The 256677-nt window shown below is 33.2% G+C and overlaps 14 protein-coding genes and 1 pseudogene across 21 annotated transcripts; 8 read left to right on the forward strand and 7 right to left on the reverse strand.

The window, feature by feature from the left end:
- The first annotated feature begins 10710 nt into the window (after positions 1-10710).
- Positions 10711-12302, forward strand: LOC133182182 (complement C1q-like protein 4; annotated as a pseudogene).
- A 2173-nt stretch (positions 12303-14475) lies between these two features.
- Positions 14476-22821, forward strand: LOC133182192 (uncharacterized). Its single transcript, XM_061316942.1, has 3 exons — positions 14476-14749; positions 15040-15432; positions 22379-22821. Exons 1-3 carry the CDS (start codon positions 14476-14478, stop codon positions 22819-22821), a joined length of 1110 nt encoding a protein of 369 aa, XP_061172926.1.
- Positions 22822-39550: 16729 nt separating this feature from the next.
- LOC133184579 (lamin-L(II)-like) lies at positions 39551-66700 on the reverse strand. Of its 4 annotated transcripts, none has more exons than XM_061319686.1 (19): positions 66551-66700; positions 63265-63476; positions 62099-62708; positions 61745-61834; positions 59940-60128; positions 59305-59584; positions 58951-59076; positions 58511-58731; positions 57683-58074; positions 56087-56297; positions 55342-55401; positions 49179-49254; positions 47770-48000; positions 46911-46995; positions 46522-46621; positions 45511-45683; positions 45125-45225; positions 43474-43525; positions 41613-41748 (listed from the first exon to the last, which is right to left on the reverse strand). In XM_061319686.1, the coding sequence occupies exons 1-18, from the start codon at positions 66565-66567 to the stop codon at positions 43478-43480; spliced, it is 3222 nt and encodes a 1073-aa protein (XP_061175670.1). In that variant the 5' UTR covers positions 66568-66700; the 3' UTR covers positions 41613-41748; positions 43474-43477. The 4 variants fall into 4 exon arrangements, with proteins under 4 accessions (XP_061175648.1, XP_061175664.1, XP_061175670.1 ...); XM_061319672.1 differs by lacking the exon at positions 43474-43525 and adding an exon at positions 42464-42567 and having other exon boundaries at positions 41614-41748; XM_061319664.1 differs by lacking the exon at positions 43474-43525 and having other exon boundaries at positions 39551-41748.
- Positions 66701-76475: 9775 nt separating this feature from the next.
- Positions 76476-91572, forward strand: LOC133184607 (uncharacterized). The gene is made up of 11 exons (XM_061319698.1): positions 76476-76515; positions 79935-80113; positions 81064-82721; positions 83010-83137; positions 84577-84727; positions 85559-85617; positions 86417-86507; positions 86738-86799; positions 87041-87088; positions 88386-88598; positions 88971-91572. The coding sequence occupies exons 2-11, from the start codon at positions 79962-79964 to the stop codon at positions 89013-89015; spliced, it is 2607 nt and encodes an 868-aa protein (XP_061175682.1). The 5' UTR covers positions 76476-76515; positions 79935-79961; the 3' UTR covers positions 89016-91572.
- A 2576-nt stretch (positions 91573-94148) lies between these two features.
- LOC133184476 (RING finger protein 141-like) lies at positions 94149-101269 on the reverse strand. The gene is made up of 6 exons (XM_061319598.1): positions 101245-101269; positions 99667-99822; positions 99324-99432; positions 97217-97389; positions 96612-96719; positions 94149-96201 (listed from the first exon to the last, which is right to left on the reverse strand). Exons 1-6 carry the CDS (start codon positions 101247-101249, stop codon positions 96045-96047), a joined length of 708 nt encoding a protein of 235 aa, XP_061175582.1. The 5' UTR covers positions 101250-101269; the 3' UTR covers positions 94149-96044.
- A 10408-nt stretch (positions 101270-111677) lies between these two features.
- Positions 111678-118725, forward strand: LOC133184618 (inner centromere protein A-like). Its single transcript, XM_061319709.1, has 4 exons — positions 111678-111876; positions 114617-115933; positions 116121-116690; positions 118232-118725. The coding sequence occupies exons 2-4, from the start codon at positions 114730-114732 to the stop codon at positions 118336-118338; spliced, it is 1881 nt and encodes a 626-aa protein (XP_061175693.1). The 5' UTR covers positions 111678-111876; positions 114617-114729; the 3' UTR covers positions 118339-118725.
- A 4976-nt stretch (positions 118726-123701) lies between these two features.
- LOC133182199 (protein PIF-like) lies at positions 123702-131126 on the reverse strand. Its single transcript, XM_061316955.1, has 12 exons — positions 130976-131126; positions 128009-128266; positions 127439-127713; positions 127181-127283; positions 126671-126865; positions 125733-125993; positions 125543-125581; positions 125255-125407; positions 124715-125073; positions 124437-124533; positions 124227-124306; positions 123702-123911 (listed from the first exon to the last, which is right to left on the reverse strand). The coding sequence occupies exons 1-12, from the start codon at positions 131124-131126 to the stop codon at positions 123840-123842; spliced, it is 2043 nt and encodes a 680-aa protein (XP_061172939.1). The 3' UTR covers positions 123702-123839.
- Positions 131127-131686: 560 nt separating this feature from the next.
- On the reverse strand, positions 131687-132793 carry LOC133182208 (BTB/POZ domain-containing protein 6-like). Its single transcript, XM_061316967.1, has 2 exons — positions 132543-132793; positions 131687-132380 (listed from the first exon to the last, which is right to left on the reverse strand). The coding sequence occupies exons 1-2, from the start codon at positions 132791-132793 to the stop codon at positions 131687-131689; spliced, it is 945 nt and encodes a 314-aa protein (XP_061172951.1).
- Positions 132794-133266: 473 nt separating this feature from the next.
- On the reverse strand, positions 133267-138224 carry LOC133184631 (uncharacterized). Its single transcript, XM_061319717.1, has 2 exons — positions 136646-138224; positions 133267-134496 (listed from the first exon to the last, which is right to left on the reverse strand). Exons 1-2 carry the CDS (start codon positions 138219-138221, stop codon positions 133640-133642), a joined length of 2433 nt encoding a protein of 810 aa, XP_061175701.1. The 5' UTR covers positions 138222-138224; the 3' UTR covers positions 133267-133639.
- A 5589-nt stretch (positions 138225-143813) lies between these two features.
- On the forward strand, positions 143814-159695 carry LOC133184642 (protein kinase C and casein kinase substrate in neurons protein 1-like). 5 transcript variants are annotated; one of them, XM_061319727.1, is made up of 12 exons: positions 143816-143878; positions 149702-149960; positions 150273-150472; positions 150902-151039; positions 151217-151246; positions 151909-152034; positions 152280-152380; positions 153167-153287; positions 153631-153857; positions 154365-154790; positions 156262-156452; positions 157448-159695. In XM_061319727.1, exons 2-12 carry the CDS (start codon positions 149753-149755, stop codon positions 157552-157554), a joined length of 1875 nt encoding a protein of 624 aa, XP_061175711.1. In that variant the 5' UTR covers positions 143816-143878; positions 149702-149752; the 3' UTR covers positions 157555-159695. The 5 variants fall into 5 exon arrangements, with proteins under 5 accessions (XP_061175733.1, XP_061175711.1, XP_061175727.1 ...); XM_061319743.1 differs by having other exon boundaries at positions 143818-143878; positions 154440-154790; XM_061319749.1 differs by lacking the exon at positions 151217-151246 and having other exon boundaries at positions 143814-143878; positions 154440-154790.
- Positions 159696-161258: 1563 nt separating this feature from the next.
- Positions 161259-163697, reverse strand: LOC133182219 (ankyrin repeat domain-containing protein 17-like). Its single transcript, XM_061316976.1, has 4 exons — positions 163240-163697; positions 162766-162898; positions 162599-162676; positions 161259-162007 (listed from the first exon to the last, which is right to left on the reverse strand). The coding sequence occupies exons 1-4, from the start codon at positions 163687-163689 to the stop codon at positions 161259-161261; spliced, it is 1410 nt and encodes a 469-aa protein (XP_061172960.1). The 5' UTR covers positions 163690-163697.
- A 1158-nt stretch (positions 163698-164855) lies between these two features.
- On the forward strand, positions 164856-185114 carry LOC133184681 (FAD synthase-like). The gene is made up of 13 exons (XM_061319762.1): positions 164856-164959; positions 167030-167124; positions 167245-167368; positions 167545-167657; positions 171871-172011; positions 172403-172551; positions 173000-173088; positions 176228-176375; positions 176735-176815; positions 177811-177909; positions 179116-179237; positions 179733-179874; positions 183959-185114. The coding sequence occupies exons 1-13, from the start codon at positions 164860-164862 to the stop codon at positions 184092-184094; spliced, it is 1539 nt and encodes a 512-aa protein (XP_061175746.1). The 5' UTR covers positions 164856-164859; the 3' UTR covers positions 184095-185114.
- A 4105-nt stretch (positions 185115-189219) lies between these two features.
- Positions 189220-190377, forward strand: LOC133182229 (neuropeptide receptor npr-1-like). Its single transcript, XM_061316988.1, has one exon. It carries the CDS (start codon positions 189220-189222, stop codon positions 190375-190377), a length of 1158 nt encoding a protein of 385 aa, XP_061172972.1.
- Positions 190378-190623: 246 nt separating this feature from the next.
- On the reverse strand, positions 190624-202509 carry LOC133182237 (neurogenic locus notch homolog protein 1-like). The gene is made up of 17 exons (XM_061317001.1): positions 202400-202509; positions 201734-202027; positions 201264-201459; positions 200874-200915; positions 200636-200746; positions 200423-200539; positions 200171-200290; positions 199783-199899; positions 199371-199484; positions 196833-196943; positions 196109-196228; positions 195711-195830; positions 194649-194762; positions 193220-193339; positions 192868-192981; positions 192656-192769; positions 190624-190643 (listed from the first exon to the last, which is right to left on the reverse strand). The coding sequence occupies exons 2-17, from the start codon at positions 201902-201904 to the stop codon at positions 190624-190626; spliced, it is 1821 nt and encodes a 606-aa protein (XP_061172985.1). The 5' UTR covers positions 201905-202027; positions 202400-202509.
- A 1398-nt stretch (positions 202510-203907) lies between these two features.
- On the forward strand, positions 203908-226763 carry LOC133182245 (neurogenic locus notch homolog protein 2-like). The gene is made up of 12 exons (XM_061317012.1): positions 203908-203978; positions 204078-204136; positions 205437-205570; positions 205957-206253; positions 206382-206580; positions 206789-206824; positions 224312-224422; positions 224541-224651; positions 224743-224862; positions 224988-225098; positions 226444-226560; positions 226720-226763. Exons 1-12 carry the CDS (start codon positions 203908-203910, stop codon positions 226761-226763), a joined length of 1410 nt encoding a protein of 469 aa, XP_061172996.1.
- The last annotated feature ends 29914 nt before the right edge of the window (positions 226764-256677 follow it).

The raw sequence follows: 256677 nt of genomic DNA on the forward strand, positions 1-256677 counted from the left end.
TCGGGATGCACTCATCGACTAGAAATTAGCTAATTTGAGTAAAGACGTCATTTCTTTCTAACAAAAAAAATCGGAACAAAAGAAAATATCAGTGGATAAAGCTTATCAGACGAAGAAAGAGATGGGTCTAGCTCTAATAAACATCTCATAAATACACTTTCATCTGATCATTGCACGTCGGCATTCTGAACGACACACCGATTCTTTTCATTATAATAATTTCAAAGAGTTCACTAACTTTTTAGAAAAAGGTTAGTACAATCAAGGAAGCGTCTATTTCACAAGGTAAGCTGTTAAAAACTATGACAGTTCTTTAGTTTTTAAGTATCCTAATTGAAAGTAGATTTGTAAACCTTTTATAGTAGAGCTCAATAAAATCATCAAAATCATCTCTGTTTGACTCTATAATCTATGAATAACATTAAACGAATTTTAAGAGCCATAGCAGGGCTCTAATTGGCGACTAATTTAGTCGCCATGGCGCCTAAAAATTTTGATTGGCTCCTGAAATTTCTCTATAAGTCGCCAAATTGGCGACCATTTTAAATTGACTTGCTGATCGTCAAATTACTGAACTATAAATATTTTCAACATTTTATATATAACGAGCAGAAAAGAAGTTTAAAAGTTAGCAATGGCCATGTTTCCATATATTGACTAATATCAGATTTTTAAATAGGCGCCTAAGAAAAATTTGCCTGGCGACTAATATTTTTGGATTAGGAGCCAGCTGGCGCCTAAATTTTAGAGGTCACTTAGAGGCCTGCCTAGTCATCGTTCATTTATTTATGCACGTTTGTGTACATGGACAACCTGTCCCACTTCCATGCTGATATGGATACTATTTGCGCCTCTATCGTTGGAGAGCTACAATCTCGAAACTTGCATATTCACTGGGGTTATCATCCCATGGTAAAAGAAATGGTTCTCTGGACATGCAGTCTTCTCCCTTCCGGGGAGTGGTGAAGGATGGATGTTATTCACCGCAGACATACAAACAGTTTAATTTTAGGAAAACTTCACCTGACACCAAAAATGGTGACACCACAAAGGTTTAATTTGCAACGGAGAATAATCACGGGTTTAGAGGAAATGGCAAAGGATTTCTTGGAGAAGAGAAAAGTTCCTTGTGTCAAATTTTGTGAATCGTCACAATGAAATGGAAAATCCACGCATTGTGTTCCCTTCTCTTATTTTGAATTTTGTACATACATTCCTGTCTAACACATGAAAACCAATGTCTGCACTTGAGGTCAAATGCTCACAGGCCCTTTGTTGTTTGTATATCTGTGATATTCCCTCTCTCCAATTCGTTTCGATGAAATATAATGGATATTTTGAAATGGAGAGAAATTTTAACACTAGTCCAAAAAATCTCTTCTCGTTTTAACCATTGTTTCAAAGTATGAAAAATTGTTTTGTTTATTTTGTAAAAGATTGAACTCTTAATATTTATCCCAAATTTAATATTATTTTTAAACATGTTTTTTAAAGTATGAAACCATTGGTTTGAATTTCTATTTATTATGTATATTTTAAATGAAGTTGATCTTGTTAGTTATACACATGTATTGCAAGAAAAACTCATTGTTTAAATGTTGAACTGGAAGATTTTGTATTTTACTAACTATCTGCTCATAAAGTGAGAATTTGATGATTTGGTGATTTTTTGATATTTGTAACTGTAATAATTTGAAAAATAATGAAAAAATCGTCTCAAAATATGTTGTTTGAATTTATTTCAGAAGTTAAAAGAATTTTCAGGCATGAACATTTAGAGAAAATATTATATAACTCTCACTCAAACAAACTGGATCCGCACCATGCCAATGTTTAACCTAATTAATCGTTACAAAGAAAAAAAATGAATATGTAATGTTTTAGGATTACTTATACAATTCACAGTTCATTTCCTCTGTGTTTTGACATTTAAATAATAAAAGATTTAAAAAATCTTTCATTTATTTAGTCGTCGGAAATTGAAAAAAATGCACTGTCTACATATTAAAATCACATATATGTAAGGGTATACAAACTTATCCATTTTACTTAAGATGACGTCCCTTTTCAAATACATAGAAGAGAAGACGTACATAAGTTAATGCACTTTATTTACACTTTGTTTAAGAAATAAATAACAAGTTTAAAAACTTCAATGGGAATTGAAGTGGGTCGGTCACGTGATCAAATCCTGTGAAGGCCGAAGGCCTTCTCAGAAGATTTGATCACGTACCGACCCACTTCAATTCCCATTGAAGTTTTTAAACTTGTTATTTATTACTTATATATACATTTGAGACGGACAATCGAATGTAATCGAATATAAATATTGCACTAACTGTACGTCGTAGATTTTGACAAATTACGCTAGGTGTAAATCGGCTTGAAAAGCGGTTACGCTTCAAATTCACCTGACAAAGGATGGTTTTGAAGGGAATATTCTGTGAAAGGCTACTTGTGATCAATTATTATAGTGAGCATGTGTCTGGGAATTTTTGTATTCATGAGAACCCATATTCGATGTTAAAAAACACAAGAAACACGTCCGATGTTTGATACTAAAAAGTTGGAGGAATTGCGATCGAAAAGGGATGGATGGAGACACTTGTCCGGACCAGATAACTTGAAATCAAGTACAAAATTTGATCAAAAACATAAAATCTACGATTTCAGTAAGGCATATTTATTAATTTATGATGTTGACATGGAGACACTGGCGACAGCTTACATTGTTAAGACAACGTCACAACGATCTCGATGATGGAGGTGTGCCTACCGAACTTCCAAAGTGCAGTGTTTGTCAGCTGTTTGTGGCGTGATTGCATTACATTGATATTTTCCAACAGATTTTCAAATATATTGTGAGTAAAGTTTAATGGAAAAAAAATTATAGCATTCAGAGGTCTGCGAGAAAAATAAGGGTAAACGTTGAGACTATGCAGCTCAGACATGAAACTTATAACACGTAGTCTTCTATTCTCTATGTAAAATCGATCAAGAACTGTATTAAATACTTGTTTACATTGTAAATAAAATGATTATTATTTTACTTGCGTATTTTGTACATTTTTATGCATGAAAAACATGCTATATTGCTTAGTGGAGTAAGTCTTTTTATGTAGATATTACTGCGCTGTGTGATTAGGTCACGTAATGACCTATGACCTTCGAAAAACTTCATACAGGTATGAAGTTATTTGCTCTCTGCATGTTTATATAATAGAGAGATACCACAAATGTATATATATACACTTACATTACATCCTTTTTAGCCTGTATCCATATTATCATTATAACTCGTCAAGGTCTGTGAAAGAAATTTTATTATAGGTAAAGGTATGTAATTCCATTCAATGAATATGATAGGGACAACTATCTATTAAGCTTAAACTATTGCCACCATGATGATTTTTTTTTTTCTCATTTGTGTCATTATTTAAGGAATAAAGAAATTTTTTTTCATTGGTTGTCTGAGATGGACGAGGATTGTGGCAATTATAAAAATGTCAGTGCTTGGACATGTACAATATAAAATACCGTACTTTGCTTTAATTTTGGGAAAACAACTGATATCTGTGTATTCGGTGGGCAAAAACAAAGAAAATGAAAAACAACTATCTTTCACTTATTTTTTGGGCTATTTTTAAGTAATCATAAAATATATTATTTTCCTTTGGCATGTTATCCTATTATCATACCCCTTCTATTGAATTGGATGCGTTTATAGCAATCTCTTTCCAAAAACTGTCCAGGTACAGAACATGTCACATAAAAGTAGAGATCGAGTTTATTTACATTTCTTGTTGTTTTTTTTAAATCAACCTGTTACTGTACTTTCATTTTTATGTTCGGCAGTATGATCCGTTGCAATATGGTAGTTTTGTGTGCTTAGTTGTTACTAATTTAAGCAAAGCTTAAAAGTTGTCAACCATTTTGCTTCACCTTACACGTACCAGGTCTATGTTGTGGTACTCTATAGCTTCTAGGAATATAGGTCCAAATTTACCGCCAGACTGCTTGCAGATACATGTAGGTTCATAGAGGCGATAAAAATATAACAATTATGACGGCATTTTTATCCATTTGTTACTGGAATCTTCAGTTTTCGGTTTTTTTAAAAATAAAAATCAATGGTTATGCTATTTGATATTTAATCGTGAAATCTAGCAAACAAAATGTTTTTTCATCAAACAAAATCTCGAGCGGTAATCATCAGAGATAACCACAAAATAAATATAATATTTAAAACTGAATGAAGTATAATGCAAGTTGCTCACAGACGTACAATATTTTCGGATTGTCCCTTTTTTACATACAGTAACAAATACTAATTACCGCAGAAATCGTTGAAAATCAATACTATTCTTGCAAACTTAACACCACTCTTTGTAAAACAAAATATCTTTAAGGTACAAGATTGAAGTTCCTTTGTCAAGCTGTTATCTAAGGTTAGGTTAAAGTTCATCTGAATGTGCATATAATTCGATCATAACGTAAAAGATCGCTATCCTTAGTCATTTGCTAGCAGAAGGTCAGCATGTTTCAAGTTAGCAAGGATGAAAAGAATATTAACGTTAATAATCCTTGTATCTTTCGTCAGAGATTTGAGTGATAACATGTGGAGAGAAAAACTGAGAAACATTTATCCTTCATTGTACAATCAAATATCCACCTTCTAAAAGAAATGAACATCTCCAAAACGGACAACTGAAACAATATCTGAAGGAACTAAAATCAAGTGTAGACAAATGTGATTTGAAAAGGTGCTCGACACAGAAACCGGAAAAGAACGTTAAAAACGCACTGTAGGGGATACAGAGACATTTTCCAAAGTGCGACAACCAGGAGATTTATAAGCTAGGAAATATCCAGTTGAAGAATTCGACATTTCCAGTATAGGTAAGCGACAAAACTTACAGATAATAAAATGATTCTCTTCTGTCTAATAAGGAGACCCTGGCCTTTAGTGCCAGCACCTACGTCAGTCTTGTTTCTTTTTTGGGGGTGGGGGTGGGGGTGGGTGTGTGTGTGGGGGGGGGGGGTTGTGGTGAAGCAGAATAAGGTTCTGGAACTTGATTTACACATTTAGAAGGAACCTTTGTTTGAATTCTCCTTACGTTATAAAAAGGGTGTTATTCCAGAACAGTTATCAATCTCATACATCCAATAAACAAAACAAATCGTAAACAGGGCAAAACCACGGACCCCTGGAAACACCAGAGGTGGGATCAGGTGCCTAGGAGGAAAAAGTATCCCCTGTGACCGGTCACACCCGCCATGAGCCCTATATTTAGATCAGGTATACCGAGTACTACGTAGGCAAATTAAGTATAAAAAACACAAATAGTATCAAACATGTCTGACAAAAAAATTTTTTTATTTACAAACAGTATCATTATAACGACCGTATAATTCCTTGTAACATCAGCTTATTTGTCAGTAGCTTGCCTTAGTTTAAAAATTGATCTTAGTCAGAGCATGCTCTTGTGTATAGAATCAGTTGTGAGATATAAACACAATGTGCAGGTGTTGTTAGAATATAACTGCGTTCATAAGGAAAGTTGTAGATGGAAAAGCTGTAGTCGTCCCGTTTGTCATACATTTAGTTAATAGTTGGCCATTGTCGTCTACAGTCAGTAAAACATCAAATTTGAAACAGATGTGGCAGACTCTGTGATTCAACGGGATATAACGAGTTAATATATGAATGAAAGTAACTATTGTATATTGATAAAACGTCGTCGATATATCTAAATGTCGAGTTGAAGGCCACAACAAGAATTTTCTTCATCTCATGTAGAAGTTTTTGAATAAATTCTGCTTCATAAGTATATAATACAGGTCGGCTTATAAAGGAGCACTAGTGTCGACTATAGTATGCCTCCTTTTAATTTCTCTTCAAAGTCATGTGATAACTTTTTAGAGGTTGGGTAACATTCATTAGTCTAGAAATTAAATAACAAAATTGGGTTTTAGTTTAAGAATTTAAACTATCTTCTAGAGGTGGTACTACTCAAGAATTTGTCTCAACTGTAGGAAAAAGTCGTAAGAAGAGACAAATCGTTGAACGTATTCCCAGTTAGCATAAGATTTTTCATATTGAAACCGATCCTCGCTTCAATTTTTTAGGGCCAAGCTTTATCATAACCCCTCCATTAAACACAAGTCAGATAGCCTCACCTGTTTCTTCCATTGCCTACTTTCTTGTATTCACACCGATAAAAAAGGATGATTTAGAATTTTACAATATATCGTAAAGACCTGCTTAAAGATTATCTTTTATTTCAAAAGTGATAGAAAACTAGTTAGCCTCTCACTCTTTATAAATGTATATAAATTGGTTACAGTTTTAGTAAACAAAACTAAACTTGTTGTTCAATTAATCGTTTTAGCATTCAAATAGAGGCAACGGATATAACATTTTCATCGCACTCGTTACTGGGCGTCTTCGCCTTTCACTTCTCCGACTGCTTTTTTGGATCTTCTTGTGATGAGTGTGAAAATTATTATTGATATGACATACTAAGGATCGTCTTCATACTGCACAGTAATTTAATTAAGGATACATCTCATTACACTTAAGGGTGCATTTGTGCAGTTAGACTGATCTACTATTTGATAAGGAATAAAATAAATTCCAGTCTGTATTGTATATATAATTTTTAATTAATTCAAGTATTCAAAGCCTTAGACCAAGATAAGTAATTGAAAACTTAATTTTTATGTATTTCTCCTATTGGGAAACAATGCTGTATATTCCCTTCTGCTAACGCGATTTTTCTTTATCACCACTACGATGTCTTTCAAGATTTCCTGTGTACACTAAAAAGGCATACATGAACTAAGTAATTTTAATATGTACACCTATAGGCTATACGATTTTTTTCAAAGTCCTAAAGGTGTATAGAGGGTCCATTGTTTTGTTAAAATAATTTTTTTTTATCATTATTAAATACTTTTACATCTTTTTTTCTTTATGGCCATTACATCATGTATTGAAACTTGTGTATTGATTGGTTATCCGAGCGGTTTCCTTATAAATAATTATAGAATATATAATTATTTTGCCCATGCATCGCAAGATTGACACTGAATGTTGATAACCGAACATTTGTCTACCGTTGTAATAAAATAAACAACATAGCCATATAGGACTCTGGACACGTGTCTCTCCCTCCCTCCCCCCCCCCCCCCAACATTCCCCTTATATTTTTTACCGATATAATATACTGTAAAAAAAACATAGCAGCTTCATGCTTGTGTCCTTTCAAAAATGATGTCTAATAACTGTGATAACCCCCTGTTGTTTTTATTGGGGGGGGGGGGGGGGGCTTTACAGTGATTTTTTTTTTTATTATTTCCCACGGGCCTGAACAAAGAGAAAGCATTATCTTTAAGCATGTATATTTCAGCCATTCGTACTTAAGGGGCTGTCTCTTGGTTTCACAAACTTGGTCACTGGTCACTTTCTAATACCTTGTCACAAACTATATCCACTTTGAAACCTGTATTGGTCACTGGTCACTTTCTAATAACTTGTCACAAACTATATCCACTTTGAAACCCGTAATATTATTCATCACTAGTCACTTGTTTTATTGCACACTTAACTTTGAAACCCGTATTAGTCACTGGTCACTTTCTAATACCTTGTCACAAACTATATCCAGTTTGAAACCCGTATTACTGTTTATTATTAATCGCTAGTCACTTGTTTAATTGCACACTAATAATTCTCATCGACTACAATACCCCCCCCCCCTCCTTTGCTCTTTGAATCCGATTAACAATATTTATTATTTTGACATATATATAGATATTCTTGATATAAGTCTATTATAATATTTAAGAAGTTATATAACACTCTTTCTTGCATCGTAATATAATCAAATGACCTCTTCGGTTTGAATATATTAAACGATTTCTTGAAGGTCAAAACTTAGCAAAGGGGAGTAATTGAATCTTATACCGCCTTTTGATTGGTTAGTTTGGATCTTGAATGTCGAAACTCGAATCTCGTATTTCGAATCTCGAATGAGCCTTCTGGGCTTTCGTACTTTTGTGTTTTTTGCTGTCACCTTGACAGCGATTCTTGAAATTGATATGAAACGCCTCGAAACTAACGAAGTCATCCACTTTAGTCTTGCATGATAAAACGTTTTGAGCTCTATATACTACTCTTAAGTCTTATATCAGATTTATGTACATTGTCGCAATACTGTTTCATTTCTTTACTCTGAGGAATGATAAGCTCATCGTTCACAAATTGCTTATATTCATTTTTCAAAATTGATACTGTTTATATATTCTTCATACAATGTCCATTTTAAACATTGATTTGTTTCAAATTTTGTCTCTTTGTAAAATAATTGATTTGACTGCTTATTTTTGTCAATCAGTCCTCTGATTATTGATACAGAAAAATTCCATTTTAGTGAATATATATAGAATCGTACACAATAAGAAAACTATACTAAGAGTGAGCTGAGGGTATATCCATCAACTAGGGTCATTTGGAGTAGTTTTAAACGTTAGCATATATAATATAATAAAGTCCAGGAAATTTCTTAATTTCAAATGTGAATTTCCTTCTTTTTTTTCTTCCTCAGCATGTCACTTTACTTTGAAGCATGTATTAAGGAGGTTGGATGCTGCCATCAAAAGTAATGAGAATTCTTTATCAAGTATATTTTTTTGAATCTACACACATAGCTTAATTAAAAATAAAAACAAAAAATGGGGGTCAATGCGCTTCTTTTGGCGCTACAGAGCATTTAGTTTGACCTTTTTGCACTGTAAATACGTTTTACACATAAATCAATTTTTAATTTTTTTTCTCCAATACTTTTTATTCAAATATATTATGGGGAAAATGCAGTCTTATTTCTTCTTGAAATTTGGGACAACAAAAATTTTTTAAAATTTCTTCCCATGTTCAATTATATGACCTTTTTGCACTCAAAAATATCATTTTTCTGGCATTAAAAATTTAACAAGCTTTAAAATCATTTGAAAGTAGTGACATTTTACTGAATTTAAGAAGAATGGTTAAGGGTATCTTATATTATCAGAAAAGAAAATTAAAAGTGGGGGTCTGTGATGTTAATTTTTAGGTATTTCTAAAATAGTGCTAATATTAAGCTTAAATTAGGGTGATTTTTTCTGGATTTTCACAATATATTTGCTATAATATATCAAATATATCACAATATATTATCAAATATGGTGATAGAATTTATGATAGTTTATTTAATATATAATTTAGGGCCAGCATAAAACAGTTCACGGTACAGAATAACTCTATTTGCAGGCTGCATGGAAAAATAGGAATCCAAACTTAATATACTTTAAATACTTCGAAAGAGAAAAAATTATCATTTTCTTCTTAAAAAAAAACCTTCCGCCACAAAATATAGCTCCTCACTTAATGCTTTTGGTATAGAATTTAATCAAGGAGTTTGGACTGAATATAGTTTAACTGGCATTGTACAATCCAAATTTATTGTAAGAACTAAAACATAATGCAGAATTTTTTGAAATATAGGTCAAGACAAAAATCTGCTCAAAAGCACAGGAGCGAACCTCCTTAAAACACGATCCTTTGCAACTGAGATGTCATAATGAACATTTATATTAAATATCAGTACTGAGATGTCATAATGAACATTTATATTAAATATCAGTACTGAGATGTCATAATGAACATTTATATTAAATATCAGTACTGAGATGTCATAATGAACATTTATATTAAATATCAGTACTGAGATGTCATAATGAGCATTTATATTAAATATCAGTACTGAGATGTCATAATGAACATTTATATTAAATATCAGTACTGAGATGTCATAATGAACATTTATATTAAATATCAGTACTGAGATGTCATAATGAGCATTTATATTAAATATCAGTACTGAGATGTCATAATGAGCATTTATATTAAATATCAGTACTGAGATGTCATAATGAACATTTATATTAAATATCAGTACTGAGATGTCATAATGAGCATTTATATTAAATATCAGTACTGAGATGTCATAATGAGCATTTATGTTAAATATCAGTACTGAGATGTCATAATGAACATTTATGTTAAATATCAGTACTGAGATGTCATAATGAACATTTATATTAAATATCAGTACTGAGATGTCATAATGAGCATTTATATTAAATATCAGTACTGAGATGTCATAATGAGCATTTATATTAAATATCAGTACTGAGATGTCATAATGAGCATTTATATTAAATATCAGTACTGAGATGTCATAATGAGCATTTATATTAAATATCAGTACTGAGATGTCATAATGAACATTTATATTAAATATCAGCAAATGGTCACACTTCTTGATACTTTAGAGGTGAAATTTGTCAACACCAGAACACTAGCAAATTTTCGAGGGGTTTTCATCAGGGATATCTACGAAAAATATGTAATTTTTATTCTGCGTTAAGTTGAATGGAAGTTCTTAATTTTACTCACTGAACTCTAATTTAGCTTGTTTCTGAGGTACGATCAAAATACTATTTACAAGTTTGCAAGCAATATATTCTGTATAATACTATAAAAATGAAATTCTGTTGTCAAGCTGTTATCTAAAGTTAGGTGAAAGTTTATCTGAATAAGCATGCAATAGAATCAAAATGTAAAATATCGCTATCTATAGTTCACTTGCTCACAAGAGGTCAGCAGAGAACTTGTTAGCAAGGATGAATATAATATTATTGTTTACAATCCTTATAGCTTTCGTCAGAGGATTTGATGATAACACGTGGAAAGAAGAAATCGAGAAACGTTTGTCTTTGGTTGAAGAATCAAATATTCGCCTTTTGAAAGAAAACGAAGATCTATGGCACGAAAACGCACAACTGAAACAAGACTTAAAAGAACTAAGAGAAAATGTTGACAAATGTGGAACGTTACGCAACACGGAAATTGTTAAAGAACTTTCACAACACACTGTAGGGGATAGGGATACACTTTCCGAACGATCTACGGTTCAGAACCATGAGGAGATGCCTAGTGGAAGAATTCAACCTGTTCCCAGGATAAGTAAGTTCAAATTCTTACCAGTATCTAGAGAAAATGAATCTCTTTTAAAACAAAAAAAATATGGTCTGGAGTAATAGTAAATTATATATAGTTAGCTCCTCGTTAGTTCTACGTCTGTTTAGCTGGGACGTGCAGATTTACGGTCAGGACTTCTGCGAGCTTACAAAAGAGACAATCACAATTTTTCCTTTTTTTTCTTTTTTCAAAGAGTTTTCCAAGCTTTCAGGAAAATTCCAAAAAGTTGAGATTGCAGCTTTGAATGACTAGTTTATCATCATCCAAAGCAGAAACATCTACCTTCCTGACAGTTTGCATTCCTGTGTATAAGCTTCTGAAAATTTTCTTATTGGCTTAGAAGGATCTTAAGTTCGGATTCTTTCAGCAGTGTTATAATAATCCCCTCAAAATAAAAATCATTTAAAGCAATTTCGACTTCGGTATGTCTGACAGCAACTTCGTCAAATTCATTCCATTTCTGTTTAACCAGTGATTTTTTTTTAATTAACAGTCATTTTCTAGCAACATAAATGATTTTTTTTTAGAAATTCTAACTATCTTTTAGAAGTGGTACTGCTTCTTATAAATGTGTGTCACCAGAAGAGACTGAGAAGTGACTAATTCGGATCAACCCATTCGGATCAACAAGATTTTTTCGATTTAAAGGATATGGGGAGCTAGCCTTCCACTTTTTTTCTATATTAACTTTTATGTATGTATGCTGATTACATCTTTTAGAAAACACACCTGAACTTGATGTTAATTTAATCTTTTTAGTTCCCCCGGACACGTATCCTGTATCTGCCGTAGCATTCTACGGATACCTATCACAAAGTACTGCTCCAAATTTACCAGCGCATCATCTTATGGTTTATGACGTCGTGCATATAAATAGAGGAAACGGATATAACAAAGGTGATGGGATTTTCATCGCACCCGTTACTGGTGTCTACGCCTTTCACTTCTCCTTATGCATGATTGAAGGTGAAAATTTTCCATGGGCCAGTCTAGAAATGCTGTCAATGGCTTTGCTTTGGGGTCTACTTATGAAGAAGGTCTAAATACAGGTCAACCTGGTGGATACCATTGTAGTAGCAATTTAGTTATTTCAGACGTGAATTCTGGTGACCATGTTTTTATAAGAACACGTGCAGGATCTCGAGGGGCTATTGTCAGCAGTGCAAATGGAAGAACCTCATTTTCTGGTTGGTTATTGTACAGATAATCATATTAAAACATTACGTATTTAAAAACTATGTTTATCTTTGTGTCTTCTAAATGCCTACTGTCAATTTGACAGTAATGCGTGGTTGCGTACATGTATACATGATAAGAAATTTTCATCGGAACTAGACTAAAATATGCATTATAAACGAGAAAAATGACGACATTTGTGGGAGAACTATGAGTATTATTTTTGTGTAAAAGTATAATTTTAGATTTCCATTGGTTTTGATATCACTTGAAAACATGCTTTGGGTAATGCTTAACATAATAGAAAGATATTGCAATCCATGACTTTAAATCGAAGTGATTTGTTATGTAATAAATATCTCCATTACATGTAATGATAATGTAAAGCATAACTTTCTAAAATTAAGTGTAATGCTGACATTAAAATACACTATGAAGCAGGCTTGGCATAACGCTTTATGTAATGGAAAACACATTACTTAGAATCGAAATATTTTGTAATGCCAAAAAAAAAAAAAAACGGCATTGGATGTAATGGAGATAAGTTTCATTACTACTACACTGGCATAACAATGCATTTGTGAATGGTCATTTTTCTTAAGTAAAATTGATTTTGAAATGGCATGGAAATTCATTGTGGAGATTGAAAATCATTATAATGATAAAAAAATAAAATTACTATATATTTACCCATTCAAAAATATAAAAATGAATTATTGAAATGCTGTAACGAATTATATTTGGTTGTGTATTCTTTTAAGCGCCATTTTTTAAAATTCAAATTCAACAAATATCTGGAAGGGATGGAATTTTGAAAAAAAAAATCTGAAGGATTATAATACTTTGACAACCATGACAGAAAAGGAAAACTCTTGCTGTGGCCTTCAACTCGACATTATCAATTAACAATAGCTATTTCCATTCATATTTCGACACCATATATCCCAGTGAGCTTGAAATAAAAGATACCACAGTCTGACACATCTGTTTCACATTTGGATATTTTACTAGAAAAAGACGTTAATGGTAATCTAACAACCAAGCTTTATGATAAACGTGATGACTTTAACTTTTCAATCGTCAACTTCCCTTACTTATGCAGCAATATACCTTCATCACCTGCATACGGGGTATATATCTCTCAGTTGATTCGATACGCAAGAGCATGCTCTACGTATGAACAATTTCTATATCGAAATAAGTTATTGACAAACAAGTTGATGAAACAAGAATATCAACATTCTCGTTTAAAGTCATCAAGTTCTATTGTCGATACATTAACCTGTCAGCAAATACAATCTATTACTAAGTCAAATGCTGACTGACGTTTTTCATACTAATTGTTAGGCCATTATTTATACACGGATTTTTCCGTTCTTTCCTGATCATGACAAGTAGCACACGGCGGGTGTGACCGGTCGGCAGGAGATGCTCACTCCTCCATGGCATCTGATCCCACCTCTGGTCTGGTTTTAGAGGCCTGTGTTTGCTCTGCTCCTGATTTGTATTGTTTGAATGGACTTTTGAGCTTGAATACTGTTCGTTATCTCCACATATTTCATTCATTGAAATCAAAACCACAGAATTATGCATCAATGTTTTTTACTTTTGTAGCAAGTTTTCATAAAATTGAATGTCGGAGAGGAAGCATTTTGAAGGATTTTTTTTTCATTATTATTCATGGCATCACCATTCAAAAAAATACAACAAATGAGTATCAAATGTAGTTCCTTTTATACGAAGTTTTATTGGATCAGACTTAACTGTAAGAGAAGTAACATTTAAATTTTTATCCTATTTTTAGCAACCATGGCATCAACTTTAATTATATCAATAACTGATATTCAGAAATATGTATCTTGGTGTAGTCAACCTGTAAGCCAAATTTTACTGAAATGAGACTAAAACTATATGAGGAATAACGTCTACAGACAATAGATAGACACACAGACGGACGGATGACGGACACTTTACAATCACATAAACTTCTAATCTAGGGCTAGTATACCTTAAAGAATTGAAAAACAGACCTTCCTCTAAATGAGATAACCCCCAAATTTCTATAGGTCAATTGCTGTACTGTATAAAGATAAGCTATGTTAGAATATATCGGCGATAAAACTTAGCGTTGCGAAAACGTTGTACTTCTCCAAACAACAATGTTTCGCCAAACAGCATTATTTGTTTTGTTTCTACAAATTTGTTTCATATATAGTATGGACGATAATGGTTGGGAATCTGCCGTTGAAAGTCGTTTAGATTTTCTCCAGCGTGAAAATCGGGAACTGAAAGCTGCTATGAAAGACCTTCTTCGTGAAAACGAAAACATGAAGAGTGAATTTGAAACCATGAAGAACATTTTAAGGAAACATGTCCAAGACACCGATGATAAACTGAAGAAGCAATCTAAAGGGGAAGAGATAGTGGATTCTGTTGAAGACAATTTTAGATCTGACTTAGGAAGAAATGAACAAAGAGTTGCAAGAATAGGTTTGTGTAACCTGTTGAAATACATGTATTAACTAATTGTACCTATTTCCAGTCAATTAAATAAAAATAGGCTAATTACACAAAAAAGAGATGGTGAAAAAAATTAAGGCTTTCTTTCAACTTTAGCAATGACAAGCGCTCTAAAAAGAATTGAAGATCGAATTCATAGGTTCGGATTCCGGAGTAAAATTTGACAATTTAAATTTATAGCTCTGTTGTCATTTATAGCAAGAGTTTGCAAAAAAAATCTACAGTTTATATGCTTTAACTTTTATGATAACAATTTTCAGTTCCCCCTTCATCATCATCATCAGTGTCTTCCATCGCATTCTACAGCTACCTGTCTAAAAATAGCGGACCAATAACAGCTCACCATACAATGGTCTACGACAATCTTCATATCAACAGAGGAAACGGCTACAACAAATATGATGGCATCTTCATCGCACCTGTTTCTGGGGTTTATGTTTTTCATTTTTCAGTTTGCATTGGCGGGAGTGCATATGCTAGTTTTGAAATTCTTGTAAATGGAGAAGTAATAGGGGCTGTTAATGAAGAAAGTCATGCTGGCATGGGTTATCGCGAAGGGAGTAATTTGGTGGTTACATTTGCTAATTCTGGGGACCACGTCTTCATAAGAACACAGAAAGGGACAACAGGATACTTGTTTAGCAATGACATATGTAAAACATCATTTTCTGGTTGGTTTCTAAGCAATTGAAAGAGTTATGTTAATATGTTGAAAAATAAATTTACGACTCAAAACTAAATCAGTTCCACTTTTGTATTATTTCCAAAAGCTTAGATGTTGAATACACATTCATTTGATGCATTGTATGGTGTTTAAAATGAGCATTATTTGAACGTTGGCTTCTAATGCATATAAATACCTTGTCATTGGTCGTCTGCAAATTTATTTCTTTAAAAAATATATATATATAATTCTACACACAAGTACTCCGAAATTGATATTAACAAGCTAATTTAGAGAAGCTGTGTCTCCCGCTTCAAGGAAAAAGAGGAGGGTAGAAAAAATACAGACCTTGACCTTTCCGCTTTTGCCTTAAAGTCAAAAAGGGTCTTTTTTACGAGAGTCATTTGAAAAGTTCTGAGAACTGTTTAATAAAATATTAACCTTTTAACGGAAGTTAATGAGTTTTATATCATTAAAAAGATCAGAAAAATATACACTTATTGTGACGTCAGTATGTAATTTTATGGCGTAATAACTTTGAAAATGAGGTCAAAATCCCGAGTGTTTAGTATACTGAAATGTTGCGTCGTTGTCCATATGAGAGCAACGGAAAAGAGGTGTCAAAGGCATCATTGAAAAGATTTTTTAAAGAAACTTTGCATGGTGCTAGAGTATGACTGTAAGAATGATAATGTAAATCTATATAATTATATAATCTATATATTTTTTGCAAATATGAATTTTTTTTTAGCTTGACCTTTGACCTTTTGGGCTCAAATCGATAGGAGTCTTTTTTTTTAGGCCAAAGGGAATTGTAATATAAAATCGTATTGCAAAGTTTTAAAGGCTTTTTATGATATGGTCTGGAAATAGAAGATTACACACAGAAAAATTATATTTATAACCTTGATCTTTGACCTCAAAATCAATCGTGGTCTTTTAATAGGCAATTGGGAGCTAAGATATTAAAGAATGTATTCATCTTAACAAAAGAATTGACCTATAAGAGAGAATAATTTTCCGGGAAAAGTCATATTTCAATATCAATGTTCATTAGGCATGGGCTTTTGCATGAATATAAACCTAGAAGTCATCCAGGGCAGACCTACCCCTAAATAAAATTTTGCTATTTTGATAGTTGTTATCTAAGGAATAATTTAAATAGGATTTTCCTAGCCCTCTTTCCCCCAATCCCGCGCCCTGGGGTCGAAATTCCCAAAACATGCAAAAGAAAAAGGAAAAGGTTTATATATATTTATACCGTCGAACATCACAGTGAGTGTAGCTCAGTTGTTTGGACGACTGATTCTGATTTATTTACCATTTTAACTTTTTGTAGTTATGGTTAGTATCCACCTGGTGGCACACTTTTTTTTTCGCCTTTTAAACACTTTCTTTATTTACTTTTTGGCAGGGACTTGGACTTATTTATCTATCTTGGGCAATTATCTATCTTTAATGCTTCTTCATTCGTGATATAAAAGATATTACTAGTAAGAATGAAAATTTAACCAAACCGCAATCAAGCGGAACTATACATTAGTGTAGCACACTTCGACGACAAGAACTAATCAGTGTGTGTTACTTGATACAGGTATTCTAGTCTGCAATGAGCTGCGATGTATTAATTTCTATTGTTGATATATTTGGTCAATTTGTTATCTTTGACTTTGATCAATTCAAACGTATATACCTTTATTGCATGTGCTATTAGTGTTTATTTAGATTATTGAAGTGAAAAGTAAACGTAGCTCTTGTACTATTTGTGCTTAATATACTTAACATTTACTGTTACATTTTATATGTACTTTCAAAGTCAATGGGCTAGTTTTTTTGAGTAGGGTAACATATCCATAACTCTTCACTTTATTTTATTACATAATTCTTATATTAATTAATTACGAACTCAAAATGCGTGGGTCGCCCACGTGGCGCAGTGGTTAGAGCGTCTGCTCTAGAGTCGCAGAGTAAAGACTTGATCCTTACGTCACAGGTTCGAATCCACTGTGTGACGCTGACCGGTTTTTTTGGATGAGACCCTATTAACCGAGGTCCCATATCGCAGTGGGTGATGGCATGAAAAAGATCCCTCACTGCCCAGAGATTGTAAGTGCCCAGTACACATCTAAATTTGCAGCCCTCCTCCGGCAAGTGATGATGTCTCAATATGAGTGAAAAAATGAAAAAAGGACGCTAAACAATCAAAATTCGTGGACAATATCATACTAAATGTACATAATTAATGTCTATGAAAAGTTTCCTTCTGTCTCTGCATACTAAGTGCATTAACTAGAACACTAGAAAAAAAATATGTATGAGATACGAATAACTATATGCCTGTAACCTAAACTCGTCGACCGGAATAGAAATTGACAAGCATTTTTGTAAAGATTTAGACCAATACCAGCCTTATAGGTCACTTCTCTTGTTATAACGAGTTCATTCTTTGATCGTAAAACTTAAAAAAAAGGTTATCTTTTTTAAACTGCCATTTGCTATGTATGAAATTATGACTTTGACCTCTGACTTCTGACCCTAAAATCAATCGAGTTCTTTCTTAGGCGATAAACCGTTCACGTTAGCTCAGTCGGTAGAGCGCTCGCTCCGTGATCGGGAGGTCGTGAGTTTGAATCTCGGCCGCGACTGACCGAAGTCAATAAAAAATGGGTAGCAACTGTTCCTTCGCCATGCGCTCGGCACTTTGAAGTGAAAGTTGCGGTTCCTTCGGATGAGACCTTAAAAACCGAGGCCCCGTGTCACGGCAGGCGTTGGCACGATAAAGATCCCTAACTGCTCAATGGCCCTGAGTGCCGAGTAAAGGTCAAAATTTGAAGCCCTTCACCGGTATATGGTGACGTCTCTATATGAGTGAAAAATTCTCGAATGGGACGTTAAACAACATACAATCAATCAATCTTAGGCGATAAGAAAATATATAAATGATATAAAATTTTTATGGTAAAAGCTCAAAAACTTTTCAAGATATTGTCCGAAAACGACAGTGTTAAACACAGATAGAATGTATGAATTTATGACTTGACCTTTGATCTCTTGACCTCAACATCAATAGGGGTCTTAATTCTTTATGCCATAGGGAGTTGTGATAATAAATTGTCATTGCAAAAGCTCAAGGGCTTTTTAACATATCGTCCGGAAATGAAAGTGTTACACACAGACAGCATGAGCGAATTTATGACATTGATCTTTGACCTCAAAATCAATTAGGGTCTTCTATAGGTCATAGGAAGTTGTGATATTTAATTATATTGCAAAAGATTAGAATGGTTTTGAGATATCGTCCGGAAACGAAAGTTTTACACACAGACAGAATTACAGATAGACGGACGGACGAACAGACCAAAATCAATATCCTCCACTTTCAGTGAAAGCGGAGGACAAAAGGATGCATGAGTTTCTAATTGACAATATCTATGTACTTTCTGGATACCAAGTCTTCCAACAATCTGTTGGAATTCCAACGGGTAATAGTTTTGCGCCATTTTAGAAGACTTGGTTTTCATTCATATGAAGCAGAATTTATTCAAAAACTTTTACATGAAAAGAAGTCGTTTGCTGTGATCTTCAATTCGATATTTACATATATCGAAGACGTTTTCTCAATTTACAATATTTATTTTCATTCCTACGTTGATTCGATATACTGTATCCCTTTAAACTCAAACTTAGACCTCAGAGTCTTTTACATCTGTTTCATACATGAATATTTTACTAGAGAAAGACAAAGGTGGTAAACAAAAAACTAAACTTTATGATACACGTGATACTTCAACTTTTCTATCGTCAACTTCCCTTATGAATGTAGCAATGTACCTTAATCACCTGAATATGGAGTTTGTCTCCCAGCTGATTAGATACTCTACATATCAAATATTTCTAGAACGCGGCAAGCTATTGAAAATAAGTTGATGATACAAGAATATCAACAGTCCAGGTCAAAAGTCAACATTTTGCATATTCTATTCTAATGACCTTGTTAGCAAATATAATCTATCACTAAGTCGAATGTTGACTGACGCTTTCACACAAATTGTCAGGCCTTTATTATCAATCTCAATTGCCTTAGATTTTTCTGTTCATCCGATCATGACAAGGAGCACACAGCTGGTGTGACCAGTCGACATGGGATGCTTACTCCTCCATGCGACCTGATCCCACCTCTGATTATTTTAGAGGTCCATGTTTTCTGCTCACAATCTGTATTTTTCAATGGACTTTTGAGCTTGATTACCGTTCATTATCTTCGTATTTCATCCAATTCTGAACTCTGATATCACCATATTACATATAGAGTCAAACATCATTCTATCAGAAGACAAGTGCACCTTATAAATAGAAAATATCATTGGACAACTATTCTTGGAAGGGTATTAATAAGAATGACGCCTCACCTCAAGATGTTTAGTATAGTGATATTACTACTAGAAATGTGATACTAAAAAGATTTACTTTATAAAGCTGAACACGACATGTAAATACTTACTATTAGTTATCAGCATAGGGGCATATCCATCGCATTTGTTACGCCTGATTGCTTTCTGGCCGCTGTGAACTGAATGGGCGAAATATTGCCTTTAATGACCTTTCATTGCATTTTACATGTATTTGTTTGTATTGCACTCAGTCTGACATGTGCAGCTCATGTCACATTTTTCCGGTGGAAGGCTGCAAATTTTGACCTATATTCGGCTTTCTGGGCCATTTAGCAGTGAGGGATCTTTTTCGTGCCAGCACCTACTGCGACACGGGACCTCGGTTTATACGATCTTACCTGAAGGACCGGTCTCCACGTCCCGCAGTGGGATTCGAACCCGCTACTTTACCCTGCGACTTTAGAACAAACATTCAACTACTGAGCCACGCTGGCTACAAAACGTCCACCGTAAATAGAAAACTCGACCAAAATAAGTAAAATGTCAAAAAAATTATGTTCAAACAGAATTTATGCATATGTTCGTTTGTTTGTTTGTCTGTTTGTATGTTGTTTAACGTCCCTCTCGAGAATTTTTCACTCATATGGAGACGCCACCACTTGCCGGTGGAGAGCTGCAAATTTTGTCCTATACTCGGCGGCCATAGAGCAGTGAGGGATCTTTTTCGTGCCAGCACCTACTGCTACACGGGACCTCGGTTTATACGGTCTCATCCGAAGGACCGGTCTCCACGCCACACAGTGGGATTCGAACCCGCGACGTAAGGATCAACTCCTTACTTCGCGACTCTAGAGCAGACGCTCTAACCACTGCGCCACACGGGCGACATGTGTTCGTAAAAAAATCCCAACTACTATAAAACATTTATTAATGAGAACTTTTCTTTCGCGTACTTACGCAATACTGTCTACTCACAAAAATTTCCATCTCGCGTTTAATTACTTGTATTATTTAAGATGCAAGAGTTATCAAAAAAAAAAAAAACGTGAAAGTTTTTCTCGCTTATGATCTCCCAAAAATAAATCGTATAGGGACTCAACAGTATTTTTCAATCTTATTTTAATTTAATTTTCCGTATCGCGAAAGACATATCCCGTTTCAGCTGTTGCTTTCTATTCCTAGTACTTTGACAACAAGGGAAATTAACTTACAAGAACCTTTTTGATATACGTTACGTCCATTTTGTTCATCTATGGCCACAGGTTTATTGCATCGAGAGGAAATGAAATGTTTGGAATGATAGTCTGTAGAAGTGGATAAAGTATATTAACATTTTTAATGTGCAACAGAGGTAATAAGTAGAAAACTTTCCAAGAGTCTCAAAATCATCCCAGCGCCGTTATAAAAAATATGACATTAATGATTAAATATGATATTTCTGCATCTTTCAATTTACTGGCAAACGACTTACTATTTGGATCCGAGGTCAGAGAGCATGGACACTATCCGAATGCAGTTTGATCACAGTGTTTGACAAGGTGAATCAACAAGCTTCAAAAATTGTAACTAGGTGCCAATAATGCGAGACAGAAGGCATGTTTTCAGGTTTGTTTTCAAAAAATAAGGTAGTAAGTTATAAAAAAAAAAAAAAAGTTTGGAAAGAATAGCGACGTCTGCAAATTCGATTAATATCTACCAGAAATAATTGTGAATTGAAAAGTATTCTTAATTATTTTGGATGTTATATTTGTTATACCTTGAGTGAAAAAAAACACATACTTATGTTACGAGTCCTGTATGCCATATCAATGTATAACGTGCAACTTTTTATCTACTTTTAGAATAGCTCATGTATATTCTTATCAGGCAAATTGCACTACGCACATATATCGTTTTAGCGGTGTTCAAAATGTCCGGATTTCTTCTTCTTATAACGCTATTTAGTGTAGCTTGTGGATTTGAATCTGAAGATTGGAGAGAAGAAATAGAGAAACGTTTAATGTTCGTAGAAGAATCCAACTATCTTCTGCGAAAAGAAAACGAACTCTTGAAATCAGTGGTCCTCGATGTCCAACGAGAAAACGGACAACTAAAGGGTGAACTCGATTCTGTGAAAGATATGGTCACGATATTACTTTATGAGAATCCAAATTTCCAAGAAAAGGATAGTAGTCCTTTTCCTGAGAGATCGGCCGAAGTCTTCGAAACATCACTGAATGACACTAGAAAATTTGTCAAAAGCAATAGACTTGTTTCAAGAATAAGTGAGTAACAGAAAAGACTGATTTTTTTTTTTTTTGTACTTGGCAAAATGATACGGAATAAAATAGAAGATATAAAACTAGAAACTTTGCCATTGTGAAGAACAGCAAACATATTTTTCACCCCAAACTGACCCCGACGATTGAAGTTAGGATTTAAAAGCAGAATAAGAAACTAATTCTGTTAAATTATACATATCTTAGTTTATTCTTGGGAAAATATATCATTTTTACAATTTGCAATATTTTCTGAATTATGTCTTTATCTCTCATATCATAACAGTACCTCCAGACACATATCCTGCCCCTGCCGTGGCTTTCTACGCCTACCTCTCCACAAACTCAGCTCCAAATCTCTCTGTCCACCATCTCATTGTCTATGACGTCATTCATATCAACAGAGGAAATGGTTATAACAAAGGAGATGGGATTTTCATCGCACCTGTTACTGGAGTATATGCCTTCCACTTCTCCGTGTGTATAGCCAAAGGCGGGGGATTCTCATGGGTCCCTCTTCAACTTACTTTGAATGGAAATGTGTTAGGGGCAACTTTTGAAGAGGGTCTTGATTCGAATGTCGGTAACCATTGTAGCAGTGGATTAGCAATATCTGACGTAAATGTTGGCGACCATGTTTTTGTCAGAACTCAACAAACGACAAGTGGTGCAATTCATAGTAGCCCGGTTGGAAGGACCTCTTTTTCTGGTTGGCTTCTTTACAGATAAATGTAAAACTTTTGCAAACTAAATAAAAATATCTTAAAAACTTTTTTCATAAGCGTTGAAAGTTAAGAAACTGAGAAAGAATCTGTTTGTAATATAATTATGGTAATCTAACAACCAATCTTTATGATAAATGTTATGACTAACTTTTCAATCGCCAACTTCCCTTACTTATGCAGCAATATACCTTCATCACCTGCATACGGGGTTTACATCTCTCAGTTGATTCGATATGCAAGTACATGTTCTACGTATGAACAATTTCGAAAACGAGGTAAGTTATTGACAAACAAGTTGATGAAACAAGTATATCAGCAGTCTCGTTTAAAGTCGTCATTTCGTAAGTTCTATGCAATTTAATTTAAGTCAAATGCTGACTGACGTTTTTCATACTAATTGTTGGGCAATTATTTACACACTGAATTATCGACGGATTTTTGCTATGTTTAATGAATTCAACGACATAAACAAACAACGGAATTTTAATGTAAAAAAAAAAGGTATGGTTCAAAGAAGAGGCGTAAACAGAAAGAAATATTCATGATATTTTTCTTGCATGAATTGTATGTTGAAGAATCACAATCATCCACAAATACGATTAAATATTTTCTATGTACAAAACTTTGGCAATAAAACGCTTAAGGTTTTGCCAAAGGTCAACATATCCAAAAATTTATTTTTACAATAGCTCCAAAACTATGTGAGGTATAAAGTGAAAACTTTTACAGTTTATAAATATATCATTGATTAACAGATAGAAAGTATCACTTGAAAAAAAAAATTAAAAATAAATTTCAAAAAATTTGCATTTAAAAAAAAATGCACCTGCTTAATCCTGTACTTTAAGTGAAAACCATCATTGCAGGAATAATATACGTTTGTCAATGAAGGACAAGTTGGAATGGTCTCTTAAAAGCTTGTTATTGAAAGCTTGACATGTATAAAGACAAGACCCCTATAAAATCCGCCATTTGCAATGTACTTTCGGTTTCATATCTTAACATTTGGACAAAATAAACTGGGAAAACAACTTTCTAGAGGCTATCGAAGTCCAACTTGCCCTTCATTGATAAACTTACATTGTTTCTGCGATGATGGCTTCCATTAAAAGTACGGAATTAATTAGGTGTATTTTTTTTTAAAGAATTTTTCTCGATAAATATGTTTTTAAGTATTTGTTATCAAGTGATAGTTTCTATCTGATAATCAATGATATATTTATAAACTGTAAAAGTTTTAACTTTATAAACCACATAGTTTTGGAGCTATTGTAAAAATAAATTTTTGGACATGTTGACCTTTGGCAAAACTTAAACAAGGTGAGCCAAAAATGTCCATGATAACCGATATGAAACTGAGAACTGGTTTCAACAGAGAGCTAGCACGTTTGGGCATTTACCCGTGACGATACAAATCGACGTGGCTTTTTATGATTCTAAACAGGTCATTAAGAGGTTAATAGCATGTAAATGAATTCAGCGAAGAGATTCAAAATTACAGTACTTTTAATTAGAAAACATAGAGCACAAGGTTGTTCAACAAAGATATTTTCACTCACTCTTATACATATAATATACACATTATATTTCGAACTCGGCTCTGAACAAACCTGTGCTCGGTGTTTACGAAAGCTTCGAAGTGTGCACCTTTCATTGATTTCTTTTGATATTCATGAAAATCAAGGGACCCACCTTCAAAACACAGCTTCGTATGTTGTCTATATCTATTGTTTGACATTTTCAGATGTTGAGTTAAACAATAAGGACATCAGTTGATAATATGATTTAATTCTTAAGGTGTTTAATAAATGTTCAGAATTTGACGAGTAACCGGGAACCACAGATAAGGCCTTATTGAGACTTGTTCTTTGGTGCCGAATTGAAAGAATTCTTTATTAAATATAAAAAGTGAAATAAGGTTAATTAAGATATAAAAACAACAGAAACGACCGAAAAAGACCCAAACCCAGCGTTAAGTGCAGTTATCCCTTTAGAATTATCTCACACACTCTTTGTAAAAAAGATAGGTCCATAGGTGAATACTGATCTGCTAAAATTTTAAAATTTGTGAACAAACATTGGTTGCTATAACATCACATATTTCAGTCAATATTTCTTTGGGATCCTTACCAAGTTTTACAGCAGCTTTAATGAAGTTTCTAATTTCCATCTTGTTTACTGATTCTTTACCATTCATTTTTATTGCAGTGTCTCGAACAGACTTAGTTTGTTTTCCAGCCTCTCACAATGAAACTTATGATAAAACGTGGATGCCTAAACGATTGTCAAATTATTAAAGATTCAATCATAAGAGAAAGCCAATGTTAATGTCATATGATTTCTTTATTGTATATCTATATGGTGGCATATTTCTGCCCCCTACATGCAAGATAAATTATGTTAACATGCAACATAATTATGTAGACATGCTACTTATTTATGTCAACATGCAGAATAATTATGTTGACAAGCAAGTTACCAATCTCTTTAGAGAATCTAATTTAATTTTAATGTTGATAAAACTACATGTACTTACCAAAGCCATTATATGACAAGATATAAGCAAGATGCAACAGAATTATGTTGACATGCGACTAATTTATGTTAACATTCGACATAATTATGTGGACATGCGATTTATTTATGTCAACTTGCAAGATAATTATGTAGACATGTATCTTATTTATGTCAACATGCAAGGTAATTATGTTAACATGCTAGTTAATTATGTCAACATGCGAGATATGTTTGTTGACATGCAACTTTTTATCTTGCATGTTGACATAAATATCTTGCATGTTAAAATAGAACTCGCATGTTGACATAAATAAGTCGCATGTTGACATAAATTAGTCGCATGTTGACATAAATAAGTTGCATGTTAACATAATTATCTTGCATGTTGACATGAACAGGTCGCATGTCTATATTTAACATAAATAAGTCGCATATTGACATAAATATCTTGTATTTTACATAATTATCTTGCATGTTAACATGAATAAGTCGCATGTCAACATAATTCTGTTGCATCTTGCTTGTATGATGTCGTAAACCGGCATTAGTAAGTATGTTTACCAACATTGAAATTAGATTCTCTAAAAAGATTGGTATATAACTTGCATGTCAACATAATTATTATGCAAGTAGACATAATTATCTTGCATGTTGACATACTTTTTTCGCATGTTAACATAAATTATCTTGCATGTAGGGGGCAGAAATACGCCACCATAGTATATATCATAAAGTTCAGGATATAATTTATTGAACAACCCTCGTATTCGGGATGTCAACAAGTATACTCGACTCGAGTCAGGGATCAATAAAATCATTAGTATTCAGTAACACATGTCGTGATGAAAAAGTACAAGATTTTAAATGTTCACATTTATTTTAATTATTGTTTTGTTACTTAGTTATTCTTGCTGCTATTTGTGATAATTTTTATGAAAGCTTATGAAACCTATTTGTTTAGAAAAATATCTAACATTCCACGAAAACCATTTTGAATTAACCGAATTAACAACTGGCGTAAAACAAGTTAATTCCATTAGGTAATTTTCACGCCTTGACCAGGATTTACGAGTGATTTTTATAACAACGCTGTTTATCTGATATATTGATTTAAGTGTCCATCTATAGAATGCCACCCTCTTATCTTATCTCTTTGTGTGAGACTTAATTTTTTCCTTCTGTTTAATTTGCTTCACTCAAACTTGTTATTTGTTAAGCAGTTGGAGACGGACAGCCGTGCCATCAAGACCAAACTGTAGTCCGAAAGAAATACGTAATAAATCTCGAAAATATCCAAAAGTTGTTTTTAACATCTTTATTCCTTCATATAGTAAAACAGTTTCCCCTTATCAAAAGCATTTGAAGCATTAGGATAAAAAGCGCCACAGGCCGAGTTGGAAATTAATTGGAGTTACTTTATCGTGTACTCATTATATGAATTTCTAATTCCTAATTTCTAATTCAATAATTAGTAAACGACACAAATACATTAGACAAAATTGCTAACACGCCACCTAAATAAATTTACATTTTTCTTTTCAAAAATTATTTATGATGTTTTTGATATATAATTATGTTACTTTAATGGAAAATGAGACATTTAAATTTCTAAACTGATAAATAATAACAATGTTTACTGAAGCGTAACCACTTTATAGAAAAAATTAAAATCATGTCCATACTTTTTTGGTGGAATAAATTTCTATATTTTTCTTTGTGGTTGTGTTCTTTATGTTTGTACTAATTAAAAACTCAAAAAAAAAAAAAAAAAAAACACTGTATGCGGCGTTGACTCTAGAAGAGCGTGCTAAGGCAGCCAGTATAGTGTCTGCAGGGGGTTCCTTTGAAGAAATTCGTGAAAAATTAAAACAATTAATAGATTATGCATTTTTCTGATGAAAAATTGTTGAAAATGAATAAACAATCATAAAAATGTTTACAATAGATAGAGATGGCATTAAGTAAGCACCACACAATAACTTCAAGATTGTTCCACAAAATTGGGGCAACCGGAAGTTGGGTGGATTTGGTAGGGACACCAAGGCACTGGATGAGTACTAAGCGATATAGTAGTCAATCAGGGTATATCATTTGATTTTTAAGTGGGAGACTGCTCCCCTCGCAACCTCACGGACCACCATCGGTAATCACCAACTTCATATCTTGGCAAAAACGGTGCGCAGTGCATGTCGAGAAATTGATTTTCGGACAAGAAAGTCCTTTAAGGGTCTTGACGTGACACCAAGACATTTGTCAATCCAACTGTTTTGGAAAAGATGGCATATTTTATATATTAGTACCAATCAGGAAAATGATCAATTCACAAATAAGAATAATAAGTGGTGCTTTAGCAATTTTGTCTAGTGTATTAAGGTCAAGATCTAGTAAATGAAAAGAGCAGGCCTACAGATTTCTTAAACTTGAGAAATAAATTCCTTTTATGATGCTTTATAACTATAGCTCGGTCAAATAAGGTGTATCGGGGCATAATTTGCAAGAAAACAAGATGAAAAACCATCTTGTAAACTGTCATTTTCAATGAAAAATTAAGAAAGCCAGTCACGAATATGGGAGTTTTTTCCATATCAGACGAAGGAAATGTATTCAGATTGCCTACAGTCTCTCAAAAAACGGTAATTTGTATGTTCTTAGCCTCTTCTTTAAAATGATGTAAAATTGAATATAGGTATCGGGATTACTTTTCACATGATTTCAAATTGAATGCCATGAAAATACTTTATTTTCTACATAATTCTATTGGAGCTGTTAAGTACGGGAAAAGGAAAGTTTAAATTGATTATGACGTCATAATGGATCTAGCAACGAAAAGACGGTCTAAAGTCATTTACTAGATCTTGACCTTAAAGCATCTTCGCTAGCCAAGGGTTTCTGATCCGCTGCTGTTCTCACAATGTGCTGTGTCAAAAGTAAGAATTTTTTTTCTCGAGTTAATTGATACAATTCGACCAGTCAGCAATGCTTTTTGTAAATGACGACATTTGCGTTCGGGATATATCTTGACTCTTTAGTCTGGGAATGAAAAACACAAGTAAACAACGATCCGTAAGATAACATGCCATTCTATAAATAGCTATGGTGTCAAGTTACCACATATGCACAGATTGCGTCACCGACAGAAATAAAAAGCAAATTTAAACATTAAAGCTTTGAGAGGATAATTAACAAGAAGCTATCGAGCAATTTTTTTTTAATTTTTTTTTTTAAGGGTGCAAATATTCATCTGTAATATAGATTCCCGATCACATTATTTGCACATCAAGATTCGAGCTCACGTGACATAAACATTCCCGTCTTTTGACAGCACCATAGTTCAAGGGTTTGTGAGAAGAGTCACAGGCGCCTGAAGTGTGGATCAATAGCCCCCACCCCCTTTTAATTAAAAAAATGTAAGAGCTTATAATTTCTCAATAATATGAAATTTCCCCACCAATCACATCCATATGTCGTTCTATGCAAGCAGATTGTACCTTTTCTTACGTTTAGAGAATGACCTTGTTCGGTATAATAAAAATACACAAGGTAAGAAACAAAATTTGTAAACAAACTGGGGGGGGGGGGGGTTCCCTGCTTCGAGACATATTTCCAAGGTAATAACAGTGTTACCAATCATAATTTTACAAGCACTCTGTCAAGGAGATGTTTTTCTACTAATCTCTTTAACCTAAACCCCATCATTAGTGTTTTGTATGTCGTAATCGGACGATTTATTAATCGGACACATTTTCTCCATTGACAGCTTTGAAGGAGGTTTTGGAGTCCGCACATTCGTCTCGCTTTATCTGATCTGATTGGTCAAAGATTTAAACTGTAGCACTGTTAACCAACGTAAGAAAAGGTACAATTTGCTTGCATAGAACGACATATGGATGTGATTGATGGGGAAATTTTATATTATTGAGAAATTATAAGCTCTTACATTTTTTTTTATCAAAAGGAGGGGGGCTATCGATCCACACTTCAGGCGCCTGTGAGAAGAGTAGCGGATCAGAAACCCTTGGCAAACGAAGATGATCTACTTATTTGCCCCTATTTGACATTACATGTATCACCATGCAAACTAATCATGAGCACTATTAGTAAACCCACCTCATTCCCTTTCTCATTAGCCTCTCTCTTGGTCTTTGAAGAACATTTAATTCATTTTAATGATAAGGTATTTTTGACTTATTTTTATTTACCTTTTACGTGTATTTACAATATACCTGGCCGCCTATGGAAGTACTTTCTGTATTAAATGTTATAAAAAGTCCTGTATAATTCTCTTCTTTAGTTGACCTTTCAATAACATAATTTACAGCGGCGAATAGCACAGGGAAATACCTTTTCTCAGTAGAATACAAATTGATAGAGCACCAGAGCACTTGACTGAAAGGTCCAGAATTTCAAAAATCTGGTAAAAATACCATTGCATATTTCGACTTTATGCTCTTTTTGCCCCTTACGTGCTCAAAGAAGAAGATTTTCAAAGAACTAAATAAATGCATTTTCACTATATAATCAATAAGCCCCCCCCCCCAAACACCAGATCCCGCATGCGCTGATCTAGAGGGGGTGGGGTGGGGGGCTGGAATTACCTGGAATTTACAGAGTTATTAAAAGTATATACTGAGGCAAATAAAAAATAACTTTGGACCCCCTTAAAAATGTGGACCCCACCATCACCACCATGAAATAGGTCTTTTTTTCTTTGCTTGTCAAGAAATTTTTGGGATGGAATTTTTTTTTGACTGGGGTGGAACCAACCCCCCCCCCCCCCAACCCCCGGAAAAAATTCCTGGATCCCCGCCTGACCCGTGACTCATGGGTCATGAAATTCACAATTTTGGAAAAAGCACCCATGGTCATTATAATTAGAGGTGTAGAGGTGTGCCTCAAAGATCTATCTTTTTTATCATAAAACGTACGGCAAACACACACATCACTATTGCCTCTCGAGATTGGTTCTGCGAAATTTTGAATTAAAAACTATCGTTAAAAGTTAACGTGTTTAGATTCATAAACTATGTTTAACATATCTTAACTATTTTCAGAAAAATTAATCACATTAATTTATTAACCATTAATAAAAAAAATTATAAATAATCTATAATTATCCTGTAATTTTTCTCTTAATTTCCAACTAGATTTGCTATAAAATCATAGAAAATTTACTATTAGTGTCAACAACAAATATATTTTTAACTACCAATGAAAAAAAATCGTTGCATAGCACAATCCTATAATGCTGTAACTAGGATTAACTGCATATATTAATCAGGACAAAACAATTGTTTTGATCGTACACTATATTTTGGAGTTGGGTAAATTCAAAAAATAATGACCACCTAATTGAAATTTATTGAAAAAATTCAAATAATCATATAACGTATTTTTTCACTTATTTCATCATACTGTGCCTGCATTTCAGTTAATACAATAATATTAATATTCCTGCTGTGTTTATTTTGTAGGATGAAAATAGTAAGAAAACTTATTCTTTACAACGATTAAGAATGCATTTTTTGTACGAATTAAGATATAGCAATTACAAGGATGTGATTAAAAAAGGCACGTGCTCATTGTTGAATTAAAGACGATACAAAACTTTTCTTTCTGTTGTGAAGAATATAATACAAAGTCAGTGTTGCAGTCTTTGAAAAGTAACTGTTTGTGAGCTGAACTCTAGTCATCACGTGACCAGAAACCGTTCACCGCTATCAATCGAAAGCGTGAGAGCTCTAACCGACTTCCTAGACTTATGTAGATGAATGATTTTTTAAATGATAACTTTCATGAAATTGCAATTTTGCAACAATTTTAGGTACATTGCTACGCATTGCAGTTACGAGATCAATGAAGAACCCCAATATTTTTTTAAATAATAAAATTGATGAAATTTATCTCCCATGTATCATATTGCTTGAAATTCGTATTGTGGACAAAGAGCTTGCAATTTCACTTGTTAACATCATTCATGCGTTAGTAATTTTGAAGCGTGAATAATTTTGAACTGCAGATATTTTTTTAACTACATAAGAAACAAACCAAAGCCAAATAAAAATCTTTAAATGCCAAGACTAAACAGTTGCATTTCATTTGTTCGCCATACAAATGGAGATCACTTGAGATTCTACAACAAATGATTTTAAATTGTGTGCAGGTATACTTTAATTCCTTTGGTGCAAGGCAATATTAAAAGCACGAAATCAGAGAGAGAGAGAGAGAGAGAGAGAGAGAGAGAATTCAATTTGCTTCAAAAATTCACAACAGACTAATTTAAACTTACATATTATTATTATTATTATGTCCTTTTTTGATGTCATTTATTTCAAAAAATAACATTTAGGACTAAGTGTTACATTTACGTAAAATGTATATTAATGAAATTTATTTTGTTTACCTTTACTGGCAATATACTAGGTGTATTTGTAAAATTTGAAATGCATTAAAAGTAAATCTCTATATTAACATTAAACGAAGAATAGAGAACCTGAACCTTATCTCTGCTTGTTATGAAGGGCTCAATATCAGGTAAATTCTGTAGTTTTTGAAAAGTACTTTATGTGTTTTTCAAGATGAACTCTCGCCATCTCGTCACCGACTCCTTACATTTACCTTAGCTTATTCCAATGAACGTTGTACTTACGTCGTTCAAAGGGAGATCATTTGAGTACATCCAGAGTTACTTTATGCAAATTTCACAAGATAACTGCTAAGCATTTGAGAGATAAGTATAAATTCGAGATTTCTGGAGGGTGGTGGTGGGCTAATATTTCTGCTTGTTTCAGGCAATAAAGACACGTGAACCAATCTGGTTCGTGTATCTGCACATGCATGAACATGCATTGTACTGCATATGCAACCTGTGATCCTTATGCTTGATCAAATAAAAAGCTCTTATTTTTTTTTATTTAGTGTCTTTATCAAATAAATTTTAACCTCATATATTTGAATCTTAATATATTTTCTCTCCTGGAAGCTAATGTTTTTTTCTGCATAAATCAGAGGTGTGACTGTGTTTATTTTGTAGGATGAAAATAGTAAGAAAACTTATTCTTTACAACGATTAAGAATGCATTTTTTGTACGAATTAAGATATAGCAATTACAAGGATGTGAATAAAAAAGGCACGTGCTCATTGTTGAATTAAAGACGATACAAAACTTTTCTTTCTGTTGTGAAGAATATAATACAAAGTCAGTGTTGCAGTCTTTGAAAAGTAACTGTTTGTGAGCTGAACTCTAGTCATCACGTGACCAGAAACCGTTCACCACTATCAATCGAAAGCCTGAGAGCTCTAACCGACTTCCTAGACTTGTGTAGATAAATGATTTTTTTTTAATGAAAACTGTCATGAAATTGCAATTTTGCAACAATTTTAGGTACATTACTATGCATTGCAGTTACAAGATCAATGAAGAACCCCAATATTTTTTTAAATAATAAAATTGATGAAATTTATCTCCCATGTATCATATTGCTTGAAATTTGTATTGTGGACAAAGAGCTTGCAATTTCACTTGTTAACATCATTCATGCGTTAGTAATTTTGAAGCGTGAATAATTTTGAACTTCAGATATTTTTTTAACTACATAAGAAACAAACCAAAGCCAAATAAAAATCTTTAAATGCCAAGACTAAACTGCTGCATTTCATTTGTTCGTCATACAAGTGGAGATCACTTGAGATTCTACAACAAATGATTTTAAATTGTGTGCAGGTATACTTTAATTCCTTTGGTGCAAGGCAAAATTACAAGCATGAAATCAGAGAAAGAGAGAGAGAGAAAGAATTCAATTTGCTTCAAAAATTCACAACAGACTTAAACTTACATATTATTATTCTGTCGTTTTATGATGTCATTTATTTCAGAAAATGACATTTCGGACTAAGTGTAACGTTAACGTAAAATGTATAACGAAATTTATTTTGTTTACCTTTACTGGCAATATACTAGGTGTATTTGTAAAATTTGAAATGCATTAAAAGTAAATCTCTATAACATTAAACGAAGAATAGAGAACCTGAACCTTATCTCTGCTTGTTATGAAGGGCTCAATATCAGGTAAATTCTGTAGTTTTTGAACAGTACTTTATGTGTTTTTCAAGATGAACTCTCGCCATCTCGTCACCGACTCCTTACATTTACCTTAGCTTATTCCAATGAACGTTGTACTTACGTCGTTCAAAGGGAGATCATTTGAGTACATCCAGAGTTACCTTATGCAAATTTCACAAGATAACTGCTAAGCATTTGAGAGATAAGTATAAATTCGAGATTTCTGGAGGGTGGTGGTGGGCTAATATTTCTGCTTGTTTCAGGCAATAAAGACACGTGAACCAATCTGGTTCGTGTATCTGCACATGCATGAACATGCATTGTACTGCATATGCAACCTGTGATCCTTATGCTTGATCAAATAAATGGCTCTCATTTTATGTTACACATTTTGATATAGTGTCTTTATCAAATAAATTTTAACCTCATATATTTGAATCTTAATATATTTTCTCTCCTGGAAGCTAATGTTTTGTCTGCATAAATCAGAGGTGTGACTGTGTTTATTTTGTAGGATGAAAATAGTAAGAAAACTTTTCTTTACAACGATTAAGAATGCATTTTTTGTACGAATTAAGATATAGCAATTACAAGGATGTGATTGAAAAAGGCACGTGCGCATTGTTGAATTAAAACGATACAAAACTTTTCTTTCTGTTGTGAAGAATATAATACAAAGTCAGTGTTGCAGTCTTTAAAAGTAACTGTTTGTGAGCTGAACTCTAGTCATCATGTGACCAGAAACCGTTCACCACTATCAATCGAAAGCGTGAGAGCTCTAACCGACTTCCTAGACTTATGTAGATGAATGATTTTTTTAATGATAACTTTCGTGAGATTGCAATTTTGCAACAATTTTAGGTACATTGCTACGCATTGCAGTTACAAGATCAATGAAGAACCCCAATATTTTTTTAAATAATAAGATTGATGAAATTTATCTCCCATGTATCATATTGCTTGAAATTTGTATTGTGGACAAAGAGCTTGCAACTTCACTCGTTAACATCATTCATGCGTTAGTAATTTTGAAGCGTGAATAATTTTGAACTTCAGATATTTTTTTAACTACATAAGAAACAAACCAAAGCCAAATAAAAATCCTTAAATGCCAAGACTGAACTGCTGCATTTCATTTATTCGCCATACAAATAAAGATCACTTGAGATTCTACAACAAATGATTTTAAATTGAGTGCAGGTATACTTTAATTCCTTTGGTGCAAGGCAAAATTACAAGCATGAAATCAGAGAGAGAGAGAGAGAAAGAGAGAGAGAGAGAGAGAATTCAATTTGCTTCAAAAATTCACAACAGACTTAAACTTACATATTATTATTCTGTCGTTTTTTGATGTCATTTATTTCAGAAAATAACATTTCTCACTAAGTGCAACGTTAACGTAAAATGTATAATGAAATTTATTTTGTTTACTTTTATTGGCAATATACTACGTGTTTTTGTAAAATTTGAAATGCATTAACAGTAAATCTCTATAACATTAAACGAAGAATAGAAAACCTGAACCTTATTTCTGCTTGTTATGAAGGCTCAATATCAGGTAAATTCTGTAGTTTTTGAACAGTACTTTATGTGTTTTTCAAGATGAACTCTCGCCATCTCGTCACCGACTCCTTACATTTACCTTAGCTTATTCCAAACAACGTTGTACTTACGTCGTTCAAAGGGAGATCATTTGTGTACATCCAGAGTTACCTTATGCAAATTTCACAAGATAACTGCTAAGCATTTGAGAGATAAGTATAAAATCGAGATTTCTGGAGGGTAGTGGTGGGCTAATATTTCTGCTTGTTTCAGGCAATAAAGACACGTGAACCAATCTGGTTCGTGTATCTGCACATGCATGAACATGCATTGTACTGCATATGCAACCTGTGATCCTTATGCTTGATCAAATAAAAAGCTCTTATTTTTTTTTATTTAGTGTCTTTATCAAATAAATTTTAACCTCATATATTTGAATCTTAATATATTTTCTCTCCTGGAAGCTAATGTTTTTTTCTGCATAAATCAGAGGTGTGACTGTGTTTATTTTGTAGGATGAAAATAGTAAGAAAACTTATTCTTTACAACGATTAAGAATGCATTTTTTGTACGAATTAAGATATAGCAATTACAAGGATGTGAATAAAAAAGGCACGTGCTCATTGTTGAATTAAAGACGATACAAAACTTTTCTTTCTGTTGTGAAGAATATAATACAAAGTCAGTGTTGCAGTCTTTGAAAAGTAACTGTTTGTGAGCTGAACTCTAGTCATCACGTGACCAGAAACCGTTCACCACTATCAATCGAAAGCCTGATGGCCGGTTGCGTACCTATGGCTCAGATAAGTACAGCTCAGCCGCTGATCCGCGGATCACGAAAGCCGGGTTTAAACCCCAGTTGAGTCGGGTTTACTTGAGACGTACTTCTGTTGCACGCTATAAAACTGAGTAAGGCTTACCTAATCTTGACTTACTCAAATTAAACTGTTGAAGGCTAGTAAGTTTCCTAATTTTACAGCTCTTCAAACATTTTTTGATAAATCTGGTTGAATCTCGAAAGGATATATTTAAAAACAAAGATATATATTGATAGTAAATTGTTAATTAAAATGCAGAAAAAACTGCAATACAATTTAATTCAAACCACAGGATCTGTCATCGAAACTCAAACCATAAGAAAATATGAAATGGCAAACATAATACAGCTTTTCCAAAAGACTGAAGAGAGGAAAAACTGGGAGGGGGGGTCTTGGGAATAAGTAACAATAGAAACAATACCAAAACTTAAGACAGAGGTAGGAACAATGTATATATTTAAATTTTCAATTTAATATCAAATGATACCTTTTCTGTAGATATCAAGCCATTAGTACTTAGTTGTTTAGAATGTTTAGTTTGATATACAACTAATGTAACAAAGAGATTATTTGGGCATTATTCATATAGCCAGCAATCCAGTGAAACATTCAGTTCGGTACAAGTATTGATAAATGTGAGTTTGTTGTCATGTTCTCAAGGATCAGGCCGTAAGCATTTTCAGTTGGGGGGGGGGGGGCACAGCCAAACATTTTTAGTTGTGGGGCACAACCCAAATATCCTTGACAGGCAAATTAAAAAAAAAAAACAAAACGTCATCATACGTTATTATTGAGAAGGCACAATCATACATTAGCTATATTTTCTAGAGTATTCAATATATCAGCAAAATTATTAAGGCGGGGCAGCCCCCCCCCCCCGGTCCTACAGCCATGTGGATAGCCTACACAATGATAAAAAATAAACTTTTAATTTCTAAGAAATTCGGTTCGGCATTATTAGAAACTATTGGAATGTGTATCACCAGCTGTTTGCATTGTTTGAAGTGTGAAATTCGTAATTTGATTTAAATTTGGTATATGAGAAAGTTTATATAACTTTTTTTGTTATTTTACATTTGTGTACCCGAATAAATTCCCATTTAAAAATTTCTAGTAACTTAAGACTTCAGCTGCATCAGTGTTATCTAAAACGACACATTGAAGAAATGTGCCAAAAAAAGTCTTCAATATTACCATAAATAATTTCTTGTAGAATAGCCTTTTTAATATGGCGAAATCTTTCAATACAATCATCGTCACCATAAAACATTTCTGGAACATCAAAACAGTTCAAAATATCAAAATATTCTACCAAAAATCCATGGAAACGATCATATCAAGCTGGGTTTAAACCACCCCTATACCAGGTTCAGAATTTACCGTAATTCTGAGCTGTACTCAGCCAAGCCTTACCTGTGTGCAACGTGTAAACTTGGATTAAAACCTGGAATCATTGATCGGAGGTTTAAATCCGAGATACGCAACCGGCCATGAGAGCTCTAACCGACTTCCTAGACTTATGTAGATGAATGATTTTTTTAATGATAACTTTCATGAGATTGCAATTTTGCAACAATTTTAGGTACATTGCTACGCATTGCAGTTACAAGATCAATGAAGAACCCCAATATTTTTTTAAATAATAAAATTGATGAAATTTATCTCCCATGTATCATATTGCTTGAAATTTGTATTGTGGACAAAGAGCTTGCAATTTCACTTGTTAACATCATTCATGCGTTAGTAATTTTGAAGCGTGAATAATTTTGAACTTCAGATATTTTTTTAACTACATAAGAAACAAACCAAAGCCAAATAAAAATCTTTAAATGCCAAGACTAAACTGCTGCATTTCATTTGTTCGCCATACAAATAAAGATCACTTGAGATTCTACAACAAATGATTTTAAATTGAGTGCAGGTATACTTTAATTCCTTTGGTGCAAGGCAAAATTACAAGCATGAAATCAGAGAGAGAGAGAGAGAAAGAGAGAGAGAGAGAGAGAATTCAATTTGCTTCAAAAATTCACAACAGACTTAAACTTACATATTATTATTCTGTCGTTTTTTGATGTCATTTATTTCAGAAAATAACATTTCTCACTAAGTGCAACGTTAACGTAAAATGTATAATGAAATTTATTTTGTTTACCTTTGCAATATACTACGTGTATTTGTAAAATTTAAAATGCATTAACAGTAAATCTCTATAACATTAAACGAAGAATAGAAAACCTGAACCTTACCTCTGCTTGTTATGAAGGGCTCAATATCAAGTAAATTCTGTAGTTTTTGAACAATACTTTATGTGTTTTTCAAGATGAACTCTCGCCATCTCGTCACCGACTCCTTACATTTACCTTAGCTTATTCCAATGAACGTTGTACTTACGTCGTTCAAAGGGAGATCATTTGAGTACATCCAGAGTTACCTTATGCAAATTTCACAAGATAACTGCTAAGCATTTGAGAGATAAGTATAAATTCGAGATTTCTGGAGGGTGGTGGTGGGCTAATATTTCTGCTTGTTTCAGGCAATAAAGACACGTGAACCAATCTGGTTCGTGTATCTGCACATGCATGAACATGCATTGTATTTTATTTAGTGTCTTTATCAAATAAATTTTAACCTCATATATTTGAATCTTAATATATTTTCTCTCCTGGAAGCTAATGTTTTTTTCTGCATAAATCAGAGGTGTGACTGTGTTTATTTTGTAAGATGAAAATAGTAAGAAAACTTATTCTTTACAACGATTAAGAATGCATTTTTTGTACGAATTAAGATATAGCAATTACAAGGATGTGATTAAAAAAGGCACGTGCTCATTGTTGAATTAAAAACGATACAAAACTTTTCTTTCTGTTGTGAAGAATATAATACAAAGTCAGTGTTGCAGTCTTTGAAAAGTAACGAGCTGAACTCTAGTCATCACGTGACCAGAAACCGTTCACCGCTATCAATCGAAAGCCTGAGAGCTCTAACCGACTTCCTAGACTTGTGTAGATAAATGATTTTTTTTTAATGAAAACTGTCATGAAATTGCAATTTTGCAACAATTTTAGGTACATTACTATGCATTGCAGTTACAAGATCAATGAAGAACCCCAATCATATTTTTTAATAATAAAATTGATGAAATTTATCTCCATCTATCAGATTGCTTGAAATTTGTATTCTGGATAAAGAGCTTGCAATTTCACTTGTTAACATCATTCATGCATTTGTAATTTTGAAGCGTGAATAATTTGGAACTGCAGATATTTTTTTTTAACTACATTAGAAACAAACCAAAGCCAAAAAAAATCTTTAAATGCCAAGACTAAACTGCTGCATTTCATTCGTTCGCCATACAAATGGAGATCACTTGAGATTCTACAACAAATGATTTTAAATTGTGTGCAGGTATACTTTAATTCCTTTGGTGCAAGGCAAAATTACAAGCATGAAATCAGAGAGAGAGAGAGAGAGAGAGAATTCCAAGAGTTGTAAATTCTGCATAAGAAAATATTCTTCAAGCATATATTTCTAGTGTTAATTTTACATCACCTGTATGCTTGCAGATACATGTACTAAGCTGAAATCTGGTTTGGTGGGTGAAATATTTGTTTATAAATTGCATTTCATTTGAATAATTACTAAAAATACAACCAGAGAGTTTTGAAAAGGACTGTAGAGCACTTCACAATGTTTGTCATGTTCAACTCAATTCCAGAGGAATGTTCATATAACAAAAGCATCTAAATACATTGATAAACCAACCAATGTAATTCCCATGAAAACACAAACTCATTAATATAAATTTCTACATATTTATTAAGCTCTCTGTATAAATATGTACTCTATCAAAATTAGCAAAAATTTGTTAAATGTGGTCTAGTCATACTATAATTTGAATATAAAAAAAATATATAATAATTATCACAGATAACAATCATGGATGGAACAAGAAGTAAAAGACAAAATAAAACATTTGATACAGCGCAGACTACATGATACATTCAGCATTATAAATGCTTGATTCAGCCCAAAGATAATACAGTAAAACCTGACTATCAAGGAGCCTCTCAACCTTTGGATTTCTTCTTATCTCAAATTTGGCTAGAAAGTCATATTACTCTTTGATTGGTTCATCCATTTAAAATGAATTCTTTATTCTCAATTAAAATACAAAACAATGCATTCCTAATAACAATCAACTCATACATATTACTGTAAATCACCTTTTATTCGTGAGAACTTTATTTTCGCATATTTACGCAAGACAATGTGCTCGCGAAAATTTCATTCTCGCGTACAATAGCAATCTTTATGATTATATAGAGCAATAACCACTATTTGTGAAAATTTTGTCTCGCTAATAAAGAGACATTGACTATCTTGCGAAAATAAAGTGTCGTGAAAATTTAGTGATCTACAGTACATGCAGTACCACTTCTGAGGTGGAGAAAAAATCTTATCAAAACTAGTAAAAATCAAAAAAAAAAATCTGTTTACACCAAAGCCCTGAAAGGCAACAAAAATTTCAGCAGATAAAACATATGGCATTGAGTTTCTATCACAGAAAAATTGATTAAACATACTAAGCATTACATGTATAAAAATAAATCCTCACTCCCATTATGCATAATGGACATAAAACATAAAAACTGCTTCCTATTTTATTACGTGTAAGTTTGCAATAAGTGCAAGCTCAGTGCCCTGAATAATTACATCAATGTATCTTATAAATACATTATATATCAGACAAACAAACTTTATATCCATGCATAAATAAGGTGACAAATGAAATTATTTGCAATTTAAGCTTTTCAATTTAAAATAGTATTCATTTCTGCAAAATTAATACTCAAGCGCCTTTTAGAGTTACATCACCTTACAATTAAAACATACTCAAGAATACATCAAACCTCATTTTAAACCAATATACATTTGAACTTTTAATTAGTAACTTTACTTGAATACCATGAATATGTTGAATAAGGTTGGAAGGTCCCAACCACTTCTTCTTTAAGCATTAAATAATATCTCAAATTCTCTGAAATCTCAGTTTTTCTCAGCCCCATAGATAGGTTTGACGGTAGATAATAAAAGCAAAGGGGTAAGTCATTAACAACGACCTTGATTCATGAACTCTTAAGGAGCAGAATTTCTGTATTAGCATCAAGACGCAACAGACCCTGTGGAATCAGTTCAGTGAGGAATTCTGAGCAAATATTCAGGCTAAAAATGTCACAATGAAACACATACCCTTGGTAGTAAAAAAAATATCCATGCATGCCTGGCAATTTCTAATACAAACAAAAAACATTCAAATCAACAAAGAAATAATGCTTTAAAGAAATACACAGAACAATAAACATGATAAAATTCAAACACAAATATTCACCTACAATTTAATTTGATGATACAGCAGTGTCTCTAATTATATCTGATAATTAAAAAAAAATACTTTGAAGTTGATGAATTCCACATCTCTTGTGTTCAACAATCAAGAAATAAGTGTTTATCTTCAACATATATACCAGAGTTTATGTAAGATACGTGTACATGTGGCATGAGTCCCACCCACCTCCAGCGACACAAAGAAAGAAGGATAGAAATCCACACCATCAGTTTTATCTCTCATGCTGTTCTTGTTGGCATCTTTTCTAATGGAAAAACTGGAAAATGTTTTGAAAACAGTAAGTTCCACACTCCACTGTAACACCATAATGCTGAAATGCATTCTGTTTCCCTTGCTGTATCAAATCCAACTTCCTTGCAGAAAACATTCACATTCATCAATCCGTTCACAGATAGGACACACAAAATTCAGAGTAGGAGGAGCTAAACAGAAAGTAGGAGGAGCTACCATGATGAGAAGAGAGGTGGGCGGGGCATGGGAGGCATGAAGTCCTCATTGTGTTGGGAGCGGATCTGATCTAGGCCTGTTTGAAACTTGACATGTGGTGACATGAAAGGATTAGGTGGGCTTGAAGTTTTACCTACATCCTACAAAAAAACAAAAATTCATAGATCAGTATTAAAAGCTTCTGAAAGAAATTGTTGCTTTATGGGGACACATTTTGAAAAGTTTTTCCATGTTAATTACAAATTGACTTAGATTTTCTGTCTCAGTGGAACAATCACATGTAGAGATTGAACAAGTAAGGTATCACAGCACATCGTCAGGTTTTAATTGATCAATTCATTTGTGTTAATGTTATACCTAAATACATGTAAATCAATCACACTTCAATCATTGTTAAACACAATCACAAATTCTTGGAATTCTATTCTATAGTGGAATTTCAGAATTAAAGGATATATCCTAAAGCACTACTCCAAAGTTAACTTGTCCAAAAATAGTCTACATTTTTATTTAATGACTAAACATATATATACAATAATTTTTTTTTTTCATAATGATAGTTATGATAGTAATGATATTATCATAATAATGATAAAGCATTTAATCAAATAATAAATATTGAATACCACAAACAATTTTGTTCCACAGAAATTCATTTGGTGAAAAAAAAAATCAATCTTCATAACTGTATTAAAATTTAAATCAAAATTAACTCTTTCAATTTTTTTTAGTGGGTTTTGCTCTAAGAACAATAAAAATCTTCTACACTCTGTAATGCTACAGCAATATTCTCAAAATTAACACAGAGGATTATACTTCAGACTGGAAGAAAACAAGCAGACGAAGACCACGCACCTCTAGGTAGAGAAGCGTACGAGTGAGGCAGGCCGACTGTTACTATACTCCTGCTGCAGGGGGGAGGAGAAGGGGGAGGCTGGGCCCACACGTATCGTACCGGCCTACAAACAAACAACCACAGCTCTAGCTAGACCTGCATCCCTCATACCTACCAAAATCCTGGATCCTCCTCAAACACTACAAGACTACCACCAAAATGATCATGTATAATGATGATAACATGAGGATGAACTTTAACCTTCCCATTAATTATGCACAAAAATAGGTCTAAGGACCCAAGGACTTAAATCCCTTTAATTTGCCATACCTTCTTTTCATTTGTACTGAGAACAATGGAATTTAAAAAAAATAATCCATTTAGCAACATCACTGTAGGTATCAATAAATTAATTAGCTTTCAAATAATTTATTTGGGGGGAATTCAAAATTTTTGAGACCATTCCAAGAAATTTCTCATCAATTAATATTTAGTGACCATTTGAACAATGTTAATATTGCCTTGGATTTTGTTAGATAGAGGGATGCAAGTCAGAGTACACACATTGATTAATAATTAAATCTTTTTCCTGTTGCCCTGGCAACATGAAAAGATTCATTCAGTTTTACATGGAAACATGTTTATATCTCAGATGCATGGAAAATATCGACAACATGAGTGAATTAAAGGATGAACAATCACAGGGTAAAAATTTGGTATGTTAATTTTTGGCTCTGTTAATCAATCTTTAGTTAGCTCTGTACACCAAGTCTTGCATGAAAAATTATGACAAAATTGATGGCTACCGGCTCCCAACCAAAGCTCTGTCATGCCTTCACAAAAGACTTGATGTAGAAGTTACAAAGTTGGGGAAATTGCGCCCAAAATGTTCAAATCTTGTGTTTAATTGAGCACAAGCATGATGTATCATTTCATTCTCATATTTTGTAAATTTCTGTCTCCGAAAAAATTCAGCTCAATCAAGAAACAAGATTTGAACATAAAGGGCTGTGGTGAGAGAACAAATTACATGTTCAGTGTTCAGGAGCTGATGCCAGAAGGTAGTTCAGGAAACTAGAATTCTGAAAATAAAACATCATAGAACCAGTTCAGAGAACCAGTTAACATATAACCACCACCTCATATGTATTGTAGAACATTGTAGAAAATATGTACATTAGTCAAGTAAAAAGTTCCAATTTGCTTCATGTTAGAAACTGTCTCCTATCCCCTTTCAGAATATCACTGCTTTATAATTAAATATCTTAAAGACTTTGAAAGTATATTTTATATTTGTGTATACGTAGAATGTAAAACTAAATTGACCTTTCTTTTTATGAATAAAATTATTCAATTAGTATTGCATGGCTCATGCTTTCCAAGCTTTCAATTTGCGCAGCAATTTAAACAGCATGCATGCAGCAACATTAAGACTAAAGACACATCATGCACACATAAATCTGTGATAATTTATTAATTAAATGTTACAATGTTGGTTAATCAAATTATCATTTAATACTTTGATTTCAATGATCACTATTACATAGAATATATGAGTAAATTTACAAGCTTTGTCAAACTAAGCCGATTTTTGTGTTTGTGCTTGTAATCTTTTTTTTTAAATGATTGCATGCTCAATGCTAATGAAACCCCCTCCTTCCTCTAACCCCCCCCCCCCCCCCCCAGCAAAAAAAAACAAACAAACAAACAATGATTCTATTTGTACGTTTTAAAAAAAAATTCTATCTTTTTTTTGCAATCAATCTGTTTTGAAATTACAATTGATTTCCACTTTTCAAAAATGATACCTTGTACAGTGAACTAAAAATGAACAAGTGCAAATGACCATGCTCTGAGTTCTAAACATGTTATCATAGAAATTAATTTACATATCATGCATATTCACATTAACAACAGACATGCATCCTCCATGTGAACTTTTACCGATTTTTATCCTTCAAGGTTATATTGTCAGGTTTGCTTGACAAAGATGTCTAAGATGTTATAAAATAAATTTAAAAAGTTAAAAAAAATATTATTAAAATAGCAAAGCAAAAGATAGACAGATATATATAAAAATATGATGAGTATATACGAGATTCAATTCTGTTTCTCAGTTCATAATTTAAGATTACTAGAAATTAAAACAATAAAATGAATGCATTTCCTTCAGAAAGTTGTATGGACCTCTTGGAAAAATTCTTATTCTTTTGAAGAATTTTCACTTTCATGTATTGTAACATCCAACATAATAAATACATGCACTCGTAGGTCATTATTATGCCTACTGAAATCACAAAGTACTTGAAACATTAAGAAAGTTAGTGAAATTTGGGAAGGTGTAAAATTAAGAAATGGGATTATATATAAATAGACATGGTAAGCATCAGCTCCATTATTCAAAAATTAGTCAAAATGTTATTTCATATTAATTAACAAACCCATATTTAGTCAATGACATATATAACAATGCATATGCAAATTACTTTATCGCTTGAATGACAGCTGCCATGTGAAATGTCAATTTCACAAAATGCGCAAATGAATGAATGATAAAAAAAAAATTACTCTAACATTTCCCTTGCAAATCAAATGCTAAAGATTACAACAAAAGAATATTTTATGTTTTGAAGCCTTGCATTAGAAATCTTCACCTGAAATGTGATTATGTATGTACTTACTGCTTTGTTAACAATACAGCCATTCCCTCGTATATTGGTGGGGGTGTAACGCTTCAAAGGAGCACTGCCCATCTTCTGGGCTGAACCTGCATAAGGCTGACCTATATAAACAACAAGTACATTTCAATCTTGAATACGTGATGGAAAAATAAAAAACTATCTTAATTTTTTCTAAACAATATAAGAGCAAAATTTCCAAACTAAATTTTAATGTAAACCACAATGCAAATACCCCCCCCCCCCCCCCAAAAAAAAATCATTTCATCTTGTACATTTCCATCCTCTGTCTAAACGCCTTCTTTTGTGCTTCTTCTCACAAAGATAATTTATCATTCATTTCATGTACATATAAATGCTTTACAAAGTTGAATTTCTTTGTGCCCTACCACTGACTGGGTCAGGTCGTGTTGTCTGTGATCGAGACTGTCGGTTCACACTGCTGTTGTCATTACCATACGTATAGGGGCGGGGCTGACCTGTGTGGGGATGGATTTCTTTTCCTGGGGAGGTACCATGGGGGTGCTTCTGTGGGGTTAACACATTAGGCTGTTGTTTCTCCCTGAAAAACAAAAATCAGCTTACAATTCTACAGTTCCTTCCTGTGTACATTCTTGAATATATTACTCATTCATGTTGCAGCATTTTGCAATAATATTATTCAGACTGAATTAAATATTTTTTTTAAATAGATCATTTCTTAAAACCTGGGTGAATCTAGAATTTACTGTAAAACTTGTCTAAACCAGATACACTGTATTGGGTATTCCAATATGCCTATTACATGAAAACTTTTAAGTCCCTTTCAGTAATTCAGTTCTTTAGAATATTGTCAAATCTGGAATGTTATCTGATCCAGCAAAATTTAATGGATCACTGGTGTTCAGATTAAACAAGCTTTACTGCATAGTATTTTTTTTTTAAGGAAAATGAAATACTGTGTATTCTATCCAAATATTTGGATGACTCACCTTCATAAAATTGGGTTCACTTCAGCTATATTATGAGCAGTGAATGCTCAGGTTGACAACCTCTATCTTTTGAGGAAAAAAAATCTATTTTAGACTGCTGGCCTTGACCTACCTGTTTAGGTTTCATTTCTTGACCTATATTTCAGGGTACAAATTGTCTGGTTTGAGTTGGTTGACCTACCTATTAAGGTAACAAGTCTGGTTTGGGTTGAATGACCTAACTTTTAAGGTAAAATGTCTGGTTTGGGTTAGTTGAGCTACCTTTTAAGGTAAACTTAGTTTGGTTTGGATTGGTTGACCTACCTTTTAAGATACTTTTAGTTTGGTTTGGGTTGGTTGACTTATCTTTTAAGGTACACTGAGTTTGGTTTGGGTTGGTTGACCTACCTTTTAAGGGATCCAGTGCATGGTTTAGATTTGTTGACCTACCTTTTGAGGTACACTGAGTCTGGTTTCGGTTCATTGATGTTGACTGTCATCTCCGTCAGACTGTCTGTCTCTACATTCTGATCATCAGGAATGGGTTCATCTGTTTGACGTAATTTTTTTTACATTAAGTCTATTAGAAAGTGATAAACATTTTATATACCCATCCTAATCATTATCATCAGTAATCATCAGTAATTCTTTCCCATTACCAACCATTACTCATTACAGGGTATTTTCTAAGGAAAGTCAAGAAAACATGCAAGTTTTCCTCAACTTTTACACCAGTTAACCTCCTATGATATGCTAAATGTTTGTCAAAATTTTGCTAATGAGTGGAACATGTACTTAGCCCTGGTCAAACATTTAGTCATACTTATGACAAAACCTACCTGCCACCACAGGCTGGGAGGTTGCTGAGGGCTCCTCAAATGCATTTTTTGTAAACCTATGTGCAGCTGTGGTCCAAGCTATTGCCTACAATAAAAATCATATTTTCAGTAATGCCACCATTTAATCTCAAAATACTAAATTCCCCTCTTAAAAATGCATGAATCATCTGTACTGCAATTCAATTTAACCTTGACCATGCAATTCTGACATTCGATCTTAATAAAAAATGTTTATCCTCAATGTAAACTAAAACCATTTTTCAACATTTCAATATCTGATAAAAAGTACTTAAAATCTAAAAGGATTATATATATAGATAAGCTTTCCATAAGAGTATCAGGGCCTTGATTCCTTCAAGCCTGGGATGAATTCTTATTAGTAATTGATCTTAGACCCCTCAATGTAGACACTTAAATGAAGGAACTTGCAAGTGCAAATGTAAACCTTACAACTAATAAGGTGGTTGAGCTGCCTAATTTATGGCCACATTCACCTACTTCGGGAGTCCATAACTGCCATAATTTAATCCTGATCTGCATGTTTCTCCCAAATGAGTATATGTATTATGTGTATGTCTTGATTTTTAAAAAAGAAGTTGCATTTTTGCAATATGATAATTTTTGTAAAATTTTGCTATTTATCTCCTGCTTTTAAGAAATGAAACTAAAGATAGTTTGAGGGAAAAAACATATCTAAATAAATATATGTTTTAAAAGCATTAAAAAAAAAAAAAAAAAAAAAAAAAAAAAAAAAAAACTTAAAATGAAATGAACTTTGATCCTTGAAAAACAATTGTACTGGTACCCATTACAAAAACTACAAATTCACTGGTTATTTCAATATTTAAAATCTGCCCACCTGACCATTGGGTTTACACAGAATGGTTGTGCACTCTGGACCTGTGCCCCATTTCTGCTGCTCCTTCCAAACATAGTCAGATGGGGGCTGGTGTAAAATTGGGTCGTTTGTTCCCGCCCACACTGTAAGGGTACAACTTGGGGGGAATTTCGTCCTTGGGGGAAATCGGTACACAGCCACTGGATGTCCACCGACATTTTGTTGTATCATGTAACCTCCAAACTCTGCCTCCTAAACCCAATAAAAACAAAAATAAATCATTGCAAAATAATTAAGCCATCTTTGTCATGTTCTCTCATTATTTCTCTGTCTTGTTCATTCATTTATTGTGTAAAAAATAGTATTTACATGGGAAATATTCTACTAGTAATTCATCCACAAATTTAAAACACTCCAATTTATCTAATGATGAAATAAGTAAATTTCAAATCAAAATATGTATATACCCTTCAATTAATAATAATTAAATGCCTGCCGGCCTATTGAACATGTAATCCCAACAGTAAAAAATAATTAGTGCTTTTATATTTTAAACATTTTAAGAAGATTACAAGAAAGATTTTTAAAAATATTTCAGACACAAGATTAATTTCAGTATAGTTTATGTTTTTTTAAATACCAAATGAGTCATTTTCACTTAAGACTTCATCTGCAGGCTTCCATTACAAAAAAAAGTCTCTCTTTTACAATGTTGACAGTACATGACAATTTGTTTGTATGCGGTGACCCTTGGTTGAAGTAATCAGATCAATGTAACGGTGCTTTTTAAACAAGCTTATGGTTACATATAAATACCAGCACATGTAAAAACAGTGGTTTAATGTTGCATTGAGTGACTTCTAAAGCTCTATTGACAGTCAGGTCAGATCAAACAAGATGGCCAAGTCCCAAGACATGCCAGAGTCTTTTGTCTTTGTTTCATGTCTAAATATCAAACCCCGGGCAATAATATCATCATAATTATAAGCTTTAATTGTTCAGTTTTATTCATGTTGCAAGCTTGTTATGTTTCAGCAAATCAAAACGTTCAATAATGAAGACATAACAAGAATTTTTACTGGCATCTAGAAATTTCTAAGAGATGTCACTTTTCAAGTTGTTTTTTTTAATTGAAACAATTAAAATATTCCTGAATAGTTTTGTTTTCTTTTAAAATAAAACAGAAGATGGAATTTCTTTGAAATCCCAACTTTGTTATAATAATCTTTCCAAATTTTGTTGTAGTAATTAATTTTTAGTTATTCTTTGAGATGTTTACACAAGATCAAAATTTCTTTAAACCCACTGACCCTTCATCTTCAATGTAATCAGTTTCATATAAGTATACATTTGAGCTGATATATTCATACATTACTTGTTTGCTTTCATATAACTATTAATACATTACAAATGTCTCATTTATACATTACCTGTTTGCTCTCATTCATTAATCGCACATATTTCCCTTCTTGGTTGACTTCTAGAATTTTGATATCACCAACGGCACTGTCAAAAGAATTAGAAGACTCCATTGTCAGTGAATATAAAGTCTCAAATCAGATTTCTTCAAAACTCCACCAGCACAATAAAAAAAAATCAAATCTGTCAACCATCAATATTTAAAGATCACCAAAGAAAATATTAACATAACACAAGAATAGATCCCTGAAAAATTAACTGCCCCTGTTTTCAAAAAAGCAATGTGGGGTTTAGAGGATTACAATGGTTACTAAGTGTAGCTAGTATTGATCAACCAGTAGCTGTAAGGCTGGCACACTGAATTTACTGAACAAGACAATGCTTTAATCAACAGCGGGCCATTTAAATGTTCCGATCTAGAATGGGTACATATTAAAAGCATTATTTGCCCATGGCCGCTTATCAAGTTTCACCTATGTATAAGTTCTTGGATCCACAGACAGTTGGCAAATAATGCCCGACGTCAAACAAGTTTGGGTGAAAGTTTTAAATTGATTTCCTGTGTATAAAGCTCTTAACTGTGGCGGTTTAATTCCAATAATATTCATCATGGTAAATTATACACTTATTATTGGTTTTTTAAAAAACAAAGCAAATGTTTCTAATGCTGTGTAAATAAACTTTATATTTATATAGTTAATATCTTAAATTGTACATTATACACAGAAGGACAAATTTAAAAATCAATTTCTCAAAAATATGCTTTATGTTCATCTGGAAGGACATTTGTAAGCTTTGTAACTCATGGAACATTTATGTGAGGTATATGGACTGGACAAGAATAATTAGAAATCTAGGTTCTTAACGTAGGTCGCGGGTTTGCTGACGTCGTTAAAACTGGGTACGCAATTTATATGATTTGGGCGATTTTCTTGTGCACATTTGATTATGACGTCACAATGAAAAAGAAATCTGCGATGATTTTTGTTTTATTAAATTCTTCAGTATATCATTATTTAGCTATAACTTTTCTTGGAATTGATAGTTTAGTGTTATATTATTGAAGTAACAACTTATCACAAATAATGAAGGCTTTTTACGATTTGTATAGTCGATACAATACTTAGACAAAACTTTTGTTGGAATTTGTAATTTAGTGGAGAAGGCTTATTACGATTCGAATGAAATAAATAATATTATAAATAATAAATAATATTATTAAAAATTTGATTCTTTGTTAACAATCGCATCTTCTCGGGCCTTTCCTGCAAGCTTGGAAAAACAAGTGGTTCTTTTTCGGCTTGTAGAAAAGGCCCGAGAAATTGCGATTGATTTGTTTTCACTTGGTATCGCGAAACCATATGGACACAAGGTTCGACTGACCTTTTTTTCCTTTGATCGTATTTGAATTATCAGTTTGTTTTATTAAGAAAGAATTCATTACTTAAAAAAATCGCAAATACACCTGTTACATCAAAAGATTAAATTTTATTTTTAAACAGGATATTTTTAAAAAATATATAGATGTACAAGTTTATCATAAATTAAATACAAAGATACGATGAAACATTAAGACAATTTTTAGCGACACTGACTTCCTGTTAGGGGACAACTATTTGATTCTGAGGGAGAGGGGTTTATATGTCGGTGAAGGACAGATTATTTATTTCCAAAAACAACTACCGATTATTTATTTCTTCTTCACTGAAAAAAGTCTGACAAGCAAAAAAAAAACAAAAAAAAAAACAAAAAAAAACATCAAAGTTGAAAACTCCCAGGGCGGGGGGGGAGGGGGGGGGGTGTGGAGGGGGGTGCTAGAACTAGTCTTGGACAGATTATTTATTTTCTTGCCCAGTCGAGGACAGATTATTTATTTTCAACATTTTCGAGGACAGATTATTTATTTCCAAAATCTGTAAGCCGCCCCCCCCCCCCCCTGAAATGATCGTCCCCTAAGCAACAGCTTGCAATGCTGTTACCTACAGATTTTATTCGCTACTTTGCTTTCCAACAAGTAGAATTAATGTTTTAAAAAAACTGGCTGTTGATTACGTCAGATAAAATTAATTCTTAAATCCTCGTCCCATTTACCCCTCTGAAAATGTGGTATGTAAAAATTAATATTTTGTTTAAATATATACTGAAAATATATTGTATTTAGCCGGGACGATATTTGGCAGAAATTCGTAGATTTGAGCGCTTTGCTGCATGGTCTAAATAAAAACATTTTATATACTTGACTGAATTACTTGAATTAAGGGATACCGTTTTCCGCCAGCACGCTTGAAAAGAAAAATACACAGCCAAATGTTAGGATACGTCTAATCAACGAAAAAAAGCAAAACAAAACAAACAGAAAAAAAATGGTAAGAAAACAACACATAAAGAAAGTAAATTGGAAGAACGAAACTAAAGAAAATGACTGTTGTTTTACCTCCCTTGCGAGAATTTTCACTAATATAAGACGTGCAAAAACCCTAATCTGAAGAGAAACATGTCTAATAATCATTTCATAGATATTTAATTATCATGATACGATTCACGGGTCACTTGAATGCAGATGGATGTGAATTTCTTTTTTTATAAAAATAAGTTTAGCTTATTTTTCTGCACTGAATACCGGATAGATATTCACGACGTCAAGCATGACGTCGCGATATTTTATGACGTCGTTCTTAAAAATGTTACATTTTGCGATACAAAAGCAATTATCCACATTTAAATTACGCGAAAACTAACCCGAAGACATATTAATTTTTTCACATTGATTTATTTCAAATCAATTCTTTGTTAAAATACCAAAGGGAAAACATTTTCGTCTGCACCATTTAAAAGTTATTGATATTTTTTGAAACAAAATCTTGCCTCAAAACGAGCCGAAAACGACGTTTTTCTCATATAATTCAATAGAATAACGTCGAAAATGTAACGACAACAATGGCATGTTTGGGATTTAATTACATAAAAACGATGCAGACGAATTTTATAAAATTTTCAGAGAATATAAAACGAAGGTAGAGGATTCATATAACTAATTTTCATGGTATGTTTTCGGACACTTTTAAATGGCCTGCAAACCCGCGACCTACGTTAATAGCATTGGACTGTTTCCACAAATAAAAACATTTATGTGAGGTATATGGACTGGACAAGAATAATTAGAAATCTAGGTTCTTAATAGCATTGGACTGTTTCCACAAATAAATTAAGAGTTATCTTTCTTATCTAAATTGATATTTTAAACAGAAATATTTATTTCCTTCTTAAGATAAAGCTTAGTACATGACTACATGTATGTGTTTCTACCTCATCTGACCTATTAAAATTACTCTGTCACTGAACCATGGAATCATCCAATTATTAACAGTTGTGTGTTTTATATAATTCTTTGTAAAGAAAAAGAATCAAAGCAGTTTTATCAAAAAGAGGATTGACTACGATATCTACAAGTGTAAAATTAGGCTAAACAGGAATCCCTATTCTTTATTTAAACAATTGATTTTGAAATCAATATTGACAACCACAAAATAATATGATATTAAATAAAACAGTGAATTAATGAACTCTACGAATTACTTCACACAGTCTAGGAAAAGACATTGGTTTTTCAGCATAATTAGTATGGGTGAGTTCAATTTAGTGGGTTTTTTTTACATGTCAAGACCAGTTAACGTTTATGTGGTTTGAAGTGATGGACGGAAAAGGAAATATCCAAGAACTCGTAAAGTTTGGTCCCTCAAAAATAGATTTTTGTAATAGGTTTAAACAAAAAATGGGAAAACCCTATATCTAAACACACTGCTGCTCAAATATTTCACAACAAAATAAAAAACAAAATTTTTAAAAGTCATTTTTGAAGGGCCAAAAAATATCTGTTACATTTACTGCTTCTTTATTGATGTATTTCAAACTCCTTCTTAGATTCCGTGCTAGTGTACTTCCTGTGATTGTTAAATTTAGAATGACATATATGACCACTATACCTTAGTATGTGTGTACTAGATGGTCTAAGGCGTCTGACCATAGGCCTCCTAAGAAATTTTATATTAACTTTTATTACACACAAAAACAGATTATTCCTTAAAGTAATATTCTTTTACACCTTGAAACTATCTTTGACCTGTAAACACAATAAAGCCCAGTCTACCTTGTGGGACACCCAAATACCTTCTCTCCCCCCCCCCAATACTCTACAATACTCTAGTCTACAGAGAGTTATAAGTATATTTAGGTGTGTTGTACCATTTAACATACTCTTGTAAATTCTGTCAATCTACTAAAAATACCAATATTAATACTCAGTAACTCAGGAAAACTTTTATGTTTTTTTTATGTTCAAAGTATTTTTCATTTACCATCTGTTATCAAGATAAATGGAAACAGAAGTTGGGGAACTATATACCTTAATATTCTTTTTCAGAGTTACATGTACTAGGGATGGGTATTGCCAAAAATTTCGTATCGCGATATATCACGATTTTTCCCCATGATATCACGATAATATCATGATATTTTTACAAGCAATTTTTACAGTGATTTTAAATGAATATTCATAATTTTTCCGAAAAATATGCTGGAAAAACATAACTTAACTTTTTTCATTTTTTTATTGACATAATATTAATATCAAGCAATTGTGGATGCTAGAATGTCTTTCTTTTACCCTTTTCAACATTTTTTACACTTCCTGTAATTATAATTTGAAAGATTGAACAAATAAATGAATAATTTTCTGGAATTTATAAATATGTACCTAAATACCGGTATTTCAGTCTCCGTATCACGATACGTATCACGCAATTAAAAATCGGTAAACCGATAAAATCGCACATCCCTAAGAGTTATGCAAATGAGAAGGGTTGGCAGATGTATAAAAAGATAAAGAATTTATATTTAGTTAATGATTACTAAGGCAAGAAGAAAATATTTTAGACATTGGCAGATGCAGCTATGAAAAAGTCAAAGAGAGCAAATTTAATTAGATCGAAGCTTAAAACGATTCAAAAGTTTAAAATAAATACTCTGGCAATAACGTCAGTAAATATTTACTAAATATTGTGCTTATTTCACTTTTAACAAATATAATAAAAGTTACGTTCCATCACAGGTATCCTAATCTGATAGAACACTTACAGATCTGTAGCTTACCAGTCTGAAAAAAAAAACTTCAATGGATGACCATCCCAATTATTTTTTAGACCAGTGACCTACAGATCTGCAGCTACTACATACTGGAAATTTATTGGCCCATAACTACACCAGATTGTCTGTATTGCAAAAATATTTTTGAAATAAGAGGAACTGAATCCTGTAGTATGTTGTGCTGGGGAATACCTGTAAATCATTTGTTCTCAAATTAATGCAATGCTGTATTGCCTGACCAAAATACAGCATTGAAAAATTTGTGTGATTTCCAATATTTTTATAAAGTCACACTGGGGGGAATGTGATAGACTATGCAAGTCTGCCATACATCTATGACTTTGATATAAGTACATGTACTTACAGTAATATATCTTCTGCAATCATATATCATGCTTTTCAAAGATTTTCATTATTTGTTACAAAACTTTGGTGTTATTTTTTTTAAAATAATGGATTTCAAAGAAATTTCTTCCCACAAATTGTGATTCATAGACCAATTCTTAAATTTTCCCTAAGCCCATGACCAAATGGTACCAGTATATATATGTATACATTTTAACCTTGTTTAAAACTCGAAAACAATAGCACACATCAAAAGTACGAAGAATACATTTTGTCAAAAGAGTAAAACCAGTTTCTGGCTCTGCATTCAATAAATTAAATAAATTAAAATAAATTAAAAAATAATAAATTCATAAAAGTTTTAAGAAAAAAGTGGTATTTAACATTCAAGATGAATGAAAATATTCACAAAATTGCTCTCGTTCTGCTTAAAAATTTCAAATAAAAAAAGAACAAATGAAACAGTTACAGAAATTGGTTCACTCAACATATCAAGGTCATAACACCCCTGGCAATAAACTAAGGTCAAACCGATGCATGCAGGGAACTAACAGCAGTGAAGGAACACACACATATCCATGTATAATGGATTGCAAAAGCACTATATCTACATAGGGTGGGCAAATACTGAAGAAAAGATAAAAAAAAAAAAAGGATTTATAAGCAAGCAGAAGGTGAGAGGTGTACCTAAACACAAGAGCGTCCTTGGGCAGTAAGTGTCGTGGATACTCGGGGGTCTCTGAACGACTGCAAAAGGGCAGACTAATTACATTAAAATTGTAGTAATTCATTTCTACATGGAATTTTAACCATTTTGGTATCAATCCATGTATTTCCTATCAATATAATGTGGGATTGGATGGGTATCTTATTGTACAAGTTCTTGTAATAAATGCCTGATATGTAAATAATTAATTTCATCTTATATGATGAAAGATTAAACATCCTTTCACAAAGCTTTGTAAGAATCGAAGCTTCATATCTTAAGATTTTAGAAATTAAGCAACTGGTATATCTTTTAGCTGTTTGATAAATACATGACTGCATGTATGATCTTTCTACTTAAATAAAAACAGGCAAAGCCTATACACTTTCATGTACTTGTGATAAACATTTTTTTTTCTCCTGAAGTTACCAATATCTTGGATTTTGAGAGACCAAATGAAAAACTTAGTAAAAAGTTTCATATTATCATGATTATATGTGTCTTAATTTTGAACTGAACATAAGATTGAAAGCTGGTACTAACAAACACAATTGAAAAATATGATTGTATAATATCATGCATACAGAAGAAGATGAAACATAATTGAAAAACAAAGAAGATATATCACACTTCTACTTTTAAATACATGTATGACAGTATGTATATTGTATTTGCAAATTATACAACAATATGGTCATGTGACAGTCACATGACTGAAGGTATTACCTGGATGTGGCAGTGCTGTAGTCATGGTATACTGAACTCTGATACTTCTCCATGCTTGATTTACTCCTCTGCTGTTTTTGTGGGGGTGGGGAGGGGGCCGTGTACAGGGTTTCCCTGGCAAGGTCACGGAACATCTCATCAAAGTAATCCTGACCTTGACCCATGCTGGTAGGAATAAGAGGGACATTCTGACCTCTGACATGAGCCCCAGCTGTTAACAAAAACAAAATGTCCATGTCATAAGATAAAGAGTGTGATTAAGCCACAAACTAGTAGTTTACAGTCTGCACAAATTACACATTACATGTAACAACAAAGTTGTCAAATGTATCATTGCTAACATTTAGCTGTATTTTTAACTATCAATTTATATAAGATGTTCATATTTTAAAGCATAAGTGACAGTTTAGCATAAAAACACACAATTTTAAGAGATTGTTTTACAAGTCAAAAAAGAATGTGCTGCAATCAAGCCTTCATTTCTAGCAAAACAAAGACAATGTGTTGATTGGGGATTTATTAACTTTTCTCAGATTTGAAAATGAAACTGTGAAACACTCTAGAAAATAGGTTATTGCCAAGTCCAAAAAGATTTTTTCAGAATAAGTAGGAAATTGATCACTGCCACAACAATCCAAATTATTTTTCTAAGAGCAAAGAGCTGAGGTGCCTTATACACAGCACTCATGTGAGGATACCTCTATACTGTTGGGGGGAGGGGCATGGGCTGTCTGTGCTGTCACTCACTGTGACATCAGAGACCCGCCTACATATGGGTGAAGAGTAATATCTATCAGTTTTGGGTCTCTCTGGGATTTTATAAATATTTCTAGCTGCCTCCCTTGATTCACTATCTTTTGAGGAAGAGTATTTGGCACTCAGGGGCCTCCTAAGGGGGGGACTATTTGGCTCGTCTGTAATGTAATCAAATAATTGGAATATATATATACCCAAAGGTAAGGAACTCTGGAAATCATTCAACAAATGTCAAGAATCTAAGAATTGCACAGCACATGCAAATTTTACATTAATTACTTCAAATTTCCCTCTTTAAAAAATGAGAGTTCACTGAGGTTTTTTAATTTTCTAATTCTGTTCATATTTTTTAAGCTAAGCTCTGTTCTTTTTTTACTACCAGTAAATAAATTCATGGACTCTATACAGACATGCATTAAGACTATACACAGATATTGTACCATTACCAAAATGAATATCATGCAATAATTCCTAATAGTTTGCAGAATTACTTATCATATCATTCCAAATTCAATATACTACCAGGCTTCCTATGTGCAGGGTACCTGTTTTGTTTTCAGCTAAGGATTTTGGCAACATTGCCTTTCCCACAATAATTGGCAACTTAAATTTCCCTTTCAGGCCATAAATAATTTTCCCTTTAATTTCTGCAGGCAAAGTACAAAACATCTATCTAATCTCTTGTATGGATTTTTGGTTAAATTAGTATTACTAATGTAAATAAAAGTGACTATGATTGAAATTATCTTTCAGCTTACTCAGTATTTTTTTTTTCAATGTACATGTACTTTCTTCAGTATTCTTCAGTACAAAAGGTACAGCAGCATACAATCTAATTACCTGGGGCAGACTTGGCTCTCATCACTGGCCCCACAGGGCGAGGGGTGGTGGGGGGTGAGGGCTCGATCTGCAGTTTGTTGTAACTGGGTGTTGTCTGGTATGTATATCGAGTCCCTCCCCCAAAATACTCCAGTCCCACACCGGCTGCATCCAGTTCTTCTGATGTCACAGGATCATACTGAGGAATGTACTCGTTCGTCAGATTTGGGGCGGTCAGTGGGGCAAAGGAGGGAGACATGGGAGGGGCAGACGGCTGGGTGTAGGAGGTCATGGAAACAGCAGGTGGAGGGGCGTAGGTCATCGTTTCTGCACAGGTTACAGCTGCAGTGTCTGCCTGAGTTGTGGAGGTATAAGACATAGTGTTTGTTACTTCCTCTGATGGTACTTGCAACCTGAAATGGCAAGACATTAAAGTTCAATAATCAACATTATTATGAAAGTATGCATTTAAATAATTGTCAGACACAAAATTTATACTGTTGACACAATCTGTGCTGTCTTCAGTATGGATCTATATTTTTGTTTTATGGTCTTAAAACAACCTAGCAGTTATAACATACGTACTGGGACACTCAAAATTGCTTCGATAAAGCCATCATCCAATATAGTGTATATCTAGGTGATATTTTATTCATTAAATTTTGTAAAAACTAATGATTTCTTTCTAAGCAGGTACTCTCTATAGCTGTGTTTGCTTTTACCATTTTTCACAGTTTTTGAAAAATGAGAAGTAAGCATGGGCATCAGCAGGATTTTTTTTTTTCAAATCATAATGTCAAAAAGAAATTTAGAAATTTTGGGCATAAACATGAAGACTTTGCAACTGACCTTTTTTCCTCCTCCTCCAGGAGAGCTTTCAGGGCACTGATCTCTGCCTTCAGTGGCATGTGACAGTCATGTGACTGGCTTGCCTCCCTTATCTTCACAAACAGCATGTCCTGGACGTCCTTCAGCTTCTTTGACATGGCCGCCACCTGTTCACTGGCCCGGGCTCTTTCCTGGGCCACCATCTCCTCTAGGGACTCTTTCTGGTGATTCAAATTCTGTATCTGTGCATGATAAAAATAATTTTATTTTTATAAAATGATGCTTATGTTTGAGTTACAATGGTATTGAGAATACTCTCTGCATTTATAATTTAAAGAATAAAACTCTTATGACTGTATCTATATTTTAAATGTAACATGTATATATGATTTAAGTATTTATGATTAATTCATCTTGTCAAGAAACTTATTTTGTGATGAAATCGCAGAGGATCAATTTACCTGTCCTTCAAGAGAAGTAATCTTAGCTTTGAGTTCCACAATTTGTCCCAAAATCTGTGATTTCTCTGTATTCAGTCTATCAAATGTTTTTGCATCATTTTCCATTTGAGTTTTCAATGCAGTTATCTAAATAAAAAAAAAGACCATAAAAAAGAGAAGAAAACAGACAAATATGCTAAAGATAAGGATTAAATTATCAAAAGAACCTTGAAGGAATTCTAATATATTCAATTAACCAGTGAAAATTGTCAAAATCTACCAATGAAATATCTCTCAGGGTTACAAAGTTAATAATTTACTCCCAAAATTCAGCAGCAGCTATGCTTTTCAAGATTTATAAAAAGACCCACATACATTTCTGTTATAGGTTTCCTCCAATTCAGCCTTGAATCGTGCCATTTCCTCCTCTGCAGATTCTCTGACCTGTTGAAGCAGAGCTGACACAGATGTATCGGATTTGCTGTACTGTCGTATGCGGGTCTCCAGACTGAGTATGGTAGCGTTGGCGTTCTCCAATCGCTCTCTCAATTCTCTGATCTGCTGGCCCTGAACTTGGTTATCAAACTCCATCTTTTGGGACATTAGGTGAGCCTTCTCTTCTGATTCCTGTCTCATCAGCTGTTCCTTCTCATATCTAAATCGAGGGAACACACAGATCTTGTTAAAAATAATAATAATCCATATATCATAACTATTAAGTCACAATGCTCTTGATTTTTTTTTAAATGGAACAAAATCATTGTTATTGCACTTGGGTAAAATTAATACTTAGATAAATTTTTCAAATAATACATTAGACAAAATGCAACCCAAAAGATACATTTCGATAATTCTAGAAAAAAATTATTCATGTATCTATTGACCCGAAGTCAAGCTCTTGAAAATGAGGATAAGCTAGGTCAGAGTTAGGATCAACTACTTCAAGGCCTTTTAGAACTAAATCATCCAAGAGGAGAATTAATTTTTAAAATATTCCTGTTTTGACAAACCTGCGCTTTAGAGTTTCAATCTCCCTTGTCATTTTTTCAGCGTCTCTTGTCAAATTGTTGATGTCATCAAAAGGTCGACCTGAACTCCTTCTGGACTCAGAAACCTCGTTTTCTAAAGACTGGATTCGTTTATGACTGATGTTAACTTCTTCCATTAGTTTCCTATTTTTCTCTGTTTCTACCATTAATCTATTAAAAGGATGATGAAATTTTGTGTAAACATATTAATTTTCAAATTCTCACATTTCTTCAATATCATGTACAATAAGAATTTCAAAAACACAATTTCTTAAATTCTAAATATCTGAATTCTTACAAGACTAAGTGTACAACTGAATTTAGACAATTATTACACAAACAAGGTCGACAAACCAATTTAGAGGGTACATTTATGACATGTGATAGTTAAATTATAAAATTAGGTCATGGATGACAATGGTTGAAACATTAAACAAGGTGTTAAGTAGATTGGTATGGGGTTTACAGCACTGTAACATCATTAGGTAACACATTTAAGTAATGGGAACTGCTATGGATTTCCTACCTTATATCAGGGTCTTGTTCAATATAACTGTTGAGACATACATACAGATAAATAATTTCAAAATAACATTTTTAAAGCTTCATCAGCTACTGCATCATAACTACTGTACTCTACAAAACATTTACCTTATTTTCATTTTGCCTTCTTTTTGTCATTCTCCTCTAAATTTTTTACCTAAATTACACTGGACTTACATGTATCTATCAAATGGGGCAAAATCATTGGGGGGGGGGGGGGTTAAAATATACAGAAAAATTCCTAGATGCTGTAATTCTGTTATTCAACTTTATGTGCTTGAGAAAAGCAATTACTTAAGGTTACTGCACTGTATTTTATGGTTAGTAGGTAAACTGTACAAGTTCTTTTTCTTTATCAAAGCACAGTAAATTTCCATCTTCTTTATCATACACTGAGGAAACAGTATGTGTCATATAAACTACCATATTCATTATTTGCAAAATTAAGCATTCAGTGAACATAGAAAATTTGGGATCATGGAGGAATGTTGTTTATATAATAATTAGACCTTCCTTAATATCTACATCATACCCAAAAGGGTTGAGTTAAGCATTATATATTTTCAAATCCTCAAGAAATAAATGTGATTTAATTAATACTATCTGTTATTCAAAAGATTAGTGGAACTGAATAAAAGAAAGGTGTAATTCATTTGAACTTATCTCCCTTTAACTGAAGATAGGTATAGTGTATACATTTTCAGATAATTTATTTAGATCTACCTATCTTCAATTTATTTGGAGATAGGTTCAATCATTTAAAGATAGGTATATAGACAAATATTTGAGGACAGTTGCAAATAATTAAACATATGTTGAATTGGTGTTAAACAGAGTTCAGCACATAAAGATACTGGTACTCATTTAGAAAGGTTTTTCATTCAAGCAGAAGAACTTTCCTGCAAGCTGAATAAATGACTCATCTATAATTTGTAATGGTTCGCTAATGAGGAATATGGGTAAACTGTATATACATGATAAAAGGAAGACTCCTGTATAATATCAAATAAGTCCTTACTGTATACATGGTTACTTTAGCCACATGATATTTATGCCTTTTCACACTTGCAAACAATTTATTCACAGTTTTAAATTCACCCGGACACAAATTTGTTAAAGAGACAATGCTATCCCTTTTGAATTTGCCCAGTTTTAAATTCACCCACTCACAAAGAGGGAGAGAGGGGCAAAAATAAAATGGGCGAAAATTTCTCTGTATACAGTAATTTACAACGTAGAATTACCTGCTCTCCAGATCTAAGGAAAACTGTTTACTCTTGCTATACTGCATCTGATATGAATTCCTTTCTTTTGTAACTTCTTCCAGTTGTTTCCTAGAATGTGAATACTTTTATAAGTAAAAAACTACCTTAAAAGGAAAGATGTATGTATAACATAATATTGTTTTGAATTATTGATCCACTTTTATGTAAAAATTGATTACTCTCTGTAGAATTTTTTTCAGGTTTCACTTGATAAATATTATTACAATTATTTTAATGTAAATGTGTATGGTTTAAACATGGTATTTATAGCACAACACAAATCTACAGTACAAATTATTTCCAAACTTCCTGACAACAACAGGTCAGTCTTACCTAACATTGTCCAGTTCTCTTTCATACAGATCCTTCAGAGTGGCGAGCTCATCTTCTAAAACCTTTGTAGACTTAATGAAAGACGTTGCATCCACCTGATGTCCACTCTGTTCTCGTAAATGGCGGACCTTCTGGATGTACGCTGTGAAGCGGTCATTAATCCGCTGCAACTCCTCTCGTTCCTGTGTCCGATTACACGGTTGTTGGACATGAGTATTTGAGTAATGCTCGGTCATTCCGTAGCTCATTTTGCTTGGGCTGTGAGTAACCTTGCGTATAGAACCTGCACTATAGCTCCTGTTGCTGTAACGACTCGAATACCCTGAGTCCACTCGAGCATATGGATTCTCCACTATGGGAGTTACAATCGGTTTGTTGAATGAGTCTGTCACGTTTGTGCAGCGACTCTCAGGTCGCAAATGAGGTTCAGAACTTGAAGACACAAAATACACCTGTTTATTAAATGGTTTTGTGGAGGGTGAAATCTTGTCTTTGAGGAAACTCCTTGAGGTAACAAAGGAATGCCTGGATTGAGGTCTAGGTGGTTCTTCTACAGTGGTAGGAGGTTCTGGCTCAGGTACTGGTTCCTTTGTATCAACTTCCTTGGTTTCTAAATGGAGGAAATCTTTTTCTTTTATATATGTTGAAAATATTTTGTAAACTTCTTTGAGAGATGTGTATGTAAAACTTGGACAGAATGAATCTTGCAGAAAAAATCAAAATTATTGTATCAAGTTGCATATCTCAGTGAGAATCAACCTTTGGTACCTTTGTTGCATTTTAATTAATTTAATGAATTCCTCCAATGTAAGATTTTATATGAATACAATACATGGAAATAATGATGGCATTAATTCAATTTTGCTCTTGATGGTCCTTAACCAATGAGTGCTTAATTTTGAATACAATAAGTACATGTGCACATACATTGTTTCGAAGGCAAATGTATCCAATTAATCTATACAAAAAAGTTCTTATTTCCCATTTGGTAATAAAAATATAAATGCTTTTTTTATATGGAGGTAAGAAGGTATTCGCTTAAACAATATAAAAATATTGCATTTAGTTGAGGGTAACACTGAAAATCGTTAAGTAAAAAAATTATTTCTTCATCATGGCCATGGAGGCATTGTAAACCTAGAGCTATACACCTTCCATGGACTGACCTGAGTGATTATGTTCCTTGTTGCTGCCTGAGTTGTTGAGTGAGTGCTCAGCTGTTCCTGAATAGTCAAGTTCAGGGATAACCAGCTGCAAGGTCTGCTCCTCGTCTGGGGTGGAGGATCTAAGAAGGTGCTGGGGGTGGGGCTGTAGATTAGGGTCACCGTCCCCTAGATGTGTGATAAAAGGGTTATCCTGTGATGGACCCCCACTCAACCTACAAAACACAGACCATACATCTATACATGACTCTACAGATTTCTCCTCATTTTTTTTTCCACAGGACAATTGATTGAAAAAAAATCAATTGGATCTGAAGACCTGGTAAACTGATTGATGTTTTCTCATTACAGAATCATGATAAGAGGAAACTTTGCTGAACATCAGCTTCCACAAGTCTTGCATGATTCTAGTCTAAGACAGAAAGTAGCTTACTGATAGTAAGAATAAAATCTGAAGCTTTAAATTCTTGTGATCAGCAATTCTTTATATCAAAGATATATGTATTTATATCCATAATATATAAAATTCAAATCTCTACTTCATGTTGATTTCATTAAAATATGCAGTGACAATTAAAATACCTTTAGAATCCCTTTCACTGCACTTAATATAATCTTTGACAAGTGGTATAGAGTGTTTGACACAATACAAGACGATCCACTTCAACTTTAAAAGCTATTGACATTATCCTTTTAAGAACAAAACTCTTCATGGACACACACCCAATGAATGTAACACATACACTGCAATCATTGTATTTAAGGAAGAATGCTCTTATTTTATTACAGACTAATTGAGTCGGCTAGACAGTTAGTGACCTTAGACTGGGTAAAAGGGACGATAAATATTTGGTAACTATACATATAAGGCACTTCACAACTGGAGAATCCCCGTGTAACAGATAGAAATACTGTTTATTTTAATGTTCCATTTTATCCAAACATTGGACATTTAAATGCACTTCGCATTCCCCATATCAGTGATGAACTCTTCCTTACCAAAACTTTGATTCCGAGTACGATAACAATGTCAAACAATAATGTCATAAACGAAATCTAAATCATTGATGGCACCTATTTGAAATCTCTCGAGCAAATATTTCATTTGTTGGAAAGGTGTATATCAACTCTGCAAAAATTGATTTTTCGTCAAGTCTTATCACTTTAAGACTGACTTTTGATTAACTTTGACTCTAGGAAAACTTGGCATTAACTTGGTTTGGATTTTATACATGTATATTACTTTATGACATACAATTTTTTCTTGTTAATTTCATATGCAGGTTGTATACTTTGCAATAATTTTTAAACAAAAGTTGGTTAACTTTTCTCTTTGAAATCCTGGCCTCACTTCCATGACAACAACAGAATAATGGAAATATGGATCTGCAAAATCAAATGTGCCAACCATATACAAACACCATAATGGCATTATCTGACAGCCATTCCTAAGTCTACATGAATTATTCATAAAATAACAAAGCAGCTAGTATTTTCCTTTGTAATAACTCGTCTGAGAAAACATTGATTCTTTGATGTATAAAAAAATAGAAAATAAAGGACAACTTCAACATCCTGATTATGTTGTATATAAAAGTCAGGCTCTCATCTCAATTTCTGGTTATTATTCGGAGATTCTTTCATGTCTGAGCGGTTTGCTTTGAGGGTATTTGTAAAATTTCTGAATGAAATACAATAGATATTCAAACAATCAATTTATTTGTCAAACTTCAAACATGGAATGCAATCAGGTGGTCAAATAATGAAAATTTATGACTGTGAAAGCTAGAAAGATTTTTAAGGTTAAAACAGCAGAATAAAAAGCCCATACCTCTAGTTATTCTTCAATACTATCAATGATTAACTGGAATATGAACACAATTTTTTCATCACTTACTTTGAAGACTGTGTGTGTTTTAAAGAATCCTTTTTCTTCTTGTGTTTTTGAGGCATTTTAACTCAAAACATTTTCTCATATTAATTAATCTCATCCACCAGGCAAGAAAGGTAGAACTTAAAAACACAGATCATCAATCAATGTGGATTCCCACTTCCAGTAAAATAGTAAAACAATGTATCTATGTATAGCTAATAAATCCATATGATTCTATGGATCCAATGCAATGCCTTAGTCTCTGTTAGACACGCTTCAATTCTCCACAATGTTGCCAGTCCATTAGAAGTTTTAAACATAAAACCATTTCCATAATCATATCTGACTGGTTTTAGATAAATCCTTCTATTTATCAAATGAAGATAATCCCTGACTTTAATACAAGCTTCAACAAAAACAGTAACTCACTGTGTGTCTACCTTTAAATTTTTTTTCAACTTTACAAATGTAAGATAATTCAAAGCTTAACACTTAGACACAAGACAACTATTTTGAAATTCTGAAATTGTTTGAATAATGACTTGAGCAATTCAATGTACCTCAAATGAACATTCTGTCTGGTACTTTGTGAGAGAAAAAAAAGTTGAAATCAGGATACAAACAGATGAATCTTAATCTGATTAAAGTTACATATTAATAATGATATTTATGACCAATCCATGGCAATGAAAAACAAAACAAAATGTGTTCTTCCTGCACAAAATAATTATCCCTGTCCACAACAAAGTAGAAAGTACTGTTCGTATGACCTTGACATAATTTATACCATGGCATCTGCAACCTCAAAGTAGGAAGTACTGTATGACCTTGACATATATGTCATGGCATCTGCAACCTCAGACCTTTCTTTCGGAATTGAATAAAATGATGTTTCTATGAATCAGCTGAGTTCAACACTTTTGACCAAGGTTAAACATATTGCGTTGTAAAAGAACAGACAGGCAAATGTGGAGTCTCCAAAATGTTTATACTGAGGGCTAGAAGCATAAAGATACAAGGATGGGAAAAATTATCAAGATAATATTACATTTCAGCTATTTGTCTCAAGAAATTTAATAAGGGAAAAAAATATACCCCCTTCCTAATAAATCATGTTTTATCAGGTAGCTAGAGGGTATATATTTTTTAATATAAGAAAAATAAATATCAACAGGTGCCTGTGAACTGATCTACTCAATTAATGAAATTGTTCTTATGAAAAACTTGGCACACTATAGATTACTGAATTAAATGTAAAACCCACTAACTATGCACCAATTGGCCAAATCACCTTAATTCAAAGTTTATCATTGGCCTTGAGAACGCAGTGGCATGCTATGAATACCAACATGGAAAGATTTTAAAAGTTTGAATACCATCCTCTCCATGCAAAGACTAAAAAAATCCATCTCTCACCTTAGCACCTGGGCCATTTAACACACAATTCAAGTGGAACAACTGCATTTAAAAAGAAAATCCACTTTCAATGAATATCCCTGCCTACATAGCTTCACTTCTCGCTTGTCAAAGATTTTTTGGCTGGCAACGAGGGCCGTACATGGGTAAACATTGTTACCAGCGGACTGCAGGGTAGTTTACGGTCTGACATGGTCTTTTGTCAAAAAGTCAATGGGTGTTTAGTTAAAGGGCTTTGATAAACGATCATCTTGTGATTCATGTCTAATACAACGTTCCTGAGAACAGCAACGGAATTCCACCCCACCCAATTGTTCTCTGTAATGGGAGTTTAACACTTATGAAGTGTTTCAATAATGTACTCCCTATACAACAGGTATAGGTGTAAAAAAAAAAAAAAATAAATCTGTTTCCTGCTTCTGATCTCAAGATCCTTAATGCAAAATGCATGTTAGAGTCTAGAAAATCTTCTATGACTATTGATGACTTACTTAACTCTTCATCTCTACTCAGATGCTTAACTAATGGCTGGCTGCAAATTCTCTCCCCTACCTATTTTATTAACCAAGAAAAGACCAGAAAAACAAGAACCTAAACAAAATAAAATTCAACCTCAAGAACCCCCTCCCCCTTTTTATCTTGATGAGTTTATCTAATAAAGTCAAGAGTTAACATGAAATTCCATTAATTTTTGTCCGTACTTAACACCTGTCAACATGAACAAATGATTCTGAACAAAGGGTTTTGCTTGTTGATAGTGCGAATTTAATACATGTAGTATACTACTGGTACAGGTAAATGCAAACTGACAAGTAACGTACTTTATTATTATTGTACCATAATTCTGCTTTGACACAAACTACAGTACATTTGTTTGTATGAAATCTTGAACAAATCTATTCATCACTATGCTACATAACAACTTGCACCACCCATTTGTTTCTCTGCAACTTTGACTATGCTAATAACTTGAAATTGGTGCAAAAGTACTGTAAATCACGTTTTATTCGTGAGAACTTTATTTTCACATAATTACGCAAGTCTGTCTGCTTGCGAAAATTTTATTCTCGTGTATATTTGTATTGTTGAGGATTATATACAAAAGAAACCACACCTCACAAAAATTTTGTCTCACTTATAAATATAACCATATAGCTATCTCGTGAAAATAAGGTGTTGCAAAAAAATATAGTGATCTAAAGTAGTTCGTGATTGAGAGGGTATGTCATAATTCTTATTCAAAGCTGCAGATCTGTAGCTGGCTGGTCTGAAAAAAAAAAAAAAGGGACAGATCACCAAGAGACCTGCAGCTAGGTCATCTGGACAAGGGCAAGGTTAAAGGGATTGGAAGTGCAACATTATTATTCATATCTATAACTCTGTAATGTAGAAAGATCAGAAGTTTACGGTAATGAAGGTTATGATTACAGGATGTGACATGGATCTACTCTGTTATTTGGACAAGGTCAGGGTGACAAGGCTCAAAATATGTAAAAATTTTATGAATTTCTCATGGAGAAATAAGCTTACAGCCATCATAAAGGTAGATTTATAATTGTGAGAGAGCATGTCCTAACACTTACTCAACATCATTTGGACATAATAAACAGGTCCATACTCCATAATTCAGTAACTGATAAGCATTAGAGGCTCATACTTGTTACATATACAAGGTAGGATATGACTGGAGGGACTATAATGATCCTGAACGCAGGGTCACTTGGACAAGAGCAAAGTAAAATTGTCCCAATTACAATGGGTCCTCACTTTGGGGTACACGTGTTTGACAACACATCCTGTAGCTATGTAAACACTTTTTTGTATTTCCTAGAGAAATATTACATTCCAATGACAATGAAACAATTTATATTGTAACTGGGATCAAGATCTAATAATTAATGTTATGTGATGATATTACAAACATGAATGACATAAAATGAAGTGCTTATCAAAATATTGTGTATTACAGAGACTTTTAATGGGTATATGAACAATCCAAAACTAAAAAGCATATATTCAACTGAAAAGAATTTTATTAGCTTGTGTAGCAGCAATATTTCAATATACTTCCTGCTCTTCAAAACTTGACAATAATGTACTGTCAAAGCAAGGATTTGTGTCCTGATCTGACTATTAGCCAGGGATGAATCTAGGTTTTTGGGGAAACTACCCTTTCTGGAGAAATTGGGGAAATCAGCCAGGGGTGTGGGGGCCACTCCAGACCTCCAGCAGGTGCAGGGCAAGCCCTGCTAGGGGCCTATTGAATTTCAGCATTTTTATGACCATTTAGAGTGCATAAGTAAAACCATATTTCACATCTTCTGAAAATTTTTACCGGTACTTTAAAGTTCCAGTTTTTATGAAAGAAAAAAAAATTATTTGAGCTTTTTATTATTGTAAGGGGAATTTTTTACTCATCAAAAGGGGAAAATGGGATATTCAGGGGGAATTTTCTCTTGGGGAAAAATACCAAATATTGACAGTAAATATGCACTAGATTAATCCCTGTTAGCATAATATAAATACTTCCATTGTTTCTCCACATGTCTATTATCTGCTACCCAAATCATTTTTGAATCACAATTTTCAAATAGTTCTTAATTTGATCATTCCAGTTTTGTTCCTGTAAAAGTTTGGTATGTTAGGACTTGAACTCATGGTTATGAAAGACAAGAGACATAGAGATTGGAAGTGAAAAGTGATATTGTCTTTAACTATTTTAGATTATATTTGGCACAAATGTAGGTGACGATCAGAAGGTATATCCTCACTCAGGCCAAAGGTCATTTGGACAAGGTCAAGGTAACAAGAATTGGAAGTGCAAGTTCTTCTTTGGTGCGTAACTTTGTATAATCAAATTTTCATTCTTGATACCAAGTTTATCTGGAGAAGATGTGCTGTTATTTGTGATCCAAGGTGAATTCAACAAGATCAAGGTCAAACAAGTCTCAATTACAAATGGGTCACATTTGGAGGCATTTTTGTTTCACAAACACATCTTGTTTTAATTTAACCAATTTAAATTTTGCCAATTTATGATATGACAAAAAGGGGGAAAAAAGCTAGTACAAGGTACATTTTTGGAAACACAAATTTACTCAAATATGACACAGTCATTATATTTAAACTAAACAGATCATCATTGAGCTACTAATGGGACTAATAATACAGTGTAATACAATATGTAATACAATTCTTCCATCAATGACCTTGATTCAAGATTATGATATATAATCCCTTTATCAGCAGCTTCTGTGTCAAAAAATGAGTTTCTATACCGTTGTTCTGTTAAAAATGCTGGACTACAAAGAAAAATATAAACTTTCAATAACTGACCTTGACACTGTCAAAATGACCTTGGTTTTCAGTGTGTTGACAAACTTTGAAAATAGGCTTCCCCATTCAAGTCTGAGTTTTTCCATTATACGTTATGGACTATACAAAAAGAGCAAGAGCCACGGACCATCAAAAATGGCCCTGTCTCAAAAAGTAACGGGGTTTTGTCAGTTGATAGTGTAGACTTTTAGCTTTTCTTTGCCGTTTTTCTTTTTTGAATATCGATTATATTTTTTTGAAAAAGAGAGTTTGAAGTATGACGGTGTTTTAAAAGAAAATGCTAGTAGAACGTCATTTTTTGAAACGTAACGTCGTAGGGCGGAAAAATAACCTTGAGCGATTTTACATACGTGATTTTGAATTAAAATTTGTATCAATTGGAATGGACATTTGTCTTACTAATAAACTTCATAATTAATTTAAGACAATTAAGAGCAGTTGGAAATTGATGTCACATCGCAGTCTTGATGGCAACTGCGTTACACTCTACCTGGTCCCTATTCTATTATAATTTTTAAGAAGGAACATTGTATTTCTATCCCTTGAACATATTTTTGTGCGATGCATCGCTCCTAGTTACATGTAAGTATTGAGTATTAAACATCGTTAAAAAAAACATATGACTTGCTTCAAATGACGATAGCCCGTCCAGCTTAGTTTTCCGGACTTTTTCCAATATTCCTGCAAATATTAAGCTTATATCTTTGGAATGCGCGTCCATGCACGAAGTTTGTTTTTCAAAGTGGGGAAGGGGGCAGTCAGAAAAAAATAATAAGATACTTGAAATGATCTTAAAACGAATGTTTCTAAACTGAAGAGCCACAATGTAATTCAATAACTGGATCTATAGATGTAATTGCAAAAAAAAAATAAAAAAAAATGTTGAAATGGAAATAGACTTTTAATCCGAAATTCTTAGATCCTGAACTTGCGAGCATTTTAACATATAAAAGATCTAAATGATTTGGAAAAACGGAGGAAGTAAAAAGTTGGAAGGACTTGTTTCTAATCCATTTACAGTAAAACTCAGTTATAGCGAAGTTCTGGAGAACTGCGAAATTACTTCGCTATATCCATAATTCGTTATATCCGTATAACAAATTCCTTAAAGTATACATAGAGATTTCGCAATATGTTTTTTTTCCTTCAAGTATGGCTAACAAATGTACATGTATTTACAGAAGTATAAAATACAACATTTACTTTGGAGTTCAAAAGTTTTCGGATGAATTGAGTTTCAAATATGATTACTTACAAAATTAATATATCAGTTCAATATTTTAAAAATTTAGATCTTTGAAAATTCGCTCTAAAAGATGTACATTTCTTTATTTTTAACTTCTGGGGGACACAAAATTAGTTCGGTATAACCGTAAAATTGCTATATCTGAATTCGATATAGCCGTAAAATTTTACACGGAATTGTTAGGAATTTTGCAAGGGATTGCAAAAAACTTTGCGATAGCTGTACATTCGGTATATCCGTGTTCGTACTAAATGAGTTTTATTGTATTCATTTATAACAATAATTTGAATGTCGTTTTCGAGACAGAAACATAAAACATTATAGATTAATTGAAAAGGGGTGTCGCAACTTATCAAAATGCTTTATTTAGTAAACGGAACTCATTAAAACACTGTCGCCCTAAATGTGAGTTTCTTTGGATTAATATGGAATACATTTCAAACAAAATATTCTTAGGAAAGATAAATCTGTTGAGAAATCAGTAATTTAAGGCTAAAGCAAAAAATAAATCAGCCCTGTTCATTATTATATATTTATCGGTATTTGCTAGAACCCCCACCCCACCCCAACCACACCCCGCACACACACTCTTCTCTTGCAAAATATTCGAATATTTCTCTCCCAAATATCTTTACTGCAAGGAATTCGTAAAGATAGAAATCTGCGAAAATTTATATATGATTATTTTCCATGTAAATGTAAAAAATGATTAAAGATGAGCAAATACTCGTTTTTAGCTGTACGTAACTATAAAGTGTAAAATTCCCACTTTCGATATCATTGCACATATATATATAATGTTTTTTGTGGTTTATGAAAAGAGTAGAGCTGCGTTTATATTGCTGATATGTGGGTCACATTCATAAGTGAAACACATGTATAGGTGTTCATTTATCCTTGTCTTACTGTCCTACAATCAGCGCAAGATTGATTTTATTCAACAAAAACTTGCTTAAAAAAGGTCTTACCCGCAGAAACAATAAGAGCTGTCCCTACGTTTTCTTTTCAGCTTCCCTTGTGAAATATTTTTTTCGTACACAGTGGTGGTGCCGCACCAGGCACCCCCCCCCCCCCCCCCCCATTTTCACTGAGGAAAAAATGAGAGGAGTATAGGAAAATCTAGACCAATTTTCAATTTCTAGATTGATTTCTATTAATAAACAATAAAGAAAGTTAAATTCAAGACAACTTATAGGATTAAACTTTGAATAATTACATTAATTAAAGTTTTGCTGTCATTAGGTTATGACACCCCCCTTTTTTCGACCTCAACTGGAAGTCTTGAATCCACCCCTGATAAGTCCTTTCTAAATATCATAATACTACTAATTAATTAATACTGAGGAAAGAGGTAAAAGCGTACAAACCAGAATAAGCTGACAATAGATTAAAAAAAATATTATTATTATATGTATTATCAAAAAAAATATTATATCGTTGGGTTTAAAATAACCAGCTATAAACAACTTACGCTGATACGTTTCAAAGAACATATTCCTGGTTTATTGTTTTGATTTTTAAACACATTTTAAGGACTCTCTCTTTCTCTCTCTCTTTTTGCTCACTTGGGTGTAGTTGAATTATGTTTCACAAATGATAAGAAAATCAGTATATATGTGTTATACACATGCATCATCAATATCTTCACTTCGAATTTATTGAATGCAGACATATTGCAAAATACATGTATATATGCTTAATATATGCTTTTGAAGTAGGATGGAAATTAACCCTTTTGTGTACATGCATAAGAATCATCTCAGAGGATTTTTTTAAATACAGTTATTACATTGATGGCTTATATATGCTGGTACGAAATAATATATAGTTATAGTATACATGTACGTGTATGTGTGTACCGATATTGGGTTTTGTCAAAACAAATGCACTTGATGAACCCGCGCCCGTGACCTAGATTCTGTTTAGCCGAAATGTAGATGATTATCCACATGCGTTTTTTATTTCTTTTCTTTTAATTTTCACTTTGCACACTGAGCAAGTTATGTTTTTATTATTTCGTTTATTTTACAAAGGTCTAGCGTGATATCTTTGCTACATTCTCTATTAATTTGTTTACAATTTGAGTCATGTCTGTTAACACGCACAATAGTATTAAAATTGTCTCAAGAATATAAAAAAAAAAAATAAATAAAAAGAAACATATAAATAAAAGATGTATAAAATTGAAGGTCTAATAACAGTTTTAACAAAGCAGGCATTTGGGGGGGGGGGGGGGGGGTGTATTGTGTTAAGGGCAGTAAAGAAAACAATTTGGCGTGAATTTCTGTTAATTAATAATTTGATGGTATCATCCAGTTGAGCTTAGATCATACAAATAAATTAAAGACAACATTCGAGATCATACAAAACTTTTCAGCAACATTCCAAATAGTTTAGAGCCTTTATGACGTCACAACTGACGTATTATTAGTAACGTCATATACAATGGACCTATTCACAATAAAAACCATGTTTTGCTAGATATTTATTTCAGAAAATGTTTATTCTTAAGGTGTTTTTCCACAATAAGCGTTTTAAACGAACAATAAATTGCTTTTCTCGCATATTTTGTGAAATGTATAGTTTTTTATTGGTGTATGAATTAAATGTTAACGATTGATTCACAAATTAGTGATTATTTGATGCATCAAAATTTAAATATAAAATCAAATTTCATATTGGCCACACCCACGAACAACAACGATAATAAGCATAAAGATTTGCATCGGCAATATCTATATCTATGGTAAGTATGAAAGATGTTCTTGACTGTGGCCACATCTAACTTTGGGAAAATGTGTCAAAAAATCGGCATTTTTTAACGTTTTTATCACATCGTCTCATGTTCCAACCGTCGCACGTGCCTAATGGCGCATTATTTAACAAAATACGTTACGTATGGAAAACAAGTATGTTGTCCTCTAACATTTAATGTATAGTACTCTTTTTGATTCGAAACTTTATTTTTGTGAAAAACACAGGGCCAAATTTGATGGTTCGTGGCTTTAGCTCTTTACACCGCAAAAAATCCCATGACATTGACCTTTTTAAATGACCTTGGTTCAAAGTCGAAACATCCATGTACCTCCAGTATGTAGTTACTATGTCCTTATTACAAAGTTATGGACAGTCATGGGGCAAGAATTTTACAATCCCAGTCTGTGAGACCTTAGTATTGTTCAAAAGTCCTTCATTTATATCTTGGGGCACACTTTATCAATAGGTACCAACCAGTCAAATATGAAATTTCCATGCTGTGTATTTTAAAATTTATAAGGAAGACTAAAGTGCAGACAAACAAAAAGACAGCTAGATCAAACAGTATGCACCACAATCTTTTATTTTGGGGTGTAATAAATTCAAGTTCACAATAATACAATAAATTGTGCTGAAGCAGTGGAGGCAAGGCACTGATTATGTATTCATTTCTTTTACATTGTAACTTTTAAGTACAAAATAAAGTTTAGCGATTTTTTTCCTTGTTCATTTTTTTTTTATTATTATTATGTAATTAATTTCATTGTTAAGAGGAACTCATAAATATTTTGGCATTCGGGAGTATTGTTCCCTTATACTGGTGAACACGAATGTACTTATTACACATTTTCATGCTTTGGGGAAGAAGATATTACCGGTATATTCTAAGTATTTTTAATTATCACAAGTTACAGCAATATTTTAAGCATGTTATATGTGCAACATAAATTGTCATACTCAGAAAAAAAAAAAAAAACTTCAGTCTTTCATGGGGAAAAAAATCTTCATTTCTTGAAATTTTAAATTAAAAGACTACAGAGAACAAAGAGAATTGTTCTCCATTGATTTACAAACTTGGTTAACCCTATTTAAAAATTCACCTAGAATTAATTGGATTAAATAAAATCATCCTGATCCAATGACGATTATATATTTTAATACCACTGATTTAATCTAATGGGTATCTGTTTTTCATATGTGATTCGGTATGTAACTTTCATCAAATGTAAAATAAATGGTCAATGAAATGTGAAAGTAAAAATGATTGAAAATGTTTTCTTGAACATGAACTTAATATATATAATCCCCAAACAAATAAATATACCAAAGCAAAAAAAAAAAAAAAAAAGAGACAAAAAAATTAAAAATGAGAAGAAACAAAGATCAAAAGATATAACACTATTTTTAGGATTAAATTAAACCACAACATTCCTTAATTTCTTAATTTGTTCCAAACTATAAAAATTCTGGATAAGTCCATCTTCCATAAAATATGTCATTTTAAAATGAATCTTCACAAAGATGTGAGACGTATATTCTATTTCAATATTATGTACCTCTGAGAAATGTAAAATAATTGTAAAATATATGTGCTATAGCGTGATATTTCCAATTCTTTGACACATGTTGGAATCAATTCTAAAAGCATCTGACATTATAATTATAGTAACTCAAAACAAAATCCAATTCAAATTACAATTTTCTAAGTAAGACTTCACACATTTCAACATCTGTTCCTTGGAAACTCTAGCATTAAAAACTCCTTTATCTCTTGATTATCAAAATGATACTATCAGATAATCATCCATGACTATATTTACTTTTGTTGTACATGATTAGCCAAAAACAATGGTATCATATTCTATCACCGACTTACTGAATAAAAAGACAAGATCCAGATTAAAAAGCCAGGACCTCTTCTTAAGTTGCTAAGCCCTGTCAGTAAATACCATCCCGACACAATAGAACTAGTACCATATCATCAGTCTGTACAACCATTGAACCTGTTGACATGTAACTAAGGAGAGTTGGGGGGCGTGGCTAACTCGAAATTCTGCGCGGGAAGTCTGAAAGTGATATTAGGCATTGAATACTGATATTTCCTTCTGAAATAAGATTGTGTACTATATTTTAATGAAAATTCTTGGAATTTTTTCACGAGAGAATTTATAACAAGAACACAGTTAAATTTACATCAGACAAAAACATAATAAAATGTCATAAAGAAGATTAGTAAACAAAAGTTTTCATTCCTTCATCGTATTTTGATAACAGTACGTGCGAATTAATTAAACAGAGGCAAAGTTATTTGACCGACTTCTAGTCATCAAACTGGGGGGAAAATGTCTAACTCTTTAGTTATAATCCACACGTATTTTACCCAATGACCTGTCTTCGACAGGCGATACTTGCAAACAATGACAACCGGAAACAGCAAAAATTAAAAATCTTGGTTAAAAACATGTTTCGTTTTTATTGCCTTCTTTTTACTATTCACAAACGTTTGCGCACCTTTGATGAAAACGAGACATATGATTGGTCATTGAATAGTTCAAGGGTCGATCGAAGAAGAAAACCTGACCTGAAGATTGAGATAGGATATCAAGTGTTCTGGTCTATTTTTCAGGTATAAAATACACGAATTAGTAAGTTTGGAAAGTTTATACTTATGAAAGCATACTTGTACAACATTTATCTTTCTTTTTTAATGTGTTTTTGTAAAGATGGAGTTGAAGCGCGTTGCTTTTGCAGTAGAACAGTAGACAAAAGTCGGTCGATTGGACATAATAATGCGTGTCTGAGATATTTGGTATTCACGTACAACAGGAAGTTAGTATCTTTAGACGTATTATTTAAAGAGTAATTTAATGGAATTGACAGATTGATCTTACAAGCAATGTTTCATGCTTATATACTATTCTATACAGATCAGACACCCATCTTAAGAAGAGTAGTAAAAATAATTGAGTGACTATCAAACTTCAAAACTGCATGTACAAGTGTTTGCAGTTGTAAACTTTTAGCACAAATAAGTACAATTGCAGAATTTTTTTTATGTTAAATCACCGTATTTGATATAACCTTATAATACTAGCCAAACAGGGTGAGAAAAAAAGATTCAGTGATTAACCATTCCAGTGGGGCGAGTATAAATTATACCCACATGATGATCTTACTTGTCCCTTATAAAGCTCATTTTTTAGCCAAGTAATAAAAATTAAAAAAAAATTAAAGCTTGTTTTAGATTTCTTTATCTTTTCAAACTAAGTCTGAATGATGTACATATGATATTTATTTATTCAGACTATTTCAGAGTCTTAGTCTCTTGTCCAATGTGGAAGTATTTTATTTCATTTTTGTGACATTATCACTGGATTTTATAAACAGAAGAAAATTATCATGTCAAAAATTTTACTCATCACCAGGGACAAGCGAATTATTACATCCACTTGTCCCCAATCAAATTTCACTCGTCCAAGAAGAGTGGCCGCGAGTGCTTTTTAGCTCACCTAAGCCGAAGGCTCAAGTGAGCTTTTTTGATCACATTTTGTCTGTAGTCCGTCTGTCTGTCTGTCCGTCCGTCTGTAAACTTTTCACATTTTCGACTTCTTCTCAAGAACCACTGGGCCAATTTCAACCAAACTTGCCACAAAGTATCCTTGGGTGAAGGGGGTTCAAGTTTGTTCAAATGAAGGGCCACGCCCTCTCTCAAGGGGAGATAATAAAGAATTAGTGAAAAATTAATAGCATCTTTTAAAAATCTTCTTCTCAAGAACCACAAAGCCAGGGAAGATGAAACTCATGTGGAAGCATCCTCAGGTAGTGTAGATTCAAGTTTGTTCAAATCATGACCCCCGGGGGTAGGGCGGGGCCACAATGGAGGATCAAAGTTTTACATAGAAATATATAGGAAAAATCTTTAAAAATCTTCTTCTCAGGAACAGCAAAGCCCTGATTGATCATATTTTTTGTGGAAGTATCCTCAGGTAGTGTAGATTCAAGTTTGTTCAAATCATGACCCCCTGGGTTAGAATGGGGCCACAATGGAGGATAAAAGTCTGAAATAGAAATGTATAGGAAGATATCTTCTGATGAAGAACTGCAAAGCCATGATTAGTCATTTTGATATGGAAGCATCCTCAGGTAGTGTAGATTCAAGTTTGTTAAAATGATGACTCCAGGGGATAGGGATGGGCTATAATGGGGGATCGAAAATTTTACATAGGAACATATAGGAAAATATCTTCTTCTCAAGAACTGAAAATCATGTTTAGTCATTTTCATATGGAAGCATCCTCAGGTAGTGTAAATTCAATTTTGTTCAAATGATGACCCCCGAGGGTAGGGTGGGGCCCAATAGGGGGATCGAAAGTTTTACATAAGAACATATAGAAAAAAATTTCTTCTCAAAAACTGAAAAGCTATGTTTAGTCATATTGATATGGAAGCATCTTCAGGTAGTGTAGATTCAAGTTTGTTCAAATGGTGACCCAGGGTTCTCCACATTTGAAAATTTAACCATGGAGGAAGCTGCGCAAAGGTGCAATGCGACCAAAAACATGAATGCATGTTAGACTTCCTAACCTTCATTAATCAATGATTGGTTAATTCACAAAACTTAACCACTGCAGCACAAAAAGTTGAAATAACCAATAATTTTTTAAGCTAAAAAATTAAAAATAAAAAAGGATTATGTATCTTAATTACTCTACAAATGTACCAAAATTGTCCAAAACTGTAGGAACATTTTGAAGGAATTTTAAAATAATATTTTGATAGAGTAATCATGGCAACAGTATTCAAAAACTGATATACAGAATTGATGTTGCCTGTTATATAAAACGTTTTATTTAAATATGACTAAAACTGATGAATTGGTAGTAATTTAAAAAAAAAAAAGTTAATAGACACACAAACAAGCGAAAGCCGACATCCTACTAATGCCTAAGTTTTTTTTAACTGCGTGATCTATGAAAACTTACTGGTGGCATACATGGTAAAAGTAACTTAGTTTAACCAGGGGCATTAATTTGCATTACTTTAATTTTGCTTTCACTATTCTGTGTTTTTCTTAACGTTATTTTTTCTACATGAGTTTCCTCCATTGTTTATTCCTCCACGTGCCCGTGCTAAAAATAGCGCCACGCGAAGTTTCATAAAAACGGGAGGTAACTCTAAAACTAAGACGACGATTGGCACTTACGTACATTTTATCAGAAAGATAATAAAGTTAATACTTAAAAACAAAGCATGAGGAATTGATTAAATACAAAGAATAGGAAATTTTGAAAGGGCTCATTTTTTCTGGGCATACCTACTGCTCATTATGATCTGTTATCATATAGTGAACACGTTGGAATTTCCCGAAATTATATGTTTGTGTACTACGTATACAGGATAATTCATTCTCAAGATATTGATCTTCAGCTGATTGACCCTCCATTGTCACGCTTCACAGCATAGTCGCCGATCAGCGACTGTGTTTGTTTAGCACAGCCCGCTTTCCCTCGAGGCATACCAGATGCATGGCAGTCGTAGTATAAACACAATTAACTATTCAAGTCATTAAAAAGTAGGTGTAAATACTAAAATGCAATAAAAATTTAACCATGGCGGCCGCCGATTTTAACCATGGCGCAGCTCGTTTAACCATGGCGCACATAAATTTAACCATGGCGGGTCGCCATGGTAAAACCCCTTGTGGAGAACCCTGGGTGACCCCTGGGATAGGGAGGAACCACAATGGGGGATCAAATTTTTACAAAGGAATATATGGGAAAATTTTTTTAAAATTCAAGCCCTCCCCCCCCCCCCCCCCCCCCCACCGTAATCTTTTCAATACAGAACTGATTTGTGCTTCTGCCTTGCCAATGCCTCAGCTCAATGCCTTGCTCAGGTGAGCGATGTGGCCCATGGGCCTCTTGTTTCACAGGTACCCTGCTTGCACATCATTGCAGCCACATGTAGTTATACCAATAATGTATGATTGTGACACTAAGGATAAAAACATTCCTGAACACAAAGTAAAACTATGAATACTTTCAGGTCTGAAAGACTTGAAAAGAAAATGATATGATGGCAACAAAGAAAGAATCAGACAGTCCCCAGGAACAGGCTAACTCAAATGTCAGTGATGAAAGCTCAAGATTATTCTCAGTTTCAAAAACAATTCCAAACTTTTCCTCAGAGGATGAAGGTGATGAAGTTGCTTATATTGCTCCCAGGTAAGAAAAAGATAAATTTATATTCCTTGACCAACTTTGTGGTCACCTAAGACACTTAATTAAGTAATCATGTTATTGAATGTTTGTATATCTTGCAAAAATTTTATAATTAGCTTACCAACAAAGTTAGGGGGGTGTCAATCCAAAACTGCATAAATGTTGCATCTAGGGATGCACACTACTAGGTTATTAGTTTAGTGTGGGACTTTGCCTTACTTAAAGACAACATTCCTTGAAGTGAGATCTGTAATCTCTGATTATCTATGTTTTTCATTATCTTGTGATTTCTAAACTGTTTTAAAAATATCTTAAAAGATATAAACACCAAAAATTTGTTAAAGTAGCAGTACTTAAGTCATGGGCATTTTGGATCAAATTTTAGGAGAAGGTCCAACATGCAGGGGTGATGCATATAAGGATGCACATTACAGAGTTTCTTTGAATGCTACATCTGACCTATATTCTCTAGATGATTAACCAGGTTAAAGTTTTTGGAGCAGGTCCTTTCCCAAGTAGTTATAAGCCTTACTCTGACCAAACTTGCATGGATGATGCATCTAGGAGTGTACACTTCCATTTGCATTTTGGATCTTTTTTTTTCTAGATGATCAGAGTGAAGTTTTCGAAGCAGGTCAATTCTGTACTAATCTTGCATGAATGATGCATTTTGGAATGTATACTACCAGATGTACTTGGGATGCGTTGTCTGACTTACATTTTCTCTATGATTGAGCAGTTGAAGTTTTTTGAACAAGTCTATTCTCAAGTAACTTTAAGTCCTACCCAGACCAAACTTGCATGAATTTTGCATGTAGGGATGCACATTACCCAAAATAATAATTAGATGTGAGACTTGACTTTTCCTTACTAATAGATAAGATTTGTTCAAGTGAGCTTACATTTACCCACCAGTATGTTTTGTTACAATTTCTGTTATTTTTCTTTTCCAGTCCAGTATTTCTGAAGTTCTCCAGACCCAGAAAGAAACCTCATTATTCTCATGGGAGTGGAAACAACACAAATACTAAGGACAAAAACAACTCTTCCAATGAAGCTTCTTCTAAACAGGCCTCTCAATCAAGTCGAGTGAAAAATGTCCTCAAATTCTCCTCACTCATGGATGAGTCATTTCCTGAGGAGATGAAATTCTCCCCAATATTTAAGTCTAGGTCCTTCATTGATGAGACATTTCCTGAAGAATTTAATTCCTATGCTTTGCCAAAATCAAATCAGAATTTTGAATTGGGTGCAACTAAAGTCCATAAAAAGAAGGGCATAATCCAATCCCCCGAAGCTTTGTGCAGCAATGATAACCAACCTGATTCTAATATCATGGAGAAGGCTCGAAAATACTCTCAGAAAATTGGAAGCAAAATGAGAGCCGAAAAGAAGGCAATTGCAAAACAATATTTTCATGAATTGTTACATTCTTGTGATGAGGAAATAGAAGGAGATGAGGAAGACAAGGATCCAGGCAGTAGGAAAGTTCACAGGAAAAAGAAAAAGAGGAAAGCAGAAGTGGTTGGTGACATTTCATCTAGTAAACATGAGGAACAAGAATATCTCAGCCAGGCAGAGAAACGACACAAGAAGACGTCAATAGTTGCTCAAAAGTCTCGTTTGGATGGGGAAGAGGCCTTGAAGAAAGTACAAGGACGAAAGAAAGACCAGTCCAGTACTGTGAGCAGTGTGACTAAAATTTCTGATATGCAAGCTGATAGCAGTTGTGGTGCTGGGAGAGAGATCTTGGATGGAGATAAAATTCTCAGAGATATGCTGTCCATGGATAGTATGGCACAAAGACATGAAAAACCTCAGAGGAGATGTAGACAAAATCTGTACTCAAATATTCCTAAGGAATTGCAATGGCCATCTTCGTCAGAGTCAGAAAGTGAAGAAGATGATTTGGATTTGAGTATCAGTTGTTCTCAGAAAGGCCACCATAAACCCTCCAGATACTCTCCAGGTCACAGTCATTTGGAGAAAGATATGCAGTCTAATAGAAGAAGGAATGTGACAAGCAATAGTTCTTCTCCTAAATGTAGAAGAAATTTGGATATACAAAGCCATAATGCAGGTGTTTCAAAAGGAGTCAGGGATAATGTGAGGGATCTTTACAACGAGCAGACATGGTTGTATAACAATACAGACTTGTCCGAAGGAGCCACTGCTATGCATTCCAGCCCAGTGAAGATTATCAGCATCAATAAGCATGTTCACCCAGGGGATAAAAAACAACCACCAACAGGTTTAAATTGTACAGAGAAATACCACATGCCTCAACATGAGCATGGCTCAGATCCACAAAATAAAGCTGCCAAAAGGTTTCCGACTGTGATATCTATATCAGATGATGAGTCGATATCAGGAGAGTCATTCTCAGACAGACATGAAGGAGAGGTTTTGGAAGGGAATGCATTACCTACACGAAGGAGTCAACGATTTGCAAGAAAAACCAGACAATCGAGCTTGGAGAGGGGAGAAGCTGAAAATCCCCTTGTCCCCTCCCCAACGTTTATGCACCCTTATAGAAATTCGGGGTTGGCTGCACGCCTAACTGCTGCAGATAGCACAAGCCAAAGAACACCATCTAGAAGTAGTGTAAAAGGTAGTAAATTTATACATTTATTTTAACATTTGAAGCCCATACTTATGAGGTAGTAAAGGTGTTTGTGATCCATGTTTTTGTCTGTAAAATGCTACTTCTCCTACAGTTTTGGTGAACAGTGTTGTTGGTCACCAAAAATAAATATATATGTGAAATTCTTTCAGAGCGAACTTGACACAGTTAAAACTTGAACTTGCAATCAAATTAAGTAGGAAGTTGATATATTAAAGAAGTTTTTTTGTGTACATAACTATATATATATGAAGAAATTATTGACTATTTATCAAGGGAGACCACTGAGACCAAACAGGAATTGTCGTCAGCGCAGTGAGATATTAGCTTCCCCGAGATCACAGAGTGTTTTCCAGGCAGTCAGTGAGATGGAGATGGACGAGGAAATGGCAAGGCGACTACAGGTTAGAGAACTTTAGAATGAAAAACTGTAATAGAACATACAGTAAAACACGCTTATAGCAAAGTGCCAGGGACCAACAGTTTTAGTTCGTTATAAACGTAATTTGTTATATCTGTTTAGTTCACAACAGGTTTTAAAACTATGGGGAATGAATATCACTTTGCTTTAAGCATGTTAAGTGTCATGTCATTATTAGGGATGTCAAGGAATATTCAAGTACTCGACTATCGTTCGATCATACCGACTATCGACAAAATTTTTTTTTAGTTGGTTATTCGTTAAAGATTAGCTACTTAATAATAATAATAATCTTAAATTCAAGGTAAAAAATTGGATCTGCTCAGTTCATTTATTAACGTATCAGTGTTCAGTGTTCTCGTGAATAGAACTCCGAGAAAGACTTAACTGGTCTTCGTTAATTGTTCATGACAAAGGAATTTTTTGGTTTGGCAAGCATGCATTGGCATACTTTGAAAGATGTCAGACCCAAATTGTAAGGTTTCAACCTGCAATTCCGTAAGATCTCATATAATGGAAATATCAATTAATGAAGAATAATTAAACAGCTGTTACATATTTGTTAATACATGTAAATTGGGGGATAGTTATGAGCGTAATTTAAAGGTGTTTCTTTCTTATATTAATATCAATCATTTTAAAATTGTATTGATTGTTTGCAAAAAATCTCATAATTAAAATTTTTTGCAAGCTGTCTTTGTTTTCAAAAGAGGTATGCTTTAATTGTTTAACAATCACGGGTCATTGACAAGACACATTCAAATGGCTTCAGGTAAGAAATCAATAACGGGTACATGTACTAGCTGAATGAAAAGAAAGGATGAATGGGAGCGTTTGATATTCTGTACATATTAATAAAATGTGCAGTAACTATTGTATTTGAAATCAAATACATTGGATACATATATTTATTTCTTCGTAAATGTTAACAATTCAATAATTTGTTGTATAATGGTGATAGCATAGATTAAATATTGTACAGACTAGCAGTCTGTTAAAGACAAACAGAAAAATGACATGAAAAATTAATTTAAATTTCAATGAGTACTCAACTATCGTTCGACTAAAGCCTCCAACTAATCGACTAAGCTGTCTGAATAAAATTGACATCTCTAGTCATTATAAATGTGTTTGTTGTAACCGTGTTTTACTGTATTGTGGTTTCATCAAGAACTTTATTCTTTGGTTTCTTTAGTTTATCCGACTCTATGGCAGTAATTAATGAATAATTATTGATTTATCTTATTCAACAATATTTTTTTTATTACAAATACATTTTTTTATTCATTTTATTGTATAAACACGTAATTTTACATACAAATTAACAATATTATGGCATACATGTTTGAACGTACATGAACAAATTTATGTTTATTCACCCTTTATTTTGGAAAAATGCAATGTCTGACATTGTTTTTTAAGGAGGAAATGGACTTTGAGTATGCCATGACACTGTTCAATGCTGAGAGCCAGGCCCAAACCCCACCTTGTCCCAGGCTGTCGGATTACCACACCCATGATAGTGACTCCCCTACAACAATGCTCACCAGGGGGATGAGACAGTCCACTAGGGGTGAGTGTGACAGATAAGTGTTAACTGCAGTAAATACGAACTAGAGAACAGAGCCATAATTAGTATTAATTTAAAGACAGAATTCATCCTATATATGTTTGTAGCAAAGTAACAAGGGCAAGTAACCCATTCTAAACAGGAACTATGAACACTGAAGGGAGTTCTCAATTAGAAAAGTTTAAAGTGAGGGGGAAAAACATTGAGAAAGTTTGTAATTTTTATTTAGATTCATTTTTCTGTTTTATGAGGCACAAGAATGCCCAGAAAAGTTTCCTATAATTAGCATGGAATTTTAAAAATGTTATGTAATGTAAGTCTTTCAAACTAGATCTGGAGCAGATCCATTCTATTCTGCTTCATTCAGCCATATGGGACATAGTTTTGTCATGTTAATTGTGATGAGGCCTTGCCCTGAAGACACCTTTTAATCATTCTATTAACATGATTAAGTCAACAGACTATATTGCATGCTAAGTATGCCATTGGGGGGGGGGGGGGTATTATGATAACTTTTGTGGAACTTATGGCTCAATGGTCATAGATTTTTGGTCAGTAACCGTAATGTCAAATTTTATGTTTTGTGGTGTGTCCTTAGACAACTTATGAACTTATCAGATATAATGAATTAACATCCATGGTTCTATGCTATAAGTGTATTTCACTGTACATGTATGATAATTCTGCTTCACTTTAGCTTTTTGCAATAAAGCTTTAGCTAACAAGCGTGTAACATCAATTTAGTGTCTTTTAGTGGTTCCCTGTAGGCATGCTTCCCTGTAAATGTTCTATAATATGCCTGGAAATGAGAGATGTTTTTGTTTGTGTTTACAGACATGGATATTGTTCTTGAGTCCTTGTTCCATGAAGAGTCAGAAGATAGCTCTATGGAGGTCAGTTGAATGTTTGTCAATAACACATTAATTTCATAATTATTGTTACTGTGTTGCAAAGTCAAATTAGGATGGAAAGAACAAAATTTTACATTGCTGTCTTCAGCTTTCAACCCTGAAATGTATACTTTTCAATTACATTCCAGTATTCTGTTGCATTCAGTAAACATTCATATGAATGGTCAAAGCTAGGTAACCAGTCAAGTAATCTTTAGAGTTTTCTTTAACATGATAGAGGAGTAAGAAAAATGTCATTGTGTGAGACTTATGAAAAACACAACAGTAACGAGAGAAAAAATATTTTTCATTGCCTAAATTTTGAATATTTGCAAAAAGAGTTGAATTACTGTAACTTTAACTTTTATACAAGAAATTTCAAATTTTCTGCCGAAAGAAGGAACAGGCTTGATAGGGAAAAAATGCTTGAGCTTCAGTTGTCAGTACATGTGAGTTTGGATCTAAATGCTCTAGAATTCCATATTAAGCAGGATAAATTAAGATGTCAGAATTTTTTTCATTTTTAAATGTCATGCTAAACTTATTTTTCCATGTTAGTTTCCTAAATAAAATGAAATTTTTTATGTGTCAAATGTCAAATTTATATGTGTAAATTTATGTGTTATATTCTTGACATATTGAAAATTAAAACATAAACAGCTCAGAATCTTACCATTATTTATGGGCTTAAAAGATGTAAATGTACATGTGTCTCTAGCACCTTTAATTGAAAATTGATTAAATCTAATGCTTGTGATATTTACGATTTAGTTTCTAATATTGATAAATTAAATCTTGACAGAATTCAGTGATGGATTTTCCATTTGGTTCACACATGCTGGTATCACATGGCGTTAATCGACGTGGAAACAGAAATAGAGGTCGTCGTCATGGTGAGAAACAACATCTAGTTTATTTCTTTTGTTAAAAGAGAGATCATGATATTTAAGATTGTTAGTAATTGGAACAATTTTTGGATGACCCAGATAAATGAAACAGTAATTAAAATCATTTTTGAAAAACTTAGAGAAATGAAATTTTTTGAAAGTCAGTATAAATGCAACTATTCTATAATTTTATTTGAGACTTAGATAATATTGCAACTTATTTGAAATACTTTTAGTTTTAGATTGGACAGAGAGGCTTTTGCAGGATGATTTACATCAAGGAAGAAATAACATACCAGTAATTGATTACTTTTTAAACATGTGACTGTATATTTATCTTGTAAATGGGTTACCTAATTTAGAATGTTTTCCTTAAGCAATGTTGTTAAGAGTTTAACCTATGTTTTAAACTCTTTCATATGATTTATATTTTTATAATTACTTCACTTTTTCTTGTGTACAAATGAAATGTTTTGTGAAGAGAAATGTACACATTTATAAAGGTATATATTTTCACTTCTTGTTTTATTTATTTTCAGAGAAGATTGCTTACTCACAACAGAACATTCTCATCCAATGACTTTGAGGTAATTAAGATTTCAAGAACAGATTCATAAGAATTAGATGAAATAAATTCATGTGTTTTAGAGAAAGTTTTTGTATTTACATTTCTTGGGGTTTTGGAGGATATATTAATTTATTTTTTTTTATTATTTCATTCTTTTGATGTTGTGCTAAGTGAAATGTTCTCAAGTGAAGATACATTGTTAAAAAGGTAAAGAAAAGGAGAGATAAAAATTTTTATCAGCATATCTGTGTCACCAAAAAAAAAAAAACTAGAACTACAAATTTATTTGTTAATAATATATGTTAAATACATGTATTTAATGTAAAATTCAAAATTTAATGTGATGGATCCATTGGATTTGTGGAGTAGTAATGATTAGAAATCATATTTCCAATGTTTCACATAACATAGACATCTTATACCTCTGTGACATTCTTTAATTAGGGCACTACTCTGCGGGTGCTCTACAGTGATCAGTCTGTCCAGTCTCCATCCAAAATCACTTGTATGGCTTACAAGTATTTTCTTTCCACCTGGTCCTGTCTAGCTCAAACTTTACTGTAGAATGCCATGGGTAGAGGGTATGCAATAATCAGGAATCAGTTATCTAGATCAAAGATCATATATGAAAAACTTCTCTGTGTAAAGTCCTTGTCCAGAGCATATTTTCTTTCCCACTTGACCAGTTTAGTTTAAAATCCTCATTGACCAGTTTAGTTCAAATTTCACTAGTACATGGTATGCAGAGACCTTGAAACAAATACTAGGTCAGAGGTCAAGGCTAAAACAGATATTTGAGTAAAGTCCTTGCTATGAGCACATTTTCTCTCCCCTCGACCCAATCGGGCTTAAACTTAGAGGGAATGCAATAACATTGAACCAATTTAAAGATCAGGTTAAAAAAATAATTCTGTGTGGAATTCTTGTCTGGGGATATTTTCTCTCCCTTTTGGCTCTATCTGGCTCGTACTTCACCCATACCCGTGGGTTAAGGGTGTGGAGCAACCTTGAACAAGGCTTCTAGGTCAGAGGTTAAGGTCTTGTAGATCTTTGTGTAAAATACTTGTTTACAGTATATTTTATCTCCCCTTGGCCCCCGTGTTGCTCATACCTCGCCAAATGAGTGCCCTCAGGACCTTGACCTTTGACTTACACCTTTACCTAAGGCTTAAGTAAAGGTGTAAGTCAAAGGTCAAGGTCAAACTCCAAATACAGTCATTTACAAGTCCCTTTTAGCTTAGTGTCCTTTCCTAAAAGTGGGACTTTTGGAGATGGTCATCTTCTCAATGATATCTTGTCACTCTTGTAATTGACAGGATCTTTTGAGCATAGCAGAATTACTGGGGGATGTGAAACCCAAAGGTATCTCCAGCGAGGAGGCAACACTCCTCCCAGAGAAAAAATTCCATGCCAACAACAAAATGACTTCCTGTTCCATCTGCATGTGTGACTACATTCTGAATGAGAGGCTGAAAATTCTTCCATGCTTCCACGAATTTCACGGAGAGTGCATAGAAAAATGGATTGTTGTGAGTGCTGATATTAAATAAGAAATTATATTATAGGCTTCTCCTTCCAAGTAATTAAAATTACAAATTGATTTTATCCTAGAGTTGCAATAGCACTACTATACAGTAGACCTTCTCAGGGGAAGAAGTTATTTTAAAAAAAAAACAGTTATAAATTTGTGAAGCATAAGCATCTAATATATTTTAAATCTGTTTGATTGTTCATAAATGTGGTTAAAAAAAATAACAAAATCACAAATCAGAAAGAAAAAGGAAGGTGTCTGGTTGAGAATTTTTTAATTTGAGTATAGACCAAATCATTGCCTTTTTCATTAAAATTTAAAGGTGATTCTCCTATGAATTGTATTGAGATGATATAATTTTTTTTTTCAGACCAATGCCACCTGTCCCATATGTAGAGTGGAAGTCAAAGTATGAAGACATCACATGATTTGCATAAAAAGATCACATGATATGCATAAATAAATCACATGATGATATGCATAAAAATATAGATTACATGTGTCCATGTGTCCTTATACCTCAGCTGTTGCCCCGATGTTAATGTCCTTAATACTTTAAATTTGTGTTGCCATGCTTTACTAGGGATGTTAACATTTATTCCATATTTGTTTTGTGTTTATAGCGCATCATTTATGGTAAATGTTATGCAGATGTAAATATATTACATGTATATCCTTGAAGATTGGAATTCACTTTATTCTTGTACCTGTAAATGCATGATATCCTTGTGGGCATTATACACTTTCTAGGGATGTTGTGTTAATCTGTCTTTCATTTATTGGAGGTCATAAAGCAAAATAATGACAAATTATATTGACTTAAAATCATTAAAAATAAAAGTGGTTATTATCTTTGGGTTGATAAAACTTGCCGTCATATGATAACTTCTGGATTTTTTTCTCTTTGGGATGTATCATAAAGCTTTTGTTTCCTAAAAACTTTTTTTTTTTTGCATGCATGCATGAAGGCTTATAACATTTATTGATACTTTAGGAAAGTTAACAAAAAAAATAAATGAGCATTATTTTTATTCAAATGATATGCAATATGCGTGCACCTTTAAATCAGCTGTTAATTGTTGAGTGCTCTACTCTCCTCAAAGAAGGAAGTGGGGCAAACTACAACAACTGAATTAATTAAATTTATATCTACATGTATTTAATGTTTATGTCTTATGAAAGAAAAAAGTGCGAAGTATCTTTTTAATGGATGCTAGTGGTATTTGCGTTTGACAGAGACAAATTTTGATTAGTTACTTGTTGTAGTGGAGATTTGAAACTTCACCATGATAAAAAAAATTACCATGTTATCAGTAAGATTCAGGGTAAAATGTTGCACTCGGTGAGAAGCTTTTCTGAAAAAAAGCAAAAGTTTAAAGAGGTGGTTCTGTGGTTGAAGTCTCACAAATGTGGATTTATTGTGTTCACAACTTTTTTTAGTATTGACAAAGCTGTTCTTACCATAAAACTGTAAACTAAAGAAAGTATTGTAAGCAATGATAGATAATTATTAGTAATTCTCTAATTTGTAAACATTTGTTTCTTAATGTATCTGTTGCCTCAAGAAAGTACATTGTACTTTGTAGATTTTTTTTTTTGTTTTTAATCCATTTTGGAACAAATTTCCCATACAGTACTGTAGTGTTTTTCACTTGTATATTTTGTTTTCTAGTGCATGTATATTACATGCTGCTTATTATGAAAGGTTCTAGTCCAGAGTTTATCAAGTTTTGTAGTTTTGTGCCTGAAAAGAAAAGCATCTTTTCTTTGGGTTTGATGTTGTGAGAAATGTACAATAAGAATTAATTATAGCAATTATGACCTTGAAAATCTCTTCTTTTTCAACTCACCTGAGTCCAAGGTCTGATCAAAAGATGTTCATCTTTTCTGTTGTCCATGCGTCGGATGTAAACTTTCACATTTTCATATTCTTCTCCAGAACCATTGGGCCAATTTCTACCAAACTTGCCACAAAGCATCTTAGGGTGAATGGGATTCAAGTTCGTTCTATTGAAGGGTCACCCCTCATTCAAGGGGAGATAATAAAGAAATGGTGAGAATTTGGTGGTTTCTTTAATAAATCTTGTTTTCAAGAACCACTAGGCCAGAAAATGTGAAATTTATGTGAAATCTTCTTGACCTAGTTTAAATTCAATTTTGTTGAAATCATGGATGACCCCAGGGGTAGAGTGGGGCCACAGTGGGGGCTCAAAGTGAACAAAGGCATGAATTGAAAAAAAAAAATCTTCAAAAATCCTGTTCATAAGAACAAAAGGACCATGTTTAGTCATATTAATATGCAAGAATCCTCAGGTAGTGTAGATTCAAGTTTGTTCAATTCATAGTCCCTAGGTGTAGGAAAATAGAGTTTTACTTCATAAATTATAGGATTTTTTTTTTTTAAATTAGCAGGGTCACATTTAATAATTAATATGCAAATATTTCTAAGTTGTGCAGATTCAAGGATTTTTTTCAAATTCTGGATCTTAAGCTAAAATTGGGAATCAAATTCAAATTTCACATATTAAATGTATATCAGAAAAATCTCCAAGTCCATGTTAGTCCTATTGAAAAATTCCCATGTTGAGTGGGATCAAGTTCTGCTTAATCAGAACCATTTTAGGCTAGGATGGGTCACCATATGGTGTTTAAATTCTTCATAAACAAAGAGGTAAAAAAAATATTTTAAAAGTTTTCTTCTGATGAACAGTGAGACTCAGGTGAGTGTTGTGGTTCATGGGTATCATGTTTTTTTTCATTGTTTGAAAGAATTCAAGATGTAAAATGATTGGAATAAAATTAAAACTACAATATAAGTAAAATGAGTATAATCTTAACTAAAGAGAAAACACTGTGTTCAAATTTTCTTTCCTTAGATGCAGAAGTGTATTATCATAGTTACAGATAGACCTGTTAAAGAATTTGTATCAAAAGTTTATATTAAAAGTCTCATTAAATTACAGGAAACTGAATGTTTTTTCTCTGTTTTATGATTGTTAATTCAATAACTAGAGTTCTAGAAGGAAGTATTTAAAAGGATCACTCTATTCTGAGAGGTGCAGTGCATCGGCATTCCTACATGGCTGAAAGAGTATTCATACTTTATAGAGCAATTCAACAAACTAATTGGTTACATGTTATTAATAGGAAAATGGATGTGTTGGTAAGAAGATGGGTGAACTTGACAAGTGAAAAGCCTATAGTGTGGCAAACATGAAGGTTAAAAATTAAATTGTAATTATATCAAAAATTTCCTTGATATTTCATCTAACATTAAAATATACTTTATGTAAAATCTCTACAATTTTCAAAAATCTCACAAAGATTGAAATTATTTGCTTATGAAATATTATACACACACTAAAGAGGGCAAAAAGAGTCATTTTCTCCCACTATAACACTGTTGTTTGTTATGAGTGGGTCTTCGCTCCATTTTTTTTGAAAGTTAATCCTCAAAGTTTGTATAAAAATATATAAAATTTTTGGTTTCCAAAAACATGGCGCAAAGACCCACTATACCTTAAAAATATACTTTTATGACAAAGCATTCGCATCTGTTCTAGAAATACTTGAAGTCCATAAAGTCGAGGGTCATATCACAAACATTATTTAAATGCCACTATTCATCAGGACTTGTGTAGTCTAGTGGTTAGCGTGCTAGTCTCGAAAGAAAATGATACTCAGGATTTTTATTGCTAGAGTTCAAATACCACATTATTTTTTTTAATAAAAGAATAAATTTTGCCAAGAAAATGTTCCTCAGAAAAGTTTTGTTTATTATAATTTCATAAATTTCAATATTGAAAACTTTACTCTAAATACATGTACTAAATTGAAATGATTTTTAGCTCACCTCGACGAAGTAAATATTAGCCCTACCTTGACCAAACTTGCATGGATGATGCATCTAAGGATGGACACTACCACAGTTGCTTTGGATGCTGGTTCTGACCTAGATTTTCCAGATAAGTGACCAGGTTAAAGTTTTTGGAGCAGGTTCATACCCAAGTAACTATTAGCCCTACCTGGACCAAACTTGCATGGATGATGCATCTAGGGATGGACACTACCACACTTGCTTTGGATGCTGGATCTAACCTAGATTTTCCAGATGAGTGACCAGGTTAAAGTTTTTGGAGCAGATTCATTCCCAAGTAACTATAAGCCCTACCTGGACCAAACTTGCATGGATGATGCATCTTTGGATGTGCTTCGGATGCTGGATTCGACCTAGATTTTCCACATGAATGAATTTTCGCCAAGGTTCAAGGTAGTCAGAAAAGCATTAATAAGTGATAAGATGATGGAAAATATATCCAAAGGTGGAAAATAAATCATTTGTTCAGTTACATGGACAACACTTCAATGATCTAAGAAAGCAAGGATATGTGAACCCATCATCAATATGGCAAGTGTACACAAAACACATGACATCACAAGTCAATCATATCTCTTACTTTTAGGTCACTGTTGGAAACTCATAGTTGATCGACAGAGATTGATCACCAGAAAAGAATACACTGTGCCTTTTGTAATCAGTGATCAGTTTTTGAGATAGAGCATTGCATAAATTAAAATGGTAATAATTCCTTCAAAGATCATCACAATAAATGTAAGATCATCACAACAAATGTTCTGTTTTACAATAATTTATTCAGAACTGTATCTGATAGCACAACAATAAATACTTTGTTCCAACAAGTTCAATCAACAGTTATATCCCTTTGAAAATTTAAATCTCATCTCACTAGCACAAAAAAATATCAAAACAATACATAATTAATGACAAAAAAATAATCAGTAACATTCATATTTTTATCTTAGGTACATAGGGACTGTTCTTTTTTTCCAGGAGACATTCTTTAGCTGGGATACATGTACATGATTGACACGACACATGACTGCAGATTTCACTATGTTCTTTTGCCTATACAATCATATACATGTACACATAACAATTACTTGAGGTAAGAATGACTGAACATTTAAAATATATTTTCACATTTGACAACATATTTAAAAAAATATTAAACAAAACAAAAACCTTCTCACTATTTTTAGGAGTTAAACTTTTTAGGAGTTAAACTCTCATTCTTGACAGCTCTAATGAATTAATTAAAGTTAACCACAATCACACTTTGCAGTACTTGCTGTAATAATTTATTGCAATATCTTCTTTGCTTTATTTCATCAATGAAATAAATGAAGATAACGAACAGTGATCAATCTCAAAATAAAAAACTAGAAAATGTACTAATCTGTGAAAAGGGCATAAAGCAAAGATCCCTGGGAATTTCAGAGGATCCAACGAGAGGATATTTATAGGATACTGAGACATATGTAGCTACATAATTACTGGTACTAGCCAAAAAAATGAGGTACAGCAATATACATGTAAATACTGGCATTCCTGTATTTTTTTTCACAATGTTAAAAATTTTACCTACATCACAATTAGAGCAAAAAAAAAAAAAAAAAATTAAATACAAGCACCTAAAAATCATGTCCAGACATAAAACAAATGAACAACAAAATGCTTCTACCGGTACTAAAAAAATCAATAAGAAAAGTTTCTATTTGTAGATTATTGCATATTTTTTTTAGTAATTTATTTGCATACTAAAGGTAATAACTTTTGCAAGTTTCAGTATACAATCTTATTCTTACAAATTACTTAACAAATAATATTTGGTCATATGAAATGTCAAGCTGACAAAAAAAAAAAAAGTCACTGGAAGAGAAATGATACCTGTATATAACCAATTCCTCTGTTTGATAACATTTTTACATCATCCCCTAGAACATCATGAGTAAACTCTTGAATGAACAGATGTACATATTATGCTTTAATATTTGAAAAAATAGATATCTCCAAGTGTGTGTCTCGACCTAATATTGTCTAATTCTATCTCCTGCAACTAGTGATACTAATTAACGAATAATTGAACACCCCATCCCCTCCCCCCAACCAGATGCTTGCACTTTAAACTTTCATTTTCATGCAGCAAAATTAAAAAGAGGCTGATTTACCAAAAGGCTCACAATAAAAAGTCTCAGTAGCAATTTCAGTTCTCTTTTTCTTTAGTACATAACTTTTACCTTGGGAATAATTTACCGGCTACATTTACAACGAGGGTCATGGTCAAAGCTGGATAGGGATTGCCAGAGGTCAAGGTCAAACAGGATCACTGGGACAATGTATTACAATCACACTTTGTTCAATCATGACAAAATAGAGAATTTATGATATGGCACTAATAGTAAGATCTATAACATAACTTTTAGAAAAGAAAGCAATCTGAAGTAAGACAGCAAAAGTATTATCACAGAATATATGTATATACTTAATGTTTGCAAACATCAGTCAATCTAGTGGATAAACTTGGTACACTTTCCTTAAATTATCTTATGTACATAAGATATGTGTATCCATTTAAATACAACAACAAAAAATTACATCTAACTGCTAGGTATATTATATCAAAATCATGATAGTTAACAACAATTTCTTTCATAATTGTGACAATATATAAAGATGAATTGTCGGGAATGTGTCAACAAATAGGAATAAATATAAACACAACTGACATATTAAACTCATTCCATTTTCAGCACAATTATTTGACTCTTCATTAACAACCTAGTGTCATAACCTTGATTTTTTTGTGATATTGTAAACCTGGACATTTTTGGGGGTTAATTTGGGATTTTGTTTTCAAAGTTTCTGATAAGGGAATGCATGTAGTTTTGAAAAATAAGGAAAATGGATTGATCATTCAGGGCTTTCAATCGTCTTTTATTGGGGCAGTTCAAAGGCCCCTTCCCAATCTAAAAAGGTACCTTTTTTCCAACTGAATATGTTGATTTTCTCAATAGTCAAATCCCCCCAATTAAAGAAAACATATTTTGATCTGTATTGCAAAATAGAAATTTAGTTGATAACAAACACCAGAAACCCAATACATCATGATTTTAAAGTATAATGGTTATCCAAAAATTCCCTGAAAGGTTGCAATTTTTCCCAAATTTTAAGGTCCCGGCCCCAGTCCCAAAAAGTGGTCCGAGAGCTCTGTCATTTAAATAGTATATTTCATCATGAAAAGAACATTTCATGTGGGTGTTTAATTTAGCGAAGTTTCTCTTGTTACTGTAAGCCAACTATGATTCACAATTAAACAGTCTGACATTAATTCACAACAATTAATTTTCATAACTGAGGAAATACACAACTAAATACATGACCAGACTCACTGATAAATCTGGCACACAAATAAAAAGTTGGTATACAGTGCTCCCTCACAAAAATTTCCACATTTAGAATAAACAATATCCTTAAATCGTTAACACTTATCTGTTAATCATATCAACAAATAAATTCACTAATTACTAATTTAGCAACTTATAACTAGTATACCAAACTTTCTCAACAAAAAGTACTAAGTCATCATGTTTTGTGTCCCGGTTTGTCCGCTAAGCTCACTAGGTAACCTCTGACCTCTGTCTCATACTCAAGGTCATCTGGCTTCTCTGTTAAGACCCAGGTCTCATCAATGCTTTCCACTCGTTCACGGCAAATGGGGCATGTTTTGCTTGTCACATTCCTACAAAAATTGAAAAAATCATGTTTTGTTTTTGCTTGGTTTAAGTATTTATTTATCAAGCTCAGATAACTCTTACATTAAATATGTTATTGTAAACAAAATAAATCTTTTTTTTGCATATTTCTAAGAGACCTGTTTATTTGTTTTCAATCTCAGAAAACGTACCACTGGAATTCACAGTTCTAATTACACATGTACATGTAATTAACACATTAAGAAATAGATAACATGTACCTGTAAATCAAAATTCTTCATAAAATAAAAAGTTTATCATCAAGTTTAATTTCTCAAATGAAAACTACCTTGATAATACATCATCAAATACATGATTTTTTTTATATATCTTTATTTTGCACATTATAACAGTAATACAAAATCATTGTAATTTTATGCAAGTTTTCAGTACTTACCATGTGTCTATACACCCCTCACAGAACTGGTGAGCACATGGCAGTATGATCTCGGACCTGTTCTCCATACATATACAGCATTCATTATCATCCTCCTCCTGTCCAACACTGAAACACAGAACACGTATTCCAAATACAGTTGAACTTGGTTACCTTGAACACTGATATCTCGAATACCATGGATATATCGAAGTCATTTGGAAGTCCCAACTACTTTCTCTTGTTTTTAACCTCAGTATCTTAAGGTTAAATACTCTGATATCTCGAAGTTTTTTCTTGGCCACTTCGAGTTTGAGATAACATACCTATACAAGAATATGGGCAGATTGACATATCTTTGACCTCTACTGATTCAGTATTTCTTCCAACAAGACATGCATGTCAGTACCACAGTCTACTTCTTGATTTTTTTGTTATGTTCAAATCATGCACTTTAAAATTTTGAGAAAAATTTTTCATAAATCTTATCGATGTACATGAAACTTCATTTTTCCCTTGCTTTTTTAATCAGGGCAAAATATATTGTGTACTAATCATTTTTACTTTGAATTTCCCTAATATATATTTGTTTCCAAATGGTGAAAATATCTATATAAAGTTCCTACCCCTCAAATATGACACTAGCACAAATGTCATTGGGCAAACTGCTGAGTCGACCCTTCTCCTGCTCCCTGGCATTCAGATTGGCCACCTGGTCCGAGATCTCACGATACAGAACTACATACTGCTTGAGATTTAGTCTTCTCTGAGACTCCACTCTGTTTAGATGAGTATTAACCTGAATAAAAAAATAATTCTATGAACAGATATGATGTGAAAAATGCAAAACACTTGGATTATCCAGAAAGTTTGTAAACAAACTTGTAAATTTTTAGAAAATTTATTGATTTTTAATACTTTTTGGGTCACTGATGAAATCCTTTGAAGATTCACACAAAATTTTATAACTTAAAAAACTGTACTGTACTAACAACTGTTGTAACATTTTTTTTAATCAATTGCAAGGATAAGATGAAATTGGCTGTTTTGCAAATAAGCAATTGACAGCTGCAAATATAATTTTGATCAATTTTGACATGTTTTTTTTATTAAAACAAATGAATTTCTTTACATTAGAATTGATTCTTACATTTTATGACAAGAGGCCCATGGGCCACCATGATCACCCGAGTCACTATGGCCCTTCTGTTCTTTATCAGCAGATTTTTTCCCTATATATTCCTATGTAAAATTAAGATCACACATTGTTGCCACATCCTACACCAACCCCCTTGGGTCATGATTTGAGGACTAAATGAGGATGCTTCCATATAAAAATGACTAATCGTGGCTTTGCTGTTCTTCGTTTTCCTATATATTCTTATGTAAAACTTTGATTGCCCATTGTGACCCCCTACCCCGGGGGGTCATGATTTGAACAAACTTGAATCTAAAATACCTGAGGATGCTTCCATATAAATATGACTAATCATGACTAAGTATTCTTGTGAAGAAGACTTTTAAAGATACTTCCTATGTATACCCATGTAAAAATCTGATGGGCCATAGTGGCCCCACCCTAACCCAAGGGGTCATGATTTGAATAAATTTGAATCAATGCTTTAGTCAGGAAGCTTTCACTTAAGCTTCATCTTTTCTGGCCCTGTGGTTCTTGAGAAGGAGATTTTTAAATGACCCACCCAATTTTCACTATTTCCACTATTTCCTAATTATCCCCCCGAGGAGGAGGGCGTGGCCCTTCATCACAGTTTGTTGAATTTTTTAAATTTGACATAGTTAAAGATTCTGCTGGAAAAAGTTTTGTCAGACCAGATACATGTACCTTATCTTGTACAGAAAAGAATATACATAACTGCACCAAAATGCCCCTTGTTTTCAACATATTCCATCTCACAATTTTCTTTTCTTACAGATGGACAGTCTCTAATCAGAGACATAAATAACATGTTTAATGTCACTGCTTTATCAAATTTGATCGACCACCATTTATACTCAGCCATGTCTGTTTGATTTTGTGACCTTCACCTGCCCATCCCGATCCAGATCTATAAAAAATTTGCATCATGCTGATTTTTTAGTCAATTTGAGCAATGTTTTCTGGTAAGTTATTGGTCCAGACAATTTTTGGCGGGCCTTGTCAACAGGACTGACAGTTTTTGACAACTCTGTTCATTTGAACAAACTTGAATCCAATTCACCCAAGGATACTCTGCGCCAAGTTTGGTTGATATTGGCCCAGTGGTTCTAAAGAAGAAGATGAGAATGTGAAATATTTATGTCAATGAAGACAACGTCATCAACAGGGATTAAAATGATGACAAATTTTGATCAGAAAAACTCAAGACTTTGGCTCAGGTGAGCTAAAAATCTGTTGTGCCCAATGTTCCAAATTCAGAGACAATTCTTTCATTCTTTGATTGTAAATTTAACTTAAAAAATATCACACTGATTAGACCTAATATTTTGCTTCCAAATTTGAATGTTAATTGATTTTAATTACTTTAAAACATATCTGTCTAAAAAACAATTCCTATAAATATAACTCCTACATGTATATAAAATGTTCTAACATAATTTGTAAGAGGAACTTAACCTAAAGTCACATATGAAAAAAATGAAATTTTATGCAGAGTTTATTCGATACTTAATATGTTTCACACCTCTTCTCTGTATGTTACTACATAACTAATTATGGTGATGAATTAATCTTACTTTCTGGCAGATGATTTTGACTGTAGGTTTCCAGAATATGGAGGCATCTGTACCACGTTCCACTGAGAACAGTAGTTGTTTTCCTCTTCGGTCACAGAAAGTTGATGTTCTGGAATATTGGGATAAATGTATTGATTATCATAATATTTTTCGAATATTTTCAAACAATTGGTACATTCATTACAGTAAGTAAACTGATCAATAAAATATAATTTTTCAATCATTTTTTGAGATATGAAACTAGTAAAATGGTACATTTCACTTCTTCCAAATACCACTAGCAGTAATAATGTGCTATAAATAAGAATGCCTTCCATTATTTAAAAACAAGCTAAAACCTTACAATGAATTCAGCTCCTGAACAGAACGAAGGAAATCTGAGTATGAGAGATTGGCCAGACATTTCAGGATGATGAGATGGGATCGCAGTTTACTGTGCACAATTCCAAATGTCTGCTCGGGATTAGGAAGACTGTTACCTTGCCCCATTCTGCAGTAACTAAGAAATAATAATCCAACTTGATAAAGCAAATAAAAAACAATGTACCATGATAAACATATGTTTCTATTGCACAAATTTAATGCATGCAAAGCTGAATTTAATAAAGATTGTGCATCTTTTGGCTTTAATATCCTTAAATTATAAGTCATTCATTCACTAACAACAGATGTATTATAGACTACTATTAGCATAATCAAATTTTAAACAGTTTGCCTTAGATCCCTTCAGCATAATGTCAATAACTCAGTTTAAAAGCTTTTCATCCAGCTCTTGCCATATTTCTCATTGTCTTTATACTTTCCAATAAAATAAAACATTCAAGCATTAAAAGATTAACAGCAGAAAAGCTACTGATATAATACCACTGAAAAATATGACAGTGTACTTATGTTCAATTATGACTCCATAAAAATCCCAAAATTCCCTTATACGTTTTTTTTTTCACATACATAGTGAATTAGCTCAGAAGGGGCTTAAGGGGCACATAAATGCTGTTGGCAAAGCTCAGACAATAAGTTTAGTAGTCTACTACTCATATCTTTTTTCCTTATGATTGATGTCAAGTGATCTGTATAAAAAAAAATTGAAAAAAAAAATGCTAGGAGAGAGCATTGGGTTGATAAATAAGCTTACAATTATCAATATAAGGACATGTTTACATCTACATAAACAAAATTCAATTTTACACTCAGGTGATTGAGGTTTTGCAACAATAACTGTCCATGATAAGCATTGGCTAATTTAGCAACAACTATGGAATTTGACAGTTCAAAATCTACATTTGTAATCTTGTACTTTTTTGCTGGTGCATAATCAATGGGGAAAAAGTTAAAAAGACAGATTTTCCTAAACAATATTTCAAGATGTGCCGGATTATCATTATAAATCAAGTCTTAGAATAATGGTGATATTTGCCATTGAATAGCAAAAGTTAGAATATTGGTAAGTTAGTTGTTGCTATCAGCAACACAGGATTTTGCACAATCTGAGCAAAAACCGTATACAATATACAAAACCACATGAACTGCGGGTAGTATGCAACATTTATTATTTAGTCTAATTCATCCTCAGCCGTTTATGTCCAAGTTGAAAAGGGGGATAGATTCAATTAACTTATTTCTGATTCATCCATTCTTCATTTTCCTTGTTGCTTAAGAATATTTATTTGAATGTTTTATCAAACACATATATTAATTAGCGAGTGTTATTGTGCTCTTAAATATCACCAATATAAGACAAACAAATCGCATTGCGTAATGCCATCAGATGATGGGAGAACCCAAGATCAGTGTCTTTTGATGTTTAAAGGTCCTTCAACCTGTTTACCAGTCATTTTCATTTCCTTAAAAATTTAATCTTGTTCATCAATATCTGAATCTTAATTCATAATAATGATTAAGAAGGCAAACTGAAACTTACAGCATGAATGATGATGGGTTGGATGCTAAATATTTAGCCCTCTTTCCTTAGGTAGCTCAAACCTGAACGTATTCGGAAACATTTTATCTTAATTATGTTTTAAAAAATTTATCTAGTTGTATAATTTTTTTTTATCAAAATCATATTGCTATTATAATGTTATTTCTTGATCAGATAAAAGAAATTAGTGATAAAGTCAAACTTGTTTTAGTAAGAAGTAGTGTGTACGAATAAATAAATGTTTGAAATGACTTACACCTGCATTCCGGAAATATTTGCAACAAAACAGGAAGCTTTATTTCGCAGTTGACTCACCTGTCGCACCTTTCAGGTAAGAGTTGTTGATTTATAATATTCAGAATAATGTATGTTTCTTATAATATCCAGCATATTCAGTTAGCTGCAATGAGTTCAAATTTACAAAGTTTTTAGAACTAACTGTTTAATGTTTTGCAAAGTCTACCTTCAATGTTTTAAAACTTTACGAAAAACTGAATTAATATTCGATTCTTTAGTTGGACTAACGCTGTTTTTACTTCATATTTGGAGAAAAACTGGTTTCCTCTATGATTTTTATTTTGTGGTGTACTTTACAGAGATAATTGGTTGTCAGTTAGGAAAGAATCCCTAGAGTTTTACTAATGTCTCTTGCTGTACATGCTGTATACATGATTGTTATGAAATATTTGGTCAGACATTGACAAAAGGCGACTATTGGTAGTATAGCTACTCATGATAATCAATTATATTTTTGAAATGTTTTCAGTTCAAAACTGTGTGGTCTTTATTCAGGATTATCCATAATGTATACATTATTTTATAGACACTTTTAAATCAAAAAGGAAAATTTATTGAAATAAGTGACCGTCAGGGTGAGTGCAGTTGTTTATAATTTATTTACTGGATACCTATTCACTTTTAACTTTATAGATCCGCCTCTTCAAACCATACAAGACATTTGGAAGGTCTAGTCTTTGACATCAAATGACATCATATATATTAGATGCATTTTCCTATTAAGAATCCTAACAGTCTTAAAATAGGGCAAATTTTTAACAAAGAGTTTTATCTACAACTGTAGAATCCTAAATGTACATGAGGAATAAATTATGGAATTTCGCGAGAATTTAGCACCATTCAGAAATAAAATTACTCACTTTCATTTTTATGATGTTGAAATGCATGTACAGTCTACTGATCAACTGCCCACTTGCCATTTAATGTTCTCACAATTTGATTTCTAAGAGTCATTTCATGATATTAAGCACTTGGGTAAAATAAGGAATCTACAGTATCCATCTGCAATATCCATTAAAGCAATGTGAGTAACTTTTTTATTTGTAAATTTTTGTTTGATTATTACCAGAATATAGTTTAAGAGAGTAGTACATTGTTTATGGAGAAACAGTCTATTTGCAAAGGATGGTGGATACTGAGATAAATGCAGGAAAAATTCTATTGGATCATTGTGCAATGTCTGAATTTTCTCTTTGCCCAGGTGTTGCAGTAAGAGCTCCCTGCACTTGATGTTGTTTAAAGTAAAATATCAGACAATGCAAAATTTAATGCAATCAAGTGCAAAAAAAATTATGTTCACTATATACTATTTTCACCTCTGATTTGCAAGTTCTCTTTTCTTACTTCAAGTCCAAGACTGATATCACAAGGTTCAGTTGGTTGTTTGTTTGTTTGCTTTATGTCCCTATGAGAATTTTTCACTCATATTGGGATGCTACTAATTGCCAGTCAAATCTTTTGTCATTTTGACAAAATCAACTCATATTGGGATGCTACCAATTGGCAGTCAAATCTTTTGTCATTTTGACAAAATCAAAAAATCCAAAAAAAATTTCTGTAATAATGAAAGAAAATATCAGATACTTATGCAGCATGAGTTTGGAATATTATAATTTTCAGTACATTAGATATAAAAGCAAAAAAAAGTACATCAGATATAAAGTCCAGAGAAAAAAAAAAGAACTCCAGAAAAAAAATTATATATTTTTTTTATAGACCTGTAGAAATTGTTTAAAAAGAAAATTAAAACAGACTCATATAAAATATTTAACAGTGTCAATTAAGATAAATAGTGACATGAACTGTAAGAAGTGTATTAGAAAAAAAAAAACATGTTTAATACATTTAAATTTTCTGACATCAGTATGTTCATTATAACTGTGATTGGCAGAGGTTAAGAACTTAATAGATTATAAGTATATATATTGAAACGTAAGATTCTAAATATAGATTTCATAACTCTTGGCATTAATTACAGTGTCTGATAAGCTCAACAAGTTCTGGTCCTATCTATCTCTGATAATTCACTTCCTTGTCAATCTTTTGCAGATGTTCAAATAAGCCTAAAGTCTTTATGCACGTTGAAGATTGGGTGCTTCATTTCTATAATTAGTTTTAATTAATGATCATCATGCCTGATTCTCCTAGAAATTTTAAATGTACTGTGTTACACTAGATGTGTTTATTTATAATTCTGAAAGTGCATGTTGCATGCATGTGAAACTGTTGTTGAAGCAAGTCACACATGGACTTTTTCACATTTTAGTTTTTGTAGAACCATGGCTTGTTACACTTTAATCCAATTATGCAGATTACAAATGTATGAGGTTATACAATCTTTATTTTAAGACATACGTAACTTAATTGAATTAGGGTTTCTTGACTAGTTTAACATAATCCCTGATAAGTATTATAGCCATACTGGCAAGTTTTTTTGGCAATGAAGCAAGTTATTGAAGGACAGTATGAAGCAATTAGTGTGAAACTTTTTAAAACTTCAAGCTGTTCATGCATGATTTATTGTCATAAAATATTCCTGTGTATGATATTTCAGGAGGAGATTTTACTCGGAGATAACTTTTCCTGTAATGTAAGTCACTGAAGCATGGGGTATTTCTTTTCACTTCATTGTTAGAAGTAATGTCTCCTTCTTTGTGTTTTATGCTAGGGTACAATTTTCAAAGTAACACTTCAGATATAATTTGGAAAAAAAAAGAAATTATAATTGCAGCCTCTGCTAATATAGAGAAGCTCAACTTTTGTAAGTACACTTAACAGGTGTATTAAATTTCAATTTAAGACTTTACTTAAAAAGTTCAAATTTTGTAAACAACATTTATCAAAGTCAGCTGGTGGAAAATGATAAAGGTTCACACTGTAAGAGCTTTACACATCAGTAGCTTTATTTGATAATTTATTAATACCTCAGGTTGGTTAAGAACATGAGGAAAGTCCCGAGAAAATGAATATATTTAAGGTATAATTGAATGTAAAGCTGTCAAAAAAAACCCAAATTAGTTAACCACCAAATATTTCCTGACATTGAATAAATGACATGCTGAAAATAGTCAATTTTAGTGACAGGGTGACAATTCATTCATACTGTGATTAAAATACAGAAAGGCAAATTTGGACATGGTATGAAAGAGTGCCCACAATAAAAAATCAAATGTGGGTCAATTGGCTGAGGACATTTTTATGTATTATACATTTTTTAAGGTCATTTGCTTGGCTTGGAAGTCAAATATGATATTAAAGTTTTAGAGAGCATTCATGCAAGAGATTGCCCATTTTCAGGATGAGTGACTTTGAATTTGATGTTGCAAAAACTTTCCTGCAGTCAGTCGATGTTAAATATGGGTGAGCTGTAAGAAATTTGGTGCACAAAACCTCAATGATGTCAACTAGACTTTCTAGAATGAAATTCTAACCACATCTCATCCATATAGTATGGTTAAAAGTGACAATTTAAACACTATGTTACTGTAACATTGAAACTGTCAATGACAAGGAAAATTCTAGTCAAAAAGTTTTCAGACTGTTTCATTATTGGGATCTTTCTGAATTAGCAGTTAAAGACAAATCTTTTCAAAATGATGAACTTTTGAACTTTTGAAATCTTTACTTTTTTCATGACTGTTTTATCTGGACATACAGGCTAAACAATCATATTTAACAGAGCTTGGACTATGGGAAGGAAAAAAAAATTTCCTTATGAGCTTTAAGTGTAGTGATTTTATATTTCCTGCTATATCAATTCAAGTTATTTGAAGGTCAGAATTCTCCTGCAGCCCCTTTATACCTTGACTACTCATAATGACATTGGTGGACTTAGAGGGGGACACCCCCCTCTCCTCCCCCCCCCCCCCCATTTTGTAACCAAACCAAACTAATTAAGATTAAGATATTAATTTTCTGTTGTTGAATATTGCATTTATTTAATTCACATCCCCCAGACCCTTAGTTTGCACCCCCCCCTTTCAAGAATTCTGGATCCACCACAGTGACTGCTCTGTAATATTACTGACAGGTTTGTCAGTTTCTGTGTGTAATAATGTGGTATATGGTATCCTCTTCAAATAAAGGAGAATATATACAGTTTGTTCACTTTATATAATATATTATTTGTAGTTGCTAGAATTCATGAGTTAATTATGATGGGAAAGGGTGGAGTTATTTTTAGGTTTAAAGAAAGAGGGGACCAAGGAAAGAGTGAAGAAAAGAGTTGGAGGGATGGGTTTTTTTTAACATTTCAAAGATACATATGATATTACATTCAAACATAAAGAGTTCCATCATTTAGAGGTTAACCATTGAAGTGAACAAACCACAATTCATTGTAATTATGATGAATGCATTATGTTATGCATTTGACAACATGGCCTTTTACCAACATCAGATTTATTCATCAGCCAGTGCTAATAGTTTTTTTCATGTCTATATGGAAGATATTTTTGGCTGCGTTGTGAATATATAGGAATCAAGACTGATATATATGGGTGTGGTCATGCAAGTCTCTTTTAATTTCTCTTGTATTATGTTTTATAAATAGATGTTTATGTAAAAGGTACACACTGGCTTGTTTTTCTATCTCAACGTCAAGTCGTCAACATCACATTTCATTCTGAAAATTGGGGTATACAAAAGCGTAGATGTTCGTACAGGTACACAATTGACCCCAGAGTGACCTTCAAGGTGTACACTGAAAGTCACATTCTGCAAATGAAGGGCATATAACGCAAATCCAAAGCGAAAAATGAGATTTATGGGCATGTAACTTAATACAGACAAGAGACTAGGATTAATCAACATAGGCATTTACTGTGACCAAAAGATACTTGATAGCTCTTACAAAGGAGGATGAATTTTAAGCACATCATTAGTTTAAGTACCTTGGTCAAACTTTCTGTGTATTATATTCACATCATTTTCTTCAATTTGTTTTAAATGATAAAAATCTGATACATTTTTAAGGAATTCCCTTTTCACCTAAATTGAAAATGTGACAAGATTTAATGTTATAGGAATACATGTTGAATACTAATACACTTCAATCTAAATGCTTTTAGTTTTAAAAATATTTTTGATAATCTTTTTATTTTGATTAATCTGTCAAAAATGATGCCAAGCTTAATCTTAATTATATATACCTATATATATACAGTAGTCTTGAAATTCCAATTCTGTATATTCACATCCATGCAAATGATGATCAAAGTTTACAAATTGAGTCACAAAGTACATCTGCTATTTTTAAACAGTAAATTCATGTCAGCTAACTTTGGTCATTATAGAGTTTCAAAATTTTTATACATGCATGTATAGGTGCATCTAGTAGTTTGAGAAGCTCTAAAGGTCAAAATTTGTTTACTTTCTCTTGCGCTTATGCTACTTTACCTTTGGGGAATACTTAAGGGCAATATTCTTGTTTTTTGAAGTTCTATGAGTTCCATCTAGGTATCATCTTTGATTTACGTCTAACTGCACAGGTATGATAGTTACCAGTTGTAGGTTCCTATAAAATTTGCAGCATAAAGAATTTAAAGTTTAAAATGATAAATGAATGCTGCACAAGTGACGGACCCCCACTTGCTAACTTTGATTCAAACTTCATTTGAAAAGAATTCTGGCATCTGAATTTGTTTGTTGAGTGGCATGAATTTTTTTTTATTCAAGGGAAAATTCTTTTGTTGTAAAGTTAGTTTTGTGACTAATTGCAGGATTGTATCATGAAAATCTCTTCACTTAGGTTGAAATTCTTGAATCATAAAGTAAGCTTTAGAATTTATAACTGAATTAAGATCTTTAGGTAGAATATAAATGGCATGCCTGAAAATTCTGATGTATTATACATCATATGAATCTATATATACAGAGGTATAATTGTGAATATTATTCATAATTTACACATGTACATGTAATTGTTTGGAATAAATTTCACGGTTTGCCCAGGTAGGCAATATTCGTGACAGTTTGCAATAAATTGGTGTCAAGACATCTGTGGGCACAGGAAATAGTTTTTTCTGACAGGAGTTACTTGTTAAAAAATGCAGTCCATAAAAAAAGATCTATGTCATATGTATGAGCTTACAGTGAGTAATATGAAAGATTGTTAAAAGCTAGCAAATTAATTTTCCTGCCATCCACAAATTAATTTTACGATGAAATGTCTAATTCTTATAACTGTCAAAAAAAGAGATGATTTTATTTTTTTTTTTAACAGACAAGTTAATCTGGGGAATTGACCTTAAATGATAAGATATATCAGTTTGACCCTTGAAATGAATTCAGTTTTTCCCTTCAATTTTTTAATGTTTTTGATGAGGAATTTTCCTGGAACATTGACTTGTCAAAAATACTGCTTTAACTTCGTTATATTGTAAAATTAGGTATTAAAAACAAAGAGCTAGGTTCACTTTATGCATAAAATGGCCCTGTAGGCATACCGATTTATTGACTAACACTTTATGTTCCATTTTTAACATCAAGATAAAGTAGAGACTTAGTGCTTTCATTTTCTATTAAAAATTTTCTCCTTAAAGCCAAGGTCTTGGAAAACAGACTTTATGGAATTGCAATGTTCTTGAATTTTAAGGAAAACAGGTATATTTGAGTACTTTCAGAGAGGAAAAATAATATGACCGCACCCTCTGATCTAAAAAATAAAACATGTTTTATAATCTTCAAAAACAGTTCTATCATTTAATAGTTGCATAGATCAGATTAGTAGATCAGAGGTTGCGCTTTATATTAAATATCGAAAAATAGCTTTAAAAATTGGCCGGTTTTGTAGAATTTTTCAAGATATGAGGAAAATGACGCATTTCATGACGTCATAATGCATTGACTTGCCAGAGAATTACGTCATTTTTGATAGATACGCAGTCACCAAAGGTCTAAATGATATATTATACATATATTACATGGCTTCGAGGGCAACATACCAGAATATTTGCCCCCGAGGTGACAGGAAAGCCCTGGAGTGTTATGTCGCCCGATGCCGAAGGCAGAGGGCGACATAACACTCCAGGGCTTTCCTGTTACCGAGGGGCAAATATTCTGGTATTGTTGCCCGAGAAATCATGTAATATATGGTATATAACATTTTTAAAAAACCAAAATCGGACATATGTATTGAAGACTATGGACCTGTGTAAATATCTGGAAAAAACATGCAAATTGTTTTTTAAATAGTTGATTGGTGGGTACCAATTGTTTCGATAATAATGCTAAGGAACATTAACACTATTGTTGTTAAAATGATAACGGGGGACAGCTGAAAGTTATGAAGGCTGATTTCTCTTCCTCTATAAATAATTCCGAAATATTCCGTCTTGTTTCATTGCAGAATGTTTTCAGCACGCTGACACTTGTGCTTATAACTTCTGTTGTATTTACGGAATTTTTCTCCTCAATCAAACTATCTAGTTCCTCTGAATTTAAATGAACATAAAAAAAAAAACGTAGACGTTTTCCAGACATTTTCATTTTCGCGGAACTGTTTACGTTTGCTTAGCAACTGCCTCTGTGAATTTCGAACCCGATTTAATTAATATGCAGAATGATTACACGCGAGGGAATATAACGGTGTTCAGGAGGGCAACATAACTGTTTCCGGTGTAATATAACTATATCCGGCGTGATTCAGCAGTTTTTCAGGGCATATGGATAAAAATATCACATTTGTGATATAATGGGAAAACTTCTTCAAAAATGTTATATAATGCATTGTCAACTAACACTAAGCAGTTTCAGTTTTTCAGAAATTCACAGGGCCAAAAAAGGCCCTAAGTGAACCTTGTTCTTTCCATAGTTTCTTTAAAATTTGAAAGCAAAAGTGAAAGAAACCATTTAAAAGGTTGTGATGTAAGAATTCAAGAAAGAGCATCAATTTAAATTAAGTGAATTAGTTTAATTTTATTCCAGAAAAGGAATCTTGATACTCAAATTTGATTTTAATCATGATATTCATAATTGAAGGCTTTACTTTAAATTTTCAGAGGCGATGTAAGACAAACAATTTATTGTTTTAAATTTTTTCTCTTTAAAAAAAAAAAATGTTTCTCATTCTAAACACCAAAAAAAAATTATGATGTAAATCTTGGTGAAAGTTTGCTAAATATGTCACATCTAATGGATTTCTCTCTTCTGACACAAGGTTGACAGAAAATCCAAAGATTTAAGGGCTTTCTCGTGTTACTGATAAATGGTCTCTAAAATTCAATGTCCAGTAAGTGACCAGTCTGGCTAATTATGGCCATCTTGTGTCTAATCAGTTGTGTAAATACAAACATGGTAAAAGCCTCAGGGGTCAACAATTTTCCCGTTCTGATCTGTAATTACAGGTATCATCACTTTATTTGATCTGGAAATGTGGACTTTGTTTATCTGAATTTAAATAAGGGATTCGTAGTTTTGAAGTCAAAAGGTTGAAAGCTGAATTTAAATTGATTGAAAGAGGAATTATAAATACATACATTCAAATACATACAGTATTGATTTCGGTTTTTTTTCTTTTCAGATGAAATTTCTACAAAATTCACAATGATACCTGGTATTTGGAAACAATAAAAACCATTAATAAGTATGAAATGTATCAAGAAAATCAATCGCATTGAATTATATATATTGTTTCATTCGTCTAAGAGCCATTGGTTTTGATAAATTGATATGTGTACCAATTTTAATGCTAAATGCTTAGGTAAATGCCCATAAGCTGTATGTATACAGCAGGTGCACTTTTATACAACTTCTGTATCGTGTGGGGTTCAAAATAATAAATGGCAGTTATTATCAATACCAGGTAATTAGTCAACTAGTTTATATTGATGCCAAAGGGCAATATGAGATTTCGGACTTTAAACAAAGTTTTGAGTCAATATTTTGGCATAGGTACTCGAAACAGGCTTTCACTGTCAAATTTTTCATCTAATCTGTTACAAATACAATTGGTCTGGCGTTTCCTTTCAGCGACTCCGAATTGATTTTTCTCTGGTATGTCTATTCACCAAGTATAGATAAGGAGGTCTATATAATTATAAGAAAAAATCACCCTGCTGTCAATTCAAGGGGTGCTAATATATATATACTGCTGACAGTTTTTTTTTTTTTTTTTTGAAATATTGTCATTGAGATTTTATTAATTCTTTTTTGGGGTTTATGAATGCATGCAGATATATACATGCGCAAGTTGAGATCATACACTTGCAATGGAATTTCTTTATGTGATTTATTGACTGTGAAGCGTTGAAGGCATTATCTGTATTTTAAAGTTTGTGCAAATATTGTTCGTATAAGCCTCAGGAAAATATAAGCGAGCATTACATATATAGATATTAATCATGGGTAGCCACTGGCAGGGAAATACACACCAGTGACTATTGAGTTGTGGAGGGGTTGTCGTAATTTTCAGAGGAGCTTTAGAAGCAACGGTGTCTTTACTAAGTGTTTCCTTTTAATGAACTGATATTCTGTGTGTGGCACTTCCAAACACAAAAAAAAAATTGTGCACTAAGGGATTTTACGGATTTGATACACAAGGAGTCACCTGCTTTTGTTGTGGTTGAAGGGTGTATGTGATATGTAACAGTGTATGGAATATTTAAATCCTCCTGGACATGAATACATATGCTAGACAATAATCCTCTGAGATTTCTAAGTAGTCTGCATGTTGAGGTCTTGAAATTTAAAGATTCTTCGGACTACAGATTTTAAGGAACGGAGATAAAATTATTATTTACTGTCCACCTTGACCAAAGAGATAAGGTGTGTATGTAGGGTATATTTTTAAATCTTCCCTAAAAGAAAAACCAACCCCTTTTTGAAAAAAAAGCATTCCAACCCTGATATCTTCATTGTGTTTGTCAGAGTGCTGTATTAGTAAAAGACTTAGGGGTTCAATAGGATGGAATGACTGATCAAAGGGCTCTTATCTTTGTTTTTATTGTGACAGATTATGTGATCGAGAGTGGGTGATAGTCGCTCTGTCATTATGTAGATCACACCAATCTTACAGTGTCAACAAACCGACAGAGATCCTGGGCCGCGACCCAGTGTCCATGTATTTGGAGGGCCCCACGATATATATATATACACTACACATACCTGTGTTTGTTGTTTTTACAGGTAACACAGATCATCAATAATCAGATCATGGTGGTTTGATAGCATCACGGAAAAGATCGAGAGATCAAGAGGTCTACAGTTATGAGAAACATGCTCATCCTACACACGTAAGGAAAAAAAACCCTGAAGCACAGAACAGGACCAGAGAGAGAGAGAATATACTTTCTATAACATCACATCTGGTTCCTGTTGGAGGATTTTAAACAGAAGGTGAGTACCCGACAGTCTCTTATTTTTCTGACATAGTTCCAGGATAGATTACCCAGAGATAATTTTTTAGAGGTTCCTTTTTTCTCTTTGTGTCACTTTAAATAATAGGAGGGAAAATACTTGGCATTTTTTGTTCGTTTTTGGGGCTATTTTATATGAATATTTGATGACTAGGTCAGGTTTAATGACAGGGAATAATAGTTCACGGTGTAATGTGAAAAGGAACAATTGAAGTACTCTGGGATTGTACAGTGATCTGAGGTAATCCTTCAGTAAATTGACCATATTAGAGGAAAGGGAGGTTTTTATGGAATTTTTCAGAAGAGAAATAGTGTGGGATTTTTTTCGGTACAAGAGGTATAATGGGTCATATTGGGTTTCAGGCACAGGTGAGAAAAAACAACTAGGTCACAATAGAAATCACAAACATTTAAAAATGATTTTCTCCTATACAAAGCTGTTGGTATATATTTATATATAGGTCAAGGTAGGTTGAATTTTTTATGAAAGATTTACGTTGAGGTTGGAAAACAATGGTTTGGTTGTTCAATATAGGAAGCAATCTTCAGTGTTTCCTGAGGCATATACATAGAAGAGGAAAAAAATCAATTGTCAATTATATAGGTACCAGTAAGTAATTATAGATGTAAGCTCTAAGGATTAACACCTTAATGAGAAATCACTAATCAGTAAGATTCATTTTCATCAAAGTAACATAGGCCAAAAAAAAATCTGTCAAGTCAGCTTCTTCTTCAAGCTTTAATCGATTGTCCTTAATTATTGTATCTCGACTTCTCATATACTAAGCTTCTAGGAGATATAAAGACATTTAAGGGGAGTTTTTGTTAACCTCTATTCATTCAGATAAAAAAACAATTCTTCCTTTTCAATAAAGATAAAGGATTTTTTTACTTAGTTTATCAGAATTATTTCCCATTAAAGGAGGAAGAAGATAAGAAGAAAAATTTCCGGTCGGGCAGTTTTATCTTCATGGCTATCATTGATAATTTGGCTATATAGTTTTTTTTTCATTATTACAGTGCATACACCTTTTATTCTACTCACTTTTGACAGACACAGCACCATAGGTCATTAAACTCGGTTCTAATTAATCAAGACAATAGGTTGACAGTTGATGAGATTTAAAATTAATGAGTGCATGTCCATCAAAGCTGCAGGCATGCGTTATGTATTGTTAATTTCACAGAAGTCTGAAGTACTGTGTTTTAAGTGATTTGATGATTCCGTATTACCACACAGTGGAAGCCAGAGTGTAAAGGGGTCTGGGAAATAGGACTATAATCCCATCGGGAATGTTGATCCTTTGTATTGATGGGATTACCGTAATCTGTTATTTTTCTGAGAAGCCCAGCTTGATGTTATTGCGATCTGTTTTATATAGGACTTCTCTTGTTTTGATGGGTTTTTTTTGCTCTTTAAATGTGAATTATCTGTTTCATACAGAGGATTAATGGTACCATTCCTTAATTTTTTTTATGAAAATAACTGAAGAATGTGATGAACAGTTTTTAAAGTTTACTTGTGTGGACTCTCCTGAAGAATACACGATTTTCCTTTTTCATGAGAATGGTGTCAAGGATTGTTAAGCAGGGTCATTGATGACATTACCCATTTGCAGGTTTATCTTTACACTCGGAGCTTTTCTTTAAAATGTTTTAAGATAATAATTTGATGTTCTTCAGGCACAAAATGGATTGCATATCTTTTTAAAAGTTATGTAACAATTTCCTCATGGTGTAGTTGAGTGTTATGAATTGTTAAACACCAGACAGTGTGCGCATCATGGATGGATTATAAATGACAAAAAACTGAAGTACAAAATGTAAGCGTAAATAATATTCAGGGACACATGATAGCTGCACCATATTGTATTGTTGTTGAATTTTGATACCATGAAGATTTAACGTAGAATATCTGCACACAATAATCAGTGGAGGATATTTTTTACACCTAATATTCTGCCATACATTTTTAATGACAGGCAGTATCATATTTGAAGAGGTAAATCAGTGCTGGACTGGCTAATTAATACAGGCTAAAAACTGCAGTGTTGATAAAATAATCAAGGTGTCAAGCGGTGAATGCTCTGTGCTGTGTCACCCCAATAATGCACATGACAGAGTAACTGTGTATTTCAGGGACTAGACTTTAGAGGCCTCAAGGATTTATGTTGCATACAATCCTTTCAGAAATCCAATGGTATAAAGTTTTGTGAGATTTTCTTTTGCGAGTGATTTTAAAAGAATCTAAAACTGACTGAGGTTTAATTGGATTGTACGTAATTAGTTGGGAAAAAAGAAGAATTCTGTTTTCTTTTACTGGATTTGTCATAGATACATTTTATTTTATGGAATTTCAGTAGTGTTTCATATGCATTCTCTTTATTTATTTTGTGGAGTGGACCCTTCAAAGAATATAAGCAAGTTTGTTTGCCATTGTGTTGAAGTGCAGAAAAATGACATATAAGTTGTTTGTTTAGCATACAGATTTTTATACAATTTGTGTGTGGTGTATTTCATTATCATAACACATTCAATAACCACTCATAAATTATGCATTCAAATCTGCATGCATATATTCTTTGCAAAGTATAAAGCTGACTAGATCACTTCAGGTTTCAGAAGGCCACCAGTCTGCTAAAGTTACAATGTTATGTTCATCATCAAAATTAAGTTAAACAAAATATTTTCTTTACTTATTTTTTTGTTTTGTTTTCCAGGATGTGCTATAACAGACCAACCACTGAATTTACAAGTGCCAAGCCAGGATAAACTGGCATATATATATATAGTGTCATCTAACCCCACAAAAAGTGTTTTGAAGTGACCAGAAATGGCGGAACTTAAGGTGAGAGTGGATGGAGTTTCGAGAGTGGTTTGTGGTGTCACGGACACCACTAGTTGTCAGGATGTGGTGATAGCACTGGCCCATGCCATGGGAAGGACAGGTCGGTTTACCTTGATCGAAAAATGGAGGGATAGTGAACGGCCTCTTCTTCCAACAGACTGCCCTTTACAAGTTCTCCACAAGTGGGGAGAATATGCAAATGAAGTTCAGCTTTTGTTGCACCAGTCTGACAAGAAAGATCAAGTTTCTCAACAGCAGCAACATCTGAACAAAATAGATCCTGCTCCTGTTCTAGCAAAGGAAAAGGATTCTGGGATCAGAAGAGTTTTGACATTCAGCGGTGCTCATAATTCTGAAGTGTCAAACCGTCCTCTATATAAAACTCCTAAACAACGGCAGTACATGGGCAGAATTAGCGAGGATCAACATTCTAGATTAACCAATGAGATTACAAATTCTCAGCAGGGTCAAAGGTCAAGGGAAGATGTGCATTACAAACCCGATAAACAGAACTTTCATCCTGCTTTTCGAGACAAAGAGAATGTACTAGTGAATGGTGGAAATGTAAATTTTCAGGATGTCAAGAAAGGCTTGAGGCCTGGACAAAATGGAATAGTTCATAGGTATCCCAGCCCTCCAACTGAACAAGTGCAATCACAACCCCATGTTGTTCCTAATAACAGAATTGACCATAGAAATCCAAAACGGATGGAAGCAAGGGTGAATCCTATTCAGAGAAATTCACCCAGGACTACGCATAGTGTGGACCAATCAGCTACAAGTGCATTATTTCCCCCTCATTCAAAACCTAGACATAGTGAGGAGAATGTTTCTAGAGGAGATCAGGTGAACCATCCCAGACAGCCTTCTCCTCACATAGACAATGTTAGAGCTTCCGCCTTCCAGCGTGTTGTTCCCAACAGACAAACTTCACCTTATCGATCAAAAGAACCAGAGGTCGTTCCAGATCAAAATGGTGAGGCGGAGGAATATGATTTAGATAGCAACTTCCCTAGTCTTCCTAGAGATAGGGTGATGCTGGAGGAGTACCGAATGCCTGGTGATGGTCACCATGACAACAGTCTCATCGCAACAGATCAAAAAGAGAGGGTGAAGCTTCAGAGACTGGTGAGCATGCAACAGGAGAGGTTAAAGATGCAGGAATCCCAGATCTCCATCATAGACACAGGTAATGCAGGAAATATATTCATTAAATATAAGTTAATTAATTCATATACACGTCTTTTATTACACACAGAATTAAAGATATAGCAAATGCTCATTTGCACTTCCATGTTAATTATTTCCTTGATTCATTTTTGAAGGAAAACTTTTATACTAATTATAACTTTATGTGGCATGTTATTCTATGTTAGAGCTTAGTTCCCTCGAGGCAAAACAGAAAGAAGAATCAGAAGAAATTGAGAAAATCACCAGCAAAATTAAAGAACTAGAGGATGTTACCAGAAAGTACGAAGTGGAAATCAGTGAACTAGACTCTACATCTTGGGTGGATATTATAGAAGCAGAAAAACAAAAAGAGAAGAAAATTCATCTGGAGATTAAGACGTGTAAGGACAAAATCAGCACAGAAACAACAGAGCTCAATAAACTCAATGATAGACTTCCTCAGGTTCAGACAGACATTGATAATGAGAAAGCAGAAATGGAACAAGAGGCAAAACGGAGAAAAGAGGAGGAAGAAAAAATGGTGGAAGAAATAAAATCGATGAAAGAAAAGTTGGATGTGGAGAACAAGAAAATAGATACTGATAACACAGAGCTAGAAACAGTGGAAAACGAGCTTAGGGACCTACAGAACAAGCTAGATCAACAAAAGGAGGAAGTTACTTCCCTTGAGAAACAACTAAAAGACGTGAACCTTAGAGATTTTCAATTTTCTCCTGGTCCAAAAAGGAAGAACAAGTCTGTAGAATCAGGTGAAGGTAAGACTGATTGTGTTAAATGTTGTAATTTACTGCTCAGAATTTTTTTGTGAATAATTCAGTTGCTGTCATATATATATGCTAATAATATTCAGTTATAAATACTATATTCAGTGTCGCTATTCACTTTGCAAATACTTAAAGCTGGTACCTGTTATTTTAGCCATGCAAAAAGGTCTTTATAGCAGGCAGATAACAAAACTTGCAGAGGAATTTCTGTTTCAAAGTTTGATAAATTTATTAAATTACTACTACATGTAAATACTGATAAATATTTTTTGTTAAAAATTTTTTGATTTAGCTAAAGAAATGTGTTCATTGAATGTGATACTGCGATTACTTCTTTCAACATCTTTAGAAAAGGTGTCACTACTTGTAAATGTAACACAAATTATCATGACCTAGACATAAAATCTGAGGCTTTGAAATTCAGAGTAATTTATTGAGTACTTTATGGCCTAGTATATCTTTTTTTTATTTGATCAGTTTGGTGCAGGGATTTTTTTTAGCCTGGAAATTTTTTTTTCTTCTGTCAATATACATGTTTTTCAACTTAAAAATAATCTAAGAATCAAATTAATCATATGATTATGATTGACTAAACATCAAATAGGGGGTTATATATCACAGAATTCTATTCATAAAATTGGAACTGACATTAGAAAATGTACATGTTTTTAACAGTCTTGCATGAAATTTCAAACTTTAATTACTGGAGTTTCAACATCATTGATGGAGCTACATGTAGAATAGTACTGCACTTTTAAGTTTATATTGTTGTTTTAGAGAAGTTCTTGTCACATTAATGTCCTGTCTATATCACTCACCAGATTTTTTTTTTTATTTTCTGTTGCCCTCCATGCCAATAGTGTAGGATAATCAAGGTAAATAACTCTTTGTGTGGCTTGTGGATTAGGTAGAGTTATCTTTCTTTGAGTTGTTGTGTGTGAATTTACAGGGATAATAAGCAGAAAAAGACAACAAAATGTTGCAAAAGGCATAAACCCATTGTAATTTTTTTTTTCAAGTAGATTTTTCATCTATAGTCATTATCCAAGTAGGTTAATGAGTGTTATGATAGCTAAGCCAATAAACGAGTGTGCTGATATAGTGTTCATACATTTCAGTAGTTGATTAAGTAAACTTACAACATAAATTTAGGGTAGACTTTGCAAGTCACCACTGTTTGAATACTAAAACTATTCCTTATCATTTGTGCCATTATAGTTTTTTTACAATTAGATGTACTGTTAATCTTATTTTTTTAATATATATGTAGTAGTAAAGAAAGTTTCATGATTTCATGTACGTATATACCATTATACATGTATATATTTCCCATTATATTCAAGACCCTAGCATAAACATTTCAGGGAAAAAATGAAGATATGTACATATAATTCTGTTTGTTCTTAATTATGCAATTTATAGAAGATATATTAGGTGGCCTTATGCGAAGTGTTTGGGACAGGTATGCTTGCCGGACTATATACATCTCAATTCATGATTTAATAAATAATGATGTAAATTTCTCTTCACAGCTGTTTTGAAGATCCTTGAAGGAAGGATGTCCCCCATCAAAGGACTCAGTGGAAAGATCACGCCAGTCTTATCTGTGGCTAAAGATCCAGATGGGGTGTGGGTATAAGAAACCAGAAAGTGACCATTTTTACACCTATAAAACCATTGACAGTTCATTTCAAGTCCTACGATGTTTGATTTCGTAAAACTGTAACGCTTTGTGGTCAAAACTTGGTATGGAAGATTCTTGTATACATGTATGTACACACACTTGTATGCTTGTGTGAGACATGTTTCTGCAATTGTGGTACATGTATTGAAGAGCATATACATGAAGTGTTAAAATTCCATTTCTTTCGATACCAGTAAGAGGTTATCTTGCCTTTTCTACTTGATTTTTTTTTCTCTATAAATATTTGTTCATTATGAGAGGACATTTTTTGTTGGATATGACATTTTCTTATTTTGAGCAGAACTGAATCGGCCTTTCTATATACAGGATGTAAATTTTCCAATTTTTAGCTCTACTGGTCAGAGACCAGAAGAGCTTATGCGATAGTAAGGTGTCCGGCGTCCGTCCGTCTGTCTGTCTGTCCGTCTGTCTGTAAACAATTTTTCAAAATGCTACTCCTCCTACAGTTTTGGTCTGATTTTAATATAACTTGGCACACAAGTAGACTACACTAAGATACATAATTCAGTGCATCGGTTTTTGATTTCAATGAACGGTGTTGCCATGGTTACTAAAAATAGAAATTTTTGTGAAATTCCTTTAAAATGCTACTCCTCCTACAGTTTTTGTTTGATTTCAGTATAACTTGGCACACAAGTAGACTACACTAAGATACATAATTTAGTGCATCGGTTTTTGATTTCGATGAACGGTGTTGCCATGGTTACTAAAAATAGAAATTTTTGTGAAATTCCTTTAAAACGCTACTCCTCCTACAGTTTTTGTTTGATTTCATTATAACTTGGCACACAAGTAGACTACACTAAGATACATAATTTAGTGCATCGGTTTTTGATTTCGATGAACGGTGTTGCCATGGTTACTAAAAATAGAAATTTCTGTAAAATTCCTTTAAAATGCTACTCCTCCTACAGTTTTGGTCTGATTTCAATATAACTTGGCACACAAGTAGACTACACTAAGATACATAATTCAGTGCATCGGTTTTTGATTTCAATGAAAGGTGTTGCCATGGTTACTAAATATAGAAATTTCTGTGAAATTCCTTTAAAACGCTACTCCTCCTACAGGTTTTGTTTGATTTCAATATAACTTGGCACACAAGTGGACTACACTAAGATACATAATTTAGTGCATCGGTTTTTGATTTCAATGTAAGGTGTTGCCATGGTTACTAAAAATAGTAATTTCTTTAAAGTCCTTTAAAACGCTACTCCTCCTACAGTTTTTGTTTGATTTCAATATAACTTGGCATACAAGTAGACTACACTAAGATACATAATTTAGTGCATCGGTTTTTGATTTCGATGAATGGTGTTGCCATGGTTACTAAATATAGGAATTTCTATGAAATTCCTTTAAAACGCTACTCCCCCTACAGTTTTTTGTTTGATTTCAATATAACTTGGCACACAAGTAGACTACATTAAGATACATTATTCTATTTATTGCTACATTTTGCAAAGTTTCAAATCCAAGTGCTACGTTTCCTTTGTTATATGTACAGACCAGTAGAGCTACAGTCTCATCAGAGACTTCTGGTTTTTTTTATTTTTCAAAACATATAAGTTGTGAAAATGAGATATTTCTCTGTTTATTTTTCATCTCGGTGTCAGGTTTGTGATATTACTTTATTTAAAGAATGACCAGGAGATATTTAGGGCTTTTCTGTAAAAATGTTAATTTCTCCAGTATTTTTAAGTCATTGCAATATGACAGAAGAAAAATGTATATTAAAATGGGACAAAAATCTTAAATTTTGTTTTCTTTTCGAAGAAGATGAATAATTGTGAATTATATACTGCATGTGTTTCTGAGTCTGTGAAAGGGTTAATTTTTATGTGATGTTGAAAAATTTAAGGTACATTGACCCTTCGATAAGAGAGATAACTCTATTAAAATGCTATCTCTGTTAAGTTTTGCCCCACAAGGTAAAGTGAAATTATATCATTTTTGTTCTAAATGAAATTTCTTTTGGATAATCATTTGTGTTGATTAAAGCAAAGTTTTATATGAGTGAACCAGAGGGACAACAAGCCTTAATGGTTGATATCATAATTATTCATCTATGTTGTTAGAACAACATATCATACTGCATTTTACAAAGTTGTATTTTTAAATTTCTATTTTGATACATTGAATTAACACATTATTTTCCATGTTGCTAAGATAGTAATTGTAACATGATGAGAAGTAAATGATGGTCATATGATATAGTTGTTCATTACAAAATATCAATGTCATATTTTGTCATTTTTGCATGCTAGATCAGGTAATTGATTTATTGTTCTGCAGCCAAATAATGTGTTCAGATATTCATACATTCCTCATTAATCCCAGTTTATGTAAACCAAAGACTCATAATTTTTTTGGCCCACGCTATATTGTGCATTAGATTTAATGATATCATAAAACCGGGAATGATTTGCTATTGATAATAAATACTTACTTATTATAAGTGTGGTCTTTCATTGGTAATTTTTTTTCTTTCAACACTTCATTCCTCTTCTAAGTTTAGAATGAGTGGCCATGTTAATATGTATTTATTACTGGTGGATATTTCATTTCCTTGAGAGCTGTTTATTTTTTTGTGTACATGAAGGTTAATCATGTTGATACTCAGAATAGCATTGTATTGGGGTAAAAAGGATATATGTTCATCAAAGAGAGGTTTAATATTTTCTTCACTTGTCTATGAATCATTTTTATAACAATATTTATCACATATCATGTATATTCATTCCTTCTACTTACATATGCCCACAATATTGGGAGAATTTAAACTTTTTTTCTCTTATAATCAGGAAAATCTGGGAAATTGTTGCTTTCTTTTGTTTTTTGATAAACATAATAATTAAGAGACAAATTGGTACCATATATTAAATTTTTGATTTTTTTGTTTGTTTGATTTCTTCAATTCAATTAAGAACGTATACATTCCATTTTTGACTTTTGTGTAGGGGAACAAAATAGTGCACTTTTTCCTACCTGTACCAACTGATTTATCAATTTGAATGTTTCAACTGACTTTTTTTTTCAATGAAATGAACAGGAATATAATCATTCATTAAGTTTACTAAAGTTTTACTGTGTAATAACTTTTTTTTCAGGGTAATATTGTTTTAAAATTAAAATGTCTTTGTAGCTGAATTTGATGATTAACATATTTTCTGTAGTATGTGAGATTGAAATGCTAGTTAAATCCTATATCTACATGTAATTTGTTAATATATACAGAGAAGCATTCATCTTGGTACTTGTGTTTTGTTTTTATGCATCATGATCATCATTTATAGATAGAAATCAGATTCTTGCCCCGGATTTATGACACATAAGGTTGTGAGAAAAAGAAATTGTTGTTTTTGTTGACATTCCTGAATTATATTGTTACCATGGATAATGTATTGTTATAAAATGAAATATGTAAATATAAACTGTTAAAATCCAGTTGTTCTGTTTGATTTGTTTTTCGAGATGGAATATATGTAGATTATTCAAATATTTGGATAATGTGTAGTTCACAGTGTATGGACTAATAAGTAATTATGAAACAGAATTTAATATGTCACTTCCTGTGTAGAGTAGCTGTCAGTGACATGTTTTAAGGATATTAACAGATATCTATCTATTTCACATTCAAAGATTTCATAAATTTTATTTTCGTTCAGTGGCGATAGTCATCTATAGAGGAGATTAAGACAAGTGGATATTCTTAACTTCCTGGGAGGAAGTTATTAACTAGATTTAAAGTTATTCAAGAACTGTTGAGGATGAAATATACATGTATTTCAAGTGCAAGGATTATATTACATATAAAAGGGCATTGATAAAGCCTAGAAGTATATTTTAACAAGCTGTGTAGGTAGATTTTTAGCAATACATTATTTGAAAATTTACTGTTAGATTTACCTCCCTTAAAAATTTTTCAACTGGCATTAAATTTAGAAAATAATCCAGGCGCGTAGCTGCCTATACGCAAATACGCAAGTGCGTACACATCATTTTCAGAAAAAAAGATAAGAAAAAAGAGAGAATTATTCGGAGAAAAAAATCTCAGTACCATCCAACAAATATTCGTGTTTCAAATTATTCTGTGTCATACAGTGTCGATTTAAATTTTAAATTATTATGGCTGTATGATAAAATTTGAAATCTTTTATTTAATAACTGCCAAATCCAAATAAATCATTCATTATTTTGTCATTGTTCTATCATACATTGATATTTTTTTTAAAGATCTTTGAAAAATTAAATTTCAGCCACATCGTTGAATGCTATTATCTACTAGTATGATTTACAATACGATATTTTTTGGTTCACAATTAAAATTTCGTATACGTGTTTTTAAATGTTAAAAATGACTATATGATACCAATTAATATATCGGTTAAATTTTTAGCCTCAATTATATGTACAATAAGTTTCCATGGAATATTAATTTTCGGTAAAGCAATAAATATTACTATGTCTTTTATTTCCTAAACAAAAACTAAATGGCATAATTTTTATATTTCAAGAAAATGAATGAAATATTTGGTAAAACTCCGGAGCTTCTGGGTCCTCACCAGCAGGCACGTAGTATCACGGGAGCTACTTATTCCCAAAACCTAACCTTTTACTATTGAAAATGTACATTGTAAGGGTGGACCCCCACTGTTTGTTGCACCATTGTTAAATCAGGGTAATTTGGTAATGTATTAATAAAAATTTGGTTTGTGAAAGATGGACACCCCCTCCCCCCTTCAACAAACACACATATACAAGAAATAGGACTTCGAATTTTGACAATCTTCCTTTTTCGTCCTTGCTTGACAAATTTTTAAAATTGTAATTTTTTCCTGGCTGGCAAAAGCTATATTACGTGCCTGACCAGAACCCTTAAACACTTGGGGGGGGGGGGGGGGGGGGGGCTCAAGACCGCCCCCACCCAACCCCCTGCCGTTCTCTGCTTACACATCATTTCTATTCTGGCTACGCGCCTGTAATCATTTTTTTATTCATAAGACCCTATCGTTATAAATAAATAATTAATAAAGAAAACATTTCCAAAATTTACGTATAATTGTATATTAAAGTGAAGTGCCATGGAATATTCCTTGATGCTGGTACACATGCTTGTATTTGTACTTTTTTAGCGAAGTACATAATTATTTTTTGATTATGAACTTAACAGTATAAATGATGAGAGAACAACAACTTATTATAGAAATCTCCTTTTATTTGTGATAACAAGACAAGAACCTACATTAAAAATGAAACATCACTGAAGACCGAGGTTGAAAATGGCATACTTTTCGACGTGCATCCGACAGAACTATTAAGTTACACAGGTTTTTATGTGTCATTTTTTGGCATAGCTGCTTCAGATCATGAGGGTTTTTTTTTCTTCTGTTAAATTTTGGATTTCATAGTACTTAGTAGAATCATGTGATTATTTATAAAAATCCCGAATAATCTTCATCAAAATACATTTCCTCAGGTGGCATGCACTGCGTGTAGATTTCAAGCTGTAAAAGATGGCAAAACAAAACTTTTCAAACATTAATACTTAAGAACGAATTTTAGATGAAAATTTAGAAACAAAAATTTGCTTTGAAGATAGTAGTGGGTTCGTTCGATCAGGCTTAGGGTTTTCAGTGAGGGAAAGAAAGACTGCGTCTCAAAATTTAACAAGGACACGCATGGTTTAATAAATTATTGCATGGACATTGTGCGTTAGTAGGGTACACACTAGGTTGTGAAATGGTATATTCAAAATGTTAAGTCAGTTTAAAAAAAACTGTTTTAAACAGTACAAACAAGTAAAGAGCACGAAAACTCACATCGTCAATATCCCCCTCGAAATCATCCAAATTCTCGCCATGTCCAATCTGTAGTGCACACGGTCTAGACTGGATTTTTCCTTTTAAAACAAAATTTGGATTTTTATTAACACTTGAAACATTTTTTGAGGTATAATCTATTCTTAGTCTTAAAGATTTTGAATTCATGGTATTCGAACACGTCCGTGTTTTGATTGACATATATCTTACCTCCACCCGGAATCCATCTGGTGACTTGCTCATTATTCACTGAACCCTGGAGACGGCCGAGATTGTATGAATATTTCACATTTTTCCATTCAGTTTTCTATTTAAGATAAAAAGAAAACAACTTTAAAGGCTGATTTATAACATCACAAATATCCTTTCAAATATGACGGTAGATTTACAAAATTTTATTTCATTCCTGAAAGCTTGGGAAATTAAACTGATCCATGCTAAAAATCTTTAGATCAAAATGTCCCTTCTAGATTAAGAGCTAATCCTACCGGTTTCGGAATTTCTATTTGAGTGTAGTCTCCCTTTTCAGTTTGGGCGCCAAACATGATGCGATCCTTGTCTTTTGCAATTAGTATAGATGCATTGTTTCCACAATCTGCGTTACTTATTATAGCCTGTGGACGCCCGGAACTATTAGTGGAGTCCCGGAAACGGATTTTGAGCATGACCGAATCTCCATAATCCACATTGGAAAGCTGGGGTACGCGCAATCGACTACTTCCGGTAAATTTGGCAACTCCTCCCGAGAAAGAGACGTTGTTGTTGACAATATAGACTGGTCGTTTGTCACGCTCATCTTCAAACCCGTCTGAAAAATTCAGCTTCACCTTCGATGTGCATTCAGCAGCTACAAAGTAAATTGCAACCCTATTATGTCGGAAAAAATAATACGAAGCGTGTTTTTCAAAAGAACATACCACATGTTTATAGGAAATGCCTTATCAACTACTTCAAGTTATTTTAATAAACGTATTATATTAAGTAACACGTGTTTGAACTAGTATACTGGTACATGAGATAATACTAACTTTTGTTTGACGAGTATGGTACTCTAGTTGTACATTCACAATCGGCCTGACTGTACTGTGTACCTGGGGCACAGGGCATCTTTATCCAGCCATAACGCTGTACAAACTGTTCAAAGCTGTTGGAATCTCCACGAACGGGCTTCTTGTCACAAGCTGTGAGTGAGAAAAGGTATATGCAGTTGAATGTATAGTGTTAATTTGGATTACTGATAATTAAGGAATTGAAATGCTTCTGAATGGTTTTACGTTATGCTGCTAAAGTATATGCAAGAATGAAAGGAAACTCACCTGGTTTTCTTGGTTTAATTGTCAGTTTGGGTTTTAAAGCTGCAATTGGAAAATACATTATTTGTACGATTTACAGACTCAGTATAAGAAGCATTTTATATAAACCACAAACACATAAAAATATCAAAGAACGTGATCTATCTTTCTTTTATAAAATTACTTTATCGGGTTAGAATCTGAATTTAATTACCTGGAAGAGATAGTTTTCTAAGGGGTGCGTTCTTTTCAGGGCTTATTTTGTCCGACATCAGAGCTCTTGGATTCAGATGTTGTGTTGGACGTGGCGGGCAAGGATCCTTGCAACCGCTATCCGGAAGACATCCTATTCCGGAATGGTACGAAGTACCGTACGGACAACACATCGGAATTGATTCTCCGCCATCACAAGCCCAGAAAGACCGACAACTTCCGGGGAGGTCATAGGTTAATACTTCCGGGTCCAGACAGCGGTCTGAAAGAAATAAACTTTTCATTGAAGTAAGCTAGTACAAAATTTGAGTGTTATTTTGTGATTAGTTGATCATATTCAAGTAAGGCAATTTGCGCTTCAAAAGATGAAAATGCAATTTCATTTTCCAGGTGATATCAATTTTTAATGATAATTTGTCTTGAAATAATATTTTAACCGCTTACTTCACAAACATAAAAAGTTTATTTCTTTTCATTGTCTAATAAAACGAAAACTACCAGTTTCTTTTAATATTAGACTTTAATTTTACTTGATTGTTGTAAAGATACATATACCCTGAAGTCCACACTTAAAAAAAAACTTTTTAAAAATGCAAAATAATAAAATTGGCATAATGCACAATTTAAGATTGTATTCTTAAGTGTTTGTATACTGATTGTGCTGACTTTTAAAGTCTCCAAATTTGAGATCATGTGTTTAGTCACTGACATCGCTTCGGTCCTGGCTTTCGCTACTGTTGCCGCTGCTACCGCTGCTACCGCTGCTGTCACGTGACTTATAATATACCTTTTTACTCTTTCGATTCGGTTGGTTTGCTACCTTGACTTTTTGGAAGAGGTAAATATAATTATCTCTCAAATGAACGCGAAACTTTCTGATGAGACGATTATATTGTTTTGACTTAAGAAACCCTCGTCGTATTCGAAGTCTTTGCTCACCAGTGGGACATTTGACTCTGTGCGCAGGCTGGCAGGTCAAGGACGTTTGATCCCAAAAGTTTCCCCAAGGACATTCCTGATACGACATCTTCTTTAAACCATTATTTCCGAAATAACACTGAATGAACTTGGAGCAGTCTGTGGGATGTCGTGTAAAACCGGCGCCATTTGACATTTTACAGCTGTCACATGGATCTGTGAATGAAATGTGTATACCATTAAAATTTAAGATAATAGCTTTGTACCTAAAATAGGAAAGAAAACATTCTGTCATATTTGAACAGAACATCAGGCGCGGAACACTGCTTGCAGTACTTTGAATTATATCAGCAGAAACTGTGCACTAACTAATAATTTGTATCTGTTTTTAAGGGAAAAACACGTTAATAATAAATTTGATAACTAATCATTTCATACGTATGAAACACGAAAATGTGTCTCGTGAATAAATACAATGCTATCGCGTCGCAGAAACGAAATCAATCGAAAGGTAAGTAACAGTACACTTACTCTTTGGTTTTTTGGTGGTAGGTGGTAAAGTGCTGGTAGTAGTTGGTTTAGGGGTTGTGGTAGTAGGGGTTGTGGTAGTACTGGTCGTCGTTGTAGGGCACACCTATCAAATTCAACAGAAAACATGTATCAAAGTTTTGACGACTAGAGAAGAACATACAAGAATATCTGGGATTGGGGAAAAAAACCAAATACCGAAATCGGAGAAGATCGAGAATGAGATTTTAAAAAAGACGAAATCGGAGAAGGGCGAGATACCTGGACAACTAAAGAAGAGAACACAAGTTTGAGCTGGTCAAAGCTGGAGACAGAGAGAACCCTGGTTCCATTGGATGCAATAGACTTCAATTCATTCTCTGCAATCAAATCGGACACGCCCACTGCATACAGTTTGATGCCCTCAGACCTCGCGAGGGCGCTTTCTTTGGCAGTGTCTCTGGGATTCTTCGATATCCCGTCAGTGATAACTACTCCCACCCTGGGAACACCTGGACGACCTTGACTGGAGAACATTTTGCGCAATGACTTGATACCTGAAAATACGAAGAGTTTTTCATTGCTATAAACGAGGAAAGGATTCATCGGATTCTGTTTCATAAAATGAACTGCAGCTTATTGATTGCAGTTTTGCTTAAGTTTTTCTCATATTTTTGATGATTTTCACTAGCTGCAATAATGTAGCCCTCTCCGATTTTTTTTTTTTTTTTTTTTTTTTTTTTTTTTTTTTTTTTTTTTGCCTCTTCTGAAAATATCAGATTTAAAAAATCGGAGAGGGCTACATTATTGCAGCTAGATTTTCACCAAATAGTTTAAGTTTTAAAAAGATACCTAGATCCGTTCTGGTTCCGTCTCTTGGGTGCCTCAGTCCCATGATTTTGTTTTTCAGTTGTTGTCTGTTGGCACTGAGAGGTATTTCAGCTGCTACGTTGCTACTGTACAGTACGAGACCAAATCTTGCTTGGTCGTCTGCTAGTTGTAAACTTTCCATCATGTCTACCATGGAACTTTTCAGTGTTCGGAAATCTTTTGAGGTAATGCTATCTGATCCGTCAACAACAGCTACAACATCTAGCAGGTTCCTGCAATCTTTAACAACAAAACGATTTGAACCATTGCCATTTCCGTTTCGCAAATGATTGACAGACCATTCTATTTCATAAATGTTTACAAAAGCTAAATGTCGCAAAAACAACAAGGTTATGTGTTAAGCGGTTGTTTCATTTTCAACTTAGGACAATTCATCTTTATGACCAATAACTCCTTTGTCGTTGGGAAATTCAACTTTCATTTCATGCTTTTCAGTGAAAATTTGATGTCATGTGTTGTCATACTTTGGTAATGAGTGTTTTAAGGCAGGAAGAATGAATAGACTTTTTCGTGTATCCCACAGTCTAAATATGTAATAATTGTTGGACATCTCGTTTTCTCTCCGATTTTAGAACATTTGACCTTTCATATAAGAGGTCAAGACAAGTGTAATCCTTCTGAACCTAGACACAGTGACATTAATATTTACGGTTACAAGTGTCGGGGTCATGAACACTATTTGTATTCGACAATTACATGAATTTGCCCAATGTTTACAGCATATACATGTACCTGGAACTCCCATATTTTATTGGTATGGGAATTTTCCTTCGATAAAAATTATTCTGTCTCGAGCATGTTTTTTAATTTAATAATCCCCAGTGTAAAATTAAAGATGTTTGTTTGTTTGTTTATGAAAACATATATTTACAAATAACATGTCCATGTTCAATAATTCACAATAGCTGTACTACATGTAGTAAACATGTACAATATTTCACTAGCGCTACAATGCCCATTGATATCTACGAACATTTGATGTTGTTGCTAATTTGTTTTTGTTAATTTTATGCCATTCAAAGTAAACCTATCTAATCTATTTGCAAAAAACACACAAGCCCAAAAATAAAATACAGACTTAAAAGTCATGAAAATGACATCATTTAAACGATTTGAATTCATTAATCTATTTTCTAGTAGAAAGATCTATTATTTTAATTTAACCCACTCAAGGTATTAAATGCTTAAAATACACCTATAATATGACATATAACATAGGCGTCGGAAGCAAATTGAAAGTAGGGTGGCTAATTGAAAGGGTGGGGGGCTAAACCAACGGAAAAAGGTAAGCCCCAATTCCCAATGCCTATATTATGCCTGTCTTTAAAAAAAAAGTGGCCCCTAGCCCCCCCCCCCCCCACCCGGTTCCGACGCCTATGTATAATTCATACATATTTAGAGAAATTATCCGAATTCAAAGATTTCGACTAAAATAATCAATTTCAGGACTCCTGATTTTGTTTGTTTTTTTTTCTGATATGGGCCCAGGGGTGTCAAAAATTAAGGCGCACGCGGACGTAAATCATAGATTAAACTTGGAATGGCCTTATTTTGTTTTGTGATATTTTTGAATTGTTTTGTTTAATTGACATATTTTGAATGTTTTTTGTTGTTTTCTGTAGTTGTATTAAATTTTTGTACTTGTTCATTGAAAGGTTCATTTGTGTTTCAAGTCAACATTTCAAAAATGATATGGTCAATACCATGGCAACCAGCATCTAAAGGCAAATTTACCATAGCAAAATACTATACTCAGAAAAAGTTCTACGGGCCTGCTCCAGTAAACTCTACAAATCGATTTTCATACTTTCCTTTTAGTCACAATGCCTTCCTTAAAACATACATCAAAATTTTCTTTAGAAATCGACAGTTTCAACCATTTAAGGTGAGAACCTCCTAAGTTGTTTGAACTTGTATTCGAAATTTTTGTACTACATTTATGCAATAGAATATGTTCAGATCAATGCCTTCCTTCCCGTTTGAAATACGTGGTTATGAGATGACGTGTGGCCTGAAACTTGACTGGCTCTGTGCGGAGAAAATGCCTAACCAATCAAACAAGGGCAATTTATGCCTTTATCGTCAAAAAAATCAGCTGCAAATCAAAAAAAGTATGGCTTTTATAGTACAACTACTTGGTAGCAACTGTACTAGAAACAGTTTAACATAAACACCAAATATTCCTTGTTATCATTTTGCCCCACCCCCCTTTTTGGGTGTTTTTCTTGTTTTGGGTGGTGGGGGGGGGGGGGGACTAAACGCGCGCTGATCATGTCATGCTCGAACCTATACTACAATAAAATCTTTAAGCAGGTTTTGTAAGCTACTAATGCGAAGCCATCCAAATAATTTTCAGCAAGACTAAAAGACTAAAAAGAAGTATTTTTGAATCACCATTTTGTACATATATGAAGCAATATTAGCAACAAGTTTTTCGAAGATAAATCATTAGCAAGAATTGTAGCTAAATCTATACAATGCATACCAGCTAAATAGTACATTATAAAGTTTTCATATCTACATTACATACCTGGTATTATCCCTGTTTAAACATATCAAAACGACATAAGGTGCAATTAACTGTATCATTGGTGATGTGAACATTTTCAAAATTTATCTGTATTGGTGATGTATTAAATGTTTGAAAATTTATCAAAATTGACAAGTTTTAAATTTATAAATTTTACATGTACTTTATTTCATAGTATAATGACAAAATGAAGAGAAATTAATGAAGATTTATAATTTTACATGTACTTTATTTCATAGTATAATGACAAAATGAAGAGAAATTAATGAAACACTACTTATAGATTTTCCGAAGAAAAATATTTCTAAAGTCATAAATAACACAAGTATCTTTTTAAAAATTCATTTTGATAAGATAATCTATTATATTTATTTCTCCACAGAAAACTACAATATTACCTTGGTTTGGTTTCGCTTTTACCATTTTTGTTGCTTGTAATTGTTTTCTTGCTGGTGGCGGAGATTCCGGGAGCCGAACTCGGATACCTCCAGGATTTGGTATAGATTGACAAAATCCAAATAAACCAAAAACTAATAAAACAAAATTCATTTTTCAATCAAATATTTTTTTTTCTGTTTTCGAAATACTACCACACGTCCATGTGTCCCTAACCCTAATGTTTCCTCTTCGAACCACCGCGGTAGAATATCGCTAGGTCTTGCACGAAGAGTGGATTATTTGTTCTGGCTGTCATCAATTACAACCGAAAGCAATTAATGTTTTACAGGTTTGAGGAATTAATTAATATTCCCTATTATTAGTGGTCAAAAATAATGTACATTTTTCGTAAGCTGAGCGTTGTTTTCAGGAATAGCTAATATTGTGTTGTGTCCTTTCGTATGTTTAACATAGTTTTTGAGTATCTCGCTGCGAAATGTCATTGGTAATGACTAGTAGTATAACGGCGGTCAGTGGTAGCATGACAAATGAGATATACACAATACCATAAGACAAATAAGAAAATTTTTCTAAGGTATAAACATGGACAGTTTGAAGCATTTTTTTTATATATTTTTTACGTGAATTTGGCCAAACTTCTGGGCTAAAAGTCAGTTGATTATATGGGAATGCTTATATGTTTTTAAACGAGTATATGGTCATATAGTCCTTCAGCCAAGAATTTCCTTTGGTGTAGGTAAGCTTACAGATCTGGTTACTTTTTGATGTGAACGTTTTGTGTCTGTTTTCTTCAATATTGAAACTAGGTCCGCTTTCACTTTCTGTCTCGGTTTTTTCTCGAATGGTGGAATTTGACATTTAAGTTTCGAACCACCGGTAACAGTAAAATATTTATACATCTGCAGCTGTTCCTCTTCGGTGAGAATGTTTGTCGGTACGACAACATTGGAATAGCTTTTCAAAGAAATTTGTGTCATTCGTATGCCATACAATAAATCTCCAAGAACCTGCCTTTTATTTTCACCGTCGGTTGGTAACTTTTGTCGATGACATTCTTCTTCCGCCCACTTTGCAGCTGCGCTGAACATCTCAATTTCCAGAACGGATGTCACGTCAGATTTCAAAATGCATTCCAAGCCCTGGCGAGATACTGATTTGAAACCTTCTGATTTGAAAACAACTTTTGCATTTCTTTGAATAAATCGAAGAGTTATGTCTTTCATCTCCTTCATGTCAAACCTGAAAGCAACATCAAGAGTTGCACAGGCATTTTTGCTGCATAACGACGACTCCAGATAGCTAACGCATCGCTCAATGAGATCGTCTAATTTATACTTTTCAGCAAGTTCTATCAAAGGCAAAGTATTGCTTTCATTTAGGTTGGTTTCGTTGGTATATATGTACCTACAAAACAAAATCAAGCTTCATATACATCTAAAAAAAATGAAGAAATGACAAAAAATTGTGAAGGGGATCATATTTTCCCGCTGAGGCACTTATGGAGAAAAACAGGAATAACATGTCAATTGCTTCCCTTCACCAAAAAAACGATGTGTCGTTCCTTACCTTAGAAGCATTTGGAATATTTCTTTTGAAGTTCCTTCTATTGGTATATTTGGTTCTGGTATTTCGGTGTAGAAAATTCTTTCAAATTCTTCGCTTCTCATGGACAAGATGAATTTGTGACCCGGCAGAGATTTCCCGCCATCAGTGAAAGTGAAGTGAACGTCTGCAAGTGTTTCATTGAGACAGAGATACTTCAGACACTGAAGCGGGGACTTCCCCGTGCGCCATTGAGGTCCGAAGATCCCAGCCATCAAAATTGTTCTTGTTCGCTTTCGTCACTCTTGTTTTTAATTAATTATATTCCATTATTTCTCTTACATGTACAATCCAAAGAGAGGCAAGGGTCAAACCATGATTTAAACTAAAAGCTAACAATGAAATATTCCCATTTCGTTCCTGTACACAACATTGAGATGCTTACTTTCCAAAGAAATAATTTCATGTCGGAGGAATTATCAAATAATATCTTTCTACAAAGAAAGTCCTCTCGGGCTTTCCTGTACACATGAATACGGTGACCCTTTTTGTTAAAACGCAACGAAGAACAATAGATTTATGATAAACAATTAGTTGTGGGATAGGATTGCAAGTTAAAGTTTTTAATGAAAGAAAGTGTAATAGGCGTAGATGTAAAATGATATCCACATTATCAATATTTTAGACAGTTGCTTTTGAGATTGTGTAGAGATATTTGGTAATCTGAAGGAAACTACAACCAAAACCATTTTTGAGAAAACTAACAGTTTTATTCATTCAATAACAATTCTCGATTTTTTTAAAGCATCCGTTACTTTTATGTGTCTTTTTGGAGAATATTATAATCTGCAGTAATTGATAACAATACAAATTCAGCGACAGTCAAATAGTTCTGCTTCCTTAATTGTAGATGACATTGCTGATTAACTTCCGCTTTGATAACCCGCACTACACAATCACTACGTGTTTCGTCACAACTACTGTAATCACAAAAGTAACAATCCTACTTTTTGATTGTTTTCAGCTTCTAAGGTACATGTAATTCTGAGTCACATTGTACAAGTCAGAATTACTCTATTGATCCTGAGGATGTTTTTTTATGTGTGTGATCTTTATGTCAGTCATTCGAAAGGAATGACCTCTCTATATCGGACCAGCTCACCATTGGGCGCTTTTGTTCCCTCCGGAAGAGTAGCCAACCAGACGACATCTTTTGCTGCCTCCTCTACAGGTCTAGGTTTGATACCTTGGCAGGTGCCATCTTCGCCAACATAGACTTCGCTGCCTTGTGACGTCATCCATCCAGGACAACACGCGTTGATAAGGATGTTACGTCGCACGTCTCCTGCAAGTTCTCTCGTTAAAACACGAGCTAAGGCCGAAAGGAGTATCTTCGCAAGCACAATTGGAGAATCTGGCCATCCATAGCTCTTATGGTTGCCATGTTTGACGGCCTTCATATATTCATCTGCAAGTGTTATAAGTTTGTACATATTGCATTTTTCAAGGTCAAGTTCTTGTTGCAGTTTCTCACCAAGTTCCTTTCTTTTGCCTATGTACCCGTTTGTGATGATAACAACACGACCGTGAGGATGCATGTGTGGAAGCAATATTCTGCAAACATTTAGAGTTCCTTTGAAATCTGTTTCAATGGATAATTGTGCTTGACGAAATAAAGGAACTAGTTCATTTTTCTTGTAAGTTACAGCGGCATTGTTAATGAGCACATCAATTCCACCATATTCCGACTTGATAAAGTCTTCAAACATCCGAATGCTAGCAGCCTGGGTAATGTCGAGCTCGTGATATCTAGGTCGTAGTCCTTCCACTTTCAGTTTGTTTAAGGCAGCACTGCCTTTATCAGTCATTCGAGACGTAAGAATGACGTCGCCATCAAACGTCTTACAGAGCTGCCTCACGAGTTCCAATCCAAGTCCTCTGTTTGCTCCCGTAACCACTGCCACCTTTCTCCCCATTCTGCGAGTAAATAAAAAAGATTTACTCATTGTGTTAGAACCTTTAGAACTAGATCTTGATTTTATCGATTTCAAGCTTTAAAAAAGGACAGAAAAAACACTGGAAATATTCAGATTTGTATTCACAGATGGTACTGTAGACATTCACCTGAATTTCGGACTTTAACGCCTTTTTCATCTTCCTCTGATTTTAAATCAGAGAACAAGACTGGAAGTATTTATACAGCATTTCAAAACAAATCTGATACATTCTAAGCTGGATTTTTAAGCATGGAAATTGGACTAGGAGCAAAAGTTCTTCGTGCATTATTTATTTGTAAAACCAGAAAAATCAATATTGAAGTACTGAAGCAATATATGACTTGACAAAGGTTACTTAATGTATAGATAGAATAACTCGGAAAGTGAGATGACCACATAAACATAGACTATATCATGATACATGGTTGCCAATGTAAACTAGTCCGAGATTTCTCTGTTGCAGTTTCGTTCTTTATCATGAGGGACGCTCAGCCAACAAAATGTAGTTTCTTGTTGGTCTATCGCAGAAGAAAAAATATCATTCTAACACTCTTATGGAATTAACCTGCAACAAATTCATATGTAAATCAATTAACTCACCTGTTTATTTGTCACAAATGGAAACCCGTGAATGGATTCAGGTCGCGACTTGATATGTATCAAGAATTTAAAGCCCAGGTTCGATTTTTTGCAGCAATAACCACATTATAATCTTGTTGGTTCAGAATGTAAACAAACCGATAGGCAAAGTGAAGTGCAGTTCAACCTGATTATTTGATTTCCTATTTAAGTTGGAAAACAAGTAAATATACACCTGCGTTTGACATACACCTAAAAATTTTTTAGGAAGCAACTTAAGACTGATAGACTGCTAACTATAAATTTTCAAATGTAGAGATTTTATTTAAAAATTACCTTCATATCGTCTTGATAGATACTCAAAACAACCCTGTTCCGTACGGTCAATGTATCTGTTCCAGGATTGTTCTTGTTTATCCTTGGTTAATGGTTAAAAAGAACATTCATAATAACACTATTTCACTCCATATTAGAGCTGATTTCATTGCTACTGGGATACTCTATTAAGTATATCCGCTTTCTTGTAAAATATATTGTTTGAAATACTGTCACAATCGCAACTTCTATTGCCTATCGGCAAACGGATATTAAAACAACTTTTTTTCGAGCTTGCCGGAAAGGTCCGAGAAGATGCGATTGATACACCAGAGTCAGAATTAATACATGAAAACGTTGAATATTCTAAAAACTTTTTTTGTGATGTTAGCTATGATTTAGTGGTTGACATGCTGAAATGGTGACTGCATAGGATACTAGAAAATGTTAGAATCTATTTCCAAGTTCTAAACTATCAGGCTTCTCTCCTTTATTAAGGAATATAATTCATAACATCACAGGGCTTAGTGGCGCCTTGATGCATTGTTTTAAACTGGCTTTAATGCCACTTTTCAACTTCATCGGTCAATGACAATCGGTTGAAATCAAGAGGATTAATTGTTAGTTTCAATATTTGTCATGAAAAACACGATTGTCTTCTCTTTCAGGGGCTGACAGATAGTGCAAAACATGTTTTTAAGCTATGGCTTTTGAACTAAATATGTATGCAACATAGAGGCGTCGTCTCAAACTAGCCATTTTGATTATAATAGAGCTTATGGTAGAAAGTGAAACCAATAAGAACGTGTACCTATTCTGCGCAAATTCATCGTCGGAACCCACGGAGAGAAAATCCGTGGGTTCCGACGATGGCGCAAATTCAATTCTGGCAGAACATTCATAAATAGAGAGAGTCTAAATGAACAGATGAAGACCGTTTCATTGTAAGCGATTTTGGCTACACTATATAGTATACATGTACTAATGAACAAATTGTCAGACACTGTTATAACAATTAAATAAAATAAATAAACAAACTTGAGAAATTATTGTTCATTGTATTGAATAACATTCGTTAACATGTATTTTAATAAATATTTATTGACTACACAATTTGTTTTTGTTTCTGTTCGCATTTTTTGCAGACAAATTTCTGTGACCTTGACATTGTAATCTTTCTGAACAATTTCTTGTAAATGTCCTTGCAATGATTTCTGAATTCTAGGTCAAAGAATCCATAAAAGAAAGCGTTCATGACATTGTTGATGAGATAAAGTCTAATGGCCATCAGGTAGAAAACTCGACCAACGTCTGATAAGTTGTCCTTGAACTCAGGTCGCACAGCGTAGATTATCAAAACAATGATATAAGGATAATAGGTCACAATAAAGGTCAAGGTTATAAAAAACAACAATTTAGTGATTCGGCGCTCGCGAATACTTTCGGCAGTTTTTGATTTTTTCCTTTTTCTTAAAAATGTCTTCAGTGGTTTCCGGGTCTTTTTGGTCTTTATCGCTTTATTTGATTCGTTTGTTTCTTTGCCTTGAGTTTCATTTTTTTCGTCGACCAAATCCTCGTGTGATCCTGAAAGTATCTTTGTTGTGTTATTGGTACAATCTGTCACGATAATGTCCGGGGTGACAGGGGTCCTTTCGGAAGTATCTCTTCTGTTCAATACGAGACCCTTAAGAGTTTCCGGTACATTGGCCACTTTACTGAAAACGTACCTGATTGATGACATCTTCCTTGAAGATTCATCGCCCTCGCATAACTGACAAGTACTCGAAAATCCACTACTTTCTGTATTGTTTCTGTCATTACTTTCTTTGTTTGTAAACACATCGTCGTCTTCAATGGTAGACGAACTTTCTTTTTCTTTTGAATCCTTGATTTGTATTTCGATCTCAAGAGATTCCAGGGAATCACTTGACATCGGAACAGGAGAGTCCACCCCAGAATCCCGATCCGTTTGCGTTGACTCTATGGATTCTCGCACTTTCAATTCCTCGTCAGTTTTGGAATCTGTCGATTCCTGGGCTTTTCTAGATTTTACAGAATTTTTTACATGAAATCTAACAATCCTGGTTGATTTCATTCGCTTATTGTGCGCTCTCAATGATTTACCCACAAATGAATAAAGAATAGTCAAGCATACCATGCAAGAAATTACAATCAACAGTTCCAGGGCATAGTAAACATACCCATAGTAAGAATTTGAAACTGCATCCGACCATGAACACTCTGATCCATTTAAGTTTGTTTCTGATTCTATGACCACAGTATGGCGACCGTAAATTAACAATGCTGGAGAGGTAGCAATGGATGATCCAATGATTACAGCAATGATAGAACGGATGGCTCTTTTTTCTGTGACTTGTTTTCCGTTTGGCCGACATATTTTTCGAAACCTCTCTGCAGCAATAACCACAAGCATCAGAGCAGCCGCAATGGCTAAATTCGTATCGAAAAATCTGAAGATTTTGCAGGCAATTGGAGCATTGAAGGTGTAGGGATTGGTTTCGTCAATGATCTGAAACGGGATGGAAATGGTGCAACCAAGCATGTCGATGCATCCAAGAGCCAGAACGAAAACACGATATGTAGATCTCTTGATTTTGGTTCCAAACACAAACAGCACGTGCGTGTTGGCGATGATTCCAATAACGGACAAGACAGAGAGAACCAGGAGAAGTGGCAGACGATTGATGACTTCTTCGGAATTGAGTTGCGCCAGCATCTCTGGAGCATGTTCACTGTGATTAAGCATTTTGAAAATGTCTCTATAAATGTTTCTGAACGCCATGGCGCTCATCTTTATATAGGAAACACGCTTACTGCTTATTTTGTAGCGTATCTATTGTGATTCAATATCCGATTGGTATATTGTGTCTAATACATGTAGTTTTGATGATTCAACCCTTTCTGACCGACTTCCATCCCTTTTACATGCAAGGTTACAAAGGGGGACTTCGGTCTTTACGTTGCCATGTGTGGTTCTGTGGTATTTTTAATTGTACTTTTAAAAAAAATCATTGTGTCATGTATATGTCATGTTCAAAAGTACTTTACCAGAACATCAACAGGCATTGGTGAATATAACATTGCAGTAAATTACTCGTACTTTGTTAAATTTACTAGTAATTATTTTTCTAGTAATGTGAAATTTATTTTCAAAACCACGGGAAAAGATTTTAGGATTTTCCGAGCCAAATTATCTAGAATATTTTTTTTCTTTGGTAATTAAATTAACACTTTTTCCCTTTCAAATAAAGATATTAACGACACTATATGATGGCCTTTTTGTGTTTTTACATGTATATAAAGAGTCGGACATGATCTATACAAATACAGTTTAAAAGAACGGTTTGATTCAGAATGTCTCTTTCCACTTTTTCAGCGAATGACTTGAAATATTTCAAATATCAGAATTCTACGCATTGAATGAATAATAATGTGTGTTTTAATAATAGGGAGTTTTTTTTATTTATAAACACATTGTAATTTTAATGTGTTCATCTTTTTTGCGCGCTCTCTCTTTCTCTCTCTCTTACCCCCCCCCCCCCCCCCCGAAAAAAAGAAAAAAAAACGTTAACAAAATATCGCAGCTTTTAGAAACGTACAACAATAATCCATAAAGTTTTAACTTAAAAGTAAAATATGATCATTACATTCATGATTATTGTAAAAAAGAAAAATAATGAACAAAACTCGATTATCGAAGAGGTCGGTTTTCTTTTTATCCCCCCCCCCTTTAATTTTATAAAAATTTTGACTCCATATTGTGGACCAAAATCTAACCCGAGAGAGCTATGATTAAATCAAAGTTGAATCCACAAGATATCAGGATGCTCCATTATCAATACAATCAATATGGCTCTGTACACATGCATTACGTAAAATCTGGTACTCTGATTTTGGAAATGATTTCAAATAACTTTGGTAAGTTTTGCTTTAAAAAAAAATTAGTGTGGTCTTACCAATCCTGAAAAGAATCTTCCTATTTACTGTCATGTAAAACTCTGATCCCCTAGTGTAGCCTCAACCTACTCCCGAGGGCCCCGATCTGAATAAACTTGAATCTGCACTACCTGAGGATGTTTGCATATCAATATGACTAATAGTGAGATTTTGCTGTTCATAAAAGAAAGAAATTAAAAATTTTCCCCAATTTAACATATACCAATTAAAACTTTGATCTCCGTTTGTGCCCCCATCTTACCCCCAAGGCCCATGATTTGAAGTTTTGAACAAACTTGAATTAATCTACACTACTTTAAACTGCTTCAAGATTTTTAAAGATTTTTCCCTATATGTTCCAATAGTTGCAGATCTGTAGCTCGCTGGTCTTAAAAAAAAAATTGGAATGGGGATGGTCGTCCATACCAATTTTTTTAGACCAGCGAGCTACAGATCTGCAGCTATACTCCTATGTAAAAGTTGGATCTCCTTTTGTGGGCCCCCTCGTACCCCACAAGGACTATGATTTGAAAGGAAAAGAAAACGAAAACAAGGGGGAAAATTGAATCTACACTACCTGAGGATGCTTCCATGTTAATATGACTAATCATGGCTTTTCTGTTCTTGAAGAGACTTTCCCCCTAAATATTCCTGTGTAAAAATAGCTTCTATTGTGGCCTCACCCAACCCCGGGAATCATGATTTGAACAAACTTGAATCTACACTACCTGAGGATGTTTCCTCATTAATATGAATAATCTTGGCGTACCGTTTGCTGTTCTTAAGAAGAATATTTTTTTCTTATTTATTCCTATTTAAAAGTTTAAAAGCTCTCTCTCTCTCTCCCCCCCCCCCCTTTTGATGATTATTGGTATGTAATAGTAAAATGCTGTGGTTTACCGGTATTTTTTTTTCTTTGTAAATCGTTACTTAGTTTTTTATAAAAATGTTTAATAAAAATATAATTTAGGGTATGACACGGTCCTCTTACACATAGAACATCTCTGACGGTTCTCACGCTTTTCGTGAGTTCCTGTCCAAGTAGTGTAGGATCCAAGCGAGATAACTTAAAATTGTATTCTATAGATTCCACAGGAATGTTACCTTAATTAATTCCCGTTAAAAAATTGACGTGATTCTCATATATCCTTTGAGTAAGATATATTTAGATAAAACGTCGGGTTTATTGCAAAACTGAAAGCCATGCATAAATAATCCTTACGATATATAATGTGCCACGAAGAAAAATTGATTCATTAGTCAAAGCGTATAATCTGGGAAATGTTTTTTAATCAGTTCTTATCATATATAGTCACATCATCAATAAAAATTGATTGACCATTGTTTATTTTATGTAGCATTGTATAAAATTAGACATTATGCCTATGTGATATGAATGTCGATTTGGGGAAAGGAGGGGGGGAGGGGGTACTGATTGTTTGTACTGATGTGCAATGTATTCATGTATTGAATGTACAATTTGCAAATAAAGGACTATAATAATCAAATCATTGCATTGATTAAGAAGTCAATCTTTGTTTATTTGTTCCTATTACTTCTTTATCAATGTTAATGTTTGTCTTTTCTGAACGTTGGTGTCTGACCTCACCAAATATTCTACATGCTGATACAGATAATTATCAACTGGCAGTACTGAAAAATGTAATCGAACATAAAAATGCACTGAATTAACAATTGCAAGTTAGTTATATATTCTCATTCTTTTCATAATCAGTACTAATAAGTCCTTTGATTTGTATGTATTAATTAGAATGCCGTGTATGTTGCCAATCAATGGTGACCAAATCAAAGCAATGTTTATACATTTTTCATTGGTTCGACGAATTTATTGAATTTGTTCTTTGGGAATGGATTTATTCCATCCCTGTTGTTGATGAGAAGTTTCTAGGCGCCTGATTACATACTCTTTGCATCAAAAGAGATTATGGAAGTTCATTGACTGAATGGGGGGTCAGTGTTGGTCACTGTCTTTTCATCTTGGGACGGTTTATGTCAGTATGAGTGAAGGGCATCAAGCTGACGAATTTTACAAACAAAATAATTTGCATTGTCATTCATCGGTTCATTTTATTGGTAAATTGAATAATATAGTGACCTGCACAATATTGTTGTAGAATAAACTATAGTATATTAATGAGAAAATAAAGTGGACAGTTGTGACAGATTAAGGATTTAATTCTAGGGTTCGAGAGGGGTGAAGAGAATAATACAAAAAGGATATAGGGGGTATCAAGAATCATTTTTAGACCTCATTCACTCACTGAATATATAAAGAACTTGGGAGAATAAGCCTAAAAATGCCCAGTGTTTGAATAAATAAAAACTTGAAGTGAAATTTTCTTGGATATATATCATATCAACTTATATCAACGTTTTCTTGTTATCTACATCTTATGCTTCTGACTTTCAATCATGCATATGAGCGAAAAATTATTCGTCTATTAGCATGCACTAACAGAAGGAGGCAAATGGACCAATTTTATATACTTTATTTTTCCGTGTGAACAGGTCATTATTGAAAGTACGAATGAAAATAGATTCTTTGGTAATAAATATCATGGAGCAAGGACATACTACATGAAAACTTCAAAAGAACGATAACATTTTTCATTTTTATCTGCTTATTACTATCAATAGTAACAAGTTGTGATGGTGGATTAGTGATAAAAGCGTCGGTCTCACTGGGAAAAAAAAAAAACAAACAAACAAACAAACATACAAACAAAACAAAACAAGAAAAAAAAAACAACAACATAATTTGCATAATTCGGATCTTTATTTGTGTTCAATTCACACAGAACCAAAAATGCTTTTTTTTCCTTTGACGACAGCAGTTTCCCTAGAGAGTGTCTGGCAATATTTCACCTATTATAGTGTTACCGGGTTCACAAAGTAACAAATATTGTTGGTGTTCCAATCCTTTATATATCCAATATTCAATATTCAATATTCAACAGTCTGAAATAAACACAGACATTATTTAACACACAACAACACACACACATATAAAATACACAAAGAGAGATAACTCTTCTTGTTTCTTAATACTCACTATTCAATAAATATTTCAGGCATAAAAACTATTTCTCATATTAGTATAATATTGAGATTATTCCTACAAAAACTATAATTAACTGTATATGATTTACTTTCTTTGTATATCGTAATTCTTGTAAACTTCAGTGAATAAAATACGACAGCAGATATTCAAATGTAAGTCACTACTATTAATGAAATAGATACGTTTCCCGTTATGATTCACATAACAATGGAATGTAAATACATAATATACAGACTCACATTACACCTAACATGATACAAACATATACATCACATATCTTACCCAATATATGGTATCAGACCCTTGTTATATATACAGCAATTCAGCTACATGTACATCATATCAAGTGGATCTGAATAATAACAAATATCATAATATACTCTTTACTTATTAATTTATAAAAAAATGATTCACACATTCACTTTTACTATTCATCAAATGAATGTATTTATAATATTAAAATCAACTGACCTTCTATGGATAAATAAAGTCCAAGATCAATATATCACAAGAACTGAATGACCAAACTGATCATTCCAGACTCAACTTGAAAAATAATAATATTAATAGAAACTTCAAGATAAAAATCACATGACTTAAACTTTCAGCCAACCAAAACAAGAATTCAATGATCCATGAAAAACTGACCAGAACTGGTATGGAAATCCATTTCTGACATATTTAAATAGAATGAGAATAAATTTATGGAAAGCTGTTACTGTAAATGATAAATGTTTTAAATTAAATTTATTTTATAATCTGTTAAAATAAATCAACTCACACACTACTACAATAGTGATACGAAAAACATTCCCGTATTTTCTAAGTTAATAAACCAGTGATTTTCTCTGAAGAAATTGGGAGGGATATGATCTACATGTACCACTTTTTCATGAAAGGAGAAATGAACATATACAGGTAAGTACTCAGTGAAACATCGTTTTTCAAAGGAGGCGGCGGCAGAAAATAATTTATGAATTATTTATGATATTTATTAAAAAAAATCTGGAAAAAAAATGACAAGTAGGAAAAAATATACATGCATGGAAAGAAAATAAATAAATAAAGGAACTCCAATTTTTTAAATCTTGAGAGGGGAAATGTTGTCTCATTCATCATATTCGGCAGAAAAAATGCCGAGCTTCTTTAGAAAAAATAAATTATTAAACAATAAAAAACAAAAATTCCTAGGGAAGGGCGCCCGGCTCCCTTGTATTACTGACAGGCCTGGGTATTTTAAAGCGCGAAAAAATCGGACTGATACAACTATTAGATCCGCCTATCATTCTGGGAGCAGACGAAAATGAAACCAATTTTTCTGACCAATCACATCACTCGTTACGTTTCTGGTTAGATTAAACCACACCTTCATTTTAGCAGCCATATTGAACTCGGTTGAAAACTTTTACGAGTGACAATTTTGAAATTTGGTAAGTACTTTAAACATTTGTTAATCTTGTCTGACAGAGAAAATAGCAAGAAATCAGGGATTATTTTACAGTGATGACTTAAAGGCAGAAGTTGTCAATATATTTGTTAAAACACTTTTCTCCGAAACCCACCACAAGTGACAGGACAGGTTATCAACAGATTCCTGACGTGCCTTCGTGTTTCTGTTGTACATTTCCATTTCCGTAAACATTGCCACGTTCTGGCTTATCCTGCTATTTGTTTTGCATTCTTAAGTAGCATTAAATGATTTTATCTGGATAGTAAATCGAGATGAACTTTGCATTAACTTCCTTTGCTGTCACAGGTGTTTTTGGGATGTCACCCTCGGGCCTAGTATTTCTCACCTATTATGTGTTGCTCCGTAACAAGTATTCAGTCAAGAGAGCCACACTACTCTTTGAAGTATTGAATATGAATGTCACTTTTCATGGAATGCATACAGCAAATTTTCGTTAGATAAAGCTGCCTGTGTCAAAGTGTAGCTTCTTTTTATCTCAACCTTGCAGCTATACCCTGTATGTAATCCAAAGCACTGCATTCTGCATACATATTCAAGGTATTATGGACAGAGTAGAGTTATCACTGTTACCAGGGACCTATATACTAGTATATAGGTCCCTGCTGTTACATTGCAGTTTTCAGTTTAAAACTTGCTCTAAAAATACCTTCAAATCCAAATTACTGACCAGTCAACATTAAAAAGTATATTTCCATCTTAGATACATGTACTTGTTGCAGACTTGTCACCTGTTGGAAATTTACATCCTTGTAAGGAGTTTTAATGATAACAGAGATTGTTTTCAAGATGAGTATCACTTAGTTAGAATAATCTAACTGTGTTTCGGGACAAGCCCTCACCACAGTTAGAATACCCCCCTATACTTGCAATGTAGCAAATCGGAGTGGATCCACTCTGAAATGATTTTGAAGAATACAAAAGGGGTTGCACTGAAAATAACTACCAAATTAATCATAACAAACCTTTTTGAGATTGTAGATGCCTTTTAACCTAAAAAATAGAATTCATATGGAAAATTTGAACAAAAAAAAATAAAAACAATTTTTTAACCAGAGTAAGATAATGAAGATATATTGATATCAGAATAATTGATGATTCTTTCTTTGCTGATTAACAGAGATTTTTATATTAATGTTAAGGTTCTTGTTAATATACACAAGGAGATTGAATGGAGGCAGTGGTATCCTATGAACTCAGATAACACTTTATTTTTATTAGTAAAGTTGCATCCATATGCTATTTTTGGTGGAGGGATACTTTCTATGTATCTGAAGAGGAAAGAAACCCCTGGAAATATTGGATAATCATGATGCTGCTGTACTTCAGGATTTTTTTTTTCTTTTTTCTTTTTTTTTTTTTTTTGCAAGGAAAGGAATTCTTCTAAGAGACAAACAGTTACAAATTAAGTTTATACATATTACTTGCAGAATCAGTAAAAACAATCTTTCCTAATAAATCGGATTTTCACACGATACTTATACAAAAAGAAAAAAATCCAAAACAAAAAAACACCTTATTCTGCATATTCCTATTGTCAATCTTTTTTTAAATGTTACAACAAAATCTTTACACTTTTTTAATAGTTTATAAGTCTCTCACCTCCCCCCCCCCCCCCCCCCAAAAAAAAACTGTCTTTAAAAAAATTAAAAATCCATTCTTTTGCGGCCTGCATATATCTATATGTCTTTAAAATCATTCATAGAAAATATATATACTGTCATTTTAGATGTAGGTAAGTCATAGGAATGGTGTCCATTCTTATAAAAATGTGGTTTGTAGCACTAAATTAGACAACATTTCCTGATCCATTTCCTTTTCTGCGACTCATTTATTATAACAAAAACCCATGTTGACACGTCATCAATTGAATGTCTGTTTAGGAAATAATCATTACATTTCATATGATTGTATGGCATTGATGCATTGCCTGTGTATCAATCACACTTTAACAAGATTAAATTTGAACTTGTTTTATTAGGCTTGGATGTTGAGAGAGTTTACTACCGGTATTAACTTGGGGGGGGGGGGGGGTTATACATATACAAATTATTAATCTGAATCTGTTATCTTTTAACCATGTTAAGGGAAGCACATGTTAAGTGTATGTTGCTTATCTTGCATGTTCAGCTGTCATTAGACCAGTCATTGAGTTCATTCTTTCATAAGTCAGGAAACCAGTTTTCCAAGGCAGGGTCTCCGATATAGGCTCAATGTTTTGTAATGATTTGTGCGGTATATTCCCAGTCAAAGCATGGGAGGGTGTGTTACTGCTATGGACATTTAAATCTTGTACCTGTAGTTGACCATCACCAATAATATATATATATATAGGGTAGATCTGACAGTGCTTGACACACATCTCACCTCCAAATAAACAGAGGCATGCCATTAAATACCTAGCTCTACCAATGATCCCTTTTGTACTCATGTTGTAGAAGTCATATTGGAATGTCAGGACAGTAACTGGCTATTTACATTGCTTGCTGACTTAATTTACAGGGAGATAATTGTATTTCTTCAGTGTGCAGTAGATTTCAGGTGAACCTGTTGCACGTTTTTGGTTGTTTTTTTTTTAAAGTAGTAAGATATATGAGCAAATTAGGTATATTAACTAATGTTAGAAAGCATAAACAGGGGTATATTGTGTTCATTTTTGAAGAGCATTGCCAATACATATTATCATTCATTGTAGTAAACATTTAGAATGTTTTAAATATTTGCCATGATCATTGAACCTTTCAGTAACAAATCCTTTCACACCCTTTTGCCAACATTTTCATTCACTAGGAACTTCTGTTTTGTAGTAGCCCATATTATTATGTATTAGCTTCTTCTTCCATTTTTGAGCCCAGATGGTATGATTCATTATTAAAACAATAAGCTGCAGTGGTGATTAAGTTTGAACATTTAGTACATGAATCAACTGTACTGTACGTGCATGTACACATTACACATGGTATCATTGATACCTATGCAAACATCAATCAGTGGTTGGTCTGCATGTTGTAAAGATATGATGTACATATACAGGTATACCCTTTGATAAAAATGAATGGAATAATGAAAATTTTGATATGAATGTAAATCAAATAGATACAGTCATACCGTAAATTTTTGACCTAGATTTTTTTTTCTATGGTAATTTTGTGGTCATGGTTTCTTGATTTCATTGTTGAATTTCATGACATGGACATTAAAGTTCGTTTATGGGATGAAAGATTAGGAAATGTGAAGTCCTAATCTATGTAAGAGGAAGTGGCAAAAATCTTTTTTTTTTCCAAAATAGTTTCTAAGCTGCTTAAAGAGCTGTAAAATTAAAACGCTGGAGTAATTTGTGAGTACACCGTAAGTAAATGAATGAGGTTATTTGGGCTATTCTTCCAGCTATTTATATGAAGAGGAAAAATTTTTTTTTTTGAATTTGGAAACTTGACACTGAATTTTTATACATGCTTTGCCCTCTGAATGTGATTCCATGCATGACTGAGAACGACTGAGAATCTTTATTTTTTAAGTAAAGAATTTGGGGAATGAAATTTCAGCCAGCGAATGAAAAGGTAATGAAGGATAATTTTACTACAGGATGGTCAGGTATTTGTATTATTGTACCCACCCAGGTTAGAATGGCACATGACAATGAATTTTAGGCCTGGGTGCATTTAAAAAAATTTATATTAAAAAAATGTGATTGATAGTTAAAGGCATGGTTAAGTTTGCTTGGTAATCTATGCACATGGTCAAAGTTCATACACATTACTGTGCATCTAGCTGATGTGCATGCAAAAAGAGTTGAAGAGGATGTAGGTATGTTAGGTGACTTGCAGTGTGTAGTTTTGGCAGGATCCTATCTGCTCTAATCTCTCTGTCTTAATTAATTGATGTCTACATTTAACCTCCACCAATTTACTGCAGGAAATGTATATCTCCATCTTTAAGTTCAAGGACAATACTGCATGCGTTAGCAATAAATTTAATAATATGTTTTTGTATCTCCAGTTTTTTGCCAGGTTTCAGTCTCTGGTTGAACATGTTGAAGTGTCATCATTACATTTTTTTCCATTGAGGATATGTTTATATATTTAGTGGACAAACCAGTTGATATGCTTATATGCAAATTAACACAGGTATTAAAAGCTTGATGTAAGATGTCATGTGAATTTTTCAAAAGGTTGCAGATCCATCATGCTGGATTATATTCATGATATATTTAGATAACTCTTCAATTTCCTAGTGTACTTGACATTGGAGAGAATTTTAAGTAAGTTTGAGTCCAACAGATATATGGAATACAGAAACTCCTATAACATCTAATCCTTACGGGAGCGTAGCACAGTGATAACAGTTAAACATGTTAAATGTACCCAGTACCCTTTTATACGGTCTACAATGCCCTTTACAGTTTTAAAGTCAGAAGTGAACAACTACCATACAAAAAATAAAATTCTTTCAACCACGGATAAATCTATAAGATTTCAAGACTACATACATGTATTCATTTAAAAATTTTATGTATGGAGTAAGGAGGGGGAATAGCTTATTCTCTCTGGTGAGCCGTAATTGTTTTTAAATTATCAATGCTACAAACATCTGATTTCTGTTTGTTTACATTGTTATCATGCTTTAATGAGAAACTTTTAGGGTGGAGTACATAGACAAATGGATAATCTATAGACTGCTGGGATCTTGATGGGTTTGATAAGACATTGAATTGATACTGTTCATATACTGCTGGTACTTGAAACACAGTGGCATATTCATTGGGAAATGTATATTTTTTTACCATAGATATACTTCCTTTTTGCTATTTTTGGTAGGACTCGATCCATAGCCTTCTGTGCATGGTTATTGATATTATCTAAAAATGAAATATACTGTCCTTTTCCCACATCATAACCACAAGCAATGCATCAAGCTATAGCAGTGTATTGATTGTTGTTTATAAAACTGGCAACAATTGGTCAGAATGACTCTATGATTGATTAAAACACAAAGTGGAAAAGATTGTAAAGACTTGAATATACTTCACTTTAAAAGCATACTGAACAATTTTGTGTGTGTACACAAATCTATGTTGGCCACTGTTATATAATGGCTGTTAGACTGTGTGTCTATTTTGTCTTTGTTGTTTATTCATGATGTGGCTATGTCCACTATGTGTATTCCTGTTTGAGAACCCTTTGATTCTATTTCTGTTCCTCTGATAATAACTGCACTGACAAGGAGGAATTGTGTGGTTTTGTATTTGTAGAGAAGTTTTAGAATAACACAGAAAATAACTATTAAGTTGTTGTGTCCATTTGTTGAGTTTGTGTGTGCTATTGCCATTGGATAAGTGAAGAAGGTTAATTACTAGCTTTGTTATGATTAACAGGTGGTCACTAATGAGATTTTCGTATAATTTCATTTTAGGAAAGTGAGCATTATAAATGAATGTACCATCTGCCATCATTTGACATTTCAGATTTAAAATGTGTAACATAAAATGTTGTGAAGTTTGGAAACTTGAATGATGCTCTTATGTATGTTTTCAATTCCAACAAGTACATATAAATGCACTTTAATTTAAGTGACATGTAATACATTCTGTGTCGCAAAACAAAATAGTAATTAAAGAAGTTGTTTTTAGTCACCAAAAGGCATTAATAGGAACTACTTCCCAACAGTAGGAAGAACAGATAAATGTGTGTGAATTAAAAAAAAATCACTTGAATGCAATTAACAAGATTCCCATTACACACATTATCATTTCCTGCAATTAAAAATGATTAATTCTGTTTTTTAGATCTGCGTTGTTGAGTTCTGTGGATGAGTTGATACCCACAGTGTTGTGGAGATGTCTTTAAATGAGGACTTAGTACAACCTACTAATGATAGTTTCTGGGAGATCGGCAAGTACCATAGGACCGTCAAACGTATAGACAATGGTAAAGCATTATGTGACAGTCTTAGACAGCTGATTAAAGAGAGAAGTGAAATTGAAACATCTTATGCCAAGAACCTCACAAATTGGTCCAAAAAGTGGAATGAGTTTCTTGATAAAGGTAATACATGTAATAAAACAATAACTCATTAATAAGTAATTAGAGTTGTTTAATTTATTTCCTAAGAAATAGATTTCTTACAGATAAGAAGTGATTTATCAGTAATAGCCAAATAAGAAGTTACACCATACCAACAAATGTACCATAATTTTACGTTCAGAAGTTCTGTAAATGATCTGAGAGCTTCCTTTCTAGCAGTAATGCCACATAACTCTAATTTCCTCTGATTTAATCAGTATGCTTGAGATACTTTGTATCTCATGAATATTGTTCATTAGGGTTGGCTGATCTACACCTAATTTCCTTCTGTAGGTAATGAATATGGTACTATACAGGCGGGCTGGAGAGGGCTCCTACAGGAGGCTGATAGTCTAGCTGATTTACACAATGTAGTGTCCGAGAACTTAATGACTAAAGACTATGCCAGCATTAAATTATGGCAGAAAGAAAACTATCACAAATCCATGATGCATTTTAAAGAAACAAAAGAGCTCGAGGAAGGGTTTAAAAAAGTGAGTTTTTTTTATTTAATTTTGTGTGACATATAATGATTATGAAAGATTTGGAAAGAATGAGTTGTAATTTTTTGTGCTGGTAACATGCCAGCTTGGGGAAATGATCTTTTTTGGGTTTTTTTTTAATGACACCAAGTAAAATCTGTCGTGACTAAAATTAATAGATATGAAGTGTCAGAAACCACAGGATTTCTCTCCCTTACATTAAATTCAATGAGTTGTAACAGTGAGAAATCCGATTGATTCCAATGAAGAAAGATATGAAAATAAAAGAGTATTATAGAGTTGCTTGCATGTATACCATTTGACCAGCTTTTGTGGTGAAATCAAAATTGGTATTAAAACTTTAGTTCATTGCATGCAGCATGTGTCCACGTTATGTCACTGAATTGCAGTGAAAACGAGAGTATGTAAATTTATTTTTAGGCACAGAAACCATGGGAAAAGAAATACACAAAAGTTATGCAGTCTAGGAAAGATTATCATGCAGCGTGTCGAGCAGAGAAGAGCACAGCTAACCAAGAAAATAACGCTAGAGGAGATTCGGCAGTATCCCCCGATCAGGTACGAATTGTGTGTGTGGAATACTGGAGCTAAGAGTCCAGAGAATAGAGAAAAAATTATGAAAATTTTTTAATCGCAATGACAGTTGTTAGACAGTACAGTTCTATCTATTGTCTAGTATGGCCATTGGTTTTAGTATGATTACATTTCTCAACAATTTTGTCTCGTACATTGCAGACATCTGAAATTGGTGCACATGAGACAAAGGTGTGAGTTCTATTGTGTTGCTTGTCTCTGAGGAGCAAACAACTGTTTAATTTCTAATATCCTTGTTTTAACATACTGTAGATCACTCAATTTTCGCGACACATTTTCGTGAGATAAGTATTTGGTATTAATTAGTGAGACAAAATTTTCACGTATGTTGGTTATTGCTGTATGTATTCTATGTTAATAGCAATATATACACGAGAATGAAATTTTGGCGAGCAGACTGGTTAGTGTAATTACACGAAAATGAAGTTCTCTCGAATAAAAAGTGATTTACAGAAATTATCTATGAAATTTGAATCAAGGTGAGACGTGTTTTTTTAATGCATTTGTTTTATTGATGCAGAACAAGTGTTTTTCAGAATATTGTGTTTGTTTCCTAGGATATGATGTACCCTTTTTGCATGCATGCATTTTGTTTCCTAAATATTTTTTTCACATCAAATATTTTGCAGTTGTGACTACTCATTAATGTTAAAAAAAATATTGCAGTGACGAAATATTCTTTCTAAGTTTAAACATTGCTAACATGATCTTTGTTGAAATTATTAAAAATATTCTTGTGAATTGAACTGAACCGAGTTTAGTATTGAATTTCCATGCTAAAATTGATTTTTTCAGGAAAGTAATTGATAATATACCCTTCCTCAATTTTGCAGTTGAAGAAAATCCAGGAAAAATTACGGAAATGTCAGCAGGATGTAGAAGCCACCAGAGACAAATACGAAGCTTCATTAAATGACCTCAATAGTTATAATGCTAAATATATTGAAGATATGAATGAGGTAATTTGATGTCCAGGAAACTATCCTAGTGTTACTCTGATGGTACAGTTTAAAAAATAATTGTGTTTTATAAAAAGAGAAATGAAAACAAATCTTTATACTGCTTTTGAATTATTAATGTCAGGTCTGTGTGCAAGCAAATTCTTAAGAATTAGGTGGTTAAGCAAATCATCTTAACAGATTATTGCAGCTCTCCTACAGATATATCAAAATACTGATTTTTTCCCCCCAAACATTTATTTTAGGTGTTCCAAAAATGCCAAGACTTTGAGAAAAGTAGAATAGAATTCTTTAAGAAGACAATGTTTGAGATCCATCAACATCTTGATCTGTCTGTTGAACCAAAGTAAGTGCAAGAATTCAGTTCAATTGCAAGCTAACCATTCTGAAGTTTAACTTGTGCTGAATCTCTGTCATCAGCATCCCATGTTAATGATTTTGGAGCAGGTCCATTCCATGGTAATTAACTGTTAGTTTTAGCTTGACCAGGCTTACATGGATGCTGTATCTTGAGATACTTACAAAAGACTTTCTTTAGGATGTTCCAAGTGGCTTGTATTTTGGACAATAAATGAAAAATCTGTAATGATGAACTTGCATGTAACTAATGGATCTTACTGAATATTCATTTGGTATGAGATGTTGCCTTACTTGTGATGAAATTTGTGGATTACAATCTTTGATTACCTAACCTTTCCCATTAGTCAAGTTTCATACAGGTAATTGCTGTAATGGGCTTCACGTATTTAGCGTTATCTTTTTTGTGTCAAAAATTGAAGGGTAGTAGATTTTTTAAACAAGTAAGTTTGATCCAGTTGCATCTGAAACATATTATTTAGGTGATCAATATACAGCATATACAATATTTTTGGGGTACATCATTGACAGTTTCAAAGAAATTTCTATTGACTCGTCAAGTAGCTTTGAGATTGTTTTTATGATGTGTGTGATTGTTGAGATTGTTTTTATGATGTGTGTGATTGTTGAGATTGTTTTTATGATGTGTGTGATTGTTGAGATTGTTTTTATGATGTGTGTGATTGTTGAGATTGTTTTTATGATGTGTGTGATTGTTGAGATTGTTTTTATAATATGTATGATTTTTTTTCATGCCTAGCACACTTTGTTACAGGTTTTCACAGGTGTACAGTAACCTTCACAGTACAATAGGTCAGATAGACCCTGACAAAGATCTGAGATGGTGGTCAACAAATCATGGAGCGGACATGCCCATGAACTGGCCAACATTTGAGGTTTGTTGGTCAAAATGTAGAATTTGAATACATGAACATTTTGAAACTTCACATTTTTAGAGCTTTTGAAATTGGTCCATTTGATAAGATCACATGAGCCAATTTTCAATGTTTTTGTTTTAAGAAAATTGTAATAGCACTGTTATTCATTCTTACAAAATGTTTTATTAAGGCTATGTGTCTTTGATGTGGTTCTCATATAATTACACAGAGGAATGTTGAAAGAAATACACCTATTGATTTTGGGGTCTCTCACTCAAAGATTAATGATTTCAATGTTTCTGAGGTCTCTAGATGCATATAAAGGAACACTGAAGTATTAATCAGTTGTTTTTCTGAACAGGAATATTCCCCCGAGCTACAAAACATTTCCAAGAAGAAGGACTCACAGCTGGGTGGAAATGATGGCATTACAATCACCAGTATTCGTCATAAGCCAGATTCGTTTGTTCAGCAGTCAGACTCCTTTAATTCTCATCAGAGACAGACGTCTACAGAATCACCCAGGTCCTCAACAGGTTCTAATGTACAACAACAACAACAACAGCCTCAACAGTCCTCAACGCTTCGGTAGGTTAAGGTTTTATTATTTTACTTTGTTTGCTCAGGGTGTATAGTTGTTGAAACTTGAGCATTGAGAATTCTTGATCTCTAACAAGTCACAGTTATAGTTTTCAAAATATTTGTAGAGTGTTCAGAAGTCCTGATTTGTTTGTTACTGACATGTTTTCAGTGCATATACATGGACATGGGGAGAAAAAAAAATTAAATACATTTCAAGTAGCGTAATTTGGTAATAAGTATTGATTTACATGTTATTGGTATGAAACCTACACCAGAAAGATTTCACTAAGATTAGACCATGACCAATTGGTCATGTGTAGGGGCAGGTTTTCTTACAAGTTGCATTCAGAGAAAATGAAACATCATTTAAGAATAAAATTATTAGCATTGTGCTGTGAAGTAACTTAAGTTTATAATGACTTGGGTTCAAAAAATGTTAGAAAAAGGGAAGATAGTGTGATTTACATGGAAGTGTCACTCTTGACATGGACAACCTTGACCTTTTCACCTTAGTGTCCAGTCACCTTTGACCTCATTCTGGGGAATGATAGCCTTTACTGTAAGAACTCTTCATGACAATTTTACCAGGAAAATTTCATTTGATGGATTCTCCTTACGAAAGAAGGAAAAAGATAAGGCATCCAAAAGGAAAACTATGTTGGATCAAGCTAAACAACCGAATGTAGAGGAAGTCAAAAGAAATTCCGATCCATCCCGAGTGCAGCAGCCCCCTGATTCTGCACGGCTTGCTCAAATGGACACTGATGTCTCACAAGCTGACATTGTGCAGAAACAACAAGGGGGAGAGAACTACATCAGATCAACGTCGTATGACGAGTCACTCAATCCATTCGGCGATGATGATGATGCTGATGAAGCCAATGTAACTGCAGAATCTCATGTGTATCAGGCAATAGATGAGGCACGAGGGGAAAACAAGTAAAGATTACCTCTCTTGGAATGACGCATTGTGTTGCATTTGTTGTAGCTGTTGCAGTCATGCATCCTGTTGCATATTCTCTTGGAATGATGTTCGCCTACCAGTAGCACCATATGAAATGTTGCATCTTATAAGCTATCCAATGCACCCCTCTTGAAACTGACCTTTTATCAACTATAGTATCCATAATCTTTTAAACAACAGACAATGAAATTAGCACCAGTAATATTAACTCTAGATGTAGATACTCCATTAATAGCTTGCAAAAAAAAAATATGTATAACCAACTAAAACCTAATTGATAGCCTAAATTTTCTTAAACATGTATATTTTGCTGTATTTATTGGCTATATTCTGTTCTGCTTGGAAGTTAAGCCTTGACTTTCCTTATGGCTATTACATGTATGAGAAATGACAATGAAGATTTTGACCTCTTTATAAGGGAGAATGTAAAACCATGGCACAGAAATATTTTTTCCTGAACTTCTCATTTGTATAAATACATCTTTTGAAATATCTACAGATCTCCACTGCTTTACTTATGGATTTCCTTTCTTGGGTTGATTTCCTAGCATTCTTATGATTTGCTAATTTCTATTTATTTGCAGGTCTTATACTAATTACACATATTTCAGGTTTGTTATAACCCTTTTTCACTTGCTGTTGTCAGGTGTTTAGTTATAACTTTTATACATTCCTAGGGCACAGAGGGTGTTACATCCCTCCCATATCTACTTTTGTAAACTTTGTCATCCTATCAAGTGGTTTGTTTACATTCCGTAAGGTGCCATCAGGATCTAGGAATTTCATAAGTGTTGTTACAATTTTTTTTGAGTATGTGTAACAATTCCTCTTTATTTTTTTCGTAAAATTTTGAGAAATCTATATTTGGTTGTTGTAGCAAAATATAGATTTATTGTGAAATTTCATGTCAGCATGTGGAGCTACTGGTAAAGTTTTATTCAGGCATTCTTAATTATTTTCATTTCCAAAATGTTCCGATTTTAGTTGATTCAGGATATTTTTATTTTTATACTAGCAAAATTTGAACTCTCACTAACCTATTTTTCTTACTTCTATTGTATGTGATGAATTCTTACTTAATACAATTGCATGTCTGTAACACATATGAATATATGTTGTACATGTATTAAGTACATTGTACTAGTAATTACGGTAAATATGTTATTGAATGTAGAGAAATAGTTCAGTCTGATCAAAGTCAAAACTTGCAAATAAATTAACCATTTTATTGAAAATATGGGGACAACTATTTTTTGATAGAGATCTAACTCCACTGCTAGAAAGTAAATTGAAATTATGAGTACAAGTAGCTTTCATATTTTTGCATGGTACTTTTCGACGAAAGATTAAAGCTACAAGTTTGTAATGAACATTGGACATCGCACCATATCACCATATAATGTTTTACTTATGTTGTATACTAAAAGATTTCTTCTCAATCTACAGCAAGGAGGCTGAGAAGAAGGAGGAGCCAGCGGTAGTGGAGGACACAAACCCCTTCGCTGACGACGTAGATGAACCCCCCTCTCCCTCACCAGAGGATTCCCCACGGCAGGTGAACGGGAAGGAGGGTGTTCCTGTCAGGGCTCTGTACGATTATAACGTGACAGAGGAGGATGAATTAGAACTCAAGGCTGGTAAGTCATGTCTGTAAGCTATAACCTGGGGGTTGCTTCCCCCTGGTAAATATTGAGCAAGTTTCATAAAATTTCAAAGAATTTCCACCATTGACATGTAGTTAGTATAAATATTAAATAAGTATAATTTTTTTCCAAGCTAAAAGGTAGTTAAAAAAAATTGTGCATATTTTATTGATAGCTGCAGGATTGAGTGCCCTGAAATGTATTCTGTTTGGTCTTCTCACAAATATTTTCAGGCATGTAGTGATGTACATCAGGCATTTATCACTGGAAACATTTTCAAATTATCCAAACCTACTCTTGGATTACATTTAGATAAAGAATTTAAAAGTAATTGTCTTCAAGGATAATTTTTTCCCCCCAATTTCAAATGTTAACAACAATGGCAAATCAAAATGAATACCATTTATTTTAATGAAGGTGAAAAGTAGAAATCTGAATTTGGTTCAGTGGTAGGTATTTCATATGACTTCAGATAGTTTAATCACATTATGTTATCTCTACTCAAAAGTGCAATGTAAAGGCCATAACATCTTCTTTTACATATATATGAATGATGTACAACCAAGATATTTGGCTGTAGCATGTTAAATTATTATTCCTCAATTAGCCAAGATGTACATGTACCTAATTAGAATGTTTTTTTTCTTTTCTTTCTTGGAAAAGGGAAAATATAATACATGTAATTACACAGGATCAAATTTGATTTATAGATACTTGGTATATGGTACATACATGGTACATGTCAAATAAAAAGTAACTCTTAGAAATTGTTAATTATGTATTTCTTATATATGATTTATTAAGTTTCTTCATCTTCTAAAATGAAATTGAATAATCAATATGTTAATTTCCTCAGAATTGGGGGAAGGTATAGAAAAGCTTTATGATGATGTATTTCAAAAATAAAATTTTTAAAAGACATCTCTTTTTGTGGAAGCCATGAATGATTTGATTTGAATCTATTGTCATGATGTCTTTTTTCTTTGTAGGTGATGTCTTTGTCAAATTATCTGAGGAGGATGAGCTAGGCTGGTGTAAAGGTTACAAAGACGGCCGAGAAGGATTGTACCCCGCTAATTATGTAGAACCTGTATAGATCTCCAGAGCTTCGCCATCCCACCAGCGTTTGGAACAGAGGACATATCCTACATGCTGTTCAAACTCTCGAATAACCATGATCAAACGTTTAATATTCAAAGCATTGGAATGTGACAGGGCGGCTACAGCTTGTTATTACATGTATAATGATATTACACTTGTTATATCTGTTACTTAATGGTTAGCAGTACTTGTTTGTGTATGGTTGTCTTCACGGACATTAGGTTGTTTTCATTTATAGACAATATTGTTATAATCAGAATCTTCTGTAGAGTTCTCCATTCCTCTGTGGACACTGTTTTAATTAAGCAGAATGTGGTAGAAAAAAAACAGTGATGTTGTACAGAGAAGTGAGTTAACATGAAACCTTCCAGACAAAATGCGATAAACTACAAAATAGGCTTCATGTGATATACACTATTATATTATTAGTATGTATGTATGTACATCTCTCTTGCCACCATTTTTGTTAATAAAAAAATTTCCATCTTTTAGTAGAGTAGGCTTTTTATGTTGCTAAGTTCACTTCTTGACTTTCCTTTAACTGAAACCCTTATGGTGAAACGGTTATGGTACTTGAAATAAAATTTTTGAGTCTAGATTTTTTTTCTCCAGAATTTATGTTTACATAATTGACATATCTTTAGAAAATTTTCACTGGAAGTTTCATATGTAGAATTGTAGATATCTACCTCAGGACAACATGTATGTTAATTAACTTTCATCTTGGTAGCTTTTCTCTTTTTCTCCAATCCTTATTGCTACGCATTCACTTAGTACATGTATGTATTGACTTCATGAGCATGTAAATCCATATTTAGGGTAGGTCTCTTTAATTTAAAAGCACTGTTTTGTTATCGCATGAGCTTCCAGTTTGTGATCATGTCATTTTGTGATCTCTGTATTTTGCCATCTTTGCTTGATTGTACATTCCGCACTTATATTGTGATTCTACTTTTTTTAGAGAAAAAAATTAGTGTCAGAAACACAAAATATCTGCTCATTTTCCAAAAACAATGTTCTAAGTATGATGTTAAAAGCTATACTTTTATCATAGGTTTTGAAAACTTTTAATTTACAGTTGATGAACATTTTTTTTTAATTGTGTAAATTTCTGATTTCATAGAAAAAAACTTGTTTTTCTCTCTAATTATGTTTAACAAAATTCTGAATGTAGACTTCCAGCGTGTTTTTCTGATTAACTTTATTTCTGATGTTTCTAGTATTTTTCTGCTGCTGAGATATTTTGTTCTGGCTTTTTTTATACCTTGGAATGTTATGTAATCTATACATAAATATTTAGTGGTTTACCACTTGTTACCCAGCCCTCTCCTTGCACACTTGGAGACAGCAAAGCTAAACAAATCTATGATCAAATCATGTTCTGATGGACAATTTTTTGTGAACCATTGATCTTATGTACAAAATGATGAAAATGGCAGTATGATAAATTCTTTTCATGTGCTGTCAAGTCCCTAAACATTTGTGTCTCGGATTATTTGGATTTTTGAGCGGATAAGATTCCATGTGTTTTTGAGAGGTTCCATGTTAATTGATATATATCCATTTTATGATAATATTTACATTATTATGTGCCAGTGCTAGATTTCATATATGCAATTATAGAATGTATAGTGTTCATATTACTATGTTAGAAATGTACAGTTAAAGCAGTGTCGCAGTTGTCTCCCTTTTGTGGGAATCCATTTTGTTCACAAATTCTTCGAAGTGCTGTTACCGTACTTTATGGTAGCCATTATTCTTTTGAAGTGATTATTCTTAAGTATGATTTAATCTTCCTGTACAGAAAAAATATTTTCATCATCAGATTTTTTTTTTACAGTATACCATCTAATGGAATTAATTATACAATGGAATATAAAATTTTCAATTTGATCCGATTTTAAATATGATTAAGCATTCAAATTTGAGCCTTTCTGGTTGTATCAGTTTTACTGTAGAATTTTGATTTCTGCCTTCAGTTGAGGAGTCTGTGTTCTGTTTTAATAGTACTGAAGAGTGTCTTTGTATATTACAAATATTATGAATTGTGTACAATGTATACCCAATGTGTAGCTGGGAAAAACTGATAGTTATTTATTACTGAAAATAATTGCAATAAATAAGATCTAACAGTTAGCAGTTTGTTTGTCTGACAAAGTAAAATGTAAAGTATGTACACAAGAAAGCTCTGCTTTTAGCGATAACCACAAGACAGAATGCTTGCCTGTTTTGCTTAAGCCAGATTGGTTACATGGATTTAATCCCTTACTGCAATTTTTTTATACTAAAAGTTTGTGTAACAAGGATGCTCTAGCAATGCCTTTCCCCCACTGGCAGTTTGGCACCAGCAAATCTTACTGCATACATTCATAGAGATTGATAAGCATGAAACAGAGAATTCCAATGTGCTAGCACTAGAGGTCTAGGATAAAATTGATATCCCCAACCTAAATAATCTTGAGTGTACTTCCATACAAGGCCATAATTTATTGCAGCCCGGAGGACCGGGCTGCTCTATACATATAAGTTTAAGTGTTGGTATATGGGGATTGAGGTGGGAGAAGTTATTCAGAATTAAAGGTTTTCTAAACATTAAAAAGATTGTTAATCAGAATGTTCTTTCCCTTTATAAATTACGAGATACACAATATATTTACTTCCATAAAGTGAATCTGTAAAAATATATATGTTTTTCATATTTAATATATAAAGTTGCTTATCATTTACTATCGAAAAAACGAGTCCCTTTTTTTAGAACATCGAATTTTACTTATCGCATAAAAACGTAAAAACGTACTTTACACAGTTCGTGTTTTATATTCTTAAAGTGATAGACATTTTTGAAAAAGGTGATGCATGCGTCTGGTTTCAATTTATATTTTGTGCAGCCAACATTTACTTGAGGAATTGATAAAGTTTAAAAGGGTATCGTTTTTGTTCGATTTTCATCCGACTATAGGTTTTCAAAATATTCTCGACTGTCGTCTCCATCATTTAGACGCATGCCTTTTTCACACATATCGAAGCGGTTTGATGATCAAGACTCATTTCCATTGTTTACTGTATTTATTTCCCGGGCGACAATTGATGGTTACATCAATGTTTTCTTGTACCTTACTGTTAGAAATATCAAATCCCACATAAAGCTGTCATGTATACAATAATTGACCAATTTTCAGTGAAATGCTTAAAAACTTCTATCACTTAAAATTTCTGAAAAGTTTCAATTTTTCAAAAGTGCTTAATGAACCTACTTCTGTCAGATGGTTTTTAAAAATTCTATTGAAAAATAATTTCATCAAAATAAATTTTCAATAAATAGAGAACCATAATTCCCTCAAAAAACTCAGAATATTAACTAATCTCAAACTTTATTTACAACTTTACTATTAACAGTAGAAGACCAAATCCTAGTCCAATATCTAAAATGTTAATTTAAAACAAACAAACCATAAAACGCTTATTATTTATTAATAAATCCGAATTAATTCTATTTCTGTATGAGCCATATATCCAACAAGAAGGTTAAAATGCCATGAAACTCAAAACATTATCAGCAGCATCAGAACAGTTAAAGTTTGAACCCCAGAGACACTGACTCGCTGCTTGATCTGCAAGTCTTCTACAATGTTTGACCTTAAAAAACTGCTGAATTTTTTTTTCTGGTCAAAAAGAAAAAGGCCAGCTGAAATAAGAGATTCAAAGATTAAAATCTCCGAGGATGATTTTGATTTGTTCATAATCCAGATGGGAACCATAAGTTGCGGGTAAAAGATTGAATTCCGAATCATACCAAGAACATTGAATACTCTGCTCTTGACCCATAGTGCACCATTTCACTACACTCCTCCCTTGGCGGTCTTTGGAATTTTTGTCAGCGCCTCCCTCTAACAAGAGCTGAACAGTGAACAGTTTTCCAAAATAAGCTGCGCAGTGGAGTGGGGTTAATCCTTTGCCATTCAGATCACCAATTTGTTTCTTTCCCTTTTCTGACTTCAGTATCACCCTCACCACCTCAATGTGCCCCCGCATACAGGCGAAATGAAGGGCATTATTATTGAATTTGTCAGTAGTCAACAGGAATTTTTCATTTGTTTTAATTAGACATTCCACAATGTCCTGAAAACCTCCATTTGCTGCATAATGAATACAGCAACGTTTAAAAACCGATTCGTCTTTCACGTGATCCAGTAAACTATTGGAACTCATTCGTTCCAGTATTTGTTTCACAATTTCTTTGGATCCACCACGGCATGCTTTTGCTAGATCTCGGTGGTTCAAAGAGATTAATTGGCCATTCGATGTTAAGATTTCGAATATTTTGTGGTTTCCTTTTAAGCATGCCCTCCACACGCCTTCCTCTATACCAGTTTGTGTTTGGGATTTCGCCAAGGTCCGAACTGTTTCAATATTGTTTGCCAGAATAGCATCAAGGAATGGACATGAATCTGTAAGATTTATTTCTATTTTTAATCATACAATCATTTAATAAAGTAATATTGCGAGTAAATTTTGAGAGAGAGAAACTTTGACGGTGCCGCATAACATTTAGGAGAGTAGGGAAGTTAACCGAAGCTCTTACTAAGATATGCGCAAATATAACCTTATTGTGACCTAAAACCAAATGCATATTCTTTACAAACGTATCAACTTACAGTGAGTCTTCTCAATTCGTATTTTTCTGACCTCTAGGTCTTCATTAAGCAAACAAACTTATCATTATTTAAATCTTTTTACACACAAACGCAATCTTCTCAATTTAAAGGGACAGTAATGTCGAATAAAAGCCAATGTTAAAATAAATTGAAGATTTATTGTTTTACGATGTGCATTAACCGGACTACTCTATCCATAGAGAGATAAGCTACCCTTTTTATACCTAAAAAAGTGATAAGAATTAAGTCCAAGCAAATTTTGTGTACCAAAGGGTAAAAAAGAAGGCAAAAATCATTGTTGAATATGAAAATTAATACAGCCATTTCACGCCAATGTCAGAGTTATCTCTCTTAGCTTAGGTTCGTTTGTCCTTAAGCCCATACCGTTTTCTTCATTCGAGTCATCTATGTCTGGTTCGGGCCTGTCCTCCAAAGACTCCTGTCTGGTAGTGTTCTTTTTCCCTAAAGATACATGATTAATATTCATAAAACGACTAGGACAATCAAAGAAAAAAAAAGCTTAAACAACTTAATCGCAACGCCATTCTTACATTTATGGATGACTTTGTCTAGTGACAATCTTTTGGCACATTCGGATGTTGCAAAATCGGGAGTATCGAGACGGCATACCAAGGACAAAAACGCATTTTCATGTGGTGTTTCATGCACAAGTCTCTTCAGAATCTGTATTTGAATAAAAATGCATGACAAAATTTGACTCCTCGAAATATTAAATATACACTGTATACTTGTCTGGTACATTTGTTCATTAAAAAAACAAACAAACAAAACAAAAACAAAAAAAAAAAAAAAAAAAAAAAAAAGGAAGAAGAAAAGAAGCACATTTAATATTTTGATAATCCAACCCCTTCCTGTTTAATTCAAGAAAGTCTTACCAAAACTTAAGCCTTATATTCATGTTAAGCACAAGTACACTGTGGTCGAGTTTCTGTTGTCATTTAACTTTTACCCCCCCCCCCCCCCACACACACACACAAGGAAATTCCTTATTATCCGTTACATACCTCCTTAAGTCTGGGATATATATCATCAAACTTTTCCCTCGTTATTTTATTAGACGATGGCAGGTGATGACAATCATTTCTTATGTCCCCGATTCGAATAACATCTGCTCCAATGCTTTTATCTTCTGCTTTCAGTTTTTTCTTTGCCCACCCATTTTCTGGTGGGGGAACAGTGCCTATATTTCTGACCAACACACACAACAAACGGACATCAAGTTTGTCAGGATCTGCAGAACCTTTGATTTCTCCGAGAATCTTTTTTTCATCCTGATATATTTTGTTTATTTTCACTAGCCGATCAAGAATCTTTCGTTTTCGTTTCAAAAGACATCCAAGCGGTTCCTCTGTTTCCAGAAGATAAATTAGGGGGAGTTTTGTAAAGTCTAACAAAGAGGATAGCCTGATGAAATTGAAAACCTCTTCTGTGAATTCAACATTAGAACTTGTCATATTTTCGTCCGGAGCACTTTCAAGGGGGCATTTCCTCGGAATGCTCAGGAAGACTGGAAGTTTAGAGTTTGCATTACCTATAGGTATATGTTCAGGGGTTCCCCGATAGATATACCATTTCAATAAATATATCCTTTTCGTGGAACTGTTTTATTAACACTAATCGTGGATACGTTAACACTATATAACTGCTACACGTGTGATAAGATCATTCCCAGAGACGGAAGCCGTTTATTCTATAATTGTTCTTCTCGTTTAAATTTTGAGGGTTATTTCCTAAATCATATTTAGAACAAGTCGTAATTTTGTGTATTACCTGTAATCTATTTATAGGTTTAAAGATCCCTGGTAAATTATGTTATCAAAGGTCATTCAAACAAATAATCCACATGAAGGGTGGAGCCCTTGTTAATTTACAGGTACCTTATCTTCATGTAAATACAAAATTATACACAACATATTGATCATTCAGATCGTTCATAATTTTTTTTATTAATGTACAATTCTGTAAATCTATATAGAGCTTTCTAGTTCATAGAGAGCAGAAATATAGCACATATCATGAAGTATAATTCAATAAGAGTCGTTTAAAAGTGAAAGAAATCTGAAATACTGGATGGGCTGTCTTTGGTTCATTAGACAAATCAAAGACAAAGCACCACAACTTGAAATGGACACCACTCGGTAATACAAAAGTTTATCTACAGACAGGCACGCACTATGTGATTGAGCCGGAGGGGAAAGTGGATCGGTTTCCTCATCGTTTTGCCCTAAATTTTCTTTATCTAAATTGTAGAAGTGAATAAGCAAAAGAATAACACTTATATAAGTGTATCCACTCTGTTACCTCAAAGGATAGAATTTGAAGCCCCTTCCCAACGGCCCTTTTAAATAATGAAATATATTGCATGATAATTTTTAACTAAATCATTTCTGGAAAAATTGCTACAATATAAATCAATTTTGAAAACATATTAAAGTCAACATAATTTTTTTCTTCCTTTCGCTTTCCGTTTTTGTTTTATATTGTCTTTTATGATGGAACTGATCTAGGAACATGTGATTTTTAATGTATTGCTATCCACTTGGTGTTTTATGCGAACAATAAATCGGGTTAGGTGATGTTATATTCCGTCGGGATCGAACTCCTACTAATCGCATGAGCATCGGATGGAGAGGGCTGTCAGACGAGCGTCAACTTTACTAAAACACATTGTTACTCATCACTCTCTGCAGATGACTTCCAGAGACTTTACTGCTGGTATTATTGGTAAGCAACAGAGACGGTACTTAGTGTTATTTCTGTCCGTATGACGTATTTAGCATCAGTACAGAGTCAGATGTTGTGTAACATGATTTTTGAATTGTTGAAGTTTGTTTACTTACAAAGTAAGTAAAAAAAGTACAAGGTAAAAGCAAATTGTGAAATAAGTTAAATGAAAATTCTTCACTTCAAGCAATCAATTTTGTGCAGATAATGGAAATGGCGTGAATATTTAACTCAGGTCCGGCACAATCTATATCCCGTGATTAAGCTATAGCTTGAATTAGCTATATAGCTTAATATGCTATTCAGAATAGCTTGATTTAGCTATTTTATCACATTTTTTCTTAAATGTGTTTTTTTTCAGCATGCACAAAAAGTTGCACATTGGTGCAGTGATAGTATTAAACCTGCACTTTTCTGAAAACGTCAATGAAAATCGCTCAGCAAATTGCGTCTCCTTGAGAGACTTTGTACTCAAAGTTCTAAAAATTTTTGGGCTATATAAAGCAATTGATTTGTGACGTATACACACAGTTACTTCTTGAATGAAATTATAAAGGAGGTCAATTATAGTCAACAGATATTAATGAGCACAATGTGAAGCAATCATACTTCCACGCCTCAACGCACGCACAAGATGGTGTACAGTTATCCAAACCACAGGCACTTGGGGTATGGACCCCCCCTTTTCCATTTTTTTTTTTCTTTTTAAATCTGGGGTCGAGTCACCTTTTTCCTATTTTTGTATTCTAATATGCACTGTATGTTATCAATAATGTAACTCTTTTGTCTCTATAAGCTGTTTTTAAATATATCGTTTTCGACTGATACATAAAAAGAGAGAAGGCTTGCAACTCTTTTCTCATCGTCTGCCTCACCTCGCTTAAACTTCGCCTGATTATTTATCGAAAGCATAAGAAAACATGGAATATGCGTACAACAATAAATTCATTATACATTCTTCTTCCTTTTCATATTTCCATTTAATTTTTATGTGCCCCCGATTTGCAAATATTTCGATTAAATCATCCGCATCTAGGGTAAATTTTGTTGATGTGCACCAGCTGGGACGGAAGTGCAATAACGGTAACTCTAACTTTATAAATATTCTGCATTTAAAAAAAAAATCCAGGCTTTGCAATAGCAATATTGTGAAATTTGGTTGTGTAGGTCGTCTGTTAAAAGTTAATCTTCATCCATTAGAATTTGCTAGTTACAGTTATCTTGTTATTCACAGAACTTACCGTTACATGTTATATGAAGAGAAAATTCAGGATTTATTCCTTCTCGCATTTAATGTTCCGAATGACATTACACTAATGATGATACCCGAAAATACCGGGCAATTCCGTCCCAGCTGGTGCACATCACAATTCACTGTTAAACTGCAGTTAACAAGCAATTATTAGAAAATATTTAAAGTTAGATAGCATAGTTCGATTATGTCTTAGTTGTAATCTGTGCATTTTTATTTTTTTCCTTAGAAGCTAAGAAGTATAACATTTGATCATTTTTCTTTCTTATTATTTTTTGTTTTTTTTTTAAAACTTTTTTACTCCATGTAATAGAACAACTGATCTGCTTCTGTGCTTTTTATTAGGAGATCTATCATATTCGTATTTACGATTTAAAAAATAGGAACAAGGTGCACAGTTGACAATATATTATTTTTATGCCACAAAATCCTGTATTCTTACTTCCAATTGATAGTAGAAATACAAACCACTCACAGCTACAATAAAACATTTGCACTTTCCTGCAATACCCTTTTATATTTCACCTGAATTTCCTCTGTAATATCTAATATGTGGTACCTTTGGATTTGGATGCATTGATTTTGGCATGGGACTCATTAGTTTCATTAAAAGGGTTCTTTGGAACCATGATAACCATTTTCAAAATGAATCACTGATAACTAATGTTTTGAATGTAGACTTTAATGTATATTGATTACCACTGATGAGCAGTTCTGTCCATAGTCTAAGTTTTAAAGTCAATTTTGATATCTCAAACCCTTTAATATCTCAAAAGTTATATATTTTGTAAAAGTATGTAAATAATTTTGTTTTACAGTGATTGGGGATGAAATTTTAAAGGGGCAGACAGCTGACACAAACTCACATTTTCTGTGCAAACATTTATTCACCCTTGGAGTCAAAGTGAAAAAGGTATGAAAAATAAAGCAGAAGAAAAAAATTGTTAAAATGTCTGGCAGAAATTAGTACAAAATGTTTAAGATTTATTTCATTGGAAATGATAGAATAAAGAATGCCATTTTGTGTGCTCAGATATCTGTGATCAGTGATGATCTGGATGTAATTGCAAATGAAGTCAAAGAGTTTTCTTCGAGATACACACATGTGATCACCTCTGGTGGAATAGGCCCTACTCATGATGATCTCACATTTGAAGGTATAACTTTTCATTTCATAAAAGAAATAACAAAATAAACCATGAAGCATTGAACATAATAGCTATGGGTAAATATTGAAGAATGTGGTAACAGTTACCTCCCTTTGATTTATGACCAGATCTTCTTTTTATTTGGTAATAGACCCATTATTCCATGATTTTTTTTTTACATGTAGGGGTGGCTAAGGCATTTAATGATGTTGTCTCCCCTCACCCTGACATCGTAGAACTCTGTAGGCAGTTCTGGGGAGCAGAAGATCTTTCCTCACCAAAGATGAAACTGGCCATGGTAATATTCTACAACAATGCTTGATACATTGTACATTACATAACGATGATACATTTACAGTGAATCACTATGATTCATTTAGACCAAAAAGATACATGTGAAATATTTTTTCATCACTGGAAAACACTGAGTGATCCTTTGTCAATTCATCAGTTTACCTGGAAGGCATCCTCCTTTTTCACAAATGTTCAGTCTTGCCACTTTGAATATTTTTTATCATTGGAAGACATCGAGTGATCTTTGTCAGTTCTTCAGTTTAACTGGAAGGCATCTCTCTTTTCCACAAATACTCAGTGTTACCACATCATATTTTCATAAAACCTTGTGAAAAATGTGAGGCACAGTAAGTTGTGAAAAATGTGAGGCACAGTAAGTTGTGAAAAAATGTGAGGCATAGTAAGTTGTTAAAAATGTGAGGCACAGTAAGATTCCTTACATTCTACAGATCAGTTTTGTCAGTTGTGTTGCATTAGATACAAGAGACAGTAGATTGTTGTACATTTTCTGTGAATTACATGTATTACGTACTACTATGTATGATTACTTGTGTTTTGTTTGACATCTGCAAATTACTTGTGTTCATGAATCAAAGGTCTTCATATGGTCATCATGTTGTGCATGATCCTTACACAACAAATTTATTAAGTTTGCTGCTAGCACATATTCTTAATAAAAAAATAATTGAAAGATTATTTTAAAACTTGGGCATGATTATACTGTAAAATCATATATTTACGTGGGGTCAAATTTTCATGGTGTGAGGAAAAAATATTGGTTTGAGTAGATTTGATTTCATGGTTGATTCAGAAGAAACATGATATTGTAGTACTAGGATTGTGTAGACTCTTATAATATCAAAGTTCATAACCTATGAATTATTATGAAAAATAATAATAAATCTATGAATAATCTATGAAAAATTACTGACACATCCCTAAATTATTTTCTCAAAATGATCGTCTCGTAAAGTCAAAATAAGTGGTGAATCGAGTTGTTTATAATTTATCAATTAATTATATCAATACTCGGACGACTCACAAGTGTAGTATCATCTATGTAAACACCCAGTTAACACGTCCATCCCAGCCCCAGGTGTTCACTGTTATCCAGATAAGTCCAAGCTGAATTAATTTTACGCTTGATTGACGTGTATACATGTGCAATCAAAACTTCGAGAGATAGAGAGTAAAAAACAATGAAATATGTGTAACAGGACCCAGTTCTTGGTTTGAGAGATAGAGAACTTCGAGAGATCGGGAGTTCGAGAGATCAGGAGTAAATTTGCTTAGTTATAAAGAGGAAAAAAACGGGACCAGAGGTTCACTTTGAGAGATCTAGAACTTCGAGAGATCTGAGTTCGAGCCATCGAGAGTCACCTGTATAACATTTTAGCATTTTGCTGGGGACATGAATTCATGGGCCCCTTCATACCACCAGAAACAATGAAAATTAAACCCCCACTAAGTGATTTCACAGTATTAGCGAAGTGAAAAAGTTAAAAAGTAATAGAATTGTGAAGAACATTTTCTAAATGTGCAATGCTTTATAAGTAATATTATTTAAAAAAACAAAACAAAAAACAAAAACATATAAAACACACACAAGAAAAAACAACAAGAACAACAAACACAATATTACAGCCTAGGTTTTTAGAGGCTTTACATCTTTTATTAACTATATATATATGAGGGGTTATCAAAATTAAAGTTTGTGGACTAGCTAGCATCATAAAATTAAAACCGCTTTAGGTACATCGATGAATTTTTACACATTTAGTTAGCATTATCTTTTCTATCTATAGAATAAACCATAAATCATAATTTTTATTTTTTAATAAATTGTTAGTGTTTTTGTAAGCAAAGGTATGTCCAGGTGGCGCAACCTCTAATATGACGTTTTTTTCTACCTGAGTGTAACTGAGAAAAACTCTTTAGATATGAGTATTTGTCATAAAAAAATCTCGTTAATTCAGGCAATTGGTACGACACACTTGTTCAGTAAAATTTGCAATTTTTACCCAATTCTGTAATTTCTATGAAATTTTATCCTAAATTTTATATGGAGTGTCCAAACAATTATGGGCTTGAAAATAACGTCAAAAGGGGGGAGGGGTTTCTTTTTCAAACACTCTATAGAGTTTCGCTCGTGGAAAAACTGGTATAGACCTAAGGAATGTTTAAACTGGCTACAGAAAAAAAATGAATCCAGAGTACTTCTTTTTTAATGCCCAAAAAGATTCAGAGAGATGAAATATGCACAGTTAGTGTCGATTTGTAGCCAGGGTGTCAAAAGTCAGTCACGTCGAAAAGTGACGTTGATCATGTGTGGTAGAAATTGAACTCCAACAAGCTAAGTATTCTGGCATAATCAAGTGAGGATATTTCCCAATATATAGATCCATTTACAATATTATATGCATTGAAAACAGCTGCTCATGACATTGTAAATTCATATAAACAAGACGGGCTTAAGTTAAACAATAAAATGCTTTCTTTGGCTGTTAGTACGAGAATTAATGTCGCAGCTGTTGCAGAAAAAAAACATAACCCGCGTAAGCGGGTTATGTAAATTTTTTTCTGCAATAGCTGCGACATTAATTCCCGTACTAACAAACAAAGGAAGTCATTTTATTGTTTATATTTATATCTGTATAAAAAAAAACAATCAAAGTATTATTAAACATGTTAAATATTGTATTATAGAAGTGTATGTATAATTGATGGAACAGCCTTTGCTGAAGAAATCTATGCAGGTGGCTTGCTTAGTGTTGTTTACTCAGTGATAAACGGCAATGGGTTACTTAAGAAATAAAGGAAATAATATTCAATGGATGTAAATATTCCTTACTTAACTCCTGGTAATCTCATCAAGATAAGTGTATGAGGTAGAGAGAGCGGACATTAAGAAACAATGACGTTAAGCGGACGTCATGACACTAAACGGCGACAGCGCCGGGTGATCACATAAAGTCTTTTTTAATTTTAGAATAATTTGGCAAATTATCAACGTATCAAGCTAAAATTTTCAACATTTCTTAAACTTTTGTTGTTTTATATTAGGCATAAATTTTGTAAGCAAAGACTACATATTATTAATTTTATCGTGTCAGTCAACGAACTTTTTGATAACCCCTCGTAAACATGTATAATGAGTCATTATTTGTAAAATTTCGAAAAAATAAAAATTGATCTGTTGACTTTCAGTTTTGTCAACAAGATCAACAGATGTTACCTTTTAGCCATGCAATTCACAACAAGAATTTTATGTCATACGACTTTTGAATAACTGGACTTGATATATTTCCATGGAAATCTTTAAGATATCAGTTGTAGTGTCCTAAACATGTACTTTGAAATTATAGTGGGTCTTTGTTTCATGTTTCTTTGTTAACAAAGGTAACCTACCTGGTATAATTCCTCATACTTTGAATGTACTTATTCAATAAAATGGAGAAGAAACATACTCAAAAGAAAAACATTTCTGAAAAATGTCAACTTTGCCCTCTTTGGTATGTGCATTTCTAGGAACTTATGAATAATTCATTCAATACATATTATGAGATTGTAGCACATTGTGTGAGATTTTACAAGTATGAATTAATGGTAACTGATACGTATATCAACAAAAAATTTGCTGAGGTGGAGTTTAAATTTTTCTCTTTCTTATTTCTTCAACCCTTGATCTTTTTTTCTTGGTACATATATTGAGATTCTTTAACCCTGGATCTTTTTTTCATGGTATGTATTATGAGATTATAGCACATTGTGTGAGATTTTACAAGTATGAATTAATGGTAACTGATACGTATATCAACAAAAAATTTGCTGAGGTGGAGTTTAAATTTTTCTCTTTCTTATTTCTTCAACCCTTGATCTTTTTTTCTTGGTAATTTGCCTATGTTTTGTGGGGTTTACAATAAAAGGAAATGATGATAGTCTGATGTATTGGTTGGACATGGATACAGTCACTGTGGCATGTGGGAAATTCACATTGTTGAATCACCAGGATATGAAATTAAAGATAAACTTTTTAGCAGCTAGTACCGGTATTTCTGTGTGTCATAGTTAATGACCTAGTGATATCCCTGATTCATTTTTCATGATCACAGGCGTGAAACTTTGACATCACTCTTTTCAAACAGTTAACAGACAGACTTCAGGCATTAAGTTTCATTAATTTCAGCCAAACATTTGTAAAAATTGTTTGCCTTTAGATACCAAAGTCAGCCAGATTGGTGTATGGGGTGAACAAGAAGACAGGAGAGAAAAACAAGTTCCCTTTAGTGGTGGTCAACAATGTGTATATATTTCCTGGTGTCCCCTCTATTATGGAGAGAAGTTTTATAGCTTTGGAGGTTAGTAATGCAGAGTACAGTTTTCTTTATTAGTTTTTTTAATTAACTTTTATTATACTTTCTTTTAAGAAAGAATTTTTTTTTAAAAAGTTAATTAGTTTATTTATGTTTGCATTTAAAAAAAGGATAGATGGCTTTTTACAGCAATGTATTTTTGAATTTGGAAGGGGGGGGGTGTTATTGAAATACCGACAAGTAACTGTTTATTTATATAAAGGAAATGTTATCTTTGAGATTATTGTATTTCTTCATAATGATTGACTGCTTTCTTCACTTGATTTTGATAACCACATTAAGTAAGTTGTAGGTATTTAGTAATCATGCATTTTCTTTTTACCCCAGTTATGTATACAATTTAGAATTCAGCTAAATGTTGTTTTTTTTTATGTAGGATTTGTTTAAGAATCCTGATGCTCATTTTTACACAGAGGAAATCTATGTTCAGCAAGATGAGGTATCAATCGCTGCTGTACTGAATGAGGTAGACCAGGAATTTAAAGTTGATGTAACACTAGGCTCGTACCCAGATTTTCATAACAGGTACATGTAAATTTAGCCAATCTTCTCATATCAGACATGATCATCCATTTGTATGTTGAAAATATAACCCACAGTTAAGTTTCTTGCAAGTGATTTCATATTTGAGTTTTTAAAAACAGTCGTCACTGTTATTTTCCTTTAAAATGTAGATGACTTACTAAATTAAACTGATATAGTTGTTAAAAAAAGTTAAACTGAGTATGATAATTACAGGAGTGACAAAGTAAACAAATACAGGTTAATTACATTTATTAGAAAGGTAAAGTAATGCTAACCTGTTTATTACAGTTTTTACAAAGGTAGTCTAATGCTAACCTGTTTATTACAGTTATTACGAAGGTAATCTAATGCTAACCTGTTTATTACAGTTATTACAAAGGTAATCTAATGCTCACCTGTTTATTACAGTTATTACAAAGGTAATCTAATGCTAACCTGTTTATTACAGTTATTACAAAGTTAAATTGATGTTGGAGTCCAGTAAACCAGAACAGATATGTAAAGCTATTGCTACATTACAAGAAAAATTACCTGATGGTATGTTATATTAATTATTTTGTTTTTCCATTTTTGGTATAAAAATTATTAGAAAATCATTTTAGAGGTTTGATATACATGTATGTGCTCATACATTCAAAATGATCAGGATGAGTAAAAGTAAAATTATACAGTATCAAAAGAAATTGAAAATGTTTTTATTCCATGATCAGTATGACCCTGTTTATGTAATATATATACTAAATATGCATGTTTTTCCTCAAGTTATAACAATTTTTTTCCCAGTTTGCATGCAGCGTCTGTATAAATCATTGTACAATTTTCCTCTCGTGATCAGTTACTTTGGTTATTTATCATCTGTCTTAGGTCACACAGTATTTGTTAGTGTAAGTGTGGGCCAGTATCTTTTTACATACAATTTACATTAAATCCTGATAAAAAAAAAATAAAGTCTGGAATAGATTTTGCTTTGGGTTTTTGAGAAAGAAAACGAAAAATGAAGAAAACCTAAGAAAATTTGAAACAACCCCCTCTTCTTTTCTGAACATGACCTATTACTGTGTTAATTAGCTCACCTGAGCTGAAAGCTCAAGTGAGCTTTTCTGATCACATTTTGTCCGGCGTCCGTCTGTCCGTCTGTCTGTCCGTCCGTCTGTCCGTCTGTCTGTCTGTAAACTTTTCACATTTTCGACTTCTTCTCAAGAACCACTGGGCCAATTTCAACCAAACTTGGCACAAAGTATCCTTGGGTAAAGGGGATACAAGTTTGTTCAAATGAAGGGCCACGCCCTCTTTCAAGGGGAGATAATAAGGAATTAGTGAAAAAATAATGGCATCATTTAAAAATCTTCTTCTCAAGAACCACAGGGCCAGGAAAGATGAAACTCATGTGGAAGCATCCTCAGGTAGTGTACATTCAAGTTTGTTCAAATCATGACCCCCAGGGGTAGGGCGGGGCCACAATGGGCGATCAAAGTTTTACATAGAAATATATAGGAAAAATTTTTTAAAATCTTCTTCTCAAGAACAGCAAAGCCATGATGAGTCATATTTATATGGAAGCATCCTCAGGTAGTGTAGATTCAAGTTTGTTCAAACCATGACCCCCGGGGGTAGGGTGGGGCCACAATGGAGGATCAAATTTTTAAATAGAAATATATAGGAAAAATCTTTTAAAAATTTCTCAAGAACAGCAAAGCCATGATGAGTCATATTTATATGGAAGCATCCTCAGGTAGTGTAGATTCAAATTTGTTCAAATCATGACCCCCGGGGGGTAGGGTGGGGCCACAATGGAGGATCAAAGTTTTACATAGAAATATATAGGAAAAATCTTTAAAAATCTTCTTCTCAAGAACAGCAAAGCCATGATGAGTCATATTTATATGGAAGCATCCTCAGATAGTGTAGATTCAAGTTTGTTCAAATCATGACCCCGGGGGGTAGGGTGGGGCCAAAATGGAGGATCAAAGTTTTACACAGAAATATATAGGAAAAATCTTTAAAAATCTTCCTAAGAGTCATATTTATATGGAAGCATCCTCAGGTAGTGTAGATTCAAGTTTGTTCAAACCATGACCCCCGGGGGTAGGGCGGGGCCGCAATGGACTATCAAAGTTTTACATAGAAATATATAGGAAAAATCTTTAAAAATCTTCTTCTCAAGAACAGCAAAGCCATGATGAGTCATATTTATATGGAAGCATCCTCAGATAGTGTAGATTCAAGTTTGTTCAAATCATGACCCCGGGGGGTAGGGTGGGGCCAAAATGGAGGATCAAAGTTTTACACAGAAATATATAGGAAAAATCTTTAAAAATCTTCCTAAGAGTCATATTTATATGGAAGCATCCTCAGGTAGTGTAGATTCAAGTTTGTTCAAACCATGACCCCCGGGGGTAGGGCGGGGCCGCAATGGACTATCAAAGTTTTACATAGAAATATATAGGAAAAATCTTCTCAGGAACAGCAAAGCCCAGATTTGTCATATTTATATGGAAGCATCCTCAGGTAGTGTAGATTCAAATTTATTCAAATCTTGACCCCCGGGGTAGGGCGGGGCCACAATGGAGGATAAAAGTTTTACATAGAAATGTATAGGAAAAATTTAAAAAATCTTCTTCTCAGGAACAGCAAAGCCCTGATTGATCATATTTATTTGGAAGCATCCTCAGGTAGTGTAGATTCTATTTTGTTCAAATCATGACTCCCGTGGATAGGGTGGGGCCACAATGGAGGATCAAAGTCTTAAATAGAAATATATAGGAAAATTTCTTCTTCTGAAGAACTGCAAACCATGATTAGTCATTTTGATTCAATTTTGTTCAAATGATGACCCCCAGGGGTAGGGTGGGGCCCAATGGGGGATTGAAAGTTTTACATAAGAACATATAGAAAAAATATTTCTTCTCAAGTTCAGAAAAGCAATGTTTAGTCATATTGATACGGAAGCATCCTCAGGTAGTGTTGATTCAAGTTTGTTCAAATGATGACCCCTGGGATAGGGAGGAGCCACAATGGGGGATTAAATTTTTACAAAGGAATATATGGGAAATTTTTTTAAAAACTTCTCAAGTACAACAAAGCCATTTGTTATATTGACATGGAAGCATCATCAGGTTGTTTAGAATTCATGCCCCCCCCCCCCCCCCCCCCCCCCCCAGTAATCTTTTCAATACTGAACTGATTTGTGCTTTTGCCTAGCCAATGTGCTCAGGTGAGCGATGTGGCCCATGGGCCTCTTGTTTAGTATGAAAATGTTTATCAAAAGTAAAATTGCAAACCCCCACCCCATCTTTGAGTTGGAGTATTTTGTCAAATCTTCCCATTTTTATGTACCGAGTATTCAAAAAAATTTTTGTTGAACCAACTGTTCAGCAACAAAGGTATTCTTGGACAGTGACTTTTGGTGATATTTTCTTGTTTCATTTATTAATCTGACAATATCAAGCATCACTGAAATGCCCTATTCATGACTATCATTTTTTCATTTCTATAAAGCTTTGTTTATTATACTGTGTTTCCTGACAAAGGATTTCAGTCTTAACAAATGTTTCTCTTTACTCTATTGCTGTTAGATCTGATTAGCTTCTTTAAAAATAAAAAATAGACAAACAAGCAAACAAGAACCAAAAAGAAAATTTAAACTGTTGATTTTCAAGAAGATTTCTATTTACAGGTAGCATTGTAGATTATGATAGCCAACCCATCAAAAATGCAACACGTAAAGTTTATGACTTGATCCAGTCAAGTAATGCTGACAATCCTTATAGGAACAGTGTTAAAGAGGCAGTGTCTGTATTAGAGGAGTGTCTAGAGAAATACAGGTACTAAATATGTACTAGCATTTGGATCAAAGTACTAATGTTTGTAATCCTTAAAGATGTGTATGATTTTTGTGTGGTGAATTGTAGTGAAGAAACAGTAATTGATATACCCAGGTATACTTTACTTCCACTTATACATGCATACATCATGTATTTGCTTTCTTCTGCAATATTGCTTAAATGGGAATTCGTTGCCTTAGTGAATACTGCCTAGGTAACTCTAATTATGAATAATAAATGTTTAATTGAAAGGAAATCTGAAAAAAGTCTTAAACATATATTAGAAAAAGAGTGTAAAATGTTGAGTGAAATCAAAGCTTTATACACTACTATTCATTTTTTTCTTTTACTTTCCTCAGTTTAGATGAAATATGTATTGGCTTCAATGGAGGGAAGGATTGCACAGTCTTACTTCACATTTATTATGCAGTTGTGAAAAGGTATGTTACACAATCTACTTTTATGCCCCCCCCCCCTCCCCCTGACCCCATAATGTTTGTCATGTCAATCCTTCCATTTCTTCATTGGGCTTAGTTCAACGATCAATTTAAAACTAACTTTTCAAGGCATTTCCAAATTCATATGCAGATACATGTACATATAATGGCAAGAGGTATTCAACTGTGTCATAATTGTGTCATAATTATACCCCAACTTGAAAAGAGGGGGGGGGGATACATAGTGATGGGGGTGTCCATCTGTTATACTTGGGGATAGCCATCCCTTATCTGCAACTCCTCTTACATCACTGAATGCAATTTACAAAATCTTCATTATGTAGTGGCATTGTCCATCTCCTATTTAACATTTTCATTGGACATATTTGGGTTTCCATAGCAGAACATGGGCACTGTCATTCTTTTTTTAAAAGTGTGGTTACCCACCTACCCATCTCTATCTACAACTCCTATCACTGAATAAAATTGAATGAGACTTTCTCAGAATCTTTATTACAGTGACATTATGACGTTCTATTTTACATTTTGATTGGACAGATATTTTGGGCTTTATTTAACACTTTAACAATCTCTTATCCTCACCTCCTATTATACCACTGAATAAAATCTATTGAGACCCTGTGATCTTGACATGAAGGCTTACATCAAATTGTTTCTAACACATGAATACGTCTTATTTAGAGAGAGCAATTCAAGTGTGCTTTAAGTTTTGGGACTTTGGCTTTATTGTAACCTTGACTTAATAGTTACTGATCTTTTGTTCATTCAGTTCTGAATTCTGAAATGAAGAGATTAGCTAACAGCAGGGAACTCATGTCCTTTTGCCATATATTTTTTTCACTGGTTCATCTTTCTTTCAAACAACATCACTAGCATTTGAGGCTCTGCTATGCCAATGAAAATTCTTCCTAGTTTTGTATTTGGGAACATTTCAAGTTAACTAATTTAAAATACAAAAACTCTTAAATATATTTCAGAAAATATCCTGATTTTCAAGGAAGGCTCAAAGCTCTATATATCAAGAGCAGACTCCCATTTCCAGAGGAAGAAAAATTTACACAGTTAGCACGAGATAGGTATGTTGAATTTTCTTTTAATACATGTAAATATGAATTTTCTTTTGAATTACTTTTATTTATTCAATCAATTGTAGTTGCTGTAGGGATTTAACTAGAATTGTGTTCTGTTCATTTCAAATATTGTAGGTTGAAGCTTTAAGATTAGCTGTCTGTCTGATCCTAGCATTTGACTTATTTTTGTTTTTTCAAACCAGACCTGCTCATATGATGAATGAAATTAAAAATATATTTTGTAAATTAGCTCACACCCTGAATCAGCTTGTGACATCTATTGTTAAGCACAGAAATTATTATTTTGTTCTCAGGTCATTATATATTTTATTTTATTATATATATATTTTATATTCAAACGAAACTTTCTCCCATCAAGTATATTTTCTTCTCCCATCAAGTATATTTTCTTTCCAAGCAACTACAAATGTATAACATACGAAAATTGCTTCTGCAATTTTTGGGTTGTAATTTTAAATTCTAATAACTTAAGAAATGTATATCTTAGTATCATCTTGAGATGTATATTTTAGGCATCATCGTGAGATGTTGTATATTTTAGGTATCATCTAGAAATGTATAATTTAGTATCATCTTGAGATGTTGCACATTTTAGGTATCATCTATAGATGTTGTATATTATATGTATCATCTAGAAATATTTACATTTGTTTTGTTTTTCTACTAAGCCAACTGTAAAATTGATTTGAAAGTCATTTTTGTGTATACTCATGCGTAGAAATATACACATTGAAACTTGAGCAAAAGTGACGTCACAATGAAGCTACAGAGACATTAATAAAAATGTAACGATATAGGACAGCAAAAAATTCAAATATTGAGTATATTATTGGTGCTTTTAAACTTGTAAAATGTAAATATAAGGAATGTTTTTAAGTTTAGTGTGAATTATTGGTGTGTAAATCACACAGACTTGCACATAGGCATATTTTTCATGAAGCGCTAGCGCGCTTCATGAAATATGCCTACGTGACAAGACTGTGTGATTTACACACCAATTACTCACACTAAACTTAAAAACATTTCTTAAATGTTGTATATTATAGGTATTATCTACATATGTTGTATATTATATGTATCATCTAGAGATGTTGTTTATTTTAGGTATCATCCTGAGATGTTATATTTTTTAAGTATCATCTATTGATGTGGTGTATTTTAGGTATCAACTTGAGATGTTGTATATTTTAGGTATCGACTTGAGATGTTGCACTTTGAGGGTCGTATAAAAGACAGTCTCCAGCAGCTGAAAAACAAGCATTCTGACATCAAAGCTGTTATAATGGGCACCAGAATTACAGACCCTTACTCTAGTATGTTGTTTTATTAGTGTTGTTTTGTAGTTTTCTGAATTTCGTTATTGAATCATACTTTTAGAAAAACTTAAGGGATGTTCAATATTGCTTTTGTTCTATTCAATTAAAAAATGTAAAATTTCACCTAAGGTTTCCTGTTTGCTACACTCCCTTCTAACCCGTGGCAGATTAAACCTCTTAATCCCAGCTTACATGAAATCTCCATTTCTTGTTTACAATGAAAACCAGGCCGATATTTGAAAGCTGTTACAGTACATGATAGGCTAGAAGCTAGATTTAAAATTCTGCAAATATGACATTACATGTTTTAGTCCAACTTTAAGAAATATTAAAGATAGTTATTTGTCCTTACAGATGAGAAATACCTTTTATGACTTGTAGGTCTACTACGCACCTTTCTTTTTCAGTTTTCTCATGGTCTTGGTGTGTATTACAAAAAGATAGAATATTACTCTTTTACTTATATACTAGCTTTTCTGTCCATCTTTGTAGGTCATTTAGAAGCCTTCAGCATGACAGATTCTGATTGGCCACAGTTTATGAGGGTGAACCCTGTTTTACACTGGTCTTACAGACATATATGGAAGTTTCTGAGAGATTTAAATATACCTTACTGTAGTTTATATGATAGAGGGTAAGTGATTTCATTTTGTTGCATACTTCTCATCTTTTACAAAAAGCATTGAGTAACAAAAAATTGATGTTCATTTTTTTAAGTCACCTGAGTCACTCAGGTGACCTATTGCTATCCGTTTTTGTCCGTTGGCGTGCGTCGTGCGATGTACGTTAACATTTGAACATTTTTAGCTTCTTCTCTGAAACCGCTCAACCAATTTCAACCAAATTTGGCATATAGCATCTATGGGTGAAGGGGAACAAAAATTGTGAATTTCATGGTCCCTGCCCCCCTGGGGCCTGAGGGGTGGGGCTAAAACCACCAAAATTAATGCAATCTTTAAAAATCTTCTTCTTTACTCCTGGACATCAAGCAGTCAAACTGTTGGCATGATTGTAATAAACACTGAGCCCTCTACCAAAATTGTGAAATTCATGGCCCCAGGGTCAGGGGTTCTGGTGCTAGGGCGGGGCTATATATATCATATAGTGAAAGTGTATTATTTCTTTGAAAATCTTCTTCTCTGCTCCTGGGTATTAAATAAACTAACTAAGTGTATAGTTATGATGAGTAAGAGTGTCTCTTCCAAAATTGTGAATTTCATGGCCCCAGGGGCAGGGGTTCTGGTGTTAGGGCAGGGCACTATTGATTATATAGTGAAAATGCATTAATTCATTGAAAATCTTCTACTCTGCACCTGGGTATTAAATAAACTAACTAAGTACATAGTTAGGATGAGCAAGAATGCCTCTTCCAAAATTGTGAAATTCATGGCCCCAGGGGCAGGGGTTCTGGTGTTAGGGTGGGGCTCTATTGATTATATAGTGAAAATGCATTAATTCAATGAAAATCTTCTTCTCTGCTTCTGGGTATTAAATAAACTAACTAAGTACATAGTTAGGATGAGCAAGAGTGCCTCTTCCAAAATTGTGAATTTCATGGCCCCGGTGGCAGGGGTTCTGGTGTTAGGGTGGGGCTCTATTGATTATATAGTGAAAATGCATTAATTCATTGGAAATCTTCTTCTCTGCTCCTGGGTATTAAATAAACTAACTAAGTAAATAGTTAGGATGAGCAAGAGTGCCTCTTCCAAAATTGTGAATTTAATGGCCCCTGGGTCAGGGGTTCTGGTGTTAGGGTGGGGCTCTATTGATTATATAGTGGAAATGCATTAATTCTTTGAAAATCTTCTTCTCTGCTCCTGGGTATTAAATACAGTAACTAAGTATATTGTTATGATAAACAAGGATGCCTCTTCCAAAATTGTGAAATTCATGGCCCCAGGGGCAGGGGTTCTGGTGTTAGGGCAGGGCACTATTGATTATATAGTGAAAATGCATTAATTCATTGAAAATCTTCTTCTCTGCACCTGGGTATTAAATAAACTAACTAAGTACATAGTTAGGATGAGCAAGAATGCCTCTTCCAAAATTGTGAATTTCATGGCCCCAGGGGCAGGGGTTCTGGTGTTAGGGCGGGGCTCTATTGATTATATAGTGAAAATGCATTAATTCATTGAAAATCTTCTCTGCTCCTGGGTATTAAATAAAATAACTAAGTACATAGTTAGGATGAGCAAGAGTGCCTCTTCCAAAATTGTGAATTTCATGGCTCCTGGGTCAGGGGTTCTGGTGTTAGGGTGGGGCTCTATTGATTATATAGTGAAAATGCATTAATTCTTTGAAAATCTTCTTCTCTACTCCTGGGTATTATTGAAACAAATTAAATACATAGTTATGATAAACAAGGATGCCTCTTCCAAAATTGTGAATTTCGTGGCCCCTGGATCAGGGGTTCTGGTGCTAGGGCGGGGCTCTATTGATTATAAAGTGAAAATGTTTTAATTCTTTAAAAAATTTTTCTCTGCACCTGGGTATTATTTAAACAAACTAAGTACATTGTTATGATAAGCAAGGATGCCTCTTCCAAAATTCTGAATTTAATGATCCCAGGTTTAAGGGTTCTAGTGGGGAGGGGGGGGGGGGGGTGGTAGGGGGGCTTCTATTGATTATAAAGTGCAAAAGCAAAATTTCTTTGAAAATATTCTTTTCTGCTTCTGGTTAAAAAAGCAAAGAAGCTAAGTGTATAGTTATGATGAGCAAGAGTGCTTCTTCCAGAGTAGTGAATTTCATGACCCCTGGGTCAGATGTGCTGGTGTGAGGGTGGGGCTCTTGATAATATAGTGAAAATGCATTAATTCTATTAAGGAGGTTCGATCCTGAGCCTTTGAGCAGATTTTGGTCTGGACCTTTATTTCTAAAATTCTGCATCATTTTTAAGTTCTAACATTAAATCTGGATTCTACAATGCAAATAAAACTATATCCAATGAAAAAACCGCGATTAAATTCCATTCAAATAGGATTAAGCTAGGAACTATATTTTGTGGTGGAAGGCTTTTTAGAAGAAAATGATCAATTTTTCCCTTTTGAAGTATATACAGTACTGTTAAGTTTAAATTCCTGTTTTTCCATGCTGGTTGCACACAGAGCTGTTTTTTGCAGTGAAATGTTTTATTCTGGTTCTGAAATATCTATTAAGTTATTTCTCATGAATTCTTTCATTATATTGTGACAAATATAGTAAATATATTCTGAAAGTCCAGGAAAAATTGAGCCAATTTTAACATAAAATTAACACTTTTTTAATAATATCTAAAAATTTACATCATAGACCCCCACTTTTGTTTTTCTTTTCTGAATATATAAGATAACTTTGATCAATCTGCTTAAATTCAGCAAAAGTTTAAGACTTTAAAATAATTTTTTTGCTTGTTAAATTTTTAATGCCAGAAAATTCACATTTTGTGAGGGCAGAAAGGTCAAATAATTGATTATGCGAAGCAATTTGCAACTTTTTCTTCGTCACAATTTCAATGTGTCTTTTTTTAAATAAACTAATAGTTTATTTTGTCCATGCTTTATTTGGATAAAAACATTGGAGGGGAAAACGTCGAAGAGGTGATTTTTGATTAAGACACAAATTTCAGTGCAAAAAGGTCATATTAAATGTACTGTAGCGCCGAAAGAAGCATATTGACCCCCATTTTTTGTTTTGATTTTTAATTAAGCTATGTGTGTAGAAACTAAAATTATACTTGACAAAAAAGTTTAAGACTTTAAATATCAGGATCCAACCTCGTTAAATAATCCTGTTTGCTCCTTAGTGTTAAGCAGATAAACAAAGTGATAGTTATGATGAGCAAACTTATGGTCCCAGGGTCAGAAGCTCTGGTATTTCGGGTGGGGGAGGGGGGGGGCTCTATTGATAATATAGTGAATCTGTAGTAAAAATGCATTATTTCTTTAAAAATCTTCTCCACACCTGGGCATATCTGAGGCAAACAGAGTAAAAGTTTTTATAAGGAAGGGAATTTTTACCAGATTTTTGAACATCTGGACCATTTGGTCAAGTATTCTGGTCCTAGCCAGGGCTCGATTAGTTTGTATTCTACTGAGAGGAGTTATTCACCTTTGCCATTTACTTTTGATAATTTATTACTGTAAATAATGTACTTGAAAGGTAAATAGAATAAGAGAATTATGCAAAAACCTTTATTGTTTAATACAACAAGTACTTTTATAGTTTAAATGATCAGATAGACTTGTAAGTAGTAGATAAATAAAAATGAGACAAAAATAACTTGTCTTATTAAATGTTCATCAAGGACCAAGAGAGGCCAATGTAAGAGATTTCAACAAGGGATTAAAATAGTAGAAGCATTGATAATTTGTTAATATACTATATGGTGATAGTGATAAATGGGGAACAGATTAAAACCTAATTTATGAACTGTTAATGAATATTAAGACCAATTATTTTGTTGATCATGATCACCCTATTTTTCTTGCTTTTGGGCAACAGAGCTTCACCTTTCAGTTCATTTTATACTCTATGCATCCTTTAAATTGTTGTATCATACTCAGGTGACTGTTAAGGCCCTTAGGCCTCTTGTTTCTTTGATTCAGCACTGTGCACAAGTTGCAACATATAAAAAGATATTTAATTAACTTGTCACCTGATTATTATCTTGATAGATCCATGAGATTTTTAGGCAATTGTATTTTCTAAATAAACATTTTTTGAATTTTGATATTTTCCAGGTATACCTCTTTAGGTAGTATGAACAACACACACCCCAATCCACTTTTACAGTACATTGATGATCATGGAGTGTTGAGGTATAAACCAGCATACACATTGTCGGATCCTACAAAGGAGAGGGATGGCAGGAACTGATCCTAGGAGAAAGATGGTTGGATCTGATCCTACCAAGGAGAAGGATGGTAGGATCTGATCCTACCAAGGAGAAAGATGGTGGGATCTGATCCTACCAAGGAGAGGGATGGCAAGATCTGATCCTACCAAGGAGAAGGATGGTAGGATCTGATCCTACCAAGGAGATGAATTGTAGGATCTGATCCTACCAAGGAGAGGGATGGCAAGATCTGAATTTACCAAGGAGAAGGGTGGTGGGAACTGATCCTACCAAGGAGAAGAATGGTGGGATCTGATCCTACCAAGGAGAGGGATAGTGGGATCTGATCCTAACAAAGAGAGAGAGATGACAGGGACTGATTTTTAATACTTCCTACATGAGAGTTGCACAAGTGCTGGTTGTAAATTTTAAATTTGAAAGCAGGGTAGCAAAAACAGTACAGTTTCTATATTAAATCCTTCTTTCATATCTTTAAACATCACAGAATGTTTAGACATTTGCATTCCATTTATTCAGGGACAAAGTGGTTTGTTACTTAGCAATAGGTAGTCCACATATCCTTGTCTCCAATGAATATACATATATAACATCTATATTTTAGGATGTTTGATTTATCATTTATTGTCATTTTTTACGGTGCTAATTTTTTTTTGTTCAGGATATCACAGATGTTTACTTAATGCATTAAGTAATATTTGGAAATGAAGTGGTCCATAATTTTTTTAAAGTGTTTTTGTTTAATCAGTTACAGTGAAATAATAATGCTAATGTCAAAAAGTAGTTATTTAAGTGTGATAAATAATCAATCTATTTATAGTATTTTATAACTGAGGAAATTTATTTGTTTTGTACAGAAGGCCTTATTCAGACCTACAGAGTAGCATACATTGTATCCCTTAGTCTCCGTGATAAATTAATCTATGATTTTTTCACTTTGTTCCCAATCATTAAACAGTGAACATTTTTTTGTTGATGAGAAATATTTTATATGGTTTTATAATATACAGTTTTATGTATACATGTACACTTTTTAAAGAAAATAAAAGGATAAATTTGACATTTTTTGCAGAGTTATGTTTATGTAGTATTTGGTTTGTTTCAGTAGGACTGTCCAGAGTGTACTAGGGTCATTCATTGTTATGCAGCATAGTGAACATACGGTTTATCATTATCAAAAATGGCTGAAGAACCCACATGAAGATATGTTTTAATATTTGGAAATACAAGTCTTTCAAGCAGTACGGTGTTCAGATGGATTAAGAAATCAAAAGTGGAAAAAGGGAGTTCAAAGATTGCAGTCGAAATGGTCAATTTAAATCTGTAGGGACACCCAAAAGTATCGATGCTGTAAGCAAAATAATATCTGAAAATGCCAGATTTTTGGTGAGAGACATTGCTAAGACACATAATATTTCATCACCACAACAGATTATAAAAGTTCTGACAAAGGAAATGAATCTGAAAAATATTACTGTTGGATGGATGCCGTGCCTTATTTCCTTACGTATACTTAAAGAAAACACGAATTAAATGTGCCAAGGATCTATAAAAAAAAAATAACAGCAGAAGGTATGATAAACTTTGGAATTGGGTGACGAAACATGGTTGCACTCGCTATAGCATAAAAGGAAGATCAATAATAAAATGAGAGGCCCAAGGGCCTTAACGGTCACCTGAGTATAATACAACAATTTGGAGGATCCATAGAGTATAAAATAAACTGATAGATGAAGCTTTGTTGCCCAAAAAGCAAGAGAAATAGGATGATCAGAATCAATGAAATAATTAGTCTAGTATTCAGTAACAACTCATACATTAAATTCTAATTTATCCCCTATTTAGGAATATCACCATGCAGACTAATAACAAACAAATATTAGTTCTTCTGTGCTACTTTTAACCCCACATTGTGACCTCTCACATTGGCAGAGATTTTCCCTAACACTAAACCCATGTCCCAGGGTCATGAAATTCATAAATTTGGTAGAGGTACCCTCATCATCATAACTATGCACTTAGTTGAAGATTTTCAAAGAATAAAACATTTTTACTTTATCAATGAATGTAACCCCCCCCCCCCCCCCGCCCCGAGAAACACCAAAACCTGGGGACCACAAGTTTTAAAAATTTGTAAGAAGCACAAATGTTCATCATAACTATGCACTTTGTTTATCTGCTCAACACTAAGGAGCAATCAGAAATAATGCATTTTCCCTATATTATCAATAGAACCCCACCCTTACACCAGAACATCTGACTTAGGGGTCATGAAACTCACAATTCTGGAAGAAGCACTCTTGTTCATCATAACTACACACTTAGTTTCTTTATTTTATAACCAGGAGCAGAAAAGAATATTTTCAAAGAAATTATGCTTTTTCACTATATAATAAATAGAGCCCCCACTCCCCAACCCTGGGGCCATGAATTTCACAATTTTGGAAAAGCATCCTTGTGCATCATAATCGTGCACCTAGTTTGTTTAAATAATACCCAGGAGCACAAAAGAAGATTTTCAAAGAATCAATGCATTTTCACTATATAATCAATAGAGCCCCACCCTAACACCAGAACCCCTGACCCAGGGGCCTGGAAATTCACAATTTTGGAAAAAGCATCAATGCTTATCATAACCATACACTTAGTTTGTTTATATAATATCCAGAAGCTGAGAAAAAGATTTTCAAAGAATTAATGCATTTTCACTATATAATCAACAGAGCCCCGCCCTAACACCAGAGCCCCTGACCCAGGGCTATGAAATTCACAATTTCTGAGGAGGCAGCCACGCTCATCATAACCATGCACTTAGTTTGTTTAAATAATACCCAGGAGCAGAGAAGAAGATTTTCAAAGAATTAATGCATTTTCACTATATAATCAATAGAGCCCCGCCCTAACACCAAAACCCCTGACCCAGGGGCCGTGAATTTCACAATTTTGGAAAAGGCATCATTGCTTGTCATAACCATGCGCTTAGTTTCTTTAAATAATACCCAGGAGAAGAGAGGATTTTCAAAGAAATAATAATGCACTTTCACTATATGATCTATATAGCCCCGCCCTAGCTCCAGAATCCCTGACCCTGGGGCCATGAATTTCACAATTTTGGTAGAGAGCCTAATGCTTATTACAATCATGCCAACAGTTTGACTGCTTGATGTCCAGGAGTAAAGAAGAAGATTTTTAAAAATTGCATCAATTTTGGTGGTTTTAGCCCCACCCCTGGGTTCCCGGGGGGGGGGGGGGGGCAGGGACCATGAAATTCAAAATTTTTGTCCCCCTTCACCCAAAGATGCCATATGCCAAAACTGGTTGAATTTGGTTGAGCAGTTCTAGAGAAAAAGTTGAAAATGTTCAAAAGTTAACGCATGACGGACGATGCCAGACAAAAACGGATAGCAATAGGTCACCTGAGTGACTCAGGTGACCTAATGAGAAATCAGAGAGGAATCTATCCTATTATTGCAAAGAGAGACTAGAACTCCAAAGAGGTCTTATACCAAGGGTTTTCGGTCCGCTTCGCTCTCCGTGGAGAGCGTTGCGATCTACAAAAACCCCTTGGTTTGCGAAGATGGTCTTATACAGGTTTTCTTTTTCGTAGAGAGGTCCAGTAATGTACACCCAAAGAAAGAAGCATCAAAAGTGGCTTTTTATAGGTGAATTTCTTGGTCTGACAACGCTGCTGCAAATAAATAAAGATGACGAAGAAAGGAACGTTTATAGAACTTAGCCATCCATCGTAATAGCTAGGTCTGAGTCATTGTTATATTTTTTTTTATTCCAAAAACTCAAGAAAAAAAGGAAGATGCTACAATTCTAAATCTGTCTTGGGGAGTGTCTTTTGAGCTGGAACAGAGACTGAAGACAAGTAAAGGTCAATAGGGAATACTTTGAGGGATGAAATATATAAAGAAACTACTTTTCGTGCCTTTCTTATTTTTTTTATGATCTTTTAATTATTTTTTGAACGCCCCTAGTATACACACATCTATCTATCGATCGATCGATTGATTCATTGAATGTTGATATTTTCATCTACATATTAGTAGGGAAAAAACAGGCCCGTAGAATGCGGGGGCCAGGGGGTCGCCCCTTTTTTTCTGAGTATATAAAGTATTTTGCTATAGTAAATTTTCCTTTATTTGCTGTTTTGCTCCCCCACTTTTTGTTATTGTAATGTCGAGCACTGACAAAATCCACGATTTGGACAGTAAATTAGGTTTTTTTGGCTTGTCAGAAAATTTCGGGAAGTTACCTCTCCCCTTTGGTCAGTTTAGGTTTTTTAGCTCACCTGAGTTTGAGCGAATGGTTAACTCGTTTTCTGTTATCAGCTATGAATATCACAAATTATTTTGATTTAAGTTTTTGGTATGACGTTTGTCTTGCATGGTTACATTTCGATCGTTTGTTCTTTGAATCATTTTAACGCTTTATTCTCTTTAATGACCCAGTGTCTTGTTATAATTTTTTGATAAAGCTCTGAATTACTTTTTGGATCGACATCATGACAGTAGCTGAAATATTGATATTTGACGGTAATTGGTTAATCATCCCCCTTCACAACAATCCATCGAACCAGATTTCTTCTACAGTAGATTGATAACTGTCAATTTGAAGACGTTGGCTTAAAATTTATTACCGCTGAACACACAAAAAATAATAATAAAAAAAGAAATAAAACAATTTATCGTGCACAAGCTTAATTTGTTCAGCTTGAAGAATTTAACTTCCTTAAAAAGATAACAATTACCGATTTTTCGACTTCAGATAATCAAGTGCAAGATGAGGCACGTGCGTTGTTCATTTTTGGGAAGGTGTTCATTAAAGCTTTACTGCTTAGAAAGTGGAACAGATCAGGAACAAAGTTAAAAGCTTCTTGATGTCTTAAGGAAAAAAGGTAATTTGTCGTTTTTGAAATGATTTTAATTGTACTCGGAGAAGTGCCTTGATACGCATATACATAATCTTTGCTGGAGTTGAAACAAGATTGGCAAGTATAATTATTTTTTTTAAAAGTTAACTGTTACATGTTGATAGTAAAAAAATAAATCATAAATATAGGTTAAATAATATAATAGGTGTCTTTTATTTTCAAACTAGTCCATGAATCCTTGATGATTACTGAACAAAATCTAAGCAAGGATGGATGAAATTATCGACGAGGACGCAGACGATGTCTTTGACAAATCCATTGTGGGACAGAAGCCAGTTATCACCTATGTAGCTATTCTAATGGTGGTAGGTTTCTTTGGCAACATACACGTTCTGGTCGTGTTCTCAACACAGTTCAAGAAAAACAGTAATTACGTAATTTTCGTTTTGTCACTTGCCGTGATCGACTTTCTGATGTGTTCTGTTCACATGCCACTGGAAATTCTGGACCTTCTTTATCCATACGACTTTTACGACTCTGTCACTTGCAAATTGTTCCGATCAAACCAATCCATACTGACCATTACGTCAATCTTGATCCTTATTCTGATAGCAATTGACCGTTACCGACACGTCTGTCATCCAATGAGAAATCAGTGGTCGGTTTCTGGCGCCAAAAGAATGATCAGATTCTGCGTGCTGCTTGCTATTGTTGTTTCTATTCCAGTACCTTTGCTGTTTGGTCTCGAAACTGTCAAAGTATCGAAAAACGCGACAAAAACGATATGTTTCTTGGAAAACGAATTGGGTATGGAATACGTTCTTCCTGTGGTTTATATTTTATTTCTAAACTTTGCTTTTGTTTGCGGTTTAGTTGTTTTGCTATTCACTTACATCTCTATTGGAATCACCACAAGGAGACGAGCAAAGGTGCACATGATGATGGCGTCATTGATGCTTCCCAAAAATCACGTCAGAACGTCACATACGAAATGTTACTGCCTCAAATGTTTCTCGTGTAAGAAACTCAGCCGTGTTCAGCATCATTCACTCAAAAGTATAGATCACAAAAGATTTTATCAAACCTTATCAAGACAAAGAACTACTGTTTTTGGGCGATCTTCCTCAAAAGACAATAAAAAAGCAACCAAGGTTCTTTTTTGTGTGACTGTCATTTTCATCGTGTCCTACCTGCCGTATGTCACTCTAGGCCTTCTGTTGACCCTAGGCCATGATCTACAGAATTTCCTTGCGGATCCTGGAATTGTGATGTATCGGCTCAGCGTCAGGTTGTTGTTGATTAATCACGTGTGTAACTGTTTTGTTTACGGAATATTTGACCAGAGGTTTAAGACAGCCTGTTTTCAGTTCTACCTTAATTTGTATAATCGTGCCAAGATGAAATTAACTAAAGGGTGTAAAAGATGATAGATAAAGTATATAGTATTTGATTTGTTTAACTGTTGTGCAGGGCGAAAATGTCAAATAAAATCTCGATATCTGACAAAGGATTTCGAGTTACAATACATTTGACTTAATTTACAAAATAATAACCCAGAGATTATTCCCTATATAAATCGTGTTGGTTTTATTGATCTGCTTTTTAAAACAAATCTGAAACAATCACACATCTGTTTGTAGACCTTCTCAGATTAAGATTCAATACTGAATACGTCAACCGAGTAGACGAGAATCTGAAATTCATAAAGTGAGAATTGTTTAATATAGCTTCTCTTTTAATTTTCATAAGAGGTAAACTATCCAACATGTAATGTATTTCATTTATTCATACAAAGTATTTCCTTTCATCCCCTGTCAATATTGCTTTGAACAAAAAAAATATTTTCTTTTTTTTCTGTTTTTTCACCAAAACATAAGTTATAACCATTTCGCTTTTTTGTCTAGGTTTCAGTGATGTTTAAGGGCTGATTATTACTTTAATTAAGGTCGATGACATGTTCCTCAAATACCTATTTTGTATTTTAGTAAAATAATTATATAAAAAAAATATTGATAATTGTCATTCTCTTGTGAATTTTAAACTGTTTTCAAAATGTCTTGAAAAATAAGTACATCAAAATTGTAATATCGGCAATTCAAGCTATTTCTAATAGGATCATAGAGAAAACACCACCCTCTAATATCTTGCATAAATGCCTGATGAGGTGCCTCAATTTTTTGTCAGGAAACTCGTTAAGTAGCAATACTTCAATGATATACTCTTGGGGAAAATTATATTATTATTGAGGAACGTGTCGTCTGACCTTAAAGTAAAATTTTCTACAGTGAAGGAAAATACATTTGTGTAATTATATGTGTAATTTATATTTGAAAGATTTTTTTTATCATACGGTTTACCTATTACAAGTATGTCACGTTTATTACCGCTTCACCTTTTTGTGTTAAATTATTGTAAAAGTATCCTTACTGTTTACTTTACTACGTGAAGCATGTTAGCAGTGTGAAAACCTATTTTCCCCGCTATCAATATATAGTGTTCCCAGAAATTATTGAGAATTTTTTTTATAATACATTTATCTAAAATGTTGGATTATTGACATAAAATTGAATCTAATGTTACTATTTTATTTAATGACAATACCCCGTACTCTCTAATGATGCATGTAGTTTTCATGGATAAGCTCCCATTTATTTTTATAGACTTCCTGTTGTCTGCTATGTTAAAAAAAATTACTGGAATTGAAAATAGAAAGCCTATTTAAGATATGTATTAGTAAGGGACTGCTTAATCTGGTAATATTTCTGAAACGAGTATTCCACCGCCTTGGAACTTCAAAATATTAAAAAAGAAGAGGAATTCATGCAATAAAGGAAATGAGTTTTAGGCCTAGTAAACTAACACTCACAGATCAAAGAAGGCTTGGATATTGCTCAGTAAAAATAACACTACATGTAGAAAAATGGACATTAGGCTTTCTTTTTTCAAAAGCACTCATTTTGAACATAGAAATCGACCGGAAGTGTACTAAGAAAACGATTGAATTATTCATGAAAACTGCATATAAAATAAGAAAGTAGCAAGTATTGTCATTTAATAGAAAACTGATTTCAAACTATAAATATTTTATTTTAAAAATTATTTGAAAAAAAAAACCTTTCACGAAAAAATTCTCACTTATTTCTAGGAACACTATATACACGTATTCTAGAAAAGGGGAAACTACATGTACATGTGTATGGAGTACAAGATATATTCTGATGTACTGTTCTGTAGATTACCATATGCATATTTTCTTGACACCTTATTTTCGGGAGAAAGTAATATTGTATTTATAAGTGACACAAACTTCATTTATTGTAATTTTGTTAATAATCTAAGTAAAACAATTATACGGGAGAATAGAATTTTTGTGAACAGACGACCTCGAGTAATTAGGCGAAAATAAAGTTCTCGCGAATAAAAATGATTCACAGTATGATATCTGTTTTGAGGCCGAAAGGAATGTCAAAATATCTTTCATTTCTAAAACAAGCCGAGAGTCATATATAATGGCAATGATTCTATATATTAATGTATTTTTCGGGGAAAATATATTTTTTCACCAGGCTTTAGTTCCTTCTACATGTACAAACAAAGGCCCAATGGGCCTTTATTTTCTTTTTTTAAATAAAACAAATCTTTAGATGATATATGTGTTCATAAGTTTTAGACTGAATTTGAAAGAGAATGAATAAGTAATTATACCTATATCACATGTACTTCCAACCCAAGGACCTTCACATTTGCACATGAAGGATGATATCGTATTGACACAAACACCGTTATGTTTGCAAGGATGCTGAAAGCATTCATTAATATCTGTGAAAAAGAAATAAATAATAAACGCTTCAGAAAAGCATAAAAATTAAATCTATCCAATATTATTCTGCAAATGAATCTAAGGACAAATCCCATACCTTTATTACAGTGGGTCTCGGTAAAGCCCGGGTTACAATGGCAGCGATAGGAACCTGCCGTGTTTATACACTGTCCCATAATGCAAGGTGTGTGGGTGGAACATTCATCAACATCTGTATAACAAAAAAGCATATGAGGAAATATAAGAGTTTGAACTGCATGGGCTATGATGCTTATAATTCACCAAAATATTTTGTGTAAAAGAACTATTTTGTTCCCAGTGTTGCACTGCATATTTGGCTAAGTTCATAGTCAATTGCAAAAATATTCGTATTTTTGTAATGTATGTATTACCTAACAGTGAATACAGTGATATGAGTACTGATATCGACTGCACATTTAAGACTGTACCTTTGTTACAAGTATTGCCACTCCAACCGTAAGGGCAGTGACAAGTGAAGGAGCCTACACTGTTTGTACAATTTCCGCCATGTTGGCAAGGCGTAGGGTTACCACTGCACTCATTCACATCTATAACAGTTAAAAATAGCATAAAATATAGCGATAACGAACAGTAATCATTGAAACAATAAAAATCAGGAGCAGAGCAAACACGGACCTCTTAAAAACATCAGAGGTGGGATCAGGTGTCACGGAAGAGTCAGTATCTCTTGTCGCCGTTTCCTCATTGTCATGATCGGGTAAACGGAAAAATCCGTCGACAATTCAGTGTTTAAATAATGGCCTAACAATTAGTATGAAGAACGTCAGTCGGCATTCGACTTAATAATAGATTGTATTTGCAGACAAGGTCATTGTATCGACTATAGAACTGGCTAAATGATGACGCTAAACGAGATTGTTGATATCCTTGTTTCATCAACTTGTTTGTCAATAGCTTGTCTCGTTTTAGAAATTGTTTAATGTGGAGCATGCTCTTGCGTATCGAATCAACTGGGAGATATAAACCCAATATGCAGGTGATAAGGGTATATTGCTACATAGGTAAGGGAAGTTGACGATAGAAAAGTTGAAGTCATCACATTTATCATAAAGTTTTGTTGTTAGATTACCATTAACGGCTTTTCCTAGTAAAATATCCAAATATGAAACACATGTGTCAGACTCTGTGTTATCTTTTATTTCGTCGATATATCTAAATGTTGATTTGAAGGTCACAGTAAGTGTCTTCTTCTCATGTATAAGTTTTATTATGCTTCATATTAATATAAAAATAGGTCTGCTAATAACGGGGCGCAATTGGTAACCAAGGGAATTCAGACAGATTGTTGGAAGACCTGATCTCCAAAAACTACATAGGTATATTATCAATCAGAAACTCAAGCATCTTTTAATATCTACTTCAGAGTTCTTGTGTGTGCAATCAGAATGTTTTTTAACAAAATAATTTTGCAAATGACCAATGACAAGGTACGTAAATTTAAGAGTTCCATTTTTATTGAAAAAGCAGCTGTTACATGGTATTTTTGTATAATGCACTTGTACTTTATGTATGAACCTCAGTAATAAAATCTAGGACAAAACTTTGAAAAGTAATACGAAGTTAATAGTTCTCTGTTACAGTTACTAGAAAACCACTAATAAATACGCTTATTCGTGGGTTGAATTTCATTTAGTTTCACAAGCAGAATTGGAGATAGATATGCATGTTTTGTTCTTAATAACAGGTTGAAAATTTTAAAATCTACTTCTACCCAGCAATCCAAAATTACGACATGATTACTGATCGTACATGTAATAGTATATAATACTAACAAAACGTGTCCTAGTTTTTCCTGGCTTGTATACAGCGGTGGTTTTTAACAAAGTACACATATACCTTGATTGCAGATATGTCCTGACCATCCTGAAGAACAGCTGCACCTATATGACCCAACTGTATTTGTACAGGTTGCACCATGCATACATGGATTAGATGTACATTCATCGACGTCTGCAAAGATTGAAAGACTATATACAAGTTACACATGATTATAATTTTTTTTCCCAAATAGAAAATATGTTAATTATTGCTTATTGATTAAAACAAAAATTATTATATGCACATTAAAACATTATACCCTGACTACATGTCTGCCCCATCCATCCTGTCGTACATGAGCACTTGAATGACCCAACAGTATTGGTACATTGGCCGCCATGATGACAAGCAGGCGATAGAGTAGAACATTCATCGATATCTGTAATAAAATGTTCTAGCTGTGTCCAAGAATTCTTTCTTTCTGTTCAGTCTTCGAGAGAAACGGAATCAAAAACTTCGGATCCATATTCTGTCAATTACTAAGACAAGGACCAGGATTGCATATATATTCATTTACATAAAGTGAGGATACCCATTAAAATGAAATTCAATTCAAAAGAAGTCAAGTTGTCCATATTTAAAAAAAAAAAATAATTATTTCAACTTTCTGTATGCATTTTTGATAATTCTTGACTGTATGTAATAAATCTGGGATAAAAAGGAACATGTTTATCAATTTTACCAATTTGGTTTTGTTGTAGTATAGGGTTTTCTTTGTTAATCTATAAGCTATTTTTTTCTGTTTTATATACCTGTAATGTTAATTATCTCACACTGCCAGCGATACAATTGTACAATGTATAAAGTTGAATAAACCCCAACAAGTGTTTATCGAATTTTGAATCATCAATGACTAACATTTTTTCCATTCATACCTTAATCAATTTTATACAAGCTTTCAGTCTAATAAGCTTTCTTATTTCTGTCTAAAAATCAATTGATACCTAGATTGGTTTGAGCAAAATGCATGTACCAACTTTTGCATTGTTATTTCGATAATGTAATTCACATGTTATTTACGTATTTAAAAACCTTCAATTATAGTGTGAAATCTATAAGCTGTCAATAGATTTTTTGTACCGTTTTCACATAATGCTCCACTCCATCCTGCAGTGCATGAACATCCAAAGGAACCTTGTGTATTATAGCAACTTCCTCCATTGTTACATGGCGATAATGCAGCATTGCATTCATTTACATCTGTAATAGATAGAAGTTAGTATATTACATTAAATAAATGATGGATATTAAGATTTCTTTTATCGAAATTAAACCATAAATGCATATAGGCTTAACACTTAATTCCTTATGGAAGGCAAAGTTAGGATTAAACAATTAACATTTTACTATTTAAAAAAAAACACAACAACAAAGGATGAGTTTGTTTTACACAGTAACAAAATTATACTTATTCTGTGGTTCAGTAATTTATTTATTGCTTATAAAAGATAATTAGGATACATGTATAAGATAAAAACCTTGGTCACATCGTTGACCTGTCCATCCTGCTGAGCATGTGCAATGGAATGTCCCATCCAAATTTGTGCAAGATCCACCATTGTAACAGGCAGTGGAATATGTGAGGCATTCATTTATATCTAGATGAACGGTATATTCATATATTGATATTTATATAAGATGCATATTAAATAAAAATTAGGGAGGGGGGGGGGACCCTTTTTATTCAGTGGCCGATCTAAAGTTCTGCGCTAATCAAATGTTTCTTTTTTATTTCTCAAAGTGGTCAATTAAAAATCTCTCGTGATTGTGAACATAAAAAATAGAGTATTTAGCAATTGCTAAATGGATGAAAAGGTTAGTTATTCCAATACTGTTTAGATTGCCTTGAATGAGATTCTTAAGTTCATGCACATCCTCATGAACTATACAACAGGTGACTAGTAATATTATATCAGACAGAACTATAATTTCAGCTAAAATGATGAATTAAACCTGGACAGTTTGTCAATTTCAGTGTGTTTTAATGAAATAAATGAATACAAATGTAGTTGGTATGAATTTAAGTTAAATAGGATATGACCTGATACTTATCTCCCCAAACTAACGCATTGCATGAAAATACTTAATAGTAAGTATTAAGTCCTAGTTTCAAGAATTTAATTTTTTTCCCCGATTTCTCTTAGAAGAAACTGTATTGAGCTAAAGATAAAGTAGCATCAATACGACAAAAAGACTATTTACCTCTCTCACAGTTGTGACCGGTGTACCCCGAGGAACAGTTGCATTGATAGGACCCCTGTGTATTGGTACAACGTCCATGAACACAAGGAGTATGTTGACATTCATCTACATCTGAAATAATTTTTTTTTAAATCATCTTTATTCTTTATCAAGCTGGTAAAGAAAATAGTAATACAAATTTTCATTTCAGGTTTAAAGTGAACTTTAATTTTTTGGATTTATTCCTTTTCTTTAAAAAAGGGATATAGAGAGTACACCAATTTAAGACAAATTGAGGAATACATAATTTGCAGTTGCATTGAGAAACCATTTTTAAATCATATTTCCGACAGAAAAATGATCCTCAGCTTTGCATATATTTCGATAGAAAAGAGTACTTGACACACAAATATACTTTTTCTCCTTAAATTTACGAAGATTATAACAATTGCAAAATTTAAAACATTAGATCTCAGTTGAAAAAAGAAATAAAGTTGTTAATTAAAATGCTGTTTGGCAAGGTCGGCTTCACCTACAGTGATATCGAAATATTGTGTTGGATAGAACTCCTTTTACAGAAGTATTCTCTTGCATGAAATGAATTCAACATAGGTTCATGTATTTAGTATGCCGGCTCAGCAAGTTTATATATCCACCATGTTTGGTCATTCAAATAAATGACATGCTTATATTATCTATTATAATGAAATAATTTTACTTCAAAAGGTAATTTCTTGACATATTAGTTCAAGTATCTTTGTCAAAATATGCAAATTTAAGACTCAGATCCATGAACTTAAACCTTTTAACATTAATGTTTACTGCTAAAAATTTGTTACAAAATCACTGGAACAGAAACATTTGGTTTTTTTTTTAATTATTAAAAAAGCTCATTGATCAATGACCGTAGTGTCGAGTAAATATTTAAATTTTAAACCCTTCCCTTGTATATGGTGACGTCTCCTATGCTATCATTGCAATATGAAGGTACTATCTTCATGTACTTTTCAAATATTTATTTATAAGCTTAAAGGAACCATTAAGAAATGCAGATTTTTGTAAACATCTAGTATATCTTCTTCTAAAATCTATCATTAAGTCGAATGCTGACTGACGTTTTTCATACTAATTGTTAGGTCATTATTTAAACGCTGACTTGTCTACAGATTTTTTCGTTTTCTCGATCATGACAATAAGCACATGGCGGGTGTGACCGGTCGACAAGGAATGCTCTCTCTCCTCCATGGCACGTGATCCTACCTCTGTTTTTTGGAGGTCCGTGTTTCCTATTCTCCCGATTTGTATTGTTTCAATGGACTTTTGAGCTTGATTACTGTTCGTTATCTCCATACTTCATAATGTATATAGTCTTTATTTAAAATGCTCTCAATTACTTTTAAAAAATCTTCGTTCGGAAGACATAGGCTATGACATATGGAGATAACGAACAGTAATCAAGTGAAACAATACAAATCGGGAGCAAAGCAAACACGGACCTCTAAAAATAATCAGAGGTGGGATCAGGTGCCATGGAGGAGTAAGTATCCCCGTGTCGACCGGTAACACCCGCTCATTGTCATGATAGGGAAAACAGAAAAATCTGTAGACAATTCAGTGTGTAAATAATGGCCTAATGTACCCGTCAGTCAGCATTCGACTTAATAATGATAGATTGTATTTTCTGACAAGGTCATTGTTTCGACCACAGAACCTGCCAAATGATGCCTTTAAAAGAGACTGTTGATATCCTTGTTTCATCAACTTGTTTGTCAATAGCTTCCCTCGTTTTAGAAATTGTTGATTGGATCTTGCATATCGAATCTACTGGAAGATCCATATGCAGGTGATAAGGTGATATTACTACATAAACAAGGGAAGTTGACGATAGGAAAGTTGGAGTTTCACCTGGATATATCATTTGTTTTGTTAGGTTACCATTAACGTCTTTTTCTAGGAAAATATCCAAATATGAAACAGATGTATTAGACTCTGAATCTTTTTTTTCAAGTTCACCTGGATATATCGAGTGGAGAAATGAGTGGAAGTAACTATTGTTAATTGATACGTCGTCAATATATGTAAATGTCGAGTCGAAAGTGTCTTATTCTTCTCATGTATAAGGTTTTGAATAAATTGTGCATCATATGAATACAAAAATGGATCTGCTAATAACGGGGGGCAATTGGAACCCATGGAAATTCCGACAGATTGTTGGAAGAGTTGATCTCCAAAAACTACATAGATGTTGTCAATCAGAAACTCAACCATCTTTTGAAGCATCTTTTTGATATCTACTTCAGAGTACTTGTGTGTACAATCAGAATGTTTTTTAACAAAATAATTTTGCAAATGACCAGCGACAAGGGACATATGCAAATTTACGAGTTTCATTTTTATCGAAAAAGCAGCTATCTATGATGTCAACAAGCCTGGACTTTAATTTATCGTGGGTAATGGAATGGACTATATTAAAGATCGTGTACTTATGGATAGAACTTGTAAACTGTGGAAGATAATCATTGTCATCATTAAAATGTTAAATACCATATTCTCAATCACCTTGGTCACAAAGTTGTCCCATCCAACCCTGAGAACACGAACACGTGTAAGAACCAATTGTATTGCTGCACGTGCCACTATTATGACATGGATGGTTGATGCATTCGTTCACATCTGAAAGAAACAATTAAAACAAAGAAATCATACTATCTTCATCGATGGTAAAATCATTTTCTTAAATGATATCGATACTTTATTACTTAATCATATTATATCCATTTTCTTGCTAATTTTAAAAATATGTATGACACGTTGTTTCATTCTTTTTGTTGGAAAAAAAAAACTACGTTTTATACGTGGTGCAAAATTTAAGTAAAAACGATTTACTAAAATTAAAAACAATGTTATTCATTGCCAAATAAGAAAATAAATATGAAATTCTTGTATTTCAGATACTTCCTGTTTGTCTTACCTACGTCACACAAATGACCTGACCATCCATGGTCACAGGTACATCTGTAGGATCCATTGGTATTTACACAACTTCCATGGTAACAATTTGATGTACCCATTGAGCATTCGTTTATGTCTAAATTTGACAAAAATCAACGTTCAATATTTTTCATTCTTAAAATCTATAATCATATCAGTCTCATTTTCGTGAAAATATAAGATAATTTAACAAGCCATTGTCCATTCCAAATTTCAATTTATGGTTAGGTTTTGGTTGTAATATGTAATATTGTTTTAATCTAGGCAGACAAAAATCAAATTCCTACCATACTCACATATGTAATGCTAGAAGTAACAAATAAATGACTTTTATTCTGTGTGTTTTTGAAATTCTTTATGATTAATACCAGTTTCACATCTATTTCCCGCCCAGCCTGTTGTACAAAGACACGAAAAAGAGCCATCTTGGTTTCTACATCTGCCACCATTATGGCATGCTGGAGAGTATGTCACACATTCATTTATATCTGTTTTGCAAATATAAATTCATTAATAAAATAATGTATAAAGAAAACCGGTTTGATATGATGTCTTCAAGACATTCTTTACTGTAAAAACTGTTTAAACAGAGCACATTTACTTATCTTTTTGATACTTACCATGCTCGCAGTTTTGACCTGTCCACCCTTGGTCACATGTACACAAATATGACCCAACATTATTACTGCAAGTCCCGTGCTTACACACAGGGACAGTGGCTATACATTCATTGATATCTAAAGAAAAAAAACCTGATTTTTCTGAAGGGGGAAAAAACTTTTGCTGTGATAGAAATGCTGCTGGTTATAATGTTTACTATATACATTGTATACCTGATCCACAATTTGTACCCGAATAACCTGAATGGCACGTGCACGTGTATCCGCCATATGTTGCTGTGCACGTTCCTCTCGATCCACATGGGTTCGAATGACACGCTTCATCTGCTCATTACAAAAAAGGGTTCTTATGTTTTGCATGAGAAACACTCAGAGCCACTTAAAATGACTACAGAAAGTATAATATTGTTTGTAAATAAAGTGAAGCTTGAAGACTATTTATAGGTCTTACACGCATTTCCAGCAATTTCATAGAACCAGATACCATTTTCACCTAAAACGATAAGAATAATAATTCTATTCCCGAATACCCATATTTACTTATCAAATATTTGGTAGATCTCTGTAGTAGTAATATGATGCTATGAGTATTTTAATTCCAAATTTCTTAAATAAGTTAGGGGAATATAAAAGATTAGAATTCCGAAGAAGTTGTGTAAAAATTGTTATAGTCGTTTAATGTCGACGGTATCAATTGGAATTTCGGCGAATAATATAAAACAAATTGTAGAGTTTCTATTGTTCAAAATATGTTACGACAAAACAAAACGATTCTAAATTAATATATCTAGGAAAAATCCCCCCTCAATCTATAACATACGAATTTAAATGATTGACATACCTGTATTTCCTTGGAAATTACTCATTTTCATGGCATTGTCTGTTAAAGAATATGACAATGTAACGTTTTTGATGTTGGAACTCCATCCAGTATAAATCTGATGCCCGTGTGTATCGCTCAAATCAACTTTGATATAGTTAAACAATGCATATGACGTAATATAATCAGTCATAATTACGCATTGTATGGAGACTCGCTAAAAAGAGGGAACAAACATGTAACTTTTTATTGATATATTACTTTCTGTAGATTACCACATTGAATATATACAAAGTGTATAAAATAAAATCCCCAACTTTTGGCCGAATTTTAAAATTTGGCTTTATATTTGATAAAAAAAAAATACTCATTTTAGGTAATGAGTTTGAGGAAAATTGTTCAATTATTTATTTTTACTAAAATGGTAAAATTAGAAATATTCATCTTAGTGGTATTCGTGTAGAAAGAGGAGAAAATTTTATAAAATTTACATTCGTTGTTGAATGAGGAGCTTGGTAAAACCTTGAATTCCACCAAGTAACTACCATGACTTCTTTAGCTGAGAAATGTGGATTGCTAGAATGTAGAAGAACCAGCACTGTTGCCTTTTTCAGTGTATCAATATTATCAGGAACTGTATGTCTGTACATTGTTACATACATCGCTGACTCTTCGTCCTTACGTTGCTCTAAATCTGTCCAGAAGGGCGCTAGCTCTAAGTATGAGTAGTTATTTGGAGTGTATGTTGTGTCAGAGTATGTAGACACAAAACCGTTCGAGCAGGCCTACAATAAGAAATAAGGAACGTGTTTTTAAACTTTTTGAGGACAGTAAAAATTGCAGTAAAACACACTTACAACGAAGTGCCAGGAATGGACGATTTTGTTTCGTTACATACTTCGTTATATATCCGTTAACTTCACAACATATTTTAAATTCGCAGGCAATGAAAATCACTTCACTGTAAGCGTCAAAAAGGTATAAGCGCTTACTCTATAAGCGTGTTTTACTGTATTCACACTAAAAAAGCGCAAACATTTTAAATCAAGATTTGAACATTTTGAAAGTATATGATCGTTCTATTCCAAGATCTTAAAATTAATGTCTTCGCATGCAAATTCCATGCATAACAAGGTATATTAAAACTGTTGACTTACATACAAATGCGGATACTTCACAGATCCAAATGGAATTGATGATTGAAATGTAAAACTATGAGTGTAATCATCTCCTTCATAGCTGACGTCTCCTCCTCTGGGGAAAATATAATTCACTAAAATATTTCATTATCTTTAATTCTTTTATTTAATAAAGTGAAACGAAGAATAATTGTAGAAGTAACATCAACGAAGTCTAGTTATAAGAAATCTTGAAAGTCTAAAATAAAATTGTTTCATGGAAAAAGTTAAGATATCATAACATATTTGCGACTTAATGTATTTTAGTGAAATTGCTACTTGCATTGAACTCTTCTCTGATTTGTCTTTGTCGTTCCAGAATTATTCCATCGAGTCTCGTGATTTTGTTTGTTGCTTATTACAAAAAAAGAATTATAATAGATTTTTCCTAATAGGATATTATTTACACATTGTCGCTCTTTAACTCCACATCCATACATCATATAAAAAGTCAAAACAGTTATCGAGTCAAAAATAAATGAGACAAGAGATGCTGGTGATACATGGGAAATATAATTGGAAATTAAACATAAATCTAAGGCAATAGTTGTACAATAAGAATCTAAAATGTAAGGATTCACATCAAAAAAGGTGGAAGCTCATCAATAGAATACGCTATGCACGAAAGTAAAATTCATATAAAAATCCCCTTGTTTGCATATTCTTTAAGAAAAGTTTGTTGAATTAAACGTATTGAAAAATTACAAATTAAATTTCAAATGAAAATAAATACTGCATTTCATAAATTTATTCAAAGCTACAACACAAACATAATACATTATGTCATCTACTTACATTGCTCTAATCTCAGGTGTAAATATCAGGAATTGCAAAAGGATAAGATGGCCAATAAAAAATGTCAAAGAAACCATTTCTTAAAATACTAAAGGAGGAAATCAAGAAACGCTCGTAGTATGTTATCTTCAGGAAAATGAACACTGTTCAAGAATTTCTTCATTCTTTCCTCTTCTTATCAGTTGCACCTTGCACCTCTTATTCAGTCTATGGAGACAATCGAAAGTATACCTGTATTAATCATTTTATGTAAGACATGGAATACTTATGTATTGAATATTACAACAAAGCTGTTTTTGTGTATGCTGTGTAATATATATTTTTGACTTGCAATACTGTAGCAATTTAAAAGAAAAATACAAAAGATTGCTTGAGTTAAATTTCGGATGATGGATAAATATACCTAAAAGGAAATTAATCTAATAACAAAGAGTCAAAGACACATATAAGTAATGAATTTAAAAAAAATGAGAGAATCTTTTATATTATTCTGTAATTAAAAGTCCACGATACAAAATTGCAACGAGACGAAACCTCGAAAAGAGGCTCGAGTTGTGAGAAACGAGCATTTATCTTTGAACTACTGTGCAAGACAAGGACCTGATTATTTACACATATTCTTATCACCTTACTTCACTTTGTCGTGGGAGAGGTTTTAGAAAATTGTTCGGTTTTTTGTAGATTTTAATACAATGTATTTCCTGTATTGTTCTTTAATTCTGGGAGTATTTAGAAGCTGTGTTTGCGTTTTAGACACCAAGAGGTAAGAAAAAAAAAAGGTTTTTTGTACTAGCTACACTATCAAATTAAAAATTATACAAATAATTTTTATTCTGATGGTTTTTTCTACTTTATCCTTTAGGTATGTGTACGGACCGTCAAAGATGTATAAATCCCAGAGTTCCTTTGTGAGAGATTCGTGTAAGATTATTTCTAGTTTAAATTTTAAGTTCTTTCAGCAAGTGATTTTTTAGCGGCAGATATTATACATGTATGTACTGAAAGGAAAAAGAAACACAGGGTAACATAATATGCATAATATTTTTAACTTAGTGGCCGAAATTATGAAAATTGGTCAGAGGTGTATCTTGGTTACTGTGCACTAAAATCTGTGTTCAAGATTACTCAACCGTGAAATGTATGACGTCACATAGGAAAAGTGGTAAAAAGCCAAAAACACGTGCATATTGATGGTCAGGTTTGTCAACAGATTTTTGTAGTACTACTTGATGTACCGGAGGTATACACATCGTTTTTCACTACAGTTGATATGAATTTCTTGAAATCTTGGGACGGCTGATGGAAGTCACTTGTGGTCTAGTATTTGAATTGCCTATGTAAAGAAAAAGGCAACAACATGTTGCTGTGTTTGTTATTAATTTTCCACCATAGAACATTTTATCTGTTGTCGGAGAGGAACAGGAAGGTTTCCAACCAACCGTGACGGTGATGTTGGAGCGAAACAACGTCATATGAAAATAAGGTTTTTCATCCTACCACCTATATAATTGCCACGGTTTTACCATTGAAACCGATTCTAATACAGAAAGCAATCATAAGCATTACATTCACTCTAAAACTGAAATTCATTGCTTTATTTAAGTCCGTGAGCTCGTCAACCTTACGTCTGATACTCTCACTCGCGCACGTGTGCGTCGTTAGCCTAATTATTCTGCATGTTCACCCCAAAAAAAATGTTGTCAGAGTTTGTCGTCAAGACTTTCTCGTAAATATTGACATCAACTGGCATCCGTAAATTCTATCTTTTTAAATTGAAAATCTGTGGAACTAACTGGACGCTGGGGTTTGAAGGCGTAGGTGAGCCCAGCTAATCTCAACCAAAGGGTCGGAAGGGTTGAATAAATATCCCTATGAAAAAGATTAATGCTCTCTTGAACTTCATGCAGAGGAGAATCATGATTGTGATAGACGCGTGAGGGAGATATTGAGGATTTTTATTTTCATTTTTGGGGGTACTTTCATATGAATTTCAATAACTTATGAATTATCAGTCAAAATTAAATGAGATTTTGGTAACTTGTCCATTAAAGATGAGTTTAAATGATAGATAACAATACTGGAAAATACCTTCGAAAAAAAAAGCATTAATTCACTTCAAAAGTTTACTCTGCGTTTCTTTTTCCTTTCAGTATATATTTAGAAGACCGTATTAGAAAATACTCATATTTCAATACAGTTCAGTATTTCATTTCCTCCGTAGTACACTACACATACCCACGCGGATCTCTATCTAACAGCATCTCTGGGGATGACATAGCAAGTCCAGCGATACATGTTGGGAACGGAGCACATGGGATACCAATTGGATACAACAAAACGCATACCTATGTCTTTGTAAGGAACACGATTTTAACTCATTTTATCAAATCTTATTACTTGCCACACCTTTTAAATGTACCGTTAATAAAGTAGTAGATCAAGGGATCAACAAAATTCATTACAAGTGCATTATAAAGTATGAATTTTAAAAGATTTCTTACCGCTGCTTTTTATCACATATTTTATTTTGATTGGTAAGATGAATGTAATATGCATCAGAAAAATGAATTACACCAAAAAGGGAGCTTTTAAAACTTTCAGTTTGGTGATTGTGAAAAAATATTATCAAAATTTTTGCATTGACCCTGGACTGGTAGAATAAAATATACATGCTTAAAATTTGCTTTTTAGTTTTCAAAAATACTTTTAGTTGGTTTAAATGAGAATCCATCTTGATCAAGGTTAGCTCAAATGGACAGATACTTTTTGGAAACAACAATAGCTCCCCTCACCCTATAAAGAATTACACAGGACCTGACATGCTGGCGCCCTACTGGACGGATTTAAATCCGCGAGGTGGAAATAATGGATATGTCTTCTACAAAACATACGATGCGAGCAATCAATTTGATCAGTCTATCATTTCAAAGGCAGATTACGATGTACTTTATAACAGTGGAATTTCGCATTTCTCTGCAAAATGGGTATTGGTTGTGACTTGGTGGAACACGGAAGTAGTGGATTTTCCTGATGATGACGTAATTCTATCCCTTTCCCGTTATGCATCATTTAAATTTCAAAGCAGTTGATTACACTCTTTCGATCCGAGTTTGAAATCCAGCAAAAACAACTTAATTCATCAATAAATTACAATCTTAAATTTCAGCGAATAACGATACAGTGTGTCCTTATGACGGATTTCATTACAACATACGCTGTGTTTAACTACATGAATGTGGATGTTGATCCAACTCATACTACTCATAAGGTAGCTATTGGATATAAGACGAATGTGAGGACACTTAGTAATTCTCATTCATTCAAAGATGACGCATTCGGCATGAGCAATTTTAGAGGAAACACAGGTTTGATTTAACATACTACATGTATATACTTAGTATATATATATATATATATATATATATATATATATATATATATATATATATATATATATATATATATATATATATATATATATATATAATATATATATATATATATATATATCATGATATCATGTTGTAATTTTAATCTTATGCAATGCATTAAGTTTTGAATATTTTCACGCAGGGGAACACGGCGTTTGGTTCTACGTAATTGCGGATGGTAAATAGAAACCTTTATTTTTACTCATCATCTAAGCTTTTTCATGCAGAGAACCACAAGAGTTCATACAAACAACATTTGTAAACAAAATCTTTTTTCCAAATTCAAGATAATGACTGTAAGTGGAAACCTTGCCAAAACGGAGGAACTTGTGTTGAAAAATATGGTGGATACTCGTGTCTGTGTGCTATTGGTTTCACTGGGGTCAACTGCGAGAACGGTAAGCAAAATTTAATTTTTAATAAACATAATGGATTCAGTGTGATCAATGCTTTTCTTGTAATTTTGTACATATACATGTATCAAAAGCGCATTCTTTTTTCCATGCAGATATCAATGAATGTCTTACTTCACCATGTGTCAATGGAACATGTGTTAATAATCCTGGGTCTTATACATGTGCCTGTTATCCAGGTTTCACAGCTAAATTGTGCGATCAAGGTAGGAACATATAAAGCATAAGCAAAGCCTTCGGTTTTTTTATTCTTTTATCAAGTTCATAATATTCTTCTTTTCATTCATGGCAGATATCAACGAATGTAACAATGCAACCATGCCCTGCAAAAACGGTGCAACATGTAGTAATAACATAGGGTCATTTACCTGCACTTGTGCACCAGGATGGACCGGAAGCCTTTGTGATCAAGGTGTACACATTGTATATAGATAAATATTCTTTCAACTTTCCCTTAGAATTTGAAATAATAAAAGTAATAAGATATTAGGAAAGTATTTATACCAGCAGAATGTTATCGCCTTTAGCGCATTCAACTTCGCGTTAATTTTTATGTAGATTTTCATCACTTTTACATACTAATATTATACCAAATAATGCATGACCTTGAATAATTTTTTTTATATAGTGCATGTGCAGTATCCTTTAATCTTATTGTAAAGTATACCTCATCTCGTAAATAAGATTCACTGATTCTATGACACTATGCTTGTATATTTCTTTGTTTAGACATTAATGAATGTTTAAGAAATCCATGTGTATATGGAACGTGTGTCAATACAGCAGGATCTTATCACTGTAATTGTGAACCCGGAATACAGGGACAACATTGTGACGAAGGTAAATGATAGATAAAGACACTATGTCAGCTTTCTTGAGCTACTACCGGGTATATATATAAATATTTTATTTATATATATATATATATATATATATATATATATATATATATATATATATATATATATATATATATATATATATATATATATATATATATATATATATATATATATATATATAAAATGTACCACATACTTTCTTCTCGTCAAAATGTGAATTACCGAAACTATCTGTTTACAGATGTTGATGAGTGCTTTGACATACATCCGTGTCTCAACGACGGTTTTTGTGTGAATACTATAGGATCATTCCTATGTAGATGTTCAGTCGGATTTACTGGATTGACATGCGCTTTTGGTAATCTTCGTACAGTTTGCAATTTCATTGACTATAAGCGCCTTTAGATGAAAGGAATTTGAAGAAAAAAAATTAATTTCAATAAGACATTGAAATAATCTATGTACTTTCTACTTATTTTCAGAAACAAACAAGATACACGGACATAATTCAGGTTTCCATATAAATAAGTAATAAAATGGTCATCTCTTTGAGTTATATTTCAACGGTTCAATAATAAGCGGTGCCGCAAAATTTTAATTATGATAAAAGATGCAAAAAAACTGTGTTCAGCTAAGGGAATGGTCTCTACAAGGAGAAATGATACATCTGTTTCAAAGCTGTTTTCCCCAGATACGTCGTATAAACTACTTAGAAATAACATTTTAAAAATGATCTCCAAATGCTTGAATAAAGGAGACAAAAGACTTCGTTTGTTCAAGTAAAGATGATAGAAATTTGCATGCAATATTTTTTATCTTTAAAAGTACTAGTGTCGAAATGTACATGTAATTAACACAATGCAAAAAGCCCTCAAGGGGACCAATAAAAAAGAATAAATAAATAAAAAATGTAACTAAAAAGTCTTGATACATGATAAAAGGAATTATCTTCATTTTGAAATTCTTGCCTATGTGCACAAAGCACGTTTTTAACAAAGTATCTGATTACAAAACCAAACCTTGTGTATTATTCGCGTTTGGATGAAAACTTGATTTGAACCAGTAAATTGAAGATACTTCAATTTCTACTATTATACTCATTCAACGTATTCATCTTCAGCATCTGTAACATCAGATAATTAAGCGATGAAATGATTAAAAGGTACAGATTCTGAGGTCAAGAATTTTATTATTTTGGGGGCTTCATTCCTAATCCATGCAAGGTAGTCTGTAATTTGCTTAATGTTAATTTTTGCTCATGCTTCTCAAGTAAACGTTCATTTATTACCTTCTCAGATAGCATCGATTTGAGTCATTTGTGATGTGTTAGCAAAAAAAATTAATATTGAAGGAAACTCTTTTGGAAAACATCTATTCAACAATGCTATAAAATGTTTAACTTTGAAAAAAAAATTAATAGATTAAATGATAATCAGGCATATTAACATATTCGTACGAAAATCAGATTTATTTTACGTACTTCAGTTTTACTTACCAAAACGTAGTTTCTAAGGAAAAGAGGCCAGGGGTCTATATGTTTATAATGACAGTTCTTCAGGAGTAATGTTAAAACGTCTGCATCGTTTTCACGTACAATATACTATAATAATTGTTGCACTGTGAAATCACTAATTTTAGTGGGAATTTGATATTTGTTGATTTCTTGGTATGAACAGTCTTGCGTATTCATGTTCCCCATGGAATGTTAATTTTATATACGGGTTACTGTATGTGTACTTAAAAAAAGCGGGCTTCATATTTTAGCGGTTTTGGCGCGGATAGCAATGCGCTAAGGAGATGGGTGAACAAGGCCTGCAGAATGCCTATAGCTTCAGATATGTAAAAATTATATTCAATTTGTGAATTTAGTATTTAGAGTCAAGTTGTCATTTAAATCATGTTTGTGATATGTTTGTGATATGTCCCTTAACTAAATGAGCTTCAAGTATTTATGAAGAAGATGCGAATGTTGTGTCTTAAAAGTGTATTTTTAAGGTATAATGGGTCTTTGCTCCATGTTTTGTTAACCAAAAAGTGTATATTTATACGCAAACTTTGACGATAAACTTTCAAAAAAAAAAAAAAAAAAAATGGAGGGAAGACCCACTCATATCGAAAAATTATGTTATATTATGAGAAAATGATCCTTTTTGCCCTCTTTAGTGTGTTTTTATGCTATTTCATAGGCAAATAATTTCAATCTTTGCGAGATCTTTGCAAATTTTGGAGATTTTACATAAAGTATACTTTAATGTTAGATGAAATATCAAAAAAATTGGTTATAATTGAGATTTAATTTTTCATCTTCATGTTTCGATTTTATTTAATAAGTTTGTTAAATTGAATAAAACAGAATATAACGATTGCCATTCTTAGGTTCATTGAATTTGAACAAACAATTCTTTATTAAAACAAAATATGCAAAATATTTTAATGTGTTCTTACATAGCTTTTACCTTATGTAAACATATGAAAAATTGCAAAAGGATAATGCCACCAAGAAATCTCAATGTACCCATTTATCATAAGAATCACATAGTAAATTCCAAGAAATCGTTTGTTTCTTAAAGAAAACGAAGAGAATTCTATGAAATTCTTCATTTTCTTTCTTATCAGGTGCGCATTGCACCTTTCAGACTACTTAGACGGCCAAAGTCTTCAACTGTATAGGACAGAGTTCATGTACGCAACGCACTTGTATTATAATACACTCATATTACAAAGCAGTTTAGTGTATGCTTGCTATATTGCCTTTGGCAGAACTATGGACGAGGCATTTTCGGGGTACCATTGAATCATTTAAAAGAGTATGAGACCTATTTTGTAATTCATTTTTGTCTGATACTTTTAATTTAAAAGAAAATACAAGACAATCAAAAGCAAATGTTCATATTGACGGAGAATAGAAAGATAAGTTCTACTTTGAGACCGTAATTTTACATTTTTGTCCCCATTAAATAGACTATGTTACCATTCACAATGAAGAAGTTGCAGTCTAAGAAACAAAATCTATATTCAGACCTGCTGAACGACAATCTGATAATTTTTACATTCTCATCAGTTTACTACACTTGGTCACAGAAAATTCTAGAGACATAAACAGAGGTAAGTTTAAAGTCTCCCGTTTTCACTGATTTAGGGCTAAAAATTTAAGCAATCTCTGAAATTCAACCTAATGACCAAAATAATGATATATTAATATCATATTATGTGAAAACAAATTAGTCCAGATCGTTTAAAATACATGCAAGTTCTATATCAAACTTATAACTTCTACGCTTTACTTTTCTTTTAAGTACAGTGCAAGAGAGAAGAGAATGGCCTGATAATTTAGATATTCTTATCAGTGAAGTGCACTTTGATATCAACATATATTGCAACTTTGAATCTATTGCTATCAATATGAATTTAATTTATTTCGCTTTGGTTTTGGTATTCCCATACTGGACCGAAAGGTTGGACAATTTTACATGTGTTTTGATTTTCTAACTTAACTGTTACTTCGTTTTTTAAAGTTTAAACTGGTTTGATTAATTCCTCTTTTTTCCATAGATTTGTATGTGGGCAACAGCCATTACAAAAATCCCGGAGCTCTTATGTTCGAGATCTATGTAAGATCATATACTAAATACTTATACTACATATATCATCTCTGGTTTGAATTTCATTGATAGTGTGTTTACTATACAGCTTAAGCTTATAAGTTCTTTTAGGATGTTTTAGTACCTATTTCCTGAGAACTTCAGCCAGTCGACATAATAAAAAACCTCAATATCCAAAGATATAAAACATACTTACGTTTGACTTTCTTATATATTCATAGTACAGTACACATACCCACGTGGATCTCTCTCTGATAGTATAAGTGACGACGATAAAGCAACTCCAGTTTTTCATTTCGGGAGAGGAGCACAAGGAATACCTATTGGATACAACAAAACATACAACGATGTCTTTGTAAGAAAGGAATCTTGCTAAAATTTTTTGGCATTAAATATATACATGTATCACAAAAAAGATGTGGATAAAATTAACCATTGTATACAGTAATTGTACATTGATTGTGCATATAGCTTTATTGCAGTCTATGACACGTTGTTTTGAAAGGCACTAACAATTTATTTCAATTCTCATTTATCAGACTAATATATTTTTCAAATTCATTAAATTAAATTTCATGCGTTCAAAGTATACTTTACTGAGTGTGAGTGACTATGTTATAATTGCTAACTTTACATTCGTACTTTAAAGAAAAAGGAAACTCTGAAATTTATATTTCCTTGAATCGATACTTAAGAAATATTTGGCGAACATATCAATTTTAGTTACACAATTATAAAAGATTTCTTTGAAAACCAGTGTCTTAGAAAAGAACAAGTAAGGTCATTTGTGACATTCGAAACTATGTAGTGAAGCAATAAAATCAATACCTTTGTTTAGGTCAGCTCAAATGGTCAAATACTTTTTGGAAACAACAATAGCAGCCCTCATCCGGTGGCAAATTACACAGGACCTGACATGCTTGCACCCTACTGGACAGATTTATTTCCAGTTGGTGGAGGCAATGGATATGTCTTCTACAAAACATACAGCTCTGAAAGAGCTGTTGATCAAACTGTTATTTCACAGGCCGATTTTGCTGTTCTCTATAACAGTGGAAATTCAGGGTTTAATGCTAAATGGATATTAGTTGTGACCTGGTGGAATACTAAAGTGGTGGATTTTCCTGCAGATGATGTAACTCTCTCTCTCTCTCTCTCTAATAACCTTGTTTTTGAAAGGTAACGATTCCTTACAACATTTAATCTATTTCATCTAAAAAAAAATCTTTAAAATTCTTTAAGCGAGTTACGATCCAGTGCATCCTTATGACGGATTTTGTCACAACTTATACAATATATAACTACATGAATGTGGATGTTGACCCAAGCCATTCTTCAAAGAGCGTAGCTATTGGGTATAAAACAAATGTTCGGGCATTTAGTAACATTCATTCACTCAAAGACGACGTTTTCAGCATGAGTAATTTCAGAGGAAACACAGGTTTGTGTTAAAGGATTTTCATCACGTCCCAAAATATTTTGATATTACAAAGTTTACACTCAATTAAAATTACCCATTTAAATTTCTTTGCTAGAAATTTAATATTGCCGATGTTTCAGTGATTCAAGGTTTGAATTTCTCAATATGCGTATGATAATCACCAATGGCCTGATATCATAGGTGTCAATCCTTTTCAAGCGAAATACTTTCTTAGTATTGTGTTTACTAAACGGCTCAAATATTGCGTTTATAAACTGATTAAACCTGTTAGTTAATAAATTAGTCATAATTTGACCATTTCTATTGCGTTATTTGGATGGTGTTGGATGAACAAAAGTGCACAAAAAAAGGTTAAGAGAGAATATTTTTACATTCCCTAGATTCGATCTCCACCATATACAACGGGTAACACGGGGAAGTCGCTAAAAAGTATGGGGGAGGCGTTTTCAGTGTATGGGGAAGTATATTTTCACCGCTTTGGAGTCAGAAGGCATGTAGATCACGTCTTTTTTGGTATTTGTAAGATGTATTTACAAAAAACAATATCCCACGGAAGATAGCAATAGTTAAGCTATGTCTTGGTCATTGGTCCGGCTATTATATATGTAACGTCCGAGCAATTATCAGATAAATTAATTAGTCCATTTTTATTGCAGCTAGCAATAATATGTAAAATATAAGTAAACGCTCAATGCGTTAATCCAAGTATTTAATCGCTCCTGGCGATTTACTCCTTCTTTGGAAATCAAAAGTCAGTATCGGTATAAATTTTATTTACACATAATCATAGTTAAGAATCATCCAAAATCAACACAATAAAACACTGTATAATTAATCCTGGAACAATTTTTGAGCGAAGTATCTCCCAACAGAACTATATGAAAAAAACTGTCCTCGTATCAAATAAGTACCCGTATATATACTAAATGACCATCACTCCTAAGGAGTGATGGGGTATAAACAAATGACCGTCACTCCTAATGAGTGACCGGGTGTAAACAAACTATTCTAAAAATAGAACGAGTGACCGGGAGTTATATAAATACTGCAGAATATTAAATAAACAAATAAAATAATAAATTTAGAAAAAGGCTGACTTAAAAATACGTGACATATACTTCTAGTATTCTCAAACACATCGAAACTATTTGACTGATTCCAAATTCAGGGCGATCGAGTGGTCAAAACATGCATGATTTGCACAATCTACGAACTGCATAGGTCTTCTGACGGTTAAAACAGCAAAAACAAACGTTTATCTTTTAAATGCATGGGGCCGCAGAATTGTACATCATATTAGCATTCGACTTTTCTTTCGTTGTATGCTTTATTGACATACTTTTTTTGATGATTTTATATATATTAGAATGTAACATGTATAAAAATCAATAAAAGCAATGTGTAAAAATAAAAGCATTTATTACATACTTAGTAATAAATACAGTTTTTTGCATATGCGTTATGCCTGATGTCATAATAGCTACGCTTATCAGGCCTGCAGCTGTCACAATAGCTGTATCAGCCCTGCAGGGCTGATACGAATGTGCTGATACGGATTTATATCACACCCAAGTACAGTACAGTACTTGAGATACAAGTTGATGTACGCTGTATTTTATTACTAAGTATTTAATAAACTTAAAAAACATACCTTTTTCCACATTACATCCTGTATCAGTCCTCAACCAATATCAGCCCTCGGGCCTTCGGCCCTCTGGCTGATATTTGTGTCAGACTGATACAGGATGTGGTATGGAAAAAGGGTATGTATTATTCTCTATGTACCAATCGTTCGCTACTGTGAAGTGCAAAAGAATATGTATTATTCTCTCTGCACGTTCGCCGTTCACTCGATCGCCCTGAATTTGAAATCTGTTAAATAGTTTCGAAGTGTTCGAGAATACAAGATGTATATGATAGCCGGACCAATGACCAAGACAAAGCTTAACTATTGCTATCTTCCGTGGGATTTTTTTTTTTTTTTTGTAAATACATCTTACAAATACCGAAAAAGGCGTGACCTACATGCCTTCTAACTCCAAAGCGGTGAAAAAATACTCCCCCATACGCTGAAAACGTCTCCCCCATACTTTTTAGCGACTACCACGCGTTACCCGTTGTGTACTGTGGATCTCGCGGGAAGAAAGAAAAGGTCCTTTTTTATTTTTTTGCAAATGTGAGGGCTTTGTCCCCATTCAGAACCATCGTTTATGTTTCTACCACGATTTTGTTTTACTTATTAAATATTCTAAAGAAAAAAGTAGTTTTTAAAAAAAATTGAACAACATGTATGGTCGACGCCATTGAAGAAGTGAGATTTCTAGTAGGTGATATTTACTACTAGATAACGAATATAAAAGTATTTATTTGCATATGAAATATTAAATTACTGAATAAAAGGAAAGGTAAATTACTCATAACTATAAATAATTACAGAGTCAAGATGTAACAAATCGTTCTATTCAGTCGATGTCACGAGTTGACATCGGCTTCTTCTTCACTTTCCTCACTACTTGTCGGAATGTTTTCTATAGGTTATTTCTCTCTGCTAGAGTTTCATAGATAAAAATTGATTGATTGATTGTATGTTGTTTAACGTCCCTCTCGAGAATTTTTCACTCATATGGAGACGCCACCACTTGCCGGTGGAGAGCTACAAATTTTGTCCTATACTCGGCACTTATGGCCATTGAGCAGTGAGGGATCTTTTTCGTGCCAGCACCTGCTGCGACACGGGACCTCGGTTTATACGGTCTCATTCGAAGGACCGGTCTCCACGTCCCACAGTGGGGTTCGAACCCGCGAAGTAAGGATCAACTCCTTACTTTGCGACTCTAGAGCAGACGCTCTAACCACTGCGCCACGCGGGCGACTAAAAAATTGAAGGCCCATTACTAAGGAATATCGTTGATATCATTTTTTTCAATTCTGTTTATAAAGGGTATTCAATGTTTTGTAGTTGGAAATAGAATTTAGTTCACGAGTGAGACAGGATTTGTATTTTTTGATATTTTCACAAGTAGTGCGAAGCATATATATATATATATATATATATATATATATATATATATATATATATATATATATATATATATATATAAATATATAATATATAATATATAATATATATATATATATATATATATATATATATATATATATATATATATATATATATATATATATATATATATATATATATATATATATATATATATATATATATATTACATTACACATGCTTAATTCACTAGTAATATGAATTCCATATTCAACCACAAAATATGGAATTCCCTGTTTATTTTATTTCCTTTGGTTTTCTCTTTTTCTCTGTCTTTTCGTAACGCAGTGTAGCTTTGACGTCATAGTTGTGCGGTTGTAAGACGTCATAAGTAAGCGATTGTGAGATTGTAAACATGGATTTTAATCAAATCATTAGACACTTTGACAGTTTTTGTCTCTGTCAGGATGATTTATTTACTCTCGCTAGTATATAACAGGCTAGCGAGTATTTTTATAAAGCTCTTTGTTAAGGAAAATCAGAATTTTGCTGCATTTTTGATATTTTTTCACTGTGTGAAAAATATCACTTTGATTTTTTTAACAGTACTTTCATTCAAAAAATAAATTTGAGTATTTCGCTTCTGAAAATGTAATGAAGTTGGTTTATCTAACGTCAAAATGTATTTAGTATATTTTTTCTGACGATCAGCTATTCGAGAATTGACACCTATGACGTTTCAGTACCAAGTGACCCGCTATCCTTTACTGCGAGGACCCTAAATAATTGGCGTTTATCACATAATTACGAAAATTATTAATGCTAAATAAACGGTTAATGATAATAATAAGTTATAAGAATATAATTGTGTTAAAATTTTAAGAAATTTAGAAACGTGATGAAAACCCTTTATTTTCTTATTTCTAACTAATAAAATTTATGAGTATACAGCTTGATTTTACAGTACAGTAGTTCGACATCATCTAAACAATTTCACTTAAAAAACCTTATTTTAATCTAGGGGAACGTGGTGTTTGGTTTTACGCCATAGCAGATGGTATGTAACTTTGCCATTGGTCATTTGCAAAATTATTTTGTTAAAAAACGTTCTGATTGTACACAAAGTACTCTGAAGTAGACATTTAAAAGATACTTGAAATTCCGATTGATCAATATATGTAGTTTATGGAGATCAGGTCTTCCAATAATCTGTCCCATGGGTGCCAATTAAGCCCCGTTATTAGCAGACCTATTTTTATATTCATATTAAGCAGAATTTATTAAAAATCTTGCATATAAGAAGAAGAAGACAATTGCTGTGGCCTTCGGCTAGACATTTAGATATATCGACGACGTATTATCAATTAACAATAGTTACTTCCATTCATATGTCGACTCGATATATCCCAGTGAACTTGAAATAAAAGATACCACAGAGTCTGACACATCAGTTTCATATTTGGATATTTTACTAGAAAAAGTCGTTTATGGTAATCTAACAACAAAACTTAATGATAAACGTGATCACTTTAATTTTTCTATCGTGAACTTCCCTTACTTATGTAGCAATATACCCCTATCACCTGCATACAGGGTTTATATCTCCCATTTGATTCGATTTGCAAGAGCATGCTACACGTACGAACAATGAGGCAAATATTGACAAACATGTTGATGAAACAAGGATATCAACAGTCTCGTTTGAAGTCATAATTTAGCCAAGTTCTATGGTCGATACACTGACCTTGTCAGCAAATACAATCTATCATTATGTCGAATGCTGACTGACGTTTTTCATACTAATTGTTAGACCATAATTTAAACATTGAATTGTCTACGGATTTTTCCGTTTGCCCGATCATGACAATGAACACATGGAGGGTGTGACCGGTCGACAGGGGTGCTTTCTCCTCCATGGCACCTGATCCCATCTCTAATGTTTTTTAGAGGTCCATGTTTGCTCTGCTCCCTATTTGTATCGTTTTAATTGACTTTTGAGCTTGACTTCTGTTCGTTATCTCCATATTTCATATACTGTTAGCATCAAATTACACTATCTTTGAAAGTATCATCTTTTGCATCTGTATGTGGACCTGGATCTAGCTCATTACTACATGTAGCAATTATTAATTTTTCAACGTTATTATGAATACAAAGTAAGAATGTGTTGTAAATTAGAATTTTTATGTCTTTTGACTTCAGATAATGATTGTAAATGGAAGCCATGCCAAAACGGAGGCACATGTATCGAACAATATGGCGGTTATAAATGCATTTGTACAACTCGCTTTTCTGGTGTGAACTGTGAAAACGGTAAATATTTATTTGCTTTTCTTGCTTTATTGTCACACGAGTGTGAAATGCAACCATGCCCTGCAAAAAAAATTGCGTCTTGTAATAATGAAATAGGGTCCTTTAATTGCACATGGTTCCAGGATGGAACAGTGCCCTTCTCGATAAAGGTGATAAATTTTTACATTGTACGAAATCTATGTACTTAGCGGATTGCTACATCATGTATCTTTAAATATTATTATTAATTTCTAATCACACTGTGCTTGAATTAATGAATGTAAAAGCTACTATTTCGGCAATGCAAGGAAACTTGACTAAATGAATGGCGTTATTTTTCAATTCTTTGGTTGTCAGATATCAATGAATGTGATGAGGATCCGTGTGTATATGGAACTTGTGTTAATACAGCAGGATCTTATCACTGTGTATGTAGGCCTGGAATACAAGGACAGCATTGTAACCAGGGTAGGTAAATGACAAACTTATTCGACATAGACATTTGAATTCATCTGATTTTTTTATATATCTCAAATTTGATGTCAAAATATGCATATTATTTTCAGTTAAAAACAAATGTTGAAATACTTCATGTACAGTTTAGGCTCAGTAATTCAAATAAGTGTAGGGATGCACTGTTCAGTGGTTGTTTATTTACAGATGCGAACGAGTGCACCGACAGGCATCTGTGTGAAAACAATGGAACTTGTGTAAACACTATTGGCACCTTCCTATGTTCATGCCGTCATGGGTTTACAGGGTTGACTTGCAGTTTTGGTAATTATTTTTTTAAGAAAGGAAATACTTAGGAATTATTATATTGTTGATTTTTTTTTTTAATTCTCTGTACAATGCTCTAATACATGTATTACAGACCAAAGGAACCTAAAGGAAGAGACCGAATCTTCAAAAACGAATGCAAGCTTCCATAATAAATTTATTTCTAGAATTCTAGGAGACAAACTTTATGCATGATAACTATAAAGGAGGGTCTGTTTATCAAATACATGCAGTAGCAAAGTTATTGTTCAAGGGTTCTGAGGTTAGGCTAAAATGACAAAATATTTGGAAAATAAACTTCTCCTTGAATATTTGACGGGCAAATTTTATCTCTGATGATTACGACAATGATTTTGAACTTATTGTTCCCAAGCTCTAAAGACTGGATCGTAGGAAAGGGCTAAGTAGATCATTAAAAAAGACGATGTAAACGCCTTTCTTTAGAATTCATCCTCTTTCCTCTCGAACTTACAGCAGAAAGTATTTTGTATTTTTTATGCTTAGAGGTATATAAAAATTGTAAATTTTTGTCCCCTTGGTTTAGAATGATGGCCCAAAGATAATTCATCTGATCGTGTATTTAAAATGTATAATTTCACTAAAATTAACATTCTGTTAAACTTCTAAACATCTAGCAATTGATGAAACCTCTAGCAAAATTGTACACGTTATGTTTTCAATTCAAATATACTAAGAGATTCGTTATACATGTACTTACTTGATTTTCTTGATCATTTTGTTTACCATCGTATGTACTCTTTACTTTCAGATTCAAACAAGCTACTCGGCCATCTTCCTGTAATTGGTTAATAAATTTGGTATTAAACTCTATGAATAAGTTATAAAAGTTTTTAAAATTATGTGTTCTTATTTATTCATTTTTTATTGATGTTATATAGTTGGATACATTATTTATATATTCAAATTTGAATATTCATTTTCTATATAAATCAAAGACAAAAACAACATCCCCTTAAGTCACCTCCAAATTATTTTCATTTTATTTTAACTTTAATTATAAATAGCAACAAAAATACCAAGTTGTAATAATTTCTATCTGACTATCGTCTGATTTCTGTTAAGTTTTCAAATTAAAGTAGTTTCAAGAAATATTAGGCAAATTTTCACCAAATTTGGCAACATCCTTGTCTAATTAAATGAAAAGTTTTTCAAAAGAAACGGTCATTTTCTCCATACAGAAGATAACTCACAAACAGTGAAAAAATGATGGGTTCGCATAGAAAATAATTCTTCTTGAAAAGGTCTAGGGAAAAAAAGCAAAACTTCCTTTATTGATTCCTGGGCCTGGCTGGGTTCAAATATTGAATCAAACGTTGGGGGGAAAAATCAAATGAATATCAGCAGTTGGAGTCACAGTCAGCTTAAAACATGTATAAAAGTGTCTTACATATGTATTTTTATGTTTGCTCAATTCAAACCAGCAGACTATAGTGTATCTACATCAGGAGATGGTAAAATTTTATGCTGTAAAATTTTGAAAAATCTTTGAGAAATCTTCCCCTAAAACTTTAAGTTTATTTTTTCCTGAAATAGGATGTTTTAATTTTTATATAGGCATACGTAGAGAAAAATCTTTAAAAATTTCGTAGGAACAAAGCATAAAATTAATCAAATTCATCTTCAAATGATATTGCGGTGTGTATTTTCAGTTTTATCCAATGAAGTGCAGAGGGGCACATTGAGGGATGGGGTCGGGAAGGGCAAATATTTTCATAAGAATATCAAGGGATCAATCAGTCGATCCCCTTGCCTTCCGGGACTTGAGTACAACCATAATATAAGCTAGAAATAGAATTTTTTTTTGTCTGCAGAGCAGCAAAATTACAAAAGGTCTACTAATACGTAAATAAGCACATCTTTTGAGAGGATTCACTTTACTTAGTCATGTCTCTCAAAACCCTGGTAAATATCAAAAAGAATTATGATTGAGATGAGCGCAGTACAAGTGTAAAATTTAAAAGGAGTTCATTTAGTGTCGTTATTTAATGAATAGCCCTCGTACGTCTCCCAGCTTATTCGATACTCATGAGCATGTTCTGAGTACGATCAATTTTTAAACCGAGGCAGGCTACTGACAGACAAGTTGATGTTACAGGAACTTTTACAACCTTTAAAGTCAGCATTTCGTAAATTCTATGGTTGTTATGATGACTTAATTAAAAAAATATAACCTGTCATTGGGTCGTATTTTGACTGAAGTGTTTCATACCAATTGTTAGGCCTTTGTTTTTGTAAATTTGACTAAGGTAAGTTTCGTCAATAGACAGGGCTTACGGTGGATGTGACCGGTCAGCAGGGGATGCATACTCCTCCTAGACACCTGATCTCATCTTGGAATTTCCGGGGGTCTGTGTTTTATGCCCTGTTCACAGATTTGTATTGTTTGTAGATTTTTTTTAGATCAATCACTGTTTGTTATCTTCACCTCTTTCATCACATTCTTTAATTTGAGCAATATAATCATATAATCCCATATAATCCTGTAGTACCTGTAACTGTCTTTTGAGAAGATCCTTGAAAATAACCCGACTGTAGATTTTCCTGAATCTTTGCATATACACTGAAGTCAGTGTCGCTACACATGGTATAAAAGTATTTTAGAGTTTCTGTTTTGTAGTTTTTACCCCCCCCCCCACTCCCCCCAAAAAGACAGTCGGTCAACTTAGATTGATTGATATATAGTTTTATTTTCTGTAAGGCACTAAATGAGTTCACAATGTAAAATTAAACTCAGTGTTGGAATTATTTCAACTTAAGTCCCCGTTTATTTGGAGGAGCAGTTCAAATGTCGGACAAAGTAAATGCGCTACAACAAGTACACATGGACCATCCGACCATGTAAATTAAAAAGAAAAGCCGTGTTATCGGTTCAGCGTGTCATTAATTATAATCAAGGTCTAAATATTGTCTTAAAATTTTCCTTTACAGAGTGTAATTAAATTGTAAATTGCATTCTTAAAAGGTACGGTTAGGGGTTACGTAGTCATGAAGGAATAAATGTATACTAGTATCTCAATTCATTACAATTACTAAAGTTCTTACGTTCTTTTTCTTTACGTACATGTAAGTACCAAACTATATTAGTTTGGTCATCGTATTGTCTAATATCATGCAAATATATGCAATATTAAAAAATAAAACCTCTCTTTTACAAATCTTCATTTTCAATTACATTTCATTCCAGTAATTTACCCTAGAAAGCTTGGGAAAAAAATCTTGACTAATAATAACAAGATATATATTTCCAAGAGTTTATCGCTTTTGATTAGAAAAATGTTATTGTTTTTTAAACCAACGAATTGTATAGGAGAATTAATTTGCTTATCATCATAAAAATTCATAAACTGAAGACAGTACGCACTTCATTGACACGTTAAACAATGAAAATTGTTTAGATGAGTCTTAATGTAGTGTTTAACATTTGCAGAATCAATATGGTAAAGATATACAGAATATTATGCCATATATTAATAATGGAAAAAGTAAAAAGAAAAGAAGCAGGCCTCATAATTAATATTTCAGTACTCTTATCTCCATGTTAAGGAACAATACAAAAGTGCAAGACAACGACTAGAAAATTTATTATTCTTATCGGGTTACAACACTTTAAGGCAACAAAAATTGGACTTGAACATACATTTATTCTTGTCATGATTTTAGTCCAGTGTATCTTTATTTTGGGAGTGCTAAAATACTGCGCATGTTCTTCAAACACTAAGAGGTATGGAATTTTATTCTTTTATTAAATTCATTTTTTCTGTTTAAATATTTTAACTTGGATATTTTTTTTTTCAAAATTACCTTAAAAGTAAAAGTGTTAAATATCTTTCTTTTTCAGATATACCCTTGGACAATCACAAAAACACAAATCACAGGATCGTTTTGTGAGGGAATTATGTAAGATCGCAATATTGTATTTTTTTTAACTACACCTATAATTGCAAATAATCAGCAACGCAGGCGAAGGATTCTTATTCATTTTGACGTTTAAACATTTTCTTTGCAAAATTAGAATCTTTATTATACAGGCAACATTTAATACAACTGCAGTTTCATAAATGTACCCAGTAAAAATGCCTACAATAAACAATTAGTTTTCTTGGATATAGTACAGTATACATACCCACGGGGATCCCTAACACATAGCCTCGCTGCTGATGATCAATCATCTCCAGCAATACATGTTGGTGACGGATCACGTGGAATAGCTATTGGATATAACAAAACATACCGAAACGTTTTTGTAGGTGCTTTGTATGAATGTTTAAAGTTTAAATCCTTTAAATCAAAGTAAACCCGAATGCATTTTGTAAATTTGTAATAATATGTTCATGAATAACCATAGACTTTATATGTCTATTTTGGTTTAGATCAGTTCAAATGGCCAGATAGTATTTGGAAGCGAAAGTCATTCTCTACATCCACAGAAGAATTATAAAGGGCCAGACATGCTGGCACCCTACTGGACAGACCTGTACCCAACAGGTGGTGATAACGGCTATGTTTTCTTCACAACTTACAGTGCTGACAACCCATCGGATCATACTGTGATTTCAAAAGCTAATTTTGCTGTTCTCTATAACAGTGGAAATTCGGGATTTTCTGCAAAATGGATTTTAGTTGTGACCTGGTGGAACACCAGAATAGTGGATTTTATCGGCGATGTAACATCTCTCTCTCTCTCTCTCTCTCTCTCTCTCTCTCTCTCAGAATTGATTAGATAATTGAATTATAGATTCTTTAAGTTCTCTACCTTTAGATTCCTTTTCAAGAATTACATTAAAACATTACATTGTAAAATAGACCTTTTTTTTAAATGTCTTTTTTTAAGCGAATCACAATTCGGTGTGTTGTAATGACAGACTTTATCACAACATATACAATTTATAACTACATCAACGTAGACGTTGATCCGTCTGTAACATCCAGACAAGTAGCCATTGAATATAAAACTAATCTGGAGTCATTTCGTAACGAACATTCATTCAAAGCCAACGCTTTCAACTTGACTAAATTACGAGGAAATACAGGTTCTAGAAAATTTTTTCTTTATTTCTTTCACACAGTTCCTTTCTCGTGTTTTTCATGTAAATGATCATCAGATTAAAGAATTAATCACCTTTCTATGCAGGTGAATATGGTATTTGGTTTTATACCCTAGCGGATGGTATGTAACATAATCAATTACTTTTGTCCACATATAAACTCTACATATATAACTTTATCCTTTCCCTCCAAAACCTTTATCAATTAAATGTTTGAATTGCATTTAGATAATGATTGCAAATGGAAGCCCTGTCAAAATGGAGGTTCATGTGTTGAAAAATATGGCGGATACCAATGTTCATGCTTCACTGGCTTTACTGGGATTAACTGTGAAAACGGTAAAATTCTAAATGCATTTCACTGTTCTTATTGTCGCCTGACTATCCAACGTTATTTTCCATTTGCTATACAGTACAGTATTGCTGAAAGAATACGCATATTTCTCATACTATTCAGATATCAATGAATGTCTGGACTCTCCGTGTTCTAATGGAACATGTGTCAATAGTCCTGGATCGTACATATGTGGTTGTAATCTAGGTTTCACAGGGGAACATTGCGACCAAGGTAAAAAAAAAAAACAAAAAAACATTATAATTCATTGTCACTGATTTCATTTTTATATTATACATACACTTCTACCTTTAATCATTGACAGATATCAATGAATGTAACAGTACAATAATGTCCTGTAAAAACAATGCTTCGTGTTACAATGATATTGGGTCATTTAAGTGCACATGCACACCTGGATGGAACGGAACTTTCTGCGATCAAGGTATGTAATTCAAATCTGTATTTTGGTTTCATATCATGGAAATGGGTTTTTTTGTTCAAAATCGTAGACTGTCATAAAAGTCATGTTTATTAACATAATGTTTGCTTTGTATGCTCGTTATGTAGATATCAATGAGTGTGAAGAGAAGCCCTGTTTATATGGAACATGTGTCAACACAGCAGGTTCGTACCATTGCAACTGTAGAGCCGGGATTGGAGGACAACTTTGTGACGAAGGTAGATAGTACACCTCGGGTAGTGTGTGAAATGTATCGCAGAGAAAAAAAAATAGATGTATTGATTGAAATGTGGTTTATTTAAAAAATGTTGTTAGCTATAGTAACGTAAGTTCTATAAAGCATTATGACGTCACAATAATGTTAGCGTTATATATTTACATTTGCAAATGTTTTCCCTTATATAACATTATATTTACATCAGTGTATAAACAGATTCGACACTTAACCATAAATTCATTGTTTAGTCATAAACGCAGTCTTAAGTAGTCGACATATTCAACACATTTAATTTATACTGTTGAAGTTTGAAAAAAATAAATCATTCCATGGTTTTAAAATTATAGTGCCCAAATACTTGTTAAAAATCAGTAATAAATTTAAATATAAGTTAAAAGGTATCATTTTAAAACTTTTATCGGGATGTAAATACGGATTGATACGTGATCAAATCTACTATAAATCTACTGTAAAGCCCTTCGGGCTTTCTGGGATTTGATCACATGACCAACCCGTATTTACATCCCGATAAATGTTTAAGAATGGTACCTTATTTCTTAAATAAAAGCGCGAATAATCCATGACAGGTAGCAAACCTTAAGTATCAGGGACGGATCAAGAAATTTTTGAAAGGGGGAGGGTAAGATTTTATTACACGAAAAATGGATTTAATAGGAATGTTCACAGTTAACATACACACTCGTTAAATATACAAACTGACATTTATTTTAAAAAAAGGGGAAGATTTATGATAATACAATGTAATTTCATTTTGCTTTGATTTTATCAAAATAGCTCATTGAAATAATATGGAATAAAATCTATGAAATAATATGTAATAATAATTCTCACTTCAAATTAACTACTTGATATTTTTTCTCCGACTAATGATTATGAACAAATACTTTGTGTTTACAAAAACGGACGAAAAATGATGATATATTTTACCAATCTATATTAATAGGTTACTTAATATTCATTCATATTACTTATTCAAGTAGGCGATATAATATTTCTTACTTTGCTTTTATTTACTGACGTCACTTATTTGAATTGATGACTTCACCTTTTAAATACTAGTTAGAGATAACTCATTTGAATGCACTTATTTGTTTAGAATAGGTAATTTAGTAATATTACATCCAAATGAGTAATATCACGAATTCAGAATTGAATTGGTAATATCTCTAATTCAAATTAGTAAGTTATATCACCTATTAAATACATTATATTTCTTATCAAATTAGTGATATCACTGAATGGCAATACATTCCACAACAGAAAAGTAATAAATAATGTGATACCCGGTATTAAGATCAATACTTTAATCAAATCCCGTATTACAGATATCAATGAATGCGTGGACGCGTACCCCTGTGAAAATAATGGTACTTGTGTTAATACTATTGGAACCTTCAGATGTACATGTACTCTGGATTATGTTGGGTTGACTTGTAGTTACGGTAATGTATAGTAATCACTTCTTTCTTACCGTGGTATTTTGTTTATTTGATTGGGTTTTGTCCCAATACTTACCTTTCTAATGTTGTTAAATTAATGATTGGTTTCTGATAAAAAAAAAATACAATCGATAATTAATAGAATGTTTTATTTACTTTCAGAAAATAGCAAACTTTTGGCTCCTGATGAGTTTCCCTCATCGTAGAAGTTCTATGATCGTGTACTTCCTGAAATTAAAATATATTTTCACTTTTAAAATTGTTGTGGAATGAAATAAAAGACGTCTTAATCGTATAGTGGTTTATTTGAGGCTTGTTATTATCTATAGAAACATAACGTAAAGTATTATGACGTCACAACAAAGTTAACGTTACATAAACTCGCGGATAATCCATGACACTCCGGGCACCAAAATGAATAGTAAAATTTTAAAAAGCTCATATTAAATTAACAGTTCCAGTGAAATAAAAAGCAAGTTCATAATCATTAAATTAAGAGGTCCATTCATGGATTCTTTCTTTGGCTTTTGGTTTTGATACTCAGTCCTCTTCTTTTCAGACACGTTATATTTCAGGTTTTGTATCAGAGTCTCAGTTTTCGAGTGTTTGTGACGTAGTTCTGTGTTAGCTTTCTCCAGCTTCATGTTCCGAATCTGCTGGTTGTCATTTTGTTTCTTTATCTCTGTCATGTCCCTGAGATTCTTTTTCTGTGACTTATCTTTTTCCTTCTCCTCGACCACTTTAAGTTTTTCTATCAGCTGAGTTTTCTCCCTTAGTGCCTCATCCCGAGTTTTTACGGCGAACCTATAATCTCTCTCCCTGCTATCTACGGAGCCCTGTAAAGTTTGCAGCTGATTTTCCAATCTCTGTACGTTGATCTTTAGATCACTTAATTTCCTTCGAGTGTAATCACATCGTGACTGAAGACTGTTGTTTTTAGCCTTGAGATGCTCCGAGTCAGAGGTGGCGGTTTTGAGTATGTCAACTTGGCCCCTTAATTCCTGAATCTCCTTATGCAGACGTCCGTTTTCGTACGCCAGTTTATTTTTCTGTTCCATCATTTCCTTCATCACATTCTCTACACGAGTCTGAAAATCTTTTTGTTGGTCGAATTGTGACACTCTTTCTAACAGGGTGGCATTCTCATGCTCCAACGCGTTCCTCCTTTGTGTCTGTGTCTTCAGCTCTGATTTTAATTTTTGTATCTCGTTAGTCAACTTGTTACGTTCTTCTTGCATGGAGTCCACGGTCCGACTTATCGGAGAGATAGGCCTAGCTGTATTCAGTAAAACACTTGTAGGTCGATGTTCAACGTTCAGTACTGTGGTTTCTGACTTCTTGCTCGTTTCTACAATGTTGACACTTGTTGATTTGGTGGGCTCGTCTCTGTCCCTCGTTAGTTTCATGTCGCATATACTTGTGTGGTGTTGAGGGATTTACAATCTGAGGCGCGGTGGTTTCCCAAACAGTTGAAACATAATTTCTTCCGTTTTAAGATGTCGAATCTTGCACTTACGTCTGTAACTTTCTTACAATTTCTTACAAGGAGTTAACTCTCTTGTTTTCTGATTACGTGAATAATGAACGTTGCGTTGTTTCTTTGAGGCTCCGGTAAGAAACATTGCTGTTGCGTGAAATCCATCGCTGTTTTCAATCTGGCCTGATTCAAGGATTTTGACTTCTTTGCTGATAGCTTTACGAAGATTTTGCAGTGAAATGTTGTCACCATCGTACTCACATGCAATGTTTTTCCTAATTTCAGTTGGTAGCTTGTTGATTATGACTGGAATAAGTAATGCTCCAAACATCTCTTGTCTTTGTCCTAGACACTCTAAACTCCTGACATGAGATTCCAAGAAGTCTCCATAATTTCTTAAACTAATGGCATCATTTCTGGGGGCAGGAAGTTCGATGAGTGCTCTCATATGAGCGTTAATAATTTTCTGTGGCTGACCAAATCGTTCTTTGAGCAAGTCTATTGCCGTTTCGTAATTAGCATTTGTAAGCGCAAATCCTGCTATTGTTTGTGCTGCTGTGTCGCGTAATTGAGCTTTGAGATAGCTAAACTTTTGAATTGGCGTCAAAGTATGATTGCAATGAATCGTTGATTCGTAGGAATCCCAAAATGTATTCCATTCTAATACATCTCCGTAAAAATGCGGAAGATCTAACTTTGGTAATCGATGATTATTCGTGGCGTGTTGGGATGTTAATGACAAAACATTTTCCTGGCTTTTTTGTGCATTGAGATCAGAGGCAGGATAATTGTTCAAAATATTCTCACAAGCCGTTTTACTTGAGTTAATTGTAGCTGACGTGTTAACGTTATTATCATAAATTTCTGTGGCGGGTGTAAAACACTCAGCATTGGCGTTCAAAGTTTTACATGGAATTTTTTCTGTAAATTTCTCAGTTTGCCTAATTTTACAGTCTAATTCATACATGTACTCATCTGTATTTGCGATTTCTGTTTCGATGTCCTCTTCAGATAGGATATCCAATATGCGGTCGTTCAATTCTTGTAGGGTCTGCCTTTTCAGCGCGAGAGACTTTCTAATTATGTTGATTTCCTCGGTAATTTCTTCACTGGCTGGATTTTCCTTCAAGTCTAAAAACCGTCCACATAGCTTTGTAACTGCTGATCTGTTGCCGGCTCGTATAGCTTTTAGTCTTGCTTCCATTGTATGTACTACGTAGAATTCCGTCGGTCACGGCACCAAAATGTTGTGGAATGAAATAAAAGACATCTTAATCGTATAGTGGTTTATTTGAGGCTTGTTATTATCTATAGAAACGTAACGTGAAGTATTATGTCACAACAAAGTTAACGTTACATAAACTCGCGGATAATCCATGACAAAAATATTATCTCTGGTAAGGTTGTTTGCTGAATGTTCATTTTCATATCATTCAATAAGATGTACATGTAACTTATTGAACATCTACAGGTAATTTATCGGATAGCTTCACAACTTACTAAACTTAAAGAAGTGTATGAAATTTAAGAGTTGAAATATAAAATGACCTAATAATTTAAAAGAACAAATTAATGATTTAGTTATGTTTGTGATATATATCATGATAGTTTCTATCGTTACGTAACGACGCTAAAACGATCGATGAATTCTAAATTTAACATGTCTGGGAAAATTGCCCCCCCCCTTTTCTTTATGAAGATGAAATTTAAAAATGATATACCTATGTTACCTGGAATATTGCACAAGAATTTTTCAAAGCATTGTCTTTAATGAAAAGGACAGTGTTACATTTATCGACATTGGAATGCCATTCAGTATAAATCGGTCGTCTTGTGTGTCTCTCAAATCATCTTTGATATAGGAAACAAAGCATAACATGATAAGTCGTAATGACGCATTGCACAGAGATTCGCAGAAAGAAAGGGAAAATACATGTAACTCTTTTAATGGTACATGACTATATAAAGCTTACCACATTGAATATAAGGCATAACTAAATTTTTTTTTCATAAACCGCTGGCCTAATTTGAATTTTTGGTTCTATAATTGATAAAAATAAAACTATCAAGCAATAAGCTCAAGTAAGATTATTATTTTTTTTTTTTGGATAAACCGATAAGACTAAGTGGTACTCTTCTATAGGAAGATGAGAAAAGTACATTACTCTTACATTCCTTGTTGAATGAGAAGCTTTGTAAAACCTTGAATTTCACCATGTAACTACCATTTTTTCTTTAGCTGAGAAATGTGGATTGCTAGAGTGTAGAAGAACCAGCTCTTTTGCCTTTTTCCGTGTGTCACTATTATCTGAAACTGTTTGTACATTGTTCCATACATTGCGAATTCTTTGTCCTTAATTTGCATTAAATCTGTCCAGAAGGGCGCTAGCTCTAGGTATGAAAAGTTCTTTGGAGTGTATGTTGTGTCAGAGTACATAGCAAGGAGTTCCGAGTGTGGTTAATGAGAAATATTTAGGAACATTTAACTTAAAGCTATGGCAATGATTGTACAATACAATTTAAAATGTAAAGCCTCACCTCACGAAAAGGTGGGAGATCATATATGGAACACGCTATATATAAAAGTAAATTTCATTTAAAAATTTTCTTATTTTCCTATTCTTTTAATAAAGAATCTGGAATAAAACACATACAAAAATTACAAATTAAATTTCTGGTACTTGTATGAATACTATAGACACATTCCAATGTATATGTCTAAACGTATTCGGTGGGTTGACATGCTCTTATGGTAATTTTACAATACAGATATACATGTATTCTTCTTAGAAGTTTGCAATTTCATTGGTTATAAGCGCCATTTGATGAAAGAAATTTGAAGAAGAAAAAACTAATTGCAATAGGACACTGAAATAATCCATGAAACTGTCTATTTAATTTCAGAAACAAGTAAAATACATATACATTATTATAACAATAACTTTATCCGAAGAGTCGTATCATCAGATCACGCGAAGCGTCGAGTTTGATCTGATGATCCGCGCCTGTCAACTCGACGTGATACGGCTCTTCGGATCAAGTTACTGTTATCATGATAAATTTATTATATACCCTCCCTTACAAATAGCAAAATATAGTTTTAAAAAAACTTTTGAGATCAATAATATTATATTAGATTTTTCCATTAAACAAAGCATTTTGTCAAGGAACTTTTTGATGCACATGAAAAATAACGTCATGTTTTTGTGTACTATGTCATCAATTTCAGAGAGGGGTGATATGGATTCAGAAAACGACAGTGTGGTTATCCGGAAAGTCGGATCACACCGTCACGTGATTGTACGAAATCTACAGTAAAATTGAGTGATACACACTTGGGTATATAATAAATGAACATACCAGTAGTTCAGGTTTCCGTATAAATAACGAATAAAATTGGTAATCTCCTGGAGTTTGTAATGTTTCAGCCATTCAATAATTCACGGTGCTGCAAAATTCTTGTTATGTTAAACGATGCAACAAATTGTGTTCAGCTGAGGATTTGCTATTTACAAGGAGAAACGAAACATCTGCATGTCGAAGTTGTTTTCCTCAGAAACGTCTTATTAATTACTTAAAAATAAACATTAATTTTTAAAAATAACCTCCAAGTGCAATTTTTTTCATTAAAAATACCAGTGCCGAAAGGTACATGCCACACAATGCAATAAGCCATCAAGGGGCCCAATTCTAAAAAAAAAAATAAACAAAAAGACTTATTAAAAAGTCTTGATACCTAGCAAAAGGAATTATCTTCATTTTTTGAAATTCTTGTCTTTGTGCATTTAGCACGTTTTTAGAAAAGTAAATGATAACAAACCAATATTTATGAGCCTATATATAATTAGCGTATGAATGAAAACTTGATATGAACCAGTAAAATAAAAATATTTCAAATTCTGCTGTTAGGCTCAATAAACATCATTATCATTATTCATCATCATCAGCATCATCATCATCAGTAACATCGAATAATTAAGCGATGAAGTAATTAAAAAGTACAACATTTTGAGGTTAAGAATTCTATATTATTTGTAAACTTTATAACTATAACCTTGTAAGGTAGTCTGTTATTCGCTTAAAATAACTTTTTGCTGAATGCTTTCTTTGCTTCTCTGTGTTAACAATGCCATCAATACCATCCTTAAATTCTTTAAGCAACTGAACTAAACTTGTTGTTTCATCAGCGCATGAACAAACAAAAAAACCCAGAATATTATGGCGTATCAAGAGAGTCTTAAACTCAAACTCCTGTGTTAAGTCCACAGATTGCTTCAATCTTTCTCCAGAGTCTGTGTACATGGTTTGGAGACTGACCCCTTTGTATTTCTCCCATCCCCTCCAACCCAACACACGTTAGTTCAGTTGCTGTCATGACTTTTCAGAAAATCTGTTCTCAAGTAAAGGTTTAATTAATTGTCTTCACAGACAGTAGAAATCTGAATGATTTCTGCTGTCTTAGCTGCAAACAAAAACAAAAATTTATATTGTGAAGCAAACTTTACTTGGAATACAAAAATAACAAATAAAAATATCTTCATACAGTTACCTGATAAACTTAAAAAAAAAAATAATAAGATTAACTTATTCAACTTAATATTAACTTGTTTAATTGATGATCAACCATACAGATAATGTGAAAATCGATTTTATTTTAAGCATTTCAAATTCCTTAACCAAAACGAGCAGTTTCTAATTAAAAAAAAACTAAGGGTCTGTTGGCTGGAAATGACAACAATTGATCAAGCGTAACCCTTTCCACATCTGCATGGTTTTCAAATACAATTTAACTGTTACTGTACATTCCAGCTGTCACAAATACACATTATCATGCATAAAAAATTCAAATACATCTACTGAAGAAACTGGATAATACAGGAAGAAAATATGTTTACATTGTTTATTTTACCTTCAACGTATACCTTTGAAGGATTTTTGATGTTTTTTTAAAATAAATATTCTGTTGTTCGAAACGTATTTTATGCTCCATTGTGCTTTGTCTGAGCGCTCCTATTAAAGCCTCTTTGTCACATTAAATCAGAAATTATTTATGAAGAATGTTATACGTAACGTGTAGAGCTGTTGACGTATTCAATAATCATAAACATATAAATTGATTTGATTTGAACATATTTTATTATCTACTGAAACATAAATGGATTGGGCAGCAGGCATAGCCTATATAAACCCTCTCCACCAAAACATATAAATTCATGGTTTAGATAGGGTAATCGTTACCATGAGATTATATCACAAATTAGAATGTACGTTTAATTATCATTCCTATAATGCATACGAAGAGATATCACGCTCTAAGATAACTTCATGTAAGATCAGATTATACAGTATATATATTACAAAGATAATTCAAAGTCTATAACCACCTTTTAATTGATCTCAATTAATAATTGATAGAATGACGTCAAGCATATTAATTTGACTCAGATATTATGTCGATATGGAGTGATCTACAATTACAGTGTTGAGGAGTCTGAAAGATCATATCTGAGAAAAGATTGATTTTCATTTTAAGTAATGATAATAATGTTAAAAATCGTATTAACTCATTTGAGGCATTTTTTCTTCTGTGGAGGGATTGCATTAAAATATTTTTTTTTCTTCCAGAGAAAACAAAATGGAAAACGCACCATTTGAACTGGAAGAGATCTCGCATAGCTCAACGATGACTCCTGGAAATGTCAATTCCTCTTACAAAACTACAGATGTTCTACTCCAGTTTGTGGACGCTCAATATAGGGATGGAATGGAAGTCCTCTGTACATTCCTAACAATAATTGGTGTCTGTGGAAACGTCGTGACATTTTTCACCATCATTTGGAACAGAAAGCTACATACCGTAACATACACTGTAGTGGCCTTCCTTGCACCACCTGACATCATCAGCCTCGTTTTCGGTTACTGTTTTGTTTTTCGGCTGCAGGATGAATTCTTCCTACAATCCTACATCCTTAGAGCAATGGTAAGAGGGATAGGAATGGCAGGTGAACATGCAAGTGCAGCACATATGGTTTTCCTGGGGGGAGTGCGATGTCTGATGATTTCCAAGCCGTTATGGTGCCACGCCAAATTAAGACCCCAAAATATCATAATGGCATCATGTGCGATATGGTTCTTTAGTGTTTGTTTTGCATCAGGGCTGGTGACTTTTGTGTATTTATCTGAAAAGGGCTATTTTGAACAGAAGACAATACTATTTACATTTTTTGCTGTTTCAATTTATCTTTTTTTCATTCCACCTATTTTCATACTCGTTTTCCATTGCCTCAAAATACGCATTGTCAAGAAATCTAAAGCCATGAGAAGAACTCAACTAAGTTCCCAAATGTCAAAAGTGTTCTTGTTGATCCTGATTGCGTACATTGTAACATGCGCAGCGGATTTATTGTACCAACTCGCAACTTTTGGAAATAACATTCTACTTGAAAGGTCTTTTCAAGTAACTAAAGTACTGTTTTACGTAAAATACGGGATGTATGTTTTATGGATGATCCACTATTCTGTAAACCCTTTGATTTATTTCTTTTTCTCGCCTCAAGTTAAAATCTTCATTCAAGAACTATGTAAATGGAATAAAATTCATTGGTCTTTAGTTAAAATCAGAAATAGTAATTTTTATATGGTCAGAGAGACGACCTTTTCTACATCTTCAACGAATTCAGTTACTTTTTCTACTAGTGGTATAGGTGTATTTCATAAAAAATAATACATGTATTTGTTGATGCATTTTTTTTTCCATTCAACTGTGTTTTCGAAAAAAGATATGTACACTTAAATATTATCATTAAAATAAAATGCTTTTACCTTCTTACATGTATCTTTTAGTTTTGGTGAATTTATTACAACACACACAAACAGGTATTGATATTAAAAGTTTACAGACGAAAAAAAGAAGAAAAAAAGTACATTCACATGGTCCAAAGAAATCGATCTCCATGGTGCTATAGAAAAAAAGTTAAAGACAAAATACAATATATCAATGTACTGCGAAAAAGTAATTATTTCACGACGAGACATAGAATGTTTGCTTAGATTAAGTAAAAAATTATTGAATTTTCTTTTAGTAGTCAGAGTAAATTGTACTGCAGAATCCCAACAGTTTGTGGGGTTAAATTTTCATGTTTTATTGCCCATGAAATTGCATCCTCAACGAAAACTTAAGTATTTTGAATCAATTCGATTATTATTTCTTTAGGAAGAAGACAATTGCAAGAAAGTCCCACTACCTTGAACAATGTTTAGGAATCAACCAAAATTTGTTCTCCACGAATTAAATTACTCCCATTAATTATTTATTAATTGCTATTATAGTAGTTTTTTTTGGAGGGGGGTGTCAACAGAAATCCTGAAAATTCAGCAGAATTAAATGCTTCTACTTGCTTTATTGGTACCAATTGCGCCCCGTTGTTAGCAGACCTTTTTTGTATTCATATGAAGCAGTATTTATTCATAATCTTTCACATGAGAAAAAGAAATCTCTTGCTGTGGCCTTCAACTCGACATTTAGATATATCTACGACGTATTATCAATTAACAATAGTTATTTCCATTCATATGTCGACACCATATATCTCAGTGAGCTTGAAATAAAAGATATCACAGAGTCTGACACATCTGTTTCATATTTGGATATTTTACTAGAAAAAGACGATAATGGCAATCTAACAACAAAGCTTTATGATAAACTTGATGACTTTAACTTTTCAATCGTCAACTTCCCTTACTTATGCAGCAATATACCCTTATCACCTGTATATGGCGTGTATGTCTCTTAGTTGATTCGATACGCAAGAGCATGCTCTACGTATGAACAATTTATATAGCGAGGTAAGTTATTGACAAACTTGTTGATGAAACAAGAATATCAACAGTCTCGTTAAAAGTCATCATCTCTTAAGTTCTATGGTCGATACAATGACCTTGTCAGCAAATACAATATATCATTAAGTCATATGCTGACTGACGTTTTTCCTTCTATTTGTTAGGCCATTATTTACACACTGAATTGTCGACGAATTTTCCTGTTATTTCCCGATCATGGCGGGGAGCACACGGCGGGTTTGACCTGTCGGCAGGGGATGCTCACTCCTCCATGGCACCTGATCCTACCTCTGATGTTTTTGATGGTCCGTCTTTGCTCTGTATTGTTTTAATGGACTTTGAGCTTAAATACTGTTCGTTATCTCTATATTTCATTTATTGAACAGCTAAATGCATGGAAGTGATCACATCTAATCAAATGAATCATAATTATGTAGATAACATCTATATATAATTATTATTCTTCAATACTAGTAATCAACTGATTGAGATTTTAATATTTAATGATTTGTTATTTATATTACAGAAATTTTAACATCAAGAAACCTTCTCCTTAATTGTTACGAAGGAGCAAAAGTAAATGCATTGATTAAAGTTACGTGGTCCCTTTTTTGTGATTTTTTTGATAGACGAAAATTACTACTACTTTGCACACAATGTATTTTTTTCATCTTGACCAAATTAAGTGATGATTTTTGCATACAAATGAGTCTTAGCTAAATTTCGGCATATGGTTATTGTGATAATGAGAAAATCTCTCGTGAGAAAGGAGAAAATAAATAAAACGCAGTTTGGTGACGTCAATATCGCAAGTAAATATAGAATCAGAATATTGCCTGAGCATTGGCAGTGCTTGGTAAACAGGAGTAAATTCTGGTATCAAGAGAATTGAGAGGAAGTTAGTTTCGTGCGACATAAAAGCATGACTGTTCATAGAGTTTCACCTTCTCATTGGAAGGACGTCATGTGTGATCAATCAGGGTCTTTCAATAATAGATGTACATGAAAATCTTCATTTACAAACATGCTCTCTATGATAATATTTGATAGATCGATACAAATGTCTAGAGTAAAGAGAAATTTGTTACCAGAGATGTAGATCAGCCTTATTTTTTACTTTCGTCATCTTTTTGAATTTTTTTAAATCAAATTTTCGCATTTATTCCCTTAAGATTTATACAATTATTTCTTACGTCATTTTTTCCCAAGATGAAGCATTACTACTAGCGTCAACTCAAAGGCATGACAAATCTCACAGCCAACCATATGTACATGTACATGTAATAACAAGAGGCCCATGGGCCACATCGCTCACCTGAGCACATTGGCTAGGCAAAAGCACAAATCAGTTCAGTATTGAAAAGATTGTGGCTCCTCCCTATCCCAGGGGTCATCATTTGAACAAATTTGAATCTACACTACCTGAGGATGCTTCCAAGATATTATCCTATATATTTCTATTTAAGACTTTGATACTCCATTGTGGCCCCACCCTACCCCCGGGGGTCATGATTTGAACAAACTTGAATCTACACTACCTGAGGATGCTTCTATATTAATATGACTCATTATGGCTTTGCTGTTCTTGAGAAGAAGATTTTTAAAGGTTTTTCCTATATATTTCTATGTAAAACTTTGATCCTCCATTGTGGCCCCGCCCTACCCCCGGGGGTCATGATTTGAACAAACTTGAATCTACACTACCTGAGGATGCTTCCATATAAATATGACTCAACATGTCTTTGCTGTTCTTGAGAAGAAGATTTTTAAAGGTTTTTCCTATATATTTCTATGTAAAACTTTGATCCTCCATTGTGGCCCCGCCCTACCCCCGGGGGTCATGATTTGAACAAACTTGAATCTACACTACCTGAGGATGCTTCCATATAAATATGACTCAACATGTCTTTGCTGTTCTTGAGAAGAAGATTTTTAAAGGTTTTTCCTATATATTTCTATGTAAAACTTTGATCCTCCATTGTGGCCCCGCCCTACCCCCGGGGGTTATGATTTGAACAAACTTGAATCTACACTACCTGAGGATGCTTCTATATTAATATGACTCATTATGGCTTTGCTGTTCTTGAGAAGAAGATTTTTAAAGGTTTTTCCTATATATTTCTATGTAAAACTTTGATCCTCCATTGTGGCCCCGCCCTACCCCCGGGGGTCATGATTTGAACAAACTTGAATCTACACTACCTGAGGATGCTTCTATATTAATATGACTCATTATGGCTTTGCTGTTCTTGAGAAGAAGATTTTTAAAGGTTTTTCCTATATATTTCTATGTAAAACTTTGATCCTCCATTGTGGCCCCGCCCTACCCCCGGGGGTCATGATTTGAACAAACTTGAATCTACACTACCTGAGGATGCTTCCATATAAATATGACTCAACATGTCTTTGCTGTTCTTGAGAAGAAGATTTTTAAAGGTTTTTCCTATATATTTCTATGTAAAACTTTGATCCTCCATTGTGGCCCCGCCCTACCCCCGGGGGTTATGATTTGAACAAACTTGAATTTACACTACCTGAGGATGCTTCTATATTAATATGACTCATTATGGCTTTGCTGTTCTTGAGAAGAAGATTTTTAAAGGTTTTTCCTATATATTTCTATGTAAAACTTTGATCCTCCATTGTGGCCCCGCCCTACCCCCGGGTGTCATGATTTGAACAAACTTGAATCTACACTACCTGAGGATGCTTCCATATTAATATGACTCATTATGGCTTTGCTGTTCTTGAGAAGAAGATTTTTAAAGGTTTTTCCTATATATTTCTATGTAAAACTTTGATCCTCCATTGTGGCCCCGCCCTACCCCCGGGGGTTATGATTTGAACAAACTTGAATTTACACTACCTGAGGATGCTTCTATATTAATATGACTCATTATGGCTTTGCTGTTCTTGAGAAGAAGATTTTTAAAGGTTTTTCCTATATATTTCTATGTAAAACTTTGATCCTCCATTGTGGCCCCGCCCTACCCCCGGGGGTCATGATTTGAACAAACTTGAATCTACACTACCTGAGGATGCTTCCATATTAATATGACTCATTATGGCTTTGCTGTTCTTGAGAAGAAGATTTTTAAAGGTTTTTCCTATATATTTCTATGTAAAACTTTGATCCTCCATTGTGGCCCCGCCCTACCCCCGGGGGTCATGATTTGAACAAACTTGAATCTACACTACCTGAGGATGCTTCCATATAAATATGACTCAACATGTCTTTGTTGTTCTTGAGAAGAAGATTTTTAAAGGTTTTTCCTATATATTTCTATGTAAAACTTTGATCCTCCATTGTGGCCCCGCCCTACCCCCGGGGGTCATGATTTGAACAAACTTGAATCTACACTACCTGAGGATGCTTCCACATGAGTTTCATCTTTCCTGGCCCTGTGGTTCTTGAGAAGAAGATTTTTAAAAGATGCTATTAATTTTTCACTAATTCTTTATTATCTCCCCTTGAAAAAGGGCGTGGCCCTTCATTTTTACAAATTTGAATTCCCTTCACCCAAGGATACTTTGTGGCAAGTTTGGTTGAAATTGGCCCAGTGGTTCTTGAGAAGAAGTCGAAAATGTTAAAAGTTTACAGACAGACAGACAGACGGACGCCGGACAAAAAGTGATCAGAAAAGCTCACTTGAGCCTTCGGCTCAGGTGAGCTAAAAACCCTATGTGATATTAATATCTATGTGATATTAATAATTATGAAAAAAAAAAATAAATAAAATGAAAAAAAATAGTTATAAAAATAATAAAATAAATAAGATAACAAATGATTTCCGCTTTTTTTCCCAGTTCATCAAGTCCCTTGAAATTAAACCCTAAAATTATCTGAGCACAACCAATATTCCCATTTCAAATGCCATACAAACTACTAAGTTGCGCTTTAAATTGTTACCACCTCAATATCATTATATATCATAATACACTAAGAAATCTAGCTCCCCCTCTTCTCTTAGTTACGTTTAGAATGCAAGATTGTATGGAATATATATGGATTGTTTTATTTAACTGTCATGTTGTAAATTTTGAATTTACTAGGGGGGGGGGGGGGGGGTTAAATGCAAAGTGCTGTAAATTTTACATCCCCCCTTTGTAAATTCAAAATTTAAAACATGACACAACAACGGTTTACAGCATTTACTCTAAAGAATCATACTGTCGCTCTCTCGGTTTGCCTCGCAGTGAACACTGATATACATAGATTCTTTAATTAAAATAATCTTTTACCATAATCAAACTTTTGGAAATCTTACTTGAAATTTATGGATGTCTAACATCTACGGAACTTAATATAAAATTTCAATAGAAACACTTGAATTCGTCATACATAAACCTTTATCCATGGGTAAAAAGCACCGTTTAAAATTCTATAGCTTATCGTAAATTCTTGTAGTATTTTGATAGTAAAAGAGTTATAAAAGAAAAAAAAATAACTTTTTAAATTTATTATTCCGGAAATGATTAAAAGATTTTTAGGTCGTATCCAGATCAATAAAAAAAAAAAGATTGGTGGCAATATGAACTAATACCCTTTACTTAGAACAGAACAGTATCTAGTGTTTCTAAAAATGTACAATCTTTTCTTGAGTAAAGATTTCAATTGAAACCTTAGCGGTCCTTATTAGATGTCCTACAGTTTGGTTTTAATGGCATGCGTTCATTAATATGAACATACCATGTAATCTGACATTGATCAGAGTAAACCAAATGATCAAATTGCACTGCCTCTGATTAATTTGTGCTAAAGCAAATTACAAAATGCTAGTAGTGTTTTAATTGCTTGCTGGATAGCTCAGTAGGGTATACAATTTGGTCTGACATTAGGTTTGAATCTAGGTCACGAGGTTATTTAAGGCAAGATTAAAGGAAATTCGATTTCTCTATAAATGTATTTTTGTGTACTTTTATGGGGTGCAAATGTCTACTATTTAAAAGATCGTTTCTAATACTTCAAGGAACCTTGAATCAGATTAAAATGCATTAAATAAAAATCGTCTCAGTAAAAAACTTCAATTTCAAGCTTCGTTTTGAGACTAGTCAATTAAAATAATAAATTCAAGAGTTCACAGCCGAGAAATATTTAAAATATTTGCAATTGTCAAAATACATATATAATTTTGAATTATGCTTGATTTTTTTGCAGTTGTTAGAAAACAAGTACATATATAATTTTTTTATTATGTAAACCATTACATATGTTACTAAGAATAAAGTCTCTTAGTGGAGTAGGGGACAAAATTGTTAAAGCCAAAGCATCTATATTACCCAACTATCCTTGGAATCTTAAATGTTTTCGATAGACATATTACCAAAAAAAAAGTTTTAATTTAATATATTTGTATCTCACAATGGCATTTTATACACATGTCCCAGTTGTCTGTTGCAATGCAATGTAATCCTCATATTTTCGAACATATTTTACTCTAAACCTTAATTTAAGAACTAACCTACAGAATTATGGTGTCCGTTTAAATTTTGTCCAAAGAGTTGATATAATTTCTAAATGAAAGGGGAAAAACGTCTAGCACCCTCTCTACAATTGTCAATGCTTCATGTATTAGTATAGGCTATTTCTGGAAAATAAATTTCCTCATATTTTTTATTAAAAATGGATTCACTCAAATTTACATAAGTCTGTTCTTAGTCATAAAAAGAAATTACACTAGTTTTGTATTTTAGAAGTGAAAAATCTTTGAAGCAATTAAAAATAAAGTTGCCATATTGCGGAATATAAGAGATTTCAATTTTACTGAATACTTGTATAATAAATGCAAAAATATTACATTTATTTTACAGCATAGTAAATCTGCATATAAATTCATGCAATATTAAAATCAATTCAGATTTTTTTTTTTTTTGTAAATATAACGCCACACATAAATAACCTCATGATCTAGATTCAAACCGTTTATGATACTTGTCAAAGCAAACTGTATTCCCTATCCAACAAGCTATTGAAAAACACTACTGGTATTTTGTAATTTGCTCCACTAACACTCCGTAATTGCTATCAATGGCATATATACATGTAAGTGCTCTTACACTTCCAATTTTTGGTTATTTTCGAAAGTTTATCAAAAAATTCTCATTTAACATCTCCAACAATTCAATAATCTAATTTTCTTTTATGCAGGAAAAAATTAAATATCAACAATTACTCAATGACATGATAATCTACACAAATCATTTGTAAACATCGGATCAAATCAACATTGTTCAAAATAATTATTCCAAAACAAAATATGCTAGTTTTTTTCTTTGGGTTTAATTTCTCTTGATCAATTTAAGTTGTGGACATATCGGAGTCCAGGCTAGGCCCTGTGTTCTAACTTGGTTAAATAAACCAGAGTTCAATCAATTTTCTCAGTTCAAAGGCCATCAGCTTTACCAATCGCATCTAGCCTTTTTCTTCTCTGAAGCTTATTTATGTTTTTGCTTGTCACGTTCATCAGGTTACGTTTGGAAACACTGACAATTTTACTATTCTTGGAGATGTTTTTCGGAGGAAAAAATGGAGTGTGTTAAATCTCTTTGTGACGCAATGGTCTCCATCACCGTGAATCTTATAAAATATATATGACAAGATCCATGAAGGTAAAGTATGAGTTATTGCAACATGATTCATTTCATGTAAAATATTAGTTTTATAAGCATTACAAAAGAAATGCTTTAGGGAATTTTATATGTAATAAATATATTGAGTTTTCTTTCATATTGAGATATCATTTGCAAAATATATTAAAGCTGCATGATAAACATGCATACGTTTTTTCACATGATAACGTTCTTGATTGGCGAATTCTTATTAGCCTGTATAAATATAAAGTAATTGAGCAAAACAAGAAATTTTGAATTTAGATTCACTGTGGGCCTATTTTCTTGAAAAAACTTGTAATAACTGTCAAACATTTTATACCCTTTTCTGTTATACAGAAAATTATTAAATGTTTAGATATTTCATATATAACTGATACTGATGCATTTTTCACTGCTAATAATCTTTTCTGATCAAAGTATTCTGATCAAAGGAGATTACTAAGAGGTAATAAATAATCCTTATTTGTTCAGTTTGTATTTACTACCTAAAAGAACCTGAAGAGACAAAACTTGAATGAATCCTTTTGCAACGTAAATATGGACTTTTCCATTAAAAAAAAACATAAGAGAAATCTTAAAAACTTGACAATGTGGTTAAACATAAAAAGATTTGAATTTGCATTATTTTCCGATTTACTAAAATATTGAAAGGCATTTAAAATGTCCTAATTTTTAAAAACAATGCATCATTACTGTTTGTTTGATTGGTTATGCCCCCGTAGTCGAAGATTCGGGGGCATATAGTTTTTGCCCTGTCCGGCCGTCTGTCTGTTTGTCTGTTTTCCGCAAAATCTTTAACATTACCCAAACTTTTGATTGGTTAGAACTATGACTTTCATATTTCACATATGTATTCCTTGTGACAAAACCTTTCTTTGGGTACCATCCTATTTGACCTTTTGACCTTGATCTTGGAGTTTGACCCAGTTTTGCAAAATTTTACTCAACTTTAAACTTGGCCATAATTTTTGAATGGTTGGTGCTAGGGCTTTCATACTTCACATGTGTATTCCTTGTGAGAAGGCCTTTCCTTGGATACCATTAATTTTGACCATTTGATCTTGACCTTGATGTTTGACTTACGTTTGAAAAACTATAACCTTTTCCATATCTATTCAATGGTTGCTGCTGGGGCTTTCATATTTCACATGTATATTCCTCGAGACAATATTTTACTTTGGGTACCAACATACATGTATTTAATTTGCATTTGAGAAAGTTTAACCTTCGCTTCAAGTTGCCATACGGGCGCATCAGTGTTTCACAAACACATCTTGTTTCATTTTGTTTTATTGGGCCATTTATCATAATAAAGAGTCCATACCTAGGTTCTTCTCCATTCCGAATACGTAAAAGACGTGTTGAATTTGCCATTCAAAGGAAAGAATGTACATAATGGTTAAGGTTTACCAATATAAAGAGATATGAAAATGAGTGATCCAAACATTTATTTTTGTGTGTCTATTTACAATAATTTCTTTATATCTCATTTTAGATATCAATATGAATGCCACCTTTGGTCTTCTGAACAAAAGTGCTTCAAAATCGACATTGCTTGAACACAGCTCATCGAATCTGACAAATGGAATAACTGCTACAATTGTTTTGCTACTGATTTTAATGGTAGTTGGAATTTTGGGAAACATTCACGTTTTGGTTGTTTTTGGTTTTCATTTCCAGAAGAGTTCCACGTATGTGACGTTTGTGTTTTCTTTGGCAGTAATAAATTTCCTTATGTGCAGTATAGAAATTCCTTTTGAAATTTTGGATCTTCTTTATCCATATGGTCTATTCAATGCATGGCTTTGCAAAGTATTCAGATCGTCAAATGCTACTTTATCGATGAGTTCCGTCTTTATTCTTCTTTTAATAGCAGTTGATAGATATAAACGAGTTTGTAGCCCACTAAAAATTCAGTGGTCCATAAAGAAGTCAAGAATACTTATTGCCACGACAATCACTGGAGCCTTTATTCTATCAATCCCAGTTGTTTTTATTTTTGGTCTTCATACGACAGAGAATGCCTCTGGAGAACGCGTAAAGAAATGCTTTTTTGATGACAAAATGAAAGGAAGTATATACCCCTTATTGTACCTAATATTTCTACAGATTGCAACCGTAGTGTCGGTTATTATTCTCGCATTCACTTACATTTCTATCGGATTAACTATCAGAAAACATGCCAGAAAGCGAGCTAAAATGACGCATTATGCCACAGGTCAACAAGAGAAGAAGTTGAATACTGAGAATTCAAAGTGCTTTGGAAATCATTCAACAAACATTAAAACGGACCGGGCTGATACTCGTCCAGTCTTTGTTATCAGTGTCAACTATAGAAACCAAAAGTTTACAAGTAATTGGGATCAAGAAGAGAGTACCTCGAATACCTCATGTACTTTTGAGCCCGACTTCATAATTTCCGTAAAAGATAAAATAAAGAACGAAAACACCGATAAAGGTCAACGACACGGCGAGAACAACAAATGCAAAAGTGTCGTGTTTACTGATCATGATCAGGCGAAGAAAAAATCAAAGGTTTTTTTCATGGTCACTTTAGTGTTTATTGTTATGTACACGCCATATATGATTCTTGGAGTATTTTTGGCCGTGAAAGATGACTTCCGTGAGAACATGAATGATGTAGAAATCACCTTTTATCGTTTAGCCATGAGATTTGTATACATTAATGATGTTGTTAATTGTTTTATCTATGGTGTTTTCGACCACAGATTCAAAACTTATGTTTTCCGATTTTATAAACGAATGTTCACATTTTGTAAAAGTAAAGGTCGTTGTGTTAATGTGAAAAAACTCAATTCTGCGTAACTGAGGAATTGTCTACGAAACTCTGGTATACGAATGTTTTTATGATTAAAGGGAACAAGATTTTCATAATATTCCTTCAAGGACACTGAAATAAATGGCATATAACTTTGTATTCTGTATGGTAAAATATTTACACCGTTTTGTACGAGTATTTCACAAACGAAAATTTCATTGAAAACATCTTGCAGTTATTTACAGAAATCGGCTTCGTGTAACCCATGTTTACTGCTTAGAAATCTATGCATAACCATCAACAAATAGTTCTTAATTATTTACTACTTTTGACATGAAGCCCATCAAATGAATTGATTTTGTTCATATTATGGTATCTAAATACCGGAAATCGGAAAAGTGTTGATTATTTCAAGTGGTTTTCACAAAATTAATTTCTTTGTCTGTTCAAGATTTGAGATGTTTCGTCATCGTATAGCTACTTGTTTATTGCAAAAATCATTCTAAAGGTCCACCAAGTGGTTAATTAACTTGCTTTTGTTAAAGAAAACATTTTTTACATGCAGGAATTGTTTGTTCCCATTTTCCCCTCCACTTTGAAGGTTAGAGATGTATATATGTCTTATTTTCCTACTGGAAAAAATTTCTTTTTTCTTTTCTTTTTATAATTTAACAAATGCAATACCCTAGAAAAAAAACCCAGTTTTATTATACTTTGACTTTGACCTACTGTAATGAATCGGCCTATATAGCTCAATGGGTAAAGCATCGAACTATTGATGCAGGGCTCAAGGGTTCGATTTCGGTCTAGTCATATATTTTCTCTTTTCCCGTAAAACCTACCTTTCTAATCAAGAACAGTGCTTATGAGTGTCAACAACGGTTACCTCATTGGAACAGTTACCTTATTGGACCCCTGACAAATTTCATTCGATATTCTATGTGCTGACTGCAGCTTTGTCTTTCTGCAAAAAAACAAATCTTGATCGTTTTTCTTATCTCTCGACCAATCACATCAACCCTTTCGGTGACAAGAAAACCTGTAACACGTGCGTTAAGGTGTCAACTGCTTACTTTCTGTTTACAATTTATATATATCAACTGATGAAAGCCACGATCTGATTGGTGCATCTCAATAAAAAGAAGCAAGACCGTGTGTTGATCCAGGACCCCTGACGTTGTACGTGAGAATGTCATGACCGAAGAATATACAAAACAAAACGAATGCATAAATTTTGGAAAGTACATCGTTATTTATAGATTTTCAAATGTTGGCATGTATGATTTAATTAAAACTTTGATTTGTATAATTATCAAAAGTAATAGCTTTTAAAAAAGCTTGCCTGACTAAATCAATCAATATCTAAGGAACGTATAAGCAAGAGATGTGCTAAACGTTTCCGTCACCAAGGAGCGACATAGTTGCGATACTTCATTACACAAGATGTACAATTGACTTTCTCAAATGCCATAACCAAATATTACGGATTAAAGAATATCTAAGACATGCCACTGTTTGATCTTTTATTAGTTAGCCCACGGGCTGACTAGTTACGTTGGGAGGAAACTGCGAGTGCGCTGTAGATTGGAATTCTGGGAAAAATAGTAAGTCGAAATTCATACTGTCTTACAAGAGGGCGCGCTTCTTCATGCACACTCTCTGGTCAGTGACAGATTGATGAGACGGCCTCTATTAATAGATTGGTCTGTTTTCCGTCGTTTCCGACGACGAAGTAAATTGCGAACAGTTTTTACTAGGAAAGTTGTCTTGAATTATTTGAGACAAAATGCTTCAATGCTGCTCAACGACGCAAAGTAAATGACCTATACACTTTATAGCTAGAGCAAAACAAGATACTCATAACCCCCCCCCCCCCCCCGGACGAAACTCACTTGCTATGATGGTCTTACTAATATTATGAGTGAGTTTAAAATACATCTTCATGTACAGTTTTAAAATCGTTTACAGTTTTACTTTTCAAGCAATTTCAGGACCTTTCTCATTTCTTCTATTATACCGTAGGTTTCTTTAATGAAATGAAAATCAGTACAGATCATGATGTCTTCTTCCTTTTGCCGATTCTTTACTCAGCTGTTACTTAGAACCTTACGGGAGTGAAGCCCATTCTTCTACGGGTACTGGCCTACACTCTTGTCACTGTATTAAAAGGAAACCCTTTTTCATCACAAAGCATGGAATAATATGTTCCTGACTGACTTTCTAAGCTTTTTTTAAAACGCTAACCTTATAACGTACATTATTTTGTAATACCCCAGGTATTGAAAGAAAGGTGGAAACAGACTGAATCAAGAAGGGATGTCCCTATATCTGTTTTTGTCTGTCGTCCTCCAACGTCTTTCGTGCGACGTGTATCGATCGTAAACTTTCAAACTTTTCAGCTTCTTCTCTTGAACCGCTGAATGAATTTTAACCAATTTTAGCCTGTACTATCAATGAGTGAAGGGGTACAAAAATGCTAATTTCATGGTCCCTGCTCCCCGTGAACATGAGGGGAGAGTCTAAAACCATCAAAATTAGTGCAATTTAAAAAAAAATCCTCTTTACCCCTGGACATCAAGCATTAAGCATTGCACCCTCTACCAAAATTGTAAAATTCATGGTCCCAGGGTCAGGGGTTCTAAAGTAAAAGCGGGTCTCTTATGATCATATTGTGAAAATGTCTCCCCTATATATATAGCAGATGAACTAAGCTCGTAGTAATGTTGAGAAAAGTGCCTTTTCCTAAATTGTGATATTTCTGGTCCCAGATCAGGGGTTCCGATGTAAGATCGTGACTCTAATGACAACATATGTTTTCTCTTCCTTTTAGATAAGCCAGGTGCGTGGTAGTGATGAGTAAAGACCCCTCTTCCAAAACTCACCATACTCCGATGAATAGCTTCAAGTTAAAACCTAAACGCGGCGCCTAGGGCCGTTGAGCAGTAATGTTTCTTCATCGTACCAACGCCTACCGTGACACGGGACCTCGGTTTATAAGGTTTCACCGAAAGAACCCTGATTTCTAGTGCAGGGCGCTTGGCGAAGGAACAGTTAGAATACTTACTATGTAAATGTTTTACGTTTGACGCGGCACAGCGAACGAGAATCGAACCCGGGCTTTTCTGTTCTTGTTCTATAAGAGGTTACTGTTACGGTAGCTCAGTCGGTAGAGCGCTCGCTCCGTGGTCGGAAGGTCGTATATTCGAATCACGGCCGTGATAAAAAAAAAAAAGGTAGCAACTGTTCCTTCGCTAAGCGCTCGGCACTTTGAAGTGATAGTTGCGGGTCATTCGGATGAGACCTTAAAATCCGAGGCCCCGTGTCACGGTATGCGTTGGCACGATACAGAACCCTCACTGCTCAATGGCCCTAAGTGCCGAGTAAAGGTCTAAATTTGAAGCCCTTCACCGGTATATGGTGACGTCTCTATATGAGTGAAAAATTCTCGAACGGGACCTAAAACAACAAACAAACATTCAATCTAAAAGATTATTATTCCAGATAAACACACGATCAATACGGGTGCTGTGATAATTCAATAGGGCTAGGTATCGGTTGGGAATTACGTGTTGCGATATACTGCCATATTTTTTATGCATTTCAATATGTATTGTAATACTTTCAAAAACAGTTAACGTAGGTCGCGGGTTTGCTGACGTCATTAAACTGGGTACGCAATTTATATGGTTTGGGCGACTTTCTTGTGCACATTTGATTATGACGTCACAATGAAAAAGAAATTTCAGTACATCATTATCTAGCTATAACTTTTGTTAGAATTGGTATCTTATTGTTATTATTATTTAAGACACAACTTATCACAAATAATGAGGGCTTTTTACGATTTGAATGGTCGATACAATATTTAGATATAACTTTTGATGGAAATGGTAGTTTAGTGTAATATTATTTATAGAACAAACTGAAGTTATCAAATATAATGAAGGCTTATTACGATTCGAATCCAACACTGGAAGTATTAGAAAGCGTTTCATTATGTGTTATTAATCGCATCCTGGAGAGCTCGGAATTTTCGGCTTGTCGGAAAGGTCCGCGAAATTGCGATTGATTGGATATCACATGGTATCGCGAAACGATATGGGCACAAGTTTCAACTGACCTCTTTTCCTTTGAACGTATTTAAATCAACAGTTTGTTTAATTAGTAAAGAAATCATTATATAAACAATCGCAAATACACCTATTACATTAAAAGCTTAACCTTTATTTTTAAAAAGGACATTTTAAAAATATATTTATAGTTAAAGTTAAATTAAAAACTGCTAAGGTACTATGAAACATAAGCTAATACATTTTTTGAGCGACACTGACCTCCTATAAGTAAACAGGCACTTGGGATATGGATTCCCCCTTTCCATTTTTTCTCTTTAAATCTGGGGTCGAGTCACCTTTTTCCTTTTTTTGTATTCTAATACCGACAGTTTACCCTTACGCCGTAAAGATGCCCTTAGATGCGGGTGATTTAATTGAAATATTTACTAATCGGGGGCACATGAAAATTAAATGGAATTTGAAACGGAAGAAGAATGTGTAAAAAAAAATTATTGATGTCTGCATATCAGTCGAAAAGATATATTTAAAAACAGCTTATTGAGACAAAAGAGTTACATTATCGATAGCATATAGTACATGTTAGAATACAGAAATAGGAAAAAGGTGACTCGACCCAAGATTTAAAAAGAAAAAAAAGGGGGGGGGGGGCATTTTTATGTATCAATCGAAAACGATATATTTAAAAACAGCTTAAAGAGACAAAAGGGTTACATTATTGATAACATATAGTACAAATCAGAATTCAAACATAAGAAAAAGGTGACTCAACCCCAGATTTAAAAAGAAAAAAATGGAAGGGGGCATTTTTATGTATCATTCGAAAACGATATATTTAAAAACAGCTTATAGAGACAAAAGGGTTACATAATTGATAACTTATAGTACATATTAGAATTCAAAAATAGGAAAAGGGTAACTCGACCCCAGATTTAAAAAGAAAAAAATGGAAAGGGGGGGGGGGTCAATACCCCAAGTGCCTGTGTAAGTAACGGCTTACAATGTTGTTATCTTCAGATTTTATTCGCTCTTTGCTTTCCATGTCCAAGCAGTCGAATTAATGTTATATACATTGAAAGTCTTTTGAAACAAAAAAAAATCTGCCTATTGATTACGTCAGATAAAATTAATTTTTAGATTCTCGTCCCATTTACCCCTCTAAAAAATGTCTTGTTCGTTTGGTTTTTTTTCCATTCTTATACGTATAATCATAAAATCAAGTTCAGATTTTTTTTAGTTATCCCCTGTCTGCATGTAAAAATAAATAAAAACATTTTTTTTTGATATTTACTGAAAATACAATGTATTTAGCTGGGACGATATTTGGCGGAAATTCATTCATTAAGAAGTTACTGTAGCTATATGAGCGCATTGCTGAATGTTCTAAATAAAAATATTTCATATGTATACTTGAATAAGAGGATAACCGTTTTCCGCCAGCACGCTGAAAAAATACACAGCCAAATGTAGGATACTTATCTACGAAAAAGAAAAGAAAAACAAAACAAAAAGAAAAGAAACGGTAAGAAAACAACACATAAAGAAAATACACTGAAAGAAAGAAACTAAAGGACTGATTGTCGTTTTACGTCCCTTGAGATAATTTTCACAAATATGAGATGTACAAAGAATATTAAAAGAGAAACATGTCTAATAATCATTTCATTACTATTGAATTATTATGATACGATTCGTGGGTCATATGAAAGCAGATAAACGTGAATTAAAAACATTTTAATTTGTTTTTTCTGCTCTGTACATTGTATACCTGATCGATATTCACGACGTCAAGCATGACGTTGTGACATTTTATGACGTAGTTCTTAAAAATGTTAAATTTTGCGATATAAAAGCAATTGTCTACATTTAAATTACGAGAAAACAAACCCGAAGACATATTAATTTTTTCACATAGATTTATTTCAAATCAATTCTATTTAAGATACCAAAGGGGGAACAATTTCGTCTGCACCATTTAAAAGTTAATGATATTTTTTGAAAAAAAAATCTTGCATGAAAACGAGCCGAAATCGACGTTTTTCCTACATAATTCAAAACAATAACGTCGAAAATGTTACAACAACAATGACTTCTTTGGGATTCAATTACATAAAAACGATGCAGACGAATTTTATAAAATTTTCAGAGAATGTAAAACAAAGGTAGAGGAATCATATAACTAATTTTCATGGTATGTTTTCGGACACTTTTAAAAGGCCTGCAAACCCGCGACCTACGTTAAAATGGTCTTTTTTTCTTGTTTTATTAACCTCCATTTATAAACAGAGCGTATAAAGCTATTATAAATACTTTGTAACAAAAACGTTCTTGTTGATTTGATTACAGATTTGCAACAAAATGCAACCATACAACAACAACCTTACTGTCTGGAACGATTGAAAACGTTAAATTCTGACATCGTAAATTTCAAAACTTTTTTAAGAAATCAGAAGTCCAAGCATTTTGGTGGTATTATCGGTCTTAAGAAAAATATCACAATACGACATTTTTGTGTCGCCTGCAGAGCAGAGCGGCACTTAGGGATCACTTTACTATCTGTCCGTCTGTCACACCCTTTATCTCGAGAACTGTAAGAGATATGTCATTTGATATTTTGCACATATATTGCTTGGCACTATAGCTTTTGTAAATTACCATGGTTACTGATCTCGTGACCCTTGACCTTTGACTTACTTTTCAAAAATAGATCACAGTGCCGATATACGGAATATTTTTCATTGACATTTAAGAGGTAAGTCTATGTTATTTAACTTGTGTGCTGTTTGTCATTATGAAAAATGCCAGCATTACAATCCACTCATATGGATCATGTAGACTGACAATTGCAGTAAAGGCAAACTGATCTCTGTTGGAGGATTGCTGAAAACACGTTGAGCTTATGATACAGTGCTTTGAAACTGTATCGCATTCGCTTACCGTATAAACTTGTATTTAAATCTATAAAAATACATCGGGATTGGTATTCATGTACACTGACAAAATTGCAGCAAATACAGACAGAAATTTTTCTTTGCAAGTGAATGCATAAACTATCATACTAATAGTATATAAATAGTGCACGTTTTTGAGGGTAACAGTTGAAATTGACATCCCAAGGAATACCATTGTCAACCGACGCGTCAGCGGAGGTTGACAATGGTTTTCCGAGGGGTGTCAATTTCAACCGTTACCCTCAAAAACGTGCACTATTTATTTTATTATACTGAATGTCTTATTGATTTCGGATGTCATAAAAAAAAAATTCGTTAAGTTCACGCTTAGAAAGCTTTTAAACTCCCCGCTTCTATTTTTCTCAATAAGAAAGCTTCGGAAAAGATTTATCAACCTCTTTATTGTTTGTTTGCTACTCAAAAAGTCCTTTATCATCTAAAGTTTGCACTCGCAAGGATGTTTCGTCTGTCGTTTGTTGTTTTCAAGTAAACTACATCGGATGAAAGCTTTTATTGACGTCGTTTATTCGGCTTCTTTCAAACGCACAACCGAAGTTTTGAGAATTCTACGGTGAACCGTACGCGCATAATTTGAACGCACGTGACATTTTCGTAATGTTACTCGTTGTCAAGTGTGTTGCTAACGCTGAGGGTAACATTACGGATTGTTAAATGCGTCTTAACTAATCAGATTTTAGTATTTAACATGAAAGTATAATAATAAAATATAGCTGACCACTTTAAGATTTATTTACATCTTTAAGGAAACTACAAAGCAGGCGACACATGAGTTCCTTGGAACATTCTAGTTTGTCAAAATCGCAATACACCGGTATATATTTTAGTTTCTTTACTGGGATTTAGGTTTGCAAAAAAGGACAAAACAAAACACAAACACACTAAAACTAAACAACAAAAAGAAACAAAAACGGATATTAAGGGGGTAGGGGGTTGTGAAACTTCTGAAGGACTAGCCGATTACCTCCATAGCATAAACTTAAAATCTAACAAGGGATCCGTGTTACCTTGGAGGTTACTCTTTCATTTACTACATATATGTAAGGAGACCCCCCTCCCACGCTCGATCCTCTTCTCAACAGAAAAAGGCAGCCGTCATGAGAAAAGGGTGCTAAAGTATGGAGGATAATCGTGTTCAAATATCTAGTCTTGTAAGTTTGTAAATCCGAACTTGCAATCGTAGCAGGTTCATAGTCTACACATGTAAGTGGGTAATTCCGATTAATTTTAGTATGTAGTTCCGAACATACAACTCCAGAATTTACTGTAATTTTGCCCCTCTTGATATCATACTTTCACACTTCGTCTACTTGTAGTAATCAAGACATTAAACTTGCATGTGTTGTAAGTTATCCTTTCATTTCTTTATATGTTTTCTGCTATCTATATTGCCGAGAACACAAAGACTATGCACAAGTCTACAAATGTAAAGTCTAGACGTTTGTGATTATGAGAAAGTATGGAGGAGTATTAGAACCACATTTTTAATGTTTTATTTTTTAGCTGTATTTTAACTTCTTGTTTTTCCAAAAATCAATATCCCCCTAAAACGTTGTCACGAACCCGCATTTATTGGATGGCTATTTTTAGAAATTTGATATCATTGTAATTAAATTAGTTCTTAACAACTGCGGCACTGATCACAGTAGCCTAGTGTCTATGGGAGATAGCTTCGAGTTCCATTTTTATTGAAAAAGCAGCTGTCAATAATGGCAAAAAGCCTGGACTTTAACTTATCGCTGGGAATGGTATATAGAGTTGAAAACTCGTACTTTTTTTTATGTTATTTTGGTAAAATTTTGTGATTTTAAATTTTTCCAATGGTTCCTTTCAATTTTTAAGTATCCACATCTGATTTACACAATTTCTCAAATATATTGTTGCACAGTACTCCTGAAGTTTCTCATTCACTGCTGTTTATATTTTAGTGAGGAGTAAAGAAAGAGGTTTTGAAGAACTTTTACTGGAACCCACTAATCGTTAAATATCGTTAACTAAAATGCGAACTTGTGAATTGCGCGGCTTTATATATAGATACTGGTAAACATGTAGACAGCTGATTCAAGTTAAATATCTTGTTTTATCCAAGTAGAAGAAATATACAAGTATGATATCGAGCGGGTCAAAATAAGAGTAAATTTTGAAGTACCCATGCCAGAAAAGCAAAATTTACATCAAAAATGCAAAAAAAAAAGTCGGCTCAGTTGTATATGCAAAACTACTAACATAACTTTAACGTGAAACTGAAACACTACTCTCCCATTCATGATCACTCTCTCTCCTACTCAGTAACTCTCTCTCCCACTCACTCTCTCGCCCCAATCACTCACTCTCTCGCCCCACTCACTCACCCCACTCACTCTCTCGCCCCACTCCCTCTATCCTTCCCTCCCACTCACTCGCCCCACTCCCTCTCCCGCCCCACTCACTCTCTCCCACTCACCCACTCACTCACTCTCTCGCCCCACTCCCTCTCTCCCACTTCCTCTCCCTCCCACTCACTCGCGCCACTCACTCACTCTCTCTCCCTCACTCTCTCTCTCGCTCCACTCACTCACCCACTCACTCACCCACTCTCTCTCCCCACTCACTCTCTCTCCCATTCTCTCTCTCTCTCTCTCTCTCTCTCTCTCTCTCTCTCTCTCTGCCTCCCTCCCCACTTTCTCCCTCTCTCTTTATTTATTTCTTGTCTGACTCAGTTACACTTAGGCCTCCTAAAATAAATTTTATATATGCTTGATACATATATGTTTCAAAGTTTTTTACAATAGAAAATAACGGGGAAATACTTTTTCTATAACAAAGAGAATTTTTTATCGTTATTTTAAAATAAATTATAAAATGTTTATTCTTGATCTTTTTACTTTAAAATGGATTTAGTAGAAATGTTTATTTATGCAAAAAAATGAATGCAATTTGAAATCATACGGGCGATAACTTCACACAACAGAAAAAACTGCTTTCCACTTCACAATTAGATCATTGCGTTGTTTGTTTGCGTATTTAATGAAGAAGAATTGTATATGCTTGAAGAACAACACTTATATTTTACTAACATTCAAGGAAGATGATATGTCAGCTTGAAATCCCAGTTGGACATTATTTATTATTTGTTGTACCGTTCTGAAAACTATCTAAATTATCCACATGCTGAGAGGGGGTCTATGAATTATTCTTTATTTGATCAAGTATGTGATATGTGTTTGATATTCACTATCCGTTTCCCTTACATGCATTCAGTTTACTTATATTTTATATTTTTATGATTTTTGTCCAGTTCATATATCGTGTCTTTCCGTTGAATATTAGCCAAAATGCATTTGCATCATGACTCCCTCGTTGTTCTACGCATTACCCGGTATGTCATATTCTCATTGCATATGAATGTTTGTTTGCTGCTTTATACAAATGCGTACTGTAAATAAAACCTACATGTAACCTTGACTTGTTGCATGGTTCTACTCTACTCACCATAGCTTCTGAATGGATAGTGTTAACTGATTTACCGTTGGGCCATCAGTGTAATTTGAGTAATTAATGTTCACCTTATAACAGGCCTTAGCCATGCTTCTGGGAAAATTACAATCATTCAATTAAGCAGTAGAGCCATTCAATAAAAAAAAGAGAGCCATGCCAAATGTGTGCTTAAAAACTTGTTACAACATTGCCTCTGTCGCGCATACCGCCCTCCTCAAGTCACGTAACGTTAAAGAGATAAAATTTGTAAATCTTAATGAATTCAAAACAACCTGCATTACAATGCACATATACACATTATGTAAATAAAATCCTTATAAGAGGATTTTCGGTGACAGGAAACGATTTGTTTTCACTTTTATCCTGAAAACCCTTTTATATTTTTATACCTCGTTTCAGACAGCAAGAACGCTTAATCAAAACTCGCCACTATAGATACGCTTATACGAATCTTGCATGGTACTTGATTCTAACACAATGTGTTACAATACTTTTTATGTACAGTTCTATATTTTTTGCACACGCAACTTCAATTGTGCTAATATTGCCAATCATACTCGGGAAAAAAATTATGTAAATTAGACTGAGAAGCTTTTTTCATAATGTAACATTCTGTTTTTTTTCTATTGGTAATTTTTTTTTACATGTAACTAGAAAGGGGAAAGACGATACTACCGTGTATAAACTTGTGTCAATTCTTGGTATACCAAACACCTCTTATTTTAAGCAATCATTTTTTTTATGTAAAAAGCCTCATTTTGTTAAAGACTTTGTTGACACTAACAAACGACAAAAGACATTGGTAAAGATTTTGAGCTAATCACTTTTTGTGTCCCTGATATCGAAGGTCAGAGGCATGTTGGTTTAGTTCTGTGTTATTCTAATTTTTCACAAATG

This window comes from Saccostrea echinata, unplaced genomic scaffold (assembly GCF_033153115.1).
Source record: "Saccostrea echinata isolate AGI-Se365-2 ecotype Australia unplaced genomic scaffold, CSIRO_AGI_Sech_v1 ptg000001l, whole genome shotgun sequence".
In the NCBI taxonomy this organism is placed as follows: domain Eukaryota; kingdom Metazoa; phylum Mollusca; class Bivalvia; order Ostreida; family Ostreidae; genus Saccostrea; species Saccostrea echinata.

Bases quoted from the DNA above. Each gene is read 5' to 3' on its own strand.
- LOC133184618 (XM_061319709.1), top strand. From the start codon at position 114,730: ATGGCGGAACTTAAGGTGAGAGTGGATGGAGTTTCGAGAGTGGTTTGT. The intron at 115,934-116,120 runs GTAATGCAGGAA...ATTCTATGTTAG, and splicing joins GATCTCCATCATAGACACAG to AGCTTAGTTCCCTCGAGGCA. The intron at 116,691-118,231 runs GTAAGACTGATT...TTCTCTTCACAG, and splicing joins GTCTGTAGAATCAGGTGAAG to CTGTTTTGAAGATCCTTGAA.
- LOC133182219 (XM_061316976.1), bottom strand. From the start codon at position 163,689: ATGACAAGTTCTAATGTTGAATTCACAGAAGAGGTTTTCAATTTCATC. The intron at 162,677-162,765 runs GTAAGAATGGCG...ATGTATCTTTAG, and splicing joins AGACAAAGTCATCCATAAAT to GGAAAAAGAACACTACCAGA. The intron at 162,008-162,598 runs GTATGGGCTTAA...TAAATCTTACAG, and splicing joins TGACTCGAATGAAGAAAACG to ATTCATGTCCATTCCTTGAT.
- LOC133184579 (XM_061319664.1), bottom strand. The intron at 59,585-59,939 runs GTTTGTCAAAAC...CCCTCGATTTAG, and splicing joins ATTGAAACTCTAAAGCGCAG to ATATGAGAAGGAACAGCTGA. The intron at 59,077-59,304 runs GTATGTGGGTCT...TTTTTTATTTAG, and splicing joins AGGAAACCTATAACAGAAAT to ATAACTGCATTGAAAACTCA.
- LOC133182245 (XM_061317012.1), top strand. From the start codon at position 203,908: ATGTATTTCCTGTATTGTTCTTTAATTCTGGGAGTATTTAGAAGCTGT. The intron at 205,571-205,956 runs GTAAGGAACACG...ATCTTGATCAAG, and splicing joins AAACGCATACCTATGTCTTT to GTTAGCTCAAATGGACAGAT. The intron at 206,825-224,311 runs GTAAATAGAAAC...AATTGCATTTAG, and splicing joins GTTCTACGTAATTGCGGATG to ATAATGATTGCAAATGGAAG.
- LOC133182229 (XM_061316988.1), top strand. From the start codon at position 189,220: ATGGATGAAATTATCGACGAGGACGCAGACGATGTCTTTGACAAATCC.
- LOC133184681 (XM_061319762.1), top strand. From the start codon at position 164,860: ATGGAGAGGGCTGTCAGACGAGCGTCAACTTTACTAAAACACATTGTT. The intron at 164,960-167,029 runs GTAAGCAACAGA...TTTGTTTTACAG, and splicing joins CTTTACTGCTGGTATTATTG to TGATTGGGGATGAAATTTTA. The intron at 172,552-172,999 runs GTACATGTAAAT...TGTTTATTACAG, and splicing joins TACCCAGATTTTCATAACAG to TTATTACAAAGTTAAATTGA.
- LOC133182192 (XM_061316942.1), top strand. From the start codon at position 14,476: ATGGACGATAATGGTTGGGAATCTGCCGTTGAAAGTCGTTTAGATTTT. The intron at 14,750-15,039 runs GTTTGTGTAACC...AACAATTTTCAG, and splicing joins ACAAAGAGTTGCAAGAATAG to TTCCCCCTTCATCATCATCA. The intron at 15,433-22,378 runs GTAAAACATCAT...ATATCATAACAG, and splicing joins CTTGTTTAGCAATGACATAT to TACCTCCAGACACATATCCT.
- LOC133182199 (XM_061316955.1), bottom strand. From the start codon at position 131,126: ATGAATTTTGTTTTATTAGTTTTTGGTTTATTTGGATTTTGTCAATCT. The intron at 127,714-128,008 runs GTATCTTTTTAA...TCGTATTTTCAG, and splicing joins CGGAACCAGAACGGATCTAG to GTATCAAGTCATTGCGCAAA. The intron at 125,408-125,542 runs GTGAGTTTCCTT...TCTCACTCACAG, and splicing joins AATTAAACCAAGAAAACCAG to CTTGTGACAAGAAGCCCGTT.
- LOC133182208 (XM_061316967.1), bottom strand. From the start codon at position 132,793: ATGGCTGGGATCTTCGGACCTCAATGGCGCACGGGGAAGTCCCCGCTT. The intron at 132,381-132,542 runs GTAAGGAACGAC...TTTGTTTTGTAG, and splicing joins ATATTCCAAATGCTTCTAAG to GTACATATATACCAACGAAA.
- LOC133184631 (XM_061319717.1), bottom strand. From the start codon at position 138,221: ATGAGCGCCATGGCGTTCAGAAACATTTATAGAGACATTTTCAAAATG. The intron at 134,497-136,645 runs GATTCTTTGACC...TATTTACTCGCA, and splicing joins CATGAACGCTTTCTTTTATG to GAATGGGGAGAAAGGTGGCA.
- LOC133184642 (XM_061319727.1), top strand. From the start codon at position 149,753: ATGTCTTTAAATGAGGACTTAGTACAACCTACTAATGATAGTTTCTGG. The intron at 151,247-151,908 runs GTGTGAGTTCTA...TCAATTTTGCAG, and splicing joins TTGGTGCACATGAGACAAAG to TTGAAGAAAATCCAGGAAAA. The intron at 152,381-153,166 runs GTAAGTGCAAGA...ACTTTGTTACAG, and splicing joins GATCTGTCTGTTGAACCAAA to GTTTTCACAGGTGTACAGTA.
- LOC133184607 (XM_061319698.1), top strand. From the start codon at position 79,962: ATGATGGCAACAAAGAAAGAATCAGACAGTCCCCAGGAACAGGCTAAC. The intron at 80,114-81,063 runs GTAAGAAAAAGA...TTTCTTTTCCAG, and splicing joins GTTGCTTATATTGCTCCCAG to TCCAGTATTTCTGAAGTTCT. The intron at 86,800-87,040 runs GTAATTGATTAC...ATTTATTTTCAG, and splicing joins AAGGAAGAAATAACATACCA to AGAAGATTGCTTACTCACAA.
- LOC133184476 (XM_061319598.1), bottom strand. The intron at 99,433-99,666 runs GTAAGGTTTTAG...CCAATATTCCAG, and splicing joins GTTCAGGAGCTGAATTCATT to AACATCAACTTTCTGTGACC. The intron at 97,390-99,323 runs GTAAGATTAATT...TTTTTTATTCAG, and splicing joins TCAAAATCATCTGCCAGAAA to GTTAATACTCATCTAAACAG.
- LOC133182237 (XM_061317001.1), bottom strand. From the start codon at position 201,904: ATGTATGTAACAATGTACAGACATACAGTTCCTGATAATATTGATACA. The intron at 200,916-201,263 runs GTATGTCAATCA...TTATCGTTTTAG, and splicing joins TAATTTCCAAGGAAATACAG to GTGAAAATGGTATCTGGTTC. The intron at 200,540-200,635 runs GTATACAATGTA...TTTTTTCTTTAG, and splicing joins GGGTACAAATTGTGGATCAG to ATATCAATGAATGTATAGCC.